The sequence below is a fragment of the Canis lupus genome, chromosome 8 (genome assembly GCF_048164855.1).
Source record: "Canis lupus baileyi chromosome 8, mCanLup2.hap1, whole genome shotgun sequence".
In the NCBI taxonomy this organism is placed as follows: domain Eukaryota; kingdom Metazoa; phylum Chordata; class Mammalia; order Carnivora; family Canidae; genus Canis; species Canis lupus.
This window is the reverse complement of record NC_132845.1, coordinates 32,305,512-32,593,869: the sequence shown is the minus strand read 5'-3', so window position 1 is coordinate 32,593,869 and position 288,358 is coordinate 32,305,512. Positions and strand designations below refer to the sequence as shown.

The 288,358-nt window shown below is 34.9% G+C and overlaps 2 long non-coding RNA genes across 6 annotated transcripts; both read right to left on the bottom strand.

Annotated features, from left to right (window-relative positions):
* Positions 1–27,413: 27,413 nt before the first annotated feature.
* LOC140638069 (uncharacterized) lies at positions 27,414–43,246 on the bottom strand. The gene is made up of 2 exons (XR_012035255.1): positions 43,115–43,246; positions 27,414–31,277 (listed from the first exon to the last, which is right to left on the bottom strand). It is a non-coding gene; the product is annotated as an uncharacterized lncRNA (long non-coding RNA).
* A 35,579-nt stretch (positions 43,247–78,825) lies between these two features.
* Positions 78,826–260,147, bottom strand: LOC140638067 (uncharacterized). 5 transcript variants are annotated; one of them, XR_012035243.1, is made up of 9 exons: positions 259,648–260,147; positions 259,242–259,279; positions 217,784–217,886; positions 171,834–171,886; positions 163,965–164,182; positions 127,527–127,665; positions 112,374–112,470; positions 110,303–110,421; positions 78,826–79,486 (listed from the first exon to the last, which is right to left on the bottom strand). It is a non-coding gene; the product is annotated as an uncharacterized lncRNA (long non-coding RNA). The 5 variants fall into 5 exon arrangements; XR_012035245.1 differs by lacking the exon at positions 171,834–171,886 and having other exon boundaries at positions 259,648–260,143; XR_012035244.1 differs by lacking the exons at positions 163,965–164,182; positions 171,834–171,886 and having other exon boundaries at positions 259,648–260,127.
* Positions 260,148–288,358: the final 28,211 nt, after the last annotated feature.

Below are 288,358 nucleotides of genomic sequence, written 5' to 3'. Positions count from 1 at the left end.
GTCACTGGGCAGAGAGCTTCAAAGGCAAGAATTGAATTGTATTCTCTCTCTTTTTTTTTTTTTTTTTGTCTCCCAGGTGCCTCCTACCGTGCTGACCATATTGTTGGGGCTCAAGAAACATGTCTTAGATAAAAATGGTGATGCACACATAAATTAAAGGAAATCATGCATCTGTTTACTTAAAATAAGACTCTGTTCTCCTAAAGGATGTATATAATCAACTAAATCTTAAATTTTGTCGTATAGAAATTGGTACATCTGTGCTGATACCATTTGATTTGTTTCAGCAAGAAATAATCTTGTTTCTTATAAGATATTTATATTTTCTATGAATTGCATGCCCCTAGGAAATGAAAGATACTGAGATTGTGTATATAGGTGAATTTCCTAGTGTTTATTTGGTAGTTTTGAAAAATCATTGTTTTTCTTTTTAAATACAAGGCCTTCTTCTGGAAAAGTTTATTATGATAGTGACTTTAAAATCATGCTCTGCTCCAATTTTCATTGACTCAGTGAACCCTTTTGAATTTTTACTCTATTGTAAGTCTGTAATTATGCTAAGTACTTATGATAAACATAAAGGCTTATGAAACTTGCCATGCAACAAATATAAAAGATGAGACGGTGAATATTAAAATAGAAATAGAAATGCAGCTCTATAACAGCTTGGCAGTCTGGTGAAGATGGTGGTAGAGAAAGACATAGAATCAGAAAAGACTTCAAGAAAAGCTCATTTCACCTTATCATCAGCTCCCCAGAGAGTTTAATACTCCACCTGGCTTTATAGTTAGTAAATGGTAGTGTCAATGTCTGACTCTAGGCAAATTTGGATCCGAAGTCCATTCCCTTTACACTCTGCTTGTCCCATCGTTCTCCAACCCCACAGTATAATGACTCTTCCAAAACTAATCCAATTTCATATATAGTTTGTATAGTGTATGATGGCTTCTTTATGTGATACATTTTCTTCATCGTTCCCTATATTTTTCCTGTTTTGGCATTGAGTTAGCAACTCCATGAGCATGGGGCACCGTACATCTGATGAAATGATAGAAACATGGTGACAAATGATAAGCACATAGTATTTCCTAATAAAGGAAAAAAGATTTTAATAAAGATTTTGAATATATTACAAAATTCAGTTGAACAATGGGTGCTTTATTTATACTATATAATCTTATTGTATTCTAAAACAAGCCATGTGCTACTAAATGGGAATGTGTCATATGAGCCACCATGCAGTTTACAAAATGAAATTATAGAGACGCCTGGGTGACTCAGTGGTTGAGCATCTGCCTTTGGCTCAGGGCATGATCCTGGAGTCCGGGGATGGAGTCCCACACTGGGCTCCTTGCAAGGAGCCTGCTTCTCCCTCTTTCTGTGTCTCTCGTGAATAAATAAATAAGATCTTAAAAAAAAAAGAAATTATAATGTGGTAGGTGACTCTTCTTAAGTTCAGTGAAGAACGTTATGAAGTTAGGATTCTCAAGCATGCACATGCTAACAAGTTACTGTTTAAAGAGCTAGACCAATAACAAGGAGAAGTACTGATTTTTCACCTCTGTAAGCATTGATTGACAAATCTAAAAATCCTATGGAATTTTGTAAACAGTAAGACCATTTATATTACAAAACACATTGTCACCAACCCATTCCATTCTCTCCTCCATCTTGTATAAGGAAAAATTTCCTCTTTTTTTTTTTTTAGGCAAAGTTTTATTGTGATTTCAGAAGTGCTGCATATTGGATGGATGTTGGATATTTTTATTTATATTTTATTTGTATGTAATGGAAAATGGATCAAAATTAGGTTCTTACTAGCTTCTAATTTCAATAACATGCTTTTTGTCATACTATATGTTTGTTCTCCAATTATGTGTTGTTACCGAGTCGGTAAGAAGCTTGAGATTAGAGGTGTCACGGTAGCTAAAATGATCTTCTAGCTGGTTCTGACTATAATAAAGCAGTATTTTGAAATGACGAATGCTTGCACAAATGCAAGATTTCATTAAACTGTCATGATTTGAACAAGGTTAAGTATTTATTAAATGATTAGATATATTTTGCAAAGTAGGTCTTATGGTCTATCTTTCAAAATGCTGTTGTCTTTTAAATCTGTATTTTGTGGGGTGCCCGAGTGGCTCAGCTTGTTAAGTGTTTGCCTTCGTCTCAGATTCCTGGGATGCAGCCCTGTATCTGACTCTTCCACTCAGCAGGTAGTCTGCTTCTCCCTCTCCCTCTGTTCTCTCTCTCTCTCTCTCTCTCTCAAATTAAGTCTTTTTAAAAAATTTTAAAAAATAAATCTGTATTTTGTTAAACACATACACCTTTATTCTTTAAAGGTGTAATGGGCTGAATATTTATGCTCCCCTCCCTCAAATTCCTGTGTTGAAACTCTATCCCCCAGTGTGATGGTATTATTATTTTTTTTAAGATTTCTTTATTTATTTGAAAGAGAAAGAGAGCACATGGGAGGGGAGGGGCAGGGGGACAGGAGAGAGAAAATCTCAAGCAGACTCCCCACTGCTTGTAGCTGGACGCTGTGGGGCTCGATCCAGGACCCTGAGAACAGGACCGGAGCTGAAATCCAGAGCTGGAGGCTTAACCGACTGAGCCCCCAGGTGCTCCTCCCACCCCCACCAGTGATGGTTTTGAGAAATGGTGCTTTGGGGAGGTGATTAGAGTTAGATGAAATCATGAAGGTATTCTTATCAATTCTAAGAGAGCTTCCTTCCTTTGCTCTGCTGCTCACATGTGAGAATACAAGGAGAATTTGCTAATCTACTACCTTAAAGAGGCCTCTGACCAGCACTCCACCCTGCTGGGGCTCAGATCTTAGACTTCCAGCCTCTAGGACTATGAGAAATAAGTTTCTGCGTTTGTAAGCCATCCAGGTTATGGTATTTTGTTACAGTAGCCAACGTGACTAAGCAAAGGAAAAAAAAAAGGTCACTGTCAAAAGCAACAAAAGGTTTTATGAAGCTAAATGCGTTTTTGTCAGGCATTGGTGGTATCCTGAAAGCTCTGGTCATCACCAGAAGCCGAATAAATGATACTGTTCTTGTTGCTTGTAGGGCCCCTTTCCTCCAGGCGAACTCCTTACTCCTTGAGGTATAGCTCACGTGTTCTCTACGATGTCAAGTCTTCTTTGCTTTCTCAAAGCAGATTTAGTTTCATCTCTTTCTTGGCTTCATTGTCCTCAGTATCATGGAGTATTTTAATTAATTTGTTTGGCTGAGCAGTGCTATACCGAGCAAGTCAAAGTCTGGAAGTCAGAAAAACATGAGGGCAAAGCCTAGCTGTACTCACTATTATATTATTTGGCCTTCTGCTTAATCTCTCTGAGTCGAAGTTCCTTACTGGGCAAAAGGACACATATACCTACTCCGCTGGGTTGTTGCAGTGAAGCTAAAATAATCTAATATATACCTGGCCCAGCAATGGCTGGCATGTGGCAAACACTAAATAAATGTCATTTTCCCTTTAGGTTTCTGTCTCTGTCACAGCTATAAATGAATTCCTGCAGGACAGGAAGTGCTATTTGTTCATCTATATAATGCCAACATCCAGTGCTGTCCCTCACGTATGCCCAATGAGTCTTAATTTCATATAAGAATAAAAGGTACGCTCGGCAGATAACTTGGTGATGTATCAGGAGGATATTGAGTTTCTTGCGTCAGTGGTACTTTTCTTAAAGGAATTTGAGCTAATTTTCCATTTTATTATTTGGGTAAATGAGGCAGTAAGGGACTCACTTAACAATAGAAGCTAATATCTTATTTCTGCTTGTTTTCTGCCCACCAGGCATCTCTCTATTGAATGGGCCCTTTAAAGAAACAATATCGATGGTGAAGCCCATAAGCAGGGCCACCCTTCCCCTTCCCCTGTAGTAATCACTTTCCTAATACCATTTACTTTCAATTAAAAGGACTGATGAGCATTTTTATCTTGACAACACAAACTAAATCAGGCCTCAAAGTCATTGTCAGCATTTTTTTTTTTTTTTTTTAAGAAATGTTCTACTACTGATGAGAGACTGGGGTCAGAGTCCTACTGGACAGAAAGTAACAATATTTGTCTCCTAAGGGAAAGGGAGGCAACCTCAAAAGAGAAGCCTTTTCCTTGATAGTCACTTGTTTTTTATCCATAGAATTTTACAATCAGAAGGAAAATTAAGATAATGTATCTCAGATCCTTCATTTTACAGATAAGGAAAGGAAGGTCTAAAGATGCTCAGACTTGCCAAGAGTTGTTATGTGGTTGGTTGATAAAGGGAACCCTGAAACAGAGGTGCCTGGAGTCTCAGTCTATTATAGTGTGTGTGTGTGTGTTTTACATATATGTATGTGTATATAATTTTATCTTTCAATATAGTTATTTCCTTCTTTCAAAACCTTCCTTTCTAATTATATATTCACTGGGCTCGTGTTATTATTGTATCTGTGTTTGCTGCGTGCACACACTGGCAGGACTGAGGCTCAAGAATGCACTATTTTTGGAAAGCTTGTATGGGATAAGCAATTGGTCTTGGAAAACCCATAATTATGAGAAAATAGATAATTCACATGTCGATAATTGGTTGACTAGAACAAGAAAGAAAGAAAATGCATTTGTGCCCACTTGATATTCTTGTTGTTCATACTTGTAGAAACCCATCTGTAGGAAGAGTTACTGTTTTAAAAATAATGTTTCTTTTAAAATGCAGAAGAGAAACACCTAATTTTGCGGCGGCTTGGTGGCTAAATTGGTTAGGCATCTGCCTTGGGTTGGGGTCATGGGTCCTTGGGTCCTGGGATCCAGCCCAGAGCTGGGCTCTGGCCCCGCAGAGAGCCTGCCTCTTCCTGTCCCTCTGCCTCTCCCCCTACTCATATGCACATGCTCTCTCTTTCTCTTTTTCTCTCTCTCATGAATAAATTAAATCTTTAAAAAAAAAACCCACTTGTTATTAATTAACAAATGACAGAACTCTCTTTTTGGAGGAGTTGCTAATCCTATAAAGAACTTTTTTTTTTTAACCCGAAACTACAGCACTGCTTTTGGGGACGTATTATGGCCCCCCATCTTGTGTTTCAGGTTGTCTGATGCTCTACTGAGCTAATCAATAACCAAACACCAGCAGCATTGGTATCTCCAGGAACTTGTTAGAAAGGCAGAGGCTGAGGCCCAGTTCAGACCTACTAATCCAGAAACTGCATTTTAAACAAGATTCCAGGACATTCATAGGCATCTTAACATTCAGGAAGCATTGCTCTGAGCCCCATACACTCTTCTTACTTCAACCTTTCTTAATCTCCCGCTCAGCCTCATCAAAGGGACTACTATTTTAACTGAGCCATTCTTAAGATTCTGAGGAGATACAAAATGTCAGTTGCAGAAGAATCCCTTCAGAAAAACAAACTAAATGGCATTTTGATTCCTTCCTTGAGCTCAACTCTTTCTGTCCTTATAGTTAGCTGGTCTAGAGTAGGCCTCTAACTGTGAGTTATAGACACATTCATACATGTGCTACATTGAACTTTTCCTCTTAGTCCCCATCCTGCTTTTCATTTGATGCATGAAAAAGGTTAAAAGTGGTTGCCATATGTTCTGCTTTCTCTTTAGACCTTAAAACTAATAGTTATTGCTTTTTTTTTTTGCCTCTATTGATGTGACAGTTGCTTACATCACTATTAAATTCATCTAAAAGTCTTCACCTCCACGTCTGAAACAAAGTGTAATAGGCTTAGGGAGAGGCTGGGTAGGGAGACTAGTAGTGTGAACTAAGGATGAAGAAAACCTTTTAGGAAAAATATTTAATATTTTTTTCTGTAATGTTCACAGATAGTCTCCAAAGTCTGCAGCCTTTCTCCCAACAGAAGTGTCTTTTAGAGTATTTTAAATTTTAGAAAATGCCCATCGTTCATTACAGTCATGGGATGTGTTCTCTACTGCCTATATATATATATATATATATATATATATATATATTAATCTATGAGAATTAACACATTCAAAGTGGTGATGGTTATCATAAGAGTCATGAGATCCCCAAAGGATCCCCAAAGGGACACCTGGGTGACCCAGGTGGCTTGGTGGTTGAGTGCCTGCCTTTGGCTCAGGGCGTGATCCTGGAGTCCCAGAATTGAGTCCCACATAGGCTCCCTGCATGGAACCTGCTTCTCCCTCTGCCTGTGTCTCTAGGTCTCTCTCTCTCTGTGTCTCATAAATAAACAAACAAACAAACAAACAAATAAATCTTAAGAAAGAAAGAAAATGGACCTTACAAGAACTTATTTACAAGATAAAAGGGGGGTGCCTGGGTGGCTTAGTGTGTTGAGTATCTGACTCTTGATTTTGGCTCAGGTCATGACATCAGGGTTGTGAGTCAGAGCTGAACTTAAAGTTGTGGGGAGGGAGTTTATTTCCCTCTGCTCCCCTCCCCTGCTCATGCTCTCTCTCTTTCCCTCTCTCTTAAATAAAATCAGTCAATCAATCAATCAATCAATCTTAAAAAGGATCGCCATCCTAGGACTTCTGGAATATGACTCATATCATTTATTATCCTTCCTGGATATTTTTTATAGGTGAGGGCTTGGTTAACTCCCTCTTATTAGACCTACCACTTCTTGTCTATGTGATGCATGACAAATTACCTAAATGTTTATTTCAAAAGTTTTCCTTAACTGGACAACACAATCATAACATGCTTCCTTTCAAATTTTATGTTCAAAAGTTTTAGTGATTGTTATGATTAAAGACTTTCAAGGTAAAAGAAAATTATATATCATAATTAAAAACTACAATTTAATTTAATAAATCCTCCTTGCCCTAACTCAGATCTATTTACCTTAATTTTTAAATTCCCTGCTTGTGACACTGGTATTACATATTTTGACACTTCAGAGAATTTTATTCACTGTGAGAATCTTTTCTGCTTTTTGTAGAAATGTAGGCTGAGAAGGTGCTGATGACTTAATTAAGTGCATTGCTTTTCAAATAAAGTTAAAAACCAGCTTGCTTTTAATTCAATCAATTCCAAGTCATTCCTCCATGTTAGATTTTTTTTTTTTTTTTTTGGAAAAGAGTTGTAACCAATAAACATTTATAATTCCTTCTATCTTAAAAGTTAATACAGTGAGCAGCTTTCTTTAAGGGGTTATTCACATACACGAATAATGAAATACTCATCTTTTATTTTCACTAGTGACTGGGTAGCTCTAGGGCAACAGAAAGGGAGTGCTGCACTTCTAGTTAATACAGAATCATCTTAGAGCTCACCCCCCATACTGAAGCCTTAGCATCTTAGTAGAAGCAGAAACATACTTACAAAAATAGCTATGAGCTCTTTTGCTAGATCCTTGAAGTGTTTTATGTAAAACAGAAATGCTTTTTCTTTACTTATTTAAAACCCAAACATCACATATAAAAGACCTAACACAAAGTGTAGACTTCACAAGTTTTTGATTCAATAACTGATGAATAATCAAGTCCTTGTGGTACACCCCAAAGAAGTAACTTCAGAGGAGAAAACCCGAATTAGCTCCAAAGAGAATATATTTCCATTAGTGTGCCTTCAAATTTGAGTCTGCAACATAGTGGCCTGAAATAATTGATTAATTCCCATGATTTGATGATAGTGCTTTTGTGGCCGCTGATATATGGCTTTTTAAAAGGCAGCAAGCAAATCCATTGGTTAGCATCTATTTTTATCTAAATCAGTTTCCTAGGTATCATGTAACAGCAGAAAATATTCAAGAATTGATTAATGTGAAATTTGGAGGTTATTCCCTTGTTGAAATCTTTAAATAGAGGTGATCCCAAAATATCCAGATACTGGATTTCCATCAGGATAATGCAAATACTCTAAGTTAGCTTTGAAAAGTATAAACTTAATATATTGACTGCCTGTAGAAAAATAAATTGAAAAAAAAGAAAAATAAATTGCTACTTGCTTCTTTGTATTAGACACATTTGTGATTGACAAGGTAAAATCTTTTCAAGTCCTATTTTATTAGCAAAAAGAACACACAAGTGCAGGCACATGTGTAGCATATAAAAATATAAATATAATGTATATATTTGTGTATATATATATATATATGTATATACACACACACACACACACACAAATCATGCTATCATTTTTCCAGTCATATAATATGTGCTATTGTGCTATTGTATGATTCACAACAGACATAAAACAGCCTTTTAGCCTTGGCTTTATGTTGAAATTATCTGGGAAGTTTAAAAAATATTGATGACTAAAGTCCAAGTCAAGAAATACTGATTTGATTAGTCTAGGATGTGTCTTGACATCTGGATTTTTAAAACCTTCCTGATGATTCTAATATGCAGGCAGGATTACCAACTGTTGCTCCAACAATACATCTTTAAAGTAAGCCCTACATTAATACCAGGAACTGTACTAAATAGTTTTAGTAGTAGCACCCCATAGAAAGACATTTGGATTCATACGAATCCCAAATTAAAAACACATATAGGTCCATATTTTATGCCTAGGAAGATCCTAAAAAACAAGGAGGTGTAATTGTGGACCTTTGGCACTTACCATTTAATTGAAATGCCAAACATGAATATTAGTGTTGAAAAAAAATATCTGAGGCCACTTATATTCAGAATCAAATAACCCTGTTCATTCTCCTATCGCTGCTGGATGTCTGCCAAATAGCTAATGATAATAAGTGTGTGTTGTGGGAAGAACAGGATTCCTTAATGGAGACAGTCTCCCTAGGCTAGCTTCTCAGAGAAAAGGTTAGCCTCCTGCAAAGCATTGAAATCTACTCCAAAGAAACTGGTCAAATGCTTAAGGCAACAGGCCCAGACAGAATGCTGAGGTGGCAGATGAGGACTAGAAGCCCCTGGCTGCTCAGGTACCACAGGCTCAAGTCTGTGACCCCAGCCCCAGATCACAGCAGGCACAGGAATGATTCATCCCCAACTGGAGTACTCGGTGATGGCAGAGGTCTAACAGGTCATACAAGCAAAACCACAAGACTTGGAGTTTAGCTCCTGACCACGCCATCTGAGGGGTTGACACGTCCCCAAACATGCAGATGCAAAACTGCGGGTCTGAGGGGTTGAGGTCTGTCTTTTGGAGTCTGAATTTTAGCTAGATTTTGATGCACGAGCCTATATTAAGAATGCAACAGTAAATAAGTGCTGTGCTTGCCTATTGCAGCTCATGGTTTAATAGATGTGTGTGTGTGTGTGTGTGTGTGTGTGTGTGTGTTCATGAAAAAAAAAAAATTTGTAAGTTAGCCTGGGTTTGGATGTTTGTTTTAGGTAGGTAGTATGATAGAAAGAGCGTTTGTCTGGGAGTCCAAAAACCCAGGATTAGAATATAAATCTCACAGACCATTAATATAAATTCTCAGGTCCTCAATTTCATCCTCTGTTAATTAAAAGTTAGGAAGATGATGAATAAAGTCTGTCCTTACTTTAAGAGTTGATAATCCTACCCAGAGTCTATCTCAGATGTGATGGCATCAGCCTAGGCTGGGTGGCCCAGAGTTCATTGGGCTGATTGAAATGGCTGGAGAGACAGCTCTTTCATTGACCACTGTTACCCTGAACTTTCCTTGTGAATCCTGAAGCTCACTAAGGAGTCAGGAGGGCACTCAGAACAAGAAAGCAGATGGAGATATAAGGACAGGTTTTGTCAGTGGCCCTGAGTGCAAGGCTTTTCTCTTGTTGAAGAAGTGATAGACCAGATTCAAAGTGGATCTCCTACCTGAGAACATGGCCTCCGAGAGTGACAGGGAATACAGCAAAATGACACCAGGTGAGAACCCTTTCATTTTCTATTCACCTCCTAGAAATCACAAAATAGACAACGGGGAAACTTGTACTTTATTCCCAAATAATAGCTGTGAGTACTTTATAATCATTACACTCTCCCCCCTCAAAATAATAATAAAAACATTATTTTTTTTCTTATTAAGACAAAGACCTGGGATCCCTGGGTGGCGCAGTGGTTTAGCGCCTGCCTTTAGCCCAGGGTGCGATCCTGGAGACCCGGGATCGAATCCCACATCGGGCTCCTGGTGCATGGAGCCTGCTTCTCCCTCTGCCTATGTCTCTGCTTCTCTCTCTCTCTCTCTCTCTCTCTGTGTGACTATCATAAAAAAAATAAAAAGACAAAGACCTTTGCTAAATCTGTAATTTTCTTTTGTAGAACAAATTTTGCTTTCTTCGCAGGGTAATGTTCAATGTAAATACTTAAAAATTAAAATTGGAAGATAAGGTTTTAGTTTTCTTTAACACTATGGCCTTTAAAAGCAGTGAAACTAGATTTGAACCTTTCATCCTGTATTAATTAACTGGGATAATTTTAAGCCGATTACTTTATCTCATAAAGCTTTAATTTTTCTTTTGTAAAATCTGGATAATATTTTCCTCACGTGTGTATTTTGGATATCAAATAAGAAACTTAATGCAAAACATTTAGCACAGGGTGATTACTGAAATTGAAGTTATGTAATTTAATGTTTTATTAACTATTATATGTATGCCAAGTTCTATATACTCAGTGGAAGGGAAGAGATGTAAATTAGAAACAAAAGGTACTTTCAGTCTAGGATGTGTATCTCTCATTTTTCTGCGATTTGGAGATGCAATCTTGTATGATTGATGGATCTTGTTGGTAGACGAGGAAAAAGCTGGATGGAGATGAGAGAAGCCTTTGCTGTGTCAGGGTTATCTTTAATCCTTCTGAGGCAGGTGTAATGTCGTTTGATTGAAATCTACGAACTGGAGCCTCCTTTACCAGAAGGAAAATTTAATTATGAAATAAAACACAAATTTGGTGAGAAAGATCTGTCAACTCTACTGAAAGGCCATGCTTTTAATTACTGGTTGTTTTTCTCCTCATTTAACTATGGGCATTTGAAAAACAACCAAAAATTTCTAAAAGGAACCTTTCAAGATACAGTAGATTTCAAGAATGCAAATTATAACCACTTAGCACCTCCTAAGGGTGTAGGAGCATTGACAGAGGAATGTGTCAGGTCAAACATCAGTTGATCTCAGTTGTGACACATGCTTGGGTGCCGGCCTCAAGTGCTAGAGGAAGAGGGGAGGAAGGGGCCAGACAAGATTGTGGGGGAAGGGAGGACTGATAATCTACATTTCTTCATAGAAGGCTCAGAAAGTCGGTGAAAGGCTTGGCTCAGGCTTACCCTCCATTTGCAGGCAGATTCTAAAAGCCGGTCAGATGATAGGAGTGATGTGATTACAACTGGACACAATGTGAAAATGCCAAATCCCTTAACTGCCTAGCACACCCCACGCTCCCACCTCTTACCATGCAGAAATTAACTAGCTCTCCAAACACAGGCAGGATTTCATGAGAGCTCAGACAGGATGGGAGAGGTACAAAAACTACCTCAGCCACTGAAACATTCCCTATGATGAGTGCTCAAAGAATAACTGGTAGATCCACAAGTTGGACAAACGTGGTATACAAAGCTAGGCCCAACAGGTACTGCTCTGCAAGAGCTCCCATCTCTGGTAGAGCTGGAGGTGGTAAGAGACAATCTGAGGCCACAGAAGATTGAAGGCTACCTAGAGGAGGGACTGCTCTCCTAACTTGCAGAAACTGGGGACTAATTGAAGTGAGGCAATTCTGACCTACCTTTTTTGTTATTGTTGTTAAGATTTTATTTATTTATTCATGAAAGACACAGAGAGAGGGAGGCAGAGACACAGGCAGAGGGAGAAGCAGGCTCCCCACAGGGAGCCCGATGTGGGACTCGATCCCAGGACCCCAGGATCATGACCCAAGCCCAAGGCAGATTCCCAACCACTGAGACACCCAGGGTTCCAATTCTGACTTACCTTATGGCTACTTATGCCTCTGCTTTACCTTCCTATTCCTTTTGTTATTTTAATTCTCAAGTTTTGCCCACTAGGTGCTAGTGTCAATTCAATAAATATTTATCAAGTGCCTAATATGTGCTAGACACAGAAGTTACATTATTTATTTGTTCTTGCTTGCACAGTAGCAGTATCATTTTTTAGAGCTGGGAGGGAAATAGAAGAACACAGAATGCCCCTTCGCCCAATTTACCAACACATTATATTTATGCACTTTTATATACTAAAAATAACAAAGATCAAGAAAGTCCCAGAAAGAACAACATACTATTCTTTTATCCTATTGATTCCATTATTCCTTAAAAAAACTGTTCTAGACTTAATTGTAACCTAAGTATTTACAATATACATTTGTAAGAACACAAAAGTTATGAAAACACTAACATTAAACCTTAGTAAACCAGGGATTCCTAATGTGAATTTAGACACAGAATCTTTAAAGGGCTTGTACAGGATCTATTGATTACAATTAATTTTCTTTTCATAACTTCTCTGACTGAAGTGGTTTAGTAAATCAATTAAACCTTGAAGTTCATTTGGCATTTCATTTGGCTCCATTTGGGGAATTCTATTTATTACATAGATTTTCCTGCTGGACTTCTCCCTGAAGCCTTTTCTTGGTTATCTTTTAAATTTTAAATCCCTCCCAGCTCTAAAATTATTGTTGTTTTGTTGTTTTTGTTTTTCACTAGGAAGCTTGGAACTATCAACAGTGTTCAGTTTCTACCCCTGAAATCAAACCTAGTCAGAAAAGATCTAGCAGTACCTGCTGGTTACACTGATACAGGACAACCGTAAATTAGTATTTGACTAGGGAATGGTCTATATGTCATGGGGGTATTAGTCCTCAGTAATAGAAGTAAATGTACCTTGAAGCTAATTTGAATTTTCCCTCACCCCTGCCATTACTCCAGAGACAATCGGAAATGGCTCTTAGCAAAATAAAACTGCTTTGGAGCCTAAGAATAACTAGAGAACCGAGTGGCTGCTGAAGACTAATGATTTATATACACAGTAAAATTACCTACCTGGAGCTATTAAGATAGAAAAGGAAAATGGAACATGACTGTTATCATTACTTTATTATTATACATTTATATTTTTCAACTTGAGCATAAGAGTGCATAAAACCAAATCAGCTGAACGAAATGCCCACTCATTCTACCACTAAGGGTGAAAGAAATTAGCTTTTTTCCCCAGCTAAGTACTTACCTATCTTACTGAAGCTCTGAACATGTAACATTTCTGTCTCATTCTTTCTAAAAGGGCAGGGGATGTATTGGAAATCATGCCACTAACATTTTCAGTGTCTTCTATAAGATTGCCTTTTGAAATTGTGCAGATTATATAACTGGTTGTTTGGATTTGTTTAAAAATTTTAATTTTTTTTAAACACCTCTTTATATGTTAGTGAGAATTGGATGTGAATTCATAGTTGACATTTTTAGCAAGTGCCTACAGATCCCAAGAATGTGGGGTCAGATTAAAAATGCTTGGAATTAAATACTCCAAGGTATGTAGGACTGGAATCAAGATTTATTTTCTTAGCTCTCTCTTGTAGTAAGGCTGCAGATTACAGATTTCCCTTTTGCTAGCACACAAAAGTGAGGAGTCAGCTCTAACCATGTATCTTCAAGCACCACAGAGAGAAAGGTAGATAAACCCATTGAGTTTATCATAAATATCAGTCAATTAACATAGAGTCTGAAAGATGCGTAACTGCTCCGATGGAAAAAAATTGGGACCATGGTTAAGTGTAAGTAACAAGAGGTTAGCAAACAGGATAACTCGAAGTCCTGACTCAGCCCCAGACTTTCTCTTAATGACTTTGTACCATAGATCGTCCAAATGTAAACTAGAAAAGACAAATAATGTCTCTCTTATCAATTTTATATAATTATGTGGTGGAGAAAAGTACTGTCTATGGATGAAAAGTCTCCAAATCCCTGTTACTGAGGGACTTTTACCTTTTTTTTCCCGAATCTTACACTTTCATAAGAGAAAAAAACTAGTTTATTACATTACTGTTTTCAGATTAGTGTCAGAGGGAAATCCATAAGTGGTGCTATTTAGATGGCAACTTTTATTTTCTCATTTTTGAATTCAATCTCAGCTATTGTATAGTTTGAAGGAAAATTGCTTTAAGAAGTTAGTATGTCATAAGGATAAACATTTTCTTTTATCTTTTTTTTTTCCTGGTTGGAATAAATGGAATAGATGCTTTATTCTGAGAAGAAAATATATTTCTTCAGACTTACAGTTTAAATTTGCCAACCAAACCCCCAATCTTATCAGAAAGCCACTAGGGGATGTTAAAATAATATAGCATTTCTAAATTCAGATGACTTTTGCAAGACAATAGAGGCTTTGAAACTTATCTTTAAGAAATTGTTTATAGACGCAAATATTAACCTTTTATGTGTTCCTATAGTAAAGATATACATGTAAACACATACACACAAATACACACACGTATGCTTACATATACATAAATTATTTCAATTTCCAAGTTTTTTAAAATTTTGAAGCTGGATTTAATTTACCCTTTGTTTATCTGCTATGTAACTTTACTATGTAACTTTACTTCACCAGGGTACCATTTTGACATTTACAACTCCAATATGCAAAATACTTATACACAGATAAAACTATTTTCCAGCAAGATAGAATTTCAAGCTAAATTTCATATGGATACTGAACTGACCTCAAACAATAAGGCCTTTGGAATCAGACTCCACATTCTACTTGTGTTCACTAGGGCTGTCACTCTGCCATTTTTTCTGTTTCATGGTCAAATGCCCATGAAAAGAGTCCTTCTCAGATTTTCACTTGGATTACTCTTTCTCACTCTTCACACAAAAGTATTTACCTCAGATTGCCCTTTCCTGACTTCATCTAGCATTGGCCCACTTCTCTCCATTCACTTTGTCACGTGATCCTGTTTTGTTTTGTTCTTGGACATTATGAATATCTATAAAAAGAGCTTACTTATTTCTATAAGTACCAAAAACATTTGCTGAATGGATGTTTGTGGACTAGTCTGTGGATTTTTGGGTCACTTTAGAAGTAAGGATAATGACTAAAATAGGATGCTCTACCCATCTACCCGTCCTTCTTTTCCTATTTTGTCTGTCTCCTTCATAGGACTTAAATTTTTGTGACAATAACAAATTTAGTTTGTTTTACGCATATAAGTCATGTATCTTCATAGGTCATTCAGTTTGTTTTTTAAATTAACAAAAACTTACTCCAGATTAATGTTCCAAATATTGATTTATTCACTTGTCAAATTGCAATACTAGTAAAGTGGCAATAAAACATCTTTTAGTTAATAAGCAAATTTTGTTGAATACCTATTATATCATAAAACAGTGCTTTTTTATGCACTTTAGAACTGAACAGGCCATAATCTCTGCCCTCAAAAACTGTGCTTTAGAACTGAACAGGGCATAATCTCTGCCCTCAAAAACTGTGTAATGTAGTGAGATAATACAAATAAAATAATCAGGATCATCCAGCATTTAGTGGTTATCAATAAATGTTAGTTTCCTATCCTCCATTTCTTTCAATGTGACTCCATTGACCTGCACTGTTCGTGGGGCCATGAATAAGGACATAATTAATACATTGGTTGGTGTATTATTACTTATTTATTTATATTCACTCAAGTTTGATACTTTGCCTAGGCATAAGCAATTTGCTTGCACGACACATGCTTGTACATATAGTAACCCAGGGAAGAAATGTGAGAGATCTTATTGTATCTGGCATTAGAGAGAATCCCAGCCAGTTTTCATAGGCATGATCACACTCCTGAGGATGTTTGATTCTTTTCACTCATAAATTGCTTGATAAAATATATTATAGAGACCTGGGTAAGAAATAATGCAAACTGGGAGCAGCCTAAGGATGAAGGCAAAGGAAAGGATTGCTTTGAGATATATTTAGAGGCAGGAGAGAAGGAGAGCCAGTGACTGTTGGAATATGATGAGATAGAGAAGAGGGAAGAATCAAGAGTGAAACTTCTATTTCAGATTTAGGCACAAAAGTGGTTAGTAATACCATTCACTGACAAATTCAGAGTGGGAGAAATGATGTGCTGACTCAGAAGATTCTGTGTAGAGTAAGAAGAAATGGAGCAAAAATAATATCTTGATTTACACCAGCAGTTAAGGAATGTCTAGAATAAGAGTAGCCACTGGGCTAAAGAGAAAATGGTTGTGGAATGTTAAGAGAGTAGAAGGCAAATCAAGAAAAACTGGTGTCTCGAGAGCCAGGGAGGAAAAAAAGTTTCAAGACAGATTTTGTGTCCCCAATATAACAGCACTGATACTTCCTGAAAAGCTGGATAGCCACTGAAAATGCTCATTCTAATGTCACCAATAAACTAACAAATGTTCAATCCAATAGCCACCTGCTATTGAATTATTCAATTTGCATCCTGTTTTCACTAAGATTTTAAAAGGTGGCCAAGAAAAGAACTTAAAGTCTTTTGAGCAAAACCAAATAACCAGTTGCATAATATTTCCACACATTTCAAATGGCATAAGTATTTTGTAAATGTGGGACAGGGGTCAGATTACAGGAAAGTGAGGAATGAATCAGAGGAGGAAATCAGAGAATACAGGGAGACAGGGACAGCCTTCTGGAAAATTTAGGTAGCAAAGGAGGACGAGCATAATGGAATCAAAGAGATGGAGGCATGCTTATTTTGTTTAGTTGTTTTTCTTTCTATTTTTTCTCCCCCTATTTTAATGAGAATTTTATGGGTTTAAAAAATTCCTTAGAATTTAGCAATTTTAATATTTTATCATTGTGTAAAATTAACTACTTTCTTAGAACATGTGTAATCCAAATAATGGGATTTGTGCTATTTCCTCTATCCTTTAAATTATAACTGCTAAAATAAATTTTTCAGTTTAGTGTTTCTCATTATTTATATTTTGACTTTGCCTAGAATCTTAGTAGAAAACAAACAGGCAAAACTAATGAATAATTAATAAGAAAACAATGCCATATTTTGGCAGAACAAAAAAGAAGGAAGGAAAGTAAGTTACTTAGATAAAGCAATAACTTGAAAAAAAAATAGTATGTATGCAGCCAAATAAAGGACCAGTGATTGGCATCTCTTACTGGCAAGCAAATGTAACAAAGAGAATGGTCCACATGATGGAGATCAAGAATCTAAGAAAATGGAAAACAAAACCTTGATAAAGAGCAAATCATTAAGTTGTGAAAAAAATATTACAGGAAGAGAAAGAAAAAGGAATTTTCTCTAATTTTTTGGTGTCTGCGGCCTTTGTTGATGGAGTAAGTTGCAAGATTAGAATGAGAACAGGATTATGGGCAGGCACTGGGCACCCTCTTCGGGATCTTAGGTTCATTTCTAAGCCCTCTTGCGGACTGTGGTGGCGGGTGCAAGCAAGAGCTGCTGTAAAAGGTGATGTATAACACCAATGATCCCAAATGTCCTATGTGATGTTGGCCAGGGACCATGGAGCCTGAGGATTTTATTACTTTGTCCATTTGTCATTAAAGAGAAAAAAAAATCTTATATGACTCGGGTAATGTCTCAAATGTGGTCTTTTACAAAAGGCCATAGCAGCCTTTTTTTTTTTTTTTCACTTAGAGTGAGATTCTGTGATGATCCTTCAGGTTGAATTGTTAGATGTCTCTCTCTGTGTGTGGAAATATAAATAGGTGTAATTGCTGCCTTATTATTAAGGAATATTATTTATTTATTTTCTACCCCATTTTCTCTGTTTCCTTTATTACATACAAAAAGCTTAAAAAGAATAATTCTTCAGTGACTTTTTAAAAACTTCCCTTAGAAATTATTTCTTTTATGTCTTTTATCCTAAGACATTTGACATAGAGAAAGCCATCAGGGACTATTGTTTTTTCCTCTCAGAAAACATTTCTTTTAAGAACAACATCAAATTGGCATGAATTTTCTGCTGTCTTCTTTGAAATTAGTGTTAGTGCAGGTGTAAAAAACAAGCATGTATTTATTTTCTAATCCATTTTATTTCCTTGCACTTCAGTACTTCCAATCTGACAACAAATAAAGTGCTTTCTTAAAAAATGACTTCTGCAATTTCTTATCTTCACTTTTTTAAAAATAGAAACTGTGGCTATGCAGATCAAAAGATGCTTTTTACTTCCTTGTTTGAACTTCAGCTTTCTCCTCTATAAAATGGGGATAATATCACCTACTATGTAAGATTGTTGTATATATTACTATGATCATCTCTAGAAAGTACATAGTATCCGGCACATTGTGAATCTCAAATACATGTTAGCTATTATACTATTATGATTATTTCTCTAAATGATGTACAATCCACTTTCCCACTCTCCTATCCCTTTCAAGCATATTATACTAATGTGGCCCTTACTATATAGCGAGCTATATCTACTGATCTGCTTTCAGTCGAGTGAATCCACATAGACCTGAGATTTCCTCTAGTTGAATCTGTAAACATAGCTCAAATCATGATTTGAGCTCTTCCATGTTCCCAAATCATTGTTCTGTAAATTTCAATGGAATCAGAGTAGAGGGTTTTGTTTTGTGAAGTCAGCACAAAAAATTACTTTTAAGAAATGACTTTTAGTAATTAAATTTTAAATAGTTAAATTACATTAGTAATTATTGAGATATAGTACAAGTGAAAGATGCTACAAAGAAAAGAATGTTTGAAAAAAATTGTTTGAATGTAAATGATGTGATAGTTGGCATCTTTTGATCAAATATGACGTATAATAGGGGTAAAAAAATTTCTGCGACAACTTTATAGTTTAATGTGACTCATTTGGATACCCCAGTGATGTGAAGGAGTTAATGTTATTTCCAAAGTGCCTGTCCCTGGTCATCATTATTTATTCAATGGGAAAGTGGTAAAAAGTGGTAAAAAGAATAAAACCAATAGTACTATTGGTAAGCCAGAACTCTCTTGCTCTCCAAAGACAGTCTTTAGGAGATTTTTAAAAATGAGCTCCACCGTATTTACTCTTATAAGCAAGAGAGGAAGGATATTGTGATGAAATATGGCCCCTCAATAAAACAATGCCCCAAGCACTTTCACTCTCAAGCAAATATCCACAGCTACAGCCCTAAAGTATCGGGCTTATCTATTACTTGACTACATATTTATAGCATATTACCCTCATAATGCTCAAGGAAATAAAATGCATCTCAGCTTTGTACTGGGGAAACCTCAGCACTGGCATTGAGACCTCAAGTTTGCATTTAATGTCTCTTCTGGATGTCTGAGTTGGATGGGTCAGGGGTGTCTTTATGAAATCAAACAAGAGTGTTCCCTTTCTCAGGGGGAATTCTGGATACAAATCTTATTTCTTATGATGCTCACATACATATGTATGCATGTGTGCATATAACTTGTGGCTTGGTGTCAGTTGGAAATTTATTTATATTATCTTTACTTGTTTCTTTCTGAATTGTCATTGTTATTGTTAACTCTTGAGAAATGTTTAGCTCTTGCAAATCCCTGCCAAACTTTTGGTGGTGCTACCCTAATTTAATTTGTTCATTTTATTGGCTGCTGACATTAAGGAATAAGGGCTACAGTACCAGGAGGTAACATGTTAGATGTTTCTAAAACCATGGTTTCTCACAGAGTCTGATTTTCCAGATTTTGGTCATAATGATATCAATTTTATTATTATTACAAATGGTTTAAAAGTACATTCAATTTATTTCTGGTGATATTTTTCTATACACTTTTCTAGAGAAAAAGAATTACTGGAAAATCAATGGCATTATGAGAGACAAATTACTGAATATTTTGAGGAGCATTTAAATCTGCCAATGGAATATTGATAATTGATGCTGTATCATCCTTATATACTACATTTTTATTCTAACTACTGTAGATTAAATGTACTGTCTTCCACTTATATTTTAAAGTTCAAAACTCCAGTACCTTACAATGTGACCTTATTTGGATTCTTCTACAAGCCAAGAAAAACCAAAGATTCCCAGCGTTTCACCAGAAGCGAGGAAAGAAGCATGGAACAGATTCTTTCTCTCAGCCCTCAGAAGGTACACCTACTGAACCTTGATCTTGAACGTTTAGCTACCAGAACTGTGAGATAATACATTTGTGTTGTTTAAGCCACTCTGTCTGTGGTGCTTTGTTACAGCAGCCCTGGCAAACTAATACATTATCCAACCAGTACACACTAGGGGAGGCATAATCGGTTGTTTATAGCAAGCAGGTGTGCTAGTTAGCTGTCATCAATTCCACCGGATGGCTGCCTCTGCTTTCCTGGTTGTTAAATTGTGAAAATTATCACAGTTATTTCTCTCTCAGGAGTAGCCTTCTGACTACAATCGAGCCCAGATACTGGTCTTCAGTTTCTAAATTTAAAATGAGGGTACTAGATGAAATAACCTTTAAGCTGTCATAGAATTCTGAAACCCTCTGAATGCTGTAATTCTAACAATGGGAAGAACTAGCATTTACATGTTACAGATAAGAAAAAGTGAGACTCAAAGCCATTGAGATAGACTAAGAACACACGGAAGTGTCAGAAAGGAATTTAATTCAAGACCTATCACTCCAGTGGGTTTTTCAGTTTGCCATTGTGTCCTCAAAATGGTGGCTTTTCGGACAAACATTGACTATACAGTGGACTCTAACATGGATATAAAGTCTGGTCAAGGGGGTTTATTAGTTTATTGTCACGGAAGTGTTATTTATTTATTTTTAAATTAACAGAGAGGTATTTCCCAAATACCCCATAATTGTAGGCTTTATTATAATGTTGCTCTGTAATGGATGTCCTTGGAAGAAAAGAGTTGCTTGAGCAAAAGTGGCTGAAAATCAGCAAACTGTACTTAAGGATTATATCTATGGCTGTAAATAGATTTTTAGAGTTCACATTTTATTTGTGTGTTTTTATAGCAATCAATAGGAAGCCTTCTATAGCAGTTAGGTGTTCCCATGCTGATTACTGTGACAGCTACTGAATCACTGCTAGGAAATTCAATGTGTTAACAGGTTATATTGGCTAGCTAAACACATCACTTGAATAGAATAGAAAACAACAGTAGAGGATCAGCTTTAGTTTAGAGGGTAAGCTAAAAATATAAAAATCTAGTTGAACAGAGAATGAAGGGGAATAGAGGCAGTTCCTAAACTTTCTCTTAAGAATTGGCACTTTCCAATGATAATAATATTTAATATTATGTCAAAAATGCATGTTAACAATAATTTCAAATCTTTCATTGTCATATATTCTGTAAGAACAAAAACCAGATTATCATAAAAGAGTATACTGAGATTTTGGTTTGGTCATTTTTGTGATTTTGATAGGAGAAAGAGTAGAGTGGTAGTCCAATCACATTCCCACATACCACTATCAGTAAGTGAAAAGCCATGAGAGTTATTTAGTCCATTGACTTAGTATCAAGAAATTTTCTTCATTGGAGCAAATCATATGCTATATGAGACCTCCAGATTAAATCTCAGAATCCTGGGGGGAAACTGACTGATTGCTTCTTTTTGGACTGGAATTTTAGGAAGTATTTTCCAAAATGGTTAGAATCTAAACTATGAAGGAACTTATATTTCATATCAATGAATGAGAACCATTTACAGGCAATCTTAGCATGCTTATTCCATCAGGTACCATCAACTAAACCTAAGTGACAGACCAGCTCCCACTGGATTCGCATTCACTTTGTAATGGTCTTCAAAGGATGCTTCCCAGGGATGAAAGTTGTACAATTAATCCAGATAAAGTAAAGAAAAACTGTAACATAGTTTGAAATTCCTAACAAAAACATCATAAAGCAGTAGAAATAATTTAAAAATTGGTTTAAAAAAACAAAAATTAAATTAGAGGAAAACTAAAGCTTATACAAATATAATTAATTACAGGTTTGTGTACTTGTTTAGAGTTTATTTGAAAAATATCCTAAAATATTATGGTGAAAATATTTTTATAATCAGGGTTTTAAAAAATAAATGGAGATATTTAGAAGAGACCTATGTTGATATGTACATACCACTATATTACATATTTGGAGCATGAGTTTCTATTGCTTGTGGAGAATAAGTAGATAGGACAATTTAAATTTTTTTTTTAAGGGTATACAGCAGGAGGCAGTAGGTGATTTAATTTGATATATTTATTCAAACACAGAGATTCATGGATTCTTTATAATGCAAAATAATTAAATTGTTATAAAACAATATCTTTTTAAATGCACAATTTAATTTGTAAATTTTTGATGCTTTTATAGAAATATAATCTTTTCAAATTTTGTTTTTTTAAAAAGAGGAGTTAACCTGTGTAATTTTGGCCTGAGAAGGGCTTCAATGTTGTAACACTAATGAAGGAAATAGAGCTTTTAATTTATATGAAGAACAAATGGAGGACATTAAAATATCTTTACACATGATTTTATGTTCTTCCATTAATTGTGGCATTTATAAATGTATATTTCTATTTGAATTACCTATATTTAATTTATGAAAAAAATGCACCACTAGTCAATATGAAGTAATCTTAAATAATTGATTAGTGTGATTTATTTTGTTATAATCTTAACTTTCTGATTGTTACTTTGGATATCTTTATAATATATTTAGAAAACATTGAGCAAAAGGAAAGCTGTAGAAAAATTTAGAATGAAAAATGTATTTGAGTATATAGACTACCATATAAAAATACTTTATAAACGATGTATCCTTTGGTGATTTTTTATGACCTGAATTCCAATGCATTTTTTAAAACCTGATTATTAGGTACTGTAATCCTAATTCATTATGGGTTTTGAATTTCAACAGACCTCAAGGAAAGAAAAAAAACATGTTTCATCAGCAAAATTACTGCATCTTAAGGCAATATTTAATTATTAATTTTTTAAGACTTCTATTTTGGTTTCTTTTGCTGCCTTAGTACAGAAAATAATAGAGGTTACAATAATACTGCAGAGAAAATGCATCTACTGGATTAATAACAACAAAAAATGCCAGGCTGGCATTTTAAATATGTTGGTCTCTGGAAAAATCTGGACTCTCCTCTAAATCAGTGCTTTTTTAATCAAAGCCTGAAGTGAGAAATTTTCTTTTATTTATTTGCAAAATTAGGCTGTGAATCATTGCCATTAAAAAGTTTGTTTCTGATATGACACCAAACATTAGCAGAGAATCAGGGAAGAATTTTCTGGTATGTGTAGAATGTCCCAAAACTTAGAAGCATTCAGGAAGTACTTTTCGGAAAGGTTAAAGCTTATTGTTAAAGTTATATTTTTGCCTAACAGAGTATTGGAATCTACTGATTAATGTTGTTTTCATGTTGTAACTGTAATTGTTTCAGAGGCCATAATGGTTTTGAATTCCATTTATATAACACTTATTGTTATAGCACAAAGTTTGTAGAATAAATGGTACATGGGCCATACCTCTGAGATACAATGATGATTTGAGTAACTCTTAACAATAGTAAGATTAATAACCACAGTAATAACAATAGTTTATTTTTTTCGAGTGCCTCATCTGTGGCATGTCCTATGCTTAGTAGATGATAAACACGATCCCATATTTCCCTCTTAACAAATCCTGATCTATTTCCCACCGTATTATCCTTTTTAATATTACACTTGAGTAGGAGATTCTTCAAGGTATCAAGAAGTTGGAACTTTTTTCACTTGCACCTGTTTTCTGAAATGTTTAGAACCCAAGTATTAAGAAAAGTGCTATATCTGCCATTGAGATGTTTGACTTTGATGCCTATTTTCTGAATCATTACCATTTACTCATAAATTATTAGACCATAATTATTCTATTGTATTGGCTTTTTAGGGTTATGTTGAGAAGGTATCAAGAATTTACATCTTATGCCTCTTTCAGTCAGACTCTACATGGGAAGGCATATATAATTTAGGAAACTCAGTTGTCTTTGTTTCAGTGATACAACTGTAAATAGTACTTTTCTGGAAACTCTTCAAGGATCTGAATGTTGATTTGCCATGAGAGTGTGGATGTATAGGCAGACGAACAGAATATACTGCTGTACTATTTCCCCAGGTATTAAACATGGGGTGCAGAACACTAGCTTCTTGAGCAAATCTGCTACACGTTTTGCTTTTGACTATTAAAACTCTCATTTACTTCATAAACTGTCCTATTTTTGGTTTCATGGATCTAAGAAAAATTACTGACATTCTCTACACAGGGATAACAAACAGTCCTTGAGTAATTTTATAGTTGCTACTGTCTCCAGGTAATAACAATAATAATTAGTAGTAGTAATAGTAGTAGTAGTAGTAGTATTACTACTACTACTACCACTATCATTATCATCAATGTCTGGTAAAGTATTTCTTCTCATTCTTAAATGCAGGCACTATTATCTGGTGGAAAAGAAACTAAACTGGGATTAAAAAAACTGAAATCCATTCTCAGTTACTTCTCTCTTTGTGACATTGCATTGCCTCAGGATACCTCTGAAAGACAGTTGATGTGGGAATTCATTGTGTTTCGAAAACTCCAATGTAAATTAAGCATGAACTACATCTCATGATATCATGAAATAATAGATCAGGTGTATTCATTGATCTTCCAAATATTATATAATTCTCTAATCATATTAAAATGGCTTATTTACAAATATAAACCATTTGCTAAAAGCCCAGATAGTTATTTGAACTGCATCTGAATCTAGTGCTTTTTTGTACCCCAAAATATACAGTTTGTTTGATTTGGTTTAAGTTTTCAAAGGAGAACACTAAATTGAAGGTGACATTGTCTGGGGCATTTTCTTTTTGCCAAAAGAGTATACAGACAATGGGGGCCAAAAGGACTTCTACAACTAGCAGTAATTTTTATCCAATTTAATATCCCCTGCATTCAAACAAAGAGAAATGAGTTGTACTTTGAGTGTGTTAGAAGACACCTCCCTGTAGGCATGGATAAAAATGTAAAAGATCTTTCCACTTGTACTTGTGTTTGGAATTATTTGGCATCAGTATATTGAGACAAGTGAGAAAGACATAAAATTTGGAATATGGTCTCTACTCTGCCCTTGAATTTCACATTCAATACTCCTTTTTAAAAGCTCCCATAAGAGACCATTTCCATATTATTCCTCTTTATGCTAAACTTGATAGTCAAATATGACTATTTGAAGTCTGATCTTCAAATATAAGAACCCAACCTGGAATTTCAAACACAATTGTATAATAATCTTAGAGCAGAATAGAATGCAACAAACTTAAAATGAATTGAAACACCTGCTTTACAGATATCCCATGGAGGACAAGACATACACACGTGGGCAATTCAACAAATTTAACAAGACCTAATGAGCCTTGAAACTGTAATTTAATTCTTAATTTCTGTGAAGTAAATTTAGTAATGACTGATAAGGATCATCATCATCCACACTTAGAGAGTCATTAACAGGGAAGTGGAAACACCTGTCCTTTTATGTAAGGTGTTTAGTTCACTTTATCTAAGATTTGAAGCTGCTGTCCCTTGTACAAGAGCCACAAATAAAGATTCCAGGACTAAAATGATCTTAGAAACAAAATTCCATACCACAAGCCATGATAATATTTAAAATGAAATTCCATAGCTACGAGTTTAAGGGTAACACAAGCTTTATAACTTGTTGTATTTCTGGAGATGAGTAAGTCTGGTATGACCTCTATACCCTTGGGTGATTACCTGTATGCATGACGGTAGTTACAAAAAAAGGATATGTTTACTTTGTACATTTGAGTTCTAGAAGAGCCTATTTTCCTGCAATGGGTTTCCTTTGTTAATATCACAATGAAGTCTCTGAGCATTCTTCCTATGGTATTATTGTTTCAGCAGAAGAGTTTTTGTATTTGTTTTTAGACAAAGGGACTGGTCATATTCAGCATTGATTCAGACTATGATTGAACAAGTGGGAGACCAAGCAAACTATGAAATTAATATTTGTTAATAAAGTGAAAGAATAATATTACAATACCCATTCCCCTTCCCAATCTGCCTGACATTATGAATTGTCAATTCCCTGCAGATTCTTCATGAAGGTGCTAATGGATAAAAATATTTGTCTGTATCTTTAATATACTTTATAAATGAACTCAAATTAAGCATTAGGGGTAGCTCTGAAGGAAAAAATAATGTCACAAAAGCCCAAGAAGCAGTAGATTATTGGAAGCGATGTAGCACCAAATATTAAATCTTGCTTCCACCACCTTCCATCAACCAGTCTAGTGACCCACTTGCATAGTAGGTTACAGGAATGAGTTGATATCCATTGCAATTCTTAATTTTTCTATGATTCAGTTTCCCCATCTATAAATAATGATTTTACTCAACCTGGTGTTTCTTGGGAGAGACCAAGATAAAAATGAAAATGAAATTACTTTGTAAACGATCACCTTGATGTAAGTCTGTTATCATTATTCCCATATTCAGTATTTATTTCATTAGACAAATAATACTGAATGTTTATGGTGATGCAGGCAGATCTGTGAGCTGAGTGAGAAGGGATTGTTGTGAGTGGGTTATATTCCAGGCATTGTGCAGAGCTCTCCAGGGAAAACAGATAAAAAATGAACATACTTGGAATTAATGTTAATGTCAATATTAGCATTAATATTTATTCTTCTATTGGTAGTACAACCCAAAGAGCACTTACAAAAGAAGGAATAAGAGATTACTTGAAGGAGATAGGGTTGTGGGCCTGTAGAGGTACAAAGATAGGGTCCTGTATGCCATAGAAGTAAGGGAAGAGAATAAAATGGTAAAAAATCAGAAGAAAAATATAACTAATAAATTCATTTTAGAATGAGTCTCAGTTTTGATCGAGACAATCAGATAGGATAAATTCAACTGGTGTGCAGAATATGGATTTTATCTAAAGTAATTTGAAATTAATGTGTAATAGGAATGACCCAACATGTTAGCTAAAGCACAGATTTTCTGACTGAATTATCTGAGATTGTTTCAATAGTACTGTACTGAACCCAGGGAATTGAGTCATGTAGCTCATGTAATTGGTTTAAAGACCACACTGGAAAAAAAAAAAAACAAAAAAACCCAAAAAAAACAAAAAAAAAAACAAAACAAAAAAACAAAACTGAGTTAGTTTACCTGAATTAAGTGATTAGAAAACTAAAACCAGTAAAATACTTCCTTTCATTGTTCAGTCAAAAGGTTTATTTTATAAGTAGTACAAATAGCTATTATCTTTTATTTGTTTTGTTTTGTTTTGGTTTGATTTGGTTGGATGGCCAGAAGTTTTTAGGTGATGAAGACAAATAAAAATTATTTTCTGTGTATTGTAGTCTGTGTCCTGAGAAAATCTTGCCTACCCAAAGTCATGAAAATATTATCATATATTTTCTTTCAGAAGCATTATAACTGTTACTTTTACATTTTGATCCATGGTTTATCTGAAATTAATTTTTGCATATAATTTGAGATAGGAGTCAAGTTCTTTCCCTCATGCCCCACATGGAATCTACTTATTCCCACACCATTTGTTGCAAGTATCCCTTTCCTATTGGATTATTCTGTTGCTTTTTTTTTTTTTTTTTAAATCATCTGACTATAAGCTTGGATCCATTTCTAGGCTTTCTATTCTATTCCACTCATCTATTTGTTGATCATTATGCCAATACCAGGCTCTCTTGATTACTGTAGTTTTATTATATATTTTGAAAACAGGTACTATGAATCTTCCAATTTCGTTATTTTTAAAATTTATTTTGGCTATTATATTTTCTTTGCCTTTCCATGTACATTTTAGTTCAGCTTATTAATTTCTACAAAACACCTTGCTGACATTTTGAGTGAGATTGTATCCAATTTATAAATGTAACAGACCAATTGAAATCTAAATACTGAGTATTTCTACTAATTTAATATTTTCTTGTTTCTTTCAACAGTGTTTATGATTTAACCATACTGATCTTGCATGCATTTTGTAAAGTTTATATATATTTCATATTTTTGGTGTTAGAGTGAATGCTACTGATTTTTATTTAAATTCCTAATTGTTTATTGGTAGTATATTGCCTTTGAATACTGCAACCTTGCTAAACTCAATGATTAGTTCTGGAAGCATTTTTTTTGTAGACTATTGGGGATTTTTACATAGAAGTTCATGTCATATGTGAATAAAGTCCATTTTCGTTTTTCCTTTCAAATATATATGACTTTGGTTTCTTTTAATTACTTTGCTATACTGACAACGATATTCTGTAGGTTGTTGTATAGAAGTAGTGAGATCAGATATCTTTCTTTGTGCCTGATATTAGGGGAGAAGTATTCAGACATTCACATTAGATACAAGGGCAGCAGTGAGTTATTTTTTTATTCCCTTTCTATTCCTAGCTGGCTAAGAGATTTTTCAGGAATGGATTTCTTTTTGCTATTGTTACTCATTTTATGTTTACATTTCCCATAAACTCACAATACATTGCTACTCTTTCATCTTTAGATAGCCATTAGAGTAATTGAAAATGAGGAAAAACATTTTATGTTTCCAGTTATTTAAAATTTATTCATAGCTATTCATATGTTTATGTAGATCCAAGTTTCTCCTAGTATTATATTGATATGCCTGAAAATTTCTTTTTTCCTGTAGTGCAGGTCTCCAGCCAATAAATTCTCTAGTTTTTATCCAAAAAGGTTTTATTTTTCCTTTCTTTTGAAACCCATTTTCACCAGGTACAGAGTTCTGGGAAGACAGTTTTATCTGTCAGTCCTTTAAAATTTCTCCCATTGTCTTCTAGTTTGCAGAATTGCTGACAAATTTGTTGTAATTCTTAGTTTTTTGGTATATGATAAGGTTTTTATTTAGTGTTTTTTAATATTGAATATTGCATGGCTAGATATTTATTTTTAATTTTTTTGTTTTTGTTTTTAAATGTATCTTATAGAAATTCATGTGCTGAAATTCCCCATCTTCTCATTTATTTAGAAACTTTTGTACTAGAGTACAAAAGTCTTTTTGTACTAGAGTCTTTTATATATTACTTATAGCTATTTTGAACATTCCAATGCAACATTTTTATCATATCTGAGTTTGGTCCTTTGGACTGCTTTCTCTCTTTACAATAGATAGTTTTTCTTTGCCTTTTTTTTTTTTAAGGGTGTCTTTAAATTTTTGATTCAATGCTGAACATCATGTGTAGATTGCAAAATCAGGTAAGTACAATTTATGTCTGAAAACTATTGTATTTCTTGTGCTAAGGCATAAATGGGGGAGGAGAACTGAGTCAATATAGTCAAGAGTTGAGTTGAATTTGAATTTTTATGCAACTATGTTACTGTCAGTCCTTTTTCCAGTGCAAATTCTTGCACGGTTACCATGTGCTTCAAGGGAAGGTTTTTCTCAATGTTTCTGCTCTCACCTTATATTTAGCTCATTTCTCTGTACTTATGCCTCAGAGAGTGACTCTCTCACATTTTTGCCCTTTCATAGCAGTATACTTATATCTGTCCCTGTACCAGGGCTCAGGATTGTTCCTATTCTTCCTTCAGGGGTAAAGTATTTGATTCCTTTTCCCACTCCCTAGCCATAAGCAGTATTCACCTCTCCTCTTGAAGCAACAGTTTCTGTTGGTCTTCCTTTAAGAACCTAATCAGTTGTTAGTTAGGAGAGAAAAATCTAAGTCAGAGTTTGTATCTTTCTTGTAGCTATAGTATTTCCTCTTCTCCAGGACTGCACCACTGTCTTGACTCTGATCATTTTTGTGAGTGCCTAATACAGGTCCATGGAGATAAGCCTATAATTGGTCCAATCTCCCCTTGTGTATGTGACTCCTTGGACCTTGTGTATGTTCTCATGCCAGCCAACACTCAGACCTTAGCAATTAGTTTAAATTTTATTTTTTTATTTTTTATTTTTTTTAAAGATTTTATTTATTTATTCATGAGAGACACACACAGAGAGAGGGGCAGAGACACAGGCAGAGGAAGAATTGCAGGGAGCCTGATGTGGGACTCGATCCTGGGACCCTAGGATCACACCCTGGGCCAAAGGCAGGTGCTAAACTGCTGAGCCACCCAGGGATCCAATTAGTTTAAATTTTAAACTAAATTCTTACTCACTTGTATGTCTGGCTAATCTCTTTCTCATGTTTAAACACAGATGATCTAGTGCTGAAGCTCTGTCTCTTCTTAGAAGCTCTTATCTTTAGATTATTTGGCTTATGACCTAAGTTCTCTAAAAGGTTCAAGAAAAACCATGGTTTTGTAGATTATCTGGTGTTTCCAGGATGAGTGACATTGTTTTCAGCTTTCTATATTCTAGGCAGAAACAATCTCTGTTCTACTTTTCAAAGAAGTCTCCAATTTGTCAGTCTCTTGTTCTGAATAACTTTTGAATTTTATGAATGCCTCAATAAGAAAACAGGTTGAATATCAATTTCAATTTTCTGCCCCTCCATTTTCAGTTTTCAGCAGTTTCTGGCTGCTCAATTCTCTAGTTTTTGAAAACTTGTACTAATAAAATTGCCAAAAACTCTTCTGGGGTTTAAAATCAGATATTTATCCTTTTTATCAATGACAGATTTTCAGCCTCTTGCCTAGCACCCGGACGCAGGAAATACTCCACATGGAATGGTTCTCCTTACAGTGTGGTCTTGTTCTTTCAAGTTGGGCTTGCCTTTGCAGTTCTCAAATGCCTCATTCATTCACTCATTCATTTATTTAAATTTTTAGTTTAATTATGGAAGCATTAATCTGCCACAATCCATTCTATTTTAGTTAGGAACAGACATCCCTGTTTCAGTTGATTACTATTTTGTCCTTTCCATTAATCAACCTATCTACTTTACAATGCACATATCATCTTAAACAGATTATTTAATACAATCTGACAGTTTCATCTTGCACCTTTAGGGTACATGGTATGAACTGTAAGAAGAAGAGCACCACCTAAAATATATTGGCCCAGACAAGAATTTTTGTCCCCTGGAATAATCAAGATAGTCTTGGTCTGAAGAGACTGACTTCTGCTCCATAGTCTCATCAATATATTCTGGTTCCTTCTATCATGTTGTTGCTCCTTCTATTAGAATATTGTTCTGGACTTTAGGATCAAAAGTGGCTCAGCATAACCATAGGTTTCAGATTCTGCATTCTGCTGGTGTAGTTTCAGAGTCTGAGAATCATTTAGAGACAGTACAGAGGCTTTTTAAAGGCAGGGCTTATGTTTCTTTTGACAATCAAATCCCCTAAAAACTTAATCAGTTTCTGTTTTGTTTTGTTTTTTTCCTTCTCTTTTCTTCTGTCAAATCACTTCTGCAAATAACCACAGCCAAACTTCTCATCTTGTCATAATTCCTGAGCTTAGAAAAAATGGTGCATATTGGTCTTTATGCTAGGTACATCTCCTTTCTCCTCAACTTAATGATAATGAATCTGTGACAAAATGAAAAAAAAAAAATTTAGTTGCAAGCAAATAAAGTTTCTCTTAACTACACTGTTTCCCCTTCTATTTGTCTACAACTTATGCAAATCTTGTTTGACTTCATCCCCTCTTGTAGAATTTTACTAAAACAGTGATCACCTATCATCATTGTAACTTTTGTTAATACATTCCCTTAGAGCAAATAATAGGCTTGGTGGGAACGTTGTTTACTTTCTGTGTTAGTAAAGGCTATAGTTTTATCAAGAGCCTTATCATTTTTCCCTGATGCAGTATCTATTTTCATCACCAACTGCCCAACCTCTGAAACATTTTCCCACACTTTAGGTATATGTTAGCATGGCACCTCCAGCTAAAATTTTCTGTACCAGTAAGCTACAACATTTTTTTTTCATACACATACATTCCTTCCCACACAACTATATAATTATCATGTTAAAAATGAAATGAGGTAAAGAACCATAAGTGATGCCTTATACAAAATCTTTACTGGGTAAGGAACTTTAGAACAATCCTTGTTAGAATAACAATGTCAACTGTAAATAATTAAATATTTTGCATGCATGACTGAATTTTAGAAGTCAGAAAAAATAACTCCAGGATATGCAATATGTTTCCAGCTACAGGTGAAACATATTTTTGTCTTATTTAACTATTCTGAATGTTGAATCATTTTTAAATATTTTTTTTGAATGTTGAATCATTTATAAGTTAATCCTATGTTAATGAACAAAGAATTGGCTTTTTGACACAGGTAAGCCTTAAAAATCAATACTGAGAAAATAGTAAAAAATTTTCCATTAAAACAATAGTATTTTACATTTGATCATTGATTATTTTGCTGATAGGCATGAGATTTGACCTCATGATAAATGCCCACAACTTCATATACCTCTCTTCCAAGCATGATTTGAAATTTAATTATAATAGCTAGTACTGTTTTTTTTTCATAAATGTGCAACTTTATTCAAATTATTAAGCTGATCACCAACTGGTTTACAATGCATCAGCTCCTAGACTAATGAACCATATACCTTGTCAATTTTAGTAATGTTTTGACAGTTTTTGCCTCAGTGCCTTTGAATTACAAGTGTGTACAGCTGCATTGCTCCCTGCTAAGATAGGTTTCTCCCTAAGGATATAGGAGGTCATGATTTCTGATTTTGAATTGTTTAACCAAGCAATAATATTTTATTATTCCATCACAAAGAAAACAAAACAATTTAGTTTATGATCTTCATTAAAATCTTAATTCATTATAAAACTCAAATATAAATAAATATGATTTATGATTTAAATATTTAAATTTATAACAAAAAAGGGGACATTTAAAAATAAACAAAATATTTATAGAATGAGATAGCCCATGGAAGTCCATAAACTCTTTTTTATACTTGTAAAATCTAAAAAGTTCTGAAAAGCAAGATTTTAAATAACTTATTTGATAGCAAATTCTGTTCTAAATTTAAATGAGGCTATTTATTGATATTCTGATGTTCAGTGTGTATATTACATTTTTGTGAAAAAAATACAAATATGTTTGATTTTGGCATGCTGTTCTAACTTCTGCTATGGGAGGCAATTAATGTTCTGTATATATGCATTATTGCTTTACTAAAATAAATAAATAAATATATATATATATATATATATATATATATATATATATCATACCTGGAAATAAAATATAGATAAATGGGTTCTATCTATCTATCTATCTATCTATCTATCTATCTATCTATTATAAATCATACATCTACTTGGCCAAAAGGTTTTAGATAAGGGATTATAAATTTGTAAAATTAGATTGAACCATAAAAATAGTAAACCAAAAAGTAGATATTGGCAATTTTATGCAGTTTAACCATCTGGCACAAACTAATATGTTTCTTGATTATTTAAAATAATTATAAACAAATTATTTCATTATATATCTAAATATAGACCATAAAACTGCTAGTAAACTTGATGTTAAAACTGTCTCCTAAAAAAACCCACCTAATTCATAAGTAATTATAAACCTGAAATTCCATTTATAGATCAAATTTTCTGTTTACATTACTTCTTGTAGTTTCTTCTAGTTCTTGTAACTTCACTGTACCTATTAATGCCATCATGTCACCCAGGCTTGAAACCTCAGCCAGACTTGACATCAGCCCCTTGTTTGTTACTCAGTCTAGTTCTCCTTTGATCCTTACTCACATCTTATCTTTTATGTCCATAGACATTAAACTGGTTCAGAAACTTAGACTCACAGCTGGACTATTGTAATAGTTGCCAAATTGACCTTTTTATATCTAGTTCTTTCACACTCCAATTGTTCTATTGATAGGTACTTGTTTAATAGGATTTAACAACTCTTAATCTTTTCCTTAATTTATGTACAAATTACATAACTTAGCAGTTACTACCCCCTGCAGTTTGTTCATATTTTTATATCAAACCTTATTTCCTTTAGCATTCTAGGGATAGAGCAGACTTCCTCAACTGAATAAAGTGTATCTGCAAAAATCTATAGTTAACATTATACTTAATGGAGAAAGACTAAAAGTCTTTCCTTAAGATCAAGAAAAAGGCAAGGATATTTGCTATTATCACTTATCCTTAGATAATATTCAAAGTCCTAACTAGTGCAATAAGGCAAGAAAAGGAAAAGATCTTCAGATTAGAAACATAAAATAAAAATTTCCATATTTTTATTGGAATGATTATGTAGAAAATCACAAGAAATCTGCAAAATTCCTTGTACTAATAAATAACTTCAGCAACGTTACATTATACAAGGTCAATATACAAAAATCAATTACAGACTTCCAGGGAAGATGATGGAGTAAGAGGACCTTAAGCTCACCTCATCCCGTGCATATGGCTACATAATACCCACCTCAGTGTAAATAAACCAGAAAATGATCTGAACAAACTCCACAATTAATGTAGAGAAAAGGCCACATGGAGAGTAGAGAGGGTGGAAATGTTAGGTTTTTTCCAAATGAATGGTGGAGAAATAAACAAACAAACAAACAAACAAAACAAAACAAAAAAACCCGGCAGAGCCAGGCAGTAGGTTCGAGAGTGCTTTAATGGGGAGCGCTCTCGGGCAAGGTTCTGTGACTAGGAGAGGTGGCCCGAGTCAGGGAAGTCCTGCCTGGTTGGGGAGTGTGGGGGTTTTTAAGCCTTATGGGTTCTGGGGCTGGATCTGGGTGGGTCCCTAGCCAAATTAGGCAAGGGAACACCATGTCCCTAGGTGATTGGCTGGGGGTGGGGATAGTAGAGACGATGGGGGGTGGTCCCTGGATGGAAAGTCCTGGATGGAAAGTTTCAGTTTCCCGTCTAGGCTTCGATTTACTGGAGATGATGTGGTGGTCATGGCTGCTTTGGCGGGAAGATCAACCATTTTGACCCAATTTGAGATGTCCACCATGTTGGGTGCCCCTGTCTCTCAGCCAGCCCAACAGGAAATATATCAGGTCTGGCTACTGGAGGGAGGGAGCCACAAGAATGAAGAGAAGAGAGAAATGGACTGTCTAACCATGGAGTCTGCAAGGTGAAGAAAAAGCCCCATAACATTTGACTTTGAAAACCAGAGGAGCCAAATTTCATGAACTCTTACAACCAGTGGGACTTAAAGTCTGAAACTCTAAAAATTGTAGGCTTGGCTCTGGGAGAGCCAGGAGGACAATAGGAAACTGAATCCTTGTCCTTCAGGAAAACAGCAGGACAAACACCTGTAGAGATCCAGCAGCAGTTTGAAAAATGCCTGGGGCATACAACAGGAAAAGTTATTCATTAATCTTAGTTCACTGAGGGACTTCTGCAGGAACAAAGAGCTGGCAGGCACCATTTCCCTCCTTTGTCCCCCAACATAAACACACTGTCAATTGTATGAACCAGTGGGGTGCCAGCATTCACTACCTAACTTGCTTACACAATAGCCACCATCTCAAGCCAGGCCTGCCTCAGTCTCTGCACTGCATATCCCCTCCTCAGAAGACCAGGACAAATTCTTCCAATACCTCATCTACCAACTGCATGCTTTTGGGGGGCATTGGTCCCTGCAATAGCCAGTCATGTCTCAGGGAGGTGCTTGCACTTTGTGGAGCAGGCATGGCCAACTTTGGTCTCAGCAATGGCTGCACGTGCATTGTAGAAAAGGACCAGTCCCACCTTGTTGAAAGTGTGTACCCCACCTACTACTTTCATGAACAGGAGACACAGCTGGCTTTCCTAACACACCAAAACAGATACAGAGGTCAAAGAGAGAAAAGGGGGCAGATAATTTTTTTGAAGAAACAATAGCTGAAAACTTCCCAAATCTGGAAAGTAAATAAATTCAGATCCAGAAGGCACAGAGATCCCTTAGCAAAATCAACCCAAGGAGGTTTACAGCAAGACACATAATTAAAATGGTAAAAAACAGTGATAAGAATGTTAAAAGCAGCAAGAAAAAATAAAGCAGTTACATACAAGGGAAACCCCATAAGGCTATCAGCAAATTTTTCAGCAGAAACTTCTCAGGATAGATGATAATGCATTATATTCAAAGTGCTGAAACAAACAAACAAACAAACAAATCCATCAAGGATGTCATTTAGAATAGAAGGAATAGAGTTTCTCAGAAAAAAAAAAAATGAAAGGAGTTCAAAACCACCAAACCAGCTCTATAAGAAATGTTAAAGATGATTCTATGAATGGACAGTAAAGACCATAAGTAAAAATAAGAAAAGTAGGAAGCACAAAAACAGTTAAAAAAAAAAAAAAGTGTATCTGTAAAAATAAAGGGTCTCACTAAATAAGCATATATAAAGTATGATGACATCCTATACCTAAAACATGAGGCAGGGAAGAGGGGTGTAAAAACTGGGTTCAAATTTAAGTGATCATCAACTTAATATAGACTGGTATAAGAAGAAGTTATGTAAAACCTAATGGCAACCACAAAATAATAACCAGTAATAGACATTCAAAAAATAAATAAAGAGAATGGAAGCCAAGTGCCTATATAAAGAAAGCCAATTTATAGGGACAGAAGACAGTGAAGAAAGGAACAGAGAATATCCACAAAAGCACAAAACAAACAACAAAATGGCAATAAATACATAACTATCAATATTACTTTGAATGTAAATGGACTAAATGCTCCAACTAAAAGACACAGGGTGATGTAATGGATTAAAAAAAAAAAAAAAAGACACATCTATATGCTATTTACAGAGAGTCATTTCAGACCTAAAGACACATGTAGGTTGAAAGTGGGTGGAGAAACACTTATCATGGAAATGGATGTGAAAAAAAGAAAACTGGAGTAGCAGTGCTTATATCAGAAAAAAAAAAATGACTTTAAAACAAAGTCTGTAACAAGAAACAAATAAGGACATAATATAATCATTCAGAAACAATTCAACAAAGAGACATAACAGCTGCAAATATTTATGCACTCAACATGTGAGCACCTGAAAACATGAAAAAAGTTAATGATAAATATAAAAGAACTAATCTATAGTAATATAATAATAGTAGGGGGTGTTACCATCCTACTTACATCAATGGACAGATCATCTAAATAGAAAATCAACAAGGAAACAGTGGTTTTAAACACTGGACCAAATGGATTTGCTATATTCAGAACATTCCATCCTAAAGTAGAAAAATATAAATTCTTTTCTTTTCTTTTTTAAAGATTTTTTTATTTATTCATGAGAGACACAGAGAGAGTCAGAGACCTAGGCAGAGGGAGAAGCAGGCCCCATGCAGGGAGCCCGATGTGGGACTCGATCCCAAGACTCCAGGATCATGACCTGGGCAGAAGGCAGGAGCCAAACTGCTGAGCCACCCAGGGATCCCCAATATGCATTCTTTTTAAGTGCACATGGAACATCCTCTGGAAGAAATCACATATTAGCTCACAAAATAAGTCTTGGCAATTTTAAAAAGATTAAGTTGTACTATGCATCTTTTCTTAGCACAATGCTATGAAACTAGAAATCAATAGTGATATGGTCATTTAATATTCAACAAAGGAAGAATGAATATACAATGGGAAAAAGACAGTCTTTTCAACAAATGGTGTTGGAAAAATTGGACAGCCCATGGAAAAGGTTGAAACCATATGACTTTCTTACATACACAAAAATAAACTCAAAATGGATTAAAGACCTAAATGTGAGACCTGAAACTAAAAAGATGCTATTGTGATGAACATTAATTTGCACCAAGCTGATAGCAATATAAATAATTCTTGTCCACACCAACATAAATTACTGTTGTTTGGTAGAGATAAAAAGAAATTGCTGCCTGTGTTCTCCTCTAACATTTTGATGGATACCTATCTCACATTTAGGTCTTTTATCCATTTGAATTTATTTTTATGGTGTAGAAAGAGGTCCAGTTTTATTATTCTGCCTATGGCTGTCCAATTTTCCCAACACCGTTTGTTGAGGAGACTGTCTTTATTCCATCAGATATTCCTTCCTGCTTTGTCAAAGATTAGTTGACTATTGAGTTGAGCATCCATTTCCAGATTCTCTGTTCTGTTCCATTGATCAGTGTATCTGTTGTGCAAGTACCATACAGTCTTATGATTAAAGCTTAGTAATACAGCTTAAAGTCCAGAATTGTGGGGATCCCTGGGTAGCTCAGTGGTTTAGCACCTGCCTTTGGCCCAGGGCATGATCCTGGAGTCCTGGGATCAAGTCCCGCATCAGGCTTCCTGTTGGGAGCCTGCCTTTCTGTCTGCCTGTCTCTCTGCCTGCCTCTCTCTCTCTCTGTCTCTGTCTCTCATAAATAAATAAATAAAATATTTTTTTTAAAAGTCCAGAATTGTGATGCTTCCAGTTTTGCTTTTCTCTTTCAACATTACTTTGACTATTCAAGGCCTTTTCTGGTTCCATACGATTTTTAAAATTGTTCATTCCAGTTCTGTGAAAAATGCTGGTGTTGTTTTGATAGAGATTGCATTAAATGTATAGATTGCTTTCAGTAATATAGACATTTTAACAACATGTTTTCTTCCTATTCATGAGTACAAGATACTTTTTCATTTCTTTATGTCTTCCTCAACTTCTTTCATAAGTGTGCTATAGTTTCCAGAGTACAGATATTTTACCTCTTTGGTTAGGTTGATTCCTAGGTATCTTATAGTTTTGGGTGCAATTATAAATGGGATCAATTCCTTATTTCACTTTCTGCTGCTTCATTGTTGGTGTTTAGAAATGCAACAGATTTCTGTGCATTGATTTTATATCCTGTGACTTTGTCGAATGCCTGTATCCATTCTAACAGTTTTTGGTGAAGTCCTTTGGATTTTCTACATAGAGTATCATGTATCACAATTGTCTGACAATTGTGAAAGTTTGATGTCTTCTCTGCTGATTTGGATGCCTTTTATTTCTTTTTGTTGTCTGGAAGGCTAAGACTTCCAGTTCTATGTTGAACAATAGCAGTGAGAGTGGACATCACTGTCATGTTCCTGTCCTTAGGGGAAATGCTCTTAGTTTCTCCCCATTGATGATGATATTAGCTGTGGGTCTTTTGTATATGGCTTTTATGATGTGGAGATAGTTCCCACTATTCCTATTCTCTTGAAGGTTTTTATCAAGAACCTTGATAAGTTAGAAAGGTTGCTTGATAGGAAGCTAGAGAAGAACACAGGCTTTGTTTGACATTGGCCACAGCAACTTCCTGCTAGATATGTTTCCAGGGGCAAGGGAAACAAAACAAAAATGAACTATGGGGACTTCATCAGGTTAAAAATCTTTTGTATAACAAAGGAAACAAGTAAAAAAACTAAAAGACAACCAAGAGAATTTGAGAAGATATTTGCAAATGACATATCAGATGAAAGGCTAGTTTCCGAAATATATAAAAAACTTATCAAACTCAACTCTCAAAAACCAAAAATACAGTCCAGAAATGGGCAGAAGACATGAACAGACATTTCTCCAAAGAAGATATACAAATGGCTAACAGACACATGGAAAAATACTCAATATCACTCAGCATCAGGGAAATACAAGTCAAAAGTACAATGAGATACCACCTCACACTGGTCAGAATGGCAAAAATTAACAATTCAGGAAACAACAGATGTTGGCAAGGTTGTGGGGTCAAGGGAACCTTCTTACATGTTTGGTGGGAATGCAAACAGGTGCAGATCTTCTGGAAAACAGTATGGAGGTCCTTCAAAAAGTCAAAAATAGAACTACCCTATGACCAAGGAACTATATTACTAGGTATTTATCCAAAGGATAAAACAGTGATTTGAAGGGGCACCTGCACCACAATGTTTATAGCAGCAATGTCTACAATAGCCAAACTATGGAAAGAGTCCAGATGTCCATCGACAGATGAATGGATAAAGAAGATGTGGTACATATATACAATGGAATGTTACTCAGCCATCAAAAAGAATGGAATATTGCCATTTGCAATGATGTAGATGGAACTAGAGGATATTATGCTAAGTGAAATCAGTCAGTGAGAGAAAGACAAATACCATAGGATTTCACTCATGTGGAACTTAAGAAACAAAATAGATGAACATAGGGGAAGGTAAGGAAAAATAAAATAAGAAAGAAACAGAGAGAGAGAGAGGGAAACCATAAGACATTCTCCACTATAGGGAACAAATTGAGGGTGGCTGAAGGGAAGGTGGGTAGGGAGATGGAGTAATTGGGTGATGGACATTAAGGAGGGCACTCGGTGTAATGAGCACAGGGTATTATATGCAACTAATGAATCACTAAACTCTACCTTGAATCTAACATTACACTATATGTTAACTAACTTGAATTTAAATTTTTAAAAAGTCAGTTAGATCTCTATATTAAAAAACAAAACTATTTACAACTGTATCCCCAAAATGGAATACTTAGTTATGTATAAACTTAACAAAATACAAAGGATCTGTATGGTAGAGATTACAAACTGATGATGAAGTAAATTTTTAAAAATGAATGAAAAAAGTGGAGAGATGTAGTATGTTCATGGATTAGAAGACACTTAAGATATTAAATCTCCTCAGATTGATTTGCAATCAATTTGATGTATACTCAACTTAAATTCAAATCCTGTCAAAATCTTAGCAAGATATTTTGTAGATATAAACAATTTTATTCTAAAATGAATAGCTAAAACAGTTTTGAATGAGAAAACATGTGGACATTTTGGGTACAATGTGGAAAAAATGAAGGTAGAAACTACTCTAGCCAACTTTAAGCCTTGTTATATAAATACAGTAATCAAGACTATTATATTAGTAGTGGGAATAAATCAATGGAACACAATATAGAACCCAGAAATAACCCCGCAGAAATAGGGACAACTGACATTTGGTAAAACTTAAAGGCAATAAAATGGAAGAAGAATATTCTTTTCAAGGAAAGATGTTGAATTTATCACAGAACTAGAAAAATGAATCCTAAAATTTGTATAAAGTCACAGAATACCCCCAAAAGCTAAGGCTAACTTGAAAAAAAAAGAAAGCTAGAGGTATCATATTCCTTGATTTCAAACTATACAACAAAGCTATAGTAATCAAAACAGTATAGCTCTGGCCCAAAAACAGACACATAGATCAATGGAAGAGGCTAAAAAGCCCAGAAATAAACCCACACAAATGGCCAATTAATCTATGCAAAGGATTCAAGAATATATATATATATATATATAAGAAGGAGGAAAAGACAGTCTCTTCAATAAATGGTGTTGGGAAAAAAGGACAACTTCATACAAAAGAATGAAACTGAACCACCTCTCTTATACCATGCACATAAATAAATTTAAAATGGACTCCAGATTTAAATGCGAGACTTGAAACCATAAAACTTCTAAAAAAAAAAAAGTAGATAGTAAGCATTTTGTAAGCTTTTTTAGACCAATCTCCACAGGCAAGGGCAACAAGAATCAAACAAATGAGATTATATCAAACTAAAAAGCTTTTGCATAGCGAAGGAAACCATCAACAAAACAAAAAGGCAAAATACTGAATAAGAGAAGATACTTACAGATAAGGAAAATGAAATATGGGATTAATATCTAAAATATATAAAGAACTTATACAACTTCATATAAAAAACAATCTATTTTAAAAATAGGGAACTGATTTCAATAGATATTTTTCAAAAGAGGACATACAGATAACCAACAAGCACATGAAAAAATGTTCATCACTACCCTATCAGGTAAATGCAAATCAAAACCAAAATGAGATATCACCTCACACCTGTCAGAATGGCTATTCTCAAGAAGACCAGAAATAAGTGCTGGCAAAGATGTAGAGAAAAAGGAATCCTCATACACTGCAGATGGGAACACAAATTGGTGTAGCCACTATAGAAAGCAATAGGGAGTTGCTCAAAAATTTGGAACTACCATACAACACAGCAATTCTACTTCTGAATATTTATTCCAAGGAAATAAAAGCACTAATTTGAAAAGATACATGCACCCTTATGTTCACTGCAGCATTATTTACAATAACCAAAATACAGAAGCAACCTAAGTGTCAATTAATAGATGAATGGATAAAAAAGATGTGGTATATTAAAATGGAATATCATTCAGCTTTAGAAGAGAATGAAATTTCTCATTTGTGACAACATGAATATACTTAAAAGGTATTATGCAAAACATGATATGTGAAATAATATGAAATATATGTGAAAAATGCTTTTGTTAAAATAATATTTTATTACAATATTTTATACAATTATTTTATTATTATAATAATATTACAATGGTATTACAATTATATTGTAATAACTGTATGGTGATAGATGAAACTAGATTTATCATGGGCATCATTTTATAATATATAAAAATACTGAATCATTATGATGTATACCTGAAGCTAATAGATTATTGTATGTAAATTATACTTATTTTTTTAAGATTTTATTTATTTATTCATGAGAGACAGAGAGAGAGAAAGAGAGAGGCCAAGACACAGGCAGAGGGAGAAGCAGGGTATCTTCAGGAGCCTGATGCGGGACTCAAGCCCGGACCCTGGTATCACAACCTGAGCCAAAGGGAGATATTCAACCACTGAGCCACCCAGACATCCCTGTCAGTTATACTTTAATAAACATAATAAAGGAATGAAAGAAAGAACAAAGGAAAGGAGAAGAGAAGAGAAGAGAAGAGAAGAGAAGAGAAGAGAAGAGAAGAGAAAGAAGAAAAAGAAAGAAAGAAAGAAAGAAAGAAAGAAAGAAAGAAAGAAAGAAAGAATAGAAGGAAGGAAAGAAGGTAGGAAGAAAGGAAGAAAAGGGATAGGCAGATGGGAGGAATGGTGCTGGCCTAATTAGACATGCATAGTTTAAAAAATAACAATAAAAATAACCTAAAAAATTATAGAAAAACATTCAAAATGGATTGTGGATGTAAATGTAAAATGTAGAACTTTGAGACTTTTAGAAGAAAATCTTTGGGACCTAGAACTTGATGAAGAGTTCTTATATGTATAACAGAAAGCGTGATCCACAGATGGAAAAAAGATAAATAAACTGGACTTAATAAAAACTTAAAACCCTTGCTCTGCCAAAGACCCCTTTAAGAAGCTAAGGAGACACACTAGAGAGTAGGAGAAAATGTTTGCAAACAGCATATATGACAAAGGACTTCTATATATTAAAAAAAGATCAAAACTCAACAGTAAGAAAACAAATAATCCAAATAGAAAATGGGCAAATAAATGATCATACATTTCACCAAAGAGAATAAACAGATGACAAATGAGTACGTGGAAATGTATTTAACATTACTAGTGATTAGGCAAATGAAAATTAAAACCACAAAGAACAGGGATCCCTGGGTGGCTCAGCGGTTTAGCGCCTACCTTCGGCACAGGGCGTGATCCTGGAGTCCCGGGATCGAGTCCTGCGTTGGGCTCCCTGCATGGAGCCTGCTTCTCCCTCTGCCTGTGTCTCTGCCTCTCTCTCTCTCTGTGTGTCTCTCATGAATATATAAATAAAATCTTAAAAAAAACACGAACTATCACTATGCATATATTACAACAGTTAATAAAATATACTATTGACAATATCAAATGCTAGAGAGGTTGCAGAGAATTTGGACCTCTCATACATGGGTGGTGAGAATGTAAAATGGTACAGATACTCTGGGCATGGGTATAACTACAAAAGGTAGCGCAAGATTTCTGGCAGTGTAACAGTTTTATAGTGGAAGTGGTCTCGTGAATCTATACATGTGACAAAGCTGCATAGAACTATACACACACCCCACACACAATCACAGATGAGTATCTGTAAAACTGGAGCAATCTTACAAAAATTTCATGCACTGTGCTGATGTCAATTTCTTGAATTTGTTATTATACTACAGTAACAAGTTTGTTTCTATTAGGGGAAACTTGGTTAAGGGAACATGGAAACATTCTGCATTATTTTTACCACATTCTGTAAATATATGGTAATTTTAAAAGAAAAAAAACTTATTTTCCACTATTTTCTACCACAAATCTTCTGTTTCATAAAAATTATTTACTTACATTCTTACATTATAAGTCTGTTGCTCTGCTGTAATATATTCTAACTATAGTATGGAAATAACTAAAGAAAAGGAATTAGGGTTACACAGATCTGGATTAAACTACTGTATCTTCCACTTAAATTCTTTTTTTTTTAATTTATTTTTTATTGGTGTTCAATTTAAAACATACAGAATAACCCCCAGTGCCCGTCACCCATTCACTCCCACCCCCCGCCCTCCTCCCCTTCCACCACCCCTAGTTCTTTTCCCAGAGTTAGCAGTCTTTACGTTCTGTCTCCCTTTCTGATATTTCCCACACATTTCTTCCCCCTTCCCTTATATTCCCTTTCACTATTATTTATATTCCCCACATAAATGAGAACATGTAATGTTTGTCCTTCTCCGACTGACTTACTTCACTCAGCATAATACCCTCCAGTTCCATCCATGTTGAAGCAAATGGTGGGTATTTGTCATTTCTAATAGCTGAGTAATATTCCATTGTATACATAAACCACATCTTCTTTATCCATTCATCTTTCGATGGACACCGAGGCTCCTTCCACAGTTTGGCTATCGTGGCCATTGCTGCTAGAAACATCGGGGTGCAGGTGTCCCGGCGTTTCATTGCATTTGTATCTTTGGGGTAAATCCCCAACAGTGCAATTGCTGGGTCGTAGGGCAGGTATATTTTTAACTGTTTGAGGAACCTCCACACAGTTTTCCAGAGTGGCTGCACCAGTTCACATTCCCACCAACAGTGTAAGAGGGTTCCCTTTTCTCCGCATCCTCTCCAACATTTGTTGTTTCCTGCCTTGTTAATTTTCCCCATTCTCACTGGTGTGAGGTGGTATCTCATTGTGGTTTTGATTTGTATTTCCCTGATGGCAAGTGATGCAGAACATTTTCTCATATGCATGTTGGCCATGTCTATGTCTTCCTCTGTGAGATTTCTGTTCATGTCTTTTGCCCATTTCATGATTGGATTGTTTGTTTCTTTGGTGTTGAGTTTGATAAGTTCTTTATAGATCTTGGAAACTAGCCCTTTATCTGATATGTCATTTGCAAATATCTTCTCCCATTCTGTAGGTTGTCTTTGAGTTTTGTTGACTGTATCCTTTGCTGTGCAAAAGCTTCTTATCTTGATGAAGTCCCAATAGTTCATTTTTGCTTTTGTTTCTTTTGCCTTCGTGGATGTATCTTGCAAGAAGTTAATGTGGCCGAGTTCAAAAAGGGTGTTGCCTGTGTTTTTCTCTAGGATTTTGATGGAATCTTGTCTCACATTTAGATCTTTCATCCATTTTGAGTTTATCTTTGTGTATGGGGAAAGAGAGTGGTCTAGTTTCATTCTTCTGCATGTGGATGTCCAATTTTCCCAGCACCATTTATTGAAGAGACTGTCTTTCTTCCAATGGATAGTCTTTCCTCCTTTATCGAATATTAGTTGCCCATAAAGTTCAGGGTCCACTTCTGGATTCTCTATTCTGTTCCACTGATCTATGTGTCTGTTTTTGTGCCAGTACCACACTGTCTTGATGACCACAGCTTTGTAGTACAACCTGAAATCTGGCATTGTGATGCCCCCAGCTATGGTTTTCTTTTTTAAAATTCCCCTGGCTATTCGGGGTCTTTTCTGATTCCTCACAAATCTTAAAATAATTTGTTCTAACTCTCTGAAGAAAGTCCATGGTATTTTGATAGGGATTGCATTAAACGTGTATATTGCCCTGGGTAACATTGACATTTTCATAATATTAATTCTGCCAATCCATGAGCATGGAATATTTTTCCATCTCTTTGTGTCTTCCTCAATTTCTTTCAGAAGTGTTCTATAGTTTTGAGGGTATAGATCCTTTACCTCTTTGGTTAGGTTTATTCCTAGGTATCTTATGCTTTTGGGTGCAATTGTAAATGGGATTGACTCCTTAATTTCTCTTTCTTCAGTCTCATTGTTAGTGTATAGAAATGCCACTGATTTCTGGGCATTGATTTTGTATCCTGCCACGCTACCGAATTGCTGTATGAGTTCTAGCAATCTTGGGGTGGAGACTTTTGGGTTTTCTATGTAGAGTATCATGTCATCGGCGAAGAGGGAGAGTTTGACTTCTTCTTTGCCAATTTGAATGCCTTTAATGTCTTTTTGTTGTCTGATTGCTGAGGCTAGGACTTCCAGTACTATGTTGAATAGCAGTGGTGAGAGTGGACATCCCTGTCTTGTTCCTGATCTTAGGGGAAAGGCTCCCAGTGCTTCCCCATTGAGAATGATATTTGCTGTGGGCTTTTCATAGATGGCTTTTAAGATGTCGAGGAATGTTCCCTCTATCCCTACACTCTGAAGAGTTTTGATCAGGAATGGATGCTGTATTTCGTCAAATGCTTTCTCTGCATCTAATGAGAGGATCATATGGTTCTTGGTTTTTCTCTTGCTGATATGATGAATCACATTGATTGTTTTACGGGTGTTGAACCAGCCTTGTGTCCCAGGGATAAATCCTACTTGGTCATGGTGAATAATTTTCTTAATGTATTGTTGGATCCTATTGGCCAGTATCTTGTTGAGAATTTTTGCATCCATGTTCATCAGGGATATTGGTCTGTAATTCTCCTTTTTGGTGGGGTCTTTGTCTGGTTTTGGAATTAAGGTGATGCTGGCCTCATAGAACGAATTTGGAAGTACTCCATCTCTTTCTATCTTTCCAAACAGCTTTAGGAGAATAGGTATGGTTTCTTCTTTAAATGTTTGATAAAATTCCCCTGGGAAGCCATCTGGCCCTGGACTCTTGTGTCTTGGGAGGTTTTTGATGACTGCTTCAATTTCCTCCCTGGTTATTGGCCTGTTCAGGTTTTCTATTTCTTCCTGTTCCAGTTTTGGTAGTTTGTGGCTTTCCAGGAATGCGTCCATTTCTTCTAGATTGCCTAATTTATTGGCGTATAGCTGTTCATAATATGTTTTTAAAATCGTTTGTATTTCCTTGGTGTTGGTAGTGATCTCTCCTTTCTCATTCATGATTTTATTAATTTGAGTCTTCTCTCTCTTCTTTTTAATAAGGCTGGCTAATGGTTTATCTATCTTATTAATTCTTTCAAAGAACCAACTCCTGGTTTTGTTGATCTGTTCCACAGTTCTTCTGGTCTCGATTTCGTTGAGTTCTGCTCGAATCTTTATTAACTCCCTTCTTCTCTTGGGTGTAGGATCTATTTGCTGTTTTTTCTCTAGCTCCTTTATGTGTAAGGTTAGCTTTTGTATTTGAGTTCTTTCCAGTTTTTGAATGGATGCTTGTATTGCGATGTATTTCCCCCTTAGGACTGCTTTTGCTGCATCCCAAAGATTTTGAACCGTTGTATCTTCATTCTCATTAGTTTCCATGAATCTTTTTAATTCTTCCTTAATTTCCTGGTTGACCCTTTTATCTTTTAGCAGGATGGTCCTTAACCTCCACGTGTTTGAGGTCCTTCCAAACTTCTTGTTGTGATTTAGTTCTAATTTCAAGGCATTATGGTCTGAGAATATGCAGGGGACAATCCCAATCTTTTGGTATCGGTTCAGACCCGATTTGTGACCCAATATGTGGTCTATTCTGGAGAAAGTTCCATGTGCGCTTGAGAAAAATGTGTATTCAGTTGAGTTTGGATGTAAAGTTCTGTAGATATCTGTGAAATCCATCTGGTCCAGTGTATCATTTAAAGCTCTCGTTTCTTTGGAGATGTTGTGCTTAGAAGACCTATCGAGTATAGAAAGCGCTAGATTGAAGTCACCAAGTAGAAGTGTATTATTATCTAAGTATTTCTTCACTTTGGTTAATAATTGATTGATATATTTGGCAGCTCCCACATTCGGGGCATATATATTGAGGATTGTTAAGTCCTCTTGTTGAATAGATCCTTTAAGTATGATATAGTGTCCCTCTTCATCTCTCACTACAGTCTTTGGGGTAAATTTTAGTTTATCTGATATAAGGATGGCTACCCCTGCTTTCTTTTGAGGACCATTCGAATGGTAAATGGTTCTCCAACCTTTTATTTTCAGGCTGTAGGTGCCCTTCTGTCTAAAATGAGTCTCTTGTAGACAGCAAATAGATGGGTCCTGCTTTTTTATCCAGTCTGAAACCCTGCGCCTTTTGATGGGGTCATTAAGCCCGTTCACATTCAGAGTTACTATTGAGAGATATGAGTTTAGTGTCATCATGATATCTATTCAGTCCTTGTTTTTGTGGACTGTTCCACTGAACTTCTTCTTAAAGGGGAATTTTAAGACTCCTCCTTAAAATTTCTTGCAGAGATGGTTTGGAGGTCACATATTCTTTTAGTTCCTGCCTGTCTTGGAAGCTCTTTATCTCTCCTTCCATTTTGAATGAGAGCCTTGCTGGATAAAGTATTCTTGGTTGCATGTTCTTTTCATTTAGGACCCTGAATATATCCTGCCAGCCCTTTCTGGCCTGCCAGGTCTCTGTGGAGAGGTCTGCTGTTACCCTAATACTCCTCCCCATAAAAGTCAGGGATTTCTTGTCTCTTGCTGCTTTAAGGATCTTCTCTTTATCTTTGGAATTTGCAAGCTTCACTATTAAATGTCGAGGTGTTGAACGGTTTTTATTGATTTTAGGGGAGGATCTCTCTATTTCCTGGATCTGAATGCCTGTTTCCCTTCCCAGATTAAGAAAGTTTTCAGCTAGAATTTGTTCAAATACATATTCTGGCCCTCTGTCCCTTTCGGCGCCCTCGGGAACCCCAATTAAATGTAGGTTTTTCTTTCTCAGGCTGTCGTTTATTTCCCTTAATCTATCCTCATGGTCTTTTAATTGTTTGTCTCTTTTTTCCTCAGTTTCCCTCTTTGCTATCAACTTGTCTTCTATGTCACTCACTCGTTCTTCCACCTCGTTAACCCTCGTCGTTAGGACTTCTAGTTTGGATTGCATCTCATTCAATTGATTTTTAATTTCTGCCTGATTAGCTCTAAATTCTGCAGTCATGAAGTCTCTTGAGTCCTTTATACTTTTTTCTAGAGCCACCAGTAGCTGTATAATAGTGCTTCTGAATTGGCTTTCTGACATTGAATTGTAATCCAGATTTTGTAACTCTGTGGGAGAGAGGACTGTTTCTGATTCTTTCTTTTGAGGTGAGGTTTTCCTTCTAGTCATTTTGCTCAGTGCAGAGTGGCCAAAAGCAAGTTGTATTGGGAAAAAGAGAAAAAGAGAGGAGAGAAAGAAGGAAAGAAAAGAGAAAGAGAAAAAAAAAGGGAAGAAAAAAACGAAAAAAGAAAAGAGAGAAGAAAAAGAGAAAGAAAAAGGAGAAAAAAAAAGGAGGTGGGGGAAGGAAACAAATCAAAAAGCAAAACAAAACAAAACAAAACAAAACAAAACAAAACAAAAAAAAGAACCACCGGGGAGTATCTTCTGATTCTGTATACTTTAAGTCCCTTGGCTTCTCCTGGAGGTTGTCAGTCTAGCTGGTGTTCTGGGGGAGGGGCCTGTTGTGCTGATTTTCAGGTGTTAGCACTTGGGGGAGCTGCTGTGCCCCTGCCTGGTGCAGGGCTCAGTGGGGGTTGTTTACCCCGTGAGGCCGCAGGAGGAACAGCCCCAGTGGCGCCCCAGCCCTCTGGAAACCTGGATTCAGCTCCTGCAGGAACTCCGTCTGCAGGGCCTGGAGGCTCCGGGGCGGGGCCGCTGATCTGCTCAGCTCCGGGCAGGAGCGTCCTTGCTGTCCTGGGCCCTCCCGGCCTCTGCCTGTCCCGGGGGGAGGCCGGATCCTGGGCTGTGTCCCGGCGCCCTGTGCTCCGGAGCCTGCGCTGGTGGATTCGCGCTCCCGGGCCGCGCAACACCCTCCGCGGAGCCGCCGCCCGAGCCTCCCCGAGCTGCTCCTGGAACCGCGCAGCCCCCTCCGCACGGAGCCTCTTCCTCTGCCCGAGCCCCTCCGAGCTGCTCCGGGTCCCGCCGTGCGCGCTGCAGCCCTTAGGGAGCTCGGCGCACTGTCCCGGGCGCAGGTGTCTGTTACTGTCCCAGGGAACCCCAGGGCATCCCCGCCCTCCTGGGTCCTGCTCCACCTCCCCGCGAGCCCCTTTCCGCCGGGAAGGTCGGTGCAGCTCCTGCTCCTCCGGGACGGGGCTCTCCTGTCCTGGGGACACTCGCCCCGGCCTCAGCCCGGCTCCTCGCGGGGCCCCTCCCCCTTGGAGGCCTTTGTTTCTTTACTTCTTTTTCCCCGTCTTCCTACCTTGATAGAAGCGCGAACTCTTCTCACTGTTGCATTCCAGGTGTTCTCTCTTTAATTCTCAGGCCGAATTCATAGATTTTCAGGATGATTGGAAGGTTTTCTAGGTAATTTGGTGGAGACAGGTGATTTGGAGACCCTGCTCTTCCGCCATCTTGCTCCTCCCCCCCCCACTTAAATTCTTTATTCTCCAAGTACTTATCTGTAAAATGGGCTGAAAGCAATAAACTTAACTTGCAGAGATTCAGTAAAAAATTAATGAGCTTATGTAACATATCTCATGCAATGGTTAGATTACAATTATTGAATAAATATGTGTGTGGTTGTGTGTGTGTACACACATTGGGAATAGGGGCTTGATTCTTTTAAATCTTTTTAAAAAATCTTAGTACATACATGGAATGAAGAAACAAGTGAATAATTCTACGAATCTAGTACAATGCTATTTCCAAGCAAATTTCAAAAACTGACATATGGTATCTACTCATCATAAGATTGAACTTTAGTTAGGGATAAGGAAATAATTACAGAATAAGATGAAATGGAAGATTTCTGAAAAAGAAGAGAGATTTAGATGCACTCTGCAGAATGGATCAGCTGTGAATTGATGTGAGTCCTTAGAAAATGGTTCTAAACAGTGGTTCTTGGACCACTGCCATAACTGTACACTGGAAGTTTTCTAGAAATTTAACTTCTTAGGTGTCATGATCATCTTACAGATATGTGTTGGAGCCCCCATTCCACATTTTGTTTGGATATTAACATGGATTATGGATCTCGTGCGTGTGCGCACACATGCACACACACACACCAAGAACATTTGAAAAGGTTTGTAACTCACATGATAGTATTTCTGAGATCATAGTAAGCTCTCAAACTGATTTAAAAATGGCTTGTGAAACAGAGAATGGGGACTGGCATTGGAGTCCTATAGTAGTTTGGGGGTGAGGCAGCAATTGGTGTTGCTTGACTGTACTTCCCAACAGTACCAAAGGAGGGACAGCTTGTCTAGATGTAGGACTAAAAGGGTAAAAGGACTGGTGAGGTTTGAAAGCTTCCCTAAGTGAACATCAAAAATGGAATCAGATTCTATTACATTGGGCTATACATCAGACCTACCGCATCAGAAACTCTAGACTATGACCCGGCAATCTGTGTTTTTTTTTTTTTTTTTTAATTTTTTTTTAAGTTTTTATTTATTTATGATAGTCACAGAGAGAGAGAGAGAGGCAGAGACACAGGCAGAGGGAGAAGCAGGCTCCATGCACTGGGAGCCTGATGTGGGATTCGATCCCGGGTCTCCAGGATCGCGCCCTGGGCCAAAGGCAGGCGCCAAACCGCTGCGCCACCCAGGGATCCCGGCAATCTGTGTTTTAATCAGTCTTTTCCTTAATTATGCTCTGTCTGAGGATTACTGACTTAGTAGAGGGTAATGCTGGGAAATGCACAAGCATGAGGGCACTTTGGAGTTTTGGTTGGAAAATATGAAGTCAGAGGTTTTTTAACTGAAGCTGCTAGGAACAAGATGTTTGTATTAGGGTGTGTTGACAGATTTGGAAGGGAATAAAAATAAGTTTAATACTAATAAATGTTATGGACTCATCAGGACTAATAAAAGTGAATTTGAGAACATTTATTTTCATTTAAAAATATTTCCCTTTATTACAAAATTCTCTGAAATTTATCTTAAGCATTTAAAGATAGTATGCTTTATGCTAGAAATATTGCTGAGATGTACTCATTATATAGCCTATCAAAAATGGATATAATGGGGAATAATTTCTAATTTCCTTGATTTTGTAAATGTAACTAGAGGCTTCTGAAGACACATTCACATATGTGCATATATAAAGATTTAGGGCTATCTCAAGACTATTGTCGACCCATGGGTCATTGGCTTTCGAAACAATTACCTATCAAGTAATTGAATACTTATTCAAGTAATGCAAATTATTTAGCATCCTAAATTTTATTTTCTTGGAGTGTGATTTTTGAGAGAAAATACATATATTTATTCATCATTTATTGATTTACCCATGTCAAAGACTGCCCTGAGTACTAGAGATACAGTGGTCAAGAAGATGGACCCCCTGTATATGGTACTCAAGATACTATGACCCCCTGTATATGGCACTCAAGATACTATGATACTAAGGAACTCACTGGGCTCAACTCATAAGGCCCACAGAATTTAAATAATTAGGTTGGCAGGAACCAACTAAGGAGAAATTAAACTCAAATAGTAAAGTGGCTTAGTGTAAGACAAAGGAAGTCTTAGGAACTGTGGTAAAGAGAAGATAAAGGGTCAATTTAAAAGTATTTACAATATAACTTAAAATACTATTGCAGTATATGGATGAAACAGGTGAAATAGGTGATGGGGATTAAGGAGTGTACTTGTCATGATGAACATTGAGTGATGTATGAAATTGTTGAATCACTATACTGTCCACCTGAAACTAATATACCAGTATATGTTACCTATTTTGAAATTTAAAAAATCTGTAGCAAACAAAACACTTCTGGAAATACTAATTCAGAAAGACGTATGCACCTCTATGTTTATTGCAGTACTTTTTACAGTAGCTAAGATAGGGATGTAACTTGTGTCTGTAAATAGACAAATGGATAAGGATACGGATACATATTTAAAAAAAGGATAAGGATAAGGATAAGGAATATGTGGTATAGATACAACAAAATATTACTAGCCATAAGAAAGGATGAGTGTGACATTTGCAGCAACATGGATGGATCTGCAGGATATTATGTCAGACTGGTAAAGACAAATATGATTCCACTTATAAGTGGAATATTTTTTAAAAAGCAAAAAATAAACCCCAAGTGTATTAAACAAACCAAAAGCAGATCAGACCTATAAATACAGAGAACAAATTGATGGTTCCAGAACAAGGGAGATGAGGTGTTCGGCAAAATGGGTGAAGGAGAGGGACATACAGACTTCCAGTAATGGAGTAAGTAATGAAAATAAAAGGAAGAGTGTAAGGGATACCGTCCATGATGCTGTGAATACGTGCAGGACAGATGGTAGCTACCCTTGTGGTGAAAACAGCATCTTGCATAAACTCTTGAAATCACCAAGTTGTACACCTGAAACCCATGTAACATTGTGTGTCAGCTGTAACCCCACCCAAGACACCAAACAAACAAAAAACACTCCTGGAGGACTGCTCCACAAACAGGTAGGCCACTTGTGCCCTTTCACGCAGCTAGCTGGTTTATGGTGGAGCTTGGTGAAGACCCGGCTCTGCTGTCTTTTCTGTTTATGTCCCTGACATACTTTCCAGTTAAGTGACTTACCAACTATTAGGATTTTTGGAGGTGATTTCAGCTCCCCTCCTTCCCTTCTCCATTAACCTTAGAATGTTTTATTTCTGAGGTAATTAAAATGAAATAGATGACTTTGAAGTTGCATCCAGGATTAAAAAAAAAAAAATCACAGGAATGAGATGCAACCAATTCAGGCTATAAGTTCTATGGAGAGGGGGGCATAAATATCTATAATTTTTATTTATTGGATAAATATTTCTGAATCAAATACGATAAAATGTTAAGATTTATAAATTTGAGTGATGCATGTGCTGCTACTTACTACACTATATTATACTATTTTGCAGGCTTGAAATGCTTCATGGAAATAGAATTCTCAAATCAGTTTCTATATGTACACGACAAGTGTATGTTTCTTTATACTCTAGCTATGTACCTAAAAAAAGTGTCAATTAGTATTATATAAATGGAATAATTTTCAAAACTTCGCACAGCTTACTCTGTAAGGGACTCAATGGTAAATCATTTTTTTAAACCATAAAACTTATTTTACATGAAATCTGCTTAAAACAAAGCATATATGTAGGTTGATGAGGTCCAGAGTGACCACATCCGGGCAATTATGTGGTTTGTATAATTCTAACTCATAATTTAGGTTAGATATGCCCTTGCTATTATAAAGTAAATAAGAGCAATTCAGGCAAAAAGATTTGTAAAAATGGATATATCTTTTCCCTAAGGAAAAGTGTTATTTTATTAATATATTGTAGTGATTCTTTTATCAATTAAATAGGAATTAGTATATTGCATTCTTTTAGATTTCATTGTTTTTCTAATTTTTTCTATTTGGAATTGACTGTCACAAAAGGATAAAATGTTCAAAAGATATAATGACAAAAATTTTATTTCATTTACCACTGGAATTTGGACAAGTTGATATTAAGATGAGCTATAAAATTGCTGGTAATATCTGTGCATAACAGCTGTGCTTACACTGTGTAGGAGTTGGAACTGGGGGTGAATCTCAGAGATCAGGAACGCCTCTGGAGAAGTGGTTGAGGGTAAAAAGAAGGAGTCTAACTGATGAAAAGAACATCTTGCCTTTTTCATATAATTATAATTATAGTTGCCTGCCGATCTTAAAGAGATAATATTCCCAGCCTTTGCCCCATAAGTCAGATCCTTCCTTCCTCTAGCCAGCTGGCTCCAAGACATAAGTACAATTTGGATGAAATTCAGGAGTTCGTGTATAGACCGAAACAGAAGACTAAGGAGAAGGTGATTCACAGCATGACAGTAGCACTTGTTATCAGATCCTTCTACACACCTGCCAGGATATTCAATCTCTAAAAAGCTAAATAAACAAAATTATAAGATCAGGTGCCTGGGTGACTCAGTTGGTTAAGAGTCTGCCTTCGGCTGGGATCATGGTCTCAGTGTCCTGGGATTGAGTCCCGCATTGGGCTCCCTGCTTAGTGGGGAGCCTGCTTCCCCCTCTGCCCTCCTCCTGCTCTTTCTCTCTCTTTCAAAAAAAAATTTTTTTAATCTTTTCTAAAAAGATCAATATCAATTATTGGTAAGCACATGGAGCAACTGAAACTTTCACTCTGTTTTTGGGATTCTAAGTTGATACAACAGTGGTGAAAACCTGTCTGTTGGTATCTATTACAGCTGAGCAGATGTTTACTGTAGAGCTGCATTTCCACTCCTACTCAGCAGAACATGTGAGCCAGAAAACATGTACAAGAATGTTCATCATGTCACTATCTGTAATGGCCAGAAACTTGGAATAGTAGCAGAGTAGATAATCTGAATTTTATTCATATCATACAGTCACATACTACAGAGCATTAAAAATGAACAAACCATTGCTACATGCAACGACAAAGAATATTCTTAGAAATATAATAGTGAGTGAACGAAGGCAGGCAGAAAAGTGTACGTTGTATCAGTTGTCTATTGCTGTATAACAACTTACCACAAATGTCGTGGCCTAACATAATAATGTATGTTCATTATCTCATGGTTTCTGTGGGTCAGGATTTCAGGAATGAGTAGCTGCATCCTCTGCTCAGGGTGATTGGAGGTGCCTGCTGGCATTGCAATCTCAACTGAGTCTTGGGGTCCTCTTCCAAATGCATGCAAGCTGTTGGCAGAAATGAGTTCCTTGCAATTGCAGGATTGAAGTCTGTGTTTTCTTGTGGTTGTTGGCCACAGTTTGCTCTCAGGTCCTGAAAGTCACTCTCAGCCACACGATCCTCTCAGAAGGTGACAAATTATTCTTCAAGGCCAGTAAGAGAACACATATGACTTTGAAACTCTCCCAGGAAGGGTTGGGCTCACTTGATTACTTGATTAGGTCGGGCTCACCAAAGCTAATCTCTCCTTTGTGTAACTCAGAGTCAACTAATTAGTAACTTAATCCCAGGAATGAAGTTCCATTATATTCACAAATTATTCCTACACTGAAAAGGAGGGGAATATATGGGTCATATATGCGAGGGAGAGGGAATCTTGGGAGCCATCTTAGAATTCTATTTGTACTGTGTAACTCTATTCATACAAAGTTCAAAAATCAAATGTTGAGGAAAGAAGTCAAAACAGAGGTCCCCTTTAAGAAGAAACAGTAATGGCTGGGATGGAGCTCAAGGAATGCTTCTAGGGTCCTAAAAATCTTTTGGTTTGTCTGTCAAGATGGTGGTTACAAGGATGTGTTCAGTCTTCAAACTGTTCAATTATGATGTGGCTGTTTTTTGGCATGTATCTTATAATTTGACTTAATCTTTTATTTAAAAGAGAAGAAATGAAATATTACAGCTTCTCCTTCCTCCAAGAATATATGTAGGTGGACATATATAGAAAATAATAGCATTCTAAGTCAAGAGTGAGTGGAGACAAATTACTTGTGAGCCAGAAATTATTTGATGATTATAGCTCTGATTTGTCACCTAACATATGGAGAAGTCAGTCAAAATATTTTTTTGTCCATTGTCAAAAATGAAACAAAACATCTTGCCATTTACAACGACATGGATGGAGCTAGAGCATTATGTTAAATGAAATTAATTTGTCAGAGAAAGATAAATACCATATGATTTCACTCATATGTGGAGTTTAAGAAACAAAACAAATGAGCAAAGGGAAAAGAGAGAGAAACAAATCAAGAAACAGACCTTTAACTATAGAGAACAAACTGATGGTTATCAGAGGGGAGGTCGGTGGGGAATGGGTTAAATAGCTGATGGGGATTAAGGAGGGCATTTGTGATGAGCACCAGGGGCTATATGGAAGTGTTGAATTAGTATATTGTACACTTGAAACTAATGTTATACTGTATCTTAACTAACTGGAATTTAAATTAAAAATTAAAAATGAAAAGAAATGCAACAAAACAAACTTTTCATTTTAAAGAATGGAATTTATGTGTTCCTCTTTCAAGACTCCTTCCTTAAGGGGTGCCTTGGTGGCTCAGTCAGTTAAGCATCTGACCCTTGATTTCAGCTTGGATAATGATCTCAGGGTCATGAGATACAGCCTCCTTGGGATTTTCTTTCTCTCTCTCTCTCTCTCTGCCCCCTCATCCCCAGCTCTCCCTCTATCTCCCTCTCTCTCTCTCAAAAAAAAAAAAAATCCTTCCTTGAAATGCATAATCAGAATGAAATGCACCAAACATTGCAAAGAAAATTGTGCCACAATGCCCATTTGGACACAATTCAGTTGATGATTGACTTTCAGCCCCTATACATGCCTATGCTCCCCACTTCCCACTCTCTCCGTAAAAGGATGGTTAAATTCTATTTTGTCTAACGTTTTATTTTACTGGTGAAAATAAGGAGGAGGGCTAGTAAGTAAGTGACACTTCCTTAGGAATATTTGAGACTTTTCAGTTCAGTTTATGGTCAATTACATATCATATGCATTCCACCATCTTTGTTTTTGTGTTTCTTAAAACAGTATGTTTCAATTAAAAAAACTTTATTGTAACTTTCTTCATCTTGCAAAAATAATATCCTCCCATATAAGTCACTAATTTTTAGACCCCAGTTCTCAAATTATGAGTTTTGCTGTGTATGCTTTCCTCTGTTGTCTGTTAATTTTTTTCCATTTTCTAGACCTTGTACCACTAGGAATGGTGATGAAGTAGATGTCTGAGTTTTCTTTTCATGTTTCAGAGCATTTTCCTTCAACTCCTCTAAAACTCCCAAGTTTCGCATTTCATACGAGTCGATTTTAGAAACCTATCCTTCAATTGTAGCTGCTATTCCCCGAACACTGGATCATTTCTTCTCATTTCTCCATGAGTCATTTTCCAGGTGTCCCTCTCCAATTACCTGTATCCTAAGTCTTGGTGATTTGAATTAACTTGTTCTCTCCATCTGGCTCAAGTTGCTTAAAATTCTCTACTTCCAATAATCTTATCCTCTACAATACTACGTTATGGTAGTCACCCTCTAGATATAGCTGTTATCAATAATTGCACTCCCTCTGCAACATCAGTCTTGTACAGCTCATTCTCTGACCACTGTCTCTTGTTGTTTTCCTTTTTAGGGCTCTGAGTATACATTTTTCACCCTACAATCCATTAATCCTATCAACTTTTCACTGTTCCTCATCCTCTTAATATCCTCTTTCTTGCATTTAAAATTTTACAATCATGCTTTGCACGTACTCTTTATTATTTAACACCTCTCATTTTTGTCATTTGCTTAAGTTAATTTCAATTCATCATCAATTCCCTGACATACATCTGTGTAGCTGAATGTGGCTGGATAAAACATATAACCCTGTTAATTGTTCTCATTATAAATTTATATCCATGAAACTCAAATAAGCCATTAATCATACAAGATGGTCATATGATTTTGTTCTTTTCCATTCATTTCCCATTTCTGAAATCCCATACACCACAAACTCTTGTCTTTATTCTGAGATGATAACTTTCCCTCCATTTCAACACTAGACTCCCCCTTGTGGCACAGAGGACTGAGAGATCACAAAAGATACATACTTGCTTTCTGTAATAAACAATTTTGATAATAAACTATTCATCCTGGGGTTGTATTTTTTAGTTTCCCTTGTACCTGGCACATTATTAGTTCTTAGTAATTTTATGTGGAGGGAAGAAATATACATCACCCTGGGCAAGTGACTAAGAAGTAAATATATCTTCTCCATGCTGTCCTTCCAATCACCAGTCAAGGGGGAAGAAAGGAACTCTCAGATCTTAAGCAATAGATTGAAACATAGTATTGAAGAAGTCTTTGTCCTTTGGAAACTTTCATGGAAAACAACCTGCTGAAGACCCTCATGAAGCTGTTGAATGAGTTACAGACTCCTAATGTGTTAAGAAATGGAGGTTTTGGGTAGATCTTAGAGCAGCTAGTGGTAATTTATATATGTTTCCTCTGACCATCATTCTAGCTCCTCTCTATCTCCTGTATTATTGATTTTTTACTCTTTACTAGAATGCTAATATTCATCCCATATTTTTAAAAAAAGTCCTGACTCTACTTTCCCATCAGTCACCACCAAAGTACTTTGCGACCCTTGGCATCAAAATTCCATGAGCAAATAATTTATACTAACCATGTATCTCATTCTCTTTTAATCTCACTCCAGTTAGGTTTATTCCCCACTTTCCATCAAAACTTTCCACGAGATCAGTAGTGACCTTCAACTTGCTAAATCTAATAGTCAATTATCAGTTCCTTTCTCAATTACCTTATCTAGCTTATTAGCCACATGCTAACAACTGTGCTCCTCTTCTTTGTATGCTCTATTTAATTGGTTTTAAGACACAAGGTGTCTTAATTTTCCTTCCACTTCATAGATCACCTCTCAGGCTCCTTGGCCACTTATCTTCACTTTGAACTCTTCATGTTGGATTGCCCCAGAGATCAGCTTTGATTCTTTTCTTCATCAACACTTACTACTTTGGTTATCTCATGCACTCTAATGCTTTAAAAGTTGTCCACATGACATTGATGGCTAAATGTATAATTCAAGCACAAGCTTCTCTCTTAAACTACAGATTGCTATTTGACTAAACACCTCCACTTGGAATTTAACAGACATATTAAACCTAATAAATCTGAAATTAAAATTCTGTCCTCATCTAAACCTCTCTTCCTATTGCTTTCCTGAGAAGTCAGATATAATTCTTCTATTTGCTCTTCTCTTTAAGTAAGGGGCTTTCCCCCCACTGCCGCACACACACATCCCCACCCCCACTCTGGCGTCTTTCAATATTTTTTCTGTATCTTTAATTTTCCACTTTGAGTATGATAGACTCAGGGGCAGTTTATTTTTGCTCTTCAACCTTCTTGGTGTTCTCTGAGATTTCTAGATTGGTGGTTTAGTGTCTGACATTAATCTGGAGAAACTCTCAGTCATGATTGCTTCAAATATTTCTTTCTGTTCTCTCCTTCTGCTTTCCCATTACATATGTGTTACACCTTTGGTAGTTGTCTCACAGTTCTTGGATAGTTGTCATGGTTTGTTTTTGCTTCTATTTATTTGTCCCCTAGTCTTATTTTTTTCCTTGATAGTTTTGGAAGCTTCTATTGGCATATTTTCAAGCTCAGAAGATCCTTTCCTTAGCCATATCCAGTCTACTAATGAGCCCATCAATGATGCTCTCCATACATGCTGCAGCATTTCTTTTGGATTCTTCATTAGAATTCCATCCTTATGCTTATATGTCCTCTCCTTTGACTTTAGTGTATTAATCATAGTTGTTTTAAATCCCCAGTCTGATAATTGTAACATCCATGCCACGAATGGAATCTATTTCTGGGGATCTCTGGGTGGCTCAGCAGTTTGGCGCCTGCCTTCAGCCCAAGGTGTGATCCTGGAGACCCGGGGTCGGGTCCCACATCGGGCTCCTGCATGGAGTCTGCTTCTCCCTCTGCCTGTGTCTCTGCCTCTCTCTCATTCTGTGTCTCTCATGAATAAATAAATAAAATCTTTTTAAAAAATGGAATCTATTTCTGATGCTTATTTTGTCTCTTCAAACTGTGGGTTTCTTTTATCTCTTCATATGCCATGAACTACTTGTTGAGAGTCAGAAATGATGTACTGGATAAAAAGTATGTGGTGAATGGACCTTTAGTAGGGTCATAGTAAGATATGGGCAGGGAGCAGTGTTCTATCATCCTGGATTGTCTCAGTCTGTGAGGGAACCTGGGCCCCTGAGTTGTGAGCTTCACAGGTATTTCTCAGGCCCCTATCTCCCTTTCAGTGGGACAGGATGGCTAAAAGGGCTGGAGTTGGGTATTTCCCTTCCCCAGAGTAGGATAGGCTCTGATAAAACTACAATAGGTTATGGCCTAGAAAATAGTTTCTCTTGAGGGGAGACCTTGTTAAGAAAAAACAGAATGCTTTGGACACCTGAGTGGCTCAGTCAGTTAAGCATCTTCCTTCATCTCAGATTATGATCCCAGGGTCCTGAGATCCAGCCCCCTGCCCTGGCTCCCTGCTCAGCAGGAAGTCTGCTTTTCCCTCTCTCCTCAACCCTGCTCTTGCTGGAGCATACTCTTTCTAGCTTTCTCTCATGCTCCCCCTCCCAATAAATAAATAAACTTAAAAAAAAAAAAAAAGAAAAAAAGAATGCTTTTGTGTATTTCAAAATGGTTACTTTTCCTTTCCCTCTCTTAGAAGGCAGAAGGGATTTTTCTCCCATAATCACTGTGAATATTGTATCTCCAAAATGGAGGGTAGTAGTTTGCCCTGGGAGCTCACCTCTCTGACAGAACTAAGATGACAGTTTGTTCAGCTTTTTACTTGTTGTTACAATGGGGTGACATTCCACATGAACTGCCATTCCTTTGCTCTGAACTCCCCAGTGTCTTCCTATTTAAATCAGAGTAAAATGCAAACCTCTTTAAATTCCCTCTAAAGCCATGCATGACCTCTGTCACTTCCAGCCTAGAATGATAGCCTACTGAATTCCACCTTGCTCACTCTGCTAAAGACTCACTGGCCTTTCTACTCATCCTGGAGCACCCAGCACTGTCTTGACAATGCCACAATACTGGCTGTTCCTACTGTCTAGGACTCCTCTGCCCCAGATATCCATATTGCCAATTCTCTGATTTTCTTCAAATCTTTGCTTAAATTTGATGACACTTGCTATAGAAAAAAAAAAAAAGTTTAATATTTTAACCCATCCTCCCACCCTCTTACATTCCAAATCTTCCTTACCCTGTCCCTCTTTTAAAAAATCTTTAAACAGCTCTCACCACCTTCTAATATACAATATGATGTATTTATTTATTAGATACATCATGTCTAGCATGTTGCCCCTGCCCCTTAACTCTTACAAATTACCATAGAATGTGAACTTCATGGGGGAACCCAGACAGATATTTTTGTGTGTTCTATTCATTGATGTATTCCAAACACATAGAATCATGCCTGGGACTTAATAATTTGCAGATTGCATGAACAGAGGCACAATATCATTGTTTGTTTTTAAATTTAAAATAAATTTAATTACAGATTTTCACACACACACACACATACACACACTAACATTGCACAGCCTAACACAAGCCTAGCCCAGCAAGTGCAACAATTATAGGTTATTCTGATGCTCAAAAATATTTGTAGCATTAAATTGTATTAAAACGCTTACATTTAAAAAATGATTAGTGGATCTTAGCACACAACACAATAACCTGCTGGAATGTTTTAGCTAAAAGTTTCCTGGATAATTACTCATATTCAAACATTTTCTGCAGTTCAATTGTGCTTTTATTTAAAAAACTTATCTCCCTATGACTGTCAGTAGAAATGTGGCCTTCAAGCTGTCTTTCGCATATCTATAGTGCAGAATCAGGACACATTAGTTCTGAGTTCACTGTTCTATTCTTTTTTAATAGTTATATTTAATCAAGCTAAGGTAGGGCTTTGTTTTATTAATTTCTAGCAATTAATCAGGACATTTTGATTACACTGAAGACTGTTTTTTTATTTTACTAAAATATGTAGAGTTCAGTTAATGTTGAAATTCTAAAGACAATCTCTTTCTAATATTAAATGAAAAATATTAAACAAAAATTTTATAATGTTTTCTAATGACTCCATATGTGAATATCCCTGAAAATGATATTAAGAGCTGTGAGGATAATATTCAGGATATCATTCCAGACACTCTGCACACCCATCTACTTAAAGATCATCAAATTATAAGAAATACAGTGTTTGATAGCATTGCTCACTGGTTCTCTACCAATACATTTATAAGATTTATGTGTGCCTTCCAAATTGGCTCTCTACTCTAGATTTCTTAGAAAAAATACATATCTGATGGTTAATAAAATTCATTCTACTTTCCATTTATTACAAGCTATACTTGAACAAATTTATTGAGCATTGAACTACATACTTGATACCGTGTAATGGAAAGAGCTCCTCAGTGTGCCTGAAGAAGAGAATGTAGCACTAGATGTACCATGAATAAATCCATGGGAAAAAAAGGAGAGAGAAAAATGGGAAACTATTATCAATTTGAAGTGGTAATGATGCTTCTCTTCTGAAGAGAGAAAAGTCTCAGAAACTCTCAGTATTTATTATTGAATAAAAGAGTGTTTATTTGTTCCCCAGGCTTCATTCCAGTAAAAATCTTAGTGGAAAAAAGTCACAAAATTATGCCTTTATAATTATGATGACTAATTATAAGTTAATTTTAGAAAGGGAATTTGGGATCAGAGGCTGTGCATTATTTGTGTTCTTGTACTTTGGAGAGAAACATAAGCCAGTTAGCTTTTTCAGATGTGGCATCAGTTGTTTGTTGTTTGTTTGATATATAATCTGTTATTTTAGAATATCTTTTGATTCAGGGAAAAGTTACAGAAACAATTCATAGAATTCACATATACCTCGTCACAGTTTGCTGTTGTTAAGACCTTATATCATTATGATGTGTACCACACAACCAAAGAACCTCTATTGACACATGATTAACTTTATTCAGAGTTCCTTAGTTCTTACTCATTCAGGAGTCCATATTACATTTCATCATTATGTCTCCTTAGATTCCTCTCTCTCAGCTATGACACTTTTTCTGACTTTCCTTGATTTTGATGACCTTGAGTATTTTAAGGATGGCTGGTCATGTATTCATAGAATGTCCTTTAACTGGGATTTGTCTGGTATTTTCTTATAATTAGACACACATTATGAGTTTTGGGGAGGAAGATCACAGAGGTAAAATGCTGTTCTTACGACAATATATGAAGAGTACATGTTGTGAACATGAGTTATTGCTAATTACTATTAACCATCATTAGGTGGTTGAGGTATTAAGTTATTGCACTATAAAATCTCTCTCCCTAGCTTTCCACGCTGATTCTTAGAAAGTCAGTGTGTATAGCCTGGACTTAGAAATGAAGAGTTATGCTACCGCCTGGAGGGGCAATACCAACATAAATTATTTAGAATTATTTATTTTTATTTTTTTAAATGATATCCTGTGCTTTTTTTTTTTTTTTTAAGATTTTATATATTTATTCATGGGAGACACAAACAGAGAGAGAAGCAGAGACACAGCCAGAGGGAGAAGCAGGCTCCATGCAGGGAGCCCAATGAGGGACTCGATCCGGGGTCTCCAGGATCAGGCCCTGGGTCAAACACAACACTAAACTGCTGAGCCACCCGGGCTGCCCTAGAATTATTTTAAATGAGAAATCTACTTATTTTCTCCATATATTTATTAATTCAATTATTTCTTTCTATCAACATGAATTCTGAGATACATATTTTTTTTTTATTATAATCCAATATCACTTTATGTATTCTGCTACTCAGATTATTGCAGTGTTGGCCACTGGAGCTCTTTCACTCTGTGTCCCTTCGATATATTTCAATAGTTTATTTTTCCGAATACTTTCTTATTTTTTGACACTACCTCCAGGGTCATCTTGTGTATTTTCTGTTCCAATATTAGAATAAGCCATTTCTCCAAGAAACCTGATTTCTTGTTTTGGAGAACAGTATTAGAAACTAAGATCTGGGCACTGGATGTGTTCACTGGTACTTGGATGTGAGTGCTTCTAGGATCTCTAAGCAACAGATTTTGGAATTTTGTGTGTATATACTAACCCATGTATATACAGGTGTGTAAAACTATTTCTATATTTATCCATCTATATCTGTATTATATTAAATGTAAATTCATACTAATGTTGCCAATTCTAATCCAGTATCACATGGCTTATTCTAGCATTTACTCTTTGCTTTTATACACACACATACTTCTTCTTATTATTTGTGAGAGAGAGAGAGAGAGAGAAAGAACACATATGCGGGAGTGGGCTGGAGAGGGGCAGAGGGAGAAGGAGAGAGAATCTCGAGCAGACTCCTTGCTGAGCTTGGGGCTCAATCCCAGGACCTTGACTGAGATCATGACCTGAGCTGAAATCAAGATTTGGCTCCCTAACTGATTGAGCCACCCAGGTGCCCCAACTCCTTGCTTATATTTAATACCCCACTCTAACTGTGAGAAATCTGGCTCCCCTCATCTTCCATCCATTTACTGATTTATTAGATCCCAAAGTACAACTAAAGTGGTTCCAGAATTGTTAACTCAGATATCAGTAAGAAACACTTTGCCAACTAGAGGATGGTGCTTATGTATGATTCCTGTTGTCTTTAGTCATATAATCTCCATGAATTTCCGGTTACTTAGATTAGCCTTGTTTTCTCCTCTTCAACTATGTGATACCATACAACTGTTACACAGTTAGATTATTTTGTCACAGTCTGAATTTTATTATGGGATCCCCCAGTGATCTAATTTTTAAAATTTGCTTAATTAAGCCTCAATCTTTATGCTATAAAGTTTGATGGATTTCGACATATGCATAATATCAGATACCGCTTTGTATTATACAGAATAGTTTCACAGCTCTTAAAAAAAGGCAGCATTTCAACTACTCAAAACTAACCCTTCTGCAAACTCCTAGCAATCAATGATGTCTTGTCTTCCACATAATTTTGCCTTATAATCGGAACCACACAATATGTAGCATTTTCACACTAGCTTCTTTCACTTAATAATATACATTGAAAATTCACCCGTGTCATTGTGTGAATTGACAGTTCATTCCTTATTATAAGTAATAATATTGAATTATATATATGGACTACTTTATTCACTCACTTTATGACGGATATCTTGGTTGCTTCCCTTTTTTTTGGTGACTGTAGGTAGAGCTATTAGAAACATTTATATGAGGATTTTTGTGTGAATTTGATATTTCAAATCAGTTGGATAAACACCTGTTAGTAAGACTGCTGAATGGTATTTGTAAGACTATGTCTGGTTTCTAAGAAACTGCCAAACTGTTTTCCAAGTGGCTGTACCCTTTTGTATCCCCTCAGACAATGAATAAAAGTTCTTGCTCTTCTACATCCTCACCAGTAATTTTTGACTTTTCAATTTTTTTTGAATTCTAACCATTCTAATAGTTACGTAATATTATCTCAGTATTGTTTTAGTCCACATTTCCCAGATGGTGCTGGGCATCTTTAAATACGCTTACTTGTCATCTGTTTATCTTCTCTGGTGAAATACTTGTTGAGATATTTCGTGCATCTTCTTAAAATTGAATTTTCATTTCCTTCTGTTAAGTTTTAGAAATCTTTGTACATTCTGGATCTTAGTCCAGATATATAATTTGCAGATATTTCTCCAAGTGTCATTTATTTATTTATTTATTTAGACTTTATTTATTCATGAGAGACACACACAGAGAGAGGCAGAGACCAGGCAGAGGGAGAAGCAGCCTCCAGGCAGGGAGCCCAATATGGGACTTGTACCCGGGACTCCAGTATCATGCCCCAGGCCGAAGGCAGGTGCTAAACTGCTGAGCCACTCAGGGATCCCCTCCAAGTGTCTTTCATAGAACAAGTTTGAAATAAAGTCCAACTTCTCAAGTTTCTCTTTTTTAAATTGTAGTTATAGTGTTGTATCTAAAAACTGACCCCGTACACAAGGCCTCTCAAATTATTTCCTATGTTTTCTCCTAGAATATATTAGGCCTCTAAACTATTTTGAGTTAATTATTTTGAAAGATGTAAGGTTTGTGTCTTGGCTCAAGTTTTTGCATGTGTATGTCCAATTGCTCTAGCATTTTTCATTGAAAATATTCATCTTTCTCCATTGACCCCTTGTATCTTTGTCACACTTGGTTGACCCTATTTGTGTGGATCAGTTTCTGGTTTCGTTATTCTGTTCTATTTATCTGTATGTCTATTAATTCACTAGTAATACTCTGTCATGATTGTTCTTACTTTTTATTATTTCAAAATTAAGTAGTGTGTGGCCTCCGACTTTTTTTTTCTTTTTAAACACTATTGGGATTTCTACATTCTTTGTCTTTCCATATAAATTATCAAATGAGTTTGTTGACATACATAAAAGAAAGCTTGCTGAGATTTTGATTGGTATTGTATTGAATCTTTAAATATTATCAAGAAGTTTGACATCTTAATAGTGTTGAGTGTTGTATGTCTATGCATACAAAAAATCTCTATATTTACATAAATCTTCTTTGATTTCTTTCATCAGTGTTTGTAGTAGTTTTCTGTGTTTCTACAGTCATTAGATGAATTATTATATAATTATTAATTAGATCAATTTGATTGCTGTTGAGGTCACCTATTTCCTTACTAATTTTCTTCCTACTTAAACTATCAATTACTGACAGGTGTCCAGTTATAATAGTGGATTTGTCTATTTCTCCTTTCAATCAGTTTTTTGCCTCATTTATTTTGATGCTGGATGCTTATACATTTAGAATTGTTATGATTTCTTGAAGAAATAACTCCTTTATCTTTCATTCCCCCTCTTTTTTTAAAAAAAATCTTTTTGCATTACCTCTGATAATCTTGTTTTTAAGTGTTCTTCAAATTAATACAGCTACCCTAGTCCTGGTTTAATTGGTGTTTTTATGATATATCTTTCTCCAGACCTCTATCTTTAACCTAAAAATTATATGTAAACAGAGATATTTATAAATATATTTATAAAGTGACTTTCTTATGGACAACATACATTAAAAAATCCAATTAATATTCCTTGTCTTGTAATTGAGTATTTACACCATTCAAATTGGAGTTATTATTGATGTGGTTAGATTTAAATCTACCATCTAAGTAATTTCTTTATTTGTTGCATTTGCTCTTTATTTCCTTATCTCTTTATATTTTGACCTCCTAGATTTCAGTTGAGTACTTTATGCAGTTCTATGTTACCTCTTCTTTGAGCATAGCAATTATTATTTTTTATTCAATCATTGACTTAAAGTTCACAAACAACATTTAAAAATAATTTAAATGTACTTTCAAATAAGATGATCCCCTCTCAAATAGTGCAGGACTTTGTAAAAGAGTATTCCCATCCTTTCTCCCATCCCTTGTGATATTGTTAGCATGCAATTCACTTATCCATATACTATAATCATTCACAACATTGTTACTATTCTTACAATAAACAGTTATCTTTTAAATCAGTTAAGAACAAGAAAGATTACATATTTTATTTTAGCTTCACTTCTGCTTTCTCTGATGTTCTTCATTTCTCTGAGTAGATTTCTATTTTCAGACCTATATCATCTTTCCTTTACTTAAAGAGCTCCTTTTAATATGCCTTACTGTGCAAATCAGCTAGCAATGAATTCCTGCAGTTTTCATTTGCTTGAGAAAGTCTTATTTGTCCTGACTTTTTGAAGGAAAATTCTAGGTTTGTAGTTTTTTTGCTTTCAACACTTTAAATATTTCACTCAACTTTCTTCTAACTTATATGGTTTTTTATCTTTGTTCGAATATGGAGAAGATGTTTTCCCATCCTCTGGCTTCCTTCAGGGTTTCCTCTTTGTCTCTGATATTTTGAAGTTTGGGTAGGATATGCCAAGGTGCATTTGTTTGTTTTTTATCATGACAGGTTTCTAAACAAAATATCCTGTGGAACAGATTTTGTATTTTCATAGATTATTAAAGTCATTTAAAAATACCCATAGGTAAATGCACTTCAGAAAACTTTTCCTCTCTTGACAATAACACTTGGTATTTCAGTTAACACTACAATGACCCAGTAATTACAAAGTAAAAAGCTCAGATCAGAATAGATGAAGTATTAAACAAGGCAGGTGAAATTTCAAAGAGAATTGTGATACTTATTTCTGGTATTGTTACTGATTAACTTAATCCATTTTTAAGATAACAAACAGTAAAGGTAATAGAAACACTTTAGTAGATTTAATTTTCTTGGCTTGTTTCTTCCGAATAGATAATTTGGTATTAGTGAGCAACTGTAACTACAGTTTTGCAAGAATGACTGCAGATTTTGTTAGATAGTAACATTTATGGATAATACTGAAAATTTTATAAAACTATTCACGGGATCCCTGGGTGGCGCAGCGGTTTGGCGCCTGCCTTTGGCCCAGGGCACCATCCTGGAGCCCCAGGATCGAATCCCACTTTGGGCTCCTGGTGCATGGAGCCTGCTTCTCCCTCTGCCTCTCTCTCTCTGTGTGATTATCATAAATACATAAAAATTAAAAAAAGAATAAAACTATTCACAATGTTTTATTAACTCAGATTACTAGATATTTGTATTGGAGTTTGGATAACAGCCATTGCCAAACAATCGTGGAAAACCACATATGCCTAGTAAAAACAGTTATGTAATTTTTTCAGGTTTTATATATTTTATATCTTTTAAACTGTATTGTGAATGAATATTTAATCTTTGGTGCTTAAGCCATTTTTGATTGAAACACTTGAATGGTTTTCCTAGGTGACAAGATTGCACTATGTGAATAAAGTAGAAATAGTGTAGACATAAGTAACTAATGCAACCATCCCTTACAGTTAGGGGTTTTAACATTAAAGTGGCAGCCAAATTAAGAATAAAACAATTAATAATGATCTTTTATTAAGTTCATTTTTAGTTACTGCATTTAACATATCATTTAGCTACTGTGTAATTATCTTTTCATTCTGAGATGCTCTTCGTTGCTTTCTTTTGTCTAAAAATTATGTGAATTTCTGACATCTATTACATTTAGAAATATATTTTTCAACTTTTCTAAGGTTAACAATGGGGAAGGTCTTCATGAGATCAAAACTCAAATCTGTTCTCATAAAAATAATATAGCCTTCTGCTTATGACACATCTGTTGACCCTTAATAGCAGGAAGACAGGGTTGATAATAATATTATAATCTTTGTTTTATATTAGAAACTGAGACAGAGATAGCCAACCATTTAAGTTTTACATAGATAACCTGTGCAAAAAAAATACTATTGTCTTTGAGCTCCATATTTTATAGAACAATAGCAATGTAGTACCTCTTTATGTGGCTAATTATATTATTTCTAAAATAGAATCAAAGGATGTATCTTAGATGTATCTTAGAATGTTATGAGTTTATGATCAGAGATGTATCTTAGAATGAGTTTATGATCAAAAATCATTTTTCTTTTCCATTATAATCTAACAAAAACTCTTATTATTATATTCTCTAATATTTGAATGGCTATCTTACACCTGAAAAATAGAGCAGGTTCTTGAAGTCCATCTTATTTGGGCTGACTTGCATTGGTTTAAACTCTATTATTGCTTGGTTATTGTAGGCTAATGAGAAAAGAATACAGGCTGATTTTATTTGTAAATGAACACAGGCTGTACAAAGCTTTTGCAGTGGTCCTAATAGTTAGATTTGGTTAGTTAGTGGTGGAAATGAAGCTTACCAAAGTAATAAGAATTGCCACGGGTTGGGAGGCGCTTCTCCTAAAGGCATTAATATTTTTGTTGAAAAGGGTATTTGCTATCAGTAAACTATCATCTACAATGTTAACTTACTATTTAATAATATTAATTTGAGATTTTATTATTTGGCATGATTGTACTTAATTTGCCCAAATATTTTATATGTTTTAAAATTATGAAAGAGCTATTATCATAAGGAACCCAGTTTTACATATTTTAAAATATATATATAATTAAATAATCTAGTCACTAAAGGATTCATAACTTCTTTTCTTTGATAAAGATTTAAACTGGAGAAATACTGCTAGTCAGGAAACATGGGATTCAATTGTGTGACGCAGCCCATAGCCATGCAATCACGGTTCTATGAGAGTAGAGATTAAAGACACAGCAGTTTCTGGCACAAATGTTTTCTAGCACATCAAAGAACTTGCTTTTGCTTTTGTAGAAAAAAAACCAAAAATGCCATCAGGTCAATACGTAGTAATTAAAATCTTATTTTTATTTTTGCTTTCAAACTAGAAGGAAATGAGGAAATTAAAGCTGTCAAATACGAGATAAATTGTTCCTCAGATCTAGAGTGTTAGCATTGAGTTCAATTTGACCACATACGTTAACTTTACTTTGAAGTGTTCAGTGCATGAATAAAACTTTTGGTTTGCATGAAGACTTTTTTGTGAAATAACCATGGGATAGGTAAAGTAGCTAGATCTATATTACCAAAGAGAAATTTGGGAGCAATTCATGTAGCCACTTTTCTCAGGCATAGAGATATTTGGAGCAATAGGTTGCAGTTCATTTCCAGGTTCCAAGAGATATATGAACCTCCCAGCTTTCTTTCTTTAGTTGTATGACTATGTGTCAACATTGTCTAAAATGTTCAACCATTATGCTGGTTAAGAATGCTACAAAGTGACATACATCCAATCTTAATTCACTTCACTGTGTTCAGGAATCCTGAATCTACCACAAGTGGCCTCTTATCTCTTTAATACAAAGACTGATTTTCAAACTTTTTTTCAGCCTCCTATGTCAATGCTTCTCAACCATGGATTTACCTTACACTCACCTGGGAAGGAGACTTTTATAAATCCAAATGCTCAGGACAGAACATAGACCAATAAAATTTGTAACTTTGAGGATGAGAACCAATCATCAGTAGTTTTTAAAATAATAGAGGTGATGCCAATGTAGAGTCAAAGTAAAGAACTACTGCTCAAAGCCATGTTTCCCTCCAATGGAAGACCACTTTGCTTCTTTTAAGAGTAAGAAACAGCCAAACCTCATGAAATTTCACAATCCTTTGATAACCCTGAAAAATTGTTCTATCTTCATTTTTCCTCTTTCTTTGCTTTATTCAGAGTGAGATCTATTTATCCTCAGAATAGCAAACTTAACTGCTGCATCCTGGATCTTGATTCCAGTACTTTATGCCTCTTTTGAGTCCTTGGTACAACTAACTCCTCATTCATGTGTGATTTTCATTGGTTATTTACTCATTATCTATTTAAGTCAAATTCCTTCCTAAAATGTAAATAATAATTTTTAAAAACTTCTATATTTTATCATATTTGTAAATTATTTAATCTCTGACATATTGTAAATATTGACTTATTAATGTTATATAAGATTTTATTGTGTAAGAAGTAGTATATATGCACAGTAAAATGATAGAAAATGATGAAAAGCAAAAATAAGAATTGAAACATTATACTCTTACTTTCTTGATCATAGTGATGTTAAAAATCATTTTTATGTCATATATATACATATATATTTATGCATTTTTTAACCAAAACATCATCCCATGGTATATGCCGATTTATAAACTGCTCTTTTTAGTTAAAAACTTTATCTTTCCTAGGAAATAAATTTTTATCTCATTTAAGACCCTAAATTTTCCCCCAAATTTTCTTTATATAAGATTTGATAGATTTGCCTATAAAAAGTACACTTTTTGTGGTTATAGTGTCCTTCTAAAGTCATTTTGATTTTAATATCAGATTTATTTTATTTTTGATGTGCTTGGCTTATTGAATAGATCCACACCAGTATCCTCCAAATGGTCTCATCTTCTGAATTTATGTGGTCTCTTTTTCTGACAGATAATCTGTTAAATTATCTGTCACTTGCATTTAGATTTAAAGTTGTGATAGATTCAAGTTAAACAAACTTGGGTAGAATACAACCTTAAATGCTATTATACATCATTTCAGGAGACTCAGATCATTTAGATAACTCTCCATTAATAGCACTAATACTGACCACTGTTTTAGGGTAATAATAGATGATCCCTTCATTGTGATTTGTTTTTCCTCCCTTGAGAATAGAGGATAATCTTTATGGTTCACTTTGTATTTACTTTACAAAGTATATATAATAATATGTATACTATACATAACATTACAATGTACACTTTGATAAGATGCATACAATTGTTTTCACTCCAACTGATAATTCTGGCATGTCAACGATTTCTTTATGGACTATAAAACAATAATGATTTTCCAATTCTGGCATTAGTTCTACAATATTCCCTTGAAGTCTTTTGTAAAGTAGAGCTTTCCTCCATCAAGAGCCTTACTGGTCCTTATTCAGTTACTCTGAAAAAAGTGCCTAAATGAAAGGTGGCGGGCAGGGGTTGTTTTCTTTTAGTTACACTATTTGAAAGAAAAGAGATGGCTTATCAATGGCATTGAATGGTAAAAGTTTTTTTCTAGATTTCTCTTTTTTGAGTATCTTTCTGTACTCATGGATTTTCTTGACTCATTGTATTTAAAATGACTAACATCATTATTTTAGATGCACATATTGGCATCATTTTCACCAGTGCAGGCTCCTGCTGGCTAGCTCCTATTCTTACTGATGTGTTCCTAACAATTTTTTGGAAACTTTTTTGTTTTCTGGTTCAAAAAAGATATCTGCGGCTTACACTGTACCTTTCTGACTTAGACTCACAATCAGTCATTTCCCCAGAGTCTTGGTTTTTTTATGAAGAAATGATATTTAAGACACAATCTCAGTTCTAGGGGAACTTATTGCTCCTGTACTGATATCCATTTTAGGTCGTGTCAGTGGACAGGGCTAGATGATGTGTTTGAAAATATTTTTAAAAAATTCCTTTTATTTCAATTATTTTTAATACTGCTACATATCTCAATAAGTTTAAAGTTTTACTATTGCATTTTACCTTTCATATTGAAAATCTTAATCCTTAAAAAGTAGAATTACTGATTTTCTAAAATCTATAATATAAAAAATATTTCCAATGACAATGTCAATATTGTCACAAAAATAAAATTTTGGAGTAAAGATTACAAAGTTTTATTAATTTCTTTTACCTTTAGAATATATTCCACTAAGTTTGTACAGTCAAAATGCTATGTTATACCGTCACATACAAAAATTTTTTCCGAGTGTTTTTTTAAACAGATACATACCTTCTTCATTTATTCAATTTATTTTTAATTTCAGAAGTTTGTAAATTGTTTCATTTTTGAAAATATAATGAATTTTTATTGCTCACAAGTAAAAACTATTTAGGTGGTTTTATTATACCAGAAACTGCTCCTGCAGGAAGTAATTCTGTTTCATATTTTCCTTCTATTTTTTTTTTCAAATGAAAGACTGTATGTGTATAAGTAAGTATATTCTTTAATTTCTTTCATTTATTATGAAAAGTCAAGATACTATTTATGCTCTTTGCACCTTTTAAAACTTGACTGTTACCTCAAAGATATCAATTCATTGAGACTATTCTTATTTCTTTTTATGGCTGCATAGCATATACTTGTGTAGTTATACCATTTAACTAATGGTTTCCTTTTGGACACTTAAATTTTTTTTCCAATATTTTATTATTAGAAATAATATCATCATAAAATGTTTTGGTTTAACAACAATTTAGTTGTTAGATTACAGGATATTTCAGTTGAATGTCTCTGAACTAGATGAGGTATTAAAATCACCGAGTGAGGGATATGGTAAATAATGGGATATATCAACTGGAGGAAGATGGTAAGAGTATGGAGTCAACCTTTATAAGAAATAATTGCATCATATTAGGCAGAATTTTGTTACTGTTATTGCTGTTCTCTATATTGAAAATAGCATTGTTGATGAGAATGGGTGCTTATTACCCAAAGAGGTGATCCCTTATTTGCTCTATATTCCATTTCATGCAATGATGATCTCCTTTGTCTACTAAGGATCTGGAACATGCAAACCACATTTATCACTCTTACTAACAAGATTCCCATTAGGTTCTGCCAATGGGAGGCACAGGAAAGGCAACGGAAAGCAGAGGAAAGAAAACATTCCCCCTATTTTTGTGTTCTTCTCCTAGCGGCAAATGCAGACTTCTGAGTCTCCCCTCAAGAAGCAAGTTCCTAGCAGTGTTGATGGCAATCAGACCTTCAGCAGTCCCAGGTGGAGACCCACGGTGGGCTTCACCTCCAGTAGCAGCTGCCACAGGTACCGCTGCAGCCCCCGAGCAGCTGTGGCCCTGGCCCAAGGCAGGTGTCCTTGTTCCCTCATGGAGAGCAGAGGTGCAGGCTCCTGGTTTGGGCAGGTTGTGTTTCAAACATTAACAGTAGAGAAGGTTTTCACTGAATGTCCCTTGAGTCTAAGAATTGTTAACACCTTCCTAACCATACTTCTTTGGAAGAACACCTTTTCACTTTTTCTTCTCTATGATTTCCAACATTTTAAAAATAATGGCTTGTGTTGTATTTTCTTCCTTTGAAAAACCTGGAGGGACGCCAGCATGGCTCAGCGGTTGAGCATCTGTCTTTAGCTGGGGGTGATCTGGTCCTGGGATCCAGTCCCCAAGGGGCTCCTTGTGAGGAGCCTGCCTCTCCCTCTGCTTGTGTCTCTGCCTCTCTCTGTGTCTCTCATGAATAAATAAATAAAATATTAACAAAAAAAAAAAAAGAGAAAGAAAAACCTGGAGAGGCTTCTATTTTTCTGTCCAGACAAAAAATGATATATAATAAACTGTATACTCTAGTTTGCTTTTTATTCATATTTGCCTAGTTAACATTTTTGCCCATATTTAAATTTTCAGTCTCTGTGTCTCCACTGGGGACCACATATTTCTAGAGTTTTAGTTTATTTTTTGACCCTATCTGAGAGTCTCTTGATTTAATATTTAAATTTATCCTACTTAAATACATTTTACTTTTCTGGGTCTGTTAGGAATAACTTCTGCCATATTATTTATATCTTATATTTAAAATATTTTATTTTTTCCTTCTTTAGTTTTCCTTCCTTGTTTCCCACTAATTTGGATTACTTCTGGTGGTTTACAAGTTGTACCTTCTTTTTAAAATTTTCTTCTTAGCTTTGTCCTACTCTCTTCATTTCTACTGTTGTCTTTATATCACTAATTTTTTGTCACTATTAACATGATGGTAGATGAGATATAAGGCAAACTGAATTTCCAAAACTAGCTTTTGATTCCAAAGATCTGTTGTAGGGGTTTTGATATAGATGAATTTTAGCAACTAACTATATGCTGTACGCCTGGTGTAGAAGTTAGGGACCCCTGCACAGCAGAATACATAATAAATTAAATATATATATTATAATTTAATGGAGTTTTATTAAGCATGTCACTCATTTAACACCCAAGTCCTGCTTCCTAAATTGTCAGTGTGCAGTAAAACCACTTACCTGGTACTGATGTTTGGAAATTAATGATAGTGTACTAGCGTACGTGCCTGGTAAATAGCAGACATTAGATAAATGACAACAACAATACTTTGTACTAATAATATGTCACAGGTAATAGTTTTGTTTTTGTTGTGTTTTGGTTTAGGCTTTGGTAGCTACTGACTTCTTCCACATAATATAGGTGTTTTCAGTATCACAGAATAAATCCTCACTGATGGGGCTAGTGGGCAGCATTCTTCCTTGTTATTGATTCATGTGGAATGAACTGGAAGATTAAAAATGCAATGTGCAAATTACATGCTCCACTGTGAATCTGGAAAATAAAGTTAGCAGGAACACATAATCCTGTAGATGTCTTTTTTCCCCCAGCCAGTGATAGTTGGTTGTGAATGGATACTCTGCTTTCATAAATTTTTGAAGAGATCCGTTTATTTGATAGTAATTTGTTCTAGAAGCAGGTTTGCATTTATCACACTGTGGGCCTCTTTTTCTTATGATGTCTTTCATAGATGTATATTTTTGGAATCCCTGTTCTGAAGTACCAGATAAACAAACTATCATCCAAGACATATAGTGCTTTACATAAGCAGCATAAATCTCTTGTGTTCTCCCATAAATATCCCGTTGTGACCGGATCTTGGGATTTCCTAGAGCAAAGTGTGCTTTTGTAATTGATGTGCCTCAGCTAACATCATTAATCAAATGAGTTTATGAGCAAAAAATCTAAAATGCCCATTGATATTTTTTCTCTGACTCGGTAGATGGAAAGCAGGATTTAACACATAGAACTGCTAGATTGTTTCAAGATTTCCAAGGGAATATCACTCCCTTCCCTTCCTATTCAACTCATCCACCCACAGCAAATCTTAAACTCCCTCCTCAAATAGTTCACCCCAAGATGGAAAAAAATGTCCATTTCAAAAATATAGTTTTTAAATATATAGGATATTTCCAAGTGTGACAGTGAAGCAGAGAACAGGAAGTCTTTATTGGAGACAGCCAAATAGCATAGTGGTTTGAGCATGAGCGCTGAAATTAGTTCCCTGCCTATAAATCTTACTTTCATACTTCACTAGCTGTGTATTCTTGGACAAATTAAGTATAAACTATTTTTCAGCATTTCACATCTATAAAAAATGGGAATAATATTTACTCATTTAACAAGATTATTTTAAAGCTCAAAAAATGTCACTTACATAATGTTCTTAGTTTTGTAATGAAGTGTGAACTCAATTCAGCTCCTTTATTTTTGACTGACAGTATATCAATGTGATTAGAAGAACCAGAAATATGTACTGAAAATGAGAAGAAAAAAAATCTGGGAAGGGGAGGAAAACAAACAGTTGTGCATATGGACTAAGCTAAATAATGATTCGTAATTCATTGAGTTAATATTAATCACCTAAATTTTTTCTATTTCATATGTATTTTTAGATGCACAAATAAAATGTAATCATTATAGAAAAGTGGAAAATTAAAATAACCAAACAAAATTAATACACCTCAAAGTTCAAATTCTAGGAATGACAATGACAAATTTTGATGAAAATCTTTCAGTCCTATTCATAGAAAAATATATTTCATGTAAATGAATCATTAAAATGGATCACACTATTCTCTATTCTCAATGGGATCATACATAAAAGTATTTCCACATCACTAAAGCTTAATAAATTTATCATAATATTTAATGACTTCATATGATATCAATATTGACAATTTTACATAACTTATTTCCCACAACTCTATTTTTGGGATGTTTAAGTTCTTTCTAATTTTTTTTGCTACATATCCTATTGAGCTCAGTGCCAGGCTACATCTAGGGCTTCATTACAGGCATTGTACTAACAAGAAGGAAAGGTGAGGCAACATGGACTATGGAAATTTGGTTTATTTATGTGGTAGAGATGATGCCAGTTGGAGAAATGGTAGGCACGCAAGCTGTGTGTTCCATAAGTAGTTGATCCTCAAGCTTCCACATCTGCAAATCTACACATTTATTTTGTAACCCCCAAACCTGTAATCATGATGCTTTCACAGGCGTTTCTACACATGCAGAAAGGCAAAAAATTTGAGCCACCTGACTATCACATTTCCAGCGGAGGTCAAACAAGGCAGCCCTCTGCCTTCTGTTGCAGCTATTTCACTATAAACAAGTGTCCTTTTCAGCCTTTTTAGTGCCATGCTTTTCACATTTCTGTGCTATTCGTTAGTGCTTTTTCTGTTTCAAATGGCCCCAGAGTATAATGCTAAAGTGTTGCCTAGTGCTCCCAAGTGCAAGAAAACTATCAGGTGCCTTGTGCAAGTGTTAGACAAGATTTTTTCAGATACGAGTCAAACTTCCGTTGGCCATGAAGTCAATGTTAGCAAGCCAACAATATATATTAAATGAGGCATCTTCAAAAAGAAACACACATAAAACGTTTGTTTTAATCAGTTGATAAAAATATGATCAGAGGCTTGTAGGAATAGAACCCTACATTTTGGGATGCCTGGGTGGCTCAGGGGCTGAGCATCTGCCTTTGGCTCAGAGTGTGATCCCAGAGTCCCAGGACTGAGTCCCACATCGGGCTCCAGGCAGGGAACCTGCCTCTCCCTCTGCCTATGTCTCTGCCTCCCTCTGTGTCTCTCATGAGTAAATAAATAAAATCTTAAAAAAAAGAACCCCGTATTTCCCCATTGTATATGAGCAACAACTTAGTATATGTGACCATTTAATAGAACTAATGATAGTAAATAATTAGAATTGGCTGTATTTCCATCCAAGCTATACCCTATATGATTTCTCTCTTTATCCTCTATTGAAACACTTCTGACATGCTTTTTCGTTTCTGCTTCAAAATAAAGTTCATAAGATTTTTCTTTGAAAGGCTCATGATCACTATTTAATTAATTTGTTTTTATTATAATGTCATTAGCAATGCTTGGGTAGCTCAGCGGTTGAGCATCTACCTTTGGCTCAGTTCATGATCCCAGGGTCCTGGGATCAAGTTCTGCATTGGGCTCCCTATGGGGATCCTGCTTTTCCCTTTGCCTGTGTTTCTGCCTCTCTCTGTGTGTCTCTCATGAATAAATAAACAAAATCTTTCAAAAAATCATTTTATTATAATGTCATTAAGAGGAGGATAGAATTCTGTAACCAAAGCAATGGGATCATTGCCTACCCAGATTAATCTTGGCTCCCATCCTATTGTGCCCTGTTATATAAACTCACCTGTTCTTTTATCTGCATCTTTGCAGATCTCATTTGTATTTTGACATATTTTCTGTCCCAGATAACTCATCTTAAATCCACAAATTTAGTACCAACATGACATACGATGTATTTGAAATTTTACACATATTTGGTGATATGCTGACATAATGAATCCTACTTCCCGAAGGTAGGAGTAGAAACCCAAATTCTCAGCAGGCCTTACACACCAGAATATAGATATGATCTAGGGTCTGCCAGTGGATGTAAATCAATATTATTTCTGTTCAAAAATAACCAATTCAAAAAACTATGCTCTATGGAACTTGCATTTTTGCTGTCACGTCTGATGGCAGAAGTGTTAGATATTTGGTGGTTGCAGTTACAGTGCCAATGGCAGCATTTACCGGTGGCTGTGACATCAGGTTCCTGGTGCAAAAGCTGTTCAGCCCGTGGTGAGTCATGATTTATCTATGGTTCACTCAAGCAGCAGATTTATAATTGAACCAAATCCATGGTCTGGTTTTGGTGTATGATCTTGGATGATTTGCTTTAAAATTGATTTGAGAGTCTTCTTACCAAACCTGTGAATTGGCATATATCACTTTATTAAGTTGTATGTATGTAAAATCAGTGAGATCATCTTATTTTGCTTATAACATGACAGCCTTGACTCATAGATTATATTTCTTTTCGAATCCTGCCATAACATGTCATTAAAACTTAGTGATTAAAGCAACACAAATTTATCTCAGAGTTCTGCAGGTAAATCTGCCACAAGGTCTCAACAAGCTAAACTTAGGGTGTTGGCAGGGCTGTATTCCTTTATGAAGGCATTAGGGGGGAAAACATTTCCTTGCTCATTTATACAATGTATAGGATTCATTTCCTTATGATTATAAGACTAAAGTCCCTTTTTCCCTTCTAGCTGTCAGCTGAGGGGCAGTCCCAGTTCCTAGAGGTTGCCCATATTCCCTGGCTCATGCCTCACTCTGTCATCTCAAAGCCAGTAGTAAAGTGCTGAATCTCTCTTAGTCTTTGAATTTCCCCTGCCTCTTCTCCCATTATTACAAAGTTGCAGGAGCAAGGCTGATACACAAATGTCCATTGCTTTCTTAAAAAACAGCAATGAACCACTGGAATTTAAAAACACAATACTATTTATATTAAATACTAAGGCATAAATATAACAAAATACGTTTAAGAGATTTACAAGACTCTTTTTTTTTTTTTTTTTTTTTGATTTACGAAACTCTTATAAGAGAAACCAAAGAAGATCTAAATAAAAGAAGAGCCATTCCATGTTCATGGATAGGAAAACTGAATATTGTCAAGATGTCAGTTCTTCCCAACTTGAATTTATAAATTCAACCATCCCAATTAAATTTTCAGCAAGTTATTCTAGGATATTGAAAAACTCATTCTAAAGTTTATATGTGAAGGCAAAGGACCTAGAATAACCAACACAATACTGAAGTCAGAGGACTGACAGTCACCAACTTCAAGATTCTTATTGAGCTACAGTAATCAAAACAGTGTGCTATTGGCAAAAGAATAGACAAGTAGATCAATGCAACAGAATAGAGAGTACAGAAGGAGACCACACAAATACAATCAACTGATCTTTGATAAAGGAGCAAAATCTATTCAACAGAGAAAGGACAGTCTTTTTAACAAATGGTGCTAGAACAATTGAACATCTATATACATCATCATCATCATCATCATCTAGACACAGACTTTATACCTTTAAAAGAAAAAAAAAAACCCTCAAAATTGATCAAAGAACTCAATGTAAAATTCAGAACAATTAAATTCCTAGAAAATAACTTAAATACAGGTGACCATGAGCATGATGATTTTTTAATATAACACCAAAAGCAGGATCCATATTAGAAAAAACATCATGAGGGGATCCCTGGGTGGCTCAGCGGTTTGGTGCCTGCCTTTGGCCCAGGGCGCAATCCTAGAGACCCGGGATCAAGTCCTGCCTTGGGCTCCCAGCGTGGAGCCTGCTTCTCTCTCCTCCTGTGTCTCTGCTTCTTTCTCTCTCTCTCTCTCTCTCTCTCTGTCTCTCATAAAAAAAAAAAGAAAGAAAGAAAAAAATCATGAAATTTGACAACATTAAGATTCAAAAAAATATCCGCAAAAGTCACTGTTAAGAGAATGAAAAGATAAGCCAGAGACTGGGAGAAATTCTTCATGAAACACATATCTGCTAAAGGACTGTTATCCAAAATATAAAATTACTCTTAAAACTTTACAATAAGAAAACAAACAGGGGCACCTGGATGGCTCAGCAGTTGGGTGTTTGCCTTTGGCTCAAGGCGTGATCCTGGAGTCTCAGGATCGAGTCCCACATCGGGTTCCCTGCAGGGATCCTGCTTCTTCCTCTCTCTGTTGACTCTCATGAACAAATAAATAACATCTTTCTAAAAAAAAGAAAGAAAGAAAGAAAGAAAGAAAGAAAGAAAGAAAGAAAGAAAGAAAGAAAACAATCCAATTGAAACATGGGCCAAAGCTCTTAAGATACCTCACCACAGAAGATAAATAGATGGCAAATAAATATATGAGAAGATGTTCACCTTCCTGTGTCATTAGGGAAATGCAAATTATAAAAGAAAGATACCAATACACACCTATTTCAATGGCTAAAATACAAAACACTTCACCAATAGCTAGAAAGTATGAAGCAACAGGAACTCTCCTTCATTACTGGTGGAAATAGTGCAGTCACTTCAGAAGACAATTAACAGTTTCCTATAAAACTAAAAATAAACATTTTTCCCTTTACAACCCAGCAATTATGCTCCTTGGTATTTACCCAAATGAGTGGAAAACTTATGTCTACCCAAAAACCCGCACACGGATATAAATAGGTGTTTAAGTCGTGATTTCCAACACTCAAAAGCAGCCAAGAAATCCTTGGAAAGATGAATGAATGAATAAATAAACTATAGGGCATCCATACAATGGACTATTATTACTCACTAATAAAAAGAAATGAGCTATCATGTCATGGAAAGATATGGAAGAAAAATGCATATTACTAAGCTAAAGAAGCCAATCTGAAAAAGCTGCATACTGTATGATACCTCTATATGTCATTCTGAAAAACAAAACAAAACAAAACAAAACCATGGAGAAAAGAAAAAGATCAGTGGCTGTCAGAGATTAAACAAGAAGGGTGGATGAATAGGTGAAACATAGATGACTTCTAGAGCAATGAAATATACCTGTGGAATGCACATCAAAAGTGAGCCTTCACGTAAAACTACACACTTTCATTAATTGAAAAAACCTTAAGGTAAGTTCTGTAAATACTAAAGGTTAGATTTGAACAAAAATGAAACTTTATAAACTTCAAGAAAGAATTCATTTAAGAAGAGACATAATGATTTTGAAAATATTATAAATTCAAAGATCCAAAAGCAAACAGCAAAGAGGAGACCCTGGAGGGTGAATCTGAAGCCTGACCACATGTCTTAAACGAAGTTCTAACAGAAGGTGGTCAAAAGGGAGAGAAACAATATTGAAGACAATTGCTGAGATTCTTTTTTTTTTTTAAGATTTTATTTATTTATTCATGAGAGACACAAAGAGAGAGGCAGAGACCTAGGCAGAGGGAGAAGTAGGCTCCATGCAGGGAGCCCGACATGGGACTCTATCCCAGGACTCCAGGATCATAACCTGGACCAAAGGTGGGCACTCAACCGCTGAGCCACCCAGGGATCCCTGAGATTTTAAATTATTGTATTTTTAGATCACAATTGTGCTCACATAGAAAGAGGATGAAGATTTCTTGAAACTGCAAAACAGCAAGAATAAACAAAAAATATGAAAAGCTGTCAGTGAGAAAATTGATTATCAATAAAAAAGTCATTCTTAGGCAAAAAAAGAAAAATCAGAATTCTCTTACAGAAAAATCAGAAACAAATACATTATAGAGGACAATAAATTAAAATTTTAATCACAGAGAAATAAATATCAATTTTGATTATATATCAAATAACAATATATGGGCAAAATATATTTTCATTTATATAAAGACTAAAGGAATTCATCATTATTTTTCTTCAGCAAAGCAATACTAAAGGTTATATTTTAACAATAACAACAATATAAAAGAAAAAAAAATAGAAAGGACCTGCAAGAAACTTTAGGTAAAATTCAGATTGGTGGGATCTAAGGTTTAGGAAAAATTATTGTTAAGTGATGTGAAATGGAGTGGGGGAAACAAATTATCCACCAGTACACAGAAATCAGTTATTTTACAATCAATGACATTGTTCAATAAGTTATTTACCTTCAGTCATTTTTTAAAGGTTTTATTTATTTATTCATGAGAGACAGAGAGAGAGAAAGAGACGAAGAGACAGGCAGAAGGAGAAGCAGGCTCCATGCAGGGAGCCCGATGTGGGACTCGATCCCAGGACCCCAGGATCACACCCTGGGCCAAAGGCAGATGCTCAACCACTGAGCCACCCAGGTGTCCCTACCTTCAGCATTTCTTAAAAAACCTTCTTGTTTGGGTTCTTAATTTTGCTGGTTGCAAATGACCACCTCTTTACTTCCAAGTAAAATAAAAACCATCCTGTATTTTCCAAACTAACTACATTAAAATTCTATTTGTAAGGTTTAGTGAATTCTAATAGCCAGCAGTTCCAGAAGCACCTTGTCATCCCAGAAATCATTTACATACTGGGTCATACCATTGTCCATTAGCATCTTTCTAGGTAGTATCATTTTAAATTGAAGTTCCTTTTCAAAGTGTGGGAGTACCTTATTTAAACTGCTATTTTTAAAAATACATGTGTAAATAAAGTACTCTCTCTCTCTTCCTTGGAAACTAATTCATAGCGACATTTTCTTCTAGTTAAATTATGCTGATTTTTTCTCTATTCCTTTTCCCCATATCCTTACTTCAACCTGGCTAAAATTACACTCTGCCCCTAGGCTATTCAGCCTTCAAATATTAGTGGGTAGCTATCATACAGAGCACTCATTTAGCTAAGCCACACCCATTGTGGGTTTTCAATATTTTTCCATAAATCAATTCCTCTGGCCATTAGTTAGAAAACTGAATAAAATCGTGTATCACCTGCTTTCTAGTCTGATGGTTTTTCCTACAGAGTTGAGAATAGCAACTCTCAGTACAAAATTGCAGGCCGTACTTCAAAAACGTACCACTGGCTGCAAAGGACAAGATAGTGTAAGAACATTTCAGACAGACCCATAGTAAGTGACATTTCTGCAAATCACTGCCTGACCTAATAAGCAAATCCGTTCTTGGTGGGTAAAAGGGACTCAGAGGGAAGGAATGCAGTGAGCAATGTTACACAGTTTTGTACTAGCTGGTAAAATAATCCATCCTAACACTAATGAATGGCTGATCTTTTTGTTAAAGTTTATTTAACTTCTTTAAAGGAATTACTCTATTTGATTACAGTGAAATTGAAGGCTAAAAAAAAAAAAGAAATCGAAGGCTTTAAGCAATGGGTATATTCAAAAATTCTATTAATAATTATGTCATATAGAATTTCTTCTTTCAAAATCAGAGGGTTTCCGTACTGTCAATGAACACACTCCACAAAAAATACTCACATAAATTTTCAGGAATTCAGGACTTTTTTGTTGGATTTAGAATAATATATTTCTCCATTAGGCAGACAAGAATATGGGGAGATAGTTACGTTCTCTCCAACGGTTAACTTACTTGTCTCTTCTGGACTCCAATAAGCCTCTTAATATTGCCTACCCCACGCCCCACAAACCTTCTTTCCCAAGACAACAGCCTCTTATAAAGAAGTGTTTTTCCATCTCGCTTCTCCATCTCACTTTTCCCCTTCTCACCAGATTACTTACAGGCAGAGTCCATATTTTCTATCTGGTTGACTTATGCTGTTTTGTTTTAATATTTCCTCCCCTATACTTATTTCAACCTGCCTAAATTTACACTCTGCCCCAGGCTGCTCAGCCCTTAAATATTAGTGGATAGCTACCATTTATAGTTCTCCAAGCCACACCTATTATAGTTAGTCATGATCTTTGTCCATCAATTCCTCTGTACTTAGAAAACTGAATAAAATAATTTATCACTTGCTTTTTTTCTAACTGGGATCAAAACAGCAACTCTCAGTACAAAATTGCAGATCTTACTACACAAACTGAACCGCCAGCTGCAACGACATGAGCTACCATTCTCGGGGATCAGTACTGAGTGGAAATAAATAAGCCAGAGCAGATACGTTAAACAAAGGGTAATTGGCAGCAGGGAACCAGAGGTATTTTTCTCTGCTCTTCTCCTCCTGCTCGTGCCCATTTCTTCCCATTCTGAGAAGGTCCTCATCACCTGGACCACAAACTGAAAGGTCAGATTAAGCTGACCTTGATTTTGGTAATAGCATTTTCCTTGTTTGCAAATGTCGGTCAGATTAAGGTTTATTCATGCCTTTCTGGCCCTACAACAATGATCCTTAACAGGAGACAAAGGATTAGTCTTCAGGAAGCACAGTCTTAATCAGGAGAAATGATATTGAGTCCCCGCTTTGCCTTTTGCTTATGGGAATATCTGTATTTTGACAGAAGTCACTTACTGCCTGGGTTTCAGATTTTTCTTGTCCTACATCATAGGTCCCAATGTATCGATCAGGCATTTTACAGGAATGACAAAGAAGAGGGTAATGGCATGATTTCAAGTGGTTGGTGAATCCATATGTATTCCAAGTGTTGAATGTATACAGGTATAGAGAAAATACCTTGGAAAGGTATATATGATTTTAGTAACACTATTGACATTATACTAGTTTATAAAAGTCTTTAAAGGTTTTTTTTTTAAGTCATCAGATATTGAAAACATAACCTTTTTGTTTGATATTTTAAAATAAATGATTTTCATGTGAAAAAACTTTTGAAATCTCTGCACTAGATACTCAATTTAGCTCTTTCCTGTATAAAATTACAGGATTCACTGACACTCAGTAAATTGATTGTTTTGGCCAAATTCATAGGAGTTGAATTCACACATGACACCACTAAAACAAATCTATTTTTTGTTCTAGATCCCATTATATTTTCTTTTTTGAAAAAGATTTTATTTATTTATTCATGACAGACACAGAGAGAGAGGCAGAGACACAGGCAGAGGGAGAAGCAGGCTCCATGCAGGGAGCCCAATGTGGGACTCGATCCCAGGTCTCCAGGATCACACTCTGGGCTGAAGGTGGCGCTAAACTGCTGAGCCATGCAGGCTGCCCCCATTATATTTTCAAAAAATGCATTATTATTTTCATTTCTTTTTCACCTTTATCCAGTGAGGTATACAATAAAAAGTCCTACCTATTGATTAATTGTTAATATGTAATGTTTTCTTATATAAGACCATCTATAATTCTCTGTGCCTCTGCTTGAAGCATTTTTTACATCTTGGCAATGAATTGGTATCTAAGTGTCAGGTCCCTAAGGTTTATACTGGTTTTGACACCTAAACACTTGATTTTTAAGTAAGTTCTAATGCAGGCAACATGTACTCTATCCCTGGGCAACACTATTCTTTCAATAGCAGTTACATTAACAATTACCACAGGGCATCTAAGTGGATGCTGTGCAGTAAATAGAAGAGGGATGGTCCACAGCAAGCAAGGCTTGAAAGTGAAATTGGATTAGAACTCTTTGAAAAATCGCTTTAAGAGTGAGGCAAAATGTTCACAATACCAGCATAGGATACGACTTTTGCGGACTCTAGTGATCCCAGGTGAGGTGTTTGGGAGGAATTTTGTCCAAAACTCTAGAAAAAAAAAAAGTCATTATAAAATGTCTTTCCCTCAGTGACTCATTAGCTAACTTTAAAAAAATAATCATATACTTTCTACTCTTTTGTCAACAGTAATCCTCATTTTTATACATTTAGCAATGGTGTGTGTGTGTGTGTGTGTACAGCTGTACCCTGTGCACCTATCACTATGCCAGGCATCATTATGACACCTTATCTAAGATCCTTATATCATATCTCCTTATCTTACAAGAATTTACAACCTAATTGGAAAAATAAGCCTTATTATGGAAAGTTATTTGTTAAATGCATTCATGTACTGTGAAACAACTAAAGATGCTACCAAAGGTGCCAAATTTACTCTCAAAAGTGACAATACATTACTGTGAATAATGTGGCTCAGAGTGTTCTGTAGAGAGCAAAGTTTGAAGTCTAGCTAAGTTGTTTAAGCCAGAAAAATAATGAAATCTTCAAAAATTAATCATCTACTTACCTTATTATTTCTAAGAAAAAAATTTAACTGAGAAACTTCTTTGGTTAGAAATTATTTTTCATATAAAAATATTGACAAAGCATGATTTCTTGGAGAGAGAAACAACAGTGAGATCCAAACAGGTGGATTTGTTAATATATATTTTCAAAGTAAAATCTCTTAAATAAAGTACTTAATTAAATAATCAGCAATTAACCCCCTAAAAGATGAGGATACTTAACTCATCAATGATTTATTTAAGTGCTTTTCTGAAATATGAGTATTTGAGATATTGTGTAGCATGGTATGTATGTATAGATGCATATATGGATCTATCTACATCTATCATCTATCTATCTTTAGTTCAATAAGTATTATGAATAGAAAAATGAGTGCAATGAGCAAAGAATCAGTTAAATTCTTAGATGAATGGGACAAATATGTTCTTTTTTAAAAAAGACACATTTAAAGATAGTTCATCTTTGGGGTGCCTGTTGAGAAGTTTAGAGGTAATTTATAAGCAAATGATTAAATAATAACTAATAGCAGAGGGGAAGGGTGTTATAGAGGTGGACAGACCATAGCTTGAAATCCAGCTATAAGGAAATTCCTGAAGTGGAAAAATATGATCTGAAGTGAAACAAGTGAACAGAGGAGTGAATTGTAAGGACTGCCCATTAAAAAAAAAAAAAAGGATGTCAGAAATGATGACCTATAAATTCAGAGCTTCCCCACTGTAGCCTGGCTGCTTGCTCACTAACAATGGCACCTACCAGGAAGAAGCTTCTTTTTTTTCAGAGGACCTGCATTGGCGGCTCTGGAATCCACATAAGAATTAGAATCTTCTGAGTTGCAGGACGGAACACACCATACCTGGTTTCTAAGTCAAAAACCAGAAACCCTTCTAGTGAGGCTTATATAATAATAATGTAGTGGCACTCCATGTATTGGGAGATCCCAGAGACCAACTGCAGATCTGATGATTCTCTAGTAGGAGGATTCTCAGCGCCCATCATGAAGTCATACTCATCACTATGCTTATTACAGCAAAAGGAATACACAGAAAAATCCCGAAAGTGAAAAGCCATCCGACCCTGGGGGAAAACAGTCACAAGCTTTCAGAGTCCTCTCCCAATGGCATTACAGAGGATGTGCTCAGCTCTCAAAGTAATGGATTGTGACAATACATAGGGAAGTTATCTTTCAAGAAAGCTTCTTAGAGACTTAGTGTTCAGGGTTTTTACTGGAGGCTAGTCACATGTGATCCTCTGCCTAGCACGTACCAAAATTCCAGAGCCTGAGAAGGAAAGCAGGTATTCGGTAGAAATTATATTATTTGTACAAACATTCTAGGCCCAGTGAGCCACTTTTATCAGTTCTGGGAAGGGTAAAAACTCCCTAAAATCCAAGTTCCCAGATGTCAGGTCAGGGCCAACCTTGTAAGTGGGCCTTTGAAAAGGTAGCATTCAGTCTTGCCATGTTCACTCTTTTCTGTATGCCCAATTATTAGAAACTCTACTTTTAGCAACGTAAGCTGAATGTCTGTTTCCCAAATATTTCCTTGCCATAAAACCTGTAAGAATGACAATATTTGAAGACCTATTAAAGTACAGTTGACCCCTGAACAACATGAGTTTGAACTGCATAGGTCTATTTTTACACAGATGCTTTTTGATTCAGTGCAGGGCTATAAATGTATTTCCTCTTATGATTTTCTTAACATTTTTGTTTCTCTATTTTATTGTAATAATACAGCATATAATACATATAATGTATAACATATCTGTTAACTGCCTGTTTATGTTATTAAGCCTTCTGGTCAACGGTAGGCTATTAGTAGTTAAATTGGGGGGAGTCAAAGTAGTATCTGGATTTTCTACATCTTGGGAGGTCAGTGTCCCTAACCCCACATTGTGTCCCTATAACCCATCCACCATTCAAATAAATAAATTGGGCTGTTCTAGGAGGCAACTAGGCTTCTTCCCCTTTACCACCAGCTGCTCAGAGGCCTGAGGGCACAATTATACTGGTATCCCCGAAATCCATCTGTGTCACACTGGGAACAGTCTCTGCCTGAGAGGAAATATTGAATTTGTGTACAAGGAGACGATGTAGAAAAAAATTATTTGCAACTTCATTTTAATATTGAAAAATTGGATCAACTTAAAAGTCTATAAACTGGAGAATGAATTAATAGACTATATTAATACATTATAGCATATTTCCAAAAATGAAAATAAATGGCCAAAAGGTGCATGCACCAAAATGGATAACTTTTAGAAGTGTAAAGTTGAGTGAAAATGATTAAGGTGCAGACTGTTACTCTTCAGATAAAGCTATATATTTGCAAAAATACTAAAAGACTGTATTTGAGTATGTAGCTATATAACACAAGTTAGGAGGATGTGTAAGAAAAATACACTCCAAATCAAAGGAATTCTTCTCTTTGGGATAATAAAGAAGAATGAGGTCTGGGAGGAAAACAAGGATTTCAAAAAATTCTGAAGTGATTATAGCAAAAATGCTAATATTTTATAAAGTTCAGTGGTAGGGATATAACTGCATATGATTTTGTTCTCTAGGCCTTTCTCTGTGTTAAAAATGTCTCCTCATATAAGTTCAAAATAATTTTAGTATCCATATCTCCATTTATATTGAAAGTACATTACCCTCTCCATTTAAATTATTTAAAGATAACTTAAAAGGCTAGCTGAAATTCTCTGTAATAGTCTTTGACACAAAGTTATTCATGTTCAAAAGCACCATAGACAATATTAGAAGGATTCTAGGTGAGTTAGAAGAATATGTTCTACTAGGCCTAAAGATAGAAATAGTTTCGATTGTACATGGAGAAAAAACAGTCGGAGGTCTATAAAGTAAAAAAAAAAAAAAAAAAAAAAATCCAGGTGTGTTTTTTTTTCCTCTGAACAATTACTTAAAAATAAAGATAGCTTTTATCAATCTAATTTTGTCTCCAGTGAGGCCTATAATGAATTGGCCACTTAATGTCTGAATCCCTAAATTCCATACATCCAGCCTGCTTAATAAATGCTAATCCTACAAATGCCAGATGCTGTTACTTTGACAGGGGATTTCATCCAGAATAATTTCAGTCTCAGTACTGTAGCCCTATAGTCCCTATGCAGCACTTTTACCCTTGATCGTCTGCGCACATCTTCACCTTCTCTGTCAATATTATGTCAGATGATAAAGCAGAAACAGAAATAGAAATAATAGATATGGTTTTTTGAATTCTTATAATGTGTAAAACATAGTTTCAATATTTTAATAATTATCAGAATATTCTTAAAATCTCCACTTTGATGTTAAGCAAGTGCCTCAAAGGAACTCTTGATATATGTATTATTCTGCATCTCTCCCAGCACTGCCATTCATTCTTGGCAAAAACTTCACATTTCTTTCACACTCTACATATAATCTCTCCATGAGAAAATTCTGTTAGATATACCATTCAAATATATTTCTAATCTCTTTCTTCTCCAGAAGTATACTTTTATATTCTGTCCCAGTCCAAGCCATAATCATTGGCTGGACCACTTTACTAACTTCCAATATTTCTCTCTATCCACTCTGGACTTTCCTATGTTCCACTGTCCACATGTAGTCAAAATGAAGTCCTGTTGGGTCATTTTCTGCTCAAGAGAATATATCTTTTCCCCAAACATAGGATAAAAGCTGAAATTCTTTCAATGGCCCCAAAGGACACTATATTATCTGTTTCCTGACCTTTCTGACCATCTCTCTCTCTCTTTCTCTCTCTTTGTATATTTTTTTATTGGAGTTCGATTTGCCAACATAAAGCGTAACACCCGGTCCTCATCCCGTCAAGTGCCACCCTCAGTGCCTGTCACCCAGTCACCCCAACCCCGTGCCCACCTCCCCTTCCACTACCCCTTGTTCATTTCCCAGAATTAGGTGTCTCTCACGTTCCGTCACCCTCACTGATATTTCCCACTCATTTTCTCTCCTTTCCCCTTTAATCCTTTTCACTATTTTTTATAGTGAATGAGACCCTGAATGAATGAGACCATAAAATGTTTTTCCTTCTCCAATTGACTTACTTCACTCAGCATAATACCCTCCAGTTCCATCCACATCGAAGCAAATGGTGGGTATTCATCATTTCTAACAGAGTAATAGTCCATTGCATATATAGACCACGTCTTCTTTATCCATTCATCTGTTGATGGACACCGAGGCTCCTTCCACAGTTTGGCTATTGTGGACATTGCTGCTATGAATATAAGGGTGCAGGTATCCCGGCGTTTCATTGCATCTGTATCTTCGGGCTGACCATATCTCTTACACTCTCCTCCTTGCTCAAGTAATTTCAACAACAATGCTACTTCTGCAGATCCTTATACATGTCAAAAACAAACCATTTTAAGGTATCTGCACTTTTTTTTTCTTAGCATGAAATGAATTCTCTCCTAATATTTGCATGGCTTGCTACTTTAGAGATGACTTTTAAAAAAATTATTTATTTGAGAGAGAGAGCACACACAAGTCAGGGTGGGGAGCAGAGGCAGAAAGAGAAGCAGACTCCTCACAGAGCACAGAGTGGGGCTCTATCCCCAGACCCTAAGGTCATGAAGAGCTGAAGACCATAAGAGCTGAAGTCAGACACTTAACCTACTGAACCACCCAAGCATCTGGGATGACATTATTGACAAACATTTTACCTCTTATTCTTTAAAAAAATATATATATATTTATTCATGAGAGACACAGAGAGAGAGGCAGAGACACAGGCAGAGAGAGAAGCAGGTTTTCTGTGGGGAGCCTGACACAGGACTTGATCCCAGGACCCCAGGATCATGCCCTGAGCTGAAGGCAGATGGTCAACCACGGAGCCACCCAGGTGTCCTTATTCTTTTTCTTAATAGTACCTTAACTGATACATATATTTATTTGTTGAATATATATTCATTTATTGCCAATATCCTTCCTTAGAACATAGTCTGTGGAGACTATTTGTTGTTAAGCATTATATTTTTAAGCCTAGAACAGTGTCTGTTAAGTAGCAAGGGCTTATGTAAGTGAATTAACAAGCCTATGAGAAATGCATTTTTATAATCTTAATTTTACAGATCAGGAAACAAGCATAGAAAGATTAAATAATTTACCCAAGGTCATACAACTAACAAATGGAAGAGCCACAGTTTCATTCCAAGTTCTGAGTACATGCTATATATAGCTGCCTATAGGAAGAATGATTTTTTTGCCTGGCATCTAGGATTCTAAAAGCTCGAATAGGCAACAATCAATCTCCTATAGTACCAAGTTGCAAGTTAAATTATACTGACAATTCTTAATGAAGCCCCCTGTGTGTCATCAGCTTGATCTCTGTGGCACAGCAAAGATTCCTGTCATTGAAACAAGGCAGACGAGTTCTGGCACCTATGTAGGCCAGGATACCTACTTGATCTCTTTGTCCCTAGACCTAATTCTGGATCACAGTTCTTGAAAAATTACCACTCCGATGAGAAGAAAAGACCAGATCAAAGAAGAGTAAAGAAAAAAAGAAAAGTGTTTTCTCCCCTCAATGTTTAGAGCACAGGTAGATGAATTCACCCATCTGATGCCTTATCAGAAATGTATCCCTCCATTTTCGCAAAGGCCTTCGCTTAACCCAGTTGCCTCCTAATTACCTCAGGGATTACAGCTCCAGTGTGATGAATCTCAAGAGAAGATGCAATGGGAGAGCTTGAGACTCCTAAGGTATAGACAAAGAAAGCTTACCCAAGTCACCTGGGCCTCCCCTGCCCTTTGATTTATCCTATTCTAAGACAAAGAGTAAGAGGATAAAGGAATCTTGAGCTCCTCCTTGTGGTCAACACGTGCCATTAACTAGTCATCCTCAATTTTATGAGAAAAATACAATCGAATAAAAAAAGGGGTTTGAGTTATTTTTGACATAGATAACTATGCTTTGGGGTAAACCCAGATATTCAAACCATAAAATCAAAGTCAAAAACAGTCTTAACTTGTTAGCAGTTATCTAAATTTTAGTTCAGGCATCGAGCAGAAAATAAGACTTTCAGGAAATGCAGCCTTACGAAGCAAAAGCTATAATTAGCACTTGACATGCCAGTGGCTCTGCCTCTCTAGTCATATATACCATTTCTAATCCATGCCTTAGTAAGTAATTTTGAGGTTATTATCACCATCTTACAGAGGAAGAAGTGAGAACAAGAGAGTTTAAGTAACCACTTCAAGGTCACAAAACCAGTGAGGACCAAGAACAGGATTTAAACCATAGTCCCCATGATTTCAAAGCCCTGTGCTCTCTCTACTAGGCCATGTGGCTTCCGTGAAGTTATGACAAACATCCCAGTCTTGAGAAATTTTAAAATATATCATTGATGTTTCATATCTCAGCTTAGTTATTGTTCCTGATGCTGTTGCTATTTATGTGAGGGTGGCTGAAAGTGGAAAAGAAATGAGTCACTGTATATACATCACTGTTGCTAATGTAGTCACTGTCTCCAGAGCCTGTCACTGTTTGTCGCTTCGCCACTTTCCCTCACCAGCTGTCTAGGGCCTTTGCACAAAATGAACTATTCCATATCTGATTGCTGAATTCCCAAGTTAGTTGACTGATCGTGCCCTTCAGTATCCCACAGCTAGAGCCTCCTTTCCTGAGGTTGTTTGCCAGTACGTACTGTAGATTTTCTGTTTTTTGCATACTCTGAGCTACTGAACAGGCCACCGTTTGGTGCACTGGAGCAGTAATTTGAGCAACAGGACCAGGGCTACCTCAAAGTTTTAATGTTCTTCCAAAGATGCCCAATGTAATTTTCTGGGAAAATTTGGCTTGTTCTGTAAGAAATCAATTTAGGTATTAAGATACAGAAATAGGCAGTTTAAATATTTAAAAGCAATCCTTTAATCCTTAAAATGTATTTTTCCCCCAGATTGAGTTGAACAAATATTCGGGGAGTCCCATATGCTGTATGTATGACTTGACCATTTGACGCTGAATGTGTTGATGGCTTTAGTAAACAGACTTTGTCAGGACCAAAGGTCATTTGTTTGACTCTCACAGGGCGAGAGGATGGGTAATGTGTGATCTTTACAGTCCTGGGGCTACGAGGCAGATTGTTTCCCCCAGATGACCTAGCTCTGTGACTTCTTGAAATTTGAAGAGCAAACGCCAGAAAATTGGTGCATTTGCATCATTGCACAGTGTTTCAATATGACACTTGCTGGTCCTGTTTGCTTGCTAGCTCTCTCACACTGTGGGTCACGTGTTGTGCATATCCCCGTGCACTTCATGCTCAAGTAAGGCCAGGGAGCAGCTGGGCAAAGAAACATCAGAGAGCTTGGCAAGCTACGCCATACCTGCGTGTCTCTTGCGGCAGTTGGTGTTCCTCTGAAGCATCTGAGCTAGAAGGGAATTAAAGCAGCAGTGCTGCTGAGATTGGGCAATTTGTAATACTTGCTGTGAGTTACCACACACTAATTTAATTCCACTGTTGGTCGCAAAGGCTGCATTTTGCCTGAGTTATGAAAATAATCGCATTGAGCCCTTCGGAATGCAGACTTTTATGTGGATTCCTCAGCATTAAGATTTTGTCAGTCTATCACCCAGTTCATCAAATGCCTTCTTTCTGGGACTTGCTTTGCACAATCCTGGATGGAAAGATTTAGAGATTAATTTGAACTCTAATGAAAATTAGCTGTGCTGTTTGGTTTCATGTTGTGACTGTCATCATGGAGGTCAGTACTGATGACATGTCAGGCTCTCGTTGACAGTTTGCATACAGGCACCGTTTACTCAGAGCTCAGCAATGCCACTCTCAGAAGATGAGGAGGTATTGAACTGTCAAATGGGGACAGCACAGATGACAGCTGATGCATCTTAGATCAGCTCCTTAACAAAGTGAGCAGGCTTTTTCCTCCCTCCTACCCCCAATAGTGAAATAATCTATTTCATCAAAGTTACTAGTGTGTTTACAGTAAACACTTTCCCATTGGATTTTCTAAAAGGAAAACAAATGCAATCTCTTGAGATCACTTTAAAAACTTTTTTCATAAAAGATAAAATATTTGTGCTACATTGCAAATTAATTATCTTAAAGCTCTCTGTAGTTACAATTAATTTGTGTGGATATTGAATTTTTTCAAGCAAGAAAACAGAGGTAAATGCAGATATTCGCAAAAATATTTGGATGTGACAAAATTTTCCATTAATGGGTTTTTATTATTTCATATCTCTGAAATACATTTGTATCATTCTTTACTTTGAATATTTTAATGTTTTGGAAACATAAATACTATTAATTAAAGTAGAAATAAATTTTAGCTCATTACTTACTTCATATTCCCAAAAAAATATTATATGAAACAATTCAGAAAAATAGTCAGCTATTCCTAACTGATTTTCATATATCTTATTTTTTCATGTCTAAGCATAAATTTCTAGGCAACCTATGTATGGGGCTACAGACTTTTCATATATTAATTTCAAATCTTTGTACACACTTGAAAGGTTCTTTTGTGTCACTGGGGAAAGATGGTTTGCTTTAGAACTTGTTAAAAACAAAAAGAAACATTGAGCCCAAATGGAGTCATTCCTGCTAAGTACCACATCAGCAAAGCAATACTTAATAATTAACGTTACTGCAATTCCAGCCTCCCCCAGGTAGGTGATCTTTAACCGGTCTAATCTAAAAATCACCTGGTTAGCACTAGTGAGGTAATCTGTTTTACCCCTGCTTTTCCCCCCCAAGAAGATCTTGCCTGAAACAATCCACTCTTTGCTAGAAACTTCCTTTTACCATCCCCTCTGCTTACTAAAAGTCTTCTGTTTTGTACAGCTTTTCTTTTTTTTTTTTTTTGTACAGCTTCTTGAAGCTCTTTTCTATTTGCTCGATGGGATGCTGCCCAGTTCATGAATCATTGACTAAAGCCAATTAGATCCTCAAATTTAATCAGTTGAATTTTGTTTTTTAGTTAAGTTTTAGTGATTAACCTTTTCTTATAGAAGATACAAAATCCTATATCTAAAGTAAATCATTATCTCTTATAATAGTTTGATAAAAGTGTATGTACTTTTATCTACATAAAAGTCTATGTATGCATGTTTCATGTCTCTATGTGATTAGCTTCTGGAGATTTATTTCATCATCACACATGTATTAATTTACCTTAATCTCCTTATTTAATACATATTTTGAAATAGGCATGTGATTCCACAGATTATATTAATTAGACTAGGCCAGACAAGAGGATACAATTAGCCATAAAAGAACATAATAGCATTTATGCTGAAGTCACCTAAACTATATTCTCTTTATCTCCAGGGCAGTAGGGAATGCAATAGAACTAGAGATGATTGACATTTTTTCCTAACCTCTCTGTCCTTTCCTCATGAAAATGCTTAGCGACTCCTGAGAAGCACAGCTGTTGGACAAAGCACAGGGCTCAAGGTTGTGCCTTGGGAGGGCTAACAGAGAAATTCATCCAATCAAAAGGCAGGCTGGAAAATGTCAGATCAGATATGCCAATCATCATAAAAAAGGTGATGACCCGAAGAGGTGATAGTGCCAACCTGATGCAGAACTCAATCTATAAAGAACAATTCTCTTGCCACTGATTTTGCTTATTTATCTATGGTATTGGTAGGAACAGCTGCAGAAGATAGAAGCTGATATAGAGAGATAATGCTTCAAAAATGGTGCAGAAAAATCTTTTGTTAAAGAGAGGGTCAATTTTCTTTTACCAAAAGAAAAACCTCATCTTATCATATAAATGAAAAAGAGAAGAAAAGAAAACACAAAAACTCCATACATTAATATTTCTATGCAAGAATAATGGGACACATATCTAACCCAACCTTTAATGCAGCAGAATTGTGTTATATTGCCAAGATATAAAAAAGACTTTACATAAAAAGCATAAGGTTTCAAAAAATGTTGGAAGCTTTTTTGCCTGATAATGTCACCAATTAGTTCAAAATACACACTATTGTACTGTAAAAATGAAAATTAAAAAAAGAAAACATCTTAATTATTGGATTAATGCAGTAACTAGTCAATGTCCAGCAAGAAGAGATACAGTTTTACCCTAAATTATTAATTAAACTGGTTTTAACTTGCTCTTCCAATTTGATTTCCTTTTTTAAGAGGAAAATATTAGAACTCATTGCTACCTGCAATACTTGCTACTATATTTACATTTCAATCACATTTTAACATTAGCTGCAAAACATCCCGAGCTGTGTAATGTTACCAATTACATTGTTAGTAGGTTATATAATCTGCCAATTACAACTAAAAATAAATGCCAGGTGTTTCCATCTCAAGTCATTAAAATGCACATGATGGGCTGGGACTGACCCTGGGGCTGTCTTACTAGTATTCAACATAAAAATCACAAGAGGAAAAACAACAATAACAACAACAACAAAAAAACAAAAACAACAAGAACAACACCAAAAATAACACCCAAATCCCAAAACCCAAAAAAAAAACCCAGAACCCCTCCAAAAACCAAAACCACCACCAACAAAAAACAAGCATATGGACCTACACAGATAGATGGATAGATAGATTTTTGTTTTGTAGTTGCGCTCTGACAAATAAGATAACACATTTTGCATGCCTATATGATAATACAAGTGTTGGAATGTGTATCTTCTATCCAAAAGGGACAATTTGAAAATATCTGTACAGGAGAAAAATAATAATTTTCCTTCTTCTAGATTCTTGGCTAAGATCTCAACACCCTAGAATCAAAAGCCAGGTTAACAGGAGAAAAACAAAATTAATAGCATATAACTTCAGTATATATGCGAGATACCCAGGAAAAGTTACTACCCCCTGCCCAACCTCCCCCCGCCCCCATGGCCCAAATTATTGCCTTAAATACCATGTCCAGCTAAAGACAAAAGACACTGGGGAGAGCAGAGCCAAGTTGTGAGTGGTTTCCAGGCAAAGCTCAGTAAAAGAAGGTATTTTTGTTATGCAAAATTAAGTCTCTGCCTTCTCCAAAGATAAGAGTTTCTAGAGATTTAGCCATCTCCTCCTTCCTCTGCCCGGGAGACACCCTTACAATGGAGATTTCCCTTGTAAGTGTAAATATTCCTACAAAAGGTAACTTCTACTCCATTCAGAGTTTCTCCTGTGTTTGTTGTTTCTTAAAGATAAAGCCTAAAATAATCCAATAATCCTCATGCCAAAGAGGCATATTTGGGACTGACAAATTCCACTTCTCCTTCACATTAGATATTAGGGTGTTTTCTCCTGAACACGAGAAGGAAAAGAGTAGAAAATCTAGATGCTTCTTGAGACCAATTTGTCAATTCAGAATGTGAGAAAACGAAAATAATTCAAGTTTACAGATGAGTTTTAGGTTTTTATATTATCTACAGGGTTTTTATTCTTAACTATTGCCTTAATTTAGAATCTGCGGTCAATGTTTTAATTCACCTCAATTTTTGTCCAATGGCATCTTCTTCCCTGGCCTATGTGAGGATGACAAGTATAAAAATGCTCAGCAAATAGTTGCCAAGTACAATGGATGAATATGTGAATCAGCACAGTAATGCCAAGTATGTAGTATGTGGTTCAAATCCATACATAGGCCTAATATAAATTGCTTTCCGTGAACCACCCATGATTGCAGCAAAAAATCAATCCTTTCTGTGCATTCTCTGTAGGCTAGCACTCCTGTAGAGGCTGCTTTCAGGCAAAAGGTTTGAGCGATGGAATGTAGAAAGGACCTACGGTGACCACCAGGCTGAATACAGACAGGCCCAGCAGGAGATCCACCTCCAAAATATCCATGGGCCTTGACTGACCAATGGGCTACTTATAACTAGGCACAGTTACCAAAAAAGGGAAGATCCTGTATGTTGCCATGCCTTCTCATCTTTGCCTTTTAAAAACAGGCCCCACCCCCTGCCTCCTTGCAGAAGCCTCTACTCTGCTGTCATACCCTCAGCTCCCTTGAGGGGTATTCAATAAACTTCTATTTTCTTTGTTCTGTCTCAGGTGAATGCTTTGACCTCTAGTGCCACTGGCTTCCACTCAGTTGATGCCCTACATTTGGGGCCCCTAACTGATGGGGAAACTCCTCATTTAGGCACTGATGTAGGAAGGAACATTAGGGTTTAAAGCCAATGGCTAAGAAAGATTTCTTGAGAGGTCTTTGGAGGCAAAAAAAGTGTGTGGTTGTTTGTTTGCTTGTTTGCTTGGTTATTTATTTATTTGAGAGAGAGAGAGAGGGAGAGAGAGAGCACACACAAAGAGGAGAGGCAGAGGAGCCTGATGTGGGGCTTGCTCTCAGGACCCTGAGATCATGAACTGAGCTGAAGACAGCCACTTAACTGACTGAGTCACCCAGGCTCCCCGACAGGGCCCATGGGCAGAAAGAGCTGCACCGGGGTCATGAGGAGTGGTCCATTATATACTTCTGGGAGGGGGTTAGGGATAGCGTAAGTCTCTAAGGAATTTTGGAAGCAAGATTTCCAGGACCTTGAGGGGGCTAATGTTGTGCCCAAGATAGAGAATCTGAGAAACCACCAAGGAGCTGACACCGATGCAAACACGGGGATTTATTTACAAGCTGGAGCTTGGGTCCAAGTGTACCCGACACAGCGGAGCAGGGACTTGGACCCCGAGGTGGGTTTCAGCTTAGTTTTATGGGGTGGTCTAGGGGACCTTCAGAAGGGGGGGAGGAATTTCTCAAGTTCTGTTCTCATTCTGAAATGGGGCTTCCTGCCACTGGCTTGGGCTCTGTTCTCATTTTAATATGGGGCTTTCTAGGGCATTAAGCTGTAAACTGTTTTTGTTTTTGTTTTTGTTTTTGTTTTCCTGTAACTGAAGTAATGTAAATTTCAGCTCTTATTCACAGGGGCCTGGGATGGCTGTACTTGTGCTAACGCTGAACTTAAAGTGGAATGGCCTTAATTTTCTCGGCTTCCACACTAGCTATTGTTGGGAAAATGTCATTTATTACCCTCTAACAAAACCTTAGTCATGAGACCCTTCAGATGTATATCGGTGGGCCATATGCTTGCAGGATGATTACCAACTCACACCTTGGAGGGCTTAGAGATAAAGAAAATTTCTAAATGAATATTCTGTGTTAACATAGATTTGCAGGACCCTGGGAGTCTGGCTAAGATTGCCCTTTGCCCTTAGTGAAATATTAAAATTGAGGCAGTTGAGTCCCTAGAGGAATGTCTCTCTGCCTGTTTCAAGGGCTGTAGGTAGTAAGGAAATTTATTAATTTCTTTTCTGCCTTTGTTTCCCACATCAGGCACCACAACTCCTACAACTGCATCTTCTATCCTGCATCACCAATTATTCCCTCTTTACTGTAACATTCCAAGATCATCCAAACATGTTATATATTTCTTACTATAAAACAAAAATGGATCTCAACACCCCTTTGTAACTGCTGTGCCACTTCTCTGCTCCCAATTGCAGTGAAACTCCTCAGGGAATGTAGTTTCTTTCTCTTCATTAACTTTTGGACTCACACTAGTCAGGTGTTTTCCTAACCACTCCTTCAAAACCAGTTATTGTGAAATTCACAAATGACTCTTGGTAGTAAATGCAATGTTCACTTCTCAAGTAATATCTTACTAAAGCAATTAAAAACGGTTGATAGAGTTGACCATAACTTCCTCTTGAAATACACTTTTTTCCACTTATTTTTGAGTCAATCCTCTTATTTTTTTTCCATCCACCTCATTGAATGCTTCTTCTCACATGTCGTTGCTGGTCATCTCCTCCTGACTTCTCAACTTTGGACAGCTTTGGTTCTAGTCCACTGAACTTTTCTTTCTTTCTTTCTTTTTTATACATTTATGCCTTAGGTAACATCATAATCTATGACTTCCAATAACATTTATTATGATGAAAACCAAATATGTATCTTTAACTAAAAACTCTCATGAATTCTAAACGTGAGTTCCCTATTCAGCATCTCTATTTCAATGTCCAACAGACATTTCCAATGCAACATGTTCCAAACTGAACACTTGATTTGCCTCACCAAAGGTCTTTCCCATTCCAAAAAGAAGACCATTCTTCTTTCAATTACTCAAATGAACAATCATGGAGTCCTCTGACATTTATTTTTCTCTTATACTCCACATTTCTTTCTGTCTTCACCTTCTGTCAAATCTTTCCATTGCTACTGCTATTGAACTGATGGAAACATTCATAGCTTCATCTAAACATTCTTACTTGGGCATTTGCAATAGTTGTCTAACAGCTCTCCCTGCTTCCACTCTTTATTTTCCTCATCCTGTACACTGTTTATTTTCCTCAATGTAGCCATAGTTAAAATTTTAAAACATGAGTCAGATCATGCAACTATCCTGCTCAGAACTCTCCACTGAGATTTATATATGATTGAGTTTCTTTTTTTTTTTTTTTTTTATGATTGAGTTTCTTGACAGCGCTCAGATACTTTATTACTCTCCTTTGGCTTGTTCTGCTCCAGCCATGAGGACCTACTTCATGAGTTCATCAATGAGCTGCACCTGTTTCTGCTCTAGGTTCTTTGCTCCTGCTCTTTCCTCTTTTCAAAGTGTTTAGCTTTCTTGGTCACTTTTGCCTGGTCTCTGAACTAACGTCATTTTATCAGAGAAGTCTCATCATAACATCTATAAAACATCTTATAATTTTCTATTCTCTCTTACTATGCCTTACTTTTCTTCAAAACATTTAATTCATCTCATATATTATAGATTCATTTGTTTAACCTCTGTGTCTATCTCCCTTGAATACAAATATAATAAGGCTACTGATTCTGTTTGCACTTTGTTTCATTGTCACATCCTTAGTTTCTAGGACAGTAGTGGTACATGGTAAATGCTAAAAACAGATGTTGGAAAAATGAATGGGTAAGTAAAAGGAAGAGAGAATTCTTTGGCACACTGCAAGAGATTTCAGTCCCTATTGAACAGTTGTATAATAATCTTTCTTTGGGTATAGTATTTCCATTAGCAATGCAGCAATAAAACAACATATTTATCAAAATTTATACCACCATCAATCATCTCTACTATGTCTATGAAGACATTGAAATCTGAAAAAAATCATATATATTTAATATATAAATAATACATCAAACATTATATTCCTAATTCCATTTGAGATGCTTATTTGAAATTTTACCAGTGCTTTTGGAAAACAGAATTTAGAATGTTTTTTTCTTTTCTTTTATTATTATCATTTTTGCTATAGGATATTCTACTTAAGGTAGCTACTGATGATTCTTTTTTAGTCTTTTCAAATATGTATGACAATTCAGGCTAGATTTCATTATGGTGTTTTCATTACAGTCCTTTAATTTTGGAAATGGATTACTTTAAATATCGCTGCATTTATCTAACCACCTCACTTTAACCTATTCTCTGATTCTCCACGATTGTAAAACCAATGCTAATTGCAGCGGACCTGCCATAAAATCAACACCATTCATCAATACCTTAAGATGTAATTTATACAAGAGATGAAAAATAAGTTCACTGAGGGACACCTGGGTTACTCAGTGGTTGAGCGTCTGCCTTTGGCTCAGGGTGTGATCCTGGAGTCCCCACATCAAGCTCCCTGCATGGAGCCTGCTTCTCCCTTTGCCGATGTCTCTGCCTGTCTCTGTCTCCAATGAAATAAATAAATAAATAAATAAATAAATAAATAAATAAATAAATTCACTGAAATTTGCGAAGGATTCAGTTACTAAGTAGGTAATAGTTTTGGATTTTCTTTCATTTTTTGGGTGTGTTTATGATTTTACTATTGTAGGCTCACTTCTGTCAGAAATGTTGGAAGAAGAGTTCAAAGGCACTGGTATTAGGTTGGAGATCCCCCTACCCTCTGCCTAGGTAATAACCATTCACAATCAGCATGTGCATCAGTGTGTATTTACCCAAGAAGACTTGCATTTGATTTTTCCTGGTACTCTCAGGAGTAGCCACCATCTTAACTGGGTGATTTGCAGATGTAAATGGCCCTAAACACATGAGGGTGGCTGATGCATTTGAAATTCCAGAGAGAAATAGGGAGCTAGTTTTACTGTTGCTTATTTAATCTACTATCCAGAGCACACACAAAAAGCTATTTCTCTTAATTCATAATTTTCCTCAAGATATAGCTTGTCCTTAGGTCCTTAGGGTGGCTCAGTCACTTAAGGGTCTCCCTTTGGTTTACATCATGATCCCAGAGTCCTGGGATAGAGTCCCATATCAGGCTCCCTTCTCAGCAGAGTCTGCTTCTCCCTCTGCTCGTCCCCCTGCTCGTGATCTCTCTCTCTCTCAAATACACAAATAAAATCTTATAAAAAAAAAAAGACATAGTCTGTCCTGATTCCAGATTTTGTGAGTAGCTGTTTCTCTTCTGGTTCACCACTCAGTATACAACCCAGGATCAGCCCATAGCACCTTTCTTTCTTCCCCTCTGGGCAGTGCTACACATGCAAGCACTAAGACTTAGTGCCATTAGGGTATTTTGATAATTCTCCCATATACTTAGTTTCCTGGATGGGTATCCTTACTTCATTGTTAATTTCAAATGGTTCTTCTATTTCCTGGCAGTCTCTTTCATGATTTAAAAATATTTTAATCTTTTGTATGTCTTATAGGCAGTGGGTTTAGAGATCTTCAATTTATTACTCTAAACAGAAATCCACCCTTTGAATTTCTGTTCTAAAACATTTTGTTTACTTTTGCATTTGCATGTAGTTCTTATTAAGTAAATTGAAGCAAAAAAAAAAATAAGATAGTTCTGTCCTGAGCTCATTTTTTGATACAATTTTTTTTTCTTATACAGGAAGAATGATTTTGAACAGCCCATTATGTTCTATGGCTGCTAATTGTAGGAAACATTGAGAAAAATTCTAATTATGATGACAATGATGGTAATTTGATTGAAAAAATTCCTGTGACTGAAGATAAACTGGGACTCCAGAATAAACTGAGGAGAAATTCAAGGATTCTCAGGTAAATTGTTCATTATAACATGGGCTTTTTGAAATCTCTGGTTTATGTAGTAAACGGATATTTTGGGGGCACCTGGGTGGCTCTAGTCGGTTAAGTGTCTGCCTATGGCTCAGGTCCTAATCTCAGGGTCCTGGGATCAAGCCCCACTTTGGGCTCCCTGATCCGCAGGGAGTCCACTTCTTCCTCTCCCTGCCCCTCTGGCTTGTACTCTCTCTTTCTCTCAAATAAATAAATAAAATCCTTAAAAATAAAATAAAAATACTCTGGTACCCTAGACATTAAGTATAAGACAATATGATTATACTCTAGGAGGTATATATGGATAGGATAACTATATCCATTTCTCTTATTATCGACTTATCACAAATCATTTTAAGTAATTACAAATGTTCTAATTCTCAGAATAGAACCAATGGTATCTTTTTAATTCTGAAAATTAAGTGAAATTAGCTTTTCTGAGATATTTTTTCAACCTTTGAAATATACTAATTTTTATTCCAGAAGTGAAGCAAGAATTTCAGATATTGACCTCTTGTAGTTCTCATTTTAAATTTCTGCACTACACAAAGATATTAAACTACAAGGGATAAGTTATAACTACAATTAAAGTATTTTGTTAACTTCAAAGCAGGGTTGATGCCAGGATGGCATTAACCTATGAACTTTAAAAGAACTGACAAGATAATGAAACTATAAATTCCTGAGAAAATACCAAAAGGGTAGAGTACCTCTTCAGAATTTTTAACTATTCTGTATACTCTAAAATCTTAGTAAATTATTTAATATACACAGACACACATACTATTTAAATTTTTAAAAATCTTTTAATATATTTCTTACAACAGAAAAACACTTTGATCTGTCATAAGATTATTTCTCTCCTTCAAAGATGATTCATAATGACTATCAATTATCTGTAAATGTAAATCATATGTCATATATATCTCATATCTTCCCTCTCTGCCCATTTCTATTTTTCTCCATCTATATACTTTTAGGTATATTTAATTTAGGAAATAAACAGGTATTTTATACCACTTATTCATTCATACTATTTCATTCTTCACATATTAATACTGCTACATTCATATGTAAAAATCTCATTGGATTTACAGGTCTAATTCTTTGGAAAAAATGTGATTGTGAACAGTCCTTATATCAGCATCTTAATATAGTTCACTGTTTAAACATTACTATTTCAATTTGGAATTTAAAAACTCATTGCAAAATTATGGGCAAATTATTTAGGTTTAAATATTTCTGTAAAGTCATTAAATTCATGTTAGTTATTAATTTATTTCACATATATTTTTATAAGCTACTATATAAGGCATCTCTCCAATATACTATAGGAGAGGTTCATTGAAATGGCTCATTTGCTTTTCCTGTGGAAGAAAAATTTACCAATTTTGTTCTTTTATGTATCATGATTTTGATGTAGCATTTAAGAATATTTGCCTAATTCCAGGTCCATAAAGAGTTTCTCCTATATATTATATGTTGGACTACTTGGATAGGTTTTCAAATATTGAGCTAGCTTTTCATTCCTGGGAAGTGTGTGTACTGCTGTACTCAATTTACTAATAATTTTACTGAGAGTTTTCATTCCTATGTTCATGAGGAATATTTGTCTAATATTTTTCTGTTTCTCTTTATCTCTATTTCTCTGTAATGATGTAATACTAGCTTAAACAAATGGATTAGGAAGTAATAATTTCTCTTTTTCTGTTTCCTAGAAGACCTTATGTAGAATATCTGGTGTTATTCCTCTTTTAAAAATGTGTGACAGAGTTTTCCAGTAAAACCATCAGAGCCTGGAGAATTCTTTTCCAGGTTTTAAAATATGAGTGTAATTTCTCTAATACTTATATTAGTCCATTTCATTTAAGTTGTCACATTTATGCATGTTAAATTTTTGTAATATTGTAATTAATATTTAAGAAGTCATGACCTTCTTAAAGTTTGAATGTCTCTAGCAATATCCCTCTTTCTTTTTATTCTCTTTTTTTCTTTTAGGTGAGAACATTTCAGTCCTGCTCTTAGCAAATTTCAACTATACCTACTATGTTAAAAACTATAGTCACCACATTTTACATTAGATATTCAGACTTCTTTTGCTGCTTTCATTTCTGAAATTAGTAATTTGTGTCTTTACTAAAATTTTGTCAATCTTCCTAGAGGTTTATTGTTTCTTTTTCACTCTTCTGATTCTCCTTTCCTGTCTTTTTTTTTTTTTTTTTGCATTGCTATTTCATTCTGTTTATATTATTTTTTTAAGATTGTATTTATTTATTTGACAAACAGAAAGAATGAGCAGTGGGGAGAGGCAGAAAGAGAGAGAGAAGCAGGCTCCCACCTGAGCAGGAAACCCAATGTGGGGCTTCACCCCAGGACCCAGAAATCATGACCTGAAATGAAGGCAGATGCTTAACCAACTGAGCCACTCAGGTACCTTATCTATTTTATTTTGTACTCTATTTGTATATTTGTATAGGGTTTTTTCCTCCCCCAGTGGTTGCTTTGGGGACTATAAACTATACAGTTAGCTTTCACAGTCTACTAAAATCAATAGCTTACCAAAAGAATAAAGACATCTGATCACTATATAGACCCTTTACCTTTCCTCCTTTTGTTATGATTTTGTTCTATATCACATCTACATACCTTGAGAACCCTATTAGATAGTGTTACAATTTTTGCTTTTAGTACTCAAATTTCTTTTAGATGCATTTAAATATTGAGTTTAAATTATTCATATATATATAGATACAAGTGCTTCTGAGTATATATGCTTTGCTAGTAGCTGCCTTTCCCACATAGCTTCCTATAGCAGTTTTTTCACTTTGAATGCAAAGTCAGATATTTTCACTTCTGGGGAATGAATAACATATTTGAATTCTGGATCTCAATCACACTGATTTTCTGTCTTATGATTGTTTGAAAGAAGAGAGGCTTTCAAACAAATGAAAAGGTTTATGGTCCGAGGCATGAAATTATCCTGATTTCTGGACCTTGGAGACTCCTACTTAGGCACCAGCAGGCCTTCACCTCCAAAGATATTCATCATGGCATCTTCTCAGTGGCTTCTTCTCAAATACAGCTAAGTACTCTTTTTTTTTTTTCCTAGTCCCTGGTACAATATTTTCAAAGCAGGAATATGTTAGCTTATATTTTGGTTCAAAAGGATGATTGATTGAAAGTAAAACATCAAACTTCATTTCTCAAAGTATTTGTGGCCAATGGAGCCAGGTGGAATTTAAAAATTAATCTGGGCAGACATCACCTTAACTTTATCTGTTAAAAAGAGAAGAAAGGCTCAATAGCATATGAAACTCAGTGTTGCTCAAATGTTGGATTAAATCTAATTTCTAATTGATAGCTTCAGAAGATGTTTAGATATGAACTCACAGTATGCCATATATCTATGTCTGAGTCAGAGTCTTGAAGAAAGCATTCTCTTCCAAAATAATTGTTACTATCACAATGATATTCCCATAGTATTGTTAACTTTCTCATGTATGTTTAGAACTATGAAGACATTATATTATGAGTACAGTTTGACTAGTTATACAAAAACAAAATTTTGGCTCAAAGCTATACTTTTAGTAGAAGATCCAGTTGGGTGCTGCACCATTGTCCCACATCTGTTAAAATGACTTTAAAATATAATCAGACTATAAGCCTAATCTGAGCACGATGTTACAGTAAAAGAAACACACTCACAAAGCCAAGAGTGCATTAAAAGAAATTCTAATTTTTTTTGCATCTCTTGAAGAACAGGAAATGAATCACAATAACTGGAGCGATCGTTTAAAAAACAATTTCTCCATCCTCATCATTTTCTTGTGTACATAAATGACCACAGCATGCAACAAGTACTTTATGAATGTTAGTTCCTTCTACTCTTTTTGTGACTTTGATATTTAATAATCTGGTCTTTAGCTTCTCTCAGAAATCTCTTAGCTCAGATTGAGTTAACTGAAATATTTAAGAGTAATTAAAAAGGGATATTTGTTCCTTTGGACTCCTTTTCTTTTGGCATATGGAATTACAACGCCAGAATTTTATGTAACTAAAAAGCATTTCTTTTTTTTTTAAAGATTTTATTTATTTATTCATGAGAGACACAGAGGAGAGAGACAGAAACAGGCTCCATGCAAGAAGCCCAATGTAGGACTTGATTCCAGATTCCGGGATCATGCTCTGAGCTGGAGGCAGATGCTCAACTGCTGAGCCACCTAGGCGTCCCCTAAAAAAAGCATTTCTTTAGCTCTTTTGAGAACTGATTTTATAAAGGGGCAATCGGATTCTATGAGTGTCTTTTCTGCTTATTGGTAAAAGTTACATTTGTGAACAATGTTTCTTTCTTATTCAATGGCAATGATGGAAAAAAAAATGTATGTAATTAGTCCTTTTGAGATTTTTACAGGGAATGATCAATTTTGCCCTACCAGCTAGCATACACTTCTTACTAACAAATAATAAAAATTTCATAACAAATTATGCTTTCATTTATGCTTGCAACTCCAGGACATATAGAGTTAACTTTTGAGCTTAATAGAAGTTATGCTTAACCTACTTTTCTCTTATAATACCAAATGTCTACCCTCATTTTTAAAAATGTGACACTCTTTAATGGATTATTATGTGATTGTCAGTGTGTGTGTCATAGAAATAGGTGGAAAGAACTAACTAATTAGTTAATTAAATTGCTATATAAAGTCAGATATAGAAAATTTTATTTAAGTTTTTGGCTATTCTCCACTTAGTGATGTTTTTTTCTATTCACATATTTGTTTTTGGCACCTTTTCCCCAAATCTCATTCTGAAACAGAATGATGATGAGATAATGTTATTTTTATGTTAAATTATACCATCTTTCAGGAAACTTTTCATACATTTCAATTTTTAACTAAATCCAGCTACATCGCTTATTTGCTACCATAGTATAGTAGCATGTATAGGGATATATGGGATAGGGAATTGGGATAGGGAATTTTTTTAAATATTAAGGATCAGAAGAAAACATAAGAAAGAATAATCTTTGGGACTAGGCCTAGGTTAAGAGTTCTGAGATGTGACATCAAAATCGATTTGTTAGAAAAAAAAAAGGGGGGGGGTAAATTGAGCTTCATCAAAATTAGAAACTGTTATGCTGTGAAAGACTCTATCAAAGGAATGAAAAAAAAAAGCTATATACTAGGATAAAATATTTGCAAAACACATCTAACTGAGGTATCAAATACAAACTATAAAAATAACTCTAAAAATTGAATAGCAAAAAAATAAATCCGATTATATAATAGGCAAGTGACATGAACAGATATTTTACCAGAGGAGGGATAGAGATGGCAAATACATGAAGATATGTTCAACATCATTAGATATTAAGAAATGAAAATTAAAACCACATATGACTTATTATTAAATATTTATTAGAAGGAGGAAAAAAACAGTGATAATACCGAGTGCAAGTGAACATGTGGAGAAAGTGGATCTTGCATTCACTGCATGTAGGAATGTAAAATAGAACAGCTACTCTGGGCAATAGTTTGATAGTTTCTTTTAAAACTCAATAAGCACTTTCAATATTATTCAATAATCATACTCTATGACATTTATCCCAGAGAAATAAGTACTTATGTTCATACTAAAACCTATACACAACTGTTCATAGCAGCTTTATTTATAATGACCTAAAACTCAAAACAACTCAAATGTCCTGCTTCAATAGGTGAACTGTTAAGCCAACTCTGATACAGTGGAATACTATACAATGAAATACTATGAAGTAGTAAAAGGTACTGATGCACATAAAAACCTAGACAGATCCAAATGCATTATGCATAATGAAAAAATATTCTCAAAAAGTTATATACTGTATGTTTATTTCCTTAAATATTCTCACAAGGAGGAAAAGTGTTGCTAAGATGACCTTGAGGAAAGGAGATTCCTAACTCCATTTCTTCTTCATTAATTTTCATTTTCCTACTTTGCTTGACTTCATGGAGCTTCATGATGTTCCAGACCGAGCCACCCAGGCACTCCTAGAAGAATTTTTTGAGTGTTCCCAGAACCCCAAAATAATCTCTCTTAGGCTTTCCTGATACCTCAGGACACATGTTGCTCTACAAGATGCACAAATTAAATCAAGATAAAGCACAGACACTCACAGACAAAGTTCAAAGCTCTGGTGGCTGGGAGCTGAGATGCTGAGCATAGTTCCAGGGAAGGAGTCTGTCTGGTAGGGCCTCTCTCATGGCTGGGGATATGCACTGCCTCTATAAGGGCTCTGCAAAACAAATGCTGAGTGGTATTTTCATTTTGTCTGTCTTCATAAAAATAAAAATGCGCTTCAGATTTCTTTTGGTTAGCAAAAACAGGTACTAATGTAGTCTTTTGTAAAAGTGAAGTGGCATACATGAACTTTTGAAAAGCAGCGGATACCTGTGTTCATGCTAGATTTATTTTCCTTAGTAAAACCTCCTGTCCTTTCTTCAATACTCAAAAACAGTGACTAACCAACAGGGCCAACTCATGACCATGTGCAGTCCCACAGGGCCTCGTGCTTAGAAGGGCCCCACGCCTGATTTAATGCTTTGCTATAGCTGTCTTAAAATTCTTAATCACATTTTAACAAGGGACTGTGCATTTTTACTTTGCCCTGGGCTCTACAAATTCTGTAGCCCATCTGGCTCCCAATGATAGTGAATAAATTTGATGCCAGCCTCCCACCTAAAAGCATGGGCCTTTCACATCCAGTACCTTCTCAGCCCTAATGATCACTCCTCCCATTTTCTTCAATGAAACTGGGTTGCTGGTTACTGTCCAGACGTATTTATTTATTTCCTACACTTAAAGTTATTACTACTTGATATATTCTCAGTTCAGACCTCAAAATTTTATTTAAATTTTATTTTCCTCCCTTATTTTTATTCTTTGAGTCCTAACACAGTTGACTATCTCTCTCCTCTAAAATCTATAGTACTGTGTTTATTTCTTCTTAGAGAAAATATTTATCATATTTATGTTAATTTCTCTTTCAGTAAATGTCTTGTTATCTCCACAAAGACAAGGATAAACTCTTATTAATGTGTCACATACAGTGCTTAACATATATAACAATGCAATATTATAACAGAATTTACTAATGTAATCTAATTAACTGTTCTATGACAAAAATAAAAATATCCTTCAATCTGGTACTCCTTCTCATGTTATAAATTTAAAAAAATGTATGTGCTTAGCGTTCCTGATGCCCTATCTATATAGTCTTTGCTTCTGAGTGGAATGGAGGAAAGGTAGAAATCCAGGCCGTAATAAATTCAGCAATAGAAACTTGAAATATAAAGGAAGAATAGAGGGGAAAGAAAAGCAGAGAAGGAAAAAAAATGGGAATAGAGACAAAAACATATCAATTCTGCTGATTAACATGTTCCTTGGTTGTATCGCTACCCTCTCTGGCATTCCAGAAAGGTGATATATCATCTGAGTGCTGGTCTAGAACAGTAAAAGGAGAATTTAGGAAATAAAACTGGAGATGATGTAGTTGCCTCCAGCATTTTGTTTATGAGAGTATCTATTTGTGTCTGCTTGGGCTTGTTGAATAATATCCATTCTGTCCTTGAGGCATAGATCAAGCAATGAAATTTTGTTATATTAGTCCTTTCAGGCTTTCCACCGATTCCAGAGTATCTGGAAGCTTAATAGTGTAAGGTGTAAGGAATATTTATCAAAATTTTGTTAGGCATATCAGTGGCTCTATTACTTTGATTTAATTTTTTGGCAATGTCAGATAAAGATTAGATAATGGCAGGAAAGAGGGAGAGTGAAGAATTGGGACAAGAAAAAGAACCAAAAAGTAAGAAAATACATTTTCCAGCTGGAATGAAACTCAAATATCATCCAAACTAGCTCGATCATTTAGTGTCCCAGTTATCCTCATTCTCAATCCACTACTCTTTCTTACTATGATTGCTTACATAAATGCCTATGTAACTGTTAGAGAAAAACAAAAAAAACAAAAGAAATGAAAGCCAAGGTTAAGGTTTTATTATAATTTTGTTTAAACTATTCCTATCAAACGAGTGTCTTCCTTTTCACCAGTTACAAAACAGTATCGGGAATATAGTACTCAATGTAAAAAAGCAAACTAAAATCACAAGGAAGGTTATTATAGATACATATGAAGAACCTATACAATCATCAGTCTGTTTATTTGATTCATGAGTCAATAGATATTACCTTGGTGATAAAGGATGAAGTAAAAGCATGCAGGCTTCCAGGGGCAATTAAACTGTGATGCTAGGGAAGAACACCGAGGCACTGGAGAATGCTAACCCTGGAAGAGAGTAGAGAAGTCACCGAATTTTCCCTCTAAATTTATTAATAAGTGATAAAATATGAATGTATACAGTTTTGCCTTCTACTTCCCAATACTTATACCTCATTTCTGTTTCTTTTTGCTAATTGTTTCATTTAGTATGTTCAAGACAAAGTTAAATAATAGTAATGACAGTGTATATATATATATATGAATGTATACACATGCATTTTTATATATTTATTACTAATTGTATAAAATACCATTTCAACATCTATTGAGACTTTTTCCCTTTATTCCATTAACATTACACTAATTGTATAATGTTAATTTAGTAGAGTTTCAATATTTTTTAAATCTGTCATGTCCTTATTCTCCTTTTTTTTATATGACTATTAGAAGCCAACAGTTTAAGTAATGTCAGCCCTTATTTTCATTCCTGCACTGTAGTAAATATTGCCTAATGTCAAAACCCATAAGGATGAGCTGAGCAACTACTTGAGGATCTTAGATCTTTGGTCTTCTTGGTTTCAATAACATTTTCATCCATTACTCTTCAGCCATAAGCCCTGAATTTGTTGTCACCAACAACAGTGTCACATTCAAAATCTTGACTTATACCCTCTGATTGTCTTACTTTCCATTATTTTTTCAGCTCAATAATCTATTCCAGAATTTCTTCAACCTAAAGGAGAATCCCTGTTCTCTGAACCACTGGCTTTAACCATTCATTCTTTCCTTAGTCCATAACACCTCATGTTCTGTGTTTTCCTGACTCATCTTAGATTCCATGATCCATCATTGTAACAAGTATCTTATAAATGTCAATAAATCCTGTATCCCTTTATAATACTTGCATGGGAAAAAAATAGCTCTAATAAATCCCACGTATTCAGTTGTTAAATACATATAGATAAAGTATGCCTTTTTAAGAGTATTTTTAAAATTATTTTATTTATTTATTCATGAGAGACACACACAGAGAGAGGCAGAGACATAGGAAATAAAACTGGAGACGTAGGCACAGGGAGAAGTAGGCTCCTTGCAGGGAGCTCGATATAGGACTTGATCCCAGGACCCCGGGATCATGACCTGAGCTGAAGACAGACGCTTAATAGCTGAGACACCCAGGTGTCCTCAATACCTCTTTTCTATATAACTTTACACTTACCTTCTCCCCAATCTCAGCTGATGATCTAGCTTACTTCATTTTAAAAAGTAGAGTAAAAAAAAAGTCTCATTTTAAAAGTCTGCCTGCAGAAGAATATTCTCCTCGTCCCTCTAATGGATGTTTCTGTCCCTATTCAGACAACTCACAATTTCAAATATGCAGGAGATCCCAATAAAGGAATTTGTACTGATAGGTTCCATTTCCCTGCATCATTAATCTTCCCTCTCTCCTGGATTATTCTCATAACTGCCATAACAGTTCTTGTTTTAAAACAAACTATTAAAAAAAACAAACTAATCAGAACTCAAAACAACAACCTATTATCTCCATATTCTGCTACAATTTCCCCTTCCCAGTTTCCTTTATTCTAGTCATTTATTATAAAAGTTTGTCCGAAGTAATTGAGCTTGTTTCCTCATAATATCATTTTCACCTTAACCCACATCTTATTTGAACAATTATCAGGTTGAGGTCATCAACATCTTCCATCTTCTGAAATACATTGTTCTTCAATATCTCTATGGAGCATGTGGCACTTTTGATCAATCTTTCCTTTTTGATACACTTCCTTCACTTGGATTCTATGATGACACTGTCTCCTAATTATCTTTTCCTTTAGAGTCTTTGTTGTTATTGGCTGTTATTGTCATCCATACATCCTTTCCCTAACCTCTAAAAGGGGCATCCACTAGATCTTTGTCCTCAGTCCTTTTCTCCTCTCTATTTGCACTTTCTTCCTAGATCATCTACTTTAGCCCTCTGGCCATTATATTCCAATTATTTGTAATGACATCAAAATATAAGTGTTTAGATTTCCTCTTCCATGAGCTCCAGCTTTACATACCCAGTGCCAATTTGATAGCTCAAGATTAAAAAACTTAACATGAAAAAAAATTTAAAAAAATAAAAAGCTTAACATGGCACACTTTCCCAATCTCAAAGATCTAATCCTACATTTTCCCCAAACTCAGTGAATTTTCTTTCCATGAAGTTCACTTAAATTCACTCCTTTGTAATCAGTAGGAAGGGAACACATACCAAAAATGTATACTTTGTTGAACCTGAATATTTTTGCCCTTATAATGAATGCTTTGTCGTTTACCTTAGATATATTCAAGATGAATTGCTAAATAGTAGGTAATGCTTACAATAGTCATATAACCAACAAAGGTCCTTTACTTTAATTTTTTACTGAGTAACTTTTATATCTAGTCTATAAAAGCTCTGATGACATATTCTAAACATTAACAAACATAAAGTTTAATAAACATTACACACTTTTTCCCTCAAAAGTCATCAAGGTTGTAAACAAGATGATGTTATAGGAAATGTCTCATTTAAGAAAGAATAACCTGGAAATAGTGTGCTGAATAACTTGTGATAGGAAATACTGGAGAGAGGAACAGATGGTTATAAAGCTATTGAATCCAGAAGTGAGATCACAAAGATTTTTTTCAAAGATGTGGTAATTACTTATCCTTTTGATTGGTTACAAAATCTTTCACTGAATTTCTACTGCCCACATCAGAATGTGCTACTTGATTTTTGCTACCAAGTATATGGCTTGGTATTTGCAAAACAACCACCACCACCACCACCACCACAACAACAACAACAACAACAAACAAAGAAAAGAAAAAAAAGGAATAAAAAGCTCAGAGAAATCAGTTAAGTAAAATATGTTAAACAGATCCTTTTCTAGTAGTAGAGGGCATCAAGCAGAGGGTTAAAGGGGAGTTCAGTGTGTAGGGAATCTAAATGTTTCCCATTTCCTAAATGGAGGTGGTGCTGAAAATCTGCCCTTCAGGGTAAGACCTCACCAGGCTGTGGAAAGCAGAGACTGGGGGCTTAGCAAACACCCTTGTAAATACTCCAAGTATGTCATCCTGAATCCCCAGCAAAATTAGATTACTTGTTTGCAGAACTTGCCTTTTTTCAAGCCAGAATACTGGATCTAATGTCTTTATCTGAAAAACAATTTAGTATGCCATCAGCATTATCTAGCTACATTGCTCAATGGTTACATAATAATGACTAAGCATCCCATATACACAGTTGCATCAGGACTATATAAAGATGGTCTGTCTGTAGGCTTGCATAAGCAGTTATTTACAAGGTCTAGAAGCAACTGATCATGGCATTCTTTGGCAGGGCTTCCGTTAGCTAAGCATTTTAGAAATACACAAACAATTAGAGCACAGTACTAAATTATAGCTCACCAAAGATTGAAAAATATATGTAAGAGATACATATTTTTTTTGTAAAGCAGATATATTCAAAGCATGTTTATTCTCTTAATGTGATGCTATGAGGATTAAAAACATAGGTTATGTTGTATAGTAAGTAGAAGAGAAAATTTTCTCTCTTGAAAGATAGGAAATAGCAATGCAAGTTTTGAGACTAGTGCTGCTTGTTTAGATTTAAACATATTTCATGTCTAATGCATCTGCAAATTTGAATTAGAAACTTTTACTGAACTTTGATTGCATGAGTATAAAACTGATTTATTAATAGATATAAGAATCAATAACTCCTTTCACATAAGAACATATAATATGTTTGAATATCTGAGTGCTATACTTTATGTTTGGAGATCTGTCTCACTGCAGCCATACATCTAGAAAGTATTTCTAAGTGCTGGAATTTGCTTGTTCAATTATGGAATTAGTTGATATTGTGAAAGATGGTAAAAGGAAGAGAATTCTCAGTTGAGAATAATCTAAATTGTTTCTTCTGCATTTTTTATTCAGTGAAATATTTGAAGTACCCAAAACTGTGCAAAATACTTGACTTTTTAAATTTTAATTTCTTAATGGTAAAAATAATTAGTAATAGCCATGGTACCATCAATTTCAATTATGCTTAGTGTTTAATAAATAACTAATAAGAAAAATATATTCCATTTTTCTTGTTAAAATTTCATGAGACTCTTAATCATAGGAGACAAACTGAAGGTGGCTGGACGGGAGGGGCGTGGGGGACAAGGTAACTGGGTGATGAACATTAAGGAGGGCACATGGTGTTATATATAAGACTGAGGAATCACTGACCTCTATCTCTGAAGCTGATAGTATATTATATGTTAATTAACTGAATTTAACTACAGTTAAGATTTTTTTTTTTTTAATTCCTGGGAAGTCTCCATGTTGCACACACAAAAGTCTCCTCTATCTTCTCGCTTTCTTTTTTCCCTCCCTCCCTCCCACCCTTTTTTCCTCCCTCCCTCTCTCTCTCACACACAAATACACACACACACTACAGGAGGAAGCCAGAAATTCTGGCATTCATGTCCTGGCAGACTGAATCAAGGACTGTGATCCCATAGCCAACTCATACATCATGCCAGGTTAGCATTCTATGGGTTTTCTAAATTAGGAAAAAACATACAATCTATCAGCAGATCTAAAGACTGAAAGTTTTAAGCTACAGTATCTCTTTAATGGTAAATCTATTTTTAGTACTATGTTTTTAAATAGAAAAATATATGTTGAATCAATTCAGGTGCCTTTTAATTAACAAAATCTAACAACAATAGTTACTCTACTTTGACATATTGATAGGATAAGTTATATAAAAAGAGTCATTCTATATAATACCTTTACATTTGAAGAGCAAGCTATACTTGAACATGGTGTTTTACTGGTGAGGTATCTTCAAAATTCAGTTTGGTAGTATTTTAGATAACAATATTTTCATCAACCAAATTTGGTCAGTAGTTTTCTGTTTGTGAGTGTATTATCTTGTTTTGATGTTGGCATTATGTCTGCATTATAATCAGCTTCACAAAATTAACATTCTATTATATAGGTAGTAAATGACCACTGGATTATTTGTTCAACCTCTTTCCATTGAACCATTCTCTGACGTTAGATATGGATAGTTATAGCCGTATTTGTTTTAGATTACTTATCTCTGTCCATAACTTTTTGGATCAAGAGTGGTCCATTCAGATTCTCTCAAATGAAAACTTAAAAATGAGATTAAAAACATTAGTTTTACTGGTTTCTCAAAATTAAGAAAAATACATTCAGCAGCTGAGACTTCAGTATTGAGGTAAAAAATACTGGTCTTCACATAGCTGCCTCAGTAAAGATAATATTTTCCAACCTCCACTGTACCAGATGTGACCTTATACTAAATTCTCATCATTGAAATGTTTGTCTTGGTCTTAAGACATTATGTGACCCTGTGCTTCCATGCATCTCAAATTGTTGGAACATAAAAATACCTACAATCCAGCCTGAACTGTCAAAGACAAAATCAAGGGTATATAAAAATTGGAATTTAGAAAGGATCTGGGTCTTTAAATGATTGCCGACTTGTGCTGCTCACTTTGGGACTTTTTTATCCAAAAGAAAAAAAAATTTTTTTCTAAGCTTCTTTACTTTGGGCCTCTTTTTTAAAAAAGCAGCTTAGCCTTTATCCTAAGTAGGCCAAGCATATGAAGTAGTAAATATTATTAGGTAGAAAGAGAGTAGGAAATGAAGTGGACTGAGAAAGACACTGAAAGTGGACTGAGAGAGACATATTATCCAAAGGGATAGTCTAAGGGATAAGTACTAACTTACATTTTTCCTGTTTCTTATGTAATTTTTGATTTGGAACCAAGTATATTCCAATAGAATGGTTTCCCACAGTTAGGCTCTGTAAGTGATAGGAAGTTCCTCTTTTTCATTTAACCTAGATTGAGTTTTCCTTCCACAAATGTCATTACTAACTTAATATTTGATCCAAAGCTTGAGATTGCAAATAACATGCCCCAGAACCATAACCTGGATGGGGAGTAGAGATAATGAAGTTCCCTTTATCCTGGCATGTGAAAGTGGCTCCATATGTACATGAACCAAGTGATTTTTTACTGCCTTTGGCATCCAGATGCTATGTTCTTATAAAATTATACTTTAGGAGACTTAGAAGCCAAATATAATCAAATTGTTTTGATTAGCATTGTACATAATGGGAAAGAATACAATTGAAGTCCAAAGCTCTTTTGGCTGTAAATAGAAAGAAAAGTAGATGGAAGCTCTGAAGTTACTGAGATCTGAATTAATTAGATTGATAATAATTGAAATAATAATGGAAATTTACATGCATGATTCCCGGGAGTCAAGTAACTTATACATATTGTCTTATTTAATTTTTGTGCAAATTCAAACGGGTGGATTCTTTTATCATTCTCATTCCTCTGAGCAAACCTGAGGTCTAGAGTGTTCAGAAATTTGTCCAAAGAAATGGATTTGATTCCATTTCTGCTTTGTGCAACAACCACTACATTTTTAACCACTATACCATATTGGACATTATCAATAGATTAACAATGTGCTTTGCTGAACTGAAGTGGCTCAGTTCTGTCCTTTTACTTGTACCTATGGTGCAGAGTGATTCAGGGCTGAAAACGAGTGAAATCCTGAAAAATGAAATAATAGGACCTAACACACTTTCTGTAACTATGTTTAACTCATAGAGAATGTGGAGATTAATCCACTTTCTATTATTAAAGCACATTCCACTACTTCGGTTTGTGCAAGGCTATTTTGAAATGTCAACACTGGTCCAGCTAGCTAGATCCCTAGACTAAAGTTATTAAGGATCACTAAAAGATAGTTTCAAGTACTATGTGGTTTTTATCCAATTAAAAGCAAACCCAAATATTGGAAGCCACTAAAAAACTAGATGTTATTTTTTAAGTTTTTATTTAAATTCCAATTAGTTAACATACAGTGCAATATTAGTTTTAGGTTAATACAATATAGTGATTCAACACTTCCATACATCACTTGGTACTCATCACCACAAGTGCATTCCTTATCCCCATCATCTATTTCACCTATCCCCTCTCCCTCTTCCACTCCAGTAACCATCAGTTTGATATCTATAGTTGAGAGTCTGTTTCTTGGTTTGTCTCTTTCTCTCTTTTTTCCCCCTTTGCTCACTTGTTTTGTTTCTTAAATTCCACATATGGGTGAAATCATGTGGTATTTGTCTTTCTCTGATTTCGCTTAGCATAATATCACCCACATGATTGCAAATGGAAGAGACTAGATTTTAACACAACTAGGTATTTACACAAAGGATCCAAAAATACTAATTTGAAGGAGCACATGTACCACAATGTTTATAGTAGCATTATCAGCAATAACCAAATTATGGAAAGAGCACAAATGTCCATCAATTGACGAATGGATAAAGAATGGAATACAAAATACAGCCATAAAAAAGAATGAAATCTTGCCATTTACAATGACGAGGATGGAACCAGAATATATTATGTTAAGTTAAATAAGTCAGTCAGAGAAAGACAAATACCATATGATCTTACATGTGGAATTTAAGAAACAAAACAGATGAACATAGGGGGAAGAAAAAAAAAGAGAGAGGAAGTCAAACCATAAGAGAGATTCTTAACTACAGAGAACAGTTTGAGGGGTGATGGAAGGAAGTAAGTGGGGGATGGGTTATATGGATAATGGGCATTAAGGAGGGCACTTGTGATGAGCCCTGGGTGTTGTATGCAAGTGATGATTCACTAAATTCTACTCCTGAAACTAACACTATATGTTAACTAAAATTTAAATTAAAACTTGAAACATAAAAGGAAAATATGTTCTTATCACAAGATGAAAGAATGTAATTCTGTGAGACAATTGATGTTAACTAAACCTACTGTAGTAATCAATATATACTTATATCAAATAGTTGCATTGTGCACCTTGGACTAACACAATATGCCAATATATCTCAATAAAATTGGGAAAACATCTGTTATTGAATATGCACCTTGCTTGATTCACACCAAGAAAACAGAGAATGTTGGTCATTCAGACCATTACTGAGTTAGTTTATGAGTACAAAGGATGTCAGTACTAACTGAAAGCCACCTGCTACAAACCCTTCAGTATTATTGCCCCTTCACAGACATTAGAAGGTCTAGACAAGGGACATTTTTTATCAGTTGTCAAAAATCAAAGCAACCAGATTTGCTGGCCAGCAAAATCATCCCTTCTAAACAAGAGTTGTACCAACACAATGAGGTGCATGAAACTCACTGTCTCCATCACTTATCTCACATATATATCTGTATTTTATACAATTTATATATACATATATCATGCCAAAGTTTAAATAGTCACTTAGATTATAATAGATAAGTGAGTAGTTCACCACGGAGATGATTTTAATTCACATTAAGATAAAAAATAAAAGTTCTAGATACAGGATAGGAATGACAATGTTTGCATGCAGGAAGTTGAATGTATTTTCAGGTAGTCAAGGGACACTTGGCATAATAGAAATAGTGGTTATATAACTATTATACTTACTATTTTTATCATTATTCTGCTAGATCTAATAGTCAATCCTAAACAACATTTTGCTTAGATGATTATTACCCCTCCCTTGGGAAAATATATATGTTATATACATATCTTTTGCTTGACTTTAAGGTCAGCACAGTTCCTTGGTCTTCTTTTTTCCCCCCACTAATCACTTATTTTCAATCTCTCTATTATTTGATACTATTTTGTGCATCCCCTCTATTTTTAACACAACAGGCTTATGGTAAATTACTCAATCCCACAAGCCATAATGAATAGGGAAAAGTCATTGCCAGATCCCAAATCAATCATTCAGTCTTACTCCCAGAAATTTAAAATTAGCTTTGAAATGGTCACTTCCTGCTAGCTGAAACTAAGCTTTACATTTGGGGCCACATTTGCCAGTATGTCTAGTTATAGGCAGAATTTTGAGATAGTCCCAAGACTCCCATTCCCCGATGTGCATGCCTTATATATCTTCCTTCATAAGTGTGAAATGTGTATGAGACTGAGAATATGATGGATTTCTTCTGATAGTCAGATAAAATTATACTGACAAAGGAGGAAAGATTTTGTAGGTGTAACTAAGTTTCCTGATCAATTGACTATGAGGAATCAAAAGAAAGATAATAGGCCTGGCTTAACTGGTCAAGCTTAGTTAGGTATAGATTTAGGGAGTTGGCTGTGAAAGAAGAAATTTGAAGGATAGGAGAGATTTTCCTTCTGGCATTGAATAATACAGCTGCCTTGAAGAAATGAACAGACATTTCTGTAAGATAGAGAGATGGCCAACAGAAACATGAAAAGATGCTCATCACCAATTATCATCAGGGAAATACAAATCAAAACTACAATGAGCCACCACCTTACACCTGTCAGAATGGCTAAAATCAACAACACAATAAATAAAAGCTATTGGTGAGGATATGGAGAAGAGGAACCCTCTTGCTCTGTTGGTGGGGATGCAAACTGGTGCAGCCACTCTGGAAAACCATACAGAGGTCCCTCAAAAAGTTAAAAAAATAGAACTACCCTATAATCCAGCAATCATACTACTCAGCATTTACCTTGAGAATACAAAAATACGAATTCAAGGGCACCTGGGTCGTTCAGTCAGTTAAGCATTTGCCTTTGGCTTAGGTCATGACCCCAGTGTCCTGGGATCAAGCCCTGCACTGGGCTCCCTGCTCAGTGGGGAGACTGCTGCTCCCTCTCCTGATCCCCCTGCGTGTGTTCTCTCCTTCAAATAAATAAAAAAAATATTTTTAAAAATACTAATTCAGAGGCATACATGGACCCCAATATTCATAGCAGCATTATCTGTAAAAGCCAAATTAGAGAAACAGCCCAAGTGTCCACTGACTGATGATTGGATAAAGAAAGGGAGGGATGCCTGGGTGGCTCGGTGGTTGGGCATCTGCCTTTGGCTCAGGGCATGGTCCTGGGGGCCCGGGAGCCTGCTTTTCCCTCTGCCAGTCTCTCAGCCTTTCTCTCTCTGTGTCTCTCATGAATAAATGAATAATTTTTTTTAAAAAAAGGGAATATTATTCAGCCATAAAAATAATAAAATCTTGCCATTTGCAATGACCTGGATGGAGGTAGAGAGTATTATGCTAAGTAAGTCAGAGTAAGACAAATACCATATGATTTCACCCATATGTGTAATTTAAGAAACAAAACAAATGAGCAAAGGGAAATAAAAGAGAGAGAGAGAGAGAGAGAGAGAGAGAGAGAGAGCAGCAAATCAAGAAAAAAACTTGTAGCTATAAAGAACAGACTGATGGTTACTGGGGTGGTAGGAGGTGGACAAGTAGGGCACTTGTGGTGATGAGCACTGGATGATGTATGGAAGTGTTGAATCACTAATACTGTACACCTGGAACTAATATTGCACTGTATGTTAACTAATTGGAATTTAAATAAAAACTTAAAAAAAGAGAAAAAGAAAAATCCAACTGCCTTTATTCTTACAGCCAAAAGGAACCAAATTCTGCAAACAACCAATGAGTGTTGAAGGGCATCCCGAGTTCCAGCTGACATTGTGGTTTCAGTCTGGTGAGACCCTGGCAGAGAACCCAGTTAACTTACTACGTTCAGACTCCTGACCCCTGGATACAGTGAAATAATGAATTAATGTTATTTCAAACCATTAAGTTTCTAGAAATTTGTTATGTAAAATAGAAAATGAACATATTTTTGTAGAAGCACAGACAACAAATAGGATAGGTAGAAAGAATTAAGGGAGGGAGAGAAGAAGAAGGTAAGGAGGGAGAGGGAGAATGTGATCTAAGCTAAAAAACAAACAAACAAAATCAAAATCAAAACCAAACCAAACCAAACCAAAACCCAGATCACCTAAACTCAAGATACTCATAGAAAAACAAATATATGCTTCTTTTTCAGATGACTTTTCAGTTCCTGATTCTAGAATCTCATGAGACCTGCCTATATATATAGTTTTTGGCCATATGATAATTCTGACTAGCTTAAGCACAAACTCCTAAACTAAGCTAGCTCATATGGGTTTTTATTATTTGGAATTGAAAGGTCTTAATTAAGACCTCATAATATTTTTGTTTCATAAAAAAATAAAATAAAATAGAAATAGTCTTTTGCTGGGAATGATGAATCGATGACAGTGCTTCGTAAAGTCTGTGTGTGGATTGAGTATAAGTCAATATTGATTCCTTGAGGGACTCCATTTATTACATGAATTCTCTCCCATGAAGAAGCTGGTTTGGTGCTCTTGAAGGGTTTTTGTTTGTCTGTTTGTTGTTTGGTACCCACTGGCTCTTACCCCATCCCATTCTATCACATTCCTCACATATGACTTTATTACCATTCTAGCAAATGAAAAGGCTAACAAAACCTTTTTCCCTTTCCCATTTGTCTAGTTAAAGTGTTCAAACACAGTGTTGGGTAAATTCATATTTTGTCTCCAAAGGGGACATTAACTATACAAGATGATGCTTGTGCCAAACATACACCCCCTCGGTCTCTACCTTGATAATTACAGAAGTGCTCTACCAGAGACATTTATTACCCTCCCCCTCCAGCTGTGGATGAGTGTGAGTGTTTAGCTTATGCACACAGAAGACTGGAAGTCCCTGAGTTTGATATTTCAATGACAGATGAGTAGTGGTCAATAAATATTTCAGATTTCTTTCTTGGGATAATGCTAAAATACACTCCACAACGTCTCCCAGATTTGCTGGTGGGGTTGAACTTGTATTGCACACCATGGAAATCTGCTAATATTCTATTCTATTCTATTCTATTCTATTCTATTCTATTCTATTCTATTCATGGAAATCTACTCTCTTCTTCTATTCTCCCTAAAAACCTACTTACAACTGGCATTTGAGCCTCTAGGATTTGACCAAAATTACACTTCTATGTTCAATAATTATATCTATATTCCTAGATCAATGGAAACTGGAATTAATGGGGAATAAAGCTTTCCACAAAAGTTGGAGTCCTGGAGGAGGAACAATCAGTGCTGGAGACACTCTCCAAAAGCAGAGGAAAAGAGCAAGAAATCCGGTAGCTTTTCTCTTCTTCCCACTTTCTGGTCTCCTGTGAGAAACTACCATTGGCAGAAAATGCCAAAATGTAGCTCGCAGAGGATTCTGGAAAATGAAGTTTTCTGCATTAGTGAACAGAGCAGAGGAAGCACCAGGAATGTATCTTAGAGCATACAGGCTGTAGCTGCCATGAAAGTTCTGAATTACCTCGTGGATCACTGACTGCATGGAGCATAATTGATCAAAATCTCCAGCTTTTGTGGTCACACTGTATATTGCACAGAGACCACACCTCACACGAATTGCTCCCAAGAAATGACAGCATATTGCAGTGATATTAAGGCAGCACCATACATGGGAGATGGGCAACTCTTCTGATAGTGACTTTGGCTCCTGGGGGTTTTGATAAAACTTTCTTAGAACTGCACCACAGTCTATTTGTTGTTTCCTTCTTGTTCCTTTCTTCCTCAATGGGTAGACTTACACCATTGTCCTACTGGCTTTTCCTACATCCTCAGGCTAACTTTCCATTTTTTTTCTCATGATGTTTCCCATTAAGTATCTTGCATGTCTAATTCCACTTTGTTCTGTGTGCTTCTTAGCAGACTCACACTAACACTCAGGCTTAGATACAAATAAAAAAAAAGACATGCAACAAACCAGAAGAATGTATTTGTAACATAAAATCAAACCAAGGGTGTAAAATGAAAAATAACCCTATGAAAATGAAGGATATAAACAGCAAATTCATAGAAGGTGAAATACAAAATGACCAAAAATGACACAAAATATTAAAATTTTCTAATCCTTAGGGAAATAACTATTTAAAATGAGATGCCATTTTAGTCACAAATGGAAAACATTAATAATAAAAAATAAAAGCAGGTTAGTCACTTTCTTATGTGGCTCATAAGAGTGTTAAATGTCACCATCTCTCTCTCTATAAATTTGTCAATAACTATTATATTAGTTTGCCAGGGCTCCCATAACAAAGTTCCACAGACTGGATGGATAAACAACAGAAGTTTATTTTCTCATGGTTCTGGAGGCTAGAATTCTATGATCAAGATGTAGGCAGGTTTGGTTTCTTCTGAGGCCTCTCTCATTGGCTTGTAGGTGCCTGCCTTCTCACAGTGCATTCACATGGTTGCCCCCAAGTCCATGTGTTGCCTGTATCCTGGTCTCCTTTTCTCATAAAGACACCAGTCATGTTGGATTACATCCTCCCTGACATGACCTCATTTTACTTTAATTATCTGTTTAAAGGTTTAAAGGCTCATCTCCAGATCTAATACATTCTAAGATATTGAGTGTTAGGACACATAAATTTTGTGTGGGATAGAATACAGCTCATAACAATATGAAGTTTATAAATGACATACCTTTTAATTCAGAAACTCCACAGAAAAACATACACTTCATAGTTCCCTTCCTTTGGGAATTTATGCCTAAACTAAACCAGGGCAATCTTCTCTATCCTGTTGTTTCAGTGGGGATCCCCATGCTCTCTTTCACAATTCTGCGACTCAAGTCAGAATAGTCCATCTTCTTACTCACAGTTTATTGTCTTCTACTATCTGGGTATATGACTCAGACTAAGCCTATCAGTGCTGTTACTGGATCTTTCCAAACATTTGCAAAGTTACTCTCTCTTGTTTGGATATTGACTTGGGCAGCTGGATATAATCTTCCACCATATTGAAAGAAATTATCTCAGAATGACACCAAATAACGAAAAATGGAGATCTGGATGGACACATGCTGATGACTAATCCATAAATCTAATAGTTCTTGATATGCACCTTACATTAACCAATAAGTTGTTTTTGTTGTTGAGCTAATTGAATTGCATTTTTGTCATGTAACCAAGAAGTCCTAATACGTACATACATATACTCAGAGTTTTAATCCCCAAAATTTTCTTCAAAATATTTTTAAGCTAAAAAATAGAAAAGTTTAATATTGCAAACATTTAGTAAATTGTGTATTAGCTAGACTGTAGACTGACATGAATCTATATACAATGATGTGCAAAAATGATAATATATTTGTTAAAGCAATTACCAATAAAACTATGATCTTATTTATATTTGTATGAATATATATGTAAGTGTATAAAGTATGAATATAGTGCTTATTATGGCAGAAGGAATAGGATTGGAGTTGGCTTTGAGATGAAACAAGATTTTCACCACTTATTAGTTATGTTTACATTGTTTTTTTTTACTTTTAAGATATACTCTCATAGTACTTTTAAAATGCTACTTTGCACTCCTAAGTTTCTCCAGATCACATTGCCAGATCATATAGTGGGTACATAAGAGATGTTTATAGGTATGTATATTTGAGGTCGGAGTAGGCAGAGTAATGCTCACCAACCCCTATGGCCATTCCCAATTTTGTGAAACCTGGGAATATATTACTTTACATGGCAAATGGTATGCGGATTTGATTGAGGTTAAAGACCTTGAGATGGGAAGATTAGATCGGATTATCCAGATGGTCCTAATCTAATCACACCGGTTCTTAAAAGCAGAGAATCTTTCCCAGCTGCAGAGGACTAGAGAGATGGTGGCATAATTAGGACTCCACCTACCGTTGCTGGATTTGACGAAAAAGGAAAAGGGGCATGAGCCAAGGAATGTGAGTGCTCTATAGAAGCTAAAAAAACCACAAGAAAACATTATTCCCTAACATCTCCAGAAAGGAATGCAGCCCTGCAGCCAGCAGACACTTTAACTTTTGCCAGGTCAGACCAGTGTTGGACCTCTCACCTACAGAACTATAGGATACTATATGGTAAAGTATGGGTCCCCCCTTATCCATGGGGTATACATTCCAAGACCCCCAGTGGATGCCTGAAACTATGGATAGCACCGAACCCTATATATACTACGTTTTTTCCTATACATACATGTCTCCAATAAAGCTTAATTTATAAATTAGACATGGTAAGAGATTAACATCAACAATAAAATAAAACAATTATCATAATTTTCTGTAACAAAATTTATGTAAATGTGGTTTCTCTCTCTCTCTAGAGATATCTTATTGTAAGGTACTCACCTTTCTTCTTGTGATCATGTGAGATGACAAAATGCCTACATGATGAGATGGAGAGGTGAATGATGTAGGCATTGTGACACAGCAGTAGGCTATTGTTGGCTTTCTGCTTCCTTCTATGGTTGACCTTGGAGAACTAAAACTGTGGAAAGCAAAACCACAGATAAGGGGAATTACTATAATAGACGGTGTGGTTAAGCCTCCAACTTTGTGGTTATTTGTTACTGCAGCCATAAAAATTCAATAGCACAGTTTCAAAAATTACTGTCCATTATATTAAAACTGTGGAAGTTATCTTGATACAAGTATCATTTCATTCATTTTGTATTTGTGTGCCTTTTGTGTGTCCAGACACTCCTATGTCTCATTATTATAGAAAATCGATGCTTACAGAAAAAGCAAAATACATTCTGTTTAGTGTGCAGATGAACATAAACACACAATATATGGTAGAAAATATGTGTGCTAGCTTGAATCTTAGAGTAATTAAATAACTCACATACTTGAACTTCAAATTATGGAACATTTCATCAAGAGGGAGTCAAATAGGAAAATGCCCTAGATTTCAAAATGGAACAAGGCCCAGATGGATTCACAGAAAGGTTGCAGTTCTCCTCTGAAAAGTGCAGACACAGATTGTTAACTAGATATAAGGGAATCATTCAAGGGAAACTCAAAAATGCAAAAAATAACAGTTTTAGCCCAATTCTCTTGTGAGTAGGAAATTGTTCTTTAACTAAAGTAACATGAGCATAGGGAAGGGAAGATTAATTTTGCAGCTACATTTATTACGGACATAACATTGGAAAGAACAGAAACAAACCAATGGCAAATTTTATAGCAGTTTGAGATCATACATTTGAAGGATACCTACATATGCCATACCTGTAACAGATAAATTAATTCGATGAAGCAGGTGAGAATGAGTAGCAAAAGATGAAAGATAAGGCTTCATTTTCATGGTGAGAGTGTTTGAGTAAAAGGATATTAAATGTGATCGTAATAATGATAATGAAAATTGCTGTCTAAGTTCTCAGATGTGGCATATTCAGTGTACCAAATACTAAGAAATCACACATCTTAATTATTGCTGTAGTAGGACATATAGTTAATTAGCAAACTAAATATTTAAAATATATTCATGTATAAGCATTGACTCCTGCTATTTTGCTTTAAACTCTATATATAATTGGAATGTATAAAAGAACCTGCCTGTCATTAGTCACCACTATAAGATACATTACTGTTTATATTAATAGTTTCTAATTATTTTTTATTTACTATTTAATTATATATCATAGAGCTTCAGAAATATTTATCACATTACTTGTTAGCCTTTTGAAATTCCAAAAATCAGGGCTTCCTGGGTGGTGCAGTTGGTTAAGCATCTGACTCTTGGTTTTGGCTCAGGTTATGATCTCAGGGCCATTGAGATTTAACCCTGAGTTTGGCTCCACACACTGTGGAAAGTCTGCTTGAAATTCTCTCTCCCTGTCTCTACCCCCCATCCCCACTCTCTCTTTCTCTCTATAAAATAAAAAAATAAATGTTGAAAAAAAGAAATTCCATAAATCAAAGTCCTTGCCTTCACTGAATCCAGATAACTTTTAGCTTTTTTTCCCGTTCCACATATTTTTGTCTTTCTTACTCCTTTTATGCACACAAACGATCTTAACCACTTCCTGTAAAATTGTACTTTTTATTTTCAGAATGTGGTTACCTGCTCTCTTCTCATTGTCCTCCCTCCTTTTGTCTCTTCTTCCTTTCCTTCCCTTCTGCATGTGAGCATCTACTATGTGCTAGAAACTACACTAAGCCTCAAGGATAGAGAGGTGAGTAATAACCCCAGTGAACTAGCATTATTTGCAGGACAAATAAAACCAAAAATTATAATGGAGAGTTGCAAGTATTATAAGAGAAAATATTATGGGAACACAAAGAAGAGACAGAAGATCTATGGCGGTCAGGAAAAGCCTGTGAATGGGGCTGATGCTTGAATTGGGTTTTAATCTACATGACAGTTTATCAGGTGAAAAGAGAAAAATGTGATACAATTTTCTGCTTTTTTGTGTACTTTTGGCATCTAGGTTGTATGGTGTGTGTGTGTGTATTTATTCCAGAACCCTGAAGGAATTAGATACACACAAAGTTTTTAGTTTTTTGGGTTTTTTTGCTTTTGATAACTATGGAACTCACAATTTTGGTACTTTGAATGTAGTGGGGGTAGATAAAGGATTCTAAGAAAATATTCTGACAACTCTTTCCCTTTTTTGCTGTTTTTCTGTTCTGCTTATTGCAGCAGAAGGTGAACTTTGAATGCTAAATTCATAGCTGGCAACTTGTGTTCCTCTAGTTTTGTCTGAAAGTTTGGATTCTGATCTAATACAGTATAATATTTCCAAATAATTATGATAACATTAAGTTATTTAATACATATAAAACACTCAGCATCACGCTCATTTTAGCACCTAATCAGCAATATAATCTATCTTAGATGAAGAAGGTCCACAGCAGAGAGTTAGGAAGAGAGACAGTTTGAACTTTTAGTTTTGCATATAAAACTTCATTGTTTAACTGGTTCTTTAAAAAAGAAAATCTGGTTCTTATATCAACAAAAACTTCTATATTGTGAAAAAATATATATGATTTTTCTCCGTAATGGTATAAAAACTGAAGTCCTCTTTCTAGAAGTTTGGTTCTAAAGAAAAGATGGAAGTTAAGGATCAAAAGTTGGGGTGAGATAATATGTTGATTTAAAATTTTTTTTAAAGATTAAATAAAGAATGTTTGTGGATTAAAGGGAGAAAAAGTCAAGGCTATGAGTCAATAATTAGTAACCAAATAGATCATTGTTTCAGGAAGACCCTGAGGGGACAAGAGGGCATCTGATCAAGGACAAATCTCTCTCTCTCTCTCTTTTTTAAATTTATTTATTCATGAGAGATACAGAGACAGGCAGAGACAGGCAGAGGGAGAAGCAGGCTCCCCACAGGAAGCCTGACACAAGTCTTAATCCTAGGACCTCGGGATCATGACCTGAGCTGAAGGCAGACACTCAATCACTGAGACACCCAGGGGTCCCTAGGACAAATCTCATTAGAAAAGGAATAACCCATGTTCTCATATAGAAAGGACTTAACTTGCTTTCTTTCTTTCTTTTTTTTTTTTTTAACTTGCCTTTTATGGAATTTTTCCTGAAAGACTTCTTGAACTCTTACTGTAGGCAAGATACCTATCTATCTGGGACTTAATTCTGTGTTCAAAAGTTCATTATTGACACAGCCTAATTCTGAAGAGGTACAAAGCTCAAAATACAACTTTTGGTTGCTCCTTCTATCATTTTTGTGAATGATTATGTACTTATGTCACATTTTTAGTTGGGTATATTTGTCCTTTATTTGAAGTTGTATTTTATCACATTTCCTTAGAGATTAAGGATAGATATATCACTTATTTTTGACAATTACTGATTTTTTTTATTCTTGCACATTTTAGTGTTTTTTAAACTCTTTCCAAAATATGTTCAGTTGCCATGAAGAATTACATACAACTTAAGTGAAAATTTGATCAAATTTATGCAAGTGAGTACCTGCTTCTGCTTTATTCTGCATTATTCCCTCTGAGCTATTTGTCTCATGCTAATAATGTGCATCTAATTTGGGGAAGCTTTTAGGCAAAGTTAATTTTATCATTATTGCATTCCAGGTTTTCTGCCTCCCACCTAGGGTCTATGTTATGTTTTATTCTACTTTGAAAGCAACCATTTTTTAAACCGTTAAAGTTGAAATTGTACATAAATTATTTCATTTATCCACCATCTGTGTCTTCTTATCTGTGCATTAATTCTTAATTTTTGATTATCTGTTAACTTAGTCCTGATGGAAATTAGTGAAAAATAAAAATAGAACATCAAGTAAATTCTTTCAACATGATATAAATATTCATAATCATACATGAGGAAATCTAAGAAATTTGAAGACTGGAAAATGCTTAAGTAATATGTGACAACAAATGTATTTTAATGGAAGCAGCCTCTGCAAGACAGAGATTGCCATCTCATGGCCTATAGCTCAAATCCTGCCACAGATGTCATCTGTTTATTTTATATGGTATTTTTAAAACATTTGAGTTATGTGCCAACATTTTGAATTTAAAGTTTACATGTAATTTTTAGTATATGTGCTGCCGAAGCAAGCACTACATGTAATTTTTAAAACTCTAGTTATTCCTATATTTGCAAATAATATACCTGATAAGGGGTTAATATCCAAAATACATACAGACTTATACAACTCAAAAGTAATAAACAACCAACCAAAAAATCCAATTAAAAAATTGGGTAGAGGATCTGAGGACCTGAATAGATGTTTTTCGAAAGAAGACATACATTCTCTCCCTCTCTTTCTAAAAAAAAAAAAAAAAAAAAAAGCTACTGAAGCATTTCAGGCATGACATGATTGTGAGTGACAGTAGAAATGGAAAAAATGGATAAATTTGAAAAAAAAAATCATAAATCATCAGTACTCAGTGGACTGGATATGTAGGATTCATGAGAAAGAAATGAAGAAGGAAATTTTTAGATGATAGGGCTGCTCAATGAGATGGAGAACAGTGGAAGAGGACTGGGTTTATCAAAGTAAAGATCCAGTGTTCAGATTTGTAAATGATGTGTTTGAAGTCTGTTGAAATCCTCGTCTACACAGAGAGGTTTTGGCTGAGATCCCAAAGATAAATGCTGTGGGGTGAAAGGAGAACGAAAAGGCCCAGAGGAGAAGGGTAGCCCAGGGAAAGGAAATAAGAGGGAACAATTAGGAAACTAATATGAAAATCAGAACAATGAGCAAACATAGAAACTAAGAAAAATACATCACTAACAATGGAATTTTCAGAGTGGTGATAGCTTATAAGATGCCATGTAGAATAGAGGATGAAAAGGTTCATTGTATTACAGACATGTAGGTTTGGTCAAGGTGCCTTTTATAATTAAGCTGTAACATGAAACAAACTCCATAATTTATACTATAAGGTCCTAATATTTGTTCTGAATTTATTTTTCAATGAAAAAGTTTTTAGAGATCTTTTATTTATTCATGAGAGGGAGAGAGAGAGAGAGAGAGAGAGAGAGAGGCAGAGACACAGGCAGAGGGAGAAGCAGGCTCCATGCACCGGGAGTCCGATGTGGGATTCGATCCTGGGTCTCCAGGATCACACCCTGGGCTGAAGGTGGCGCTAAACCACTGAGCCACCCGGGCTGCACTCAATAAACAATTTGTAAAAACCCGAATTTACTAAAGTAAATATTTTCAATTTTTATCTGACTTTATTTTATTCATCTTTTGATTTTACATTTGACCTCAGGTTGACAAAATTAAATGAATCATAACCTTCAAAATTAGACTATTGGTTTTTTCTCCACAGAGAATCCCACTATATTTATTTTATTGTTATCTATCATTCTTTACCTCATTTTCCTTATCCCCATGCTACCTATGGTATCTAATGTATGTCTTAAAACCACTTATAAATCTCCTTATTAAAAAATCATCATCATGATCTCATATCTACAAAATTACATTATTGGAACTACAGTTGTCGTTTTTTCTCCTCTTAATATTGGCCTTTGATCCATCTTGAGGTCCATGTTGATGTATGTAGATGTATTTTATTTTTACTGCTGTAAGATGTCTTATTGTTTCTACAGATCACATTTTATTCTCTATTCATTTATTGCCACTTAGATTGTTCTCCTCTCTTTGCTATCACAAAATAAACACACTTGCATATGCACAAACATACACACAGAGTCATGAATATCCTCATATGTGTCTCTTTATTTACTTGGCTTACATTTTGCTAGGCTGTATAAACACTGGGGCATGGAGTTCCTGGCTGGTAAAATATGTATAATTTAAGGTTCATTAAATACTTGCAAAATTATTTCCAGAATGGTTGCATCTATTTTTATAAGCTCCCCTGTGCTAGAGCCTGAAGACCTTTATTATAATTTAGAGAATATTTGTAGGTTTAATCTTCAGAATTTCTCATGGTTTACCTGGTTTAAATCTTTCTTAAGAGATTTCTCAATGGATGTATTTCCACTGATAATGCTCTGGAAAGAGTTATCAGATTTCATACACACAATTCTTCTTATTAAGAATTCTTACAGCTATCTCTTTTATTTATGTATTCTTTAACATAAGTGTTTATCAACTTACTATATTTTAGCTTTCTCATCTCTTTCATCTTAGCATTTTGTGCTCTGTTCAGCACCTCTGATAAAACTGTTTATTACGATGTTATTCTCTGGAAATAGGTGGGAGAAAAGGAGATCATGTGTGTTTATTAAAATGGTGGTGTGTGTGAGGGAGTGGAGATTGGTGGATGTTTTAATTGAAGTATTTCCTTACTTCTTAATCTTTTTTTTTTAATCTTTTTGGTCTTGAGATCTCACTTAGAAGGAGTCAAGGCTGAAAAAAAAAAGAAGGATTCAAGGTACAAAACATCCTATAAAGCTTTTTATACTAGAATACACTTTATAAATCGTCTGCTGAGAAATTACCTTATACTAAGGAATCGTCTCAGAGTGATTTACCTTCACAAAAATTTTACATGTCAATAATTGAACAACAATAACAATAACATACCCACAGGTGGGAAATGAAAATTTAGTTTATTTATGTTGGCTTCAGTAGCTTCAGAGAAATATTTTTTGGATGAAATTATCTTTTTTTTCTCTCAGTTGTAAAAGTGTTTTTCCAATTTTTTCCTTCAAATTTTAGCGGTATAAAATAATGCATGAAAGATATCAAGCTAAGATGCAGAAAGGAACAAACAAGTTTATCTAATTTTCCTTCTCAACTCTTATTGAAATGATTAACAGAATATTCAAGTTTGAAAAAAAAAAAGAAGTCTGAAACTCTGTTTTTAATTAGGGAAGGATGCTATTCATATATAGGGAATAATAAAGAATTAGTAGTAGGTCTAGTACATATGGAACTAGACTTGAGGTCACCAAGGAACACTTTATACTTGCTTCTTTTCCTGAGAAACAGTATCATCTCAGGGAAGTTACAGAGAACGCTTAAAAGAGAAGCCCATTGAAAGTTACTGGTTTGTAGTGAGATAAGGAAACAAGGGAAGCCTTGTATCATATACGGAGTTTAGGACCTGAGGTGCATTCTCTCCCTCTCCCCACTGTAATGTAGTATTTGAAATCAGTGATGATGATTATACATTACAATTTTGCTGGTGGCTAAAATAAGCAGAAAGGCTGCCAGGAGTAGAGCTGCCTAAAGGTGTGTCTGACTGCAGAAAGGGGTGCAGTGAAACCACAAAGTTGCCTCGTATGGGTCGCCTCAAACACAAGACAGACATAACAGACTGAGAACTTTCCTGCAGGTTAACCATTCCTAGAGAATGGAAGACACAGATATGAATTTCCTCTGTTAGGCTACTCTAGATTTTCTCCCCACTAACCTTAGCTAGCTTGATTTTTAAACTGATAAAGTAGCTTAATATTAACCATTTCTCCAGCTTAACATTTTTATTTTGGATGGACTTGGGTGAGGTTTATCTAATAAGATGAGGAATAGTAGTCTTTGGCTCTGCCAGATGACTTAATGACATAAACAGGAGGTAGAAGTGCTATTCAGTATAGCTGTGACAAAGTCACATGAAATTAAGATACTTTTGTTTTTTCCTTCTTCTAGGTTTTGTATCAGTCTGGACGTAGAGGCATATTTTTAAAATCCTAGAGAATAAAATTTTGGGAGTGGGTTCAGGATTCTTTGACAGTTTTGGATATATTAATTTAAATAATGTTTAAAACATGGTTCAAAGATAACAAAATATTCTATTTGCCACACTAATAGGAAAAACTTATGTGCCAGTCTTCTAAAATCTTTGGAATCAATCTGCTCTAAGCATTCTTTTTGTTTGGGAATTTAAGAAAAAGACTGTTGAGTTCATTGGTGATAGTTCTGGACACTCAGAGCAAGATGATACATGAATATTTCTTCACAATCCCACAAAAATATATATTCCTCTCTGGTTCTCCATGACATAAGCCCATGAATGGATGTGTGCCATTCTTCCTTGATAGTAGAGGCTGGTTTTCATCTCGGAGGTTAAAAATGCTCAACACCTAATTTCTCTGTCTTTGTCTCTTCTTTTTCTTTCTTTTTTTGTTAATGAATGCAATAGGATCAAATGCTAACCGATGGAACCTTGCTGGGCAACTTTTGGGACATGTTTTCCAATATAATAAAGATATGGTCACCAGAGTGCCCCCTTCCTCATGCTAAACCATAGTTGTTCCTAAGTGTGATGCTCAGAATGGTTGCAGCTATCTTATGTTAAAGAGGGAGACATCACCAGCACGTTGAAGATTTCAGAGCAACTCTACACTTGATACATGACGAGTGTCTCCATACCTTTGGAACTTCTCCCCCTGATCTGTCTGTGGCATGAGACAAGATATACCTCTTCATGCACCAGTTTTCTGGCCTTTGCTTAACCCCTGGCCTATGCTGATGCTGAAGGTGAAGAATAGTTTCAGTTTTCAATGTCTTCTGAATGCATCTTTGCTGTAATCCCAAATGTCCAGTTCCTCAGTTACCAGTTTCATTGTTTTGATTTCTTGATTCTGTCATCAGAAATTGGGAGCTCATATATATGTGAAATTCAAATATCAGAAAAAAATGTTAGAAATTACAGAAAGCAAGAAGGGGGAAATATTAACATATAAACATATTGTAGCTCACATCTTGTTTAACTCATATTTAGTCTTATTTTTCGGAGCAATAAGTTGGACAATTTCATCAATTATAGCCAAGTGAAATAGGGTATGCTAATCCACTGTAGATTTTCAGAATGGCAAATGACAAACTTTCATGAACTTATTCATGAGAAACATTTGAAACAGTGCTTTGTATCACTATGCCTGTGATGCATATTCTAACAGCAATATACCAGAGGATGAGAAAACAGCAGGAGAACTTTTCCTTTTGGTACAAATGATATCCCTGAATAGATCTTTCCAGTATTAATATTATAAAATAGAGAAGAATGAAACCCCTCAGTTTTAGCCTATAAAAAGATTCTACAATGACAAAAAGGAAGAAAAAAATAGTTATACCATTCAAGGATAAGAAAAAAAGAGAGGCTTTGAAAAAAAATCTCTCTGTAAGAAAAAGAATACATGCTAGAATGTATCCATCTGTGTTTTCAATGTAATTCAATATAACCTGGATCTTCTGTAAGTGGAGATGAAACGTGGAATGATAAGACAAAAGACACATGACAAAAGTTCTGGCTGAGAGTCAGATTGAAATAAAACAGAGATGGATGATATAGGAAAATATTGAAATTAAATTAAATACAGCAGCAGGGAGAAAAGTCCCTTATACTTTAGGAGAAGGAAATAACAGAGTTGATACTACAGAAAGTGATATGAAGCAAAAGTATGTCCCAGAATGAGGATGGGGCAAAGGAGTAAAAATAACAAGCAAAGAGGGTAAGTTTGGAGCACCAAGAACAGAATTATACCTGGAGATAATTGGTGCTCCCTAGAGAGACCTCAGAGCACAGTGGAATGAAAGCTATAGTATGAAATACAATAAAAAAAAAAGTCAAAGAATGTCATATGCCTGTAGTTTGAAAGGGTTCAGCAGGGTTCCAGGGAAGATTAATAGAACTATATCCCTGTCTACATAAATTATGGTGACTTTCTTTAAATTTCAAGAATACAGAAAGAATTGTATAAAAATCTAATCAGAAAGTTTAAAAAATGCAAAGGGGAAAAACTAGGATATCCACAAAGGAAGAAAATTAGGGCCTCCTTTAATATTCTCACCTATAACATTAAATAAAGAAAAAAACTAAAACAGTAATTCATCTACACAGTTTTAAGGAAAATATTTGTGACCCAAGAATTTCATTCTCTGACTACTTATCACATGAATATTAGAAATGAAACAGTATTAAGAGTATTAAGCCCTATCATAATTGTATGTAACTTAAATATATATCTAGCCAGCTATGTGTCTATATTTACATATATGTATATAGATAAAGATACAGATAACTTAGCCTGAAAAATTATATAAGAGCTCTAAAAAGGCATGTTATAGTATAGGACATTTGGGGATAACTTCAAATCATCTAGAAATATAATTAAAACAAAGTATTATAAATACTATTTCAAAACACAATGCACATGTCCTCCATATCTTTATCTTTTTAACCATTTTTTTGCCAATATTATGCCTAATCTCCCTGGAAACAACATTGTCTGTTGGTGTTCATTCTAGTGAAGATGGCTTGTTTTCCAATACAGAGAATATCCAATTATCATTTAAAGATTAGGTGTGTATCTTTCTTATTTTACAAATACCTCCTCTAGTTCAAAAATTAATATTATAACATCAGAAACTAAATTACTTCCTATTTCAGACATTAGCCCCTGCTTCTATGACTTTCTTTATCTCAAGTCTTACTATCATCTGGGTGGTTTTATAATCTATAGAGATGACTCAGAAAATATCCTAGTCTCACAAATGTTTGGCTTTCTCATCTGGAGGGTTTTTTTACCGACACTTTTCTTCTGCCATATGAACCTCCACAGCTCTAATTTTGAAAAAAAAAATGTGTCCACTCTTAGACCACATTCAGTTATGATTTTATATCTCCCAATTTGCAAAATTTTGGCAAGGATGCAAAGTAACAAAAACTCTTATATAATTAGAGAAAGGATGAAATAGTTCAAGCATTTCACATTATTTTGTGAATTTGAAAATGTGGTAATCCTATTATAGGCATATACATTGGAGAAAACATTTCATATGTGCCAAAAGTAGTCATAGCTATACTGTTTATTTTTCATTAAAATATATTCTGAAAACAAACCAAGTGTCCACCATAGAAGACTGGCTAACTATGTTGTAGTATTATGTTGGACAATTGAATGTTTACTTTTAAGATAACTGTCCACAGTCTCCCACCTTTTCTCTATAACACATCATATGTCATATGTCTGCTGACCTCATGGTATGTTTAGCCAATCAGAGGGCTGGTGGATGATATGGGAATATGAAGACACTTTCTCCAAACCAACATATTTCTTCTGCTCCATGTGCTTCCTATGGTATCTAAGTAAAAGCTATCTATTTTATCACTCAATCTTTCTTTGACCTCAAATCTGCAAAGCAGTCCCAACAAAGGCTCTAGGACCTATAATAATATTACCTCTTTACCATTATCCCTCCACTCCTGAAGGTGGTAGTAGCTTCTGATAGGCTGATTGATACCTGGATTCAAAAGTGGTCTATATGAAATGAAATAGGCATGCCACGTTATTTCTAGCATAATGTGGAGAGAAATAATTAAAATTTTCAATAAAATAGAAATGTTAGAGTGGATTATGTGCCACTGCTCATTGTAATCTGAACTGTGTCTCTTGAAAGGGCTTAGAAACCAATTTATTCACAAAGGCATTGAGAAAAGGTAAGACCAAATCTACTTTATCAAAAAAAGTTATTTTGTAGCTGTGTTGGTAGTAGGAGAGGCGGCCATAATGATATGGGCTCCAATGACTTCATTAATTCTTTCACATAAGTGTTAAGGAGTAAGTTTGAAAGAAGTGAGACTCTCAGACTTGGGATGGTAACATGAGAGGACTTAGAAGATTATTTATTTCTTTTAAATAACAGGTTTTTTATTGGACTCTCACAGAATCTAAAGATTTGGCTATTGAGTCACAGTGATTATGGGATTTAGCTGCCAATTTAAACTAACTGCTATGTGATCTGCCAAGCCATAAGGGGGCCTTTCAGAAGCAATCCCTTATTAAATGGAAAATAGTATATGTTAGATAGTCCTTGAGTAGATTTTGAAGACACAAAAAAATTGTACAAGTAAGTAATTCAGACTTCAGCAAAGCTACTCCTACACTAATTTCTATGTTTTCATGGGAAATTCTTTATTATAGGTTGATGGAGGAAGAAAAATATCTCAAATCTCATTTTTAGGTAGATATGCTGGCACCAGTTAACCCTTGAGTAACACAAATTTGAACTGTGAGGGTCTACTTTTACATGGATTTTTTTTCTTGAAAATGAAGTGAAATACTGTAAAAGTATTTTCTCTTCCCTATGATTTAATAACATTTTCTTTTCTCTAGCCTACTCCATTGTAAGAATACAGTATATAACACATATACAAGATAGTGTTATTCATTCTTCCTGTAAGGCTCTGGTCAACAGTAGGCTATTATAGTTAAGTTTTAGGGGAGTCAAAAGTTATATGAAGATTTTTCAACTGCATGGGTGTTGTTGTCCCTAACCTTTACATTACTCAAGACTAAATTATAGTCTAAAATCATATAACGATTCTATTCAGGTGTTGTCCTGAAAGACAGTGGCAAATAGAATTTTTTTTTTTGGTGAGTGAAAATTCGAGCAGTATATCTAGTATATCTGATTGTCTGCTTTGCCAGGAAGAAGTGATAGCCAAAGGAATGGGTTTTCATGGATTCAAAGGCCCTACCAATTTGCAAATTGATTGCAGACTTGATACAAACAAGATTCGGTGATAAGGAAATTTAATAAAAGTCATGTGAATTACTTCTCTAAATGGGCATATAGTCTATGAATATAATTTCCCCTGTTAGTTTTCACCAACATTTAATAAAAATGACTTTTTCCATAGTCAGATAAAATGACCTGTGTTTTGGATGTAAGTTATCTTCACTCCTTATCCATCTACAAAGTGGTCTTGGTGTTAAAATGCAAACTATGCATAGGCCCAATACAGAGCTCCCCAACACTAAAGATGATTTCAATACTTGTATGTGGTTAAGTACCAAGGCTGTTAAGCACCTGATGTGGTCCCTTCATAGGTAGTCAGGCTATTGGTGAAAGATTTGAAGGGAAGAGAGGATATGAATTTGATTTCTTTTCCTGTAACAATGCCTCTGTCACTACCACTCTGCATAATTTTAGGAAACCGTTTACAATCCTGATACCGCAGACTGCATTGCTGTAACCAAATAACACACTCTTAAAAACAGACAAACAAAAACAAAACAAAAAAACAAAACCCATGCTCATGGATCATGGATTTCACATATTATGTCAAATTTACCATTGCTAGAGTCAGCTAGTCTGATATAATTATGGAAGATTCAGGTAAGGCACCTGCCAATAATAATATCCAGTGAAGTTGGAGTTCTGTCCTATACAATGTAGTATATGCTTTAAAACAATGACAATTAAGGTGTTGTTTCTTCTACAGCCAGCATACACATATCTGAGACCTAAGGAGCAGTGTGAGTAGTGCCTCTACTATACCATTTAGCTATTGGCTTGCAAAACTTTTGCTTTCTTTTCCTGAAATCTTGGGCTCTTTTTGTTTAGAATCTTTAAACCTTAATGGTTGAGCACTGAGTGTTATACTATATGTTGGCAAATTGAATTTAAATTAAAAAAAAAAACTTAATGGGATTTTAAAAATGGGATACAAATTGGTTTTTTTCTTTTAAGTTGAAACTGCCAGCAAGCTCCTTATGCTCCAGAGCCAATGGACAGAACAGGGTGATCAGTTCTAAGTACCAAGAGGAAATAAGGCTGCTGGTGGAGGCAAGGAAGACTCTGAATGTTACCTAAATGTTTTGCTGGCACTTCTTGGTACTTTTATGATAAATCGTAGATGTCACTGGAAAAAGTAATTCAACAAATGCAAGGTTATAGAGGACTTAGATACTTCAAAAATTAAATTACCTCATCAAGTAGAGGACCCTAACCAGCTGAGAGGTTAGCTGAGGGTGATGAAAAAATGGTGTAGGTAAAAAAAAGAGAGGAAATGGTAAATATCAACTATACATTTTTGACTAATTACAAAATATTGCCTGCATTATCATTGTATATTTCTGTTAGGTACATAACAAACAAATTTTTAACTATCTCTTTACGTGTATGTTTATTTTTTAAAGATTTTATTTATTTATTCATGAGATACAGAGAGAGAAAGAGAGAGGCAGAAACACAGACAGAGGGAGAAGCAGGCTCCATGCAGGGAGCCCGATGTGGGACTTGATCCCAGGACCCTGGGATCATGCCCTGAGTTGAAGGCAGACGCTCAACTGCTGAGCCACCCAGGTGTCTCATGTGTATATTTATTTAAACACCCCTCTTTTCTTCCCATTTACAAAGAGGATTTTTAGTAATACTTTCATAAATCATGAAAAAATCACTAGAAGTCACACACATAACTGGTAACAAAGAACGCATATTGCTTGGGATCTCTGGACCTGAGATGGCTACTATGATTCTTGAGACTTCATATTTACCCTCTTTGCAGAGACAGCATTTCCACCTGTAATAGATATCATCTTATATTAGTCAAAAACATTACTAGTTGTTGTTGTATAGTTCAAGGGTTAGAACTGACCTAAATAGAAAAAGAGAAAATATGTATTAGGTATGAATATATATTTTAAAAAGCAAGATAATAAATAATAAATGTGATATTCCAGAAAAATACTTACGTCTAGAAGGTACAAGGATGGCATAAACGAGGAAAACATGAATTTACTCAATAATTCTGGTGATGCTCTAATTCTTCTCTTGCATTTGAGGATAATTAGGGTTCATATTTTTTAACTTCCATATATGCCACATACATTCTATTATTTGCATCAAAAATTCACTCCATGGTTATAACTGCTTATCCTTCCTAGCATATTTTAACTTATTCTGACATGGTTGTGAAATCATATCAATCATCATTTTCTAGGCCCTTTATTGTCTCTTTCTTATTTGATTTCCTATTATCTTCTACTTCTTTATCCAACACATTACATTATTCTTAATTTCAATTTTCATTCTTAATTTTATACCAGTATTGTCTATTTTTCTTTTATTTCCTGTTGCATCAACTGAAGTGATCACTGTATGTTGATTTCCTTTAAAAACAGCAATATAACTTCTTTTCCTGTCTCCTCAATAAAAATGAAACATCACCACCCAGCTACCCAGTTACCCACATTATTCTTTATTCCTCTTAATCTTTCAATTTTCCCCATCCTGCATTTATAATATTTGTCTCTTTCTTTAACATTGTTTTTTAAAGATTTATTTTTTTAAAGATTTTATTCATTTATTCATGAGAAGCAGAGAGAGAGAGAGGCAGAGACACAGGAAGAGGGAGAAGCAGGCTGCATGCAGGGATCTCAACGTGGGACTCGATCCCAGGACTCCAGGGTCATGCCCTGGGCCGAAGGCGGCACCAAACCACTGAGCCCCTTGGGCTGCCCTCTCTTTAATGTTTCTTATCTAGATTACTACCACATTTTTCTATTAAAACATGCACTCTTAAGCAAAACTCCACTCTTCAAGGTATATTCAAAGTGATCTTTAGAAAATGCATTTATAAATTTTCTTTAATGGCAACTTATTGCTATAAGATAAAATAATTATGATCGGAATATTATGAAAAAATTAAAAAGTTTTTTAAAACCGCATCAGAAAATATTTAGGATATATTTGAAATTAAATGCACATCATAAAGAGTTTATATAATTTGATTCTAGTTTTGTAAAAAATAATTTTTATCCATACATGTAAATCTATCTATCATCTTCTATCAAGGTCTATTTTTGTTTCTTTCAACAAATCTATCGTCTCTCTACCCATACACAGAAAATACTGTGGAGAAACACAACAATATTTTAAGAGTGTTTCTCCCTGAATTAAGGAGTCATGAGCCATTTTCCCCCTTTTTTTATGTGTACCTGCATTTTCCAAGTCATCTACAATTCATGTCTGTGCTTTTCCTTATTTTTACAGTAAGTATCCATTGATATAATAAGACAAGTAAGTTAAAAATATAAATAAAATATGATCTCCTCCTTTAACTTCTTAGCTGATAATGAATTTCCCTACTTTCTTCAAAAATAACAAAAAAATGAGAGAAAAAGACACCAATATTAGACCCTACGAGATTCCATCTGATCTCATCCTTGTTCCTTTGTGTGAAGTAAATGTCAGCTAACTTCACTTTGCCAGATGTGAGGCATTTATCCATGAATGTTTGCTCATTTGGCAATATTAGCTCTGGCTTAAGTCAAATGTTACTTATAGGGGAAGTGAAAAGCATTGATATTTAAAGCAACCACACATATATATACCATGCACACACACACACACACAAACACTCACACACACAATTTTCTCCATATCTATGTAGATAATACTCAGCACCTTTCTCCCTGCTTTCTCTTGAATATAGTTTTGAGATTCTTATTTGTAAATTATTCTATATAGACCCTACAACCTAATTATTAGCAGTGTATTACCACAGTTTGGAAATGTGACCAGACACCCAAGTTCTAGAAGAGTTTAAAGATCTCTACTAAGAGATTAGAGCAGTAGACTTGACTGTTTTCCCTTTTATAGCTCTGCATATTCCCACCCTACATCATCCAGCAAAGTAAGAAACACTGTCCCATTAGCAAATGTAGCTTCTAGAAACTTGTAATTGGTATACTTAATAAAGGATGTTGTTCCACTGTTTATATGCTTTAGCCATGCGTATGCTGAGCCCTCTTTCAGCACATGGTGAGTCCAAGCACATACTATGTGCCAGTCACCATTATTGGTCCTGGAATTATCATGTGCAATAGGAGAGAACCAAGCCCTCAAGGAGCCCTCATTCAGCTTGCCATAAAATAAAACCACTGGCATATCCAGAGCAACAGCTCTATATTTATACATATATATTCATTATTTAATTAAGTCTTGCATTGCCTATGGCTCATGAAGAAAATTTCTTTCTTCTTCCTTAAAGATTTTTAAGGAAAATTTGAGATAGCCACACCAAGATGATTTTCATGAGGAGAGAGAAAATCTACATTCATGTTATGCTTACTCTTTTCCAAGCTTTAACATAAATTTCTAAAATAATACTTTTAAATGTATAAATCACATTTTCCTTTGAGAAACATGTGTACCCATATAACCCAAAGATTTCTTATCACCATAAGGACAGCTGGGTATTCATCATATTAACTTATGCTTCTATATACAGCTTTAAGGTCCTAGGAAGAGTGTATGTGAAATTAAGGTTAAAACACTGGCTTTGTACAGGCAGTAGTATTCTGTTAACTGGTTGAAAGGGCAATCAAATATGTGCTTTTGAGGTCAGACAGACCTAGATTTGAATATCTCCTCTATCAATTGCTCATGCTTTAACCTCTGGTAATTTATTTGAATTTAGCTGGGACAACAATAATGACTTTACAGGACTTTGAGAAGTATTACATGAGATTGTATATTAAAGTTGTTACCAAGTAAAAATGAAAGAACTCAATAAATGGTAGTTTCTTTTCTTTACTTCTATAATAGTGTAGGCAGTTAAGAGGACTTTAATGCTTAAGAGGACAGGAACTGAAGACCTTCCTGGGCTCAAATCATGTCCTTTGTCCTGTGATACTTTGCTTTTACAGATTGTGAAGGTATTGAATAAATTATGGTATATAAAGAACAGTGGCTGAAGTGTAGTTGGCAGTATTATTAGTAGTTAGTATCATTATTGTTGTTAGTAGTAGTGGCATATTTAATAAACAAAAAGTGCCCTCTCCAATATTATTATTATTATTATTATTACCAAATTAATAAACAAAATAGCATTCTATACCCAGAGGTAAACCTCTGTGTAGCTGCTATGTCTGTGAATTTGGCAGATACATGTATGGAAACAATACTCTTTTCAATCCCTATGTTAGAGTAGATTAAGAAATCAATCAGCATTTGTACACATTCCACTCTCCCTTCTTTCAATTCTAGTACTTATTCCTGCTTGTGCCATCAGCAGAGTATGCCCTTACCATTTTATAGTTTCCATAAGTGTGCCAAGATATTTCTATTCACTTTATCCATTATTAGCTGTTACCTCCCACTCTCTCTTTCTCTTTTCCTCTGTCCTTTTACTCAGAATTTCTTGAGTTGGTTTCTTCTGTAAGAGTTATATTTCAGTCTGCCTGTCTCTGATAAGTTATTTTATAGTCTCTGATACTTTATAACCTCTGATAGCCTACTTTAATGAAGATTTAAGATAAATAATTTGGCCAAATAGCTTATTTTTATTTGATGAATACTTAACAAATATCTTAATTTTAGATACCAATGGAAAATGTATCTGTAAGATGATTTCTTTTTAGACTCATTTTGAAAATAAGAATTGCAAAAACCTGTGGAGAAATATACTTGTATATGTATATATAATAATATATTTTTATTTTTATTTTAAATATAATATTTATAATATATGTACATATATATAAATATTGAACCAATAATCCTTAAAAACATTTTCTCTACCTTTTAAAGCCCTCTTCACTAGCTAAATGTATTTTCTAAGTAACAACACACACTCTCAGGAATGGATATGGATGATAGGGGTTTGCAATGTCTTCAACATGGAGATTAGTTGTGAACACTCTGTATCCATGTGTGCACACCTATTCATAGACTGTGCATTCCTTACTTTAACTTATTACCCATCCATGCCAAACTCTTGGTTGTATATGGTGAGAGGATTGAGATTGTGGGTTGAAGCTTTAGTGCTAGACAGAAGCACTTACTTAACTCTCCTCCCTCAGGAGTTTATATTTTCTGTTTTATCTGTGGGATTGAGTTTAGTGACAAGCACACACTGAAAGGCTATGAGAAATGCCATGGGAAACTGGTTTAACAGCATTCAGATGAGGAGATGGCATTTGAGTTCCCAGCATCTGGCCTGCCTCTTTTGCATTAGAAAATCTTAATCAGGTGAACTCCTATAGGGTAGTTGGAAAAAGAGATCAGCTACATATCTGTTTCCACAGTAAAAGATGCATGCTATTTTGAATCAATTCTAAAGGTTAGGCATCTGAATAATTTTCATTTGATTGGCATGTTTAAGGTAGTAACATGGCTGGTTCTTTGAAACAATATGTAGAATTTATATTTTTCTACAATTGTTTCTACTACATGTACCTATTTCATAAATCATATTTTTGCTATAGTCCTCTCCTTGTGATTCTGGTCAATGCACATTAGCAGCCAGCATGTTTCATTTATACTACTGTAGTATTTATTTGGCATTTTATAAGAGAAAAATTAAGCATTTGACTATCTGTAATCAACAGCTCAGCTTTATATTTAATACTCTGTGCTTGAAATGGGTGCACATTTGATTGTAAATTATATGAAATTTAAATCAAATGCTGCAGTGATTTTTCCACCATTAAATATTTCTAGAATTCCAAGTATACCTGAGCTTCATATAGTAAGAACAATGTACATATTTTTCTCTTTCATTCAGTGGTAAATACAATGTAATTCATGCAGGCGTAGTGTGAAATTAAGGAAAGTACATGAAATGAATATAAAAGCAAATGACTGAATTGGAAAAGTAATAAAAATGTAATCACTGAAGCTGTGAGGTAAGTATGGTGCTTTGCAATGTTAGTGCTCTGAACTGTTAAAATATAAAATAATTCCATTTTGCATAATATTTTTAAATTCACATAAAATGACTGATTTCAATTTGAAAAATCTGCAGTACAAAGAATTAACCTCACCCTCCAGACAAGATGTTTAAGGTTAACTATAATAGAAACATAAATCTTCTGTAAATCTTATTAAAGGAGAAATATCTGCAGTATCTGAGTTAGATTTCTTTCAACCAAAAACTCCCATTCTGAAATGCTAGCATTCTGACATGGTGACAAATTGCTGGAACAAATGCTAAATAGTTAAATGGACAAGTGATGGATGGCCTCATAAGCCTTGCAGGGCAGCCTGTGTAAGATACTAATTGGTTCTGTGGAACTGGTTTTAGTCAATAAATTCACTTGAGAGATTTTTTTGTGTTAGACATCTTTAAAGAATGCAGTGCTATAGGTGACAAAACACTTGCAACATATTAGGCCACCAACAACTTTATCACAGGCACTGTGCATGCTATCTCTTTCCTTAGACCTAGATATACTCAAATGCTAAATATTCATTTTTAATGCCCATTGAGGAGATTCTTTTATGGGTTCTCTATTTTATCCTTCTACTTTTGAGACTATCTGTTTTTCTCACTCCAAAAATTCCTTAATATTTTCTTCTTAACAGGAAGCTTCTCAAACTGGGTGTTTTCAAATAAAATTTAGGTTTTAAAAATAAAGTTTTAAAACATAGGATTAGAATAAAAATAATATTATTATGGCATATGTGAAAAATTAGCAGTTCTAATATTTTAGGGCAAATTGATTCCTTTTCTCTTCTTTTTAAAAATAATAAAATCATGTAATAGTATCAAATTAATCTTCAAATTTCCAGAATCCCATTTAGTGGAAGGAAAGATGAAAGGAAGGAAGGAGGAAGAAAGGATGTAAGGAAGTAGCAAGGGGGAAAAGGATTCACTTCCAGTTGACTGTGTCCTTATGAAGTCACTAAGAAACTAAATCTATACTTTCTTAGATTGAGAGATGAATGCTAACAAACCAATCTGCTCATCGTTTGCAACTGCACCAGATGTTTTTGTACAATAAAGAGAAGGTTGGTTACCAATTCCCGTAGTCTACTGGAGAACAAAAGTTCTTGTGAGCCTTAAATTGTGTTTCCATTTTCAGAATATCCCAGACAATTCCTCCTTCAAGGCAGAGCTAGGACTATGAAGTGAAGTGATTCCTCTGCCCACAAATATCCCATCTCTACACTAATAAAAAATGAGACACTTAGTAGATGATAAGCAAACAGGCTATGCAAATAGATTTCATGAAGTGATTCCTCTGCCCACAAATATCCCATCTCTACACTAATAAAAAATGAGACACTTAGTAGATGATAAGCAAACAGGCTATGCAAATAGATTTCATCCATTTAAACTTAACTCTAAAATTCACTATGTGACATTGAACAAATTATTTCTTTGTGCCTCAGTTTCCTCATCTATAAAGGTGGGATAATATGAGTACGGGCTTCTTAAGTTTGTATTTGATTTATATGTAAATCACTTTCATAGCAGCCAGAACACACTAAACACTCAACAGGTTTCAGTTATAATTATGTTATTGTTGTTGTTGTTATCATTATGTGTATGTGGGTTTTTTTCTTTAATGAACTCAACTTTATGAACCATATCTATAAAGTTGTATTTCTAACAACATAAAAATCATTTTAAGGGTATTTGTAGTTCATTCAATAGCTAAAACAGGAGAAATTATAATTTCATTTTTGTGAACTGAATATATTATAATCTTATTCTCTCACTTGGCTCTATTCCCCTTCATATAAGACTATACAGTGTTTAAAATAGGTGAAGGAGACTAATAGATACAAACTTCCAGTTATAAATTGAGAGAGTTATAAGGATTAAAACCACAGGATAGAGCATATAAAAAAGTAAATATATATATATATATAATCAAATAAATATAAGCCATATAATAGTAAAATAATCTCTAATAATAATACATGACATGCTAATTTCTAAACATATTCTTATTAGGTGAATATTATAAATATAGTTTATATCAGTGGCAAACAATCTAAATATTTTGTTGATGTTGAAACACCATGTGATATTTAACTATCTATCAACTACTACAATTCAAGAGAGATGAAAGAAACTAGTGAAGTAAGGGATCATCTTTGTGCTGTTTTTAAGAAAACTAAAATCATTATGGCTCTTTATTATAATCAAAAATATAAAGGGAGAGAGAGCCTATATAAAGATTCTGTAAATTTTTGTTCAACAATGGAATTTTATCTCTATATGCAAATTAATGGATAGTGGTTTACATTACAGTGTTTTTCATTAAAATTAACAAATTGGTATGAACTTCATAATAATTATTATAAAGAAGATTATTTTAAACTTAAGAACATGAAATGCTTCACTGGGGACATCTAAGAAGCAAAGAAGATAGATAACTGACAATACAGAAAGAAAGTCAACAAAATTTAAAATTAGTAAGAATTAAGCACTAAGGAATTTCACTTCAGTAGGAGCTGGAGATTATATTCTTGACACATCAAATTCAAATATTATACAAACATTCCCGACTTCATGTCTTACCATGGGCTTTATATAATTGTGGTTTAGATTCTTGTCTCTGCCATTAAACAACTGTCAAAAATGAGTTCTTTTTCAGACAGCTTTATTCAAGTATAATTGACATATACACAGTTTTACACATTTAAACTGCACATTTTGATGTTTTTATGTATTATACATCCATGAAAGTATCACCAAAATCAAGATGGTAACATGGTCTACACAGTTCTTATAGTTCTTTCTTACCCCACCTCCTCTTCTCCCCCAAGCAACCACTTATCTTCTTTGTCACTATAGATCAGTTTGCATTTGTAGAGTTTTATATAAATAGAATCATAAAATATGTACTGATTTTTCCCTTGACTTCTTCTCTCAGCATAATTATTACGAGATTTATCTTGTTGCATATATCAATAGTTCATTCTGGTTTATTGCAAGTAATATTCCATTGTATGGATATACAGTGAATTCTCATTATTCATAGTAGTTATGTTCTATAAAGTTCAAGCTGACTGAATTAGCAAATACTGAGTCACTGCCCCTCAGGAAAATACAGGGTTAGGTTCCTGCCAGCCTCTGGTCACAATGTTTTCATCAACCAATCAATATGTAATCCTGTTTTATATGCGTTTCTGTTTAAAGGCACCTTATTTAATACATATTTTGATTCATTAACATTGAATTTATGGCACTATAATTCATGGTGAAAAGTAGTTTAGCTGATATCCATATTTTCTCCATGAGGCACAGTATTAGACATTTCGATAGTGTTTGGGGACCATTTAAGCAGCAAAATCACCAACAAAAACACAAAAATGCAAAACACATGACACTGATTATACAGCAGAATGGAGAGATGCTGATTATAGGAGCTGAAACAAGACCTTGTTCAGCCTCCAGTAGGAAAATAAGCTCTTTGGATGACTCAAATGTTTTCACTGCTCTGTGCTCTCAAATGTCCTCCAGTGCCCATGGAAGTGCCAATAGGATTCATTTGGCGGGTTACAATAAATTTTAGTTGGTAGTGGAATTTGCAAATGTGGAACTCTCAAATATGAAATCCACAAATAATGAGGGTTGACTGTATCATATACAAATATATCCATTTACCCACTGCTGGATATTTCTGTTGTTTTATGAATTTTATCTATCACAAATAATGGTATCATGAACACTCATATACAATTATTGGTATGGATGTATGCTTTCTTTCCTCATAGGTAAATGCCCAAGAGTAGAATGGCCAAATAGTATAGTGTGTATGGGTTTAAGTTTTAAGAAACTGTCAAACTGTTTTCCAAACTGGTTGTAGGATTTTACATGCTCATCAGTAGGGTATAAAAGTTTCAGTTGCTCCAGAGCATTGCCAGCATTTGGTATAATCAGTGGTTTTAATTTTATCCAACCCTGTAGGTGTGAGGTTGTATCTCAAAGAGATTAAATTTTCATTTTCCTAACAACTAATGATGCTGAGCATCTCTTCATTTGTGTTTTGCTATCCTTAATTTTCTTTGTTGAAATGTCTTTTCAAATTCTCTGCACATTTAAAAATTTTTAAATTGTTTTCCTATGACATTGGAGAACGTGACTATAATTTTGAACACAAGAAATATCCTTAGTAAGTATTATTCTCTCAGGCTTGTCTTTTTATTTACTGTCTAAAAGCATAAGTTTGTATTTTTAGAAAGTCTACTTCATCAATGTTTTTCTATCATGAATTAATCTTTTGGTACTGTATCTAAGGAATCTGAGCATAAACAAGGGTAGAGCAAACAAAAATGTTCTCTTGTGTTTTATATTAGGATTTTTATTTAGTTTTAGACTTGACATTTACATCTATGATACATTCAGAGTTAATTTTTTGTTTATACTGTAAGGTATAAATTGAAGAGTTTTGTTTTGTTTTTGTTTTGTTTTTGCACAAATTTTCAGTTGTTTCAGAGTTATTTGTTGAGAATACTTTTATACTGTAAGGTATAAATTGAAGAGTTTTGTTTTTGCACAAATTTTCAGTTGTTTCAGAGTTATTTCTTAAGAATAGTTACTTTTTTCTTTCCTTTTTAAAAAAATAGCTAACCCTTTCATACTGAGTTGCCATTACAACATTTTCGAATGTAAGCTGTTCATAGGTAGATGGGTCTATTTCTGAATTCCCTATTCTATTTTTTTTTATCTATTTAACTGTAATTTTAGACAAAAACCACATCTTTGTGATTAGTGTCTTTCAAATTTTATTTTTTTCAAAGTTATTTCAGTTGCTCAATATCATAGCACTTCCATATAAATTTTAGAATGAAAGTGTAGATTTCCATAAAGCAATCCTACTGGGATTTTTTTTATTAGGATTGTTTTGAATTGATAGATAAATTTGGGGAAAATTTATATCATAAATATTGAATGCTCTAAATCGGAAACAGGTTAAAGATTTCACTATTTAGTTGGGTCTTTTTTTTTTTTTTAAGATTTTATTTATTTATTCATGAGAGACACAGACAAAGAGGCAGAGACACAAGCAGAGGGAGAAGCGGGCTCTCGGCAAGATACTTGATGAGGGACTCATCCCAGGACCCTGGGATCATGACCTGAGCCAAAGACAGGCACTCAACCGCCAAGCCACCGAGGTGTCCCTAGTTGGGTCTTTCATTATGTCAGCAATGTTCTCTAGCTTTAAATATGTAAGACACATGTTTTGCTAGAGTTATCTCAAAGTAAGGATATTTTTATTCCACTGAAAATAGTACTCTTAAACTTCTGACTGTTCATTGCTACAATGAAGTTGTAACAGAACTGATTTTTATATATTTGATGTTACATCCTACAACTTTGCCGAGTTCACTTATTCTAGAAGCCTTTCTTTGACAGAGATAAGGATGCTTCAAATAAATAAAACTTTACTATTTTTTTAAAAAAAATTGCATGTCGCTTATTTTATTTATGCTTTATTTCACTGTTACAAACTTCAGTACAATGTTGAATATGAATGCTGAGAGCAGATATCCTTATCGCATTCCTAATCTTAGGAGGAAAGCATTCAGTCTTTTAACATTAAGCACCATGTTAGCATAATGTTACTGTTAGGGACCCATTAGCAGAAAGATGAAGTTTTCTTTTATTGTTAGTTTCCAGATATTTGTTTGTTTGTTTAAGATGGGAATGAATGTTGGATAAAACCCACCTGATCATAATGTTTTATTCTATTTACATATTGTTGGATTAAATCAGCTAGAATTTCCTCTAGAAGTTTTACACCTATGTTTATGTAAATTGTTTGTAGTTTTCTTACTTATACTGCTTTATGTGGTTTGTCATCAGAGTGATGATGGCCTCACAGAATAAATTGAGAAATACTCTTGTTCTTGAATTTTCTAAAAGGGTTTGTGTAAAATTAGTATTATTTCCTTTTAATTGTTTAGTAGAATTAATCAGTGAACAATGTGGGCTTGGATTTTCTTTATGGCAAGATTTTCAACTTAATTATATAATGGATACTGGGTTATTTGGTTTATCTATTTCTTTCTGAGTTTTGGTAGAATCTGTCAAGCAATTTGTCCAGTTTAACTGACTTAATAAAATACATTGTAATAAAATTATTCATAATGTTCCTTATTATCCTTTTGATATATGTAGAACCTATTGTGATGTCTCCACTATTATTCTTGATATCAATAATTTTGTCTTTTTTGCTGATCAGTCTAGCTAAGTTTTTATCAATTTTATTAATGTCAGAGAAACAGCTTCTGGTTCTATTTTCACTAGTGTTTTTTCTATTCAATCAATTTTTGTTCAATTTGACCTTTATCATTTTCTTTGTATTGCTTTTGTTGGGATGAATTTGATTTTTTCTATTTTTTAAGGATGAAAGCTGAGACTGAATTCGTGACCTTGCTTACTTTCCAGAGAGATACTTAAGTGCTATAAATTTCCTTCTGAGTGATAGGTTTTGTTTTCAATGTCATTCAGGATAAAATACTTTCAAATTTTCCTGGTGATTCTTCTTTGTTCTATAGGTTATTTAGAATTGTTTTTTTCTGGATTTCCAAATATTTTGGGGAAATATCCAGAGATATTTTTTTTTTATTTATTTTTTTATTTATGATAGTCACAGAGAGAGAGAGAGAGAGAGAGAGAGAGGCAGAGACACAGGCAGAGGGAGAAGCAGGCTCCATGCACCGAGAGCCCGATGTGGGATTCGATCCCAGGTCTCCAGGATCGCGCCCTGGGCCAAAGGCAGGTGCTAACCCGCTGCGCCACCCAGGGATCCCCGAGATCTTTTTGTTATTGATTTCAGATTCAGAGAACATATTTTGCATGGGTGGGATCTTTTTAAAAATTTACTGAAACTCAATTTATGGCCCAAATTTTGATCTATACCATACCATGGCTTTTGAGTTCAATGTGTTTCCTGTTGTTGGGTGGAGTGTGAATGTCAAGTAGGTCAAGCTGGCTAATAATATTGTTCAGATAGTCTATATCTTTAATAATTGTGCATTATTTTATCAATTATTGAGAAAGAATTATTAGAAGCTCTAATATATTTGAAAATTTATTTCTTCTTTCATTTGATCAGCTATTTTTTCCATATATTTTGAAGCTCTTAGATACATCAAAAGCACGATCCATAAAAGGAAAAATAATAATAAATTATAATTTACCATATTTATGAACTTCTGGTCTTTAAAATATTATTTTAAGATAGTGAAAGGATAACCCACAGACTGGAAGAAAATAATCTCAAGTCACATAACTGAGAGGGGACTGTATCCAGATTATATGAGAAACATAAAACACATTAATATAAAAACAATCCAGTGAAGAGGTGGGCAGAAATCTGAAGACATTTCATCTAAGAGGACACAGAGATGACAAACAATTATGCGGTAATTATGAAGAAATCTGAGAATCTCTTATAATTATTCATTGGGAAATACAAAATAAAACACAGTGAGATACCATTATACACCTATTAGGATGGATAGAATTTAAGAGATGTACCAAAGCAAGTTTGGATCTTGTATACTGGTAGTGGGAATGTAAACTGTAATTCTGAAACACAACTTGGCAGTCAGAGAAAGACAAATACCACATGATTTCACTCAGATGTGGAATTTAAGAAACAAGACAAATGAGCAAGGGGAAAGAAGAGAGAGAGAGAGAGAGAGAGAGAGCGAGAGGCAAACCAAGAAACAGATTCTTAACTATAGAGAACAAACTGATGGTTACAGAGGGGATGGATTAAATAGGTGATGGGATTAGGGAGTGCACTTGTGATGAGCACTGGGTGTTGTACAGAAGTGTGGAATGACTATATTCCACATGTATCTGAAACTAATATTACAGTGTATGTTAACTAAGTGGGATTTAAATAAAAACTTTAAAAAATAACTGATTATAAAATTAACCAAATGATCTAGCTAATATGCTGCTAGCCACTTAGACAATAGGAATGAATGCCTATGTCCACACACACTTATATATGAGTATTCATAGCATATTTACTTAGGATAGCCAAACATGCAAAATAATTCAAATGTCCATCAACAGCTAAGTAAACAAATACAACATAGCCATATAATGCAATATTACCCAGCAACGAAACAATGAACTACTAAAAAACAGCTGAATAAGTCTCAAGATAACTATACTGGATGACAGAAAAAATAAAAAGTACATTTTTTAAGACTGTATTTATTTAAATTCTAGAAAATGCAAACTGATTTATACTGACATAAACAGGTAAGTTGTTGCCTGGGGGTAAGAAGGAGGAGTTTGAGATAAGGGTTACCAAGGAATATGGGGAAACTTTTAGGGGTGATGGATATGCTTACTGTTTAGCTTCAAGGATGTCTATGCATATTCAAACATATATATATTTTTAAATAATGAGTTTATTATATGTCATTTACATCATGATTAAGCTGTCAAAAGCAAAATTAAACCAAAAAAGAATATAGGACTTAAATATTTTCCCTTTCATAGGTATTAGCAACTCAAAGAAGAAGGTTTTAAGCTTTTAAATATATGTAAACTCATAGTGAGGTTATCATAGATGTATTATAGACACAAAGAGATGCAATAAACTCAACTTCCAATTTAGTGAATTAATTACAAATATTATACACTTTCATTATTAGTCATTCAGTTATTATTTTAATTTTATTTTGCCAAGTAGTTTAATATTAGTGATATATTTTTCTTAATTATTTCTTCTTCATTTTATGCAGTGATAATATTTTTCCAGTTGTCTGCTATATAGTTCTAAATTTTATTCAACTGTATTTCATGTATGTGGAGAATGATAGAGGCAATAATATTCTGGCTCCCTCTTTCCATGTATCTGCTCCTCAGTGTCTCCTCCTTTCCCTTACCCCCTGCTCTCCCTATACACACAAACAAAACAAGGGTAGAGAGATTTCTAATTGGATTTGTTGTGTCTGAGGATAAGCTTGTATTTTTGTTATTATTATTGGATGTGATTATTGACCCTTAGCGATCAAAACATACTTGATGTGTATGTAGCAATATGCCTGGCTCTTCTGAGTAGACAGTTGTACCAGTGGCAAGTACATGATTACTCATCTTTGTAACTCTTTTGCTTACTATGGACCTGCCACATAGTAGGCATTTTGAAATATTTACTAAATGAATGAAAATAATTTTAGCATTCAGTTTTGGAGAGATTATGATAGAACTGATATTCCCATATTGTTACTGCCATAAAGTAGTAGAAGAGTCATCATGGAATAACCTGTATATGGAGGTAAATAAGCAGGATAATATGTTCATACTCATCTGCTTTTTTAAAGATTGCTGTTTAAGGACTTTTGCAGAAAGTAACTATTTCCTGGACACCTCCAGTGAGGAAACTGCAAGAGATTTTACACACACACACACAGTTGCAGATTCTTGAACTGGCTGTACAAAGTAGGTAGTATTTATACCTATCCTCCAGGAAAATGAATCCTGGAGAGGTAGACTGAGTGGATCAAATATAGATATTTTGAGTATGTGTTCTTTCCAATTATTTTGCATTTAAAGAGTAAAAAATATGATAAAGGTAATATCATGTACATTCACTAAATATTAGACCAGGTCATTTCGAGACTGAGATGTTTTTTAATGCGACATCCATTGGAAAAAATTAGTATTGTTGGTTTTTTTTTCTTTTTTTAATAATTAAATCCTGGTTGCAGCCAAGCATTTATGGGACCAAAATAACTGCCCTGTCTGAAATTTTATTTCTTTAATGGTCCACTCTTTCCTATCAAGGTTTTGTTTCCATTTCTTAAAACTTAAATTCTATATTTTAACGAGAAGTACTATGGGCATTGTCTTATGAACTCTGGGAAACATGTAAGTATAATATTTCCCAAGTATTGTAAGATGGTTCAAGCCAGCATTTCTAACTCCCTGGCTGAGGCATCTTGTTAAAAATCTATTAATCTTGGTCATTTCACCTGTTGTACCTCCTCAAGTTTGACATTGCAGCTCTACATCTAGAGCATTTTCTTCTGGGCATTAACTGGTATGATAATATGTTTAAATATTAAAGAAATGTAATGTATAGAATTGTCAAATCATTATATTTTACACCTGAAACTAATAATACTGTATGTTATACTTGTTTTTTTTGTATGTTATACTTGAATTAAAAATATTAAATATAAACAAATAAAAAATAAATGACTAGCTAATGAGCATCATATTCTTCTCAAGCGATCACACACACTAGACTTTGGAGGTAGGCACACTGTATCTTTCTTTAAGTCTATGCATTGAATATATAGTTTTATAAAAATACATTTTCAACTGAACAGTCTTATGCACATAGAAGATGTATAGGAATGAAATTTCAGAGGTGAACTGCATTAATGTGACTCAGAATTACAAATAATAAATGTCAATAAGAGCAATCTATTTTCATCAAAAGTGCCTTGAATTTAAAATTTGCTATAATAGAATTATTATTCCGTTAAATATCCATATAATTTGATTCAAATCAAAGTAAAAGCACACTGCTGACTTCTGTGTATGAGTTTTATATAAATAGGAACTTTATCCTGCAGTTTAGCAGCTAAAGACATATAGTAAATTGAATTGATCTGTAGTTGAGTTTTGAGATACACTTCTCTTGTTTCATGTGATGATCAAATAGCGGACATATTATAGGAGTTAAGAGCTAAGCTATTAAAGAAGACGAGCTGGATTTGTAGCCGTCTCAGAGCCCACAGTAATGCTGTGTACTTTCTTGCATTTAATCAGACTGTGTGGCTCTGCCACATAGGCCTCAGGTCTCTTAGGAACTGATCTATAATAAATACTTTATTTTATTAATACTAAAAATTGTGGCCATACACCAAACTGAACAAACAACTGTTATGTGATTTCCAATACAATGCCTTATATTTATGTGCCATAAAAGCCAAGGGTAGACTTATCTAGAATATTGACCTATAAAGCTTAACTACTGAATTAGATATGGTTGAAAGACAGAAGTTGTCTAAATAAGTAAAATAATTTTACAGAAACATTTGCTTTAGTTTTTGTTATTTTTATAAACTCTGTTCTGAACATAATTTTAAAATTCACACATTCTAACATACATCATCATCTATTCATGCCCAATCTTGGCAATTAGTGAAGGTTTGTATTACTGTGACACATAATGTGTCTTTTCCAATTAGCTTTTATAAAAATTGGAAGACCAAGTTCTAATAATACAATTTTATTTTTAAGAGTCATTTAATAAAGATTCTTTTGTTCTTTAGAAACTCATAAATCTGGCCCTAATCCTCTCTTATTTAATAACTGAGATCAACTAGTATAAAACCGAACCCAATAAATGAAGAGATCCTGAAAAGTTATAATTTTAGCACAAAAATGTAACCAATAAAAGTTAGGTAGAATTCAGTGGCTAGCCTTTATCCATAGGGAACAACGTTTGTGGGTTGTGTTTTTTTTTTAAGATTTTATTTTTAAGTAATCTCTTCACTCAACACAGGTCCTGAATTTATAACTCTGAGATTAAAAGTCACATGCTCTACTCACTTAGCCACTCAGTCTCCCTGGTGGGGTTTTCTTGAGATTAAGTTTATGTTGAACATTTACCAAACGCTCTGATAATGTTAAACTTTGCTAGGGATAAAAATGAAAATTTACCTTGAATTTACCATTATTTTTCCTTCCCACAATTTTTTGTGCCTTTTCAACTATAATTGTTATTAATTAAGAACAATCTTAGTACATTTACATTTATGTCAGTTATTTTTAAAATAATTTTAAGTTAAAAATGAATATAGGTATCTAAACAATGATAGTTTTGATATTGGAATAATTAAAAAGGTAATACTGTTAATACATTCATACTCATTTATTTTCTTTTTTTTCTAGTCATTACAAGTGCTTAAAGAAAAGTTAGGCCTTTTTTATGAGTTTTTTTAATGTTGCTTATTTTTAGCATTCTACTTTTTATTAAAAACCACACACAAAATTGTAGTTCATGTAGAAAAAATATTCTCTAAAAGGTAAGCTATGACAAGTATAATATTTTAAAGGATACAGAGATATTCATACATTGCTTTGGTGCAGTAAGTCCAAGCATGACTTTGGAAAAGTCATGCCAAAATCCAGTAAATTGTTCATATATTCTTCATCTTTGTTTCAGCTAATATATTTAGGGTGTTATCAAAGGAATTACATGAAGTGGAGGAAGTAACAAGGAGATAAATGCTGATGACATGCTTTGGAAGAAAAGGACCATCTAGAGATAATTTCTTTGTGCTTGTCATATCAAAGTCCTACCCTTAATTCCTCATCAAATTTACTAATCTCTGCTATATCATGCTACATCAAAAATATGAAAGAAATAAAATTAGTTGGTGTCATGGTCATTTTTTTTTTTTTTTAACATTTCACTCTTTATAACTGGAGTGTCTCCTCCTGAGAATGTCAAGCTGAGTTTACTTGGGAGCATTTCTAAAGAGATATTACAGAGATCGATAAAGAGATTGCAAACACAGTGCTGCTAGTCTAAATATCTCAAAGTCAAGATGAGGAGATAAAGTATATTTTCCCTCTAGACTATGAGATGTTTGAAGACAGCAACTGTGTCTCAATCCCCTTGAGCCTCTAGCTCCTATCCCAGTATCCAGAATGTTTCAAGAGCTAATGTTTGTTACATTTGCTTCAAACTATGGCTTTCAAAATGACGTGGTGGAGCAAAGATTGAACAAGCAAGTAGATAACAGTGCAAGAGCTTGAGGGAAGGCTAATAAAACCAAGAAGCTGGAATGATATGAAGGAACTGGCATTGGGGTAGGGCATGAATGCACAGAATCCTTAGCTTGGAATTCAGACAATAGCATCCCTGCTACAAGGGAATGATGGGATGTTTCAGTGAAGAGCTTCTGATTCTGCTTTTGTCTGTGCTATAAATACTAATATGATTTTTCTACCTTTTCCTCACCATACAGCCCCAGTGAAATGTCAATGTCAGGCACTATAGTTAATCCCATAACCCAGCATATTATCCTTTCCTTCCCCATAGCATCTATCTCTCTTAAAGAAGTAACCAGCTGACTGTCCCTTCAGTTTTCCAGGCATTCCCCTAGCAGATCCTTACTCTACTAATTCCTAAAGTTTTTGATACCTAATACATGTCAGATGTGATATTGTTATGCTTTCTAAAATCCATAATAAATCTATTGATGAAGAACAAGACACTGTAGTTCATATTTATAGGTGTCTGAATTTTGGTTAAACTAGAAATGAAAATTTTGCTTTGTGTAAAACCAAAGCACTTAATTGAATGCAGAAAGCTAATTGTATTTAGAACATTCTGAGCTGAGAGAGACTGCTGTTCACACAGGGAAGTATATTGAAGAAATTAAGAAATCAGGTACTTTATTTAGAATGTATTGCACATGCTTGTGCTTTTGTGAATTTGTATTACTTTAAAAGGCAGATAGTTTCAGGGCCTCTGGAGTTGGTTATTATTAGTTTCACATCTAAATACACATTGGGAAGAAGAACCCATGCAGGGTACTCCCAATTTAGTGTGGCCTAGTTCAGTTCATCCCCAGAGTCAACTCACTAGATATCAAATGGATTAAAGGAGGATTCTGTACAGCAGACCCTTTTGGTGCCCCAGTGAGATCCTCTTAGCTTTTCCATCCAAGTCAGGCCCCTAGGGTCTCTGTCAGCCCCTGAAACTCTAGGATTGAAGACTTTTTCTCAGTTTATATACAAGCTAGGCCAGAAATGCTGAAGTGTTAACTGTAAGGAGTCCAATGGTGAATGTAAGTAAGAGCTCAAATACTCCCAGCTTCCTTACCCCTTTAGATGGGGGTTAGGGCAACTCTGGGGCATTTTCTACTCTGCCAAAGTCCGCAAAGAAGTGTAGCCACAGTTTTCCACAGTGCTACTCTTTTCAATATCTCACCTTTTTGGGGAGGAGTGGGGGTAGTTTATCACTTTTTTGTCTCTTTTCCCAACTCCCCATTTTATGTTTCTTGAAATCCCCTCCCAAGTAATCTATGTCCTCTCATTACTGGCATATCCCCCCATAATTATTTTTTATCTGTAATGTTTAAATTACCACAAGGCTGGCTACATAATTTGCAGGGCCCATTGCAAAACAAAAATGTAGAGCCCCTTGTTCACAAAGCAAAAAAAAAAAAAAAACAAAAACATAGTGCTTAGTGCATTTCCCACTTCCCAATGGGTTTCAAAAAAAAAAAAAAACCCACATATTATTTAGTCTACATTACCTACTTCCCAATCACCATTGTATCACTTTCCTTCTTTTTAAGTACATGGGCCTCCTTTGTAACACTGGATTCCATTCTACCTCTAATTGTCTACCAACTTAAGAACAATATTATCCCAGTGCTTTAAGGTCCTTACTGGTTGGGGGTACTGAAGTTATAATTGTTTTTCTCATACATCTCCTGACATTATTCTTGGTGCTCTGGAGATGCCTGATGACATAGTTATAAAGCTAGATTTTTAAAAAATTTTTATTTATTTATGATAGTCAGAGAGAGAGAGAGAGAGAGAGAGAGGCAGAGACACAGGCAGAGGGAGAAGCAGGCTCCATGCACCGGGAGCCCGATGTGGGATTCGATCCCGGGTCTCCAGGATCACGTCCTGGGCCAAAGGCAGGCGCCAAACCGCTGTGCCACCCAGGGATCCCTAAAGCTAGATTTTTATGTCAACTACATTTCCAATGAATACCTTCTTCAGTTCACAGCCAGGTCCTGAAGCCAACCAATAAAACTATGCTCCCATGATCATTCCTGTCCCCAACAGAAATAAGATCCTGACCTGATCGCTATCATACAGGCCACTGCAGACATGGTGGTGGCTCCCCGGGTACTCACCATCTAGAGGATCCTACATTAGCCAATCCTGGCAGCACATATGGGATCAGGAAAGCAGGGCTATTCTGAAAAAGAGCAGTCAGTGGGGCTGGAAATCTAAGGAGGATTTTAGAAGGGAGAATTTTATCTGGGTCTTCAAGACAATTCCTTCACCAACAACATCAAATTCTAAGGAACTTCATAGTTCACCCTATATAATTCCCATTTCCACTACTAAACAAGGTTGGAGGCAAAAGAAACCTGTGCTGACAAGCCTGACTACAAGTCTGTAGTTTCATTAATACTTGGCAGTTAATTAATTAATCAATTATTTATTTATTTATTTATTTATTTATTTATTTATTTATTTATGTGGGGCTCCATCTCAGGGCATGAGTGGAACAAAAATTGAGAGTCAGACACTTAACTGACTGAGCCACCCAGGTACCTCAATACTTGGCAATACTTTTGCTTATCTGTAAGATTCCTTATCCCAGGTTTTCCAACGTTTTTCTACTCTCATATCAAATCTCCCCTCTCATTTTGCTTAGATTAACTGTGTGTCATTTTTTCTAAATCACCTCATCCATTGGCCCACAGAAATTTCCCATACCACTCATGTGCTAATCACATCAGCCACTAGTCTGGACTGGCTGCTTTTTTCCATGACTTCCAATCACACACTGAGTACATCTTTATTCTAATGGTTCATAGTGTTTGTTAAATGCACACATTTCCTTAATTCAATTATCTCCATCCTCATTACAAAATAAATAGTTTTGCTTCCAACTTGACTAAGAAAGAGGCCAGGGGATGGAAGGTGACTAGCTTTGTCCTGCAAAAGTACAACTTTTGATATCTTTAACTGTCTCTTCTTCCTCCAGTCTAAGTCTCCTGTTGTTTGTGATAAGCAAGTAACCCCTTGCCTAGCTCTGCAGGAAAGATCAAATTAAAATTGGCTACCACCAAGTATAAACTAAGCTGTTATCCATTAGGCAGAGAGGAATGAACTTTATTCCACCTATTGGGAAGAAATTAAATTGATAATGATTTTATATTATTTAAAAATATTGAATAATATACCTTTGATGTATAGATTTTTTAGCACATTCTTATAGGCATCTTTAATGACACAGTACTGAGATCTTATTGGTTGATTTTTAATTTTCCGGATTTTCTTACCAGAAATTCGTCATAAATAACCTAAGTATATACATGATCAGAGTTCCTGAAATACTATAACTAGTGGGATGCTTTTTGCAGTTTCTCTTTCTTCATTAAATGGGATATTATCTGAAATTCTATTCCTACTTACTTTTATTCATATATCCTACCGTTGGGGAGCACAGGTAAGACAGGATGTATGTAACTATTTTGATCATCAAAAGAGTAGTGTAAACTTATCTTAAAATTTTTCTCTTTTATCTTTATATATTCCCTGAAGTGAAATGCTAGAGGTGATAAAGTGAGAGAAAAAGAAACTTGGTAATAATAGGAACTCAGCAGACAGCAAAGTTCACACTTTTCCACCTTCATGTTCTAGCGCTTTTAGCCTGAACTGTTAATTGTTCTTACAGCTTAACTCTTTAGTGCCAGAAAAAAAAAAAAAAAAAAGGTAATATATTCCCATGAAAAGTAATTATCATTATATTTACAGAACAAGAAAGATTTTCATTTTACAAAGTCTTTCTTGGTTTTTGTTAATAAAAATAAATTTTAAAATTCACATGCCCTCCTTTATTTTTTGCTAACCTGCTAGTCTGCGGAAGGTTTGGAAGCAACTTAAATATTTTTCTTTGAGAGGTGCTAGAGAAAGATGAATTATGTGCATGTGTCTCTCCTGAAATTAACTCCTTGCAAACTAGAAAAATAACTTTTTTCATAGTATAACAACTTTTTCAATCTTGGAAATAAAGCTCAGAAAGCTTAGCATTTTCTTTGAATAGGAAAGAAAATTATTTAAAAAAACAGCTTTGATTTTATCAAGTTGCTACTTAACCTTTTCATTTTCCTCAAAAGAACCAGCTATTTTCTCATCCCATCTCCTTCACATCTGATTTTCTTCTTTCTTTAGAAGCCAGAAGTTAGGACCACTGGAGCCCTGATTTTCTCTATCTGGTCTGCAGAAACCAGTTTGGAGTCTTCATGATTACAGCTTCACACAATGCCAAAGTCAAGGCCCTTCCAGATGGCTGACTGAAGTGGTTTTGGGAGAGACTGGGAAGAAAATTAAGGGCAGTACTGAAAATTATATAATAGAAGCCTAGAATTTAAGCATACACATTTTCATATTTAGCACCTCTTGAAAGGAAATTTTTATAATAGAACTGCTTTATATTTAGATCTGTATCATCCTTGGTTGCCTTGTCTTGTTCCAATCCTCTGAGGGTACTCTATAAATAATAGTGACACAAAAGCCTCAGCATCTTTTACAGAAGGTAAATGTTCTCTGTATACAAGGCTGTTGTTGCAACTGGCTCATCCTTACTAGAACTTTTACTGTGTCTATTTTTAATGTGTCCTTGTCTTGTGACTTTTGTAATAAAAAGCAGAAGAAAATAGGAATACATATGATTTCTGTAAACATAAAACCCATGATGCTTGCTCATTAATCTTTGAATGTCTGGCACATAGTAGGTGATTAACAAATATTTATTGAATTAAGAGGGCCATTGTGCTCTGAGAAAGTTAAGACTATGGTCTTCTCATCACAATATATTAGGTAATCAGATTTAAAAACAGATATCCCACATTTCTTATTTTATTCTTTTTGACATCGTTGTCTTCTTTCTTCTTCTTCTTCTTCTAGACATTCTTATCTATTCCAAAGTAATAGAATACATTTCTCATATTCATTGATATACATTCTCACAGAGCAATTAATTAATTTACTTATCTCAGAAATACTTGATTGAGAATCTGCCAAATAAAATGCATGGGGAGCATCACCCACTCTTTAAATAGCCTATAGTTCTAGAAGAGAAGAGGTGAATTAAACCATTTTAGTCACACTAAGTTTTATGAAGGAAAAGTTCAGGTGTTATGAAGGCATTACATAGGAGAAGAGTGCTTTTCCTTTTGTTCTTATTGAGTAGAAGCCATTTCTTAGATATTGGGGTTCAATCCTGTTAAAATACATTTCTGATAATCTTACAACTCATTCCAAATGAGATGCTTTTATCTAATTCCTAGTAGTCATACTATTCAATGGCCATATGTATATAGTTTTAAATATTTTACAGTAATTAAAATAATCAGGTTTTCTTATTTAAAAACTAAAATCTACTGTGATCATAGCAAAGATGCTCTGGTTTCTCATGGCACCCAAATTACTCTAGTTACAGATAAGGAAATCTGATCATTCTCTAATTACCAACAAACCATAAAATATTCTTTCACAGATGGGCAGGTTCTTGACTGATATTCAATCTGGAATCAGGCATGATTTCCCCAAATGTTTCTTTCTACTCCTGTGTGAGAAAGTGAAGTTTTAGAAAGGCCTAACCTGTTATCTGCTAAAATGGAATTGCTGGTTGTACAATGTCACACATGCTTACTATAAACAGAGTTTTGTTACTTTTATAGCACCTCATGTAGTTTTTAGGGTATGTGAAAATATATGCCTTTGAATGATTGTGAAGTACTTCCTTCCAAAGAAGAGCTTTTTCAGAATAGCTACAGAGGGAAAGTTCCCCCCAGAATGTCAATTTACATTGTATCTCTTTTATCCACAAGTTTATCATTCTGTGAACAATTTCTAGGATCATTCAAGAGCTTAATAACTGGACTGCAGTCTTCCACCATATTGTTAAAAGGCTGCTTGCCTTGGTTTACAAATTCTACAAATATCTTACAATCATACTCTGGAAGTGTGGTTTAAATTCTTCCTACACTTTCATGATAAGATAGTAGACTCTAACTACTAGAATTCATACATCTACCATATGAATTTGCAAATTACATAAACATGCAAAAATATATGAGATTTCGAGCCCATCTCCATTCATTATACTTTTTTTCCCTGAGAGAAAACCATAGGTAAAATTTGGTGTATATCACTTCAGACTTCTAGTCTTTCCTGTGTGGGCCCATGCCTCTGGATTGTGAACTTCACAAGTGTTTCTCAGTTTTTTTTCCTTCTACGTCCTTAGGTGGGACAAGATGCTAAGTGAGATGGAGGTGGATATTTCACTTCTCTCAGGTCAGTTAGGCTCTGATAATACCCTAGTAGGTCAGACTTTTGTTAACAAGTTTTCTCTAATGGCTGGCCTTGTTAAGGAAAACACAGTACTCTATATGGTACTGGCACAAAAACAGATATCTGGATCAATGGGACAGAATAGAAAACCCAGAAACAAAACCACAATTATATGGTCAATAATCTTCAATCAAGTAGGCAAGAATATGTGGTGGGAAAAAGACAATCTCTTCAACACATGATAGGAAAACTGGACAGCTACATACAAAAGAATGAAATTGGCCACTTTCTTCCACCACACACAGAAATAACCTCAAAATGGATTAAGGATCTAAATGTGAGACCTGAAATCATAAAAATCCTAAAGAAGAGAATGGGCAGTATTTTTCTGACATTGGCCATAACAATATTTTTCTAGAGATGTCTCCTGAGGCAAGGGAAACAAAAGCAAAAATAAACTACTGGGACTACGTCAAAATAAAAAACTGCAACAAAACTAAAAGGCAGCCAATAGAATGGGAGAAGATATCTGCAAATGATACAACCAATAAAGGGTTAATATCCAAAATACATAAGGAACTTCTACAACTCAACACCAAAACCACAAATAACCCAATTAAAAAATGGGCAGAAGACATGAACATATATTTCTTCAAAGAAGACATATGAAAAATGCTCAATACCACTCATTATCAGGAAAACGCAAGTCAAAACTAAAATGAGATATAATCTCACACTTGTCAGAAGGGCTAAAATAAAAAACACTAGAAACAGTCAGTGCTGGCAAGGATGTGGAGAGAAAGGAATCCTTGTGCATTGTTGGTGGGAATGTAAACTGGTGCAGCCACTTATGGAAAACAGTATGGAGATACCTCAAAAAATTAAAAAAAATAGAACTACTCTATGATCCAGTAATCATACTCCTGGGTATATACCCAAAGACTACAAAAACAGTAATTCAAAGGGATTTGTGCACCCTTCTGTTTATAGCAGCATTATCTACAATAGCCAAATTATGGATGCAGCCTTAGTGTCTATATATACATGAATAAAGAAGGTGTAGTATATATTTACAATAGAATATTACTCAGCCATAAAAAATAATGAAATCTTGCCGTTTCAACAACATGGATGGAGCTAGGGAGCATAATGCTAAATGAAACAAGTCAGTCAGAGAAAGACAAATACTATATGATTTTACTCATATGTAGAATTTAAGAAACAAAACAAATGAATGAGGAGAAAAAAAAAGATAAATTAAAAAAAAAACAAAACAACAAAACAAATCCAGATTCTTACCTGTGGAGAACAAACAGGTGATTACCAGAGGGGAGGTGAATGGGGAGATGGATGAAACAGATAGAGGGGATTAAGAGTACACTGAAGGAAACCTGTTGAGAATTTTTGCTTTTGTGGAAAAAAGTGAAAATAGCATTCAGCACCTGTTGAGCAGCATATACCCCAAACAGCAATGGTGGCCCTGCCACCTTCCTTGCCTAGTAAACTACACTAAGCATCTCTGCATCCAGCCACCATAGCTTTGAATTGTGCCCATGAGCATCTGTGCTTTACCTTGATTTATTTTATGCATCCATTAGCAAGATGGGGTAGAGATGTTATGAGATAAAAAAAAATAAAGAACAGGGAATAGACAAACAGAAAATATCTAACGGGCTGGCACCATATACTCAAACTAGTTTGGGATGAGAAAGCTCAGAGTTGGCTCAGCATTTGCAGATTGGCTGACTGGATATACCTCATTTCGGGTCAAGTGGTAAAATAGAATTTATTTAAGCTTTAGTTTGCTAACACAGCACACTGGGCAGGAGTTGCTCCATCTTGGGCCTAGAAAGTTATTTTAGGGCATCCTTACAACATGTAAAAAGCTGAGAAGACTTTACAATTACCAACATTTTTAGGATCCATAAGAGAGAAGAGGACACAGGGCCAACCACTGGCCCAAGACTGGGGAGAAAAACAGATGAATATAGGAAGTCATGGCTTCTCAGGTCAGAAAGCACCACAGGAACCAGTTCTGGGATAGAGAGACCTGAGCTATAGTAGATGAGTTGCCGGTGAAAGAAAACAGAATAAGTCACCTCAAATATGCCTCTGACATAAAAATTATTTTGAGCTGATGGTAATTAAGAACCTAGAAAAAGTCTCACCTTTTCTTCCTAAAGGCAGGATATAAATTCCCCTTTTCCTGGAGACAGAAGTCTCTCAACCCAGAGGAATAAGCAAAGCAACTCTACTCCATGAGTTCCCTCCTACATAATTACCTTCCCACAGTCTGCCACCCTCTGGAAGCCTAACACTGCTTTCCTTTGTCTTGTCATTTCTTTATAAATCTACAATCTTTGTTGAAGATGCTAGACAAGCTTGACTTCTAAACGCCATTTTGAGTTACTTTTCATTTAGGTTTCTTTCACACAACGTTCATTGCATGCATGAAAAAACTGCTTTTCTCTTGTTACTATGTCTTTTTGTTAGAGTCCCACATGAAAACACAAGATTAGAGGTAAAGTTTTGCCTCCCTTACCGTGGAAGCTCAGTGCTGTCAAAAAACAAACTCTGCTCACTAAATAAAACAAAGTGGAAAGATGAACTTATTGCAACTGTTTTGGCCTCCAAGCCAATGTGAGCAATGAATTCTGAGTTGCTCACAGACTAATTTCATTTAAATATTTTTTAACAGGTGAAGTGAAAACTTCCAAGCTCCCTACATGTATAACCCAATCAAATCAATATAATTTTCAGTTTTCTCTATGCATTCACAGACATGTATAAATAGAGCTATACCCACAAGGATACGGTACCAATATCAATGACTCTATCTTTTATTTCATAGTATCATCTCACCAGAATACTGAGTATAGGTTGACACCATTCTTTTAGCCATATAATATGCCATAGTGTTGATGTCAATGATATGGTAATTAATACCATACCATACCATATCAATACCATTAATTATGGTATTGATGGGATTTTGTGTTGTGAAAGCATCCCCTTATTTTCCTGAAGCATTTCACAATGTTTTAATGGTAACTGAACAAGATAAAAGTGTTCTCTGCCATTTGGGATGTGGGGTAAATATGTCTTTTTGCCTAATGTATTATGTGAATTATATAGTAAAACACATCTCAACAATTTTGCTGTCATGAGCTTTTTCTAGAAAAAAGTTTTTGCAGTAAACCATCCTTTGCAGCATTTAGCAATCAGGCCTTTGTAACTAAGAGGTACTGCCTATACTGTACAACATGTGTAATAAAAAGTTCTATACACTCCTCCTCCCCAAAAATATCACTTTGCTTCACTTTTCTAGAATCAATCATTTTATTGAAACAATTTCATCAACTATAAATTCACTATCTAGAATAATTTAAATGTGAAATTAACCCAAATTTCCAGTAGGTTAGAATATATGTTCCTGAGAACAAAGCAGATGATTGGAAAGAAAGGGATACATGTTTTTTGATGAAGGAAATTGGCTAATATTAATATCTTATTTCAAAATAATGCATTCATTTCAGGGTAGCTAATTTTGGATATACTTGTTTTACTATTTTTTCTTATGCAATTATTATGATTATCTGATATTCATCTTCTAAAAAAGCACTACGTGACTTTACCTGTGGCCATGTCTAAACAGGAATATCAAATCAAACATTTTGTTCAAGTTTTATAAATTTTAGCTTTGAAATTCAGCACAAGCAATTAGACTATGCAATAAATTAAAGCTATTCTCATATAGCATATGAGAGCATATTGATTACTTTTTAATGTGATATAACATTCAGGACATCAGATACCTCAGCCTCACAATGTCAAATCACTGTATATTTAATTTAACTATTTAATTGAGATTTAATGCTATCAGAAGAGATTGTCAAATTATTTCCTTAAAGGGCCAGATAGAAAAAAAAAATTGCAATGAGTAATGCAATACATTTTGCAAGGACTCAGCTCTACCATTGTAGGGTGAAAGCAATGATAGGCAATATATAAACTTATGGTCATAGTTGTGTCCCAATAACTTTTTTGCACAAGAATGGATGATGGGCTACATTTGACCGATAGGCCAAACCTTTCTGATCTGTGCTATAGCTGAAAGTGAGACTGGGGTTGCTAATTGGGTGTTTGGTGGAAAGGCATTCTCATTCCAAAATCAAAATTCTAGGTACGTTTCTGAGCTGAAATATTTTTACATAATTCTTCCTTGATTTGAAAATAAACTTTTCTAAAATACTGACTTCTGGTGATAGCACTGGACCTCAAGACAAATTTTATCTCTATGTTAATACTTTGTGCTGGATTTTATATTTTTTAAGATATAGTTATTTATTTGAGAGAGAGAGAGAGAGAGAGTGCAGGGGAAGGGAGAGAGCAAGAGGTAAAGAGAATCTATAAGCAGATTCCCTGGCTGAGCTTAGAGCCCAAGGCAGGGCTCAATCCCACGATTCAGAAATCATGACCTGAGTCGAAACCAAGAGTTGGCCACTTAACTGACTGAGCCGCCTGGTGCCCGTTGCTAGACTTTAAAAAAATTGGTAAAAAATATATATATAATTTAAAAAATAAAAATAATAATACAACAAAGAAGTTACTCATTGGTCTTAGATTTTTGTTCTGGGACTTAGATAATAAGATATCCTAAGGTTAATAGTATATAATCCAAACCAGCTTTGGATTCTAGTCCCCCAGGATAGAATATTAATATCTTATTTCCAACCTACAATAGATTGGACAATACTCTTTTTGTTTTTTTGATTGTACCATATTCTTAGAGAATATTACACTTCTCTACCTTATTAACATCAGGCTAGGGCATAGACCTGATTAAGCCTATGATATATAGATGCACGTGCCATAGACCACTTCTGAGCACAAAATGTATGATCTACTGGACAACTCTGCCACTGCTTTTTTCCTTCTGTATGAGAACCTTAGGTCTCAGGTAGGTTTACTCTGTACTTCCTCCCAGAAAGAAGACATCTGGAGCAAAATCACAGTTGACCTATAGCCAGCACATAATGAGAGCAAGAAATAAAACTTTCTTTCCATAGTATAACCTACTGAAAGCTGACAAAAAAATTGCTTACAGAAGTTGTTTGCTACTCTAATAAAAATACTACAATGTGATTGGTCTTAGAGCCCAGCAGTAAGCCACAAAGGCTGGCAAAATGGCAACTGATGTTATGCATTTGGGGAGCATTTGATAAAACCTTCCTGCAACAACTTGAAAGAAAGATAGTATACCGAGAGAGTTGGTGCCTTCAGGCAGAATTGTTGTGAAACAGACTGGTACTAATGTGCACTGGTAATTATTAGTTGTACTGAGAATATACAATGGAAAAAGAGATAACTCTGGAAAAGATTAGCTGGTTTACAACTGGGAAATACAGAGAATCCAGAAATTCTAGGATTTTTTTTTTTTTTTTGAAATTCTAGGATTTACAGGATGAGAGAGGCAACTGTTTCTTATATATAACTAGTAAAAAATAAAATTAAGAATTGTTTTAAATGAAAAAATAACAGTTTAATAAAACTTTGAGATAGTTCTTTGCCTATGATAACATCTCTGAGTGTTTTAAGGTACCATCTAGTAAACTACCTTAGGTTGACAAAAATCAATGAAAAAAAGTAACAAAGGTAGAGCTCTCCTACCTGAGTTTGAAAAGCTCATGGTATAGGTAAGATGTCTCGAGAGAGAAGCATATCTGGAAAGATAATTCTGGATGAGGTTTTGCACACATTACTGATTTTGCACACATTGCTGAAGCAAAGACATTAAAACAAAGTTTTAAGAGAGTCATAGTTGCCAAAGAGCCATTCACTTGGGTAAAAGAATGTGATTGCTTGAGATTTAAAACACCTTCTGAACTTCTAACATTCCATGAGCAGGAAGCAGGATAAGAAAATCCCTCAGCACTCTCTAATAGTTTCTCCATATATAGCCCAAAATTATAAAGGTAGAGTGAGGCCTACTCTAAGAATAAACAAAGAATCATGTAGGGTAGTAAGCTGAGGAGTGACCCAAGGAACAGATCAGCTATCCCAAGAAAGACCTTCTTAATACTGGTAAAGGAACATTTCCCTCCTTATGGCTCCTTGCAACATTTTTCCAAGTAAGTTTTTGGAATTGCTACTGATGGGAGTCTACATTATTGGGAGAGCCTGGGATTTCAGCTTCTATCATGACTGGATGAGATCTATAGGGAGAAGTGAATGTATTTTAGCTGAGGGAGAGAGAAAAATCTCTGTGACCAAGAGGATAAACTATTTGTGACGGAGGTCATATAGTTGTGCCCAGTTACTTGCTGCTCCCTCAATAACAGAATTACCTTTCTTGAACGTATTTCACCAGGTTTTGCCATGGCCTTGATTTGGTTAAGGACATGGTAGTGGAAGAGACAAATGCCACTTTTGATTAGGAGCTTTCACAGCTATCACATAGGCCTACCAATGCCCTTTGTCCCTGCCATGAGACACATGAAGCTCCTCTGTCATTTATCTTAAAAAAAAAAAAATCCAAGTTGCAGTCACTGTTGAATATGAGCCAGTGACACGCACTAAGCAACATCTCATTTAGCATTTCCATTTTACTACACCTAATATTGTGGAAGTTATAAAAGAAATTTGTAAAATCTAACAAAACCTACCAATACTTATTTTTTTTGGATTTTAAGTTTATTTTTTTCTGCATACCTAATACAAATGATATGATTTGCTTATCTGAGTCATACAATATTAAATCATTATATTAAGTGATATAATAAGACCTGTGTCACTAAAGGAAACATTGAATGATGCCCAATTCAAAAAGTCTTAAGCATGGTGATTGATGGTTATGAAGAAAATACCTTTCTTTGTTGTTTTCTTTTTTCATTGAGCTCCTGGCTGCATAAGAAGACAATCACCTTTTTCTTTATATAATTGCTTAAAGTTAAAGCTGCTCTATGAATCTGAATTATTGAATAATTAAACCTATTTAGAGTTCTGAAGGCAGGTAATGCTGACTACTTAATTGTTGTGTTTGCCTTCTATTTAAAGCTTTGCCAGACTTTCTCTTTAAATACTCACATTAAAATGACTATGAAGCTATCTAAACCTTGTTGTTGTTTTTAACAATTGAAGAAATATGTTTTTGGAGTGCACGTAGGAAAATAAAGCTTGATAAATTTAATCTGGACAATTGCATAAAATAGAATTGCTTGCACAATTTGCCTTTTCTATATAGTTTTAGAATGCAAATTACATCATAGCTCTTAAGTATTTATAAGCTAACCAAAAAGGTCTCGTTTTATATAAATATGACTTTTTAAAAAATCTGAGATAGAGGCTGTAAGGATAGCTATTTCCAAAGTCTGCAATAAAGCCACAATTGGAAACTGTTATCCGGTGTTAACATTCTATTTGTTCATGGCCTAACAAGAGCAGTCAAGTTTATTTATGGATGTGTCTCCATCTCTGCAGTTCAAGTATCTACTTCTCATTCTCCCCTGCTATCATTAGCTCTTTTTCTGAAAGTTAATACTTTGTCAATATAGCACATTTTTAGAAAGTAGGTTTAAAATCTGATCAAACTGGAGGTTGAAACAACACTAAAGCTCTCTTACAGAGGCTTTTTTTCCAGAGGTTTATGCCAGGGGATTCTTATGAATAGATCCTTCTAGAACTTCTGGTAGCTGAAACTAGTACTATATCAAGTAATTTTTGTGTGTTGAATTCAAACTTCTTTTAGGGTGAAAAGCAGCTACCGAGGATGTATTTGTTCGACTTTAAGTTCTTATAATTATTTTCTTATCGTATGCCATTTGTGTCATGTTTTATCATTCTATCCTTTTCTTTCTTGAAAGGCCCATGTTATGATCATTCTTATCACAAAGTGGGTAGAGTAACCTACATTTTTACCCCCAGTTCACTGCCAGATGATGAGCTAAAATGAAAATGAAATTTTTTTACCAGCAAGTTTGATCTATTTTGGGGGGATGATCAGTAATTTAGAATTGAATGTAACTTCAGGAAACTGTTTTGAATATTCCCTCTAGAGCAGTGAGTAGTACAAAGCAAATAAAACTAAAAAGAAATACTTACTGAAACCATGTACCAAGTAGTATCATAGTAAAAGTTGCCTCCTGTTTTGGATTACCTCTGAAAATGATTACCCTGAGACCTTCCAGTTTATAAAAAATGTTTAAAAATATAAATAAGATGAAGACCAAAAGGAAAAAGGGAGTATTGTTTCTGCCTTACAAAAAGCTCAGTTCAGCACATTCAAGGTAAGACATATGGCAGCAATTTTTTTTTTCCAGCAATCATAGTGTCTTAACATCATAACCTTATTTTTAGTGGATGTGTCAAGGCTGGTGAATCTTGGAGTAGACATGTATTCTACATCATTCCCATCTTCCAAAAATATCCATGAAGTTTTCTTCTCAAATAAAGACAAAGTCAAATTATTCTTGGGGAGAAAGACAAAACAAAACAAAAACAAACTTTAAAGAGTCTCAGGGTTATTGCCTTTTACAGAAAGAAGCCTGTCCTGAATGCATGTGGAGACACACCTGAGAAGCAGAGCTCATTACAAGCACTTAGGCCAATTTCAAAAAGATTCATGCCTCTCGCTGCTTATTCGAAATAACTTTAAAAAAATTAGTTTACCAGTTATGAACATAATGACATCACCTTGATTAAGTTTATTGCTTCAAAACTTAATATTAAATTATATTTAAGGCCATTATTAGGATTGAATATAATAGCCGACCTACTATGTCTTGTTTTCAGTTAGAGTTGCCACTAAACCTTTCATCAAAATATTTTAGAAATCCATTTCTAACAATAATGAAACATTTGTTCAATATTTGAGTTACATGAGTTCACTTCAATTAAGATATATTTGCATAAGTTACCTTCAAAAGTCATTTATTTTCAGATAGATATATGATAGACAGACATGATTCTGGCATTTTAATACAGATTGGAAGCCCAGGTAAATCAACTGGATTTTTTTTTTCTGATACACTTATCCTACATACACTTATGTTTCAGTTATTGAAACTTAAAGAAACTGCCAGTTTATGTCTAGCTAACCTATACAAATAAATCTGACATTACAGAAATGAAACCCATGGGCCTCATTAAGACTTTTTTTTTTTTTAATACACACACTTACTTTAGAGGAAATAAGCCAGTGAAGTGCTGAGCAAGAACAACAACAAAAAGTAAAACCCTGTGTATCTTATTTGCATAGAGGCCAAGGGATAAAATCAAACCCAGCGGTTAACGACAGTCTTGGAGTCGTTGATCAGAATATGTTGCTTTCCTTGTGGAGGTGGAGTAAAGCATTGCAAAGTAGAGCCCACAGCCAAATAACTGAATAAAACATATGGTTCAGGAGCTCAATATATACTGAGGCTTTAACTTTAGTACATTGATTTTTAAGCTTCCTCTTCTAAACTTTGGTATAATCTGAGAATTCAAATTCAGAGTTACTTTTTAATTTAATTCTTTCTGGAGAAGGAGTGAGAATTGGTACTTTCACTTAAATTTTTACCAGGCTGTTCAGATCCAATTTTTCTGTCCTTCCTGTTAAACATTAGTTCTTGAGGAGGGGGTGGGGAAGGTCTCTGAAACATATCTATCCTCACATTATTTATAATAAAATGATGAGAACAACCACTAGGATGAAGAATCAGAGACTAAGCCTACTGCCTCAGTTTCCTTCTTTATTCTTTATTAGCCTGAATTGAGGGTAGTTTGAGAAGGCTTTAATTTTTGGCTGTGTTACCATAAACCTTGGGACTCAAGCCCAAAATCTAGCATTCAGTGAAATACTAGTTCCTAGGGATATGATTAGCTGCTTCAAAAATAACATAAAATAAATCTTCAGTGTTTAAACAGGTTTGGCAAATGCTCCATGTTAATTTTCCTTCCCAGAAAATCATGATATTAATATTTTAACGGTCTTCAGAAGTCCTCATGCAAAGAAATAGGAGTATCTCCCATACAAGCAGAACCACAACTTTGTAATGGGGATATTTGTTAAAAACTTGAGGGACTGCTATTCTCTATAGCACAATTTGGGCATTGCTACTACAGAACAATACAAACTAGGAACTAAATCTGCTGTCCAGACACCTTTGGAGAGAACCAATATTAGACACTGTCTGGACCATAATCATGTTTTCAGAATAATTTACTTTATGTTATGAGCCTGACCTTTTGACATACAGAAAATAGTGAAACCTCTCCAAAAAACCACCCTCAATTTTGGCCAACCATCTGATAAATACATTCTTTCATCAAAGTTGGAGTGGGGATGAGTGGGGAGAGGGACGGTGCTCTGGGTGACAGATCCAATCATTGCAAACTCCTTGTTGTTATTAAATAAATAATAAATTGTGGAGTCCTCTTTTACCTTCTCTTTCTCTCTCTCTCCTTCTCTTTCTCCCCCTCCCCCATACATCTAAAATATCTATAAAAATTATACTGTTTGCCAAATTTTGTTGTAGTAAAATACAAGTGAGAGTCAAAACAAATTCCTCTTTGTTTTGGATTTTACGTTCTAGTATAGGGAACATTGATGAAATAACCACAGGATTAAATGTACCTGGTAAGCTGAGTTTAAGTTTAGAAAGGTAGACAAGAGGGACACCTGGGTGGCTCAGCAATTGAGATCTGCCTTTGGCTCAGAGTATGATCCCTGTCCAGGGATGAGTCCCGCATCGGGCTCCCGGCACAGAGCGTGTTTCTCCCTCTGCCTATGTCTCTGCCTGTGTCTGTGTCTCTCATAAATAAATAAATAAATAAATAAATCTTTAAAAAATAAATAAAGGTAGACAAGAAGATGTGACATTGTTGGAAATGGGAGGGAAAGCAGTTAGCGACAGAGGGTAGTGGTTAAATATCAGAGATATTTTTTCCTGAAGACTTTTAAACTGAGATCAGAAGGAGTGGTTGCTTTTATAATCTTAGTAACCACTAGAAAGTGAAAAATGAAAGTGTGGATTTAACTTACTAAAAACAGCTTTTCTTTTATATACCTTGAATGAGTTGTTTTTAATTAGGCAGTCAATAATTTGTTAGTGGATCCAGCTCTGAGCTCAACATGAGGGAGATACTGAAGGTGAATAAGACCTGGTCTCTCTTTCAAGGAGTTTGCAAATTAATGAAAGTGCTAAAATGGATATACATGAAATATACATTAGTGTTCATGGACACATTTGGGAATGCATATGAAAGAATTCTTAAATCCCTTGAAAAAATACATTACCTCTGTATTGACTTATAATTTCATATGCCCTCTTATAAACTTTAGCTATACTGAAATTAAATGAATAATGGAATTCTTGAGGAAAAAAAATCACACATGAGCTTCAGAAATCCTTAAAATGCTTTACTAAATCTTATAAGAAGACTACTTGTCTCTCGCAGTTGTTCAGGTTCTCACTTAAGCTTGACAACTGCTTACTGATGGGGTATGAGCTCACCATACCTTTAAAATATTTTCTGAGAAAAAGTGTACCTATGTTCAGTTTTCTTACTGGTGTATGTTGTACTTCTTTCTCTCTGTGACACTTAATATTATTATGTCAAAACTCCAAATAGATTATTTCTAGCTATGGAAACTGTAGAAGCTCAATACTGAAATCCATTTCATAGTTTTGAACTCTACTGAATCATGATTGTCTCTCTTTGGAGAATGACTGTTGGCCTTGTAAGTCTTATTTGGATATCCTCTGGTATTTTGAACTAAAGATATTTTCAAAACTCTAAATTATCTTTTCTTCCCCCCTCAAATTACTACATTGAGAAAGACAATGTAATTAATCTTCTGTTGTTCTTCACTTTGTTTGATTTCATTTTTAAAATTTTCCCTATATCTAATTTGTACTTCAGTCCTTAAAAGATTTTAATTCCTTACAGTTTAGAAGATGTATAGAAAAGACAATAGTTTTATTGTTGGCGAAATAGGTAATGAAGTCAATTTTATAAAAGGTATGTGCAAAGAGTCACAGATGAAAGTGAGTTTGATTAATCAACGCCAGTGTACATGTCTATGGAGCAGCTGTAATAGCACTACAGGGTCTTGACACAGCCAAATGGTTTTCAAGGAGTGCCCTTAACAAGCATGTGAACACTATAATATCATTTCAGTCTTTATAATTATAATGAAATATTCCTCATTAAAATGTCAAGTGTATCAAAATCTAGTTCAAGTTGTAGATACAAAATTGTATTTTTAGTTCATTATTATTGAGTTTCTTTCTGTCATAAAATACATGTTGATTTACTTAACTATAAATTAAATGATGTTGGCAATTTTAGCTCTTCCTGAAGACATGTGTTTTGTTTTATTTTATTTTATTTTATTTTATTTTATTTTATTTTATATTTATTTTGTTTTTATCAGGCTACATTTTTAGCCTAGTACCACCAGTTTACTTATTTATTTTCAGGCCGGAAATGTTCTAGAAATGTGCCTATTCCTTCTCAGTTGAACAATTTCCCAAATCTATCAGCATAATTACTGATAGACTGTAAAATCAGTTTTGCTTGTGTTAGTTTTAAAGGACTTCACATAGAGGGTTAACTAATGACTACTTATGAAGGTGTCTAAATGAGAGGATGACTAATATGTTTAAGTGTTATACACGTATTTATTTTTAAAAAATTGCTCATTGTAATTCAAAGATAACACTTCTGTGAGCAATTCTTGACTAGACATTGATTTTCCAATTCTTTTGTCTCTATGCTATTCTACAAAAACCTATCAAAAGGCAATAGAAATAAGGCAAGGCATGAAAACTAAAAAACAAGATAGAAAGTGCTGGGCCACAGTAGACCATCAAGTCATTGATGGATCTGGTGAACTTCAACTGCAGGAAACTGAAACCATTCTATCCATCTTAATGAAGAAGCTTTAAACACAGGAAATTAATTTCTTAAAAATTCAGCTGGAGGACACAAGAGGCGTTCTAGGCTGACCTCCTAGAAATTACTCCAGAGCTCCACAAAGCCCAGTAGGAGAGCTGATACTTCTGCTACCACAGGAAGTAGGGTTTCAGAGGGCTTCTGCTGGAAACTTTCATTCAGAGAGCTTCCTACTGTCCCCACATGTGGCAAGCCATCCCACCTCTGCCCATCTTCCCCAGCCTGCCACAAAGCTAATGACTGGGTCACTGCTAAAAAAAAATCCAAATTTCAGTGTCTGTGTCCATCATCAACAAATAATCATCATACAAAAATATATGGCCAAAGCCATACATTTCCTATTTCTGCCTTCCAAACCTCACATGACTGCATCAAATTGGAGGAATAAGGTACATATGGAACATAACTGCTGGGGTAGCTGAGAAATGATCTCATTTGTAGAAAGATCTCATCTGTAGAAAGACAATCAGAGGAGATTATGGCAACTCAACATATTCACTATAACTCATTTTTTTCTTTTTTATATCTGTATTTTCCATTCAGAATATTTTAATCCTTTTATCATTGTAATGTGAATATAATTGCTGTAAACTGTAATTTCGAGGCCCACCAAATACGTTAGGTAACCCAATCGCTTGTATTTAATTAACTGGGTAAAACCTCATAGTCATAGCGTTTAGAAACTACCTTCAATTTGTTCACTGGGGACTGGAAATTAGCAATCATATAACAGTGCATTTTCTTTAGGAAAATTTGCAAGTCATCTGAATCTTTTCCCAGGTTACATAATGGCCATATTTCAAAATGCCTTATATTCAATTCACTTGGTTCATAAAATTTCTATTGGAGTCACAGTTTATGCATTGGAAACATTTTCATTTATCAAAGTCCTATTCTCTTGATCATTCCCACTTCTTTTTTCTCTCTAGATCCATGCCAAATCACAAACAATCCAGGACAAATTCAGAAAACATACATTCATTTAACTAATATGATATAGTGCTTTCAGATATACAGATGGGTAAGTAGTTCAACCTTCCTGCCACAAAGTTTAGAGTTCAATGGAAAGTTTAAAATGCAATGGCACCGTAATATAAAATATTATGTATAAATTAGAATTTCTTTCCTCCACTCTTTTTCACTGTATGCTTTGTGGTCTGTACCTCTTTTGCCTCATTTTGCTTTAAGATCTTACCCTTTAAAATTAAAGATGTAATCCAATACAGCAGTCAGGACAAGTAAATAAAGCCATAAATAATAACATAAAATTGCTTAACCTCAGAGCTGCAGACAATACAGTTGTCTGCAGACAGAGCTTGTAATTCTCCCTTGTAGTAGTTTGACACCAAGCTCAGTTGATCTGTTCTTTAAACAGTGTTACATTTGTGTTTTTCTCTTTGTGCTTTGGTATCAGAGGCTTGCCCTTAACAACTTTAAGTCCCAGCTTTCAGTATCTGTATACATTATGGTATACTGTTTCTGTTTTCTCTGCTTGTCTTATCTCTGACTCTACCTCTCTAATTCACATTGCAAATACTTGTCAAAAAGAATCTTGGTCAAATACCACTTTGATATCTCCATGCTTAATACTTTTTAGTAGTTGGTTGTTCTTCATTGGATCAAATCATGGACTTATAAAGGGATATGTTAAAATTATTATCTTGTAATCTCATTTTGCACATGAAGAAATAAACCTCAGAGAGTATGTAATTTTTCCATACACTTAGACTTAAACATTTAGTGGCCTCTTTATACCCACTCATTCAGCATTCATCAAACATTTATGTAGTACCCAGATTCATTCAGCAAAGAATCATATACTTTCATCTTGAGCTCCCCAATCAATGCCTACCTGTGTACCTGACTCCTACAGTGCGAGCAAGCAATATTGATTGGTTGATAAATGGATGTACAGATGGACAAGTGACTGAATGAAAGTGGAATGATCTGGGAATCCAAAAATTACAACATTCCTGCATTATAGCCCTGTATCCATGTCTCCTCCCACATTTCAAAATAGATCACTTAGTGTTGGGAACTTGTCTGAGAAAGTAAGCTAGATGACTGATCTCAAGGCTGCATCCGTACAGCAAAATACCTTTATATCATTCAGGTCGGTTTGAAGAATTTAATGGAATTTAGTGGGTAATGTTCTCCAAGCTAACTTTTAGGGCCACCATTGCTAATGTGTGTGTTGCCCTGCAATAGGATACATTTCTAGGGTAGGTTATTTGTATTCATTCATACAGTACATATTTGTTAGTGGATAAAAGATTCCTGATCTTGTGGAAGTTACATTATAACACAGACAGTAAACAAATGTAATAAAATATCGAATATACCATGTTAGAGGCTGATGCATGCTAAAAGAAAAACAAAAAGCATAGTAAAGCAAGTCTGATTAGGTGCTCTGGGCAAGTGGGAGGGACTGATTATGGCATTAAACTGCATGGTGAGAGCCAACTTCCCTGAGAGGGTGAGAAGTGGGAGTAGAGACATGAAGGAAAAAGATGTTTCAGGCCGAGGGGACAGTTGAGCAAAGCCTTGAGGTAGTGTCTGAGAAAAAATGCAGCATTCTGGTTTTGCAGCAAGGGAACACAGCATTAGGGAGGTCAGAGACAGGATGATATTTAAGACATAAAGTGGAAGCTCATGTGGAGCCTTGAAGAATATTTTACTTGGAGGGAAATAAAGAGTTACTTCAGGGTTTTTAACAAACCTCATTTCTGCTTCTGTATCATTTATTATGCTGCTCATTCACTCATGTCTTTATTCACTCGTTTTCCATAAATATGTGTCATGGATTGAAAGACTGAGAAATAGGGAAAGTTAAGGTAATCAATAAATTTGAATGAGAGGAAAAAATGTAATAAAAGAATTAAAGTGATAGAAGGCTAAGAATTTGGGGTCACACTGAGACATCAAAATTTATGATTTCTGAAGTGAAAGTGTTCCAGAGATAACAATAAATCTTTCCCTATTTTCTGTTGGTTCAAAGTTGAAATTGCACTTGAGTGCTGAACTCTTGCATTATTCTTATCTAAAAGTGAGACTAATCTTATCTCTTCTGTTTCTTTTCTTTTTTTAAGATTTTATTTATTTATTTGAGAGAGTGAGAGAGAACACAAGCAGGGAGAGTGGCATGCAGAGAGAGAGGGAGAAGCGGTTCCCTGCTGAGCAGGGAGCCTAATGCTTAACCAACTGAGCCACCCAGTGCCCCCTCCTCTTCTATTTTCTTATAAACAGTTTGTACCGGTAAATTTATTGAATGCAACTCAATACATTTACTGGGGGTGTGTGAAACACTGGTTAAAAGCTCCAGTTTGTCATGTGGGTCTGCTTGGTTTTAAATATTGATTTTATGATTTATCAGCTATGTAACCTTGGTGGATTACTCAACTGCTCTGTCCCTCTGTTTCTTAATCAGTAAAATATAATTATAGCATCATTCTCACAGGGTGTCTGTGAAAGTAAATACTTGTGAAGTGCTTAAAATAGTGTATTTCCCTACTGACAACAGTAATGCCAATGATACAGATGACCATAATACTTCCACCATGCATACTGCAAAGAATTCAGAGATTCCTTAAGAAACAGTCCCTACCTCCAACATTTTAACCAGTGACCTTGATATAGGCTGTTTTATGTTTCATCTAACCATCTATATGTATATTATATTTCCTTAATCAGATTACATGTTCCAATAGGAGATACAATAACTCATTTTTACATATATGTATATATATGCTATTTATATATTGTATATATTATTTATATGTTTATACATTAGAAGAACATATAAATTAGTGATACATCAGACTTCTTTTTTTTTAAGATTTTATTTATTTATTCATAAGAGACACAGAGAGAGAGGCAGAGACACAGGCAGAGAGAGAAGCAGGCTCCATGCAGGGAGCTGGACGTGGGACTCCATCACGGGTCTCCAGGAGCATGCCCTGGGCCAAAGGCGGTGCTAAAACGCTGAGCCACCTAGGGATCCCCTAGATCGATTTCTTGACTAATTGCTTTATTTATTTGAAGCTTATTGTTATTCCTTCTTTTTTATTATTATTTATTCTTGAGCTGAATCATATTTTTACTTCTGAGCATCACTTTATGATCCTGAAAATAATGCTCTGAAAATCAGAAATTGAAACCAAACTAGTTTCAAATTTAAGTCTTTGATTTCTTGAAAACACTGTGATTTTTCTTTCTTATAAACTACTTGCTCTGTCAAGATCCTTGCCTCTAGAATTAATCATCAGGTCTTCTGAAGTAGACATTTTATTGCTTATTGTCTTTAAGTACTTTGTGGTGAATTTTCAGGGGATTTCTAGCAATAGTGCTTCCTCATCTCAGCTCTTTGCTCTAGAATTACTTTATTTCTTCTCAAGCATGTTCCCAGTAGAGTTAACAATCTCTTTTTCCCCAAGGTCTATATGTTTTAGGGCTATAACTACATGACTATGTTAGATGTGGGATAGATAGATAGATAGATAGATAGATAGATAGATAGATGATAGATGATAATTTCTATGTTGTTGAACACATTCCTTCTACTTTCTCTTTATCAGTGCCTTCACATTTAGAAAAGTGTGACTTATGCGTTTTTTAAAAGATTTATTTATTCATGAGAGACAGAGAGAGAGAGAGGCAGAGACACAGGCAGAGGGAGAAGCAGGCTCCATGCAGGGAGCCTGATGCGGGACTTGATCCCGGGACTCCAGGATCACACCCTGGGCTGAAGGCAAACGCTTAACCGCTGAGCCACTGGGCTGCCCTGACTTCTGCATTTTGAATCACAGGCAATGACATAATAACTATCATAATTTTGCCTCAATTTTGTCCATGTGGGTAGCAATACTTAATAGCTCTTCTGGCCCAATTATAATATGGAAGTGTTACAAACCTAGATTGGCAAAAGAAATAATATTATGTCTAACACAGTGCTAGTATGGCAGTTGGCACTGATGGCTTTGCCAAATGGCAGACTGGCAATTTTAAGAGTCTCTTAATAGCCTTAAAACTCTTAGTTATTTGCCATCTGAGTCATTTCTAGATTTATTATTAGCAAGACATAGGGTTTAAATGTCTACAAATTCATCAACAGATCAACAACTACATGTTAAAATAGCACATTTCATCATTTTAAACATTTGCTTAAAATAGCAATGCTGATGCTACATCTTACATTTTATGAAACAGATTCTACTCCAAATAATAAAATTTGGGAGGACAGGATAAAAAGACTTCTAGAAGGAGGGGGGGGAAGATATGATGGGGGAAGATAGGGGTAAATCAGTAAAATGGAGGGGCTGAGACCATGGTGCTGATAGCAGTGAGAGCCTGTTGTGCACATTGCCTCCTAACTATGGGATAGGTGACATTGAATAGTTTGAAATAGACCATGGTTAAACAAACAAACAAACAACAACAACAACAAACCCCCCAAAACCCACGGGTTTTTGTTTGCTTAATTCTCCTCTACCCTTACCCAGTCTACTTCTTATTGCATCCTTGGTTTTGACAGGGGAAAGAGAAACTGAAAACAATGTCCACAGAGAGAAATAACAAGCCCAAAGTCCTAGAGGCTAAGGCCTCATGCCTTCTGGGAAAAACATTTAATATCATTGAAGAATGGTATTTGACACGGAGTGTGTTGAAATTGGCAAGGTAAGTAGAAACTATATCATAATATACCCAGCAAACCATATATATATATATACTACATACAGAAATACATCTGAAATATTTTTTGGGAAAATTCTTCATAATTTTAAGTGTGTGAAAATTATCAACTTGTTCAAAAGAAGCTGAATATCCTGTAACTTTCATCTATACCCCATTCTACTTTTTCTCTGGGGAGGAAAGGCTGTGTTATTTTTTCTATTACTATTTGGGATAGGTAGTTGCCCTTGGAACTGTGTCTGTAGTATTTTTTAATGAAAGTTTCACTATTGGCATTTGTTTAACTTTCTGAATATAAAAATTGTAATTGTCTTTTTGTCTTCATCTCTGTGAAGATAGTTTCAAATGCTGCCCTTCTGTTATCTGCTCCTAGGAATAACTCATCGTTTTTACATAAACTGCACTTGTCTTTCCTAGTATTCTTGCTTTCCCCTACAGATGGTAAACAGTGATGAGATTACTTAATTTTCTCATTACCATGACAAAGCCGGAAACCAGAACTCCCTGCCCTGAGATAGCTTTGCCTGGAAGAATGTTTTTTCTATAATTTATTGTAGCCATTCCCAGATAATTTGAAGCTGTTTACTACATGAATGGAAAATCACAGACAAATGTAGATTGTTATTTTGGGATAATTTCCCTTTATTCTGATCTGACTAGTAAGAGTTCCAATCCAGAGCCTCTACCATTCATGGGACCAAATTACCCTTTGAATTCTATTTAGACATCCAGTGATTAACCTAAGGTTGAACATTTCCTTCTATTAATGGAAGATAGTAACATCCTAGTGCTCATAAGAATCTATTTCTCTGTATTTACCTTTCCCTTAAGGGTCTCCTGCTCTTTATCCCAGTATTTCCAATATTATGGAAATAATTTGTTTGTCCCTTATTTGTATTTGTTATTGGAGTTGTTATCTTTGCCTTTTCTTTGTGTTTGTTATTAGCGTTTTCCATCATTCTTACTATTTATACTTAGTACTAATTTGTATTATGGTGTTTACACTTTGTAAACAGTATTTCCTAACTCGAATATTTTATGACATTTACACATATTTTAAAAGTTTTACTTAGTGCTGTAGAGACTGCATGGCACCATTTCTCTTATACTGACAAAATTTTCATCTAGGTACAAAGACAAGAAAGAAAGAGACTACACTTCCAATCTCCTCTTGTAGTAAGACATGTGTCTAAACCCTACTTAAGAGAATGTAACCTGGATATCATGAACACTTTACAGGGACTTTCTCAAGAGACACTGTTGCATGTCCATTGTCCATTCTTCTCCATTAATCTCTCCCAAACTATTGTTGAAATGCAGATGACTCCTGAGACATTAAGATGAAGGAATGGAAGAGTGACAGATTTCATGGAGCAGATGCACCATCCAAGCCATAAATTGCGTATCTCCAGAATAAGCTTCTAATATGTTTAATCCAGTATTAACTTTTTTCCCTTGACATTCAAACCTGACCACAGTTTTAATAATACATGCAGTTAAGTGTATTTTTTTTCCTTATGAGTTTTTGTTCCTTTGTATTCACTTTAAGGCCTTCCACCTCAGTGTCAACAGAATTTTTAAAATCCAAAATTGCACAGTAAGAGGACAAAGCATTCTGTTGTATTTATTTATTTAAAGAGAGCTCCAGTGAAGGGAGGGGCAGAGGGGGACCAAGAAGGACAAGCCAACTCCACATGAGTGCAAAGCTTGAGGTTGGGCTCAGTCTCGAGCTCAGTCTCAGGATACACTGAGATCATGACTGGGGCCAAAATCAAGAGTTGGCTGTTTAACATTGAGCTACACAAGTGCCCCATAAATTTTGTGTTTTTATTCCCAATGTTTTATTTTTATTTTTTTTTAAATTTTTATTTATTTATGATAGTCACACAGAGAGAGAGAGAGAGAGGCAGAGACACAGGCAGAGGGAGAAGCAAGCTCCATGCAGCGGGAGCCCGACGTGGGATTCGATCCCGGGTCTCCAGGATCACGCCCTGGGCCAAAGGCAGGCGCAAAACCGCTGCGCCACCCAGGGATCCCTATTCCCAATGTTTTATATTGGGATTATCAGTGTTTTTTATATATATACATATAGTTTTCAAAAAAATTGCTGCATCCTTTTTCCATTGCCATGATTTTCTCTGAGTATACTTTTCCATACTATTGATGTTAAGTTTAGCTACATAGCTTGCCTTGGCCAATGGAATAGGTTTGAAACCTAAGAGGTGTCATGTGTTTCTACTCACTTCTATTGAATTTTGCTGTAAGAAAGAAAAAGAGCATGACTGGAGCTGTGAATCTAATGCAACAACCTGAAGCAGAGCCACCCCAAACAACCCACAAATACAGGAGAGAATTAAATGTTGTCATAGCAACATTGAGAGGCTTTGAGGTTGTTCATTACGTACCATTATCACAGCAATAAAGTAGTGTACATTTGGTAAATATTTATGGAAGTACTGGTGATATAAACAATTTGTGCACAGTAAAAATTCTTTTAAAGGAAATAATGTAAAAACAATTGTACTTCTGCATTATTGTAATTATTAACTTCTGAAAAAAAACTATGCAATTATGGGTATTAGTTTACTAGTACTGTTGTAATAAATTACCACAAGTTTAGTAACTTAAAACAACCAAAATTTATTATCTTGCATTGTGTAAGTTAGAAGTCTGACAGACCTCAATGGACTAAAATCAAGATGTTAGAAGAGCTACGTTCTTTTTGGAGGCTCCAGGGAAGAAGCACCCTTCTCTTTTGCAGCATCTGGAAGTTGCCTGCATTCTTGCCTTCCTTTATCTTCAAAGCCAGAAATGTCAGGGCAGGCCTTCTACACAGTGACCTACCCTTCTGCCTCTTTTTACACTTTTAAGGAGCATTGCGATTACATGGGTACATAATCAGATCAGTTGATTCCATCTGCAACCTTAATTCTCTTTCGCTTATGTAGTAGCAGAAATGGTGGCCCCAAATATATGTCCAGTTGGAACCCATGAATGTCCCTTTTTTTTGGAAAAAGGGTATTTGCAGATGTAATTAAGGATCTTGAGATAAGATCATTCTGGATTAGAACAAATCCTAAATCCATGACAAGTATCCTTAAAGAAAAGAAAAGATGAAAAGACAGAAAAAACAGTTCATGTGAAGAATAAGGCAGAGATTAGAGTTATCTATGCCCAAGACAGAGAGTGCATGAAGCCACCACACATTGGAAGAAGCCAGGAAGAATTTCCTCCTAGAGCCTTCAGAGGGAGTACTATCCTATCAACACCTTGATTTTGGACTTCTGGACTTTAGAGCTGTAAGATAGCATGTTTCTGTTGATTTAAGTAACAAGTTTGTGGTAATCTGCTATATGACACCTCTAGAAAACTAATATATTAAGTAGCATAGTTGCAGGTTTGAGAAATTAGAACATGGTATTTTTGATACCCATTGTTTTGTCTATCACATTATATAACTATACTAAGTACCTGTAACTATACAAAGTAATGTCATCATACAAAATTATTTTAATTTTAGAAGCCCAGTATATATCACAAGTAACTGCTTAAGGTACAGATTGGTTGCTTCAACCCAGGGAGAATGATAGTAAAATAATACCATCTTATTTCATTAACATTAATGCCAAAGTATATTTAAAAATATTTAAATATTATCTCTTTCATTATATATTGCTCTCTAACAAACTTCTCCATTATTTAATGGCTTAAAGCGATATTTATTTTGCTTTCTTATTATTTTGTGGGTCAGGAATCTGGGCAATATATGGTTGAGATCATTCAATTGGTTGCATTCAGCTGGTGGCTTGTTTGGAGTGGAAGTCTAAGAGGACTTCCCTTACATGCTTGCCACCCTGATTTTTAACTGTATGGCCAACCTCTCTCTCTGTCTCTGTCCCCCTCTCCCTCTCTAACTGTGTAAGTGGCTAGCTTTAATTTTCTCATGGTGTGGTGGTCTTAAAATTGGCAAACTTACTCATGGCTTTGCAAATGGTGAAAGTGCCATGGCATACCATCACCCTCCACATTCCATTAGTCAATGCTAGCCACAGGAGCAGCCCAGTGTCAAAGGAAGGAGGACCTGACGTAACATTTTATAGGAGGAATAGGTAAGGAGTTATGACCTTATTTAATCTACCACACAGAGAACCTGCACTCAGAAGGGGACTGTACTTTGTTTAATGAATTAGTGTGTTTACATTTGATAATCTTTGAATGATGGGCCCCACATTTCCATTTTGCACAAGGCACCAGAAATTATGTAGTCAATTCTCACCACACACATTAATCAGAGGGGGAAAAAAAGTAAAAAAGTACTAAACTTATTCTTCAGGTGAGAAAACAGATCTATATGTGAAATAATTTGTGTGAATTTCCATATTTAGCAGGGGGAGAGTAGGATTTCTAATTCCAGATCCTTTATTCCATCTACTAGTTTACTTGATGTCTTGTTATAGGAATCTATGCCCTTTTTAAAGTATAAAGTAAAAAAAAAATCAAGGGTGCCTGCGTGGCTCAGTTGGTTAAGCCTCTGCCTTTGGCTCAGGTCATGGTCTCAGGTCCTGGAATTGAGCCCCACAGTGGACTCCCCACTCAGTGAAGAGTCTGCTTCTTCCTCTCCTTCTGTCTCTGTGTGTTCTCTCTCTCTCTCTCTTTCTCTCTCTCTCTCACTCTGCTGTCTCTCTCAAATAAATAAAATCTTTAAAAACTAAAAAACAAAACTTTCAAAATTTTATTATGTGCCTGTTATTTGCCAACCTAGGAGCTTGAATATCTTGTATGTACAAATAATAACATGATTCTTTATCACCATTACATTACAAGGAGAAAACCCCTCTCTCTTTAGAAGCCATAGAAGTCTCCACAAAGAGCTGGATTGGCTCACTTCGGTTACATCCTCATCTCTGGATCAAACTGTGAACTGTGGAGTAGCACAGTCTGACTTACCAGATTTAAGTTTCATGCCCAAGCCTCACACCGAGAGTTGTGCTAAGTATCACTCTAATCTTGTGAATTAAAAAGGAGGACAACTAGTTTGTTAAAAATATGGTTGACAGGCAGACACAATATTTCTAGTAGGTAATTAAGATGGAATTTTTATTCTTATTTATCATACCAAAACCTATAGTCTTTTTAAAACCACAATGTAGACTTCTGGGGCTAACTCTACATCATTACTACTGTATCATAATTCAGTTTATTTTTAGTGATACTATGTGGAATGATTTACCCATGTTAGAAAAACTCCTATATGTATATTCATGGTTTAAGTGTGACATTGCATTTATAGAAGCAAGTATTGTTAATAAATGGGCTATCCTTATACCTGATGAGTTTTGATGTGATTTGAGGTTCGAATCATTTGTAGATTGTATACTTTTTCATATTTCTGTGTGGACAGAGTCTGAGATCATGACCATGAGAAAATGTTATTGAAATGTGACTGTAGAAAAATCAACTACCATCTTTACCACCCTGCTTTACATAAGTGTCTAAAATAAGGTAATTTTTGCATTAGTTCATTGCAATTATGTTATTTTCAATTGCATATGAAAGCTAGAAGTCTTCTTTCCATCATGAAATATTTTGGCTCTACGTAGTCCTCTGGGTTTTCCTTTCTTTAGTGTAATTTTATTTCTTGTAATTTTTAGTGAAATATATAAACAATATTGTCAATTTCCTGGCTTGAAATTGACAGACATACTGTGGACATTCTAAGTGAGGTTCTACTTCTGAGATATGAACCACTTGTACTAGAAACAAGTAAATTAACAAAAATTGTTGATTAAAAATTGAGAACAAAGTTATTTAAAACTGATATTAAAGCATCACCAGAAAACACATTTTTAGACATATCATAGCTGAAACTAGTTTCCATTTGGCCATAGTGAACTCCTCCTAAGTATTACACTTTTTACTCCTTTTTATCAGGAGATAGGTCTTTTCTATCCTTTCCAAATAGTTCAACAGCAAAGTAGAATATTAACTTATGGATTAAACTAACTTTTAAACCTTTTTATTTTTTAAAGAGTTTATTTATTTTAGAGAGAAAGAGACGATGAGAGTGAGAAGAGAGAAGAGGGGAGACAGGGGGAGAGGGATGGTGAGGAGGGAGAAAGCAGGCTCCATGCTCTCCAGGCTGAGTGCTCAGTGCTCACAACTCTGAATGACCTGAGCCAAAACCAAGAGGCTGACTGACACTCAACCAACTGAGCCACCCAGAAGCCCCATTAATCCTCTTTATGTTCTTACAAGGGAGTTTACCACTTGTGAATCCAGTAGCATACATTCGTCCTACAACTCTTCCTGACTATATTGGAGTGGAGAAATGCAATGATCATAATAAGAACAAATAAATGAAGAACAATTCTCCAAGTCATCTTTTCACATAGGATGGGCAATAAGATGGAACTGAACTTTCTGGAAAAGCTCTTTAAAAGGGATTTTCTCATCTAGGGATGGCAGCCTTAGTGTTTCTTGCAGCTTGTACCTAATGGTAAGAGTTCCAACAACCATCTTGCATCTTTCAAGTTGGAAACTCTGGTAATCAGAGGAGTAGAAGGACTTGAAGTCCTTCAAGTATCTGCAGAACCACTATACCAGCCCTGGACTGGCCACCTCTGTAACTCTTATATATGAGATATACAACTTATTTAAGTAACTGAAGGCTTTACCAATTTAAAGTTTTTTTTTAAATTTTTATTTATTTATGATAGTCACACACACACACAGAGAGGCAGAGACATAGGCAGAGGGAGAAGCAGGCTCCATGCACCAGGAGCCCGACACGGGATTCGATCCCGGGTCTCCAGGATCGCGCCCTGGGCCAAAGGCAGGTGCTAAACCACTGTGCCACCCAGGGATCCCAAGGCTTTACCAATTTAGTGCTTTATTATGCCTTGAATGCAATTCCCAAGTTATAAATTTGTTCTCTTTGTTCATCTAAAATTGTTTTGTTTTTACGTTTTTTTTTTTTCCTTTTTTCAATATTCAAATCATCTCTCCACACTAACATCAATAAAACTAATTACTGTGTTTTGGTTCTATTCAGATTTACATATTTTTCCTTAGAATATAGTTCATGTAAATGTGTTGAAGAATGTATATTGCTTATCCAAATGGAGTTTACACCTATTGTTGCTTCTAGTAATATATATTTAGGAACATACAAATGCTTCACAAATACTTGTGGATTGACTTTAATGATTTTTTTTAATCCATGGATTTAGGACTCATAGAAAATCTAAATTATAGTTGCTATTTGTAAGGAAAACTATGATAGCCTTAGTCTAGATATACAGGTGGAACTATAATGATCAGCCACTGACAGAGTTCTGCTCCCTGAAGCATGCAGAATCTCAGTTGTGCTTTACCCACAGCTCTTCAAAAGATTTTTGATCCTTAGATAAAGACTGTGTTAATACTTTAAAGTTTTAAACTTAAGGTCTATGAAGATTTTTCTTTTTCTGAGTCTGATATGTGATAGTTTTACTTAAGCAAAAACAAAACAGAACAAACAAAAAACAACCTACAGTATCTGGACCAACGCTCACCTAGGCAATTTTGCGACACTAATATTAAGGTGAAAAACATATAAAAGATATCTGAAAAACCTAGCTAAAGATATAAATTAATGAAAGGAAATAAATGACCTAAAGATTGGGTACTTTATGAATTCACAATGAGGGAGATTTAATTATTTTCCTACCCTTAAAACTTTACCATAGTCCCCTCACAGTGTTGCCTAAGTCAGGGTATAAATTTAATATCATGTTTTATTATAAAAGCTGTTCTCAATATCTCTTAATCACAATGAATTTTAACTTTCTTTCTCTCTTACTGCACGTTGGCTTTGCCTTTTCTTTTGGAACCTATCTCATTTTAGCTTACATCATTGTTATCTGTGGTTTTCTTTTTCTCCATATTGGATTTTAAGTTTTTAGAACATGCCTACGTGTTATTCTCCCATGTAATCTCTTTACCATTCAGTTTCTTTCAATTCTAGCTGTTTAATTAATTTGCTTGAGCACATTGATGAATCACTAAAAGAAACCCCCTATCACAGTTGCATCTAGAGAGGAAAGTGTAATCACAGCATGTGTTGCTTAGAGGGATCCTCAGGTCCACATACCCAAGCACTCAGATAGTGTTTGTAGCTCAGGAGATTTCTCAAGACATCGAATGGCTGGGATTGCTCTTTGTTGTGGCACCTACAACACTACCTGAGGGATATAAATGGTGAAAAATCACTTTCGGTTTGTTTGATCATTCTTCTTTAGGCCTGTGAAGATACTTCTTTAATATAAATATTCCATCTCCAATTCTGATTCAATTACCATGGAGTGAAACCCTGGGATCTGAATGTTTCAAAAACAATTTAGGCAATATTATGTAGACGTTCCTCTCTTTTGGGAAATAGTGTTCTAATTCTTTTCTTCCTTATATGGTTGGTTGTTAGCCTCTGAACATATCCCAAATTGCCTCTGTCACTTATAGAAAAAAGAAAAAGAAAAAAAAAATGGAGAAAAGATATATTTGGCAAAACTTCAATCATAATTACAGTACAATTATTTGAAAAGAACTAAAAAAATGGTTTTTAATCAACTCAGCTACAAATGAATTACACCTGTGAGCAAAGTAGCATACCTTATTACTAACTTCTTCATAATTCACAACTTTTGTGATGAGGAAACCATGATAAACTTAATTCTAGATATAGAGTTGAAATAATAATGACCAACCACTGACATTCATGATTTCAACTCAAAATGCCAATAAATGCAACAGTAGTAATTTTCATTACTGAAATTAAAAAAAAATAATAAAATTGGTTTTAGAATGAAATTCATTTCATGAAATCTAAATCTTCTACAGGAATACTGGAAAACATGGAATTCCCATATTTTTCTTCCTATTTTATGATACCTAATAATTTTATGTATTATAATTTTAATATTTAAAAATAGAAAATTTAGGGGTGCCTGGGTGGTTCAGTCGGTTAAGCTGGGATGGAGCTCTATATCAGGCTCTCTGCTGAGCAGGGAGCCTGCTTCTCCCTCTCCCTCTGCCAGTCCCCACTGCTTGTGCTCTCTGATATTCTCTCTCTCTCTCTCAAATAAATAAAATCTTAAAAAAAATTAAAAAATAGAAATAGAAAATTTAAAGTAAATGCCAGTATCTGCTCAAGGGAAATCTCTATTTCTTTCTTTTTTTTTTTTTAACATTTTTATTTATTTAATCATTAGAGACAGAGAAAGAGAGGCAGAGATATAGGCAGAGGGAGAAGCAGGCTCCATTCAGGGAGCCCAAAGTGGGACTCGATTCCAGGACCCCAGGATCACTCCCTGGGCAGAAGGCAGGTGCTAAACCACTGAGCCATCCAGGGTTCCATCTAATTTCATTTTTAAAGTTCTAGTTGTATAGGGTTGCATTTTGCTTTAAAATATTATTTCTCTTCTCTGACATTTAATTCCCTTTAGTGTAATTAGAATTCATTTGGTATCGTTTGTTGGTTGTATTAAAATATTAAATTTATTTTTCTATTTGTATCTTATGTGATATAACAGAAATTTAGACCATTTTCCTTGTTAAAATAGTCTATTTTAAAATTTATTCTTATTAAAATATTAAAAATACTGGCTTCTGGGGTCGATGTCAAAGAGATAATTCATAAAGCTCAGAGATCCAAGATAATTCATGAAGTTCATTGTGTCCAGGGTGATGTTAAGGAATCAAAAAATGGTCCCACAAAAAATAAGCAAAAACATTTATATATAAGACTACAGGGATATGGACAGGTGCTTTTAGTATGGAAAAGTAAGGATTTAGAAGCTCTCATTTCTGTGGGAGATGGTATCCCTTCTTCAAACTAGTCACTTGAATTTGTGTTCCTCCATCCTTTGGGCTGTAGTAGTAAGAGAGTCTCTCATTTAACAAAGATGGCAATGGGCAGATGAGACCAGTTCTGATTTATGTTTGGGGGATATCCCAACTTTCCTTTTTCTTGAGGTTGACACCAGACTGATATGACCATCAAAATTCAGTCTTTTGTCTGGTTCAGAGGTTCATGCTACAGACACCAGACTATATTCTGTCCAACATTGCCTAAAATCATGTGAGTTGAGGGGTCAGTATTTCTCACTAACGTGTGTATTTTTCCAAACATCAAATCATGAAAAAAAAGTCACAAAATTGGGAAAATGCGAAGAAGTTTTCAGGTCGAAAATAAGAACAAGAAATGTTGATACGTGGAGTCAGAAAAGATTGTCAGTTACGGGAACAAGGATTGGAGCACAGCAGAGAGAAGCTCACAGGATCTAATCAGTCACTCCTATAGCTGTTGCTATGCAACCTGTGTGCGCTTGTGACTGTATTTGCTGGTAGTAAGTCATTCTTGTAAATGATATTAAAATAAATGTAATATTAGTAGGTAAGATTAATAGGTAATGGAAATAGATTAATTAGTAGATAATTGTAACTAATAGATAATCTAAATCTTATGAGTGTTGTTCCAAGACACAGAAAAGTTTTGAAAGCAACAAGTTATTAAATCCACAATTATGATATGTGATTCTGCGTAGTGTTCTAATCCTCGCTAGGAAATCTTCATTGCTATTTATACCTAATAGTGTTTATTAGTGTTTTCCAGTGTTTATGTTATTCACTATAGGTTACAGTTCTATGTAAAAACTGCTAATGTTCATCATTCTTTTTTTTTTTTTTTTCATCATTCTTTTTTACTAAACAATTATCAGCTATACCTAATAATTAGGAAAAAGTATGAAAAGTTTTGGAAATGTATTTAAGAAAGATAAAGGAAATCCATTCACTTATTGCCAGGTATGTTTTAAATCACTGCAATGTAACGCATCATTGACTAGTACACTTCAAAGGCATCTTGAACATTCTGAAAGCACGCAAAGCACAATTCTGATAATATTTCTTTGAGCCAATGCCTACTACTTAGAAATCATGCATGATTTTGTAGTATATCAAGGGACAATATTTAGAAAAACAGTAAAATACTTTCTGTAGTAGACATTATCTATTAACACAACTGTAAAGATGACTGAGTTCTAGAGAATTCTCTGGAATTCTGAATTTTTCTTCCTAAATCCCAAAGATAAATATTTTTTTGGAACTTTGGAAATACTAACTAAGATAAAGTAGGTACTGCTCAGGTTAGGTGCATAAAAGTCTCTGACTTCCGAATGAACGGGATGCTGATCCAATAGATTAGTCTCTTAGATCCATCAGATTAGTCTCTGATGCTATTTCCCAATTTATTGAAATTGATACTTTTTGGTTTTAAAAAATCTCTTCTTCTATCCTAATATTTGCATTTAAGGCTATATATTTTCCTATAAACATGTATTTTGCAAATCAAACACATTTTCACACGTATTGTTTCCACTTATATTTTGAAATAATTCCTAACATTCATTGCAATTTTTTCTTTAATCAATGTATTTCTTTATCACAAATAATATAGGGAATTTTATAGTCATCTTTTTATTACTTCTTTAACTCATTTCCATTGTGCTCATAAAGCATACTTTGTATAATTTTAATTTTTTGAAAAATTTTGGGGCTTTATTAATGGCCCATAAAGAAAGGTATGCTCATTTTTTGAGAAAGTTCCAAGTATACTTGTAAAGAAGTAGCATTTTGACTTGTAAGAAGTAGAGTCCTATATATATATAGGACACCTACATATATAAATATATATATACATATATATACTAGCAGTGTCCTGTATTTTTGAATTAGACCTTTTTTTGTTAATCATTCTTCTTCTCTAAGTTTCTATTTCCTTATTAATTTTTGTGTAATTTTCATGAGGTATGGTAAATTTCCTCTATGAATGTAGATTTGTCTGTTTTCCTTTTTATTTCGGTTTATTTTTAGTTATCTATAATGAGACTATATTATTAGTCACATACAAATGTGTAAATGATAAATCTTCCTGATAATTTGATCCTTGTTTTTTTTTAGATTTTTTAGAATAGTCATAATTTCCTTTATAGTTTTATATTAAGCACATCATTTTGAACTATATCTCTAGAATTCTTTTTTTTTAGTATAATCCTCATATGGCTTTTATTTTATTTTTTTTAAGTTTTTTTTTATTGGTGTTCAATTTACCAACATACAGAATAACCCCCAGTGCCCGTCACCCAATCACTCCCACCCCCCGCCCTCCTCCCCTTCCACCACCCCTAGTTCGTTTCCCAGAGTTAGCAGTCTTTACGTTCTGTCTCCCTTTCTGATATTTCCCACACATTTCTTCTCCCTTCCCTTATATTCCCTTTCACTATTATTTATATTCCCCACATAAATGAGAACATATAATGTTTGTCCTTCTCCGACTGACTTACTTCACTCAGCATAATACCCTCCAGTTCCATCCACGTTGAAGCAAATGGTGGGTATTTGTCATTTCTAATAGCTGAGTAATATTCCATTGTATACATAAACCACATCTTCTTTATCCATTCATCTTTCGATGGACACCGAGGCTCCTTCCACAGCTTGGCTATTGTGGCCATTGCTGCTATAAACATCGGGGTGCAGGTGTCCCGGCGTTTCATTGCATCTGTATCTTTGGGGTAAATCCCCAACAGTGCAATTGCTGGGTCGTAGGGCAGGTCTATTTTTAACTCTTTGAGGAACTTCCACACAGTTCTCCAGAGTGGCTGCGCCAGTTCACATTCCCACCAACAGTGTAAGAGGGTTCCCTTTTCTCCGCATCCTCTCCAACATTTGTGGTTTCCTGCCTTGTTAATTTGCCCCATTCTCACTGGTGTGAGGTGGTATCTCATTGTGGTTTTGATTTGTATTTCCCTGATGGCAAGTGATGCAGAGCATTTTCTCATATGCGTGTTGGCCATGTCTATGTCTTCCTCTGTGAGATTTCTCTTCATGTCTTTTGCCCATTTCATGATTGGATTGTTTGTTTCTTTGGTGTTGAGTTTAATAAGTTCTTTATAGATCTTGGAAAATAGCCCTTTATCTGATATGTCATTTGCAAATATCTTCTCCCATTCTGTAGGTTGTCTTTTAGTTTTGTTGACTGTATCCTTTGCTGTGCAAAAGCTTCTTATCTTGATGAAGTCCCAATAGTTCATTTTTGCTTTTGTTTCTTTTGCCTTCGTGGATGTATCTTGCAAGAAGTTAATGTGGCCGAGTTCAAAAAGGGTGTTGCCTGTGTTCTTCTCTAGGATTTTGATGGAATCTTGTCTCACATTTAGATCTTTCATCCATTTTGAGTTTATCTTTGTGTATGGTGAAAGGGAGTGGTCTAGTTTCATTCTTCTGCATGTGGATGTCCAATTTTCCCAGCACCATTTATTGAAGAGACTGTCTTTCTTCCAGTGGATAGTCTTTCCTCCTTTATTGAATATTAGTTGACCATAAAGTTCAGGGTCCACTTCTGGGTTCTCTATTCTGTTCCATTGATCTATGTGTCTGTTTTTGTGCCAGTACCACACTGTCTTGATGACCACAGCTTTGTAGTACAACCTGAAATCTGGCATTGTGATGCCCCCAGATATGGTTTCTTTTTTAAAATTCCCCTGGGTCTTTTCTGATTCCACACAAATCTTAAAATAATTTGTTCTAACTCTTTGAAGAAAGTCCATGGTATTTTGATAGGGATTGCATTAAACGTGTAAATTGCCCTGGGTAACATTGACATTTTCACAATATTAATTCTGCCAATCCATGAGCATGGAATATTTTTCCATCTCTTTGTGTCTTCCTCAATTTCTTTCAGAAGTGTTCTATAGTTTTGAGGGTATAGATCCTTTACCTCTTTGGTTAGGTTTATTCCTAGGTATCTTATGCTTTTGGGTGCAATTGTAAATCAGATTGACTCCTTAATTTCTCTTTCCTCAGTCTCATTGTTAGTGTATAGAAATGCCACTGATTTCTGGGCATTGATTTTGTATCCTGCCACGCTACTGAATTGCTGTATGAGTTCTAGCAATCTTGGGGTGGAGGCTTTTGGGTTTTCTATGTAGAGTATCATGTCATCGGTGAAGAGGGAGAGTTTGACTTCTTCTTTGCCAATTTGAATGCCTTTAATGTCTTTTTGTTGTCTGATTGCTGAGGCTAGGACTTCCAGTACTATGTTGAATAGCAGTGGTGAGAGTGGACATCCCTGTCTTGTTCCTGATCTTAGGGGAAAGGCTCCCAGTGCTTCACCATTGAGAATGATATTTGCTGTGGGCTTTTCGTAGATGGCTTTTAAGATGTTGAGGAATGTTCCCTCTATCCCTACACTCTGAAGAGTTTTGATCAGAAATGGATGCTGTATCTTGTCAAATGCTTTCTCTGCATCTAATGAGAGGATCATATGGTTCTTGGTTTTTCTCTTGCTGATATGATGAATCACATTGATTGTTTTACGGGTGTTGAACCAGCCTTGTGTCCCGGGGATAAATCCTACTTGGTCATGTTGAATAATTTTCTTAATGTACTGTTGGATCCTATTGGCTAGTATCTTGTTGAGAATTTTTGCATCCATGTTCATCAGGGATATTGGTCTGTAATTCTCCTTTTTGGTGGGGTCGCTGTCTGGTTTTGGAATCAAGGTGATGCTGGCCTCGTAGAACGAATTTGGAAGTACTCCATCTCTTTCTATCTTTCCAAACAGCTTTAGGAGAATAGGTATGGTTTCTTCTTTAAACGTTTGATAGAATTCCCCTGGGAAGCCATCTGGCCCTGGAATCTTGTGTCTTGGGAGGTTTTTGATGACTGCTTCAATTTCCTCCATGGTTATTGGCCTGTTCAGGTTTTCTATTTCTTCCTGTTCCAGTTTTGGTAGTTTGTGGCTTTCCAGGAATGCGTCCATTTCTTCTAGATTGTCTAATTTATTGGTGTACAGCTGTTCATAATATGTTTTTAAAATCGTTTGTATTTCCTTGGTGTTGGTAGTGATCTCTCCTTTCTCATTCATGATTTTATTAATTTGAGTCTTCTCTCTCTTCTTTTTAATAAGGCTGGCTAATGGTTTATCTATCTTATTAATTCTTTCAAAGAACCAACTCCTGGTTCTGTTGATCTGTTCCACAGTTCTTCTGGTCTCGATTTTGTTGAGTTCTGCTCGAATCTTTATTAACTCTCTTCTTCTCCTGGGTGTAGGATCTATTTGCTGTTTTTTCTCTAGCTCCTTTATGTGTAAGGTTAGCTTTTGTATTTGAGTTCTTTCCAGTTTTTGGACGGATGCTTGTATTGCGATGTATTTCCCCCTTAGGACTGCTTTTGCTGCATCCCAAAGATTTTGAACGGTTGTATCTTCATTCTCATTAGTTTCCATGAATCTTTTTAATTCTTCCTTAATTTCCTGGTTGACCCTTTCATCTTTTAGCAGGATGGTCCTTAACCTCCACGTGTTTGAGGTCCTTCCAAACTTCTTGTTGTGATTTAGTTCTAATTTCAAGGCATTATGGTCTGAGAATATGCAGGAGATGATCCCAATCTTTTGGTATCGGTTCAGACCCGATTTGTGACCCAGTATGTGGTCTGTTCTGGAGAAAGTTCCATGTGCACTTGAGAAGAATGTGTATTCAGTTGAGTTTGGATGTAAAGTTCTGTAGATATCTGTGAAATCCATTTGGTCCAGTGTATCATTTAAAGCTCTCGTTTCTTTGGAGATGTTGTGCTTAGAAGACCTATCGAGTATAGAAAGAGCTAGATTGAAGTCACCAAGTATAAGTGTATTATTATCTAAGTATTTCTTCACTTTGGTTAATAATTGATTGATATATTTGGCAGCTCCCACATTCAGGGCATATATATTGAGGATTGTTAAGTCCTCTTGTTGGATAGATCCTTTAAGTATGATATAGTGTCCCTCTTCATCTCTCACTACAGTCTTCAGGGTAAATTTTAGTTTATCTGATATAAGGATGGCTACCCCTGCTTTCTTTTGAGGACCATTCAAATGGTAAATGGTTCTCCAACCTTTTATTTTCAGGCTGTAGGTGTCCTTCTGTCTAAAAATGAGTCTCTTGTAGAAAGCAAATGGATGGGTCCTGCTTTTTTATCCAGTCTGAAACCCTGTGCCTTTTGATGGGGTCATTAAGCCCGTTCACATTCAGAGTTACTATTGAGAGATATGAGTTTAGTGTCATCATGATATCTATTCAGTCCTTGTTTTTGTGGATTGTTCCACTGAACTTCTTCTTCAAGGGGAATTTTAAGAGTCCCCCTTAAAATTTCTTGCAGAGCTGGTTTGGAGGTCACATATTCTTTCAGTTCCTGCCTGTCTTGGAAGCTCTTTATCTCTCCTTCCATTTTGAATGAGAGCCTTGCTGGATAAAGTATTCTTGGTTGCATGTTCTTCTCATTTAGGACCCTGAATATATCCTGCCAGCCCTTTCTGGCCTGCCAGGTCTCTGTGGAGAGGTCTGCTGTTACCCTAATACTCCTCCCCATAAAAGTCAGGGATTTCTTGTCTCTTGCTGCTTTAAGGATCTTCTCTTTATCTTTGGAATTTGCAAGCTTCACTATTAAATGTCGAGGTGTTGAACGGTTTTTATTGATTTTACGGGGGGAACTCTCTATTTCCTGGATCTGAATGCCTGTTTCCCTTCCCAGATTAGGAAAGTTTTCAGCTAGAATTTGTTCAAATACATATTCTGGCCCTCTGGCCCTTTCGTCACCTTCGGGAACACCAATTAAACGTAAGTTTTTCTTCCTCAGGCTGTCGTTTACTTCCCTTAATCTGTCTTCATGGTCTTTTAATTGTTTGTCTCTTTTTTCCTCAGTTTCCCTCTTTGCCATCAACTTGTGTTCTATGTCACTCACTCGTTCTTCACCTCGTTAACCCTCGTCGTTAAGACTTCTAGTTTGGATTGCATCTCATTCAATTGATTTTTAATTTCTGCCTGATTGGATCTAAATTCTGCAGTCATGAAGTCTCTTGAGTCCTTTATGCTTTTTTCTAAAGCCACCAGTAGCTGTATAATAGTGCTTCTGAATTGGCTGTCATTGAATTGTAATCCAGATTTTGTAACTCTGTGGGAGAGAGGACTGTTTCTGATTCTTTCTTTTGAGGTGAGGCTTTCCTTCTAGTCATTTTGCTCAGTGCAGAGTGGCCAAAAACAAGTTGTACTGGGAAAAGGAGAAAAAGAGACGAGAGAAAGAAAGAAAGAAAAGAGAAAAAGAAAAAAGGAAGAAAAAAAGAAAAAAAAAGAGAGAAGAAAAAGAGAAAGAAAAAGAAAGGAAAAAAAGGGGGTGGGGGAAGCAAACAAATCAAAAAGCAAAAACAAAATAAAACAAAACAAAACAAAACAAAAAACAAATCACGGGGGAGTATCTTCTGATTCTGTGTACTTTAAGTCCCTTGACTTCCCCTGGAAGTTGTCCGTCTAGCTGGTCTTCTGGGGGAGGGGCCTGCTGTGCTGAGTCTCAGGTGTTAGCACTTGGGGGAGCTGCTCTGCCCCTGCCTGGTGCAGGGCTCAGTGGGGGTTGTTTACCCCGTGAGGCCGCAGGAGGAACAGCCCCAGTGGCGGGGCCAGCTCTGGAGCCCTGGTGTCAGCCCCCGCAGTGACTCCGGAGCTCTCCGTCTGCAGGGCCTGGGGGCTCCGCTGATCTGCTCAGCTCGGGCAGGAGCGTCCTCGCTGTCCTGGGCCCTCCCGGCCTCTGCTTGTCCCGGGGGAGGCCGGATCCTGGGCTGTGTCCCGGCGCCCTGTGCTCCGGGGCCTGCGCTGTTGGATTCGCGCTCCCGGGCCGCGCAGCCCCCTCCGCGGAGCCGCCGCCCGAGCCCCCCGAGCCCCCCGAGCTGCTCCGGGTCCCGCCGTGCGCGCTGCAGCCCTTAGGGAGCTCGGCCGCGGGGTGTGGGGCTCTCCCGGGGCGCAGGTGCCTGTTGGTGTCCCCGGGAGCCCGAGGGCATCCCCGCCCTCCCGGGTCCTGCTCCACCTCCCCACGAGCCCCTTTCCGCCCGGGAAGGTCGGTGCAGCTCCTGCTCCTCCGGGACGGGGCTCTCCTGTCCTGGGGACACTCGCCCCGGCCTCAGCCCGGCTCCTCGCGGGCCCCTCCCCCTTGGAGGCCTTTTGTGTCTTTATTTCTTTTTCCCCGTCTTCCTACCTTGATAGAAGCGCGAACTCTTCTCACTGTAGCGTTCCAGCTGGTCTCTCTTTAAATCTCAGGCCGAATTCATAGATTTTCAGGATAATTTGAAGGTTTTCTAGGTAATTTGGTGGAGACGGGTGATTTGGGGACCCTACTCTTCCGCCATCCTGCCCCTCCCCCTGATCCTTGTATTAGTAGGAAGTGTTCTCCTTTATATCTCAGCATACTTTTTGCTTTAAAATCTATTTTTCTAATGTAACTTCATAGCTTACTTTGATCAGTTATTCAGTGGTGATATTTTTCCTTTTACTTTAAAAAAATTTTTTATTTATTTATTCATGAGAGACATAGAAAGAGGGGCAGAGGCACAGGCAGAGGGAGAAGCAGGCTCCATGCAAGGAGCCTGATGTGGGACTCGAGCGCTGAGCCAAAGGCAAATGCTCAACTGCTAAACACCAGGCATTCCAATTTTTTCCTTTTACATTCTATCTTTCTGTATTCTTGTATTTCAAAAGTTTCTATGTGTCACATAGTTGAGTTTTCAAAAATTGAGGCAGACATATTTGCACCTCATCTTTTTTATTTAATGCAATTTTATTTTATTTATGTATTCCCTTTGTTCTATTACTTTTTTCTCTCATTTCCTTCATTATTCTGGAATGACTGCATATATTTAATTATTTGTTCTCACCACTTTAGATTATTGATAAATGCACTCTTAATATCCTCTGTACAGTTCTTCTAAAAGTAATAACCTATGTCTCTGACTTATGAAGTAGAATGTAAATTAATATTTTCCCTCTTCCTGTTGAAGAACCATTTAAACAGTTTAAACTGTTGAAGAACCATCTAACAGTTTAAAATAATTTAACCCCATTTATAGACCTCTTAATTTGCCAGTTTTAGGACTTGTACTTGAATTCTCAATATGCCTTTAATAAGACATGTTCACTACTACTTTAAGTAATTTAGGTTTAATTTCATATCTACTCTTTTTTGTTTTTGCCATTTGTTCTTATCTGCATATTCTTCCTTTTGAAATTATCACTGTTTCTAAAGAGCATCCAGTTTTTATTTTAAAATAATCTTATTTGACTTTCAATTTTGCAGAATCCTTTCACTGAATTCAAGGTTTCAGGTTTTCAAAAAAAAATCACCTTTTTAAGATATAATTCCATTGTTTTTGCCTTACTTTGTTTCTTGTTTCTTATTAGAAGCCAGATGTCTATGCAGGTCTCCTTTTGAGTAGTCTATCAATTTTCTTAGGCGGGTGTTATAATTTTCACTTTGACTTTTGCAGTTTTACAATAACATGCCTGCTTCATTTCTTTAGTATTTATCCTGCTCTAGGTTCACAGACCTGATATTTCCCTAGGGTTTTAAAGAGTTATCAGACATTATTGTCTTATATGTTGCTTCTGGCCCACTTTTTTCCCTTTGCTTCTAGGATTCTATTTATATGTATGTTAGGCTTTCTCATGACATTCCCTGTGTGTCTTAACCTCGCTCTTGTATTTTCCTTTGTTTTATTTCTCTGGATTTGATTCTCATGAATTTCTTTTAATCTTTTAATATACATCCCATGCAATGTTTATCTCTTCAGCTGTCTCTAATCTCCCGTCTCCACTGACTTCCATGTAGTCCAAGAATGCATACTCCGATTATTTTCTGACTTCAGTAGATAGTTCTTTCCACACTCCTTGGATAGTTTATCCTGCTTTACCAAACCTTCAAATGTTAGAACTCCTTGATTCTTGATCTTAGGCTCTCTACTCTCTTACTCTGTTTAAATGAATTAGGAGAATCACAAATTCAAATATTATCCACTTTTTCAATCCTTTATTCATATCATCTTCCCCCTTTTCTCTTCTGAGCTGAATATCTATAGAACAAAATATCTAAATTCTTTAGGAATCTTGTCCCATACATTTTTTTCTTCACTTCTTTTTACTCATGATTTCCATTTTTACTGATTCTTTCCTTTCATGACTTAAAATGCTTTTATTTTCATTCTTAACTGCATGTCCTATTTTAAGTAGCAACCTTTCTCCCTTTCTTCTGTTTCATATTAAGTTTATGGATGAAATTATCTTTACTCATTATCTCATTTTTATATTTCTTTTCTCCTCAATCAACTGTTATCTAGTTTTTGTCCTGATCACTTTATGCGAGCTTGTCTAGAAACATAAGCAATACTCATCATTATTAAATCTAATATTGAATTCTTATGTTCCTTGCTCTAGCTGTTTCATTTAAAAACTGTTCATTTAGCTTTCTTGACAATACTATCTGGTTTTCTCTTTCCTCATTGGCCACTATTTCTTAGCATCCTTCATGGATTTTTCTTTTTCTGTCTTACCTTGAATCAGGTATTCCAATGGTTCTCAATTTATTCAAAATAAATTAGATAGTGTGTGTGTGTGTGTGTGTGTGTGTGTGTTTTAACAGTACCCTTTGCATACTTTTAAAAAGGCTGTGTCCAACTGTATTGGATCTATTTATTTTACAAGATGATAAAATCTTTAATAATATTGTGAATAATATTGTGACCTACAGAATGTTGAATATATCCAATATTACATACATGGTAGATTTTAATATGTATTTGTTTAATGAATGAATTAAAACATTAGTCCAATTAAAAGTCTGACACACTGACCTTGTCTAACCAGGCATAGGTAAAACTCATGCATCCTAAAATTAAATGTAATATTCTTTCTTTTTTGCATGCTTTCAATGTCCTTTAGGTACCAAGGCCCGCGCTATCTGAAAACCACATCCACTATCAAATCAGTTTAACAAGTATTTTTTGATTGAGCAGAATGTACACGGTTCTTCAGAGAAATGAATCCCTGACTTTCATGATCTTATAATCTGTTTGGAGATAAAAGATGCACGAATGCCAAAAATTTAGCTGCAGCATATAAAATCTACACAAACAGTTCAAAATAACAGTGGAAGAGAGACAGTGATTTATCTATGCTGCCCAACAGAATTTTAATGTAAACCATATGTATAATTATTTTTTTTAATAGCCACATTTAAAAGTTAAAAGAAATAGATAAAATTGAGTTTACCATATTTTATTTAACATGATATACCTAGAATATTAACCCTTCAAAAATATAAAGATTTTTGAGGCATTTTACATATATTTTTCTAAGTCCTTAAAATCTAGTGCTTATGTGGTAACTATAACATATCTGAATTAAGACCGAATTTTTATGGGACATTCATGACATGTATGTATGTTTCAGAAAATTCACAGTTAAAAATGTGTGTCTTGGGATCCCTGGGTGGCGCAGAGGTTTAGCGCCTGCCTTTGGCCCAGGGCGCGATCCTGGAGACCCGGGATCGAATCCCATGTCGGGCTCCCGGTGCATGGAGCCTGCTTCTCCTTCTGCCTGTGTCTCTGCCTCTCTCTCTCTCTCTGTGTGCCTATCATAAATAAATAAAAAATTTAAAAAATATTTAAAAAAATGTGTGTCTATATACCCATTTTTCTAAATGGGCGTTTTCTAAAAATAAAAACCATATCAAGTACCCAAAATATAATACCTCCTTTAATATCTGCATCCTATAAACAAAACTGGTTCTTTTTTTTTTTTAAGAAGGATTGATTTGGATTTGAGCTAAAAGCGTAACCATTTAACAAATACATATGTCCAAGTTGAACAACTTCTCTAATTTTTTTGCTAGCTTATTGTTATTTTCATCAAATTCAGAAGGGTGTTGCCTAAACTGAAGGGCAATTCTAACTTTATCAATATTGAAAAAGCCCTCTTAGAAATTTTCTTCTTTCTATTATAGGCAGAATATACGTCTCTGTGGATTACAAGAAAAATCTTACATATTTATTCATGCTAGAAACAAATGCATGGAATCAATACTATTGATTGTATTATGTTTGGTTTTGATTTCAACAATGTCTCTTATATTTTGTAATTCAACCTGCCTAGTTAGATCACAATAAGCTTTCCATTTCATTGGTGGTGTGGATTTTCTTGTTTCTATGTACTGTGATTTCAGTGAGATAAAATAAATCATGCTACCCTTGTGTGTGTGTGTGTGTGTGTGTTTGATTATACAACATGTGGCAATAATTTGTTTTGTTCATATAAAAAAATCTTGAACTTGAATCGTCATACTAAATCTTTGCAAGACTCCTCACAACTCAATCAATGAACATTGAAAATAGACTTAAGATCAGTAAAAACACTGTCTCTCATTTCTTTCAATGGTTTCAAAAACTGGTAATTTTTTTTATGGTGTTTGCATGTATATTCTGAAAAAAAAAAAAAATGAACCACTATATCCCTGGCACTTTTTAAGCCTTTTGCTTTAGAAAACTGAGCACAGGCATTTTCAGTACATATCACATGCTGCAATAAAGCAACAAGGTAAACATTAGTCTCTTAAAATTCCAATAAACCTGGGGGCACCTGGGTAGCTAATTAAGCAGTTAAGCATCCAACTCTTGATTTTGGCTCAGGTCACGATCTCAGAGTTGTGGGATCAAGCCTCACATCAAGCTCCACAATGAGTGGGGCATCTATTTGAGATTCCCTCTCTCCCTCTCCCTTTGCCTCTCCCCATGCTTTCTCTCTCAAAGAAATAAATCTTAAAAAAAAATTTCAATATACCTGGAAAAATCTTTAGCAGTAATTTTTCTTTTATAGATATAAATGCAAATTTGAAAAAAAAGTAATCAAAATATTAATTAGTGTTTCTTTTTTGGCACAATTTCTCTAAATCTAAAATATGAACATTTTAACTTCCTTTTTTTTTTAAAGATTTTATTTATTTATTCATGAAAGACACAGAAAGAGAAAGAGGCAGAAACACAGGCAGAGGAAGAAGCAGGCTCCATGCAGGGAGTCTGACGTGGGACTTGATCCCAGGTGTCCAGGATCACATCCTGGGCCGAAGGTGGCACTGAACTGCTGAGACACCCGGGCTGCCCACGTTTTAAGTTTCTGAGTCAACCAATCATTGATATTATTAGAATGTGAATGACTGTTGATTTGATAATCTTTCACTTTTTGTAAAATATATTTTTTTCCTTTCACTCATAAGCTTTAAGCAAAATTTCCATAACTGAAATTTAAAAAATATATTTTTGCCATCTCTCCATATAATAATAATAATAGTTTATTATTTTGAATGAACTTTGAAGGTCAACATTTAAATAAAAAATAAATAACTGGAACTGCATGTAGCAAAATTGTTGCTGGAGATATCTGGCATATACTATTATAAAGATGTGATATAATTGGACTGTTTATCTTGATTATTTATCTTATCCTATAGTTTTACCTTATCTTAGGTATTTAAGATTACTTAAAGTATATTTAGTCTACTCTTCAGCTTAGGAATCTCGATAACCATCAACTTTCTGAAATAGACTCATTAAATGTCACCAAGAGACTGATGTCTTAACTAGAAATGTTATGCATTTATATTTAGTTTTAAATGACTTTGTCACATGGAAGAAAATACTAGTTTTAGTCAGTGTAGAATTCTTCCTTGTAGTCAGAAGATTTTTGGGAAAGATATTATCAGAATAAGGTAAATTAAATAAGGCAACCTTATGAGTGATTTCACTCTCATTGACCTAATCAATCAAATTAGAGACACTCAAAATGCCCACATCTCCATACATGTCTCCATGGATCAAAGAACCACATCATTAGCACTGAAGCATCTGGGCTTTGTCCTCTCCCTGAGTGTTAGCTCTCTTCTCCATCAGGGCTTGGCTGAGAATTTTTGACCACTTCATTTACTTTCCTTCCTCTCTAAGCCTGAGGTTCAATTCATCCCCACTCCCTAACCTCTCCCCTTCTCCTCACTATTTTTTCACTAGTTAATGTAAATTTAACAAGGACTGTCCATTTTTATAAACCTAGGAGTTAGTTTCCTTGGGATGGCTTTGTTTGGATATTAATGTATTATTTTTATAGTTTAACTTTAAGAGAATGTTCTTATATTCACATTTTCCATTTTTTGAGAAAAGCTTCAGTGTAATTCTCCAAGCACTGACAAAAGGACTAAAGAAGATATATACAGGACATTCAACATTTCTCTGCAACTGCTGAATCCACAAAATACACGTATGAGATCTGAGAAGTATTTGAAGGTATCACTTGACCTGACCCGTTGTCTTGACTTTTACATATACCAACCTTTACCTATGAAATATTTTCAGACTGAGAGACCTTTTGAATAGTCGTTCCCAGGATTTTGTTTCAGATACACGAATGTGGACAAACGGTCAGAAACTATCTCCCAGGACTTCCATAAAGATTGGAAACAGAACAAAATAAAATAAAACAATTTGGTCTAAAGTGTTCTTTCTCTTTTTTCTCTCTCTTTGAATATCTAATGAGTATTAGTTATGGTAGAAGCATACATGTGATGAAAATTAGTCTTCAGATGGAATTAAAATCTAGATTTTTCATTCATTGAACTTATAACCTTTTAATAAAAGCAAGTTCTGGGCAACCTGGATGGCTCAGGGGTTTAGCACTGCCTTCAGCCCAGGGCCTGATCCCGGAGACCCATGATGGAGTCCCACATCGGGCTCCCTGCATGGAGCCTGCTTATCCCTCTGCCTGGGTCTGTGCCTCTCTCTCTCTCTCTCTCTCTCTCTCTGTGTTTCTCATGAATAAATAAATGAAATCTTAAAAAAAAAGCAAGTTCTTAAAAGCTAGTGTTATCTTTACACTACTTTTCTATATCATTATACCTAGTATTTTTAATAAGTAATTATCATATTTTAAAAGCACCACCATGTTTTAAAATCCTCCCAAAATACATTACGATCTTAAAGAAAAAATGATTAGATTCATCATTTATTGGGTTATGAAGAAATATTAACAATATTTCCACATTCTTTTTTAATCAAAGAATATTATGTTGGCAAAATTTAACATCTTAGATTCCTGGCCTATCAATTTCAGGATTGTTTCCTATACCATCAGTGCTTTGTTTCCAAGTTATTTTACTGCAGCAGGCAGGACATCTAACTGAATACATTGCTTCACTGAAACAGCCTGGACTTTAATTCTGTAACAGTCCTGTTACATTACCATCTTTCACGAGGCCTGTCACTAAGCCATGGCAGTAGGAAAGAGGAGCAGGAAAGGAACATTGATGAAGGCAGTTGCATTCTGGTGATTTCCCAAGAGAAGACAAACACCAATCTACTGAAGGACTTTGGCTGCCAGCAGGTAAAATCAGGACACGGCCTTTATTTCCAGCATATTAGGAATGTTTCATTTCTGCCTTCCTCAGCTCGATGGAGAACATGCTGACAGACCCTGACCTTTCATTAGTGGAATCAGGGAACCTGAAGGTTATTATAGGACTACCTAGTGACAAATTCATAAGCTTTATGGTTTCTAAGAATGAAATATATGGCTTCCTCATTTAGGGGATATAACAATCCATTTGTTTCTGTTATAATTTCAGGAGAAAATAACATAAAACTTACAGTATTTGTTAGTTGGGCTCTTTTTTTCCCCCTGTGTCTATTAAGTGGAGGTGATTGCTCTCACTTCAGAAGAAATGTTTTCCTGCCTTTCCAGTGTGCATTGGTCCATTTTACAGTAGGTAAGAAATGAATAAATATCATCTATAACCTCAAGATGCAAACTGGCTTACTCTAATTTGTGTATATCCTTGCCTGAGGCTGATCACTCTCCAGTTGGCCTCTTGTCCTATGTTCACCTATGAGTGTCCTTTGCTCTGTTGACACTGAAGTTGTTCCCAGCATCCACTGTGTGCTTTTTATGCCTTCCTGACATACCCATGTTGCTCCTCTGCTTGGAACATTCTCATCCTTCTTTGCCTGCTCTGTTAGACCACACTTCAATTTTCCTGGGAGTCCTTCTTTAAATGTTAAATCTGATAAGGTTAGATGTGTCTCCTTTGCTCTCATAGCATCTACTATATTAGGTTATTCTAGTACCTTTTAAATAAATTAGTTGTTTATTCCACATGAAGTAAAGATGACTTAATTGTCTTTTTGTCTCCAACATATAGCATACTTGCTAAAAAAGATTTGGAATAAATGCATAATGGTGATTTGTTATTTCATGTTCCTTAAAGAAAAGAATAATTGTTATAACTTTTTCCCTTCATTTAAAGTGGGCCTCATTTCTGACTTTAAGGGTGAGATTTTTCTAGACAAAAGTTCTTTAGGGAAAAGACATACATATTTTTTATTTCCATATTAACAATTTTCCCTCTACGTTTTAGAGTTACGTCCATCACTGTTTAACCTTGAATTATGTAAAAATATTTAAACAAGGTTAAAGTTGTATACTACTTGTTTATTCACGGATTCTATTATTTTTCACTATCTCTCAATAACCTTCTATCCTCTCTTCCATCTTTCCAAGAACACACCCCGAAATCCCTTGCATCTTTTATCCAATTACCTCTATTTGCAAAAGCTCAACCCTGCTAACTCAATTCCATTCAACCAGCCGATAGATCCATCACTTGATCTGTAATTTTACTCTCTTTCCTCCTCTCTCCCTCTCCCTCTCTCTTTTCTGTTTCTATATTTTATTTTCTATACCCCTCTCTTTTTACCCCTTCCAGCTGAATAATTTCTCCTGAGCATGAAAACAAGCTCTCTTCTATCTCTAAAACTATTTTCCACTCTATATATTCCTGCTGTTAATTAGTTTCTCTCTCCCTTTCATTTCTCCCCTTTAGACCAAGCATTCCTTAGAAGTCGTCTATGCTCATAAATCCATTTCCCTTTCTTCATTCTCTCTCCAATCTTCTTTGGTCAATCTTCTTCCCATACCACTCCATCTAAGCTGTTCTAGTCAAGGTCATGAGTGGCCTCCATATTGGCAGTTACAGAGGTTAATTCTCAGTGTTCATCTCAGAGCTCATTATAATTAACCAGCAGCAGAATTTAGCACAGTTGATTATTATTTCATTTTTTAAAAAAGATTTTATTTACTTATGAGAGAGAGTGCATGCATGAGCCAGTGGGGGGTTGGGGGAGGGCCGAGGCAAGGAAGCCAAATGCCTGGGGCTCAATCCCAAAACCCCAGGATCATCATGCTTAAGCTACTGAGCCACCCAGTTACTAGGTACCCAGTTACTTCCTCTTTAAAATAATTTTTCTGTTTGACTTTCATAACATCACATCTCTGGTTTCTAAGACAGAGGTGTTGGCCCACATGCAGTCAGAAAGGTTATGCATTGTTCATAGAGAAGCTAAAAATAATGACACAACTTAATAAAATGCTGTTTTGATTGTCACAATTTATCAGCAATACCTTTCCCCAAGAAGAAAAGATATTTTTTATATTGATGTTTAAGAATTGCTATAGTTACTGTAGAATGTTAAAAATTTATAATCTTTATATAAGCACCTTTTCAGCCTTGACTCACAGGCTCAGCTACAAGCCTTTTTTCTCAGACTAATCCTGTGATAATTCAAAATTGCGTGAGCTCTGTATTTTCCTTTCAATTTTGTTGTAAACCTAAAACTTCTCTAAAAAAGTAAATCTTAAAATAAAATTCCCTATTCTGGGTGTTAAATATGCCAGGTGTGCTACTACATAGTCATCTCCTGATTACGCATTTCCCCTCAGTGGTCACACCTCAATCTCTTGTTTCTAAATGCATCTATGCAATGTCTTGCAAATTTATACCTCTACCTAGTTCCCCACCCTTGACCATCAATTTCATGATTCCAAATGCCTTCTAGTATGTCACTTAGAGGTCTTACAGATGACACAAAAGTAACACATCAAAAACTGAATTCCCAATCTTCCCCTATCAAACTTGATCTTCTCTCAGTTTGATCCTTTTAGTAAATGGAAACTCCATACTTCTAGTTTCTTAAGCCAATTTCTGGAATCATATTTAGATCTTTCTTTTTTTCTTATAAACCATATCTGGATTATTAGAGAATCCTATTATCCTACTTTCAAATGCACTCAGATTTTGACTACTAAAATACTGTCAGATCATGGCCAAGTCACCATCATCTCCTGTTTGAATATTTCATTAAACTCATATAAATGGCCTCCTTTCTTACACTCTTGTCTTTTGGCCTGCCTCAATAGACTTGCCAGTATTATGTTGTAAAACTTTAGAGAGACATGAAGTTTCTTTCTCAAAACATTCTAATGGTTTCCCATTTTCTTCAGAGCAAAAGCCATTGTCTTTAAATCACAGTGGCCTACAGGACCCTGGGTTGTCTATTCCTTATTGCTTTCCTCCCACTTCTCAACTGCTCTCACGGCCATTTACCCTGTTACACATCTGTGTATGCCCTTACCTATCCTGAGCTTATCAGGCAATGCCTTTCCTTTTAGATTTTGCCCCTGGAATTTCATATTTTACAAAGATTTTTTTCTCCAGATATCCAAATATTTTCCTTCCTTTCTCATGTTTTTAGTGAGACTTCCATAACCAATCTATTTAAAATAATATTTCCTCCAATTCTTGGTGCTACAATAGTGCCCTAATTTATTATTCCTGTATATTTTATATAGCACTGATTTACTATACAGTTTATACATTTATTTACATTGCTCTATTTCTGCAACAGTTCTCCTAACCCCTCATAAATGAAAACTTCAGGAATACTTTTGTCTGTTTTTTAAAATTCCTTTATCTGTAAGGATTTATGTGGCACATTATAAGTGCTTAATAAATACCACTGAATGAATTGGGAATAAAATGTGAATTTAGAAACAACATCAAAAATTTTAATAGATCTCAGTTTGTCACACACACACACACACACACACACACACAAACACGGCAGGAATTCTGGTTAAAGAAACACCAGCTACTGTGACAGATATATCTGAATTGTCAGTAGCTAAACTTTAAGTAATAGTTTGATAAATGTGCTCTAAGTCAGCAATTCTCCAAATGATGATTCAAAAGTTCTGACACCTTCCACAGTGTGAATCAACCATTTTCACTTAACAGTTTCCAGGATTATCCTGGAATTGTGCTCATTCTGGGGACATTCTGGGTATATTTTTAAGAGCTAAGGCTTGAATTGGTTCACAATATTACCATTCACGTTTCATGAGCTAACAATATGATGGCCACATTGGTTTTATATATATATATATATATATATATATATATATATATATATATATATCCAGTTTGAAAAAGAAATGGGCTAATAAAGAAGTAACATTATCTGACACAATAGATAATGTAATGGGCAAAATAAACATACGGTGTCTGCATAAATTTGAATATCTAATAATGCATTATATTTCAGTATATTATAAAGACATAATTATATAATTGTCTTAAAGTATTTATTTTAAATCATCTGTCTTTCAAATATATAATTTTGGCTATTTTGCTAATAAATATTAAATTCAAAGAGAAACATGTTTAGACTAAATCTTGCCCAACCAAATATTTGAATTGTTGCATTTGGTGTTGTCTTATGTTTACCTGACAGGTGGATTCTTGAAACTAATGTAATGTTATGTTCCTACAGATGTTCTTGACAACCTGAGCATCTGGTTTTGCAGACTCTATGTTCAACAAAAATTTTGCAGGCTGAGATTCACCCTCGAGAGCACAACTGACACTCAAAGAACATTTAGTGAAAACATATATTAAGGCTAAGGAATGAGGCAAAATTAAGAGGTTTATCGACTCAACCTGCGGGAAAATGATTTTCTTTGAGACTATTCTAAAAATCATGGTAGTTTTTTAAATTTAGACACTCTATGTCTGCATTTCCCAAATTATGTTCTATAGAGCAGCAGATATGTGGCATGAACACTGTGGGAAAAGTTTTGCTCCATGAACGAATATTTCTAGAAAATATCTCATGCAATAGTTCCTCTGTAGGAGCATCAAAATAAGGGTTAATATAGTGAGGTCACTGAGAAACTGTTCAGTTCAGTTTAGCTGTGTGTATGTTCCTCACTGTGTTTTGACCATGAAACTATTTTCTCCCATCAATACCCACTGCATTAGTTTCCTAGGGCTGCCCTGACAAAGTGCCATAGTGGGGTATCTTAGAACAACAAAAATTTATGGTCTTACAGTTCTGGAGGCCATAAATTTGAAATCAAGGTGGTGGCAGGGATATCTACCTCTGAAACTTATAGAAAAATGATCTTTCATAGCATTTCCCCAGACATTTCTTGGTTTGTGGCAGCAAAATTCCAATCTCTGTTTATGTCTTCATATGTATCCAAGTTTCCTCTTCTGGTCACAATGGATTATGGGCCAACGTAATGACTATAGTTTTAGTTTGATTACTTCTATAATGACCCAATTTCCAAACAAGGACACATTCTGAGGGACAGGGGATTAGGATCTCAGTATATATTTTGGGGTGGGGGCAAGGTACACAATCTAACCCATAACACCTATTTACATGTTTTCTGAGGAACTCAATTTGAAATATATTATGTTAACACAATTGAACTGAAAAAAACATCAGGACGTGTTGTTTTCCTTTAATATTGTGTTGGCTATTCTGGATCTTTTTGTTCTCTGTATAAACTTTGGAATCAGTTTGTCCATATCCACAAAAAAATAAAAAATAAAACAAAACTTGCTGGGATTTGTATTAGGATTGGATTGATACTACAGATCATGTTAGGAAGTACTAATGTTTTTATAATACTGAGCCTTCTTATCCATGAATATTAAGTATCTCTCCATTTATTTAGTTATTGAGTTCTTCTTTGATTTTATTCATCAAAGTTTTGTAGTTTCAGACACAGAATCTTCTTGCCACTATAATTCCTGCAGGGAAGTCAGGAACTGGATCTGAGGAATTTTTTCGATCTTTTTCTGAAATCTCAGATACCAAGTCAGGACCCTCTCACTATCTCCGTGTGTTATTTCTTCCAATCAATCTCCTGTTTGGGCAGTGCCATTATCATTTTCTTATATTATCTATTATCTATTATAGATAGATAGTTATCTATTTCTATTATATCATTATCTATTTCTTATCTTATTCTTCTTGCTGCTGTCTACACTTTCTGTCATCACTCTTAAGCTTTCTGGGGTTGATGAACACATGGAAACGCTCAGAGAAGGCATGGAAGCTCCACACCCCTGCCCTGTACCTTTCCTTAAGCATCTCTAACATCTGGCTGTATCTCAGTTATATCTTTTCATAATAAATTAGTAATCTGGTAAGTAAAACATTTCTCTTAGTTCCGTGAGCCGCTCTAGTCAATTAATCAATGTGGAGGAGGAGGTCATGGGAACCTCTGATGTGTCGCTGGTTGGTCAGAGGCACAAGTAACAGGCCTAGGCTTGTGACTGGCATCTGAAGTGAGCTAGGGAGGAGCAATTTTGTAGGACTGAAACCTTAACCTGTGGAAGTGATGCCATCTCTGTGTGAAGAGTGTCAGAATCGAGTTGAATTGTAGGACATTCGGTTGGTGTCAGAGCACTGCTTGCTTATGTGTGGAGACCTATCCCCATATATTGAAATTGGGTCTAGGAGCCCCAAATGGAGGGTAAAAATAATACGTTTTTTTTATACATTTTTAAGACAATTTAAAATTAAGACTTAAACTTGAGAACAAGCAGATATAGAATGCAAATTAACTAAGCAATTGTATTACATACTGCTTATTTCCTACCCATCCAGAAAAAGAAAAACAAAACAAAGCAAAACAGTATTTCTTGCTAACTCTTTAGGTCTAATCACTGTTTTACATTTCAGTATACAAATAGGAATATCTTGGATCATTTCCTCAGATTTCATAAAACAAAATATTTCAAGGTGCAATAGGATACTTAAAAGCAAGTAAGTTTTTGTATAGTAAATTTGGGTAACAGAAAGTCGAGTTGACCTAAGGCAAATAAGAATACAGATACTGAGGATTCATTTAAATTTGACTATGGTGTATATTTGTAGCTGCAGCAATGTGCAGTTTGGTTGTTTCTTGCAGTTGTACTTACCAGCTGTCCACATATGGGGAAGCTGAATACTTAGATTGATCCAGAAGTGTAGTTATTAAAGGACACAGGATAGAAGAACTTGAGAAAGCTCACAAGGGAGTGATTAATAAAATAAACCAGCAACTCATGGTTAGATAAGGAAGAATGTGAAGCCAGCAGGATACTTAGAGAAAGAAGATAGAAGCATAGAAAGAGGTGGTTAGCATGAGATCAGCGTAGCTGAAGTTGAAACAAAGGGAGGAACTTGAGCAAGGCCAGGCAGGGACTGTTGTCACAGAAGAGGAGTTAAGGCTATGATATCGAACAATTTGCATGTAAAACAATGCCCAGTTGTGGCCACAACATTTATTCTAATCATTGGGGGTTGGAAATGTATAGTCTTTAATAATTCTTAGAATTCTGATACTATTTTAGAGTGGTATTCTCTGCAGGGGATGAAATAGGTCTTTGCTAAGAAGTTACACGAAAGACGGTGTCTGTAGTCCTCGGCAAACTTACACTGTTCTCAACTGACATTTTCTTGGAGAAATATTTTCCTTAAGCTGCGAAAGAGTTCCTACTGTTCCCTTTTCATGAAGGTTGTCGCATGTATCACTCCAACCCCAGAATACCTAATCTTTCCATTGTGTCTACACCTGCAGTTGGAGTAATGACATGTAATGTGTGTGTGTGTGTGTGTGTGTGTGTGTTTAAATTTCTCCTAAAGAGGGCCACACACCTAAATAAGAACATACCACTAGCATGGGATAAGGCCAGAATAACCTGACCTGCATCATCACATTTAGTCATTTACTGTTTGCATGCTCCCTTCCTTTCTCTCACATCACTTTTATACTCGTACATTAGTATCTCTCCAAGCTCTTACTCCATTCTAAAAGTTCTCCAATTTTTCCTTCTGCCTCTGATTGCATTTTTCCTTGGATTCTTTAAGTGTTATTTCCACTACTCATTTTGTTCCTTACCTCTGTATGTTGTACAGAGCTATAAAACTTTTTCATTTAAGTGTCTCTTTTCTCAGTGTGCTTTATTATTCCCGAAGACAAAGGACTCCTATTTGTGTAACACCTACAAGAGAAGGAGATTGTTAATAAACACTTTTAGAATTGAATTGAGTTATCGAGAAGAATCATCAGTAAGTTGGGAACCAGGGATATACAGGGAAGTAAGGCTGCATCTTTAGAGACTGACTTGGCCCACCACCCTTTTGTTGTCTCCTGTGTTATTCTAGCAATCTTGTAGATTATTTATCTGCATTGATGTTGTGCAAAGACAACAGGGAGGAATTCATTATGCTTTCAAAGCAGCACATAGTACTAAAAGTGGTTACAGGTCACCAATTTTTCCATTATTCTTGGGAGCTCTTAATTGCACACACTATTAGTATTGTTTCTTTTCGGGCAGTAGAAAAATGAGTCTTCATAAATGCTAAGCATATCAGTCCATAAATGTGCAAATTGTATATGCTGCTTAATGTAGTGTTGCTGATGTAGCCCAACTGGGTTTATGGCATACATATTCCTCACTCACTAACGAGGCTGGGAGAAATCTGTAAGTATGCCTTTCTGAGTCCTGCCACTGTCCTTACCGCATGAATAGGGTTGTGGCCTGGATGAGGTTTCTTTCTTCAAAACAAAAGTCTGGTTTTCCAACATATAGAGGATAAAAGGAGACATTCTTACATGTTCTTAGAAAATTTTTTACCAAATTCAATATTCCTGTGGTTTTTTTAATTGGAAAGTTAAAAGTACTTTGGAGGAACTGAAAACTGTTAATATGTATTTATGAGCTGTTAGTTGGTAATTAGTGATATTCCTATTCAACTGAGTCTCTTATGTGGATTTACCAAATAACAACTTAATTACAAAATCCACCAGGAATGCTGTTAACATTAGGCAGTCAAGATAACACTGTTTCAAGAAAGATGTTTTTAGTCATATCATAATTATCACCAATCTCACTAAATACATAGTCATATGCATTTCTAATAACATTGTTATTTTCCTAAGAAATTAGAGGCGAGGGAACATGAAATCATAGTAAATATTTTTAAACATAATTACTAAAATCTAAGTTCTCTGTTGGGTAACCTGTGCCTAAAATAGTTTCATTCATGCATCTGATACTCAATAAATACTTGCTGCCTTGCAGACTGACCACAGTACTTGGGATAAATCTTAAGTATGTCTTGAAGCAGCGAGTCATAAAATACAGATAAATTATTTGAATATTTGATGGTTAAGCTCATTTGCAATAAAATGGAAAGTGCTCATATAAATAGTAAGATAAGTGATGATATAAAGTCACTGCTTTCCAAGAACTAAGGAATTTCAATGAAAAAAACTGGAGAGCTTTTTCAGGTATTTCAGGTGGAAAAACTCTTGTGGCTTCTAAAGAAGGGGTTTCTTCTTCAGAACACACTTCCTCATGTTTAGAAGAAAACAGTTTCATCTGCTTTTAGTTATAAAATATCCTTTCTGCTATTCCTTTTAAAAGACACGAGTATTCCCAGTTTTCAACCTCATCCACATGACCTACTAGAAAGTATTATTATGATAGAAATAATTGTCTCAGCAACAAACTCATCAAATACATGGCTTGCTTATTAATGAGGGGTCATAGCTTCTTTATGGATATAAATTTATTTCACGAGAAGAGAAAATAGATGTTTTGATCTTCAGAAAATAATACAGCACAATATTCACAGTAGCTAGTGAAAAGATGTGAGTGATAGAGTTACATGCAATTTTGTTGAAAGGATTTTAATTTACAGAAAGCTTAGGCCTAAATTATAATTTGATAATAAACATGATGTGGCATTGTAAATATTAATGTATGTTTCAGCATTTTATCTATTTTCAACAAATGCAACTAGATAATGAATTATTTCTACTCTGTATTACTTGTTATGGAGTTAGATGTTCAACATTAAGGGGAATTTTTGAACAAAACAAAATATAAGACTAGGCTATTCTTTAGAATGTACCAACTGCCATTTGAAACAAAATTTTGTAATCAACTTATTTTTATCAAAATTCCTCCAAACCAACAATATCTACAGCACTAAGACTAGGGCCTTATAAATATTTTATATATAGATGATCTCTGATCTTTTTTTAAAAGATTTTATGTATTTATTTTGAGAGATAAGAATGTGAGCAAGGGGCAGGGACAGAGGAATAGAGAGATGGGGAGAAAGAATCCCAAGCAGACTCTCTGCTGAGCATGAAGCCTGATGTGGGGCTCGATCCCACCACCCTGAGATCATGATGGGAGCCAAAATCAAGAGTCAAGTGCTGGGCACCTGGTGGCTTAGTGGTTGAGCCTCTGCCTTTAGCTCAGGTCGTGATCCCAGGATCCAAGGGTTGAGCCCCACATCGGGCTCCCAAAAGGGAGCTTGCTTTTCCCTCTGTCTGTGTCTCTGCCTCTTTCTCTCTCTGGGTCTCTCATGAATAAATAAATGGAATCTTAAAAAAAAAAAAAAAAAAGAGAGTCAGGTGCTTCACCCACTGAGCCACCAAGGCACCCCTATGATCTTTCTTTGGGCTTTTGTATTGTGTAATTAAAGAGTTTAAAATGTGGAATTCATCGACTACAATATTACATATTATATGCAGACACTTAACTTCCTAGCTCTAGCCTAGAGTCAATAATATATAATTCAAAATATTGGTCTTATTGATAGACTTTAAGCCAGGAGGGAAAAAGGAACTTATACTACCTTTATTTAAATCTTTTAATTTAATTTAATTTATTAATTCATAAGAGAGAAAAAAGAAGAGACATAAGCAAAGGAAGAAGCAGGCTCCTTGAGGGTTAGCCCAAGGTAGGACTCCATCCTGGAACCCTGGAATCACCCCCAAGCCAAAGGCAGATGCTCAAGCACTGAGCCACCCAGGTGTCCCCTTTATTTCAATCTTAACTGCTTTAAATACATATGATTAATTTACAACTTCTTGGACAATCTCTCTTCTTCACCTTCTAAACTTTCAGTTATAGACATGATATATTAAAAAGGGGGTTGAATTCATTTTTTATTGAAATATTTTCAAACCGATTTTACTGGAAAACTTTAATAGTGTGCTTCCATGACTATGTGTTGCCTACCAGCACAGATCTTAGGAGCACTGCAATTGCTGAACTGTAGCTGTGGTATTTCAATAATGCATATGGGCCAGAAAGGGCAACTAAGAGCTTTTGGTTGGTAAGCAAGAAGGAACTAATGGGAAAACAAGTTTGAACTTTTATTCTCCCAGAAGGTTATTAGAAATTAATTTTTGAGTGTCATTCTAATTAATAGAAGAGCTATGATAGATAAACATATTTTCATTTATAATCTAGGTTGTCTTGGTTCTTTTCCATCAGTATTAAGAAAAAAAATAGCAAATAATGGATAATAATATATATTCTTCATATACTCAATATATTACATATATGAGTTTATATATGTATATATAATATACTCAATATATTGTTTCATAGAGAACTGACTATATGAAGATTTTATATGTAATCAAAAATATACTGACATGTATTTAGAAGCAATGGACTATTAAGAAGTATGATTTAAGTCCCCACATTTAATTGTTTTTTCCCATCTAAAGATATTTATCTTCTCCAAGTCAGTCATAGGAATGTGAACCATATAAACATATCTTAAGGGGATCCCTGGGTGGCTCAGTGGTTTAGCTTCTGCCTTCCACATAGGACGTGATTCTGGAGACCCAGGATCGAGTCCCACATGAGGCTCCCTGCATGGAGCCTGCTTCTCCCTCTGCCTGTGTCTCTGCCTCTCTCTCTGTCTCTCTCATAAATAAAATCTTTTTTTAAAAAATTAAAAAATAAACATATCTTAATAATAAGTAATATTTAAGAACCTAATAAGTCTCAGACCCTGAAATAAGTCCATAACCAAAATAACCAGAATTATATGCACATATAGAAATGAGAGGTCATAGCTTCTTTATGGATATAAATTTACTTCACTAGAAGAGAAAATAGATGTTTTGATCTTCAGATGATAATACAGTACAATATTCATAGTAGGTAGTGAAAAGATTTGAATTTTCTCCAGACTCACTTTCAATACACAGAAAATAATCAGAGTTCATGCCAGTTAATTGACCAAGTATATTTTCTTATCTACAGTCATTTCTCCGGAAATTTAGAATTGTGACCAAGGAATTTAATTTTCAATATCTGCTTGCCTTTTAAAAAGAGAAGGCATAAAAGCCTGGACCGTTGTCATGTGGATTTAGAGACAGAAAAGCCAGTGCATAGAGTCAGAGTAGAATGAAGCAGAGACTGAGGAAAGCAGAAAGGAAAGATGGCAATAGTTGTCTCTTCTTTGGTTTCATGCACTCTCTCTGCATCCCCATAATGAACTTGATTGTCTTTTGCTTAAGCTAGTTTCTGTTGGTTTCTCTGACTTGTAAACAATTTTCCTTAATAAATGAAACTTCTGATTAAAATTAATAATGGTGATTTGGAACTTAGTTCTTTTTGGTATATAGTTACTTAAAAAATCAAAGCACTGGAGGAAACTGTGTTTTCCAATCTCTACCCCATTTAACATAGGCTAATCAACTAAGACAGGTCTTAAAATAGATCTAATTGGTAAATCCCATGAAGAACAAAAGAAATAACCAGTTCCATCTATAGTCCTCAAAGCAGAACATTCTCTTAGCCCCGGTAACACCCCTCAACAGTTATTAGAAGGATGTCTTCTTTTGGACCAAAGTTTGGATAGAGTCCACAATTTTAATTTTTTTAATAGGAGAAGCAAAATGAGTTGATTTATTTTCAAAGCATCATTCAAACAAATAAGGTATACACTACAGCCTTCTAAGTCAGTAACTAATAGATCACTTTATTATTTTGATTCCTTCTAAAATGATTTTTTTCAATTCTTTTTTCCTGAAAATTTTCAATAGTCCATATAACAAAAATTATTATACTAGAAGCAATAGCTCACTTCTCTTGTACTTATTTATTTGAAACCCAACTCCTTGGGTAGGGTTCTTAATTAATTTGTTCAGTAAGGCGTAATTGAGTATACTAAGTACTACTAGATATTAGTCAGTAGCTAGAATGACATGGCACTGTTATTTTGTTTTTTTGTTTTGCTTTCAAGACCCTTCTAGTTCATAAAAAGGCATCGTTTACTTTCTTTCTTTACTTCTAAAAGCAGAATTTTAAGAAGTTCTTAACTGGATAACCACTAACAGAGCAAACATGCAATTTAGAACTTCTGAACTTGTGCAATGTATAGCTTCTGAAGAAAATAGTTGAAAAAAAATCTATTAATGCAACCTAAAGCTAGAAGAAAAAATAAATGAAGAAAACTCAAAATAAGATACTACAAATAACTGCATATATGTATATGCTTGTGTATAAAATCACTAATTACAACAAATGTGAATGAAATATATTTAGTTAATAATAAACACTAACATTAAGCCCTTCCACAAACTACTGTTCTAAAGGCTTTTCATATATATCTCAAATATTTTACTTCTGCCAAATAAACCCATTATATAACTACTGTAATTATTCCTATTTGACAAAGGAGGAAACTGTAACTTAGAAAACTTAGGTAAATTAGCCCCAGGTCACAAAACTATATCTAGAGAGCACTTTGTTGAAGACCATTCTTTTCTTATCAAAAATACAGAGAGTCATAGGCTTACAAACAACATCCACTGACAGATATTTAGGTCTTTCCATATTTTGGCTATAGTAAATAATGAATGATGCAGTAAACTTGGGAGTGTGGTGTATTTATACAGCAGAATACTACTCAGTCCTGAGGAAAAGGAAATTCTATCATTTGTAGCAACATAGATGGACCTTGAGGACACCATGTGAAGTGAAATAAGTCTAATAGAGAAAAACACTGGATGACATATTTTATATGTGGAATTAAAAAAAAATCATAGAAGCAGAGAGTAAAATGGTGGTCACCAGGGGCTGGAGGATGGGGAAATGAGGTATATGTTGTTTAAGGGTACATATTTGTTAACTAGTAGATAAATAAGTCCTGGAAATCAAATACACAGTACAGTAGTAATAGACAACAAAACTATTATAAACACTGAATTTTCTAAGTGACTAGATTTTAGTTGTTCCCAACACTAGAAGAAACAAAATTATGTGTGTGATACAATAGAGGTGTTAGCTAATGAATGCTATTATGGCAATCAGATTGCAATATAAATGATCAAACCAATATGTTGTACACCTTAAATTTTACAATGTTTTATGTCAAATATAATTCAATTTAAAAACAAAAAAACAAGCTGTAAGGTGCTCTTTAAAGATACTCATAAAACAAAACTACCTAGAATATACCAAATAACTGATGGAAGAAAAATGCACCTAGTAAATACTAGTAACTAGATGCAGTTACTTCCCAGGACACTATTTGCATAGTAGCTGACATGATTTGATCTCTTAAGCATTTTTAGTATTCCGTTCCAAAGCCAACAGCTCAAAGGGACTTGCCATTGCATCCTATTTCTACACAGCTTTATTTTTCCTTATATCAGATGCCAGTACCCAATATTACAAAGTAATCAGTTTTAATTTTCATTGTTTAGTCCAGTAAAATGTGAGTTAACCTTCCCCTTTTTAAAAAGAATATTTGCATAAATACAGAAATTAGAGGAATGTTTGTAACAGCAACAATAACAATGCAATAGAATGCTATTAAAATTACTACTAGAAATATTTTTAAATAATGCTAATAATTAAAAGAAGAAATTGGCAAATCCACAATCACAATGGGTGGTTTCACACATCTGTCTCAGAGACTGATAGATAAAGCAATTAAAAACGAGTAAGGTCAAGGAAAAGTTGTATAAAAATTTAATAAAATGATTTATTAAATAAAGTCTGAAAATTTTAGTGAGGAAACAATAAGAGTTGAACAGATAATCTGATTTAAAATTTTTTAAATTTGATTTTATATGCCTGTGTGAATTCATTGACAGATAGATAGATTGATCCTATACCTGAAAATAGAAGATCCATATTTTCTTCATGCTTGTGTAATAGGTCACAAAGAATTTTCAAACAAAAACTCTAAAATAGGTCATTTTTATTCCAATTTCACTCTGATTATAAGTCAATAAAATTATTAACTAATAATAAAACAATACCTAAGCCTCTGTCTCAATACATGTAGAAATAAAAAACACACATTTTGTATGCTACACAAGTTACAAATCTGTACTTCAGTATTTGGGGGGTAGGTGTCCTGCTCTACTGTTTAATCATATTTCTACTTGTGCCACACAAGGAATGCAGCCTCTAGTGCCATGGAACTGTTACTTTTAACCAACATTAGTTGTTGTTCCACTTAGATGTTTTTCATACTAATTATGGCATTTATGTCCTGGATACAGTCACAAATACAGATTAAAGGCCCAAAATATGAGTAAATGGCACAGTAATAAAAGACCTGATTTATTTGGAAGAAAATAAAAAAGATAGCAGGGGGGATCAAATTGCAGCATATCACCTTGAAATAATACTTAGAGTTCTTGTGAAATCTCTTAAGAATGTTTATTTTCACACCCTTCAGGAAACTGTACAGAATAGAAAGAAGTGCATAAGGAATAAAAATGACACCTATATTTAATAGGAGCTTCTCTATTAATGCTACCTTAATACAAGAAGATAGATGAGACACTAAGGTCTAAATTTATTATTTTCTAATCAATATTTTCAGTTAGTAAAATGGAATTGAGGAATAAAAAGCATGTCTTAGTTTCAACTATTTCTCATCTTAGAGTCTCTCTTGCTCTGTTAATTGTACATCAAAGTAATCTACTCTTTTTCTTATATCTTTTTAAAAAGCCTTAAAAATCATGTATTATGATCTTTTGATAAATAATTTAAAAATAATTTAGGCAACACAATATTGAATTATTATTCTAAAATCAATACCTGATATAGATGAATACTATGAAATAAGTTGCTTTCCTTAAAGCTGGAGACTAGCAACCACTGTTTCAGCCTTCAGTAGAGAAAAAAACTGAGTGATGACTTGTAATTGCTTAACCCATTATTAACCCTTTTGTGAAAGGGGAAGTTTCTCCACTGTTTTTAAGACAATGAGGGTCACCTGGATGGCTCAGTGGTTAAGCATCTGCCTTTGGCTCAGGTCATGATCCCAGAGTCCTGGGATCGAGTCCCGCACAGGTTCCCCGCAGGAGTCTGCTTCTCCCTCTGCCTGTGTCTCTGCCTCTCTCTGTCTCTCATAAATAAATAAATAAATTCTTAAAAAAAAAAAGACAAAGAAGGTGTAGGACGCCCATGGAAACACACACGCGCAATTTGCAGGCTTTTCCAGTGTCTAGGATGTAGTCAAGCTCATCTGTGTATCCCAGATTAGGGGTACGCATCTAATATTAATATGATATGCTTCTGTTGTCTTAATAACTGCCTCAAAAACAATAAAGAGCTGTTACTAGTTTTACCATTAATTTCTTGTGGTAAAGATTTATTTTTTTTTTTAGAGAGAGAGAGAGAGAGCACGAATAGGAGGGGCAGAGGACAAGGGAAGAATCTCAAGCCAATTCCCCGCTGAGCACAGAACCTGACATGGGGCTCCATCTCAAGACTCTGAGATCACAACTGGAGCTGAAACCAAGACTCAGGTACTTAACTGACTGCACCACCCAGGCACTCCTTCCACTAACTGTTAATAGTGAAGGTTCCTAAGGAGACTATTCAGATGATCATGTTTAACGTAAAGAGAGAGCTATTTTGTGAACTTGGGTAAGGAGTTTTCAAAACGTGGAGTTTTCAAACTGTATTTCACGGTGTCAAGAGGGCATATTGAAGAAAACTATATAAATGATGATAAAAAATAGTACTGAATGTTAATTTTATTTAAGATTGAGAGAGAGAACACAAGCAAGGGGAAGGGCAGAAGGAGAGGGAGAAGCAAGGAGCCCAACGTGAATGGATCCAGGACCCTGAGATCATGACCTGAGCTGATGTCAGAGGCTTAACCAACACCCAGGTGCCCCCCCACTTCATTTTTTTTTTTTTAAAAAAGAGAAACATTAGGTGAATCAGAAAACTTGAATTGAACAATTAAGCCCAGTCACTGTATTTTATACTGTATCTGAAGTGAAATCTCATGTGGAAAATGAGTTTGGCAAAGGCTTACTAAAAAGATCAAAGATACTGAACAGGGAAATCTCAATTTGGGGAAACAATCACCGGTTTACTTGTAGCTTTTTTTTTATGAGATGTATGTGAACAATTAAAATATTTAATGTTTATTATGTATATGTATAGATTTTCTAGAGTACTGTATTATTTTTATTTATTTGCCTATTTTTAGGGATACATTATATTATCTATAAGATGATTCTTTGGAACTCAGAGTATTGTAAAGTATACTTACATACAACGAGTTACTATTTTAGGATATACATGTGTTTGAAATTAGTGGTGGGGAAAATAGTAGCCATGGTTGAGATTTTAAAGTTCCTCTGTTTTTGGTATATTCTATATTACCTGAGTTCAATGGTGTAATTGATACAACACAATTGATTATTATGATAATAATTACTTCATGACCCTTATTTAAAATGAGAATTTACATGCTTAGTTTTTAGGTATTACTGAAACTAATATCTGGACTTATTTTCTATATTATTAATTAAAATACTTCTTTGTGATGGCTTAAATACCACTTTCTTCTGGACATCCTGAATGTTTCTAGAATGAGTGTTTCAGTTTCTAGTTTTTAGATTTTTAAAAAATCTTGTTAAGAATTACTTTTGGTGAATAAAAATAATGATTTGGGAAAAAAGTAAAAATGGAAATCAGTAGTGAGCCCTCAATTGTTAAAATAATTAAATGCAATAAAATGTTTATTATTCTACATAATATCCAGATGACACAAAGGATTTAGTGAAATCCGACCTAACAGTAATAAAATACAACTGAACAAAGCAGGTCATTATTCTGAAAGTGAAAATGTTTATTCCCTTGGTAAGAAAGATGGCATTTATAATTTTTCAGTATCAAGAGATTCAGCATACTAATTAAGGAAAATTAAATCAGCTCTGACGTTAATGGCAGTGAATATGTGATAGTTGTTTTCTTTTCATTATTAACTATAATAGTACTGTTCTAAAAGTAGTACACACCATGGAATAAAGGGTGAAAAGTAAAAATTCCTAGACCTCAATCAACACTAACCAAAGATAATCACTGTCAGAGATTTTTACAGTAGATTTTCCTAAATTTTCTAGGCAGACAAAATATATGTATAATTGTATCTTATAAATGATTGAAATAATTGAAATCCTCTTGGTTAATCTTGATTTTATGTAAAAATGTAAAAAAAATTTATATATCATTCTGATATCAGAATTTTTAATTAACAAAATACCTTAGAGGATGTTCTACATCTTATATCTTACTTTGCATTAATTGCACACCACTAACCATTGCATTAATACATAATACATATTTTTTGCTATTACAAAAAATCATATAAACTATTCATACATATTTCTCTTTACACATTTTTTTTTTACTAGAACAAGTTTAATTCATAGCTAGGGATTTCTAGGCAAGGATAAACAGATGTCCATTGCTCTCATTTTTCTCTCCAAAACTGCAGCATCTATTAATACTCTCCGAAATTGTGAGTGTGCTTCTTTTCTTAGGTACACTGAATAATGAGAAGACTCTATATATTTAATTTTATCTATTTATTCATTAGAGACACAGAGAGAGAGAGAGAGAGAGAGAGAGAGAGGCAGAGATATAGGGAGAAGCAGGCTCCATGCAGGGAGCCCAAGGTGGGCCTTGATCCTGGGTCTCCAGAATCAGGTCCTGGGCTGAAGGTGGCACTAAACCGGTAAGCCACCCGGGCTGCCCTGGTCAATAATAGTCTTAAATTCACTCATGCCTATATCTTGCCTATTTGAAACATTTAAATCTGATGGTTGAAATATAAGTAGTAATTTAAGCTTTTTGAATATTCTCTGATTGAAAATAATATTGAAAATGTAAAAATTGTAACAGAAAAAAATCACTATCTGTAGTTCCAGAAATCTAGTATAACCCCCATTAAAATATGGCATATTTCCCATAAGCCATTTCTTCACTACACACAGCTGGACAATCTGTCTCATTTTGTTCACATACACCCACATCCATACATATAAGTGATATAATTGTTTTCATAATTCAAAGATATGCTTATATCATGCTTTTTTTTACCTTCTTGCATTACAATTCTTTGAAAACCTATTTTTAATATATTTACATTATATCCTATGGTTACATACTGGCACCTTTCTTTCTTGCTGGATACTTAGCTGGTTTCCAGTGATTTACTACAGTAAATAACACTGTTATAAACGTATTTTATTATATCTGTAAAAATACAACTGCCTCTGGTGCTTTATTTAGTAGCTGTTGTTAGACTTATTGTGTGATAGTTTGAAAAGCCATCTTGCTTTTCAAAAAAGCTGTATCATAGAATAAGCTTACAGCCCTTTTTAGATAGGAGTGGTCCTGTCTTGCCTAAGTGGAATCTCTGGTAAGAGAACCAGATATAGGAAGGAGGGTAATCTGGTCTCAGACTGAAGGGAGAACACATGTTTTGGGAATCACTCTTTGAATCTCTATTTCAAAAAAATTCAATCATGCTTGAGGGAAGGGAGGATCTTATTGCAGGTAAGAGAAAAGTAAGAATGAGACATCCTCATAGGCTGTAGCTGTAGATAAATAATTTTACAAAATAGCATGTAATACAGATTTCTATATTATTTTCCATTGACTTCATTTTTGTTCTCTAAAAAGTAAAATGTTCCTAGATAGTTTTAGTGCACTCAAGGGAAAATGAATGAAGGGTCATACAACAGGTTTTAGCCAAAGAAATAAAAGGCAAAGAGTGCTTGGCCAAGACCAGAGGAGGAATGACTATAGTTTTTAGTAGAAAGCATAGCTTTAGGGATCAGAAACCCGGCTAGAGTTGTAGGTACTCTTTCCTGTGTGGTTCTTCCTACTTCCTCATACAGGCTTGGCTCCTTCTATTTTTAAAATGGGTTCTAATAAAGTCAATAATACTATGAATAATAGCAATAAAAGTAATGTTGATTGAATGCTTAACATTGCTGAAAATGTTCTAAGAATTTTACATATTATATATGTAAATTCACTTAACTATCATGACAAACCTATGAAGTAAGCATGATCATTATTCTCATTTTATAAATATATTTGAGAGAGAGCAAGACAGAGAGTGCACAGAGGGAGAGAGAGAGAGGGAGAAACAGACTCCTCGCTGCTCCCTGCAGGGAGCCTGATACTATATGGGACTCGATTCCAGGACCCTGAGACCACGACTTGAGCAGAAAGCAGAGGATTAACTGATTGAGCCACCCAGGTACCTCTAAACTTTGCCAAATTTAGAACTGAAAATTTTATAATGGTTATATTATATAATTTTGATTGCTTAAGATTACGAACACTATTACCACGTCTATTAATTATTTATAATTCTTTGATGGATTATCTGTTCTTGTCTTTTGTATTTTTTTCTTTTCCTTTTATATATGGTCATTTATCAGAGGTTAACTTTTAAAAACTGATTTAATTGCAGCTTACCAAGAATTTTACTGTTGTATTACTATACATGCCACTATTTTATTTTTTTCCAATATGAATGCATGGCTTTTTAATGTTTTGGCAATATGTTTTCTAATTATAAATACAATACATACTGGATGAAATTTGAAAAAAAAAAGGAAAATATAATTTAGTAAATAAAGGTATGAATATTACCTAGCATTCTAAAATGTGGTATATTTTATCCTATGATATCCATATATAAATGCATGTATATTTATAAAATTTGTATTTTACACTATATGAAGCTTTATTTTTGAACTTTCACTTACAATTATATTATATTATATGTGATACTTTATTTCTTAAGCTCTATATACAGGTAAATAATGCTTTAATACATTTGCTATTACACAATCATAAATAATGCAGTGCTAAGCATTCTTGTTTACAATTATTTAAGGACATTTAAGCTAAGACTATTTCCATTGAATAACTTCTTAGAGTTACTATTTCTGAGTATGAATATTTCTAAAACTTTGTATACATATTGTCATATTACTCTTTAAGTGTGTTTCTTAACCCTATTTCTAAGAATGTATATGTGAGGGGGATGGTTATTTAAATGAGTAACCACAACAAAAATGTGTTTTATTATAATTGCTTTATTGATTTTTAGAAGGCTGAAGTTATTTAAGAATATATATTCACCATTGGTATTTCTTTTTTAAATGTCTGTTCATGTAATCATATATTTACTTAAGATATTATTTATATTACTGATATATAATAACTATTTATATGTTAAGGCTATATTTGTATTTACAATATGTCAGATAATAAACCATATGTAATATCATAATATATATAATTTTATTTCCAAAACCCTTGCTCATAAAGGTTGGCATTGATTGGGTGGCTTCTTCTGTGCCACTTCTGATCACTTAGTAAACTCTACTAAATTAATGTTTAGTGTAAATATATCAATGAGAACAAGTTATATGGTTGATCCTCAGATAATTTTTTATTTCAGAGAAGAACCTGAAAAGGCATTTTCACCCACACCACACTGAATGGTACCATAAAAATGAGGGAGAATAAGTTGAAACAATTATGTAAAAAGTAAAGGTTAATAATCATAATTCAGCTCCCTAAATAGATAAATGTAATTTGTACCATTTTCTTATTAATCTTTAGGATTTCACAAATAAAACTAAAAGTAATTGTGTAAACTAAAAGTAAACTAAATTTACAATAGCCATATTATGGAAGCAGCCCAAGTGTTTACTGACAGATGAATGGATAAAGAAGATATGTGTGTGTGTGTGTGTGTGTGTGTGTGTATGTATGTGTGTATGTATGTGAACATAATAGAATATTATTCAGCCACTAAAAACAATGAAATCTTATCACTTGCAATGATATTGATGGACCTGGAAAGTATAATGTTAAGCAAATAAGTTAGTCAGAGAAAAATATTGTATGATTTCAGTCATATGTGGAATTTAAAAAACAATGAGCAAAGGAAAAAGACAAGTCAAGTAAGAGACTCTCCACCATAGAGAACAAACTCATGATTACCAGAGGGGAGGTGGGTGGGGGAATGGGTGAAATAAGTGATGGGGATTAAGAAGTGCAGTTGTGATGAGCACCGGGTGTTGTATGGAATTGTTGAATCACTATATTGCACACGTGAAACTAGTATAACACTGTATGTTAACTACACTGGAATTAAAAAAATAAAATAAAATCACAATTAGAAAAAAGTAAATTGAAAAATTGATAATAATCACTAATAACTAATAACTAATGCTTTCTAAACTCTAAGACTGCTGATTTAAATTAGAATTCACTCTACTGAATTATTCATAGAAAGGAGTATCTGTTCACTTCACTGACTATGGAAAATATGGGAAAATAAGAGACTACTGTTTTGATACCATGTTTGAAATGAAAAAAAAAAGTCTCCATTTTGAGATAAACATGTGCATTTTTCCTGAGGCTAACAGAAAGTTAATTATTTAACCAGTATCAATAATATTACAATTTCATACATTACCTATAGCTAGTACTATTAAATGCGATATTTGGGTACATTTTTCATTACAGATCTCTATAAATTATTATCTGAGGTTGAGAAGGTAGTAGGATAAGGAGGTAAATTAAGGGAAATGTAAATGGAAAGTTAATATATTACCTGAACTCTCAGGTATGTAGCCTGTCTTTCAGCATTTGAATCAATGAAGTGCATATTTAGAAAATAATACCCGGAACCCTTGGTGAAATAATACACATTACAAACTGACTGTGTTCCATAGTTTTTCTATCAATTAATCATTTACTAATTATCTAATGAAGTCAGTGTCAGCTATAATTTTCAGTATTTATGGGTACTCATCAACAATTAGCACGTTTTTGAGCACATTTCAAGGTGAGTAGAACACGTAAATTCTCCCCAATGTAGATACATTTTCTCTTATATCTGTCTTCCCAGGTGACAGCTATGGCACTCTAGAAAGATCACTGAACTTTACTTTTGTTTGAGTTTGTGCTAGGACTTGTCCAATTACCAGAAGGGATGGCGATTTTTCACATTTCTGTATCTGTAAATTCAAGCAACATTCTTCTCACAGATTTATCATACAGATAGAATATAATCATGTATGTAATGTGAAAATATTACATTGGTGTAATTAAAAGTAATAAGTACAAATAGATATGTACAGAAATGAAGATAATTAAACCAGGCAGCAAGAAATATTCATTTTTCAATGAGTACATATAATTCTGATACCCATGCTTTGAACTATTTGAGGAGTGCAATATCAGTAGAATGTTCAAATGAAGTATATCATAGTTTTGGGAAAGTTAACGAAGCCAGGATCAGAAATCCTACCTTAAAGATGGAAATAAAAAAAAAAAGAACTTTAGGAAGAGAAGAGCCTGTAACAAACGGCATTGCTGAAAAATAACTGGGCAGCAACCACTGAAGATGCTGGTGTTTCCTGAATGGACAGGAGGTAAATTATCATCACTCTCCTGCAAGTTAATTGGAGGTTACTAGGAGTACTTCGAAAAGAAATGATTAGGGTGAACTGTCAATGATAATAAAAAAAAAAATAAGGAAAGAAAATGGGACTGAAAGAGTCATAAATTGAAATTTGAAATCTGTGAAGTGTATAACCTACATTAAACTCATCTCATTAGTTTAAATAAGGCAAGTCCTATCACAAAATTAAAACCATAGGTCAGTAAAGCTTCTCAAAAAATTTACAGTGGAGTATGTAAAAACTGAAAGAATAAACATCTAAAGTGAACTACAGAAAAAAAAATAGAGTCAAGTAACTTGTTTGCATCTGACGAGTTTAAATTAAAATTGGATATTATCAGAGCAAATGCATCATATCACATAAAGGTGTAAAATTCTATTTTATTTTAGAAAGTGCAAAAGTTACATGATGTTCGAAAATTTTGTGAAAAGAGTAGATATGCTTTGTCACATAAATGCTGTTGAAAATGAGAGATTCAAAAAAAAAAAAAGGAAAAGAAACATAACTTCTTGAATGTGTGTTTTGAGATCACTGATGAAATGTTGCTGTCACCCTAGGCCATTTTGAAAGGTTGCATTCATTTGATCAAGGGAAGGTTGGAGGGAAACAATGTGACTCTTTGTTTTTTCATAGTTAAAAAAAAAAAAGTGTCAGACTATAGCCTTTGTATTGCCTTTTCTAGGCTCTAGAAGTTTAAATAAAATAAAATACTCATAAAATATTTTGTTTTAAAACCAAGTCATATATGCTTTGTTGAATTTATTGCTACTTTAATCATTTGAGCCACAGATCACAGTATTCATCCCTGGACGTTTGCTTCAAAAGCTGCCTTAATTTTTTTTTAAGATTTTATTTATTTATTCATGAGAGACACAGAGAGAGGCAGAGACATAGGTAGAGGGAGAAGCAGGCTCCCTGCAGGGAGCGCATTCTGGGACTCTGATCCTAGGACCCTGGGATCATGACCTGAGCCAAAGGCACACACTCAACCACTGAGCCACCCAGGCGTCCCAAAAGTTCCCCTTATTTTAATCCTATTTAAAAGACGGGTAAGAGGAGCTACATTTATGGCTCTCAAGTTCATAATTACAAGTACCAAATACAATATTCAAATTTTTAGAATTACCTTTAACTACTTAGAAATATATTTTATTTTTAAAGAACAATCCAAATGCTTTCCCGAGAAAGAAATTATATATATCAATGTCTAAGTTAAAAGTGTTTGGTGGTTACAGTATCTCGTTATGAAATTACTAGAACAAAACAATAAAATACAGCATGCAATTTAACTCAGCAAATCTAAAAACTGCTCATGAAAACATATGCAGGAACTTAAAGAAGGTACAAAAGAAAAGAATGAAAAAAGAGAAAAAAAAACTGATCAGAATCTTAAGAATTTTAGAGTGAATCATGCAAGGAGGTCAAGAAATAGTTTTCTTTTTTCTTTTTTTTCAGTTTTTATGATAATTTTATGAAGTAAACTAGGCTATAATCTGTTTCTGATTTAGAGAGCCAGACTTCCAAATTTCAAGTCTGTTCACTTGAACAAAGAGATGGTAGTTTCTTAATTACAAGGTAATATTCCAAAAATACTTCTTATAGACCTATTTGCATATAAATCCAAAGTAACACCATCCAAATGAATCTCTGTTCAAATAACTGCTATGTCTATTTTGCATACATGTATGTGTGAGGTTGGGGAAATGAGGGGCAGTGGCTTTGTTCTGTCAGTAGCTTTGTTCATAACAAAAGATTAAATATTGATATTTCATAATTAGAGATGCTTCTTTTTATGGAGAACCTCATGTTTTTGGAAAACATTTGCAAGATGTGTTGGATGTTATAATAAATTAGTATCACACACTTTATCACACTTTGTTTTCCATTTGGTAAGATACTAAGTAGATCAGAGAAGATATTCTCTATTCATTCATTTTCACCATGGCCATAACCCAATTATTACCAAACCCTTGAGCAGATTATTACAAAGAAACAAACCAAAAAAAGGGGGGGGGGGTGGGAATAATGAGGCAATGAATCTGGGACTGTGGCTGGTATATTTTCTGAATTCTCACACTGGCTGGCACATTATAGTATTTCTATAAGATATATACAACATAAGGGTAAAGTATAACCTCTGATCTCAAAATATTATATATATTTTTAGAACTGTATAAAATGTGATCACTGGTAAAATAACATTCACTGTGCCAATTTGGGTCATTTTGTTCACTCCTCTCAGAAGGCTGTGCTGGGGGCTATTAATATCTTCAACAATTAAAAAAAGACACATTCTTTTCAGCAGAAGTTTCACAAATGTGGGGGATCCTTTCAGTTTATCTCATTTGTAAGTCAAGTTACACAGTTCTTATTGATCAATACAATGGTATGCATAAGAAATATTTTTGTTTTCCTTTCTGATAAGGGATCAAATTCCTTCAGCAAATTGTCTAGAACAGTGAACTCAAAAGTCAAAGCTCCATAAAATGTGGCATTATTCATTTACTTTCCATTTATTCAATTATTGAAAAGCATCTGTTGAGTGGCTTCTCTGAGCTAGGCACTGGGGTAAGAACAAGGAACAGAGCAGCGAAAACGATAAGCTCTGGCTCAGAACTTACCTAGTGAACGAGAGTGTCATGCAAATTAAAACAAGAGTACCATGTGACGTGGCTATCATAAAGGCATAAGCGAGTTGCTATGGGGTGCGTGTAGGAAGATGCGCTATTTCTCTTATAGGACTTTTGGGGGGGTGGTAATCAAAGGAGGTATAGTGCAGCCTCAAATCCTTTCTACTAGGCAGTTGTCTCCAGTCAGTCAGTATAAAAGATGAAGCATCTTCACTCTCCTTTCTCTGATGGTAAAAATTATATAGAGGTTAGAAGCAGAAACAAGACTGAGATGAGAGTACTACCATACAAAAGGGGGAAACTGCCAGGAAATGTATAATGAGGAGGTGCCCATCGATGTAGAAATACTGCAGAGCTTCCAGATCCATACTTTCAAAGGTGCCCTTGTAGAGAGCTAGCACAAATGAGTAGACTTTATGAGCAAGTACACATTCTGTAGAACAGAGGCAAAATCGAGAACACCAAGAATAACAAGTGTAGATTGTGACGGGTCAGTTCGGGACTGTTGCCTTTCTTTGCTTTGGATTTTGCTAGTAATTTATTTTGAGATGAAAACATTCATTACTATTGTTTAAAGAAACATATCACTGCTGTGCCAGTAAAATTGAATTCAAGCAATCAAAATCTAAATCATGTTTTTTTTTAAGTTTTTATTTATTTAAATAAGCTCTAAACACTACAGGGACTCAAACTCACAACCCTGAAATCAAGAGAGCCAGCCGGGCACCCTTAAGCCATGTTATTTTGAAAGAAAATAATATTTTATGAGGGATTATCATGAAACTAAAAACAGTCTTGAAAATAATCAGAGGTGGGGTGCCTGGGTGGCTCAGTTGGTTAAGGGTATGCCTTAAGCTCAGGTCATGATCCCAGAATCCTGGGATGGAGCTCCACTTTAGACTCCTGGCTCAGTGGAGTCTGCTTCTTCCTCTGTCTCTTCCCTTTCTCATGTTTTCTCTATCTCTCTCCCTCAAATAAATAAAATCAAAAAGAAAAAAAGAAGAAAGAAAGAGGAAGGAAGGAAGGAAGGAAGGAAGGAAGGAAGGAAGGAAGGGAGGGAGGGAGGGAGGGAGGGAGGGAGGAAGGAAGGAAGGAAGGAAGGAAGGAAGGAAGGAAGGAAGGAAGGAAAGAAGGAAGGAAGGAAGGAAGGAAATAAATCAGAAGTTAACCATTTTCAGGATGCCTGGGTGGCTCAGCAGTTGAGCGTCTGCCTTTGGCTCAGGGTGTGATCCTGGGATCCAGGATCAAGACCCACGGTGGGCTCCCTGCAGGAAGCCTGCTTCTCCCTCTGCCTGTGTCTCTGCCTCTCTGTCTTTCTGTGTCTCTCATGAAAAAATAAATAAAATCTTTTTAAAAATTAAAAAAAAAAAGTTAAAGATTTTGTATAACACATACATCTATTCCATCTTCGTACTATTATTGTTGTGTTAAGAAAGCATTTTACTCAAACTGTGTTCAAGCATAAGAAACATTAACTGGAAGGAGATTACCTGATCCTTAAGGATTTATTTAGGAAATTCTGTAGATTCAGATATCACAATGGCGTTTTTTTTTTTTTTATTGGTGTTCAATTTACTAACATACAGAATAACCCCCAGTGCCCGTCACCCATTCACTCCCACCCCCCGCCCTCCTCCCCTTCTACCACCCCTAGTTCGTTTCCCAGAGTTAGCAGTCTTTACGTTCTGTCTCCCTTTCTGATATTTCCCACACATTTCTTCTCCCTTCCCTTATATTCCCTTTCACTATTATTTATATTCCCCAAATGAATGAGAACATATAATGTTTGTCCTTCTCCGACTGACTTACTTCACTCAGCATAATACCCTCCAGTTCCATCCACGTTGAAGCAAATGGTGGGTATTTGTCATTTCTAATAGCTGAGTAATATTCCATTGTATACATAAACCACATCTTCTTTATCCATTCATCTTTCGTTGGACACCGAGGCTCCTTCCACAGTTTGGCTATCGTGGCCATTGCTGCTATAAACATCGGGGTGCAGGTGTCCCGGCGTTTCACTGCATCTGTATCTTTGGGGTAAATCCCCAACAGTGCAATTGCTGGGTCGTAGGGCAGGTCTATTTTAATGGATATGTTTTATGTATGTACATACAATGGGGAATGAGATCAAGTATAGTGTCCTAATATAAATGATATTAGGAAATTTGAAGGGTAAATAGAAGACTTTTAACAAATTAAGATGCATAGAGTAGGTGAGGATAGGAATACAAAATATGTTGTCAATCCCAATTATTTGTAATACAGAGGTATTTACAGAGGACGGTTTTTCTCTGTGTAGTTAGGCAACTCTCAGTGCCCTTTCCAAAGGTCAGCAACTCCCAGGAAGATGGATTATATATAGGTAGAACAATCTGGCATCTGTTATGTTTAAATTCCTGCTAACACTAATAAGATTATCTCTGCCCTTTTCTTCCATTTCCAAATAGTTTTGGAGACCACATTTTAAGAAAAATGTTCACCGTGTAACTTATTTGCAAAGAATATTCTCCTTTCTTATTATTTGATAATGAGTTAAGATATTTTACAAGAAGCATTAGTTAAAACAAAGCCCTTTTGGAAATGAAGAAAGCATTGGAGTATAAAGGGTATTTCTCAATTTCTGAGCTCTGTTATGTTTTGGTTAGAAAAGTGTTAGCACAAAAACTATATTAACCTCCTTTATATTTAGAATGGTATGAATAACTACAAATAACCAATCCCTTTACAAACAAAATAAGGTGCTTTATCAGCAACGTTTGGTTTCTCCAGGCTCTCACCTACGAGGTGGGCCCCGCCACGGACTACTGATCATGCTATTATCCTTTCTGAGTTTTTGAGGTCCTTTGATTGTTCAGTACAAAACAATACATCACTTGCAAAAGCAAGCTTGCTTATTGAATGAAAGCTGAAGTGATGACAATTTCTCTTCATGCAAAGGCTTGTGTTAAATAAAATCATCATGAAAAATTTATTTAGTTGACAAACAAAAGCCGGTACAATCTCATTTCCTTTGTATATGCAGACTCAGGGTGGACTGAACATTCATTGTGGGATACAGATTGATAATAGAAATAATGTGAATAGAAAGATCTCTTTCACAGAGCACATATGATGCATGATGATGTTGTGTGTAAAGTAAAATGAGAAATCATAAAGATTGTACTTAATTTACTCTAAGCAATCTTTTTAAAGAATTTAAAATAGCAAGTGCTAATTTATCTGTTAAGACTATTACATTTCCTAATAGCAACCAGTTTGCTGGAAGAAGTCCCTTGGAAACAAACAAAAGCATAACTATATTATTTGCCAATTATTTATGATAATAGTGAAATTGATAATGAAGATTTTTAACTTAGACAAAAATTACCCTGAATTCTGGCATCCCTGGGTAGCTCAGCAGTTCAGTGCCTGCCTTCGGCCCAGGGCATGATCCTGGAGTTGCGGCTCCTTGCAGGAGGCCTGCCTCTCCCTCTGCCTGTGTCTCTGTCTTTCATGAATAAATAAATAAAATCTTTAAAAAAATTATTCTGAATTCTAATTTCATGGTTATATATTTTAAACATTACTGGATGGGATGCCTGGGTGGCTCAGCAGTTGAGTGTCTGTCTGCCTTTGGCTCGAGGCATGATCCTGAGATCCAGGATCGAGTCCCACGGTGGGCTTCCTGCATGGAGCCTGCATCTCCCTCTACCTGTGTCTCTGCCTTTCTCCTGTGTGTCTCTCATGAATAAATAAATAAAAATCTTAAAAAAATAAATAAACATTACTGGAAGTAAATTCTGTCCACATTCCTCTATCTTTCTTTTATATTTTTATAGTCAAATCATATTTTCAAGCTCTAAATTTTAACCATACTTTTGAAGTAATTAAAAATTAACAATGACTTGACTTTTATGGCTCTGATTTCTCCATATGGAGAAGTAATATAATACAAATTATTATGGTGTTATAATTTTAAGTGGACACATTTTTATCATTAAAGTAATGCACACTCAAGGGCAAAAAAAACCCAAAAAAGAATAAAATAAAATACATCAAAATTCCCACGTCTCAGAGACTGGTATTTTTAACCAATCTTATGCTATCCAGACACTGCTACATACCTAAATTAGAAAAAGGGGGAAAAAAAGAATCATTCAGCAAATTTATGTAATATCCTTCCTCCACATTTTTATAGTATTCTGATATATTCTATGTGCCATCATGTATTTAATCAACATTCTTAAGGCTAGAAATTTCTAAATCTGGATTTTTATAAACAACGTTGTAAGATGTATTTTGTAGCTACATCTTTCCCTTCACCCTTTATTTAGCTTTGGGAGAATGCCCAAATGGCCTTCAGAAAATTCCTGCAAGGCAGTTCATGCAAGTGAATTGTTTAAGCAGTTCATGTAAATGGTTACTTCTTTGCATGCATTAATTATCCTATTGAACATGATTTTGTTTTAATTTTCTTTTCTGATTTTAAAAAGTTGGTAATTTAAATATTTAATATTAGATTGCTAAAAATAAATTTCTTGTACAAGTTATTTGTGTTTCAATTGGCATATTTTCATCATTTTCTAGTAAAGATGAAGCATCCTTTATGTATTTTAATAAATAATGGCGTCTGCAAACTTTCTCATTCTGAGCTATGTGAGGATATTCAATACGGAATTGATAAAATTGCATTTTTAAAGAATGAATCATATAATTGACCAATTTAAATGTTACATGAAAACCATTGCTATGGATGGGTTAATATTAACCTGAAATAATCTAGTGATTATCTGTATCATATAGCACATTATTAAGTCAAATAGCTGAACAAATTACAAGCTACAAATGCTGAAAATGGAAGATGCTTGTGCCCTTGTGAAATAAGTTTAAAATTAAAACTGACCATGTTTAAGAAGAAAAGTAATAACATGCTAACAAAATATATTTAAAGACTAAGTAATGAATAGTATACCTTGGGGAGAAGTACAAACTGACAGGATATAAAGTTTGGTGAACTAGTACTTCTGTGTCATCATGGACTGTAACCTTGAAGTGTTTCAATGATAAGGAGTGACTAGTGATGAAAAAGCATGACATTCGATAGCATTAATGACTAATGTAATAGGAAATTGATTTCCTAACACCTTTCCCTTTGCATAGTGTCTTTTCCCTTAGATTGAAAGAGAATCAATAAGTGAACATCTGAGCATATGAGAGGCAGCCAAGTGCAAAGAAAATGCTCTTCAATTAACAATTGGAAGATGGGATTTCTTAACCTAATTGCACCACAAATGAGTTGTGTGACCTTGGGCAAGTCATTTAGTATTTCCGAGGTTTGTGTTCCTCATGCACAAAAGTAAATGGCATGTAAGGCCCAGGGTGAAATTTCTGTAATTCAAATTTGGAATAAATATAAGTCAAAAGACAGTATCAAATGCACTAAATAAATCTTCTTGGATGATGTTTCCCAAGCCATTTTCTACTGAAGGCCATTTTTCTTTTTGTAATAACTAATGCTTTGTTAAATAATTTGAGTAAGCAGTGTTCTTAGTGAGTGCTCACAGAAGTCTAGAAGACCAGGAAATGCTGTTATTTCATGTTACAAGCAAAGAAATCAATCTAGAGAGAGGCTAAAAGATTTGCCTTGGTTTCCTATGCTAGTAAGCAGTCAAACTAGGATGCTAGGCCAGTTGGTCTAATAACCTGTAACCGTAAGCATTGCCCACACTTTGTAAAATATGTATTTTTGCTCAAATAAACTTGGGAAACACTGGCTTCTACAGGAAAAAAATCAGTTGAATACAAAATACTTTGGAATATTTAAGATTTATTTTGAATATTCAAGAGGCACATCGTATGTAGGGCAGCCTACATTTATTTTGACCGTGGAAATTGTACAGAAAGGAATAGTGAACATATCAAAGGAAGTTCTGAAAAACAATTTGGAAAATGCTAATTCTTGAGTGTTAGCAGACATCTAATGGTATTTTCATTCAAGAAGATCTGTATATAAAACAATTTCTTAAGTAATTTGAAGTAGTAGTAAATATGAAAAATAAATCTCTGTCTATGGGATTTGCTTTTCCATAAAATTCCCACTTTTCATTTTTCCCTTTTTTAGTGCATGTTATTGTAAGAAGTCTTCCCAGCCCCCATAGACCTTAAGATAAAAGAATAAGAAAAGGGGCGGCACCTAAGTAGCTTAGTTGGTTAAGCATCTGACTCTTGATTTCAGCTCAGGTCATGATCTCAGGGTTGTGAGATTGAGCCCCTCATGTGTTTGTGTGGGGGTCCTTCATGCTCAGCGGGGAGTCTGCATGAAATATCTCCCTCTCCCTCTCCCACTTCCCTCTCCTTGCACAGGTATGCTCTCTCTCTCTCAAATTAAAAAAAAAAAAATCTTAAAAAGGAAAAGATGTGTTTGTCAAGGCAAGATTGATTTCAGGATGGGCACTGTACTGTTCTGGGAAGGTCTAGAAATTTTTACATTAAGATCGTTCATTTCTAGTAGTTTTGCTTATAATGTCTCAATTGTGGGAAACACTGTTTACCATCCTTTAGTAGTTATGAAACTCAAACATATTGATTGAAAAATATTTCTGTAATATATTATAAAATGATAAAACAAGCATAATTTATGCCATTATCCTGTGAACCTCTAAGTTTTTCATCATTGATTAGGCAAGCTATAATAAAACAAAAGACACAAATCTTCCAAATTAGATACCCAATCATATTTAATCATCTGAGATTTTCCTAATATCAATTGGAATGAAAAACATCTACAAAATAATCGCATAATTGAAGAAATTATTTATACTTGATGATAGTGTCAATGACCAATATAGAATAGATAAGCTACTATTTTATGTATTTCATATTAATATTTCTTGTTCTCCTGGAACCGAAAAAATATGTTCAATCTCATAAAATACCCGAAAATTAGAATTTAGGGAACAGCATTATACAGATGATTCTTGTTATTTTCAGATTCTGTGTTTGCAAATTAGCCTACTCATTAAAATGTATATGAAACCCGAAAAGTAATACTTAACAGGTACTCTGCGGTCATTCACAGACATGCTCAGAGGGAGAAAAATTTGTGAAATTTGCATCACTCAGTTCACTTGTTTCCAGTTTAGGCAAAATGAGATTGTGCTCTGCCTTCTTGCTTTGGTCTTTATACCGTTCTAAAGTATTCTTTTCAAAATCTATTTATTGCTTTTTTTTTCTTTTTTTACATTTTTGTGCTTTTTGTTGGTGGTTTTGCTGTTTAAAATGCCCCATAAGTATAGTGCTGAAGTGATGTCTAGTGTTGCTAAGTGCAGGAAGTTGCAACGTGCCTTATGGAGAAAATATGTGTATTAGATAAGCTTCATTCAGTCATGAGTTATAGTATTGTTGGCTGTGAGTTCAATGCTAATGAATCAACAATGACATACATCCAGCCAAGGAAGACAGATTTTTTTTTTTTTAAAGTGTGTAATAGATAACATTGTTGTGAGCTGAAATACAAAGAAATTTTCTGTCATGTTACCCAGGATAAGGAAACTTTTCCTGCTCGTTCTGGTTGGATCCTGTTTCAAAAGATGATATGGCATGGGTCATATGTTAAACTCTCAGGCAACACAGGTTCTACAGATTGGGAAGCTATGGAAAAAGTTTTGATGACCTGCTAAATTATATCAGGAAAAACGTTACGTAGAACAGCAGATTTTCAATGCTGATGAGAAGAGCTTGTTTTATAAAAATTCCACCTTAGAATTCTATAGTGCAAATGGCATTTCAGTTGACAAAACATTGTGACTGGAGACTCTCAAGAACCTGATCCTCTATTTCCTGAGGAGAAATGGTTCAGTATAGCTAAGTCAGTGTTTGTGGCAACTTTGTAGTAGATAAATACTGTAATCAGCAAGAATCAATCATATATTTTTAAATTTTTGTTTTCAGGCACCTGTAGGTACAAGTCCAACATGTACAGAAAGAAGTCTTGCAAATAAATGCTGATGTACTTTTCAAAGCCACAACATCATTGCTCTAGGGTCCGAATGAGGGGAAAAAAAAGTGGTATCTAGTGTGGTGGGCAGATTTTCCCCATTCCAAAAATGACCTGTTTATATTAGGATTAGGGAGCTAAGGTGCCACGTTGAGATCTCAAAGGAAAAATGTGAGAGCAAACCCATGACTTAAAAAATCAGGATTCTTTAAGCAATGTGGTAGAAAGAAGACCTTCTATTCCCTTGAGGTAGATTCCTGGACAGGAAACTGTCTATGTCGGAGAACATGACAGTGTGGGTCTTAAGCATGAATAAGTTACTGAGATTCACCAGACATACTTGGGAAATTTAGGAGCTAAATTTATTCTTTACACAAATACTCGGTACAGCTTACATTATTTCCATTCATATGATACAATCAATCATGTTAGTGGGTACTAAACTTTAGCAAAGCTTGTAGAATCTAGGATTATAGCAATAGAAAACATGAGATTTTACGTTGTAGATAGCCTGCTATATATATAATTTAGTATTATACATGTAAACCTTAAGGGAAAACAGTTATTTAGAAAAGTAGATCTCTGGTTGAAGAGAAAGGGGTACAGATTTTAGGTATAGATATAGTTATTGATACAGCTGTAAATAATTATAGATACTAATATATATGTATATACTATTAAATATATGCACATTTAATATTTATATTACATATTTTCTATCTATGTATTTATCCATATAAATCATAACATATAGATTTGGTAGCTGCGCAAATAAGCATTGCGGAGCTAAAAACTGTGTATGAATCTCCAAGGCAAAATGTATAAGGAATCAGTGTCAGTAGCAATAACTTGAGAAATGTCCACTTGTACGGAGAAGAAAATAAATTAGCAAAATCGAAGCCATGTCATAATGGTATGAAGTAAGCAAGGTGGACTATAATGATGTGCGCACCGGGACAGGGTGTCATCATTACTGTGACTTTCACACTAACGGAGGTAACAGGCTGAAGTAAGATGCTTCGTATTTAAGACAATCAGTGTGCCTCCCAAAAACAAAGTCGAAGGAACATTATATGGAACACTAGTGATAGGGAGGTGGGTGGAGGGCTGAGAGAAACAGTGATCTAAGCAAAACTAACCCCCCCGCCCCGTGCACCTTTCCACACCCTGTACATTTACACTCTGTAAAAGAATTCCACAGTGCTTGGCAGTTGGTTGAACACTCAAGAGATGCCATTTATATGAAATATTTTATTTAGATTCTAACAATAATAAAAACCAATGTGACCTAGATAATATCAATACTTAAATGCCATAGGGGAAAAAAAAACCCTGAGGCTGTGACATTAAGTAAACTGTACTGGATACACGGTACAGTCAGGGTGTGAATTCAAGCCATTGCAGATTCTCAGCATGCAAACATCTCAAATTCTCCCATTCTGTTGTAATGCCTACTCATCTAAGTTGGGATGTTGGTGTGTAATACCTCCCTCTCTAAAGATTGATTGGTTGATTGATTGAAATTTATTTTTTAGAGTATTTTTAGGTTCTCAGCAAAATTGAGGGTCAAGTACAGAGGTTTCCCATATAACTCCTTGTCCTTATACATACACAGCCTCTCTAATTATCAATATGTCCCACCAGAGGGGTACAATTGTTACAACTGGTGAACCGCTGCTGACGCATCATGAATATCCAGAGTCCATATTTTACATTAGGTTTCACTAGATGTCATACATTCTGCGGATTTGGACAAATGTGCAATATATTATAGTATCATATAATGTATTTTCATGGACCTAACAATTCTCTGTGCTCTGCTTGTTCATCTTTCCCTCCCCCACACCCTGTTCATTGTCTCCATAGTTTTGTCTTTTCCAGAACGTCACAGGGTGAAACTGTACGGTATGTAGACTTCTCAGATTGGCTCATTTCACTTACCAATATCCACTTAAGGTTTGGCCATGTCTTTTCACGGCACGATAGCTCTGAATAATATTCCACTCTTCGGATATACCACAGTTTATTTATCCATTCACCTACGGAAGGACCTGTTGGTTGCTTCCAAGGTTTGGTGATTATTACTAAAGCTGATATAAATATTTGGGTACTGTCTTTTGTGTAGATCGAACTTTGCAGCTCCTTGGGATAAATATCAAGGAGTTTGATTGCTGAATCATATGGTAAGGGTATGTTTTGTTTCATAAGAAACACCAAAAAAAAAAAAAGAAACACCAAATAGTCTTCTAAACTGGTTGTATCATAATGTCATCCCACCAGCGCTGTATGAGAATTCTTTTTTTTTTTTTTTTTTAATTTATGATAGTCACACAGAGAGAGAGAGAGAGAGAGAGGCAGAGGGAGAAGCAGGCTCCATGCACCGGGAGCCCGATGTGGGATTCGATCCCGGGTCTCCAGGATCGCGCCCTGGTCCAAAGGCAGGCGCCAAACCGCTGCGCCACCCAGGGATCCCCTGTATGAGAATTCTTATTGCTACACATCCTCACCAGAGTTTCTTGTTGTCAGTTTCTTGGATTTTGGCCATTCTCTAAAAGGTCTGTAATGGTATCTAACTGTTGTTTAATTTGTATTTCCATGATGATGTAAAAGGTGCAACATCTGTTTTCATATGCATATTTGCCATTTCTATATCATTTTTGGTAAGGTGTCTGTCAAGATCCTTAGCCCATTTTTAAATCAGATTGATTGTTTTCTCATTGTTGACTTTTAAGAGTTCTTTGTATATTTTGGATAACATGTTTATTAGATACATGTTTTGAAAATATTTTTCTCTCAATCCGTGGCTTTTCAGTCTCTTGACATTGTCTTTTGCAGAGCAGAAGTTTTAATGAAATCCATTTTATTAATTCTTCCTTTCATGGATTGTACCTTTTGTGTTATATCTAAAGTCATCAATAAACTCAAGGTTGTTTTTTTTTTTTTTTTTTTAATTTTCTTGTATGTTAACTTCTAGGAGTTTATAGCTTGGCACTTTACATTTAAGTCTGTGATCCATTTTGAATTTAATTTTTGTGAAGGATATCATGTTTGTGTTTAGATTTTTTTTGGGGGGGGCATTTATATGTCCAGTTGTTCTAGCACTATTTGTTGAAAAAACTATCTTTGTTCCATTGTATTGTCTTTGCTCCTTTGTCAAAGATCAGTTGAATACATTGATGTGGGTCTACTTCTGGGCTCTCTGTTATGTTCCGTTGATACATTTATCTATTATTTTGCCGGTATCACCTTGTCTTAATTACTACGGCTTTACAGTATGTCTTAAGTTGTGTAGTGTCAGTATTCCAACTTTGTTCTCTCTAATATTATGTTGGTTATTCTGGCTTTGTTTCTCCATATAAACTTAAGAATCAGCTTGTCTGTGTCCATAAAATAACTTGCTGGGTTTTGATTGGGATTACAGAGAATCTATAGCTCAAAAATGACATTGACAATATTGAGTCTTCCTATTCATGAACTGCTATGGAATGTCTATTTACTTAGCTCTTTGATTTCTTTCATCTGTGTTTTGTTGTTCTCATATAGATGTTTTACATATGTGTCTTTTGAAATTTATATCTAAGTATTTTATTTTTGGGGTGCTAATGTAGAAAGTATTGTGTTTTTAATTTAAATTTCATAGGGAAGCAATAATTTTTTGTGTATTAACCGTGTATCCTGCAGTGCTGATATAATCACTTAACTTGTTCTAGAAGTGTGTTTTCTTCATTTCCTAATGGTTATGCTTCTTTGCTCAAACCTGACTGAAACAGGCAGACAAACTTGGGCCATCTTTTCTATTTCAGTAGCACCCTGGGCATATCTCTATCTCAACACTTATCAAATTGTCTTGCACTTATCTGTTTGTCTTTCCCACTGCATTGAGTGTAATGGTAGGGGCTTTATTTTGTTTATCTATCTTTTTACTGCAATAGACCAGTTCTATGCATTGGGCATTAAAAATATATGCATGCTGAATTGAATGGGATCCTTTACAAATTTCTGCTTACTTAAACATTTCTAAGAAATTGTTTTTAAAAGTAAAGTACTTCAAGGAAGTCTAATGTTGTTATGGTTTTTATCCTTAAGGGCTCATGTGTGTAATAGTAGTAAGGTGAGCAGGTGTTTAATTATAAGGAAGCCCTTAGGTCAATTGCTGATGTATTTAATAAAAACTATTTTCACCTCAAACCATCTGTGAATCCTAGCTTTCATCATTCAAGGGCTGTAGCTTTGTTCTTGATTACATTTGGGAGTTAATAGTATAATAGGCTATATCATCCTATAAACCTTAATCTATTATAATCCTTGCTTTTATGTTTATGACCAAAGACCTTATTTTCAAAGCCTGTTCTGTCCTGAATCCATATGCTGACTCAGCCACTGCTACTCTGTTATCTTAGGAAAGACACACCACTCCAAGTGTATCAGAGATAATATCTACATTATAAACAGGGTTAAAATAAAGAATAAAAAATATGTAAATAAAGTTCATACACAGTCCTTAGCAAATACTATTTATAAAATGAGTATTAGCTGTTGTTATTATCAGATTTATCTTAAGAAAACAGGTAGTAATAACAGCACTTTATGGATGATTATGTAGTATAGCTTAATTCAATGCTGATATATATATATATATATGATATATATGTGTGTGTGTATATATTTGGGTATTAAAAAAGTTCATTGCTTAGTTGAAGCTATGAATTTTTCATATCCATTACCAGGTCCTACTAAATTAAGAAATCACTTCTGACTACAAGTTCACCAAATTTTAAAAATGCTATTCTTAGCTGACAGTGTAAGAGCAACACATTAAAATTCTAAAAACACAACTCTTAACATTTGTAGGTATAGCTCATGAAATACTATTTAGTCAGAACTTGACTCATTGTCTCTCATTCACTCTTTCATAAAAAAAAATGTTTTCAGCAATGTAGATTGCAGAATTTATTTTAAATTTGATATTTCTCTATATAGTATTCTGAATTAGTTATACGTTAATGAAAACAATTCTCAAGGAGAAAAATATCTGGTTTTTAAAGAGTCATATGTAATAATATTATATTGGTATTTATTTTGGTCTTTATTGTAATCTGACTCTAAATAAATATTGATGTTTATATCCCGTTCCCAATAATATAAGTTCACATTTAGTAAACTGCTTATTATCTGCCAAGAGAATCCTGCACTGTTGTTAAGACACTGATACGATGGCTAAGAGTAATAGCAAATTTGCTAAAGTTTTAGAAACTTTAGCAAGTCCTAGTCTCAGGGGCTGCCTTTCATTATTACTATCCATAAATGATGAACTGTCAAACGTGTGAGGAATATTATGGGATTATAAAAAATCATTATGTGATTTTAAGAACCAATATAATCATTTTTAAAGTGTATTATCAGGTATATGCCTTATAAATTCATATATATGTTGACTATTAATAATTAAATTAATAATTTAAATAATGTGCATTCTGACACTGTTTGACACACTTAAAGCAATATCATTAAAAGTGACCAACTAATTAACAGTCTGTCAAACCTTCCTGGAGGGGATATTTCCTACGAGAAAGATTTTAAAGCAACATTCCCCTGCAAAACACCAACAACCCACAAAAACCTTTAAGTAGGAAATTGTTATGCTCAGAATACTTGTGTGAAAAAAAATCTGTAATACTTTCTCTACATGTTTCACAGGTGAGGTTTCCAAATTTAGTTCATCCTTATCGATGTTAAACATCACCCCGAGAATCCATAGTGCCATTCCCCTCTCATCTGTGAGCTCAACATTTACGTGCATCATGATTATAATTCTAACTAATTAGTTTATTTTAATTATAATCAATACACTAAGGAGAAGTTTGAGACAGCTGATATGATTTATTACCAATTCTAAAAGCATTTGTCTTGCTTTTGGCAGTTGTGCTATCTCTGGAATGCCCCAGCCTGCTTGGCAGCAACCTGTCAGGGTTGTTATGATTGCTGTATGCAGGGACATTAGCTGACAGTTCTTCTTCCACTCCTGATAAATGTATGCCTGAGGTGTAATCACACCCACATGGCCTTGCTTTAGCATTCACCTATAGCTTCATCAAATATGAGAATATGTAGCATAAATATATTATAGCCACACATATACGTGAATCAAACATAACATCATCTGTAGATGACAAGAAGTCTACGTGATTCTCTCTTCGGAAATGCCATGCTGCATGAAGCTATATAAGTGCCTCTGTGGACAGAAAACACTTATCTTACTATGTTAAGGATACTTGAGTGGTTCTTAAAAACTGATATAGTGGAAAATGATTTCAGAGGCATGAGAAGATTTTCCCCCAGAGTAATATTTAAAAATCAGTGAATCTGAAATATCAGAGGCTCTGTTCTAAGGTGGGAATTTCCTATGTTAAGTTATTAACAAAGGCCTGTACTGGACTTAAATTGAGCATTCAAATATATAACTTTCTTCTGATGTTGTTCTAGCATATAGTTATATTTTAAAGCTCCGCATTGGAAACCTGACCATGTTTTTATTGGTAAATCTTTTATTCTTCTCTCATGAATTATTCAAGTACTGTGCCAGGCTAGCTTATTTCCAGTGAGTGAAAAGGAGAGCCTCAAATCATATGCCATAATTTCTCTCAATAAAAACCAAACTCTTTTTCTATACACACAATTTTATATTGATAAAACTGTATGTGTTTGGTGATTTAACATTCTTTATTGTTGAAATAAACCTCATAATTTGAAAAGTATTTGATGCATTGAATCAATCTTAAATGAATTTACTTTCTCATTCTATTGGTCAACACCAAAAGAATATGGCTCCATTAGAAATGTGCAACTTGTCACACTGATATGCTAGAGTCAGTACTGCTCTGAGAAGAAGAGAGAATTGAAACCACTAAAGACTGTGTAATTGCATGATAAGGAAGAGACAGAAAGATACTCAGAGATGATAAGAGCTGAAAAATGGCCAGGAATAAGGCACTGATCTCTGGCTTACTGCATGTGCATTAATGTGAGAGATAAAAGTTGTCAGATAGGATATATTTTAAAAAGAAAAAAAGCTAAATTAGCTTTACAGAGATTAAAGGCCATCTTATTAAGCAGTGGACTTTGACTATAGGAAGTATTTGATACTAAGTTAAATAAACGTGAATATTTTACCATGGCACTAGAAGAGGAAAAACAGAAAGCTTTTACTTTTTTTAAAAAAAGTAGAAAAACTGTATATTTCTTCATCTGTATATTTGGTTTTTATTTTTATTGAATTTAGACATATTGGAAATGGAAGGAAACCTTAAAACACTCTTAATTTTACAGAGAGAAAACTGAAAAGTCTAAGTGATAAACCCCCAAATCCATTTGTTATAAGGAATGCCTCAATCACAAAGTTTTCCAGATTCAGTTTATGTTAAACATTCTCCACTGTTTTTCTTTTTTTAAATGTGACTTTTTCCTTAAATATGTATTAACTATGCTTTGTTTTAATATTGTATATGTATTTGGGACTTCATATATATACAAAATATTTCTTTACATTAAAGCCACAATATATTATAATTTTAAAAATGAAAAAAATTGGTATGTATAAAGGATCAGTAATATGGTTTCTAGTAAAGTATAATTTTCCTAGTGAATATCTACAATTCTAAGTATTTACAGTGCAAATATACCTTAATATTAAGAATGTTTGAATTCCAATCACTTACCTATATTGCAAAATTTAATATACCTATACTTATTTTCCTATTAACTCCCTTTAAATAGACACATCTACTTCATATGTTGCCCAGAATACACAGAGCATTGGGCCTTATTTTCTGTAACTCATATTATAAGTCCAATTATGTAGATTGCATTAAATGTTTTCTCTGGGGACGCCTGGGTGGCTCAGTGATTGAGCATCTGCCTTTGGCTCAGGGTGTGATCCCAGTCCCAGGATTGAGTCCCACGATGGGCTTCCTGCATGGAGCCTGCTTCTGCCTCTGCCTGTATCTCTGCCTCTCTCTCTCTCTCTGTCTCTCATGAAGAAATAAATAAAATCTTAAAAAATAATAAAATAAAAATAAGAAAAAATAAATGTTTTCTCTATATCCTCCCTTAGAGATATGGACTTGTCCTCCCTCCCCAGTTCCTCTAACTAATGCAAGTCACTCTTCAAAAAAGGTGAGGGAGAGGAAGAAGGAGGAGACAGAGGAAGAAGGAGGAGGGGGAGGAGAGGGGAAGAGGAGGAAAAGGAGGGGGCTGAGAAGGGAGGAGGAGGGATGATAAGCAGGGTGGTTGATGGTTGCTTGGGACTACATGGCAGGTGGTCTTATGTAACTGGCTTTAACAAAAACAATGTGTGGGGCAGCCCAAGTAGCTCAGGGGTTTAGCATGGAGCCTGCTTCTCCCCTCTGCCTGTGTCTCTGCCTCCACCCCCCGTATCTCTCATGAATAAATAAATAAAATTAAAAACAAACAATGTGTGTTCTTGAGTTAAAGTTGTTACCCACTTTTTCTGTATTAGTGAAATCTCCATTTTAAGGACTATCCAACTCCCACATGATTTAGGAGTATGTTCTAATTAATCTAACTTAATTATAATCTCATTCAGGCCACCATTTTGATTTCCATTGGATCTAGCACTCTGGCTTTGTGGATCTGCTGGGAAATGTTTCTTCCTTCATAAAAGATATTAAGAAGTAAACCATCTTTATGGATTTATTTATTTATTTTCCCCACTAGGCATATTAGTACCTATTAATGGATTTATATATGCGGGACACTGAGGGGACTATGCAGTTGGATCAGAAATCTCGAGGTTGAGTATATTTAATGTAGATAACAAAATATATTTTAATTTATAGCTCTCTTTTTGTGTTTCCTATTTGTGTTCTCCCTTTAAGGTAGCACAGTTTTTTCACCCTCAGAATACAGTAGAGTTCCATATATATTATGGATAATATATACATATATAGTTCCATGAACCATTTGGACAGCACCTTTGAGGCAGGTGTTGAGAAGTGAGACAGACCCCTTGGGATCTAGTAATGTGGTATCTGAAGAGAATTTTAAATGTGTGAACTGTTGGTATATATTCCAAACATTTACTAACCCTTGTTCTTCTGTCTGTGACTGTTCTGATTTTCCCTATCAGGATCCTTGGAGGGTTTCATGGTTTAGGATCATGAAAGCATATATAAGGTAAGAGTAAGTAAGCATTTCTTTCAATCTCTCTTCTTTCCTCCCTCTATCCTTTCTTCTCTTTTCTTGCTTAACTTCATTCTATCTTATTGAAATTTATGCTAATTACATAGGACTGTTTATCTAAAAACACTAAAAGTTTATCACATATTTTTAATTCTCCTATAGTTGCCTACCATCCCCATTGAATTCTATGCTCTATTAGCCAATTTACTTTCTTCATTATTATTGTCTCTTCATCTCAAAACATTCTGGCTCCTGCTAGTAGTAGGTTTTTTTTTTTTTTAATGTGATATGGATGAATGATTAAATATATGAAAGAAATGTTTTGTAGTAAGCGTGCTTCAGTTTTTTCATGTCTTAAAGTTATTGTCAAGCAATTATATTACCCATCCTACTAAGCATTACTCTCTCACTAAAATTTTATTCTTATTCTTTAAAGTAGGGGAGCCATGATCCTTTCTTAATTGAACTTTTTCCCAGAAGTAGGTTGGCATAATCATTTTTACAGAACAAAAAAAAACCAAGGAGTTGTCAGTAACAGATATCTTAGAAAATCTGATGGAATGGAAAAGGTGGGAAACTAAATGCATTATAATTTCAAAAATCAATTTAGGAAGAAATACATTTCAGCGGGGGGCAATCGGGTAGTTAAGAAAGGGGAAATAGAATATAACTAATTTTGCAGCTCGTGTTTACTCTGAGAAATACATAATTACGACAAACAATAATCACTGAAGTGAGTTTCAGTGAAATATCAGACTATCTTTATAGAATTATGTATTACTGATTGATAGACCTGGTGGCTTTTCATGGCTCCTATGGAACATGAGTGGTAAAAAAAAATTAGGTAGACTTAGATGATCAAGGTGACACAGAGAGCAAAAATGACTTGCAGTTTTTTTTTTGTAGGTCTTTACATGAATCAAATATATGTAACAAGTTTCAAATAACTACTGCTGTGAGATAGTTTTTAAAAAAGATTTTACTATTATTTAGACATAATCATGTTCATGCCTTCAAGTCTTATTTTTATTATACCACTTACACTTATTGACAGCTCCTCTTTTGTTTATTGCATTGATTTATTAAAGAAAGAAAACAAAAATATCCAAAAATCAAGTAAGATCTTAATAGTATTACAAAATTTTAGAAAAAAGGAATGCATACTATTAATGTCCAAAATGTTCCTAGGAAATTATTTTATTTTTTAAAAATATTTTATTTATTTATTCATGAGAGACACAGAGAGAGAAAGAGAGAGAGAGAGAGAGGCAGAGACCCAGGCAGAGGGAGAAGCAGGCTCCATGCAGGGAGCCTGACGTGAGACTTGATCCCAGGTCACCAGGATCACACCCTGGGCTGTAGGCTGTGCTAAACCGCTGAGCCACCAGGGCTGCCCCGCATTTTTTAAAAATATTAATCAATGTCTCAAATTAAAATCCTAATATGTCTCTCATCCCACCAAGTTACTTTTCCTAAAATAGCCAATCTTTGTGATATAGTGGGAAAATTAGAGTGTATGATGTTAGAATGCTGGGCTTTAGGTGATTAATTTAATCACCCTGTTTCTTTCACATCTATAAGATATTCATTCAAATACTTAACTGATGAACAAATTTACTGTGAAATCAAAGGAGAATAAAATGTGAAAGCTCTTTTTAAACTGCTATAAGTATCTTAAAATAACAGCAATGTTTTACAAATTATACCTAGATAAAAAATTAGAAGCATTAAAAATATCCAACTTTGATCACATATGTAGTATCCTAATATAAGACATAAAATCAGACACTGTCTTTACCTAACATCCAGCAGGAAATTTCTATTATTCTTTTTCAATATCTCTTTCATTAATTGACTCATTCATCTACTCATCATCTATCCATTCATAAACAAATAATTTTTAACATCCATTTATTATCTCACAGCCTATGACAGATCCTGGGACTATCATTGAAAATAATATGATATTAATGTTTCAAAGATATAATGGTCTTGGATGGATGTATCAGTTATCTATAACAATACCAATGTGGTATGACAGCTAACTTCAAAATCCTTGGTGGCATTCTGCAATAAATATTTATTTGTGTTTGTTACATTATAGGTCAGCAAGGTGCCTTTGCTCATCTGAGTCAAGATAAGCTCATCTTAGCTGGTATCTCCTGTGTTTGTGGTTACCTGGCAAGTGAACTAGGGAATAGCAGCTCTATAATAACCTTAGGTAGGACATTTTATCCCTGTATCATGTCAACTCTCATCTTTTATTAACTAGCTTGGGCTGGTTATGATAGTCTAAGCAGACAATCAAGACATAGCCTCATGGTGAACACAAAGTAGCAAGACAGAAAAGAGGAAGTGTGTAAGGCTTCTTGAGAACAAGGCTCAGAAAGTCATACTTTCACAACACTCTCACTCTATTAATTAAACAAGTCATATGGCCAATATTTGAAGGATGGAAAATATACTCCCATTTCTTGATGAAAAATATTATTAAATCGTCTTTAAAGGGTATAAGTATAGGGTGGGATGGAGAATGAGAGACATTTTTGCAATCAAATTCCTATAGCGTGAAACACACAAATGGATACATAATATAGTATAAATATTTCATTTTCTCTTCAGCTTTTGTCTCTACCTTTATCTTTTCCATTTGTCCAAGTTTTCCTCAATCCCGATGGTATTTTAAATTATTAATTACTATCCCTCTTCCATCTATAACTATCTACAAGCAACTAACTTCTCTTTCCCTTTAAGCTCTCATCTCAGGCCTTTTCCTTTACTTTTAAATTCTGGAAAACTGTTCTCAATCACTGATATTCTAAGTGCAGTTATTTTAGATTTGCTTTTCTTGCTTCCAAACCACATATTTTCTTCCTATGCTGTACTGTTGACTTCAGTCCCTACCATTCTAAGACAATATTTCCAATGACCCCCACACCCCAATCTAGGGGCTTATGACCTAATTGATACCTCTACTTACTTGAATCTTCATCTTTTTGTCTTCTACTGCCTCTACTTATTCTATGAGCAATAATTCTCAATATACCACTTGTTTTTTTTTCTTATTCTCTGAGTGAAAAGAAATAATGAAATGGTAGAAGAAACAAGCACAGAATATATAAGTGAAAAATAAAATAGCCTGCAATTTATTGATTTTGAAATATACATATTGCCTTTGTTTTTCCAAGTCTTTGATTAGTAGTACACATCAAATATCATAAGGTTGATTTGATAAGTTTTAGATTCAACTTTTAAAAATCTATGTATTTAAAGTAAAATTTAAACTAAAAATATTTGGAAAAAATATGTGTGGCAGGTGCTAAATGAAACAAAGAAATAAAAAAAAACCCTGACTCTTGACACATGATGCTGACAGTCTAGCTAAAAATATTGAATATGCAAAAACATTTAGGGTGGTGTGGTGGCTGTCATTAGATGTACAATGGATGAATAAATGAACACAACTAATGAGAAGCTTAGGAATATTTGAAGATAGATTCTGATATTGGAGAGAAAACCATTCATCATTGAACAAGATTCTTTAAAGACAAAAAACTAAAAAAAAAAAAAAAAAAGAAAGAAAGAAAAAAGCACACACATACATGCACAACTTTGATTTTGGAGTTGAATCCATTTAAACCAGATAATCTCCAGATTAAAGCAAATAATAATAATAATAATAATTCATAATAATATTGTTTCATTCAGTTGATCCTGAAGGGAACTATATTCCCTAGGACCAGTTGTTCATCTTCTATCTTCATAGTACAGTAAGTTTTCTTGCTTCCTAGTATTTCTGAGTCCCCAGCTTGTAACTAGTTTTCTGGAGCCGCAATTGTTCCTGCTTTGGTCCACTTCACCTAACAGCATTAGTACTGACTCCAGCACTATTCTAGACCTCATCTTGTTCAGCATCCCTTAATACAGATAGGTCTTTCTCTCCTCCCTGCTTAATCTTGGGCTTACTTGATCCTCCTCTCCAGTTATACTGAACTTTCTATGAGATGGTACTTGCTACACAACATGTGGTCCCAGATCAGCAGAACTAATGTATCTGGAAGCTGGTTCAAAATGAAGAATTCTGGCCCCATCAGAGACCTATTACATCATAATCTACATATTAAAAGATCTCCAAGTAACTTGTTTGGGTATTAAAGTTTCAAAAGCACTTAACTCTGAGTTTCTTGATTTATTTATTTATTTATTTATTTTTTTTTGAGGTTTTTTTTTTGAGTTTCTTGATTTAAAGAATGAAATTATAGTAGGATTTTCTGTTAGATAAAAAATCATCTTTTGTAATCCTGCTTATTTTTAAACTTTTAATTAAACTGCAATTTATTTTTGATATATTAAGTAACTTGTGACTGACCTCTATTAAATCTTAATAATCTTTGGATGGTATGTGAAATTTCCATTCTAGGTGAAGTATTGCTTTGGACATTTTATTGAGAAATTGATGTCACAGACACATTTTTAACATTCATTCATTCATTAATAAGCATTTCAATAAATATTTACTGAGAGTCTACTGTGTGCAAACTCTGTGTCCTTGAAGGTTTTAGTCTAATGCAGGTGTAAATAGTGATCCCCATAAATTTTTTCAGAGCTACTGTCAGAGAGAGGTAACTTTTGAGTGACACTATAAAAACTAATATAAGTTGTAGTCAGCAGGAAATATATAATATTAAAACAATAACAACAAGAGAAACAAAACTTTTATTTCACCATCAGGCCTTCCTAGTTCTGCCTTAGTGGAGTTTCCTCATGGTTTATTTAAGAGTTAACTAAATGTAAGTGCCTTTAGTTCATAAATTAACACTCTCTAGTACTCTTACAATTAGACAATGTGTGCAAGAATAATAAATGTAATGGATAAAGAAACAAAATCAAAATCACAGAGAATTGAATGTCTTCTCAAAAACCATCTGAAAGCAACTAATTAGTCACTCTATTTTGTTTTGTACACTCTTTTGACAATAGGCTTTCTAGAAATGCTGAGATTAATAAAGTATAACCTTATTTCAGGTAAAGAAGATGTATTTATTTGTCCCAATAGAGCATATTCTATTTGCTTCACGCTGCATGTTTGAGTGTGTGTGAGAGTGTGTGAGAGTGTGAGAGAGATCCTGAGAGAGCATGTACAGCATAGGGAGAATGAGACAGAGGAGAGTCTTAAGAAGTGGAAACACACAGGGGCACCTGAGTGGCCCAGTGAGTTAAGTGTCAGACTCTTGGTTTTGGCTCAGACCATGATCTCAGGGTCCTGATGTTGAATGCCACCCCCCTACCCGTACCCACCCCCTGCCCATGGAGGCCCACACTCAGTGCAGGATCTGCCTAAGACTTTCTCTCTTTCTCCCCCCCCCCCCCCGCCACTGCTTACTCTATAAAATAAATCTTAAAAAAAGAAGTGGAAATATATATATGTTTTAAAACATATGTGCCTATTATGCACTACATACTTTACCAGGCTACAGGAATTTTATATACATTATCTCTTTTATTCTAAAGGAACCTATGAGATAAATAATACCATCAACCCTATGTTTCAGATGAGGAAACTGAGGCTCAGGAAGGTAAAGCATTCAGTAAAGGACATATAGATAGTAAATGTTAACCCAGGATTCAAATTCCATATTTGTCGGATTCCTAGACTTCCTTCTCAGGGGGAGGGATGGGCTGCATTACTCCTTCTCATATGAGATCCAAACTCCTCATTATTTACATTGAAGGACACTGAGTTTCACACAGATGGCTCTATGATTAGCAGCAAATTGGCTCTTAATTGGAAAGTAAAAAATGGTCTGTGAAATCCCATGTAGAAAAATCACTTAATACCAGTCACATTGCTTTCTGGTAAGAGTTAATGAATTAATTATATTTACATAAGCAAAACAATGAAGCAGAAAGTAGCTCCTCAAACTTAAAAAAAAAAAAGACAACTTTTTAAATATATTACCTAGACAGCTCCCAATGAGGAGACGATCTTGAATACCCCTAAATCAGCAAGGTAAAGTTAAAAGATTTGTTTTAATGTGCTGCTATCACAATTAACCTTGCACCCACTCCTTTCACTTCTGTAAGTTGAGTTGAAATCTCAAATTAAAAAGAAACAAAGTGCTGACATTATCTGAGGATTAAAAAAAATCATCTAGTCAAACAGACTTAATGCAGAGTAGGAAAATGGACAGAATTTATAGTTAGAAAGTTACGTGTAAGATCTCTGCTAGTCATAGCGAAAAAACAAATTTGAGAACAAGCACTCTATAGAAGAGGCAGATACATAATCAGCATAGTTGTTAACTTATTGCCATTTACACACTTCCCCGGAATAAGACAGTAATTGTGATGGGAATATGGCATACCAGTGTCCAATATTCTTTTGGTATGGTCACTTGTTCTGACTGAGAGGGATTGCAGGGAGCTGAGAAGAATGGTGAATTGGATTATTGAGAAGGATTTAACCAAACACAAAGGGATAGTAGAGTATTTTTATGAGTTTCTCTTCTGTAGGAGGCCCTCATAATGTATTTACCACAGCTGAGTGAGCTCACTTGAGAGCCATTTATGATGTGTAATGCTCTGTGTCCTTTGTTGGAACGTTGGATGACAGGTTAATTGAACAGTGGCAGGGCAAGTGATCAGGGTCACGCGAGACGACTAGTGTATTTGATGGCTAAAGACAGTACTTCATTACTAAAAGGTTTTTATATACAAGGACAATTTCAAATAGTTTTGATTTTTCTTTTTTTAGAAAAAATATTCATTCATCTCTTCTGAGGCATCCAGAGATTCATTACATAAAAATTTCAATAGAAAAATTTAAACAGTGAATCAGTATTATAGGTCAGACAATTAACAATCCTGAAAAATGATATACTTGATTTTTCTATATCACTATCTCAAAACCATAGGGCCCTCTATGGTGTTGTATTATTATCAGTTGTATTAAAGCTGAAAGATTAACCTAGGCCTGTGTTCATTTTCTCTTAGAAAAAAATTACTTCATCTTTCTATGTTTGATCCACTATAAACATAGAGTTTTGAGGAAAATAAATAAAATAGAGAATAAGTGTGCAACATTACTAGAATACACCAACTGTCAATAGTTTCCTATCCAATGCAGTTTTAAAGTATTTTTCTGTCACTTCAAACCACTAATTGATCTCCCCAAGGCTACTTCATGATTTGTAGATTATATTCAACCTCTACCAGTACACATTTTTTTTACTTTGAAAATTTTATTTTTATTTATTTTTTATTTATTATTATTTTTTTACTTTGAAAATTTTAATGTCAATTTTACACCTCAGATATATTTACCTTCTTTTCTGTTAAAATCCGTTTTACTTTTGGGAAGAGTATAGTGAGAATATCCAAAAACCTACTCTCTTGCAAGAAGAATGAGAACACTGTCAAAAATGGTCAATATCAAGTTTTCTGAACCCTGGAATTCACCAAAGGATTGCTGTAATCTTAGGAGTATTTTCTCAAGGAAAATAACTGAATCTTGGGAAGAATAGGAAGTTATTGTGGCATTTTTATTTGTTCTTTCCCATCCTCCTTTCCCAGATCTAAGGTAGACTTGAAAACCATCAATCACACAGCCAAGCAAGCTTTGAAAATGAGTAGTCTGGCAGTAAACAGAGGGTTCAAAGCTCCTCAGAAGCTCTTATCACTAGAGAAATATTACTACATGACCTATGTATTAGCACTCTGGAGAAGGCCTACTCCAAAGGCTTGTCTTGATTTGACTGGACTCAGAGACCACTCAGTGAGAAAAGCCCTATCCCCAGTGTTTTGTTAAAAAAATTTAAATAATGTATAAAATCAGCAGCAACGGTTTAATATTGGGGTTTCCCAAGGAGGAAATAGCACCAGTTGGACAATCAAGAAACTTTGCAAAAACTTAAAAGGAACATCCGTGAAGTGGAATATCTTCTGTGGCTTTGAAAGTCTATGACACATTCCTGGGGATCTAGGACATTCTCCCATCCAAGTACTAACCAGGCCCGACCCTGCTTAGCTTCCGAGATCAGACGAGATCGGGCACGTTTCTAGGACATTCTCATGTGCACGAGTGTGTGCATCCAAGGGGAGGACTAAGAAGACTGTCTTCTACCACTGGCTAATCCTGAAGTCCTGCACACTCAAGAGGCAAAGGTACACATTGCAGAGTGTGGCAATTGTGTATCAACAACATACCCATAAAGTCCTTAGTGAAACATAGAAATCTTATGATTCAGTGCATTTAAGGAAATCTTGGTTTAATCATAGGCTGACTCCTAATCTAACTGAACACAGACTTCAGTGGCTACACACAACAAGAATTCAGACTTTATAGAGTTTGTTTAGGAAAGCAATTACATCAACAAACAAGAATAGCAGCAATGACAAAGAACCCTGTGCAGGGGGAAAGGTAATTTCATTTCCAGAATAACTACTTTATATTATTTAAAATGTCTAATTTTCAACAACAACAAAAATGAAATGTGCAAGCAAACAGGAAAGCATGACCGGCACCGGGGTGAGGGGGAAAGAGTTAATGAAAACTATCCCCGTAGAAGCCCAGATGCACTGTGTACTACACAAAGACTTAAGTCAGCTATTACAAATATTTTTCAAAGAACTAAAGGAAACTAATAAATTTTAAAGGAAATGGTGAGACTGATGTCTCTCCAAATGGAAAATACCAATAAAGGTATAGAAATTATTAAAATACAACCAAATAGATATTCTGCAATTGAAAATATCAATAATTGAAATGAAAACAAACACTTGAGAGACTCAGCAGTATATCTGAATGGGCAGAAGAAAGAATCAGCAAATCAGAGAGAAGAATCAGGATTATCTATGCTGAGAAACAGAAAGAAAAAAGAAGAGACATGAACAGATCTTCAGAGACCTACAGGATACCATCAAGCTACTGACATCTGAATGACAGGATTTTTAGAAGGAGAAGAATATGACAAAGGGGTAGAAGAGTATTTGAAGAAATGATAGCCAAAAGCTTCCTACATCTGATGAAAAAACAGTAATCTGCACATCCAAGAAACACAACAAACTCCAAGTAGCATAAATGCTACAGCCAAACACATCATAGTCAAATTTCATAATTTGAAAGCCAAATTATGAAGAGTGAATCTTGAAAACAACAAGGAAAAAAGACTCATCACATAGAAGGGATCCTTCATAAGATTAACAAATGACTTAACCAGAAACCATAGTGGCCAGAAGGTGGTAGAATAAGAGAACTAAAGTGCTGAAATAAAAAGGTCAAATAAGAATTTGATATGCCACAAAACTATCCATAAATATGAAGGAGAAATTAAGACATTTCCAGTCAAACAAAGGCTGAAGTAAATTGTCACTAGAAGACATGCCCTACAAGAAATACTAAAAGGAGTCCCTAGGTTAAAATGATATGAAAATACACAGAAATTCAGATCTACACAGACACACAGACACATACATACAATAAAGAGTAGCAATAAAGGTAACTACAATGGTTTTTTTTTTTTTTTTGGTAACTACAATGTTAAATATAAAAGACACTGAATACATTTTTATTTATGATTCTTTTCTTTGTCTATATGATTTAAAAGGCAAATTCAAAAAGAAATAATTATTAAACAATTTTGATGGATTTGTAATGTATAAGGATGTAATTTGGATGACAGTACTAGCACAAAGAAGGTCGAGGGACCAGAGAGCTATATTGGAAAATAGTTTTTATGTATTATTGAAATTAAATTGGTATTAACCCAAACTAGATCATTCTAGGTTAAGATGTTGTCTTACTTCTTATCAGGCTGCCCCAAAAATACCACAGGGTATCAGTATTGCTTAAACAGTTGGGCTGCTTAAACAACAGACATTTATTTTTCACAGTTCTAGAGGTTGAGAAGTCAAGATTAAGGTGCTGGCACAACAGGTTTTAGTCTGAAGTCTTTCATCTTGGCTAGTAGATGGCTAACAGCTTGCTTACATGATCTCTTCTACATGCATACCCAAAAGGAATAAGCTCTGGTCTCTCTTGTTTTTCTTATAAGGACACTAATCCCATTATGGGAGCCCTACTCTTATGACCTAATCTAAAGCTAATTACCTCCCAAATACCAACCTCCAAATACCATCATGTTGGGGGAACAGGACTTCAACATATGAGATTGGGGCAAGATATAAATACGGTCCATAACAACTATTAATTTAATCCCCAGGGCAACCAATAAAAGAAAAAAAAAAGGAAGACAAATAATTCAAATAGGTTGTAAAACATGAAGGAATTTTAAATAGAAAATATTAACTAGGAATATTTAATTTACTAGTAAATATTTAACACAAAAGAAGGCAGTAATAGAAGAAGGTAATGAGAACATAAGACATACAGAAATCAAATAGAATATGGCAAATATTAATCCTACATTATTAGTTTTTACAGTAAACTTAATCAAAATGAAGTTTTGCAGACTTCATTTTATTTTTTTTCAGAATTCATTTTAAAAGTGAAGAAACTCAATGATGTCTATAAAACACATACTTTAGACATAAATACACAAATAGGTTGAAAATAAAAGGACAGAAAAATATATATCAATATCATGCAAAACAGAGTTGGAGTGGCTACAACTATATACAAAGATAGACTTCCAGGCAAATATCTTTTTTAGATACAAGGGAGGTCATTTCATAATGATAAAAGGGGATAGTCCTTCAGAAATACATAACAATTATTACCATACACACACCTACTGACAAAGTCCTATACTCAACATAATCCTTACCAACTTTCAAGCTGGCTTTTTTTTTTTTTTCCCAGAAACTGACAATTTGACTTAAAATGTATATGGATCAGGAATAGCCAAAATAATCTTAGAAAGGAAGGACAAATTTGGAAGACACCTCTCACTTTCAAGACTTACTAGAAAGTAAATGTAATTAAGACAACATTGTATTGGCACAAGAACAGACATACAATATAGATCAGTACTTACCGCATCTTGATTCTAGAATCAGATAATTTTAGGGCTCTTATGGTCTTGAGACATATAGTTTTCATAGATAACATGTTATAATTAGAAAAACACATGATTTTTAGTTAAGGAGCAAAGGTTCTGAATCCAGCCTTTGCTGCTTACTATCAAGTAGAAAGTATTTCATTGACAGTGACATTGACAATATCAAGACAAAATTGCAAAGAGAGGCTTAAAGCCAAACATACCCAAAGGCATACACAGCCATTAACAAAAGCCTTACATACCTTTTCAAGGGTTTCTGGGGGATATTAGCACACTGTATTGCTATGCAGCTGCTTATTTTAATAACAATTTCTAGAAAAACCAACTAGATTATGTTTAATAAGCTATTTATGAGGAAAAGATGAGATAGTGTTTATTTCAGAAATATGTGTTAAAATGATTAAATAATTTCAAGCAGTGATATCCAGGGGTATGATTCACTTATCTCGAAAATGCACTTGTGTGTTTTCTCCCTGAAGCCAGGAAAAATGTAAGATTGCTTTATAGGTGTCATCTAAAATTTTAGAGTATCCAAACTGTCATGTCAGAGGCAGCACTACATATGGAGACTAAGTTGGGAAATTAATCAGGTATAATTAAGATAAGATTTTGAAACTATTGAATAAACAAGTATGCTTTTTATTCTTCTTCCTTTTTTTTTTTTCTTTTTTTCTTCTTCCTTTTCAATCAGTTTGGGAAATCATACTGATAGTAAAGCCCCAGGAAAGAGGAAAGGATGAACGCCCCTTGAGCAAGAAGAACCTACTGGTTGAGATACTGGAGAGAAGACAGGCATGTGTTCTGTAACATGGACACTATAATCTCTTTTCAAGGGGTGATACTCTAATGGACAAGGAATGCTAGACTGGGTCATGGAAATCAAAAGTGGAATGTTGGCTTCTCACACCCCACGGGGATCTCTGAGGAGGCAATTCAATAATGCTGCTCAGGGACAGGCTATCACCACATGTAAAGCAGTGTCCAGCACAGTGATGGCAGTGCTGTGGTGAGGAGGCAGAGAGGGAGAACCTGAGTTTCTACTTTTAAGGTTCCTCTTGTTGGAATATGAATAATAGAAATCCAGAATTTTCCATCTGCCTCATGGGGAACTTAAACTGGAGCTTTTGATGCTAAATGGGAACTCCTCTTTCAGTGTTACCTCTAAATGGACATGTAGGCTTATGTATGGGATCAGGGAGGTTGGGGAAGGATTCTGTGGTCTATGGCTTCAAGACAGACAACCAGAGGCCAACTTGAAGCTATAGACAGCCTTCAGTGGGATCTCCAGCACCAGAAGAAGCCACATCAGTCAAAAGTGATAGGGGAGGATCTCCAAGTATTGAAGGACCCAGAGAAAATGGTTCACGACCTGAGAAGCAGTTATTAAAAATACAATATCATTCTTTTCTTTGCATTTCTGAGTTTAAGCTTCATATTTATAATTTCACTATACATGGATTCCTAGCATACAGAAATATGTGTGTGTGTGTCTGTATATATATATACAGCATATATATATATGCTCAAGCATTTAAAGCATGTTTTATAGCTGATAATTGAGTCCTTGGAACTTCAGTTGCCCACATCTAGAGAACCCTGCTTATCAACCCTTTGCTTTCACCCTTAGCCCTGTAAGGCTATATATAACATCACAATTTTTTCACTGTCCTGCAGACATCTGGTTGTTGACTTAACCATAGAGGGGCTCATTAACTAGGCCAGGCCTTTAAGGACCAATGCCGAAAAACTGCTGTTTAAGACACTGTCAATTATGTGACTCTGTTCGTGATTTAAAGCACCACATGATAGAACTCTCCTGGAAATCAGTTTAAAAAAAATAGAAATAAAAAAATTATTCTTGAATAACGGACATAGTTTTGTTTTGTTTTAAAAATAATGAAATTTTTAAGCTTTATATCATTAGTATCTAAGAGAGTTGGTGGTAAATTTAATCCTTACTGCAGGTTTCCAGAAAACTATTTATTGCCTTACTCATCGTGATTCTTATTACTCTCCATTTCTTACCCCTTTAATATCTCCAGCTAAGTTTTGACACTTAAACCTATACCTATACTCACTTCTGTTTTCACATCTGCACATTCTCCTATCTCCATCGCTCATCTACATCTGCTCTTGTTATTATTGCTTTTACTATTTCTGTATCTATGTTCAGGTCTATTAATTTTGTACCTGTTTTGAGACTAAAATGGTTTGACTGCATTTTGTCTTCAATCTAAGAATTAATATGGTAGTAACAACTGGCATATATTATAACAACATAATGTTTTACCCACAGGTTTACCTACATTTTACAACAGACAATGGATTTTATATTTTTAATTAATTCTCAGTCCAAATTCCCTTTTGTGAAATTTCTTCTGTTTCATCTGCCTTGCATACAAAACTTGGAAAACCCACTAGAAATGTCTTAAGAAATTAAGGATCCTTAGGACCCAGCAAATGGAACATATATTGAAAGCTGGGAACAAATGTGTAGTAGGAAATAGTTTCCTGAGATGGGGATATTTTTCTTCTCTCTGATGTTTGTGCACGATTTCTACCCCAGTAGCTACATGTGTACATTTGAGTGGTATTCATTTTATTTTAATTTTATTTTTCTTCCTTCTATATTTTCTTTAGATTTCTTTAATCCCAGTAGCACAACTGAAAGGTGCATTATCGAAGGAGGTTTAATGAATAAGTTTACTGAATTTAATTAACTTGGGTGCATAAATAAGCATTTTTGTCTTTGAGGAACACATTACTGAACTAAAGAATGACAAGCCTGCACACTATTTTTAATCAGATCCTTGGTGAGTAATTTGAAAATAATAAACTTTGCATAAACAAAGGTGATTATAATTACAACTAAAACCAGAAGAAAACTCTTCTTGTTTCTCATTTATAGAATTTTGGAACACACATGTGTAAGATTCAATTCATTTAATGTCATTGAATTTGACTTAGAAGTTTGGTTTTGCAGATTTCAAAATATTGGTTATAATCACAATAATCACATTAATTGGTAATGGCCACCAAACTTGTATTTTTGTTCTATTTTATTTATAAATTTGGAGGTAAAATTAGGTATGGTAATATGCACAGATCTTATTTTTACAATTCAATGAATGTTAACAAATGTCTCACCACAATATGGAATGGTTCCAACCCTTTAGAGAGAGTTACCCCATTTCCCATTACAATAATTCACTACAATCTCCCCTTCCGCCATAGCTACAGGAACCTACTTTTCTTATTGGTTTCGCCATGAATTAGTTTTTCCTATTCTTAAGCTTCATGTAAATGAAATCATGCAGTATGCACTCACTTGTGGTCAGCTTCTTTTATTCCAGCATAATGTCTATGAGATCCACCCAGTTGACCAATCAGGTTATCAAGGTGATCAATTAGGACAATGAACCAAGTTGAAAGTAACAATCAAACATTTGTTCATGTATTGTGACAATGAAAACAAGAGGCAAAAAGCAGTCTCAACTTCCTAGTATTTCATTTTCCATTTTCCACCGCCAAGGAACTCTGAACAAAAATCTTCTGCCTCTTTATGGATCATGGTCCAATGGGAGGAAAAAGGAAAGCTTGAAGTAGAAAGGTAGAGCACTAATGGAGAAGAATATCTCAGTCAAGGCCCCCATAATGAAGCTCTGAATGGAGGCACCTGGACCAGGAATACAGTTATACTGGGCATGGCTGGCCCAGGGGTACCTGAGTCCTTAACTGCAATTCCCTCAAAACGGCTGTTCACCAAGTCTGGTGTAGGGAGGACAGTCCTCCCCGATCCTACCACCCCCTTGAGGCCTGTTAAGCTAAGCAAAGCCTTATAATTTCTAGCATTCTGGCCTGAAAGATCACACATAGGATTTTGGCCTAAAGCCAGATTCCTCACACTCATGTTGTTGCATCTATCAGGATCTTCACCGAATAATGTTCCAAAGTAGAATGTTATCTCAATTTTGCTTATACATTTTCTTATTGAGAAGCACTGGTAGTTGTCTCCATTTTGGACAATTATGAATAAAGCTATAGTGAACTTTCTTGTACAAGACTTGTCGAGATATGTTTTTATTTCTCTCAGATAAATGTCTGAAGGCAGAATTGCTGGCCATGGGGTAAGTGTATGTTTGACTTTATAAGAAGGATGTTATAAAAAATTGCCAAATGCTTTTTCAAGTGGCCATTCTACTTTGCACACCAAAAACCAATCTATGTGAGTTCCAGCTGCCAAGTTAGTGTTTAGTGACATTTATTATTTATTTTAGCCATTTTTGTCCAGTATGTGGTAGTATCTCAACATGGTTTTAATTTACTTTTCACAGATAACTAATGATATTGAATACTTTTACATTTTTTTTAAATGGGCTAATAGCCATTTCAATATTTGCTTGTGAAATGTCTGCTTTCCTCTTTTTTTTTTTTTTTTTTTTTTTATTCAGAAGCTCTTCTTTTCAGTAATGAGTCCAAATTTTCTTTCCCTTCCCTGTGAGCTTATAATTTCTAGATAAAATTACGTTGCTACATTTTGGCCACTCTGATACTGAATTGTTTTTACCTCCCAGGAAACACACAAGCAATCCTGAGATGCTATGTCAGCAAGGGAGCTTGAACTTCCAGCACTATAAGGATTTTGCAGCCTTATAAAGATTCACCTGTGAGCTCCTCTCCCTCTCTATGCTCCAATGGAAATCCTTATCACCTCTGACGTGTGCCCTTGTAGTGGCCTCCCACCTGGTCCTGCTACCTTGTCCTTTGCTCTTCCCGGTCCATGCTTCTCATCTACACTGGAGAGATTTATTATAAAATAAATCTCACCATGCCATTCCCCTTCTCACAATCCTGCCGCTGCTCCGAGGCAACTGTCCTAAAGCTCTCCAACGACTCATTTCACTCCCAACATTCCACTGGTACTAACCAGTTAAAATGCTGATATTGGGACCCCTGGTGGCTCAGTGGTTGGGCACCTGCCTTTGGCTCAGGGCATGATCCTTGAGTCCCAGGATCAAATCCCACATCAGGCTCCCTGCATGGAGTCTGCTTCTCTCTCTGCCTGTGTCTCTACCTCTCTCTCCCTCTCTGTATCTCTCATAAATAAATAAATAAAATCTTAAAAAAATAAAATGCTAATATTTCTCTACTCTGTTCATTTCTAGTCTCTGGAAGGCTACCTATCTATTCATTTAACATACATTTATATCATGCCTACTATGTAAGACCCAATTTTCAGTACTTAGAATACATTAGTGAATAAAAGGGAAAAAATACTCTCTAAGTAGGCTATTTTGTCTGTAATGCTGGTACTTGTCACCTTTACTTCGCTAACTCTTATTTAACCTTGTGGTCTTATTTCGAGTTGCAGGACTAATTTTTTCCAAGAAGTCTCCTTTGATCAATTTTCTTTTCCTAGTCATGCTTCAAACCAGCATGTGGTAAATGTCTTCATGTGTCCTTTACTTTTTCATTATACTTACCTTAGTTTATTCAAACTAGATGTGTAACTATGTTTTCACTAAGATATAAATTCCTTGAGTGCTAAAATCACATGTCATATATCCTTATAACCAGACCACCTAACACAATAGTCACCTAATAAATATATCTACATCATGGGAACTACCCACAGAAAAGAGATGAGTCCAGAAAATAACTGAATTTGGATTCTTGGGGAGCCAAGTCTCACACCTGTGAATGAAAGGAGTTGATTGCAGGAGGAGCATTCACATGGCTGCCTTCTGCATTCTCACTGAGAGAATAGTGGCCTAGAAGTGGCTGGAGGCCACAGCTCTCTGATCACTTACTTCCCCCCACTACTCCTCTATCTCCTACAAAGTCCCAATCATTACTGATATACTTCTAATATTTGATTTCAGAATTGAGGAAACTTAACTATTTTTTAACTTTAGAATATATCATTTCAAGAAAAACTATTGAGTGTCCCTTTTGCATGAAACATAAGGGTTAGAAAATTTAGAGAAAACTAAGATTATAGTGATTCAAATTCAAATTCAATGAAGAGTGTTAAATAAACATGTAAGAACATGTCTCGTGTGTTTAAGGAAAAAACTAATAGGATTTTAAGCACTCCCAGACTTCTTTCACTCTGAAACTGGACCACTTGACATTCCTGTCTCTGATTTTTACATCTACCTAAATTTCTCTCTTACAGTAACCTCTGTCAAAACAAACTAACCTCCTATGACACTTTCCCTGATTCTGTCCCCTGCTAAAAGTTATTTATGATAACCTCTTAGACATTATCAAAGTTTATTTTGTATTTCCCTTTTGGTATTGTTTTCTTTCTACCATGGTTTAAACTATTCTGTGCTTTTTTAGATTGAGAAAAAACTCACTTTGGAGAAGAGTAAGGTGTGTCTGAACCCCATATACTTTTATAGCATAGGAACTCAATAAATGTTATAAATTGGTTGACCATGAACTAGAATATTTGTACTATTCTGTGAAGTGAAGAATAAAATGGACATTTTCATAACAGAAATGTTATATATATATAGAAAGGCTCTTTAGGAGGACTAACAGGTTAATCATTTTGATAGAAAACTGATTTATAATATTGTAGTACAAAGGCACTTAAGCAAAGAAAGATTCCAGTCATTCGTTTATATTTTAATTCAATAAATAATTATCAAGAGCCTACTATGTTCTACACTGTTTAGGTCCTGGGCTTCAGTGATGCTATGGCCTACACCGTGTCCTCCAAAATTCTGGGTATTGAAGCCTTAACCCCCTATGTAACTATTTAGAATAAAGAAGCACTTAAGGTCAGAAGGATGGTAGCCTGATCCAAAAGAATTAATGTCCTTATTAAGAGGAGACACCAGAAAGTTCTCTCTCTCTCTTTATTCTGTGAAGACACAGGAAGGAGGCAGCTATCTACCAGGAAGAGAGCAATCACCAGGAACTGAATCAACTAAAACCTTGGTCTTTAATTTCCCAACTTCCAAACTATGAGAAAATATTTTTCTGTTGTGTAAGTCACTCAGTCTATAGCATTATGTTATAGCAGTCTGAGCAGACTAATACAAGTAGTAAGCAAGACTAGGTCTGATCCACATTCTAGTTTGAGAGACTAGACTGAATTTTATTAAAATAAATGATACATGAGTGCTAGGTCCCCAACATATAATACCATAATAAAAACAAAGAAAAGGAACAGAGAGTCCACTAGAAAAAAAATAAATATATTAAATGTTTATAGACTCCTAAGAAAAATGAGTCAAGGTAGCTAACTACTTTCTATGTGGAGAAGGAAGGAGAAATAAAAAGAGACATATCACAGCAACTTCTTGAAGGAGACATGAATAAAGAGGAGATTGAGATGACCCTGGGTGGCTCAGTCAGTTAAGTATCTGTCTTCTGCCCAGGTCATGATCCCAGGGTCCTGGGATAGATCCCCCCTTTGGGCTCCTTGCTCAGTGGGGAGTCTTCTTATCCTGCTCCCTCTGCCCCTCACCATATCTCATTGTCTCTTTCTCTCAAATAAATAAATAAAATATTAAATTTAAAAAAAAAAAAAGAGGAGACTGGTATTTGGAGAGGTCTGGGAACCACTGTCTGCTGTGAGAAGATGAAACTGAGGGACAGAACAAAATCACTTTTTGGGTGAGTGTTAAGTCAGGGACAAATACAAAAGAATCATAAGAGGCCCATGCTTAGGCTACATGAATGACTTGCCTTGGAGTTCTGAGCTCCCCAGAAAGGGTTTCTCCAAAAGGTGAAGGGAAGAAAGAAATCTGGGAAGGCTACCCTAGGATAGATAAGATGGTCCAGGTAGAGAAGAAGTCTGTTCAATTCCTGTCTCTGGAAGAACAGGACCTAAATTCTCAACATTCAAGGATGATAGAAGAGATCGTAGAGAGTAATTTTCAGATAGCAGCATATGTGTGGGAGTTGACAGGATTCTAGTATTTCTCAGAGAGGAGCAGCAACTTTGTGCAAACTTAAAGATAGAAATAGTTGACTATTATCCTGAACGTTTATCCTATACTCAGGATAGTACATACTAGAGAAATACATTTTTCAATTATTTCAAGAAAATTAATGAATTGTCAAAGTCTATATAGTAAATGCTGTTTGAGTATTTGGTGTGATAGAGAGTTCAGAGGACAGATGGGTAGATGAGAGAACACATGAGAAATTTATAATACTAACAATTGTTAACTTAAGTATTTTCGGAAACATTATTATTTGTTGTTATCATAATAATAGAAATAGCTAACATTTGTTGTATGTTTACCATGTGTCAGATCCCAGGTATTATGTAAATTACTTCATGTAATTCATTCCTTTAGAGTTCTCATGTGATATTTGCCTTTTAAGTATCTGCTATACTAATAACCTAGAATGCTTAATGAATACATTATGAATGACTATTTTCATCAGTAGGAAATTCTTTTATGGAGGGACTTGCACTTTGTTACTGGCTCTCTAGTTTTCAACAGTTTTACCATTTATTTAAATAAAGGTGCAATCATCAGATTCTTAATTAACGTAGGTCTCAGTAGAAGAGCTAATGCTGTAATTAACAGGTGGTCTTTAAGATGATCTACCTAGCTCATGACAATGAGTTTAAATCAGTATGTATAAAATTAAGTACATTTTTATTATGATTTACTTTAACATCCTTTTCACTTGTAGGGCAACTGCCTACCACAAATTTTGTCATTTACCACATACAAAAAGATGCTAATTTGGCAATCATAATTGAGGAGCCTGAAGACCACAGGTATGATATTTATGAAACTCTAAACTGAGATGTCAGACTAAGATGAATATTTCAAAGGGAAAAAAATCTGGATACACAATTCTTAATTCCTCACCTACATCCAGGCTCTTGAAGAATCACATTGTTGGTGATCAATAAAGATTTGAAAGCTATATTTTGGAGATAACTGTTGATGAACTATGGGTCTAACCATTCCCACACATAAAGGGTAATTAACAGATGCCTGACCTCTATCTCAAGCTTGATGAGACTAGCTTCAACAGAAGTGTGTAAGAGTTGATATGAATTTCCTAAAGTTGGGGTGATACAGTGGATACTGTTGGACTCCTGCTAGTAAATCTGAAAGGGGAGGAGTGGGATGGCTAGGTCTTTCAAATGTGGAAGCAAATCAGAGGGAACTGACTTGGGCTCAGTCTTTACTTTCCAGAGTTTTTCTGGACAAAGAATATGAATGTTTCCCAGAGATCAGCTCAGCCATGTTGATAAGAGAGGTGGTCAACATTTTCTTGAATAATGTCCAAGAAGACTTTCCATATACTGGAAACCTCTGTAAAGAGAAGCCTTGGGTATCAGTGGGTTTGGGGGGGCTACCAAATAAGTAATAGGCAGCAAGACACAGCAGCAATAAGGTAAAAATACATGACAGATCACAAGGGATTGAATCTCTGAAGGGTGCATACATGATAAATTATTGATGAGGATCTGACATTCGTCCTTGAAACCACACCCTATGCCTTCCCATGCTGACTTTGTGTTTTATCACATAATTTATTTCTGTCAATGGGATATAAGCAACAATGCCACAAGCAGCAATTTGAAAAGTACTCATACATCAGAGATCACCCTCTCTTTTACTGTTCTTTGTACCTTGTCATGTGAAGACGGCATGATATCCTCTTAAAAGATGAGACTATGACCTAAACTTTCTGTCTCTCATAACAGTAATACCACCTCCAAATATATGACGAAGCCTTTGTGAGACCATCTAGCCCCAAGTTAGACATTTTTTGACATATAAGTCAACTAAATCAAGATAAAACCAGCCTGGCCCAAACAGCAGAAGTACACTGCTGACCAATGGACGACTGAGAAATAATAAATAGCTGCTGTTTTAGTTACTAAGTATTGTGATAGTTTGCTCACAGAAAAAGTTAACTGACCCACCATAAAAGTCCCCTTTGAGAGAAAGGAATCTTTAGATATTAGCCAGGTCTAAGAAACTTAGTGTTAAGTTTTTGGCAGTAGTAGTCAAGTAAGAACTTTGTTGCCCCTCTTTATCTCTCTTCACTTTGCACTTTTAATTCCAGAGTGTTCAGAAATACCAAAACCAAGCTGAGTGAAAACTGGAGAGAGAAGGGACAACCCCTGGTATTCCTATGTAGGTGGAATTTTTCATTATTTCAATAACTACAAGGCTTACTTTTTCCTCTACATTTGAAACCTTTTGTAATTATATGAAATCTAAGAATCTGTATATCTCTAAAAAGTACAATCACTATGTCTTCACCTCTGATAAGGTTAGAGTTGTCATTTTTACTGATAAAGGAAATCCTTAAACCAGATGTGTTTTGAATGAATTCTTAATTCACAATGGAAGTTACTCACAGCTAAAATGAAATATGTTCTGTATTCTCTGCTGTTTGTTCTCTTAGACTTCTAAATACAAAGATGAAAAGGATTAAAAAAAAACCCCACAACTTTATATTTGATATAACCTTGAGAATCAATCCTTAAGAGTTAAATGTCAAATTGAGTTACTTGTTCTTATTATCTTTCTATTATTCCACATTCTTTTAATTGATTCAATGCTGTAAAGATAAATGCCTTAGGTTACATAGAACATAGAACATAGCAAAACATAATGCAATTTCATAAAGGATCTTCTGTAATTGCTTATCACACATGGCTGTGCATGACAGAAACAATAAAGGGATAAGTGAAAAAAAAATTAGACCAGACCTTATTTTGAAATGATTTTGTGAATGATCCTGAAATACTTTTTGATATACTTTGACCAAATGTAAGCACTGAGAATGATTAAATTTCTCAGATGTCCCCGGTTGTGCATTGGAAATGGTGGAGAATAACTGACAGGCTTAACTTACAAATAATTAGGATGAATAGCATGAATTTTAAGAAGGCAAATAACTGATTCAAAGTAAAAGCTGGTACCTTAGGAGTAAGAACTCAATTAATTGTCTATGTATATGTCATCATATGATATAAGCAAACTATCATATTTGTTTTGCTATTAACATAAGGCACAAGAAAACCTTGGGCATGAAAAGGATGCCAATCTTTCTAAATGCAGACAGGTGTACAGGTAACTTAACATCATTTAGCCAGAACTAAAGTTTAGTGGAAACGTTTAGATGGGGAAATGTAAATCCATTTACACCGATTTGAAAATGTAAAATGTGGGGCACCTGGGTGACTCAGCCGTTTAAGTGTCTGCCTTAGGCTCAGGTCATGATTCCAAGGTCCTGGAATCCAGCCTGAACACTGGGCTCCCTGCTCAGTGGGGAATCTGCTTCTTCCTCTCTCCACTGCTTATGTTCTCTCTTCCTATCTTTCTCTCTCTCTCAAATAAATAAATAAAATCTTAAAAAAAAAAAAAAGAAAATGTAAAAAGTTAAGTTGTTCACTTATCAACTAAAATTTTTCTGAAAGATACACAATTCCAGAAGAAATATGGTATACTCATTGATATTTTCATTATTAGTGTTTTCATTACATTGTCTTCTGAGGATTCTCAATTCTTTAGATAACATGTGAAGCATTTTAGTAATAATTTAATTAACTCTCCTAAATTGACAAATTATGAGAGTAGGATCAGAGAAGTTAAGAGATTTACATAAAACTGATGATATGATGAGTTCATGACATGGTTAATATACAACCAAGAATTTTGTTCCTAACTTAGAATTTTCAAATGTTTCCTAGTGGTAAGAAAGTTGGAGGACGTGCCTCCAAAGACTATAGGTGTATGATTTGAATAACACTTCCAGGAATATGAATCTTTAATTTCTATTTATAATAAAAATATTAAAATTTTACATTCTAATCAGTAATCTTTGTTTTTACTAAAATTTATTATAAACCCCCTTAAAAAAAACTCACACAAACATAAAAAATACTTATCTGTTTCATTAAGTAGTCTTTCAATCAAGCTATCAAGATCAGAACACCAACCTAAATTGAAGTTGATATTGAGTATCTTTTTTATTTTTGCCAGCTTTACTGAAGTACAATTGACATATAATATTGTGTAAATTTAAGGTATACAATATGATGATTTGACGTATGTCTATATTGTGAACTACTTACTACAGTATGGTTCCATAACATATTCCTCAAATCATGGAGTTACCTTTGTGTATGTGTGTGTGCTGAGAACATTTAAAATCTATTCTCTTAGCAACATTAAAGTATACAATGTTAATTATCATTCACAGATATCACATTCACATAAAGTTCTGTACACTAGATTGCCAGAATTTATATATCTTATAATTAGAAGTTTGTACACTTTGACCACCTCCTTCCATATTCTCTACCCCTCCACTGCTGGAAATTACCATTATATACTCTGATTCAATAATTTTTTTAATTCCACATATAAGTGAGATCACACATTATTTCTCTTTGTCTAATTTATTTCTTTTAGCACAATGTCCTAAAGTTTCTTCTTGTTGTCACAAATGGGATAATTTCCTCTTTTTATGACTCAATAATATTAAACTGTGTGTGTGTATATATATATATGTATATGTGTGTATACGTGCATGTATGTTGATGTGTGTGTATGTGTGTGTGTGATATCCTCTTTATTCATTCAACCATCCATGGACATTTAGGTTGTTTCAATATCTTTGCCATTGTTAATAATGCTGCAGTAAACATAAAAGTCCAGATACCTCTTTGCAATGACATGGATGGAGCTACAGTATTATTTATGTTAAGTCAAAAAATTCAGAGAAAGACAAATATCATATGATTTCACTCACATGTGGAGTTTAAGAAATAAAACAAATGAGCAAAGGGAAAAAAAGAGAAAGGGAAACCAAGAAACAGACTTTTAACTATAGAGAGAAAATTGATAGGTAACAGAGGGGAAGTGGGTGGACGGATGGGGAAAATAGGTGATGGGGATTAAGGAATGCACTTGCTATGATGAGCAGTAGGTGTTGTATGGAAGTGTTGAATCACTATATTGTATCCCTGAAACTAAAATTATATTGTGTATTAACTAACTGGGATTTTTAAAAAAAAACTTTTTTTTTAAGTTCAGATATCTCTTTGATATTGTTTTCATTTTTTTCAGAATTATCCAGAAGTGGGACTGCTGGATATAATAGATCTCTTTTTAATTTTAGAGGAAGCTCCATGGTATTATCCATGGTGACTGTACCAATTCACATCCCAACAACAGTGCACAAGGATTCCCTTTTTTCCCACATCCTCACCTAGTTATTTCTTGTTTTTGTTCTTGTTTTTGATAATAGTCATTCTAATGGATGGATGTGAGGTGATATCTTTTTTGCTTTTAATTTGCATTTCCCTGATAATTACTGATGTTGAATACATTTTCGTGTATCTCTTAGCCATCTGTGTATCTTCTTTGGAGACATGCCTCCTAAGGTATTTGTCCATTTTTAAGTTGGATTATTTGTTTTTTGTTTGTTCTGCTATTGAGTTGTATGAGGTTTTTTAAAAATATAATCTGTGTATTAATCCCTTTCCAGATGTGTTGTTTGCAAATATTTTCTACCATTCCATAAGCTGTTTTCATTTTGTTGATCATTTTCTTGCTGTGCAGAAGCTTTTTACTTTGATCTAATATTTCCTATTTATTTTTGCTTTTGTTCTTGACACACTTGGTGCCATTTCCACAAAATCATTGCTAAGACCAATGTCAAGGAATGTATCCTTCTATTTTCTTTTAGGAGTTTTAAGATTTCAGGTCTTACATTTAAGTCTTTTATCAGTTTCAAGCTAAATTTTTTAAGTGGCATAAGAAAGTGGTCCAGTTTCATCCTTTTGCCTGTGAATATATCCTGTTTTACAACAATATTTTTTAAAGAGACAACCTTTTTCCCATTGAGTGTTCTTGGCTTCCCTGTCAAATATTTATTGATTGTCTATGTAGGAGTTTATTTCTGGGTTTCCAATTCTGTTCTATTGTTCTATGTGTCTATATTTTATTTTATGCCATTACTATACTGTTTTAATTACAATAGTTTTGTAATATAGTTTGAAATCAGGAAGTGTGATGCTCCCAGATTTGTTATTTCTCAAGACTGCTCTGGCTATTTAGGGACTTTTATGTTTCCAAGCAAATTTTAGGACAGTTTTTCTATTTCAGTAAAAGGTGCCATTGGAATTTTGATAAAGATTTCATTAAATACATAGATGACTTCGGATAATACTGACATTTTAACAATATTAATTCTTCTGATCCATAAATATGAGATATCGTTCCATTTACTTGGGTCTTCAATTACTTTCATTAGTATTCTGTAGTTTTCAATGTATATATTTTCATCTATAAGGTTAAATTTCTTCCTAAGTTATATATTGTCTTTGATGCTACTGTAAATTAGATTGCTTCCTTTCTTTTTTCATATAGTTTGTTGTTAGTGCATGGAAACACAATTGATTTTTGTATGTTTATTTTGCATCCTGAAACATTACTAAATCCATCTATTAGTTCTAGTGTTTTTGGTGGAGTTTAGAGTTTTCTGCATATAAATCTGCAAATGTCATCTGCACACAAAGATAATTTTACTTCTTCCTTTCCAATTAGGTGACTTTTTTTTCTTCCTTTTTCTTGCCTGATTGCTCTGGCTAGGACTTCCAATACTATGTTGAATAGGTTTAATGAGAGCAGGCACTCTATTTTGTTACTGATCGTAAGGGAAAATCTTTCAAACATTCACCATTGAGTATGATATTAGCTGTGTGATGTTACACACCATTGATCATGATATCAGATTGTCATGCTGAGGTATGCTCCTACACCTAATTTGTTGAGAGTTTTTCATCATAAAAGGATGTTGACTTTGTCAAATGATTTCCCTGCAACTATTGAGATGATCATTTAATTTGTATGTTTCATCCTATAATGTGATGCATCACTTACTTACTTGTATATTTTATAATATTTTTACATCCTACAGTTGAATCCTACTTGATCATAGTGTATTATACATTTATTTTGCCATTGAACTCAGTTCGCTAGTATTTTGTTGAGAATTTTGCATTTACATTCATCACTGATATTGGCCTTTAGTTTTGATATGCGTTGTTTCCATTTTTGTTTATCTCAAGATTTTTTTCATTTTACCTTTTGATTTCTTCTTTTGATCTATTGGTTTTTAAGGAGTGTGTTGTTTAATTTCTACTCTTTTTTTATCACTTGTTCATTTTTTAGTTGTTACTGATTTCTAGTTTTCATACCATTGTGATTGGAAAAGACACTTAATATAGTTAATTTCCATCTCCATGAATTTTTTGAGACTTGTTTTGTGACCTTACAAATGATTTAGAAAATGTTCCATGTGCACTTAAGAAAAATGTGTATCCTGTCGCTCTTGGGTGGAATGTTTTGTACATGTATATTAGGTCCATTTGGTCTGTAGTCCTTTTCTAAACACTGATTCCTTAGTATGCATGATCTACCCATTGTTGAGAGTGGGGTACTAAACTCCCTATTATTGTATTGCTATTAATTTCTCCTTTTAGTTCTATTAGTATTTGCTTTATATATTTAATGCTCCAAAGTTGGGTGCATAAATATTTATGATTGTGATAGCTTCTTGATGAAATGACTCCTTTTATCATTCTACAATGATATTCTATGTCTTGTGACCATTTTTAGCTTAAAGTCTATTTTTTTCTAATGTAAGTATAGCTACCTCTGCTTACTTTTGCTTACTTTTTTACTTTTTCTGTTTGTTTCCATTTCTTTACTCAGCCTATGTGTGTCCTTAAAGCTAAAGTAAGTCTCTTATAGCTAGCATAGCAACAGAACTTTTTTTACTCTTTTTTTTATATCTTTTCATCAGATAAGTTATTTACCTTTGAAGCAGTTACAATAGGCAAAGACTTCTGTTGCCATTTCATTTATTGTTTTCTGGCTATTTCAAGTGATTTGTGTTTGAGTTTATTGATTCATCCAATTGCTGTGAACTTCTCTGTTGAATTCTTCAGCTCTAGGATTTCTGTTTGGATTTCTTGGGGGGCTTCTGAGGGTTTTTTGTTGTTTTTATTTTTGTTTTCTTAAACTTGTTCATTTTATTTTACCTTTTTCTAATTTTGTTTAGTTGTGTCTCCATGTGTTCTTGTAGTTCCCTGAATTTCTTTAAAATTATTATTCTGAACCCTTTGTCAGGCAGGTCATAGATCTCCATTTCTTTAGGAGCAGATATTGGACCTTTATTAGTTTCTTTTGGTAGTTTCATGTTTGCATGATTCTTCATCATGCTTGTATCTTTGTGTTGACATCTGCACATTTGAGTAAGTGGTCTCTTCTTCCAGACATTTTGATCCTGAATTTCAAGTTCATATTTGAGATAATCCATCCCTCTTTTCATTTCCAAATCCAAATTAATACATGTAAAATACAGAGCAACAGTTTTTTTTCACTGCTTTATATGTTGTATAAGTGTAATTATTAAATAAAAATGTCCAAATTGCTTCCATCGAATATACCACTATTAAGCTATACATTTGGTGGAAATTCAATATACTTGATGACAAAAATAGATGATGTGCATCATGTGGATGCACAAAATGATCCCTGATAGAACTGTCAATATCATTTACTGCCTCAGTAAAATATGTGAAAATAGACTTTACAATAAGGAAAACTGTGATCTTTCCACCTCATAGGTTGTGGATAAACTTAGTTTCCAAAAAACTCACTGACCTGACAATATATTCTTTTTATTTTTTATTTCCAAGATGTTTTTTCATATTGATTCCCAGCACCTGTTTTCAGAGCCTTATTTTCCTTTTATGATTGACTTTTGCAATTGTCACTTTACCTGACATCACCAACTTTTTATGGACTATCAAATGAGCATTCTCAATATGCCTTTCCTATAACTGCAAATAAATTCTAAATTTCTAAATTCCCTTGACTGACATTCAGATACTGCTCTAATGAGATTTGCTGTACCAATATTTCCTCATAGTATCCTCTACCAATATATACTCTAATCACCAATTTCCTAAGGAAAACAAAAGTCTGTTTTCTGTCATTTTATGATCTTCTACAGCAATGCTTTTTCTCCCTCCACACATTATAAAGATCTAGCTGTCGCAATGATTCAACTAAGTTCCCACTTACTCTCCAAAGCTTTCCTTAGTTATTTCAGTTTATGCAACTCCTTCCCTCTGAAGAGCATTTATATATTCAGTATCTACTAAATACCAGGCTCAGCCTTAGTTATTGTGGTTCCCTTCTTCATGGAGATTTTTGGTTGAAATGTGGGAAGAGGCACACAAGTAAAGATACAATAAGAATATAAGAGTAGGCTATGGTAGAAGTCTGGGCTGGTGTTAGAGTATAAAAAGGGGCTGCTGGCCTAACAATATGAGAGAAATGACATCCTGGAGATAGGGATATGTTCTGAGTCTTGAAAGACTTGAGTTGGTCAAGTGGGGATAAGAAAAATATTCAAGGCTGAGGAAATATCATTGCCAAAGCTTGGAAACATGTCCATGTACTATATGCATTGTTTATTAGGCTCTAAGTATATATACCTTTCATTCTTTCTTTTTTTAAGATTTTATTTATTTATTCATGAGAGACAGAGAGAAAGAGAGACAGAGAGAGAGAGACAGAGAGAGAGGCAGAAACACAGGCAGAGAGAGAAGCAGGCTCCTTGCAGGGAGCCCAACGTGGGACTCGATCCCGGGTCTCCAGGATCACGCCCTGGGCTGAAGGCGGCATTAAACCACTGAGCCACCCAGGCTGCCCCCTTTCATTCTTTCAATAAGTATTTGGTAAGTACATATAACACTATGTTAGAAAACATAGCTTCCTGAAAAATAAAATAAAAATAAAATGTTAGGAAAAGTATTTCACTGATGGATTTAAATATTTTAATATCAAATAAGATTTTTAATGTAATGTAGCTTTGAAGTGGATAAATTTGGTGTCTTTACCAATGTTAAATACCAGGATTCGTTCCATTGCTCTGCCTTGCCATCTCTGCTTTCCTTACCTCATGAACTCAAGAAGGGTTCAGAAGAGGTACTGTTTCTTATGTATCAAATTTTAAGAGCAAGAAAAACTTTCCTTGAAATCTCCACATAGATTTTGCCTCTGACCTCAGGGAGCTTAGAAAATATTGAGTTAATTATTAAATAATCACAAGTAATTACAAATAACAATGAGCTTTTAAAGAAAATGTACAGAGGGATACTAAGAGCATTTAATGGTAGACTTTATTTAACATGGCATGTCAAGTAAGGTTTCCATGAGGAAATGTATTTGAGCTATAATCTGAATTATAAGTCAGAGTAAATCAAGTCCTTTTCTTGATTTGTAGACAATTTAATGGGAAGTACATTCCTGGCAAAAGGAAATAACATGTGTATAGGCTATGAGGCTAGTTGCAGTATACCACCTTTGAGTAAAGAAAAGAATTCCAGTGTGAATTATTTAGAGTTAGAGAACAGGGAGCATGAAGAAGTAGCATAGGAGAAAAAGCTCGGCAGGACAGTCTATTCTAATAGCACATTTCAAATTGGTCTTCAGAGAAATGAAAAAGACAAAAAACTGAAAGCTCAGGATAAGTGAGGTTTCCAGAATGCTGTAAAGTATTAAGATAATATTCAGGAAAACTTTGGAACTCACATTGTTTGTAGTCCACACTCAGTGAGGAATCTGCTAGAGGATTCTCTCTCCCTCTTCCTCTGTCCCACCCCCTTCCCTACTCACCTATGGATTCAGTCTTTCCTAAAATAAATAAATAAATCTTAAAAAAAAAACTGTAAATTAAATCACAGAAAAATATTAGTGTAAAATCTTCTGGAGCTATGACATAATTCCCAAATATAAAAGGGAGGATGAAGAATATACAGAACTTTCTTGATCTATCAGAAACATACTTTTTCAGGAAAATTGAATAAATGTATTAATCTAATCTCTCAGTCAAAGGATGAAATGAGGTATGTGTGGTCTTTTGAAGTTTATATGCAAACCCTTTGTCATATGTATCCTTGATTTATTCTCTTTCTTCTTCTTTTCAATGCCTATTAACCATGAAGTAACGTTGTGCAATCTTCTAAATATGTGTTAATTCATCCATATCTCTGCATCTCAACTACTACCAACTGTCCCTCATCTCACATTTGGACTATTGTAACTAATCTCTGCCTATATTGGTTAGGATATGCCTAGCTGCAAAAAAAGGGGGAGAGGTGAGATAGGGCTTCTCTCCTTATGCCCCAAAGTACAATGGCTCAAGCACAATAAAAGTATCATGTTTTTCATATAATAGTCCAAGTTGAGTGGTTTTGGCCCGCACACAGCTATTTTTAATGCAGATTTCAGAGACTGCACCTCCTTCCAACTCATGACTCCTTAATTGTATCTACATCCAGCTAGCAAGAGGAAAAAGAACTCAGAGGCTCTTTAATAGCCTTAATCCAGGGATTGCTCACATAGCTTCCACTTACATTCTCTTGGCAAGAATTTGGTTATTTGCCTTAACCAAATGAAAGAAGTCTGGAAAATATGATGTAGCTTTGTGCCAAGATGGAAGGTGACTCATTTTTTGGTTATCACCTGATAAACTGTGCCGTTCCCACCTCTAATCTTCTGGTAACCCAAACTGTCTTCCAAACTATTATAAGAATAATCTTTAAAAGAGTTTATTTGAATGTTTCTTTGTTTATAGCCTACAAAGGTGTCTACTGAATTTTGAGCAAAGTTCATGGATGCTGATGTGCAATATTTATTTTATCGTGATCCTAGTTATTGGCTTCATTTCTTGGCAAACTCTCCCTTACGAATTATGCTGCAGACTTAACTAAACTTTTACCTGTTCTTTAGACATGCTGTATTACCTTGTCTCTAGGCTCTGAAACTTGGATCCTCTTTTTTTTTAATATTTTATTTATTTATTCATGAAAAACACAGAAAGAGAGGTAGAGACACAGGCAGAGGGAGAGGTAAGCTCCCTGCAGGGAGCTGGATGTGGGACTGGATTCCAGGACCGGGATCATGACCTGAGCCAAAGGTGCCCCTTGGATGTTCTTTTTCCCAATAAAATTATCTCTGCCAATTCACTTTCCTATGTTCCACATATACTTACAGTCTTAGCTTAAATTTCACAGACCTGCAATAGCCATCTCAGTCTCAAACCAGGAGAGGTACTCCTGCAGGTATTCCCATAGTGCTCTGTAATCTCTTTTATTTTAATAAAATCCCATCACACTCAAAATGGGGTCTTAATAAATATCTCCCTGATGTAATTTATACCTCTTGAAGCCAAATTTGTAACTCCTGCATACTATACAAAGCAATGCTGAGGAATTTTAAATTACAAATAGTACTGTCATGCTTGTTTTTAAAATATATATTGGTTCCAACACAACTGATATTTTAAGAAAAAATTGAGCATAATGCAAATTTTTCATTTCCTTATGTGTACTTTTGTACCCTAGAAACATTAGGTGAATGAAGAAAACCGTACCCAGCTGAATTGTGTTATGTAGGAATAGGCAAAATGCACACACACACACACACACACACACACACACATCAAATATCTCCTAGATAATGTAAGTCACCTGTGTGTGGTATGTGCCACATCCAACCATATTTGGGATTACAACTGTCTATCTAATGTCTAATAATCTTTCTTTTATCATTTCACAAAAATGCCCCAAAAGCAATCTTTCTAACATACACTTCCATGAGAAAATGCTGGGTCTTTTTAAGAGGAGATTATATTTATTCTAGTCTTTATTATTCTTAACCATTTAACATGTGAAAAATGGTACTACCATTTTCATAGCTTTCTACTGTACTTGTAGTGAGTGTGTTTTTAATGGTTGATCTTGCTCAGAAATTTAAAGTTCATTTTTTTTAAGATTTTATTTATTTCTTTGACAGAGATCCAGAGCATGAGCAGAGAGTGGGAGAGGGAGAAGCAGGCTCCCCACAGAGCAGGAAGCCCAACTTGGGGCTTGATCTCAAGACTTGGGATCATGACCTGAACCGAAGGCAGATGCTGAACGGACTGAGCCACCCAGACGCCCCTCCTTGTGTGTTTTGATAGCTGTGCTCATAATCTCATTTTTCCTTTGCAAGTAGAGGTTGGAGGGGTTCGTTGTGTATATGAAGGGTTGAAATGGCTGCAGTCTCCTATTTTAGATAGTATCTGAGTTCACAGGGCTGCCAGATTATACTTACTCCCAGGCCTTCATGTAGTGTAGTTGTCACAATATCATCTGAGGGACTAACTCTTCCTTTCCACGTCCCAGTGCCAGGAGGAGAGAGCAAGTGAAGGTAAAGCACCTGTTTGGTTAGAAGCTCTTTCAGGGTCACCTTTGCCACTGAAGGAAGAGAGAGTGCATCTGAGCATGTCTGTAGCTGTGAACATTTCATGCATGCTCTACTTCATGTGTCTGCCAGACTACACTCCTGAGATTACCCAACCCACTCTGTGGCTTTACTTTCCATATGAGCTTTTTAGTTGCCATTCTCTTTCTCTGAGACTTTGCCAGTCACTTCACTTCCACTGGCCTTAGTTTTTTCATCTATCAAAATAAGTGATTGAAACAGCTCATCAATAAGATTTCCTCTTTTTGTTATAAAAGACTTTCATCTGCGGTCTCACTCTCATTTTCCCTGCGCCATATCCAAGCATCAAGGCAATAAGGAAACGGAGGTGTGAATTGAAGAAACTCTGCTGGCAGCATATCAGATTCCTAACCATAAAAGTTATTATACCTTGTGCTCTGTGTCAGCTTTTCACTGATCATTACTCATCTATAGATCAATCTTTGCAGTGATGCTTCTTGGAACATAACATACCACAAAACATCTGTTAATCTAAAAAATGTAGAGTAGGATTCTAAAACTCGGAATTCAAACTGGGAATAGATGACCCCCCCACCAAATGTTGCTTGGTGTGATGAAGCAGCAGGAACATTTCCTGGTCTCAGGGCTGAATGTGGGGGTTGGGCACGGCAGTGCTGTTTTCCACTGTGGATGGTGAGCAGGTGTGAGCAAAAAGGGGAGTTTTAATGTATTTTCAGTTAAAAAAATATAAAATGAGATGAAAATTTGATAGCAAAACATTTAGAATATATCATAAAGGCTACATTTTGAGAAAAAAACCCTGTTGCAAAGAGAAAAAAATTTCCGATTTAAAAATAATGTAAAACTGCTTGAATATAAAAATAACACACACACATACACACACACACACTTTACTTTAAACTTAATGGGGGTGAGAGTGCATTGATATATTCCAATTCTTGATGATTAAATGTAATACTCCTGGCAGAAATAAATGTGTGTAGAGATTATTTTAAAAAATGGAATTTTTCTCAGATTATTTTTATCTTCTGTTTGCTTAAGTTTTCTCACCTCATACATGAAGACTTGCAGTTCAAATGATGATACCAACTATGAGCATCAGAATACAAGATTTCAAGTAATTTAAAATGAAATACAAAGAACAGAATGAAATCCTCTTTAGTATTATTAGAAACCTACAATATAAGACCCAACAAAAGAGAACGAAGAGCAAAGGAAATAGAGATGGGATTAAACAAAAAATCCACAGATGAAGACACATAATGTCAAGCTTACCCCTGAAATGAGAACTGACACATCAATATCGCTGGAAAAGGTAAAGGTAATTTCAGTGTCTCTAAACATATAGAGGCACCGCTAGAAAAAAGTCAGAAAGATCTTTATCAACAGTAGTTGCAGTACTTTGTATGCATTGTGGGACTTTTTTTTTTTTTTTTTTTAAAGTAAGGCCTGCCAGCTATTCACAGTCTCTGTGACATGAGTATCATTTAGAAAAGTAAAATAGGCCTTGGAAGTGCTGGTCTCAGAAGACAGTTTATACACAGATTATCATTTAAATGTTTTTTTTTTCCTCTGCTCTCAAAAAAAAAAAAAAAGTGGTGCACAGTAGGTGGCTGAAGGAAAAAAAAAGAATAAAGATGAAATATTATCATCTTTCAGAGGATAGATATAGTCAATATTTAGTGAGTCCCATTATCTAATCTTTGATCTTTCTCTCTACTCTTAACTTTTCCCCTCTGTTTCATTATTAGTTTCTAAAAAGATTATGATAAACCAACTCTGATTTTGTTTCTCCTCTTGCTATTTTGTCAGAGGAAGCGATACTTTTTAAGTAGGTTTATGGTTATCCTGGTCACTTTTAATCTTTCTGCATGTGGAACAAACACTTCACACAACTCACATTTCTAAGGTTCAGGACTACAGAATTCATTACGTTCACTTAATATTTATATCAGTCGAGGTACAAAGACAAGCAGCATCAAGATGAGTGATGTAGAATAAGTGATTTAATTTAGTACAGAGGTTGGATCTTAAGCAACTGTGGGAGTTGATGGAAAAATTCCTGCAGGTTAATGTCTCTGTGACCAGTGTTAAACCTAAGTCATTGTGGCTTAGGCCGACAGTAATAAAAAAGAAAACTTGAATATAGAAAAGAGTAAGGGCAAAATGGAACCCAAAAGAAAGAAACAGAATTCACACCTGTCTTGTACTATCTCCAACTCTGATGTGATGTGTGACCTGTTAAGAAAACTTCTGTTCCTCATCTCAGAGCTACACATGCACTTGGCATAGGACTCAGAGAAGTTGGCAGGAACTGAAGGTCCAGGTGCTTCCTTACACCAAGAAGATGAGCCATAGAATTAGTGACAACACATCAGAGCTATTGTAGCTCCCCACATAGGTCTTCAGAGTATGAAAAGATACAGTTCCTACTTCTCTTTGCTTTCCAGATAATTTTTTAACACTTCTTATGACAATGCTAACACAGAACCACACAGTGAAGGGAATTTGGGGTAACACAGTCCCGGATTAGCCAAATTAATACAGTGTGAATTCACTCAAGTCCACTCCTTGGTGAATTTCCATCTACAGATTCTTTTAACCAAATGACTTCCAAATAGAGACAAGAACAAGCCATGACTTTGCCTAACATGCTGAAAGCACTCCTTCCACAACTGAAAATATGCTAACAATGTCTGCCAAAAGTCAATTTTTTTCCAAAAGAAAGTTCTTCTAGA